The following is a 241,131-nucleotide window of genomic DNA, read 5'->3' as shown; positions in this document are numbered from 1 at the left end:
GTGGGATGCCGCCTCAGCATGGCTTGATGAGCTGTGCTAGGTCCATGCCCAGGATCTAAACCATCAAACCCCAGGCTGCCGAAGCAGAGTGCACAAACCCAACCACTTGGCCATGGGGGCTGACCTCTGGAAGCGTTTTTAAAATAGTTAATTTAAGCAGTAAGAATTTTCATTTACTAGTGTTTAATTTTAAATTACGATCACCATAATCGTTGCTTAGTATTTATACAGCTTCTATACCTTACCAACCCAGTCTGCCATTTCCCCCACAAAGGAGCCTGATCTTAACCATTAATGTGCACTACCTACACATTTTAAATAACTCGGTCTTTAGTGATTATTTCCACCTTTCACATGAGAACCATGAATTCATATTTTGCTTTGCAGACAATCAAAATCCATAAGAAAATGGCTATCCTAAATCCAGACCTTGATGCATGTTGACGCATATTTACACATTCACTTCTCAAATTAATGATAGGAAGATGTTGCCGTGTGTACAGTACCATCTGACTGTAATGATTTTTCTATTGTTTAAAAGGAAAGCCTTTTTGAAAACTTGGTCAATTTTCCGTAGATGATAAATTGTTAAATCCAAATGAATAAATATATCAATATTTAAAGATTTAACTTTCATTGATAATGTCTTGTTTAAAATCCTTTTAGGGGGCAGCCAGGTGGCATAGTGATTAAGTTCGTGTGCTCTCCTTCCGCAGCCCCAGGGTTTGTGGGTTCAGATCCCAGGTGCCGACCTACACTCTGCTCATCATGCCATGCTATGGCAGCATCCCACATAAAAAATAGATGAAGATTGGCACAGATCTTAGCACATAAAAAATAGATGAAGATTGGCACAGATCTTAGCTCAGGGATAATCTTCCTCAAGCAAAAAGAGGAAGATTGGCAACAGCTCGGGGCCACTCTTCCTCACCAAATAAATAAATAAGTAAAATAAAATAAAATTCTTTTAAACATTTAAATAAGATAATGACGTGTAAAGCTCCTGCTATGTAATATAGTGCCTTAGGAAGGATAACATTTACAACTATCTTTTAAAAAAGAAAATATAGAGTCTACCTAAATATACTAATGATTATTCACAATATGTTTAGCAACACTGTTGAATGATTATAGTTAAACATATTTATGTTTTAAATGTGATTAAATCTAAATCGGCAAAAACAAAACCCCAAATCACCACATCCACTCTTGGATTGTTTTTTTAAAAACTGAGTATTGTTACATTTAGATCACAGTTGATACCTCGGTTGGTTTATCAATTGGCCTAGGTCTGGGGAGGCTCTAAAAAGTTTTGGTTTTCTCAGTGCTGGATTGTTGATGGCACCAGGTTAGAGTAACAATGATGGTGTGTCAGATGGTTCAAGCCCAATGGAAAACTGTAATCCAGCTCTCCTACTGCCCCATTGTTAGGAAAAAGTAGAAAAATGGTGAATACAAGCAACAAATCAGGCCAAAATTGCAAACTCACCTCATTTAGAGGTTCAGGAAGAAGGGAAATCAATTACCTAAAGCCTAATCCTTGAAAAATGCCCTGTGGGTGCCAATTAACCCAGCGTCTGCAGAATACTTTGGAAAGCTCTGCACTGAATGTCAGAAAAAAAATGAAATGGATTTGTCTTACAACACAAATACTCGTTTGCTGAACTGCCAGAAAGATCTCATAATAAAAGGGAGTTTCACTGTTACGATAACCAGGAAAATGTATTCCTAGTAAAGTGACACAATGTGTATATTCAGATGATACTCTTGGTTGGTAATTGGCTAGTCCACTGTTAGTGAAAGCATGAGCTACTCCGTAAAATACCTTCTTAATATAAAATTTCAAAATTCAAGAGCTTTTTTTAAAGTGAAAGAATAGTTGTCTGATTAGAAATGCATACAAATGATAGGACACACGGAAGTTAACTGACTTGCAAACACCTGGTTTTGAGTGGCATGTGTGGGAATCAGGGTTTCTGCCCAGCACTCGGTCCTCTACTGCGACCACTGAGCTGCATCCCCTTGCTCCTGCCATATATTTATCCTTTCTCCAAGATTGACAAAGCCCAGTAAGGAGCAACAAATATGGTTATTAGCAGATGACTGCGCCTTGCGCAATGCCTTACACATAGCAGTTGCATAAATGAATGGTCTAATTGGGAGAAATAGAGGTACAAAAAAATGGATGCTTTTAAAAAATGTACATATTCATAAGTTGGAGGACAGAAACTATAGAAAATTGTGTATGCCTGACCAGCTCACAGCAGGACTTTTTTTAATGCATTGTACCATCCTTCCTTCCATCATTAAGAGTTAGGGTGAATAGAGCTGGTTTTACATAAACTGATGAGAATATAAAATGTTACAAGTGCTATTCTAACAGTTTTCCAAGGCACAAGGAGAACTCAGAAGAGGGACTGGTCAAGTGAACCTGGGAAAGTCCAAAGAGGCTCATTTAAGACGAGCCTAAATTTCTACGAAGTAATGTGGGGGATACGACTGCCACCTTTACATGGTGCTTGTAAATCTCAAATCAAATGAGAAACGAATTCTTCCTAAAGGAATTTATGGTCCAGTAGGACAAGACCAACAGGTTATATTCCCAACTCCCCTTTCTCCTGCAGCCAAAGTAAAATAATGTAACTCAAGGTTGATAGGATATAGACCTTTATTTCTCATAACCAGGTAAAGAAGAAATGCTAGTTGGCAGCTGACTTTAACATGGCAGAGCCTCTTCGCCTTCTCGCCTCTCTCAGGATCACAATGGTGGTATGGGAAGAGAGGAAGCATCCACTGGGGAACCCCAGGGAAATAAAAAATACTTGAGAGCCCACATTGGTGGCCAGAGAACCACAGGGGAGGCAGGATACAGGGCAAAGAGGAGAAGAGCAGCTGCAGTTGTGCTGAGAGTGGCTGCAAGTCCAGTCTAGAGGTGAGGGGGCCTGAGTACCTGGACATGTGTTCGAGGCAGATATTTCCCAATTTTAAAATACAAGCTATACCATGTGAAAATTTTTGGATTGCTGATCACTTGTTCATTTCAGTTTTGAAAAAGATAGAAATAAAGAGAATTGCAAAGACACCCTAAGGGAGAGAGAAAGTTACAGCAAACTGGGCAGAGGGGCCTTTATGCACCTACTGTGTTCATCAGAACAGCTGTACGGCAGAACATTCAAGGTTTTCAAGTCCCTATAATACTTGGAGCTGATAGTATTTTAACAGCTATTGGTCATTTAGAAAGCTTCTAAAAACTCTGTTTTAGCGTGAAATACTTGAGATGGTTCTAGTTAATTGTGGGAATTAGTTTTTTCATAAGCTAGATTTAAAAAGTGTTCTTGGGAGGCTGGTCTGGTGGCTTAGTGGTTAAGTTTGCATGCTTTGCTTCGGCACCCCGGGGTTTGCAGGTTTGGATCCTGGGAGTGGACCTACCCACTGCTCATCAAGCCATGCTGTGGAGGCGTCCTACATAAAAAATAGAGGAAGACTGGCTCAGGGACAATCTTCCTCACCAAAAACAAAACAAAAACAAAAGAAAAGTATTCTTGGACTAAGCATAATATCTAAATAGCCAATATATACAAGTCTTTGTGAACTGAATAAATAATTCTCAATAAACTGGACATATGCACTGTTCAGAAAAATCCACTTTAAAATCAAATTATAATTAAGGACAGTTGCCTATTATGATACCACAGGTTTTTTTAATGCTAGCATATTTTTTTCAACAGAGGTCAATTTACATTAACTTGAATATAGTTTCGTTACTCAATTATGAAACAAGATACAGACAAATCTTATAAGCACAGTTTTGACTGTACAACACAATGAAACTGTAATTCCAAGTTACAAAGACATTCACACAAAAATATTCCTTAGTACTGAATAATGGCTATATACTGATGATAGTAAGAATTAATAATACTTTCCACTTATGGTATTTATGAATAATATTCTCAATTAATTAGGTCAAAAATAATTAACATGATAGTCATAATTCCAAATAAATATATTATTGTGTTTGCTGTAGGTATGTATGTGCATATATATATATATTTTTTCTTTTTTTCAGATAGTATTGAACCCAAGTTGACTTTGAAAAGAAACAAATTAGGGATATTACCACGCACTTACGTTATCAGGGTGCCTTTATGTAATGTTTGATGTCAAATAAAGACTAGAGTTCTAGTCAATTGGAGTAGGCAGTCTTTGAGTTTGTTTAGCCATGGAAAATGGGTTACCTCTAAAAAACTGGTTTGTTCCTTTTGTACAATGTACACAGGAGCAGAGTGTGTCTCCATTTGCTTATTTCCCAGTAACTTTTAGACCCATGTGTCTAAAGTCGGGGAGGTCTCCAAAGAACACAGGGGGGAGCTCCTGGCTGTGGAACATCAGCGAAGCTTCCACCTGCTCCAGCCTCACCTCTAGCCACCTCTCTCAGCAGCCACACTGAAGCGTTCTACCACAGGCCTCCTGCCCACTCACCCGCTCCCACTTCCCTTCTTAACAACTTACCTCTCCTGGATAACTGCTAAGAGAATCACACTCTGTTCTTTCCCATCCCACTATGCTTCTCCCTCACTCTCCCTGGGGATGGGAAAGGGGAGAAGGAAAGGGAGATTTACTGCTGAGTGACAAGACAATGCAAGTGGGTGACAGCATGAAAAAACCAACCGCTAGGAATTATTAGACCAAAATGGATATCTGTTTTAACAAAAGACAGTCTAAAGGGTCTTCAGCCTTACAATCAAAAATGCTCTAAAAAATTCAAGAGTAAGACACAAAGTGATCTAAACAGGACTGGAAGCAATGAAAGAAGGCAATGAAGTTCTCTGCTAAGAACTTTACATTATTTTGCATCCAGAAGAATAAATCTAGCTGTGCGTGTTCCTAAGATTACAAATGAAGTAAAAGGGTCTGCGGGTTTTATTCACGTGGTTCATCTTTTCAGCAAGAACAGAACTGTAATTGAATGTAATCTGGTCTATTTTCACCAGTTTAGCAGACTGTCTTCTAGGAATCTGGTTTGATCAAAATTTTCTTCTCCAGCTGTAAAAAAAAAAAAAAAAAAAATTATACAAAATAAACACCCAGCCTGTGTTTTAAAAGGAGAAAAGATATTTGAAGAGAACCTCAGGAAATAAACATTTAGTCCCTTAAGTTATGTTAGCTTGTGCACTCTGCTACTGAAAATCCAAAAAGTTGGATTTTCATTGATTTGGTTTTAAAATTTTCCCCCTCAGCTTGGGATACATGGGAGTATTCACATTTCAAATCTGAATCTCCAAAATGAATGAAACGAAAATGTGGTATGTTTGGTAGAAATCTGAAAAGGCCACGTGTCTTGCTGTAAGTATGTCTCAAGTCTAAATATCCACCATTAGAACCATTGGCTTCTATCAAGGTACTGTCTCTATTTCCTATTGAAATGAAGCTTTCTTGGGAAAGATGAAGTAGGAACACTTTTGCAAATATTCCCTTATTAGCTGAGCTAGAGGTCTAGGGAGGAAATGAGACAAAAAGAAGAGACCCTTGTTAGCTGTACGGGATTGCAAAACTTCAGAGCATGGGAAATCACATCTGGGGAGGGATAACTGAGTCAGATGATAGCAGTTTCTGGGACTCTAAAAATAGGTAGAAAGGCTAAAACCCACAATGGGGTAGGGAGAGGGAGCTTCCAGAAGCAAAATGCTTCTCCTAATTTTCTCTGAGATCATCTCCAGATAAAACCACATTCCCTCAGTTAGTTCCAATATCATTTGAACGTCTGGGTTAACTTTTAACCTGAACTGCTAGCACATTTTGAAATATTGCAGATAATGGGTTGCTCTTTAAAGGGAGGGGGAAAAAAAAACAGCAAGAAGGCATCCCTCTATATACTTCACTAAAATAAAAATCCACCACATAAAATAAGAGCCTTCCCAATAATACGTAGAGACTTTAGAATAAAAATAGCAAAGATGACTAGTGATTAATACATCATACAGGAATCTATGACTTTTGACGAACAGAAATGACAAGCAGTAGGATATATTGGAGTATATGAGGAAGCCATTTGGTGTAAACCTAATTGGCTTGACTTTGTTTTTCCAAAAGGACCTGACATGGCCGTTGAGCACGCATTGAATATCTGCTTAAGTATTTGCTTTGTCCCACAGACAAGAACAAATGGCCTTAAGAAAAAGGTGCAACTTCCCCCACATTGGCATTTCCTTAATGATAAGCATCTTTCCCTAGGCTAGGAACTGATTGCTGTGCTCACCCCACAATAGATCTGCTCCCTGCTGTGTGCACCGAAACAGCATACCTACTACCTGCTGTGTCCATCAATCACTGTGCCGACAGAGGAGTCTCATGACTATTGTAAAAGTGACATTTCAATCATATGTGAAACATGCTCTTTGAGGGTATCTAACCACTCTGTACACCCCACTTCTTTGGTGCCCTTCCTTCCTTCAGAAAGGAAGGCCCTGGGCTGTATGGTCCTCACATTTTGGCTCACAATAAACTCACTCCAAATTTTCATTTATAGATTGGTTATGGATTATTTGCATTGATACTTTTCATCAACTTAGATTAATAAAATTTTGTTTCCTTACCTCATTATCAGAGACAAGCCACTTAGGAAACTTCAATAATTAAAAAAATTTATTTTTCAAACAAGACGTGAAACAGGGATGTATAATCATATCCTTCCCCTAAGGTTTCTAATGAAGATCCCTCTCCCCGACTTGAAAATTAGCTCTCCCTTTTTCCATTCTAGCTCGCTTTCCTTTCTGGCTCTGCACATCTTCCAGCAATCAAATCTAAACCTTCACCATCAACCTGTCTCCACCAGCACTTTCCTCCTACTGACCTCAAGGATCAGGAAGTGTGCCAAGAGTGGAGTTTAGGAAAGATCACCTTGAATGCAGCAGCATCGTCTACCTGTTATTCAACTATTTCTCACTTTTTCATTGCCAGAGTTCTGAGAGCCACGTCAGCTAGTACCTTCTTTCTCTTAGCTCTGCAGTTCACTTTCTTGTCCCAAATTGCCTCTGGACAAGGTGTCAGAAAGGGCATGGCAGCAGCAAATTGTGTCACTGGGCAAGGGCTGAGTGGAAGTCCTGTAAACGGCTGTTCAGTGACCCTTCCTAGCCACGATTATCTTCTTTTGCCCTTGATATCTGTATTCTTACTAAGCATTCTGCTACATTTGACATTTCTAATCACTCCTTCCTTGAAAGTTTCCCTCCTTGACTTCTGGACTCTGTTATGCTGGTTCTCCTCTTAACATTTCTGCCAGCTCCTTTTAATGTCCCTTCACTGATTTCACTGTCTTCTTGATCTCTGAGTATTCTCCAAGGTAATCCTTTATTTTCTGCACTTCTCCCACTACATCGGAGGCCTGGGAGTGATTTCCATTTTCATGGTTTCAACCTTTATTATTAACTGGCTCTGAATTTCCAGTTGTTCCCAAACCTGACTGATCATGGGAATAGTTTTGAGGAATTTCTTAAAGTCCAGTTTTCTGAGCTATTAGCATCAATTAATTAGCAACAGCAATGATTAATTAATAGATAAGCTTTAATATCTGACACTCAGTAGAGATTCCCATATTGTAGCTATTGTTATGACTCTTGTTGCTACCGTATATCCCATAACCAGACTCATCTTCCTTCACAATGTCATCTCTCTACTGAAAATCCAGAGCGCATCTTATTGATTCTCAGATAAATAATAAGTCATCTTTGGTTCTTCATGCCACTTCCAGTATGTACCTGTCATGTGATAGTAGGCAAGTTATTTAATTTTTCTGTGCCTCTATTTCCTCATCTGTAAATTGTGGATAATAAGGGTGCTTACCTCTTAGAGCTACTGTGAGAATTAAATGCATTAATCCACATCCAGTGCTTAGAACAGTGCCTGACACACTGCATTATAGCAAACCCTCAATAATTATCAGCTAGAGGTAGCAGTAATAGTGGTAGCCATTCTCATAGCTCTGTCATAACACGACTCCTACATTCCGCTATTCCACCGACTGCTCCCCCTATCTTTTCACCGCACAGGCCACTCTCACTCTTGCTTTTGCTTAATCTGCTTTCTTCTCTGCCTGCCACAGTGCTGGCATCCAACAGGCAGAAATGCATATTTGCTGAATTAAGTTTTATAATCCCCCCTACTCACCCAAGTCAGCCCTGGCTTTGCTCTGAATTCAAAAGACCCCTTTATCCCACTCTCTTCCATTGGCTTCTGATTGGTATTTTTTCACAACGAAGTCATAACCTGAAGCCAGCGCTCTTCCCCTCCCTCACACAGCCCGTCCAATACTAGGCGCAGAGCACACGTGCTTTCTCATTGGCCCTAGTGTCAGAGCACTAGGCCAGCAGCCCGTACTTTGACCACCCGATCACCACTATATTTTTTTATACATTTTAAAATTAAAATTGTTATAAATATGGCAACACTACAATTTTTGAAAGGAAAAATTCTAGGTCTATTTATTATGGTTTGATGACCTCTATTATAAATAGTAATAAAAATTATGTACAGACACGTGTTGCTTAACGATGGGGATATGTTCTGAGAAACGTGTCATAAGGCAATTTCGTTGTTGTGCGAACATCATAGAGTGTACTGAAGGGGAACAAAATTTGCCACCCCAAAAATGTGGCTTTTTAACATGAGGATTATTTTCAGCTGAGCATTTTTAAGACATGAAAGACTCAGAAAGTTTTTCCTATTACCTCTCCCTTAACTGACTAAAAGAATTCAGATTAAAAAAACCTATCTCAAGAAGCAGCTATCACCTTAACGTAACATGAACTAAGTGGGAGACATGGAGGAACCTAGAAAAGCCTGTTTGTTGGGCTCCCCTCTGTGTTCTTCTGTCTCTCTGTGGTCAAACACTTGTTTTTCAAACGTTTGCTCCTTTTCACCTACCTGTGAGTTGCTTTCCTTCCCTTTGAGGGCCCTGACTCTCCCAACCCGCGACATCTTTTGCCTTTATCTGAAGATGGTATTTAGGTTGCAGGCTTCAGCCATTTTGGTGAGTTACTCAGTTTTCCTGAGTTTCCCCCATGTATCCATGTTATTAAACTTTGGTCTATTTTTCTCCTGTTAATCTGTCTCATGTCAATTTAATTCTTAAACCAGCCAGAAGAACCTAGAAGGCTAGAGGAAAATTTCTTCCTCCTCCATGGTACTTACACAAACCTAGATGGTATGGCCTACTACACACCTAGGCTATCTGGTACTAATCTTACGGGACCAGTGTCATATATGTGGTCCATCACTGACTAAAATGTCATTATGTGTCACATGACTATACCTTGCTTCATTTGGCTCTCATGGCATTCCTGCCCATGAATATCATTATTCCGGTTTACCAATAATGATACTAAGGCTCATGGTCACCTAGCTGGTAAAGCAGCAAAGCCAGGATTTGAACCCAGTCCTGTTATATACTCCAAGACCCTTGCTAATCTGTTACTGAGACACAGTAATTCATCCACTAGTTTTAATGCTACGTGGACAGTGTCCCTATTTGGAGATTACACCTAATCTTGGTATAGAAGAAACTGTACAGTGTGTGAAAATTACACAGGCTTAGAATCAAAACTGACCCATGTCGATGAAGGTGACCCATATGAAACTGCTCTGTTTGTAAGTAAAAATAGTTGATTTTCAGCATTTTCATTGGGTTCAACCTTTAACAGTGAGTAATTGGATTTGCAATTATTTAAACCTCTTTTGGTCTCAGTTTTTTTAACTATAAAACAAAGCTGTTTATAGTTGGACTCTGAGCTTTTTATTCTAGAGTTCTAAGAGAAATAAAGGTTACAATAGGCTATAGATTGTGGAATTCATATGAAATGTCCCAGTCTCACCAAGGAAATGTTTTTAAGTTTCAGGGACTTACTTTAGTGAGAAATATACTGGTCTTTATGTAATAAACATCACTGTGAATTTCTGGGGGAGGGGGTGGTAACTGTTAATTATTTTTAAAAAGCAGAATAAATAAAAGTAACTTTGTTGTATTTAACATAGAATTTCAAAAGTAATCAAAGCTTCTCTGTCTGCAGTTGAAAGAGGTCACTATACTTGTACCTTCTTGTAGTTTCTGCAAGGAAGCCAGTAACAGAGCTGCCGCCTCTGGAAGAGTCAGTAGTTGGGAGTTTGGGCTTCGTCTTTCTGGAGAAACAAAAATATATACATAGTCTATTAGTATTTAAATATTCATATACACAAATTATATTCCAGTATGCTATAATACTAGGAAAACCTCTGTGAAACAGATTTTTTTTGGTGAGGAAGATTGGCCCTGAGCTAACATCTGCTGCCAATCTTCCTCTTTTTTTTCCTCCCCAAAGCCCCAGTACATAGTTGTGTAGCCTAGTTGTAAGTCATTCTGGTTCCTCCCTGTGGGATGCCGCCACAGTGTGGCTTGAGGAGCAGTGTGTGGGTCCACAACTGGGATCAGAACCTAGGGCCCCACAGCAGTGTGTGGGAACTTAACCACTATGCCACCGGCCGCAGGTGAATCAGTAAAGGCTGATTTTTATAATTTGAAACATTTTCACATTTCCCTTGGACAATACTTACAATTGGTTATGTTGTGTATTACAGGGCACAGAAGATAATTTAAACTATATACTACAGAGAATTTTGTGAAAGCAAGGAGGATTAAGATTAAGAGTGCTTGCAGGGCCAGCCTGGTGGCTAGTGGTTAAATTCACAAACTCATCAAGCCATGCTATGGCGGCATCCCACATAAACTAGAGGAAGGCTGGCACAGATGTTAACTCAGCAATAATCTTCCACAAGCAAAAAGAGGAAGATTGGCAACAGATGTTAGCTCAGGGCCAATCTTCCTCACACACACACACACACACACAGAAAGATTGAGAGCATTTGAAAATTGTCACCCTTCAGAGATAAATATGGGATGTCTGGGCAGAAAGGTTGAAATGTGATCCTGCACGGCGCCTGGACTACTTCCTCTCTTGTCACTTCCAACGATAAGATGAGATAAGCTACCATCTTCCCACGTGTAAAGGCAATTATTTGACTGAAGGAGTATCTGCGAAATATTCAAAATGACTTCAAATCTAAGTTGACAGAAGAAAAACTTTCCTGATTCAACACAAACCGTCGGAGCAGCTGTGGTGGGAAAACAAATCTTCTCATAAAGTAAATAAGCTAAACGACCCTGCAAGCTTGAAGGTAAACAAACATTTGTTAAGCAACTACTCTGTGCTCAACACAGTGTTTGGTGTTTTCCAAAATGAGTTGTATACTTTTTATTTTTAGCATTTCAACCTTTAATATGTATCAAAATTAATTATATTGTTATCTTTTAAATCCAATGGCATGGAAAGGTTTATCATGAAAAATAATAGTCCCTGGCCCCATTCTTAATGGCCCCCACTGAGTAACTATTTCTGACTTTGAACCTTTTGATTGCTTTTTGTAGTAATATAATGGAGACATAGGTTTGAAATTTCTATTTTAGTAATATTTGACAATATTTTAGTAACAACAACAATGGTGTTTAAGAGGTAACTGTGTAAAGGTCCTGTCGTAAAGGGGGAGGGACATTTCCGGGGGCAGCTGCACAGTTCTGGCCACCCCTCCTCACCCCTCAGAGCTGAACCCCGGCCTGGCCGGTCCCTGGAGCGCCCCCTGGGGACCGCGGCACACCCTGGCGGCCCGAGGCCGGTCTGAGCCGCTGGCGACCCGCGCCGGGCGGAGCGCGCTCTGCCCTCTCCGTGCTGCCCGAAGTCGCCGGCTGGCCCCCTGGGTCCCTCGGTCACTCACCGGGCGGCGGCCGGTCGGAGAGGTCCTTCCTCCGGCTCTGGTCTGCGAGGAAGCGGCGGCCCTCTGCAAAGGCGACACACGGGGCTCAGCGCCCGCCCGGCCCGGGCGATCGGGGTGACACCAGCCGCTCGGCACCGCGAGTCCCCAGGCCGGGAGCGGGGCGACGGCGGCGGCGGCGGCCGGTCGCTCGTGGTCGAGATCTGCGCCGGTGCCAAGTTTCATGCACTCCGACCCCGGGCCGAGCCAGGCGCCGGCGAAGGGACCAGGAGGAGAGGCCCGCGCCCCGCGACTGGGCTTGGGGGCAGGGCTCCTGCTCCCCAGCCGGGGCGTTGCCGCCCAGGCAGCCCTGGACTCTTCCTCTGTGCCCAGAGCCAGCAACCCTCCAGTTTGGGATGGGGGATTTCTAATAATCAGAGGGTCCTCCCTTTCCACCGCTTCCCTCCCCCGCACCCCGTCCCTTTTCCTTGATGAACTGAGACGAGGATGACCTCGATTATTTAAGGGAACAAACTCGATATTATTCTCTCCCCACAGTTCTTCGTCTGTCCCATGGATTCATGCACCCCTAAGGGTCTTCCCTTTATTGCTGTAGGAAGAGCAAAGTATTTGGAACGTACGTGCGCCCTTCAGGTAGAGCATAGCCTGAGGAGTCCAATTCCTTCTCTCAAAGAGTCTCTGCAACCCGGGGAGAAGAGAAAAGCAGTTAATAAGACAGTACAGCCTAGTCCTCTATTAGGAAAAAAAAAAAAAAAAAAGGGAGGGATGGAGGGAGGGAGGGGAGGAGGAGAGAGAGAGAGAGGGAGAGGGAGAGAGAGAATGAGAGAGAGAGAAAGAGAAAGCAAGGAGGAAGAAGGGAGGAAGAGAGGGAGGAAAGAGACAGGGAGAGAGAAAGGAAAAAAGGAAGGAAAGAAAAGAAGCAGTGGAGGAGGAGGAGGTGGGGAGGGGGGAGGGAGGAAATGAAAGAAGAAGGAAGGGAGGAAGGGAGGAAGGAAGGAAGATAGGGAGGAAGGAAGGAAGGAAGGAAGGAAGGGAGGGAGGGAGGGAGGGAGGAAGGAAGAGAGTGATAGCCCACCCAGGATCCCCAAGTGCACTTGGTTACCTGCGGTGCACCGCTGGAGTTTCCCATGGAAGAAAACACCAGGAAAAGAGCCAAGGTTGTTGCCACCAGACTTCTCAATCCCTGCAGGAAAAGATCAATCAAAGAGAATCATTTCTGTGCCTGTAGAATCTTCTGCTTCCTTCCTTGACGCCTGGACAATTACAAACTCCTTACTTTTTTGCTATTTTCTGTTTTAATACTCAGTATGTGGAGAAGGGAGTTCCCCAGTTTACCTTCTATTTAATCCACAAAGAGTTCTTTTTCAAAAAAATATTTAAAAATATATTATTTTCATTAACTCAAGTGAGGAATTAGGTGAATCAGGAAAAAAACTTTTTAATAAAATCAAATGATTTTCATATTTTAGAGGCATATTGTTTAAAATCCTTTAGCCTCTAAAACACTTATTAAACATAAAATAGGCAAAAAGCTGTAAAGTGTTTTATAAAGTAACTGAAAAGTCTCAAGTAAAACCTTTACTTACCTTCATGTTCTGCTCCTTTCCAGAACCTGCAATAACTGTAACTTTCCCTATGAGTTTTCTTGTCTTGTTCTGAAGGTGGGGCTTTTAAAATCTTAGCGTCAAGGACCCGTCCCGATCATCTTGGGTAGAGTTAGGGAGTCCACAGGGACTTCTTGTCAATCTTCAAGATTGAGAGGATCTGCTGACTCCTCCTGGGAAATTCAATTGCAGGAAGTAGAGGAATGATTGATGGGTGGACATCATTTGTTTAGATACTGACCCATCAGCTGGGAGATAGTCTGAATATATCAGCATCATTGCTTTTGCTTTTCCCACTAGCTTCCCCAAACATTTTATTATTATTATTGTTAAAAAATGATTAACCCCAGGCAGAATCAAAAGTAAATGAATAAAGCAAGAAAACTTATCTTGGGTAACTAGCTATCACTGATGACTAGAGATGAATCATTTGGGTAGAAATTCAAAGGTTAGGGAATTTCAGTGGAATTTGACATCAGTCATTTACTTTATTATCCATTCAGTTATTTAACAGATATTTATTGAATGCCCACTATGTATCACACATTCCTCCTTTTAGTTAAAGGGAAACAGCCATGCGTGAAAAAGACCCAATCTCTGCTTCGATCAAACTTGTCTTCTAGTCAGGGGGAAAACACTGCAAACTGGTAAGCATTCTAAACTGGCTAATAAAGTACAGAATGTTTTAAATACTTTATAAAGTAAATGTAAGCAAGATGATGTGATAAGGTGGGTGGCGGGCTGCTTTAGGGAGGGTGAAAACTCAAGTAAGTCTGGAAAGATAAGGTGGAGTCAGACATGGGATAAGCTGGGGTGGGAATTAGTATTCCAGGCATTCCAGGCAGAAGAAAGAAAAGCAAAATCTTGGGCATGGCCCAGAGCTTGGCTTGTTTGAGGAATATGAAGGAGACTCGTGGAGCTAAAGTTGTGTGGGTGACAGGGGAGAGCACTGTGAGTTGAGACCGGAGAGGAAGAAACGGGCCAGTACGTATGAGAACATGATTATATGAAAGAAATGATGATGGCTTAGACTAGGGTGCTACTTGCTGGTAACGGAGAGCTGTAAATGAATTTGGGATGCTGGTTGGAAGTAGAAAATAGAGGACACATGGTTAAATGGGATATGAGAGTGTGAGAAAAATAAATCAGGGATGATGCTCAGATTTTTGGCTTAAACATCAGGTGAATGATGAAGCCATTTACTCAAATTGGAGAGACTTCAAAGGAACCAATTAAGAGAGGGATATTAAGAGTTGTCTTTTGGACGTATTGAAATTAAAATGTATATTAGACATCCAAGTAGAAGTGCAAAGTAGGCAGTTGCAGATGCAAAGTTCTATAGAGCTCAGCAAAGAGGTCACCAGCCTACAGATTTTTTTTTTTTCTAAAGGCAAGAATGATCAGATTTAAGAATTTTAAGAATTCTAAAAATTTTAAGGCAGAAAAAAGGTTGAGATCAAAAGAGAATACTTAGGGAGTGAATGGAGTTAAAGAAGAGAGGCAAGAACAGAGCTATGAGAACAAACAGAGAGAGAAAGAGGAGAGGGAGAGCCTGCAAAGGAAGTCGAGGTGAAGTAGTTGGAAAGAAAGGAGAAATTCCAGGAGACAGTGAGGCCATGGAAGCCAGGAGAATATCCAATAATGTTGAAGGTCAAGCTAGATGAAAGCTAAGAAATGTGAACTGGAATTTGGAATACAATGGTTTCTCAAGACGGAAGCTTGATTGGAATGGGTCAAAAGTGAGTAGGATATGAGGAAATAAAGATAAGTGTGGACAACCTTTTTAAGAAATCTCACTAAAAGGGGGAAAGGAAAAATGAACTTTTTAAAAAGATCATAGTCGAGTCTGGTGGAAGTGTGTTATTCTTTTTGGCCTTCCAGTCATATCTGAACCCTTTTATTTTTGGGAAATTCCTAAAATTCCCTAAATTATGAATTATGGAATTATGACTCTCAGTGGGAAGCAGAGTTTTCCTTCCTTGGTACAAGCTGAAAATTCCAGATACTCACTTTCCCAGACTCCCTATCCGGTAGGGTGTGGGCACATGACTCAGGCTTCAACCATCAGATATACCCACTTGGATGGGGAATCTGGAACCAGGATGGAAAGAAGTGGGATCAGGAGAAACACTTCCTGGTGCAGCACTGGCTGTGGTAAGCTTGAGTTTGTTGGGGCAATACTGGCCACAGTGCTAGTGGCAGTTTCCAGCATCCAGTGCTAGAGGGGATGGTATTCCACTGGCAGTGTCCTTCTAATAAAGTCCTCTTTTGCTTAAATCAGTCAGGTCAGTTGGTGTCTCTTGATGACAATGAAGAAACCGTTTGCAGGACATGTATGCTGATGGCGATGATCAATGGAGAAGGAGAAACTGATGTTGTAGAAGAGAAGAGAAGTACAAAAGGGAATTCATAGAAGGCAAGAGGGATAGGATCCAAATGTGTCAATATTCACTTGATAGAGTTACATCCATAGGCAGATATTGAGCAAGAACCTGAGAACCCCCATACGCTAAGGTACCATGGATAAGCGAGATGGTCCCTTTCTTCTAAAAGTTATAGCAGGGGCTGGCCCCGTGGCCGAGTGGTTAAGTTCGCGCGTTCCACTGCAGGCGGCCCAGTGTTTCGTTGGTTCGAATCCTGGGCGTGGACATGGCACTGCTCGTCAGACCACGCTGAGGTGGCGTCCCACATGCCATAACTAGAAGGACCCACAACGAAGAATATGCAACTTTGTACCGGGGGGGTGGGGCTCTGGGGAGAAAAAGGAAAAAATAAATAAAATCTTTAAAAAAAATAAAAAAATAAAAGTTAGAGCAGTGCTCCTCAGGTATTAATGTGCATGTGGGTCACCCGGGAATCTTGTTAAAATGCGGATTCCAGTTCAGTACAGCTGGGGTGGGGCCTGAGATTCTGCATTTCTGGTAAGCTCCCAGGGGATGCTGATGGGTGCTACTCTACTGATCCTTGAACATGTTGAGTAGCAAAGCTTTAGAGGTTATAAGCAGTGATAAAAACTAAACCTTCGAGTCTGTGACTGGGAGAGTGCCTAGCAATAGAAATACAGGGAGTGTGGGGAGAGAACGGCTAAGTTTGGTTGGGCATTTAAGTTTGAGGTGCTGATGATGTCTACCTGCAAATACCCAATCTCTCAAAAAGACATTGAGATTTGGGCACTTGATGTTCACACTTGATAGTTACGTGCAGACAAGAAGGTTGAAGTTCGGCTAGTAAATGAGAATGGAATATAGAAAGTAGTTTGTGGGTAGAAACTTGAGAGTATTTCCTCCCTTTAAAGAGTAAGTAAAGCAAGAAGGAGCCAGAACCATTAATGTAGTGTTTCCCACTGCCTTAGAAGAGGAGAAAGAGAAAAATTAAGAACTAAAAAGTTTAACACCAGGGGCCGGCCCAATGGCCCAGTGGTTAAGTGCGCACATTCCGCTACAGTGGCCTGGGGTTCGCAGGTTCGGATCCCGGGTGCGGACATGGCACCGCTTGGCAAGCTGTGCTGTGGTAGGCATCCCACATATAAAGTAGAGGAAGATGGGCACGGATGTTAGCTCAGGACCAGTCTTCCTCAGCAAAAAGAGGAGGATTGGCAGCAGATGTTAGCTCAGGGCTAATCTTCCTCAAAAAAAAAAAAAAAGTTTAACACCAAAACTGGGTAAAATTTTAAATTCCTTTAAATGTTAGATTTTAGGATTTAATTTCAAGGGATTGTAGCAATTTCTGAAAGAGAGCAATAAAGGAAATAAAATTATGCAAGTGTTTATCTTTTAAATGAACTCATAAGTGTAGTCTAATTACTATGTTACCTAATAAACGAGTAAAATGCCTTTTTCTGCTCTCCATACCAAAAACACAGAAAGGTTTTAGGAGGAGGGACAGGAAAGTGAATTGCCAGTAAAATCATGTTTTGAATTTACAATTTTAAGGAAAAATAAATGAGTGTGGTTTGTTTGTAACAGTTTAGCTAATGAATTCACAAGCAGATGTTTTACGTCAAAGCTGCCATTTTCAGCATAATATGCACAAGTGAAGAGAATGGTTTTGACATATTATCAATATTGCAGTCTTATCAAAAGTAACATGCCAGAATGCGTTTGTTCTAAAAGGGCATTGACTTTCAATAAAATGTTTTTGTTGAATTACAAAATTTTAAAATATTTACAGATCTAAACCTAGAGATGGGCCAAGAAAAGTTACTGATAAAAAAGTTAATGGATAAAACCATTGAATTTTATTCTGCTGACATGATCAGGCAGTGGGCATTGAACAAATTGGACCCTAAACCATTTTTAAAGGCATACTCAATGAAGAACATTTTGCCTGTGTCACTGATGGTATCTAAACAGTTGAGTGGGTGGCGCTCTGGCCCCATTTAAACAATAACTGTCACTATTTAAACTGTATTTTTACAAAGTCAGTGATTATGGCATTCACATAGAAAATAGCTCCTATCTTGGGATAAGATTACATGGATAATATGGTTATTATGATACTAAAATATCCAAATTACTTCTTTGATGATAGAGGATTTTGGTGTAGGATGAATGAGGTCATGGGGTTCAATCTCCTACTTTGGCTTTATTCTGTGCCAGGGCCAGTCGGCCCCATAGCCAGTTGTCTCACAAATAGGTGGAAGAAGTAATTTCCCCAAAAGGCTACCAGTTTCAGGAGGGGCTTTAGAGGCACCAAGAAGGCCTGCTATCCAAAATAAAACTCCTCATTCATCGGCTGATATCTTTCCATCTTGCTTTTACATAAGGCTTTGAACCTCAAGAATCTTTTTATGACCGAATAAATACAAACTAATGCAAAGTTCTATGAGAGGACAAAGAAAAACCAGCTGTTTTGACCTAGTGGGTCAAGAAAGATACAACAGGGGTGACCTTTAGGTCTTGAGAGCTAGTAAAGGTAAGGTCGTGCAAGTGTGTCAGCCAATGAAGGATTTGGGACATGCTACTTCTGTGTCCAACCTCCTACAGGGATACAGGTGGCAGATGGAAAGAAAAGATGCGATGACCATCTTATATAAAAGAAAATTTCACATAAGGCTAATTTTTAAAAAATGAGGTGGGATACTGTGTAATGCTAAGTTAATTTTCAGAATTTAGAATTTCATAATAAAGATCTACTTGAGCACTGTTGAGGACTAGTGTCTCCCCAGAATTCCTGTGTTGAAGCCCTAACCCTTACTATGATGATATTTGAACCTGGGGCCTTTGGGAGGTAATTAGGTTTAGATGAGGCTATGAAGATGCGGCCTCCATGGAGGGATTAGTGTCCTTCTAAGAAGAGGAAGAAAAACTGGAGCTTGCTCGTGCTCTCTCTTGACCATGTGAGGACACAGTGAGAAGGAAGTTGTCTGCAAGCCAGAAAGAGGGTCCTCACCAGTAACTGATTCTGTCAGCACCTGGATTTTGGACTTGCCAGCATCCAGAACCATGAGAAATAAACGTTGTTTAAGTCACCCAGTCTATGGGATTTTGCTACAGCAGCCCGAGCTGACTAAGACAACCACCAATGAATAGAAAAGTACCCTTTTATTGAGAGGTAAGACAAATGTATTTACAATATTCAATTGTTAGATCATATAATCTGACTGTGAGACCTTTTAAAGCAGCAGTATTCCAGGAATTACAATTTATAAGGGGAAAAGAAAAACATTCCAGATATGTTTCTGTTACAGAAAATACATTTGAACAATGCCAGAAACACTTAAGGCTAAGCAGTATTAGACCTTTTCCTCCATCTTTATAGCAATAATCAAAGTACATTTTTGTCACAAAGACAGAAGGCTAACTTGGGAAAGGAAGAAACAATACAACGTACAGAGCTTTCTGTCAGAAGACTAGTGTGTTTAAAAATAGAGCCGCATCAATGGTTCTGAATAAGAAATATACAATGCTGCCAAGCAGTCCCAAACTCACATTTGAGATTGATAGTGGATTGATTGAAAACTGAAAACTGCTCGAGCCTCTCAATCTTACTAAGGACTGGGAGATTATCAAATCATTTACATGCTTCTGTCTAAGAATGCTTTCTGAAATAAGATTGTTGAAAAAGAGATCTCTGTTACAGTGCAAAGAACATTTTGATAGAAATTTATGTCTACAAAGAAGTTAAATACAGATGTTCCTTACATTAACAGATACTGTTCTTGCTCTAAAAAGGCAGAATTATCTAGCCACTATAAATAACACGGGTCAGTCAAAAATATGTATAACTGAGTCCTAGAGGGCAACTTGTACAAGTCAATCCTGAAATATGTATATATTTGACACTCTCCAAGTGAGGATATTACTTTTTTGAAGACTATTAGACACAACGCTAGGTCTTTTATTATTCAACAACTATTGAGGTAGGAGTCTCATTTTGTCAATATCATCTATTTTCACAGATTATGTCATATGTCAAATGCCAGTACCAAAGAGACAGTAATCCACAAGACTGAACCATCAGGCTATATACCAAGTCTTTCCTTCTTTAGACGAGCAAGGTTGGGAGTTCTCTGTGCATTAAGCAATTTAACTAAAAATAACAAGCTGCAACATATTTTGTAGACGTTTGTAAATAAAAATCGCTAATTTCAATTATCATTTTATGCATTAAAAAGCTTTGCAACTCTTAAAAAAAAAGTAAATAGTGCAATCATTAGTGGTAAAACAAATAGTACCATGGCTGTTGAAATGTGTTCCTACATCTACCACAAAACTGCCACCTTGGAAAACTACTAATGAAGCAACAACCACTGTTTCTTACTGCCTGTCAAGCAGCAAGAGCAGAAAAAAAACCATCATTTTTTTAGTGTCACATTTTTAAAAACTATAGCCAGTTTAATTACAGCAAAATAACTTCAGCATGTGAATTCAGATATCTTCTCCATGAATTCAAGATGAAGAATGATCCTATGAAGCATACATCATGCATATTGATTTTTATGTTAGGAAAAAGCTGAAAATAAGGGAAGAACTCAGCTTACATGAATAGCCCTTAAAAGATAGCTGTAAGTTTAACCTTTTGACATGTTACCTCTTAAAGTAAACATTAGCAATAGTTAGTTACTTTGATTTATGTAAAGCAAAATAATAGAACTGCTAAAATTAAAAAAAAAAGAAGGAAAAAGAAAGAAAAACTCTATCATGACGTGGAAAAACCCATTTGGTTTGCATCATTTCATATCTTAAACAAAAGACTACTTAATGAAACAAGCTGCGTAACAGACTTCTTCATGGTCTAGAATGCTTTTTGTTAACTGCGTACACGTAATGAATGATAGATACTTAGGTCAGACTCCCAAGAAGTATGAGTATTTCCAGAGTGTGTTGCTGACCAAAACAAGTGCTTAGTCAGCTCTAACTGAGGAACTAAAAGCTAGTAAAGAATGACCTTTGTATCTTCCAACAGAGACTATCTAGTTTAGATTTTCATCTGGCTTTAAAATATTCAGATTCAGAAGAATCATAAAAGTTTTATTTTAACCATGTTTACAAAAAAAAAGTGATTCATACATCAAAACTGGGTTTTCCTTGGTTTTAATACATTAAAAAGCCATAATCCAATTGAACTCATGCATCACTTTCAGAGACACAGTGCAAGTGGAAATATTTTTGCCATTGCAGTGGACATTTCTAAAAAGCAAATGCCTAAGGGTGCTCCTGCACCTTCAAAATAGAAAGAAAAGAAACAGGCACCACAGTTCTCTAAGGATGGCTGTGTTTCGCACATTGTGGAAAAATAAAAAGTGCCTTCAAGAGTTTCAATATGCATTGTAACATAGATTTCATCTCCTTCAATTTGCTTGCTGACATCTCAGATTACTTGATTAGAAGCCTGTTTTCACTGCTTCTTTGTTAACTGCTGTTGGTATTTTGTAGGCTATATGTTTTAAACTTCTGTAAAGAACATTGCAAGCTATTTCATGTGATTTAATTTTGTGCTGAATAGTCTTCGAAGGATTTTATAAATAATACAATATTTTAAATGAGTCTTCAGTTCAATTGTTGTTATACCATATTGTTGCTTTCTCCAACTTTATCTACAAACTGCAAAGAGAAGAAAAACAGATAATTAAAAGAAAGCCTACAGTATTATATAACATTATATTAACATTTTAAATGTTGACTTAAAAACCCAGCTTTATAAGAAGATTTGTGGAAATTTAAGGTATGACTGACAATGACTAATTCAGTATTACTCACCACTATCCTCTGACACGTAAACGTGTATAAAAATTTTTTTCTCTAAAAGTTGTTTTTTTTTTTTTTAAAGATTTTATTTTTTCCTTTTTCTCCCCAAAGCCCCCCGGTACATAGTTGTGTATTCTTCGTTGTGGGTTCTTCTAGTTGTGGCATGTGGGACGCTGCCTCAGCGTGGTCTGATGAGCAGTGCCATGTCCGCGCCCAGGATTCGAACTAACGAAACACTGGGCCGCCTGCAGCGGAGCGCGCAAACTTAACCACTCGGCCACGGGGCCAGCCCCCCTCTCTAAAAGTTGTTTTTGCATGACATGTTATACATATATGTGACTTTAAGGGTGCAACACAAGAAATGCAACACAATGAATAAAAAAATTGGATAAAATGAAGTTAACACTGTTAGCTTAACAAAAAAATAAAAAATAAAAAGCTGAAATGTCAGCCATTCATGCATTAATGAACCCAATAAGATATTTCAACTGACCATTACTGTGGATCTCTTCTGGGCCTATGTAGTCTTTGAACAAACAGATTTAACTCCATTAAGTTCAATAATTAACAACAGCTATTGACTAAAAATACTTTAAATGTGTATTCTGGACTTAATACTGAAAGCGGCAATGACATTAAAAATAGATGTAATGATGCAAGCGTAAATTTATAATTACTGAATATAAGTTTTAACACACACTAACGTAAGCGGTTATTTACTTTGGTTACTCCACCCCATATATAAAGCAAGTGGGCTTTCTTCGGCATTCCAGATGGTGATGCAAACAAATATTGAAACAAAGTAATTAGTGGAGACATTAAAAGTTACATAACCCAAGCTACCATAGAAATCTAGCCATCATCTAACTCTTCTTCCATTTCACTATTCACATTTTCACTTAAGCATTTACTATAATGAAGTAATAACATAGGAAACATAATTTATGGTATTGGGTGTCATTTATGCAAATACTGAAGAATCCTTAAATTAAGGACACGAATAATGATTACAACTCTATAACTAGAAGTTTCAATAATTTGAAAGCCATTCTAAGTATAAATAACGTTTGACTACTGTATGAGTTTGGAGATTAATGCCAATGAAATCAGGACATACCCCTATAAGCCTACGTTCTAACATTTTATATTATCACAAATAGATGCCTGGCATACTGTAACTAAAGTTGCTCTGAAAGTACTCAAGGAGTCACTAGAATTTTAAGGTAAATTTAGGTGGAGAGGAAGCACAACATTCTCTCTCCAAAGATAACTTCAAATACCTAGGCTGTCTGGGCTGTGATGTTCTGACTCTAAAATTGACTTGAGGATGGAAATGAGATTAGGCTTATAGTGGTACCCATTCTTCCAGTGGGTAAGCCATCCTTTAGCTCTTTGAGAATTCAATAAATGCTATGGACTGTCTCTCCAGAAAAATCTACAGAAATCTGTAAACAATTTTAGGAAGTTGATGGCCCACCCTGGAGAAACAGATCTGATAAGACAGTTCAAATTGTGCGTGGAGCTAGGAATAGAATTTTATCATCTGACTCGCAGTATAATAGTGCTTTATTTAATTGTCTTAATGCACCGCATCTGGTGATACAGTCTAAGAAAGAAAATATTTCTAAGAAATAATGATGTCCTTTTTATATTATTACTTCTAAAATTAGAGATCATATAAAAGTTAACTGAAAAGTGTCTTGAACTCTCAAAGAGAAAGGTTGCAGAGCATATCAATCTCAGCTATATTAAAAAATAGAGAACAACATTAAAAATGGATACAGTGAAACAAAATTTTAGGCCTTGTAACTTCAGCAATGATTATTTTCTCTGGTATGCTTGGTAACCATGGTGTATGTGATACAACCATCATAAAAAACTTATCAGTTAATCATGTATCAATTACTCAAACTTCTAGAAGCAAAGAGCATCAAGAGTTATTTATTTTGATGGTTTAAAAGTTCTATTTCCAAATATATGATTACTTACTGATCTAATTCCAGGTAAATTCAAGAGGGATCCAAGGACTGGCACTCTTCTAATAAAGCCAACGACCACAGGAAAGAAGCCCCTTGGAGAGGGAAAAAGAGTTGTTAGAACTTATACATTCTCTATTACCAAAATCAATCGCTAACCAGACACACAGAAAGGATCCTGTTAAAATTCCGAATGCTTTAGAGACTTCAAACTTCAGTTAACATTTCTTATCTCTCCCTGGGTTTGATCTTTTCCTTAATTACACACCTATAATATTTTGCATATACATCTGTAACAATATTACTACTATATTCTACTGGTACCTTTACAGTCTATTTCCCATATTAGAAACAAGAGATTCTCTAAAGTAGATTTGGCATTTAATTCATTTTTACATCTCCTATTGGTAATACTGTGCCTGGCAGACAGAAGACAAAGGATATATATTTCTTGAATAAATACTTAAGTCAACCTTACTTAAAGGTATTTTCTCACACTGCATACTATTGTTTATTCACTTGATAATCGTAATTTGTAAAATGCTAACTGATCAAAATCTCCCATACTGTATTTGGTATAAAATTTTCTAATATGTATATGCACTAACAAAATTGCCATCAAGTGGTAGTGACTATGCAGTATTAGATTCTATGTATTAAAATGCTGGATCTATCTATGTATATGCTTAGTTGATGAAAACAGCAAACATAAAGACAGTGCCTTAAAATGTCAATCAAATGAATTTTATTGCATTGAAAATACATGATAATTTATACCCTTAGATAGGCAATCATCTACATTCAATAAACATTTTTATAGTTGACTGAGTTATCTAAAACTGCAATAAAAGGATTCAATGTAAACAAAAATACATTTAAGACAATTATAATCTTCTTATTCATGCTGATGCAAATATCTGGGATTTTGTAATAATTATTTAACATACTGGTTTATTGAAAGAGAAAAAATAGAATTGCCTTACCTGAACAAGAGAAAGAATCCATAAATTTCGAATATCATGCCTATCAAAGGCCAACCAATAAGGACTACAAAAACACCTCCCAGGAAAAATCCTGTAGCTTTCATTTTATGTTTTTGGAAGAAGAATCTGAATGTTCTTTCTAAACCAATTACAAAAGCCAAGCCAGCCACAAATAAAACCTAGAAGAAAAAGAAAAGGCAACATAGAAAAAGTAGGTAAACACTCTGCATAAATTGGAAAAGTAAGCTCAAAGCTAAATATAATAAAAATAAGCACATCTGGCTTTTAATATTGGCAACTGGCCAGAGAAAACGACCATGCACACCAAGAGGCAGAATCAAGGAGTGGGCTAAGCATGTTAAGGTTGTAGGTGTATTCCACTCTTCTCAGTCCTCTGCTATGTTGATTAAATGGAGAGAAAGAGAAACAAAGATGAGAAGTTACCAATGGGCATCTGAATCTGCAGTGGTTTTCCCAGGTTAGCTAGATGGGGATGGCTTACTAAAGAAGATGAGTGGCACGGTAAGAGAGGGAAGCTGCCCATCAACATGTCACTCGAAAGGTACTCCTGGTTCTGAAAACTTCACCATGGGCTATAGGAGTTCCTATGGATGGAAGAAATACTGACATGGCCGAGCTGATAGTAGAAGAAACCATGCAAAACCAGGAAGAAGATTCTAGTTTATTAATTCCAGAATATCTGGTGGCAGCAGAAATAAAAATACAGCCATGTGTTCTCAGATACACATATATTTTGTATGTTTTCAGACAGCAGACAAGAAACGGTCATCTATTAAAAGCTTGCTTTTCCCCAGGATTTATTCCCAAATATTGCCTTTCTTCATTAACTTTCTCTAGGGAAGAATATTTCACACAAAAATTTACTAAGCCTAATGGTTAAGCCTTATATTCTGAGATACCAATGCCATTTATATTATTATTTATCAAAATAGCAATTTTGTTATCTTTTATATTTTCCAATTAAAAGCCCAATGGTAATATACACTTCAAAAGATATTTAATCATCATTCAGTGACTTTCTTGCCCTTGTAGAAGGATTATTATTTGTTTCTAGAACTCTTGTACAACCTCCATTCATGAACACATTCCAAACCAACAATATACATACCTTTCTTAGCAAGTCAATATTAATAGAGATATATTTTTAAAAGGTTTAAATGGTTTAAAAAAAATCTGTTTATTTTATGCTATTGAACCAAATGTGAAATTTCAGATGTTTAAAGCAAAAACATATTAGCAAATTTACCAAGACACGGGGGCTATCAAGTCACCTATTTTGAACTATTTATAGGCAGCCTTGATTTAATCTACTGTAAATCACGTAGCAAACACTTAACAGAGTGGTCATGGAATTAGAAAACCTCATTAAGTGTTTACCTTTTATTTAAACAGAAGGCTGACAGGTCTTATTCTGGATGGAAACAGAGAATCTAACAGGAATCTTTATATGCGTAACAGTAAATTATTTCCCCCAAATTTAATAGTAGGCAATAGTTTATTTGTAGTTAAACTTTCCTTATGAATTTAGTAAAAATATATATTGAAAAACTCACATTTCCAATAGCCAGTAGTGCTTTGTCAAAAAAGAGAATCATTCCAAAGAACAGGAAAAACACTCCAAATCCTGTTAATCCCATTCCAATTTCTGCAATATAAGTTACACGGTTAAGGGTAGAGAAAAATTAAAGTTACACTAAGATCCCTGTAAACTAAGAAAATTTTTCAGTTTTTCTTTTGGCTGACATAAGGAAATAGGTCCCCAACATTTCAGGTTAACTTTATAATGACATTTATTAAGATGGACAACAAATTAACATCAGCAAATTACCTCACAATTTAAACTATGAATGGAAATTTCTAATCCTTACATGAGACAGCATTTCTTACAAACATACCCATAAGAGAGGAAGATAAATCAGGATTCTAAGTTTGGTTATATATTTTTTCCCTCTCAAGAACCCCTCTGACACCAGACCTAAATATATGGGTTTACTTTTACTATTTATCTCCTTTCATAGTCTACGACTGTTACTTATACGCACAATATCTGTAGTTCCTTCTTTCCCCTTCTTAAAATTAATTCCTTATTTAACTCAGTGGAAATGCTACGGTAGGTCAGCACAATGTACTTCACTCTATTATACACTGCTTCTCACAGTGACAACAGGAAATACTTTGAGAATCAGGTCGCTGTCTTCTCAAGTTAATCTGCAGAAGGTTAGGCATCACTTTTAACTTCTTGATGGCTTATCATGGATTTATCTTCTAGAACTTTATCTAAACTATGAATCCAGATTTAGTCTAAGAGTCCTATAATCACCTCTCCAAAGTTTCAAAGAATACTGTCTTACTTAATATTAATATTCCGGGTTTTTACTCTTTGATTCAAAACAAAGAACTGTTGATCAAGTCCTAGATGCTGCAGCTGTTGTAGGTACCGAGTATACAGTGGTGGACAAAGTGTAGGCTTTGAAGTCTACGTTCACTCCGTATATAAAACTAATAATTTTATTGCCTTTACATTCTCTAGGACTTCTCTTTTCAGTCTGAAGAGTCTTAACTTTCTAAGGTTACAGTTGTGCTTTTCTGTTAATGCTGCAAAGCACAATCCACTAAATCACCTCCTTGATCACTTTCGCTTTGTTTTCAGGAAAGTCACCAATCCTTAGTTTACCTAGAAGCACTATCTGCATAAAACAATGAATCAGAGCAGAAACCATCGTACTTTTGGAAACACAATTTTAAATACACTATTAGTGATTTCTGATCTGTTACTTAACATTTTTGCCTCAGCTCCAGAAGGCTAAAATCTAGGTCACTGCTTCTTAAAAAAAATTTTAAGCCATATAAAATGTTCTGATGAGTTGGAAATTTATATCACATACTTTTTTCCACATCCTCCACCTCCTCAATTTACAGTTAACTACTCCTTCCATTCCAGCTACCTTTTTCTTCCAAAGTTAGTCTGAAAGAATTCAGCTGTCTATAAATATACTGCTAAGTATATTCCACAGATGCAAATTCCTGTGACAATTTGAGGCTGATACTTTCATGTTTAAATGCTTTAAGAAAATTTACCAAAATAACTGTTTAGATGTGAGACATAATTTCCTAGAGGATACTATGGACAAAAGAACAAGTAAAATTCCATTAAGTAACTATTCAGTAGCTAGGATTTAATCACTGGCCGCTGAGTTATTTGAACATGACTAATTTCTATCTTTTCACAAATTATCCTAATGATAACATAAAAATTTTGAGATATTTGCTCAACAGAAAGGAAATGATATGGAAATACACTTTATGTACTGAGAACTTACCATGAATTAGCCATTATGAGGTGGGCTACCTCGTATAACTTATCCTCCCAATACTACTCCAAGGTCGGTATTGTTACATCACTTTAGAGAGGGAGGAAACTGAGGTTTAGAGAACTGATTTAATTTGCTTAAGGTCCCACTTCTGGTTAGGCATTTGAACTCAGGTCTATTTGAAGCCAAAGATCGTGTGCCACACTGCTTCCCACAGGATTTTTTTTTCAGGTTCAATATGTTGGGTTAACGAAAGTCAAGGGCATGGGAGTATACCGAACTTCTAGAGGAGTGTCTTTAGGTGGTTCAAGTTTAATGTGATTAGTTTATTTAACATAAGTAAGTAGATGTCAGTAGAACTATTAAAAATGGACTGTGGTGAAAAAGGACAATGTCTGAATATGATTTTACGCTTAATGAAATGTTTACAAAAACTATGTTGTAATTACTTTAACAAAACTGTGAGGTTAAAAAGTAGCATGCGCCCCATGTCTCATATGGGCAACCAACTTCTCAGAGATTAGGAACTTACCCTGGATCTCAGAATCAGCAAATGTGTATGCGTCTGGGGGTGGGGAGGAAGGGTAGTGGCACTGTGGAGTCATACTAGACTTCAAATCCAGTCTTCAGACTCCACAGCTTACAGCTTTTTTTTTTTTAAGATTTTATTTTTTCCTTTTTCTCCCCAAAGCCCCCTGGTACATAGTTGTATATTCTTAGTTGTGGGTCCTTCTAGTTGTGGCATGTGGGACGCTGCCCCAGCATGGCTTGATGAGCAGTGCCACGTCCATGCCCAGGATTCGAACTGAGGAACCACTGGGCCGCCTGCAGCGGAGTGCATGAACCTAACCACTTGGCCACGGGGCCAGGCCCCACAGCTTACAACTTTAACTTGGGGACAAAAACATTCCTACTGCTTCATCCAGTGGAGTCCAGCAAGACACAGTTGCCTGTATCAGCTTTGCAAAAAGTGACACTGGCATGATGTTGCCACGTATTCTGTGATCTGAATGGGCCAAACGTCTCAAACTGACCTCACTGTGCCCTTTTCTCATCTCCGGAATTCCCTTCTTCCCTATGCCAGCGCATTCATAAACCCTCTGGGTATTAAAGCCCTACACAGAGCTGCCCTCTCACCACCAGAATCATACCCAGCAAAACAGATTTATCTTCCTTTTGTGCATTAGCAAACCTTCACTCCTCCTCCCCGTGTGTGTGCGTTTTTAAAGGAAAATGTGGTAAAAGCAATCTAATAAAATGAATTTGTCTGAAATAAAAAGCTCATTGTAGCATTTTCATAAGGAAAGATACGTTCAATCCAATGGCAATCACTGTTAGCATTTTGGTATCTTGTTTACAATATTTTAAAGCAGCACTGACTTTCTTACTATGCCCTTTAAAAAACAAAAAATTTCACAATAAAGAACTCCACTGAATATCAACTGAATATCATGGTAGAAGTTTGGGCAATGTGACATAATGAAGTAAAAATTTAGAGGCAGCACAGGAACTGCCTCACTCCATCCGCCTCAATAAATTTTCCAGGTTTTTTTTTTTGGGGGGGGGGGGCGTAGAATGCTATTATAGAAAACCTTAAAACAATTATGAATGGCTATTTATTCTGATCAGTACTTGGTCACCCTCTCCCAGAATCAGAATCCCAGAATAATTCTGGCAAATCACTTGAATGACGGCCAATTCCTGCAGTGAAACACACACATAAACAGCATTTGAAATCCAAAGAGCTTTTGGTTCCCCAATCACTTTTTGTTCCAATCCACTGTCCTACCTAAAACATTTGGCAAATGAGCAGCAAAGAGTATAATTTCATCTTCCTCATCAATTTAATGAAGTGAGGAGAACGCTTCCTATTCTGCCCCTATTCCTACCCAACCCCCTTGTTCTGGCTTTTGGAAGGATGTAAATCAGGCACCTGCCCCTAGAAGAAGTCTTCAATAGATGAGAGTCTCTGGGCATTGCGTAAGTAATTCATATTTTTATCTATGTAATAATCATAGACTCAGAGAGGAGGAGTAATAATACTTTAGATAGGAAAATGATGTAGAAACTAAATCCTGCTAATCTCTTTGGACAACCTAACTTTAATTTTGAGTATCAGTCAAGAGGAACAGAGCACTGTGCATCATTAAGAAAACAGCCTCCCAATATCCTACACGATCTCTCTCTCTCAAAAAATGTATAATTCTACAGGATAAATATCTACTATTGAAACTATTTTTGCTATGGAAGAATTTCATCATTCTAAGATCCAAATAAACTTCATGTCAAGTTGTCTCAGATGCTAGTAGGGTACAGTGAAAAGAACAAAGGTTTTAAGTCAGCTGACCTGGGGTCAAGACTTGTTTCTGTCACTTTCCTTATGACCACACACTGAATTTCTTTTGAATCGCCTTTAATTTATAAAAACGATATACCCCTCTCTGCCTTGTAGGGCTCTTAGAAGAATTAAGCATAACGATTTATATGAAAGCACATGGTAAACTAAAAGAACATGCTTTTATACAATTGCTTAAGAAAAAAAAAGGACTATACCTATATTTTCTCTGACCAGAAGAAGTGAGGCCAATAGATCAAAATGGGCACCCTTCCTGGGCCAGCGCAGGTGGCCCCAGGGTGCAGACCCAGTTGAACCTCAGGAAGGAAGGGAACCTGACTGGAGTGGTAGTGTGTGTGGAAGACCTTAGAAGCTCTGTGAAGTTCAAGTCACCCATGACTTGAACCCAAACCTTAAGTCTCCACTTTAAAAAAGGGTATTTTAAATGAAATTCTATTTTCATTTCAATACACTGTTCAATTCTTAAAATCTTGAAAATCCGAGTAAGTTAACCAGAAAAAGAAAACAAAGGCGTGGCAGATAAAGCAAAGTTGAGGCAAAAAGACTATCACCACCATCAAAAGAGAAGCAGCACAGGGTTGGGCAGAAATGTAAACAAAAAATTATTAAGATAGACACAAAAACAGGTAGAAAATTGGAAACGTTATATTGAAAGAAAAGGAAACAGCAATGTTAACCTGAAAGAGAAGATAGGCCTGGAGAACTCTGTGGGAGGCAGAAAGCTATGCTAAAATAATAATCCACAAAACACAGTACACCATATTAACGAAAAAAGTTGTTTAACTGAGCACAAAGTGGCTTTTTACTATTGTGGAAACGTTAACTGGCAGAAAAGTGAAGTTGTTTGAAGGTATTTTTGGAAGGCTGCTTCCAGGGGTGGCAAAAGGCGAAAATTCAAAATATTGAGGTGTAAGCATATTTTCAGAAAGAGCCTTCAAGAGGTGACATGTAAATTAGCGCCTCCCAAACAACCAGCCAGTAACTTGTACAGGACCCCAAGTATGTCACGTGCAGAAATGTCCCCTAGGACAGGGGCCCGGCATCAAACTTTCTCTTGTGGCCGTCAGCAGGACAAAGCACCAGCTCCCTGGGAGCCAGAGGCGCGACCCTGGTGCGAGACAGACGCTCCATGAAGGCTCCCCCCGCCCGGGCTCGGGCGTCTCCTGAGACCCCACTAACTCTCCGCCCAGGTCAGGTCCGCGACTGCAAGTCCAGCCCCCACGCCCTCAAGGCAGCCTTCCAGGTCCCCGCAGCCCTAGCTCAGCCTCGCAAGCCGCCGCCCCCAGCGCGGACCTTCATTCATTGCCCTGGCCGGAGAGGCGGAGGGGCGGGCGGGCGAGACCCAGGAGTGTGTGGGGCTCGAGGCGGAGGCCCCGGGGTAAGTGCTTACTCTGGGTGTCCGTTAAGGAGATCATGGTTGCAGGGGTGAAGACAGCGGCGACAGCACGTCGGGGGGCCCAGGGTGGGAAGCAACGTCGGGAGAAATGAAGCCGGGAAGCAGCCTAGATGAGAGCCGCCACGTCTTCCGGAAACACGCAGCCACCCCCACCCCAACATCAAGACCGCTTTCCATTGGTTAAACCCGCTCCCAAGATCAACCAATCACCACTAGTCTTGTTCGGTGACGCGCATGGTGGCCACACCCTTGACCAATTAGAGAAGGGTGTTACTTGCAATTGGTTGAACGGAGCGACCCGGAAGGGTGGATGCTCCCGGCTGGAGAGAAAGGAAAGCCTGGTGGCGGGAAGTTTTTATTGGAGAGCGGCTGAAGCAGGTGCGTAGCTGGGGAGATGGGGACAGTGGGGGCTTCTTTAGGGAGAGATTCTGGGGGTAACGTCTGTTAACCTCTGAAAGGGCTGATTTTTCTTTTTCCTGCCTGCGGGCGAGGCGGGTGTATCGCAGATCACTTCCTTGCACCAGTACATTGTCAGGGAGAAACGGGCGTTAAGCATCCCCGGCTCTAATGCATCTCGGGCCTTTAGGGGCACGTTCGACTGCCGACCGTTCTCTTTTTATTTCTAGCCTTTTCCATGCAGGAAGCTTGCTCGCTAAAGCTTGGTAACCACCGTTTATCGGGAAATATCCCTGGGGACGTGTAAATGTATGGGAGGGTATTAAATTGCTATTGCCTCTAAACGCAGGAGGCGGGAGAGGGGAGATGCGTGTCTGATTTAGTCCGTGGTACCTTAGTGGCATTTCCTGCAGCATCGATGACTGGCTGTGACCGCCCAAAATATTTCCTGTGAGTGCTGTCGACAGTTTAGAAGTAGCGGAAGTAAAATCAATGAATGAATCACCAAAGTAGGCGTATTGTGCACACACCAAAAAGTTCACAAAGTGGGAGCACTCAGACCAAAGCATGGAATGAGGCTCAGGGGTATATTGCTAGAAAGCACTTAATATAGTGAGAAGGTAGTGACTGTTTAGTCTTCACAGTGATTGGTTAAAATATTAGCATTTTCTTAAACGATAGAGAATTGATGAGTGGTTACCTCATATCAACCTTGGGAAACAGTGTAAGTTTTGCATATGATTTCCAGAGGCGTAAGCAAGAAATGTCCCAGGTCACGTTACTCTTACAAAATAAACTAAATTAAACTTTGTTTATATGACTAAAATGGTTTCGTCTGCTCAGTGAATTTTCAGGTCTGGTCTCTGTTTTTGATTTTAACAGTGCCTACCTTATACTTCTGACTGACAGACCTGCTATAGCTCGTTAATTTCTGAACATATTTTGTGTTGAAGTATCTTTTGCTGTTAGATCACATCATTTGGGAAAGGAATTTATGAGCAGTTTTTTAACAGTATAATCAAAGGAGTTGTTTAAAACTGGGGAAAAAATGGTTACAGGTTATCTTCTTTCATAAGAGTGGAGAAGGCCTCTGCTTTTGATTTCAGCAAACCTGAGCCTGCACTGTGTGTCAGGCACTTTGCTGGGCTATGTGAACACAAAGGTGAAGAGACTCAACCGCTGCCCTGCCCTGCTGGAAACCTTACAGTCTAGAGAAGGAGAATTAGATTTCCACAAAGTGATAAAGAGATATTTATGTAGCCAAAGAATTAGAAGTCCTTGGTTTACTCCCCTACTTAAATATCTTTTAGTGGTGTGGCTATTCCAAACTCCTTAGCAAGGCACAGAAGACCCTGCCTATTTTTCCAGCCTAGTGGTAGCTTCAGAATTCTACATTAGGATGGACGTAAGCTCAGCAGTCTGGGTAAGGGTAGGGTGATGCTGAAGCTACTTTTGGAGAACGTTCTAAGTTAGTTTTAGAAAATGTTGCTTGTCCGTATCAGAGTTGGGAGAGGTGTTCATGGGGATTACGGGCCATCTAAAGTTTCTACCCTCAAGTCTCATCTCCTGCCACTTGCTCATATGTATCTTAAGTTTTAGTCATTCATAGGTGTTTAGAATTCCTTACTATAAGCCATGTTTTTCCCCACTTCTGACCTTTTCCTGTTCTCTCCTTCTGAAATCTGACCCTTCCACACAGTACCAATTCCTCTTTAAAACTGAGCCTAAATGTAACTCTTTAAAGCAAGTATTCAGTAAAATGCTAAATGATTAATTTGAGTATTTATGTTGATGGATTTTGCTTAATCTGGGACATTTGAATCTATCCCACTTGTTATTTATAAGATAGGTTCTCTCATCCCAATTTTACAGATGGAGAAAGAGGCTGAGAGGAACAGGTTACTTAACTTCACTAAGATATCTCAGTAGTTTAGTGCGAAATCTGTTTAGCCTCAAAGCTTCAGTCTTTTTTGCTGCATTACTTTGTCTCTGGTGGATATTTGATGTTATTGATGTTGTACTTGTTATTATATGTTTACTGACTTTCGCCACTTCTCTGAAATCTAGTGGATGTTCCATAAAAATTTTCATGGAAAGAATCAATAGTCCTTACTGAAAGGTCACTGCAATATATAATTTACTTTTTAACACTTTTAATGCCTAGTAATGACAGATTATTATTGATTGAGCATTATCACTAGTACTGCCTTAAAGAAATTGTTACTATGTCTTTTTTTCCCCTATTTTTAGAAAGAAATTTGGATCTCCAATTCAATTTTAGAATGGCATCCGTTTCAGGTTAGTGGAAATGATTACATTGTGTAGTTCATTCTGTTCTGTTTGTAATTGCATGTTCTTTGAAAATAGTATTTGATTTTTTCTGTACCTTCCTCTCAATTTTGCTGTGAACCCTAAACTTCCCTAAAAAAGAGTTTTAATAAAAATAAGTAAATAAAAATAAATTTAAAAAATACTTGTTTTAAAAATTCTGATGATAGAAATGATGTTTTTTCAGATTTTTTTTTTATTGTGGTAAAATATACTTAAAATTTACCATTTTAACTATTTTTTTTTTCTGAGTAAGATTAGCCCTGAGCTAACACCTGCTGCCAATCCTCCTCTTTTTGCTGAGGAAGACTGGCCCTGAGCTAACATCCGTGCCAATCTTCCTCTACTTTATACGTGGGACGCCTGCCACAGCATGGCTTGCCAAGCGGTATGTAGGTCTGCACCCGGGATCCAAACTGGTGAACCCGGGGCTGCCGAAGCAGAATGTGTGTACTTAACCACTGTGCCACCAGGCCAGCCCCCATTTTAAGTATTTTTAAGCGTACAGTTCAGTGGTATTAAATGCATTCACATTGTTGTACAGCCATCACTAATATCTATCTCCAGAAGTTTCCTCATTCCAAACTGAAATCTGTACCCATTAAACAATAACTCTCCATTATTGCCTTCCCTGAAACCCCTGATAACACTAGTCTGCTTTCTGACTCTATAAATTTGACTCTCTGAATTCTAGGTATGTCATATAAAAGTGGAATCATAGAATATTTGTCCTTATGTGTCTGACTTATTCTACATAGCATAATGTCTTTGAGGTTCATCCATTTTGTAACATGTATATTTTTAAGGCTGAATAATATTCCACTGTATGTATATACCACCTTTTGTTTGTCTGTCAGTGGACATTTGAGTTGCTTCACCTTTTGGCTATTGTGAATAACACCCCTATGAACATTGATGTACAAATAACTATTTGAGTCCCTGCTTTCAGTTCTTTTGGGTATACACCTAGAAGTGAAATTGCTGGGTCACATGGTATTTCTATGGTTAATTTCTTTTTTTCAGGAAGATTAGCCCTGAGCTAACATCTGCCACCAATTCTCTAAGGAAGATTAGTCCTGAGCTAACATCTGTGCCCATCTTCCTCTATTTTATATGTGGGACACTTGCCACAGCATGGCTTGATAAGCAGTGCTCAGGTCTGCATCTGGGATCTGAACCGGTAAACCCTGGGCCACCGAAGTGGTGCATGCGTACTTAACCGCTACACCACTGGGCCGGCTCCACTATGTTTAATTTTTTGAGGAACTGCCATACTGTTGTCCATAGTGGCTGCACCATTTTACATTCCTACCAGCGATGCATAAGGGTTCCAAGGAATGATATGGTTTTTGATAGAATTCTAGGAACCAAAGAAATTATAAAGTAGAAAATATGAATCACTTCTAATCTCACTATGCAGATTAATACTGTAGCATTTAGATGTATTATTTTTCAACAAAATTTTTAACATTTTGGGGGCCAGGCCCCATGGCCTAGTTGTTAAGTTTGATATGCTCTACTTTGGCAGCCCAGATTGGGTTCCTAGATGTGGACCCACACCACTTGGTGGTGGCCATGCTTTGGCAGTGACCCACATACAAAATAGAAGAAGATTGGCACAGATGTTAGCTCAGGGCAAATCTTCCTCAGCAAAACAAAACAAAACAAAACAAAAAATACACACTTTAACATTTTGTACATATTGTTTTGTAATGTGATTTTTAAAAAACATAATGTAAATATAGAATATAAGTGTATTGTTAAATTCTATGTTGTAAATATTCTATTTTTAATATCTGCACTGTATTTTGTTTTGAAGTGACATTAAATGAATAATATTACTTGATCTTTTAGAATTGAACTTTTAGACTGTCTCCATTTTATTATTTATTTATTTGAACACTCCATTCAATTTATTGGAATGCTTTGTTTTTAATGCTGCATTACTAATATAATACAGAATGAAGAAAAAAGTTAAATCTCACTTCAAACAAATACCAGTCTAGTAGCATCCGTAAAATGGTACTTTTAGTCATGGCATGAAATACACATAAAACCTAAGACTATTTCTTGAGCATTTTCAAGTTGGAAAATCCATTATAAAAAGCTGGAAGATATTGCCAGGTTTACTCATTGAGTGCTTTTGATGCTGGGAAAATAAGAGACAGAATAACACCACAGTTATAACCTCTGGGACTCAAGAATCATTAAATGGTGGGACTGAAAATAGCTGTAGACTCCTTTGTCCAGAATTTGTAAAATTCCCTCTGTTTTCCAATAAAATAATTGAATCTCAACCATACATATTCTCTGAAGTAGTCTTTCTGTGTGTCAGCAGGAGCGCTCTCTCGGCTAGGTGTTTGCTAGAAATTAGCAGGAACAGCTTTTTTCCTCCGTTATCCTCTGGAAAAGATGTAAAACCAAACTGCCCAACTCTTTCTGTCCACTGCGCTGCCCTCTACTGGAGTACGTGAGCGATAAAGCCAGCAGGTCAATGTGACTTTGTTTTATAAGGTAGCACTGTAGATGTAAAATGTGAATGAGAAAAGGCATATCCCATGGCCCAGACAATTTGAACTTACCTGAATAAGCACAAAAAGAATCCTTTAGTAAGTTGGCTTTTACAGTGGGAAAAAATCAGCAGAGCGCTAATTCTACAAGGAAACGATTTCAGTGGTTTTGAGCGCTGGTAATAAAGCAGCTTTGTACATTATACAGTCAGGCTGCTTTTCAAGACCTTGGAGGCACATCTGGGCAAGAGTTGTAGTAATGGGTAGACTCTCATGTGAATCGTTTTGATGATTTGTATGTTAATACCAATCCCATTTTTGTGAGTCCATCTCCTCTGGATGTTTTTCTATGCATAAACATGGGTCGTAGTAGATACATGTTGAGTAGATCATATGCACGAGTTTCGTGCTACAAGTAGCAAAACTTTTCAGAGCTGTTACCTTTGTGAAGATTCATTTTAAGATAGCAAGATCTTTTCCTCTGTAGTTTATCCCCATGCCTGAGAGTTGCAGATGTAGGACCAGTTTAACAAAAAACACTCATAGAGGGTTCCAACTTCCCCATCTGGGGACGGGGCACAGGACTGATTCACATAGATACACAACTGTTCTGAGGCTACAGTTTAAGGAACTTTTTGGTGAAGTCAATGAGTCCGTGGATGGTTCGGGTTCACTCTACATCCCACTTTGTCGTCATGGTAGGGCTGTCTCCCACAGCCTTTAGCAGGATGTCACTTTTTTTCTTGGTGTCAGGTTCCTTTGTTCCGAGGGAGACTGCAGGGGAAGAAGGGGGCTCCAGAGTGGCTGTTCCTGGGGAGACCTCCATAGGTCCTTCGCCATCACAGCAGTTGAGGGAGGGAGCTGCAGCGTGGACGCTGGCTCCTCAGCCATCTTGCTTGGTCTGTTTCCATTTTTAAAACATAAAAAATGCTGTATTGAACATCTTTGAATCTACAGCCTTGTGTGCTTCTCTGTTTATTTCCTTAAGATAAGTTCTTATAAGTGGAGTTAAGTGTTTTTAAAGGGTAAAAGGAAAACGTCCATTCTGCCTTTTCCAGGCAGCTACTCTTGGTATTTTGATGTATTCCATCCATTATTTGTTTCTGTAAACTTGACCAGATTGTATTGTGCTTATCAGTGAGATCTCGCTATCTGTTTGGTTAAGAGGTGGGTGGCAGGGGTGGGGAACTTAAGCTATAGTGATTTTTCAGTCTTTTGTGAGGTATAGTGAATATGGCCTTTGCTGCATACTAGCTTCGGCAGTGGGAAACGAGGTTAGGTTCTTTTCAAACTTTAAAGAAATGGTTTTCTTAAATATGGAATCCTCTCCCCTCCCCCCAACTTTACAATTTATGTAAATATAAATATAAAAAAAATAGTTATGTAAGTTTTGGCTTTGTCTCACGACTCATTCTCACAGTCTAATTGTTAATAATAACTGGTAGCAATTTAAGTTCTATTAAATACTAACCCAAGTGTTCTTTACTTAGAGATGAAAATGGGGATTTAAGAGATTCAGTTCAATATGGTAATTTTTGGATTGTGTATGTTAGTTATTCTACTTAATAAGACTTCAAGCTTTATCAGTAGGATATGAGTTAAAAGTAACTGAATAATGAAATAGGTAAATTTTATTTAAGAAGAGATGCTTACTTTGAATAATTGCATTCACAATATTGTTGCCATTTCAGATAAACCCACCTCTTCTATTGTTCTACCCACTTCAACTATATTGGAAATGCCTCTTTGAAATTGCCTTCACACGGTTTGTTGCTTTGCATTTGATGGCTTCCATGGTGGCTAATCACTTTCCTTTCATTGTCAACTTCAGTTTGGGATGCTGGTAGAAAATGTGCTGTTTCTGAAGAGTGGTACCTCCCATGCCTCAGCTGTAAGCTTAGCAACGCTGGAGTGCCATCCGCACTCAATTCACTGTGCTCTTGAGCTATAGTAGCTGTGGCTTATAGTCCCTCTTCATTATGGATTGTTGAAATCCTTCACTTGACTCTTCAATCTCATCTCCTCTAGTAAAAGTCTTGTGTTGTACTTGCCAGCATTAGAAATGGTGTAATTTAGGGGCCGGCCCCGTGGCTGAGTGGTTAAGTTTGCATGCTCCACTTCGGCGGCCCAGGGTTTCCCTGGTTTGGATCCTGGGCACAGACATGGCACCGCTCATCTGGCCATATTGAGGCAGCATCCCACATAGCACATAGGACCTACAGCCAGAATATACAACTGTATACTGGGGGGCTTTGGGGAGAAGAAGAAGAAGGGGGAAAAAAAAAGATTGGCAGCAGATGTTAGCTCAGGTGCCAATGTTAGGGAAAAAAAGGAAATGGTATAATTTGAACAAAAACATTAAAAGACTCTGATTTATTACAACTAGCTATACTTTCTTACATTCTTAGTCAATCAGGAATTGGGTCAGTCAGCATGGGTTGACATTCACATCTCTGTCCGGTAGGATTTGATCAGAGAAGCAGAGCCACCGTGAGTGATGTAAGGCATTTGCTGTCGGGACTACACCTTATGTGATTATGGGGAGTGGCTGAGCTCTTTCTTGATGGGTGTTGCCTGTGTGTCTGGCACTGGGCCTAAAGTCAGCAGAGCCAGCAGTCGAGAAGAGAAGATGGATGTGCCGTGGGAAGTGCAAAAACAGGCAGCAACCTGTAAAGATGTTTCTTACCGGAACCTATATGGGGCTCTCATTGTCTCAAAGCCTCCAACTTGGATGATGCAGCAGACCCGTCAGAGAGCTGGTGTACTTCCACATGGAGGTGCGTACAGCCTGGCTGAGGCTTCCGAGAAGCTGAAGGAGGAGAACCAAGAGGACCTGGAGGAGCTGTGGGCCCTGCTGTTTCCCCAAGGATATCGAGCAGCCGCTGGAGTTGCTGACTTTACTCTGACCTTCTTAAATAAGGAAAATATACCTACTGCTTTGCTTCTACCTTCCAAATCTCTGCTTGCCCAACATGACACAACTGTCCCTTGTACAACCAAATATACACTGGCCTCTCCCCCAAAGAAGGCACATAGTCTTTTCATTCGTCTTTGGAAGATCCTCATTCCTCTTCATGCTGAATCACATCCCCCTTGATAGTTCTCTAACTTGAAATCTGCGATATAATATCAGCTACTGGAGACACATTTTATTTTAGATGTTAGGAGAATAGGAGAAGGGACCAAAATCAATCAGTGAATCAATCCATAACCCACCACCACCACCAAAAAAAAAAAAAACCCAAATGTGGTTTATGTATGAATATCTAAATCAGGAAGAAATGCTTATAGCTGTTGTAGTTCTCATTTCTCAGCTGGTCATGTGGTCGTAGTTATTTTATAACTACCTTCTTCAGCTTCCCATTCCGTATGCCTTTGCTCTCAGGAAGCACCTCACATGGCCCTGGGTCCTTGTGTGGTGGGGGCTTGCCTCGGTAGTTTGCTTGTATTTGGTTTTTGTAGTTCTCCATTAAGTTTAATCACAGGACATGGCAATACCCAAAGGCGTCCTAGAGGATCCCCTGCATTCCAAACCTACTCCTCCTTATCTCTATAGTGTCACAGCAATCCAATTTCCCTTTAATAGTCAGGATCAATCACCCCAGCCAATACTGTAACCCCCTCTATGCCTGTTAACTTACTGGCACGAGGAACCCAAAGTGGCCAAGAGGCAGTCAACTTCCAGTTAAATGGAACCATTGCTTTTTCCCCTGGTAGAAGCGTTTCTTCCTTGCAAAGTAAGACCTCTAGACCAACAGAGTCCAAAGTTTCAGGGATGGCAAGCAAACATTTCACTAGTGGATCACTAGAAGGTAATAATAAGAGGAGCCACTCCCATTTCCACCCCTGATTCCTGGGCCTATCAATCCTAGGTAGGGGAGAAACAAAACTATTCACTGTTTTGGTAGGTAAGGGCAGTTATACTGACTTCCGCTTGGTCATTTCTTCCATAATAGTCCTTACTAATGGGCAAAGGGACCAATGTGTGGATTTGGTCAGTTGCTGAATACATCTGTTCTAATTACACATTCTGGAACTGGGGAAATAGCCACCCAGTGGGTTAGAGGACCTCCTGGGCCCACTATATGATGGACCTGAGCAAAATGGCGTTGACCACCTGACTTGCATCAGTCCAGTCTATGATCTGACTGGTGAATCGCCATGGCATTTTGGTCCTCCAGGAATTATCAGTTTAGAGTTAATGTCTAGTAATGAGTTATTTTCCTGAGAAGTTGTTTTCCCTCCCCTAATACGCAGTTACCAGGATAAGTTTCTCTGGAGAAGGCTAATGGAAAGATTTACTACGTAAATGTTTAGCTGTGTAGTAGAATCCTTTCTCGAAGGTCCCCAACCTCCACTTTATTCAGCAGACTCTGGGTCTGTAAATTGGCTCATTTCTGGCAGCTGCTTGAAGGACTGTAACTCTGTCGTGGTGGTTCATATCAGTCTTCTGTTGACCAGAATGAGGGCTTTGTATTCTGCGTATACAAATCAAGTAATCTATTTCCATTTTAGGGGCATCATGATCAACCAGCCAATGCTGAGGATCTCTGTGGGTCAGACCATTCTGATTACTGCTTTTGCTCTTATTGCCTGTTATGGCAACCACATCTGCCTTTTCTTTGGTCATGAATTGAGTTAGTACCATTTAGCTCCAATACCTTGGAATCCGTCATTCTTAGTGATTCAGGTAGTCTAGTTCAAAGGCAGTACTTCCCACGATCATTCCTGGCTTACAGAGAACAGCCACTCCAGAACTCTTCAGGGATGCTTGGGGCTCCCCTCACTAATGTATTTCTCACAGCTTTGGTGAAGGGAGTGTCCTCTAGATCCTCCTTGTTGACCTGGGACAACAAGAGAGTGGGTGGTCAGTCCATCTGATAATCCACTCTGGCACTCCCATCTCCTTAAGCATCTGGATCCTGGCCTTTAAAGCATACCCAGGAAGTGCTAGTCCTTCAACTTCGTTGGACTCTATAACTGTGTCATTCCGTCCCAACTTTCTGATATTCATCTTTGGGGCCAGGTTTCTGACAACCAACTAAATAAATTATTAGATCCACTCCTGGCCACTATATTTAGCACACTCAATCCAGCATTTCTTATTGAGTCCATATCAATAACTTTAGCTTCTTTCAATATTATATTCTGTCCACCCTGATTTATTACCCTTAGGATCTCTTCCCACATATATTCCCTAGAATTATAGTGATATATATTGGCAAATGCAACTCTTTTGGTGTGTTTTGTGTCTTCTCACAGGTCAATTTTGTACCTCTTCCTCTTGAGTTTCCTAGCTCTTGAAGCTCTGGGGGCCAGGGGTGGGTGGGGCAGAACCTTAGGGGGATTAGCAATCCCTTGCAAGGCAACTACCTTAGGAAAGACCACTACAGGTATTTCAGGCAGAAGGAGGCTGAGAAAAGAGAGAAAGGGCAAAAGAGACTTGGTAGAATTTAGTGATTGAAGGTCTCCTGCTCCATTGGAATCGGCTCAGATATTCCCATCCCGACTGTGGAGTCTCACTCCTTCCTGATCAATGCACTAACTTTAACATAAGAGTCCCTGTGAGGTTGGGAATTCAGTTTGCATGGGAATTCAGTGATCTTGGCCCTGTAGCTACAGGAGATGAGGGTTTCCTTTTGGACAATCAAAGAAACTTCGAGGTCCCTTAATGCAGATCCTGTATTTCTCTCCTCAAGTTCTTCAGCATACTTAGAAGCAACCAATCAACCCCAGTATTCTCACAAAAATGTTCTGTGACAGCAAACACATGGTCACCCAGAGCCTGGCCTTCTCTTGATACTGATTATTGGTGTCTATAGATTATAATTTCAAAAACTCTACCTACTGCATGCCCTGGCATACCATTATTCCTTTTACCACTGCAAACAAGGGTCATTAATATTTTTAATTCTAATCAGATCAGAGACCCAATTCCAGCTGGCCCAGAAGCAATTCAGAAAACCTGCCTTTAAGTTTCTCTTCCTCTGGAACAACATTTGGTGTTGATTTAGGGTTTAATGAGAGAAGCTGAATCATTATAACTGATACAGGTGATTTATTATAGGGATTAGTCCTTACATGATCATGGGACAGGTTAAGCAGTCAACTGCTGGTCTTGAAGTCAAAAGTGCAGCAGTAGAGACAGGAAGATGGATGTTGAGTGTGCGAGGGTAAGGATGAGCTGAAATCCACAAGGACAAAGTGGAACCCATCTGTCTTTCATGGGAGCCGTGTTGGTGTGTCATTGCCCCCAGGGCTCTGACTTCCAGGATGCTGGTGCCCTGCAGAAGAGCTGGTGCCTTTGCCAAAGAAAGTTGCAGATGAACCTGGCCAAGGTTCTCTTCCTCAGAGAAGCTGACGAAGCTGTGGACCAAGCTGCTGCCCCAAGGAGATTCAGCAGGAGCTAGAGGAATTGGCTACTGTCCCATGCCAAAAGGTGAGCCAGCAGATCCATGAGAACGTGGGGGAGTCGCAACAGCACCTGACCCTACGCCGACCGTCCAAATGTCAATCTGGCTGCCATTTCATTTCCACCTCCCAAATCTCACGCAGAGCTCACTTGTGGCCAACCCTAACTGAGAATCATAGGGAAGGGAATTCTGGCAGTTGTTACAAAGCCACCATAATATCCAATTTAAATCATAACCATAAGATTTCATCTCATGGAAAGGCATTAAAGCTGGGCACTAATGCAGGCAGATGTTTTCCGAAGCACCATGGACATCTTTAAAATGTTTCTGGCTTCCGTTCATGTGGTGTCAAAAGAAATCTCATTTTGACCTTAATACTCGGATTGATTAGAATCATATGTTAAGGCTTCTTTTTTATTGAAGTATAATTGACATACAATATTATATTAGTTTCAGGTGTACAACATAGTGATTCAACATTTATGTACATTATAAATGATCACCACAGTAAGTCTACTTACCGTCTGTCACCCTACAAAGTTAATAGGATATTATTGATTATATTTTCCATGCTGTACATTACACCCCTATGACTTACTTATTTTGTAACTGGAATTGTATCTCTTGATCCCCTTCACCCATTTTGCCTACCTTCCAACCCCTCTGACTTCTGGTGACCACCTGTCTGTTCCCTGTATCTGTGAGTCTGGTTTTGTTTTTTTTGTTTATTTATTTTGTTTTAAAAATTCTATATATAAGTGAAATCATACGGTATTCGTCTTTCTCTGACTTATTTCACTTAGCATAATACCCTTGAGGTCATCCATGTTGTTGGGAATGGCAAGATTTCATTCTTTTTTAGAACTAAGTAATATTCCATATATGTATATATATAAATATATATCACATCTTTATCCATTCATCTGTTGATGTTAAAGCTTCTTTATAAGTTAGTTATGATAGAATTATAATGCCAATTCCAATAGCACACTTGATTTCTCTTTTTACTGTGATGTCATCTTGTTTATAATCACTGACTTTTTATCATGCAACCATATGAAACCAAATATGAATGTTTTTGTGAAATAATAGCTAAATACTTAGGGGACTACTTTTAAATAGCTTCCTTTTGCTTCAAAGTCTGGTCACTTTGCTTAAATGATTTAAGAGATTGTTGGATTGCTGCCCTACAACATAATAAAAATAATAATTATCATTTATTAAATGCTTAACTGTGTACCAGGTACCATGTTAAGAACCTTCAGCACAAGCAGAGGCACTTACAACTAGAATATACAGCTATGTCCTGGGGGGCTTTGGGAAGAAGAATCAAAAAAAAAAAAAAGTTTGGCAACAGGTGTTAACTCAGGTGCCAATCTAGAAACAAAAGAATTTTCAATGTGTTATCTCACTTAATTCTTTATAATAATACCATGAAAGCTATGTATTATCCCCATGTTACATTTGGGTAAAATGAGGCCTAGTTAAATACCTTAGCCTGAGGTCACTCAGCAGGTAGGAAGAGGACCTAAGATTTAACTCAGGTCTGTGTGACTCGAAAACACGTGCTCTTAACCTCTGTGCCATGCTACTGTAATTTTGTCTGTATGATTTAGATGGTGAGGAATATCCAAAGATCAATAAGGAAACCTAAAATTGTAATTAACTCTGTCTTGTCATTGTGTCTTTTTTCCTGCCTTGTAGCTCTAACTGAGGAATTGGATTCTGTAACCAGTGAACTACATGCAGTAGAGGTTCAACTTCAAGAACTTCTGGAAAGGCAACAAGAGCTTATTCAGAAAAAAAACATCCTAACAAACAGAATAAAGCAGAGTTTAGAGGATTGTGGTGCTGGGGAAAGCAACGAATGTGATTCTTCACCTGCTGCTTGGAATAGAGAAGGTTTACCCTCTTTTTCTTTGCTAGTTTTGTTTCTTCTCGTTTCTTTAAACTGGAGTTCACTCAGTGTGCATGGGTCATTGCGTTCCAGGGGGCTTACAGGTGAAACAGGCCGTTCCTTATGTGGTGTGGGAAACTTGTAGGCGGACCATTCTTTACCCACATTCTTTTATTATTTAGGCTTTATTATTTTTTGCAAATATGGTTCTAGCAACATTAATCAATGCTTGGAAGAATAAGATATTTATTTTAACTAAATTTTCTAAGTTTTAACTAGAAAACAAGCAATTAAGAAAAAAATTCAAACTCCTTGCCAAGGTCTAGTTCCTTTTCCCGCCCTAGTGAACACACCTTTCTTGATTCAAGATCCTGCCACGCATCATGTTTATCCTTAATTATAAAGGAATAGTGTAACTCTCGAAGGAATTGCCATGCTTTTGTGGGCCGGTTTTCCAGTGATTCACGTCTGAACAAGATATTTACACCAAAAATTCCAGATAATTGTTAACTGTGTTCATGATATTTGAGTTTTTTTGATACTATGAATTCTCTGATCAACATTCATATTGTTTTTCAAATATCTGATCAGGCATCTTCCTCTTCCCTGTAGGTTAACTCTGAGCTGGCACATGTTTTCATTTTCCAGTGTACTATTTCTTATGATATATCATTACATTTGTTTTTGCTTAGCTTAGTGAGTTAAACTAATCTCAAAATTACTTAAAAGTTAAATTTTGTATAGTATTAAAATTCTTATCTGTGTTTATCGGTTCTTTATTATAAAAGCAGCCATTCATGTTTGTGTCTCGTTTATAATCCTAAGTAATTCTAATAGGTTTAGCTTATTTTTCTCTTTCTAGATTTTCCATGGTCTGGTAAAGTTAAAGACGTTCTGCAAAATGTCTTTAAACTGCGGGTGTTCAGACTGCTTCAGCTTGAAACTATTAATGTAACAATGTCTGGAAAGGAGGTATTTCTTGTTATGCCTACAGGAGGTGGAAAGAGTTTATGCTACCAGTTACCAGCTTTATGTTCAGATGGTATGTATTAATAAAGTTTAATTTTAAGTTGAAGAAATGTCATTTCTCTGAATATATTTTTAAGTCTTTAAAAAACAATTTCTAACCGTACTTATCTAAATATCCAGTGCATTTTTGTTGTATTTATCTGTATTAACAGACATTTAAAGGGTTCACTTAAAGAGAGAACGTTCAAGACTCTGAGAATAGTTAATTCTTTTATTTGGTTCCTGAAACATAATTAAAAAGAATGTCGTAGGAGGAAAAGCACTAGAAAAGGAATCGGTAGAACTGGGTTCTAGTTGTAGGTCTTCACTGAGTGTCTGCTGTGGTGTTAGGCACTGGACGTAGAGTAGTGAGCAAAGTGGGCATGGTCCACTCGTTTGCACAGAGCTCATGACGTAGAGCAGCGCTTTGTCAAACTTTAATGTGCATAAGAATCACCTGGCGATCCGATTAACATGCAGATTCTGTTTTAGTGTGAGACCCAAGATCTAGCATTTCTAACAAGCTCCCAGGTGATACTGATGCTGTGGTTTGGGGGCTACTAAGGGTATAGAGCAGGGGTCAGCAAACTTTTCCTTAAAGAGCCAGTCAGTAAATATTATAGGCTTTGTGGTCCGTACGGTCTCTGTGGCAACTACTGAACTCTGCCACTGTAGCATGAAAGCAGCCATAGACAATAGGTAAACAAATGGATGTGGCCGTGAGCCAACAAAACCTTCTTTACAAAAACAAGCAGCTGCCCCTTAGTTTGTTGACCCCTGGTCTAGAGAATACCGGTAATTGCAAGCAATTGCAGTAAGTGTTTTGTGATAAAGGTTTAATAGGATAAAGGGTAAAGGAATTCGATCAGTGCACAGATCTCCTCTAGCGGCTGTCAGGGAAGGCTGTCCTGAGGGAGTGGCATTTGAGCTCAAAGCTAAAGGGTAAACAGGCAAAAAAAGATCAGAGGAGGAAGGAAGAGTGTTCGTGCAGGGGAGCAGTATTGGTGAGAGCCCAAAAGTAGGAGAGAACATGCATGATAAGGTGTATTCAATAACCTGGAAAAATTTTAGTGTGGGGGGCAGTGAGGGGCAAGACAGGTGCTAAGATTCTTGAAAGATATTTTTTGGACTTTTCCTTAGATTAGTGGGAAGTCATTGAAGGGTTTTATTCAGGTAGCAGGCTTGTCAGATTTGTGGTTTAGAAGGATAATTCCAGCAGGTAGAAGAATTCCAGAAATATTTAGGAGGTAGATTCTGTAGGACTTGGTATTCATTGGCTGGGGCGCAGGAGAAGGGATAGTCTAGAATCATGCCCAAATTTTAGGCTGGGACAGATGTTGAAGTTGGTCCCTGAAATAGGGTACATTGGAGAAAGAACTTATTTGGGAATAGAGAGAGAGGGAAGATGATGAATTCAATTTGGGGCATGTTGAATGTATGATGCCTGCAAGACATCCAGGTGGAGTTGTCCTGTGAGTAGGAGAATGTTTGGGTGTAAAGCTTGGGTCTGAGAGATCTGAGTTAGCTGAGTTGGAGGCTGTTAGTGTGGAGATGGCTATTGAAGCCGTGGGAGTGAATTATATCATCTGGAGCAGCATGGGAAGAGAAGAGGCCCTAGAACAGAAAGCAGAACATCAAGAGTTTAGGGATAAGCGGAGAAAGAGGACCTTGCAGAGAAGGCTGAGAAGGAGTAGCAAAGTGTACGAGGATAATTAGGAGAGTATGGTGTTCTTAGAAGCATAGAGAAGGGAGTATTTCAAGGCGGGAGTAGTTAATAGTGAACAATGTTGGCAAAAGGTCAAATAAGGACTCGAAAGTTCCATTGGATTTAGTGACAAGGGACTCATCTATGACCTTGGCTGGAGCAATTTCAGTGAAGTATTGGGTGGAAACCAAATAGCAATGGCTTAGAAAAGAGTAGTAGTTGAGGAAGTGGAATTGGTGAATGGCACACTCTTTGGAAAGAACTGCTATGAAGAGAAAAAGAGAGGGGCCCCTGAATTAGGTGTCTAGGTTTTTCTTTTTAAAGATCAGAGAGACTTGACCATGTTTAAATATAATGAGAAGGTGCCAGTCATGAGGGAGAATGTGAAAAGAAAGGAGAGAGACTAATGGAGAGGGCAAATCCCTGATGAGATCTTAATCTAAGTATATTTTTTGTACTCTCTATCCCAGTTATTTTAAGTAACAAACTACAGAAACAAAAATCGTATGATTTTAACAATGCAGAATGGCTTTTGTAGCTGTGAACAGTTTGATTTATAAGAAAAAGGGCATATATTACTAGAACTTCATTCATTCAATAAACTATTCACTGATTTCTACTCAGAATGAATTAATCTGGTATAGTAAGTGGAAGAATACTCATGTAACTACATTGTTAATTATGCAGGTTGCTATGTTTGTTTGGAAAGCTTTGGAATAACATTTTCCTGATGTAACTGGATAGTGTTTGACTTGATATATGTTATTTTACTGAGGTTACCAACACTGCTTGTTAAAAATGATAGTAAATTCAAAATGGTAATATCTGTCTTTATTTTTATATGACTGAATAAGGGAGGAGATTTTTGTTTAATCTTATATTTGCTTGTTTGGCTTCTGATCACTTATTCACATCTACCTCTTTTGTTAATGAGGGTAAGAAATAGGTAGTATATTGCTGAGGCTGTATTGAAAATTAGTCTGAATTGATGCTTGGTGCTCACAAGTTATGATAAAGAAGGTGAATAGTTGAAACTCATTCTGGAGGTGGTGTAAAACTTAAAGTGGATGTTTTCTCTTTTAGGTTTTACCCTTGTGATTTGCCCATTGATCTCTCTTATGGAAGACCAATTAATGGTTTTAGAACAATTAGGAATTTCAGCTACCATGTTAAATGCTTCTAGTTCTAAGGTATGTTTCTGTGACTTTTTTTGAATTTAAACTCTTCATTGAAGTAGGAGCCTTAGCTACAGTCGAGTTGCTTGTAAAATTATAACTGATAACTGTTTATATCAGGAGTCGCAAACTATCGCTCATGGTCCAGCTCTAGCCCACTGCCTATTTTTATATGGTCTGTGAGCTACGAGTGGTTTTTATATTTTTAAGTGGTTAAAAAAAATCAAAAGAGCAATGATATTTTGTGAAGTGTGAAAATTAAAAGGAATTCAGATTTCAGTGTTCCTCAATATAAGTTTTATTGGAACACAGCCATGCTTCTTCATTTACGTGTTGTTTATAACTGTTTTCACACTATCTCTGCAGAGTTGAGTAGTTGACTGGAAGGCTCACAAAACCTAATATTTATTATCTGGCACTTTCAGTAAGCATTTGCTGATCTATTTTATATTATCCGTTATAAAATAATAAGCAAGAATTTCTAATTGTGCAATATAAGTAAATACAAAAAGTGAATTACTAAGAAGATACCCTATCCCTGTGGAATTTCCTCTGGTTCGGAATGGACTCTCTTACCTTCATCTGTTGAATAAAGCATTTCCCAGCTATTCTTTTTTTAAAAGCGTATTATTGAAATTTTCAAAAGTATACGAAAGTGGGGAGAATAAAACTTCTATGTACCGATTAACCACCTTTAACAGTCATCAATATATAGCTAATCTTTTTTCACCTATACACCCTGAATTTTCCCTCCCCTCTCTCCCTTGGTTTCTTTATTTGAAACAAACCCCAGACATCATATCATTTCAATTGTAACTTCTTCAGTGTGTATCTGTAACTTAAAAAAAAAAAAACTAAAATGCTATCATCACACCTAAAAATCTTGATATCAGTTCCTTAAAATCACCAAATAAAAATATTCAGATTTCTCTGTCTCATCAAATCTTATTTTTTTTTAATCAAGGCCCAGATTAGATTCATGCGTTATGATGTTTTTGGTTGATATATCCATAGGTTCCCCTTATTTCTTTTTTGTTTCCCATGCAAATTATAAATTATTTGTTGAAGAAAGCAGGGTCGGTCTTGTAGTTTCCCACATTCTAGACTTTCCTGATTGCATCCTTGTGATGGTGTTTAGCTTGTTCCTTTTAATTAGAATTAAAAGCTTGATTGTATTTGGGCTGTTTATTTTTTTATTTTCTTTTGCAAGGGTATATTTCCCATGGCATCACTTGGGAGGTACCTAACACCTTATTTTTTTTGTGACCTTAGGCTTGATCAGAGGGGTCAGGTGGTCTCTGTCTGCTCTATAATTATCAAGTTCTCTGTCAGCTCTTAATTTGATGGTTTTAGCAGCCACTGATGATTATTGCCTAGCTTAGAGCTGTTAATTAATTAAGGGATTACAAAATGATGATTTCTATCACTCATTCTTCATATATTAACTAGACTTTTTCTATAAAGAACTTTTTCCTTATTAACTCTTTGCAGATTGGAAATTATTTCCCTTTCCTTACCAGTTTTTAGAAAGAGGTGGTTTTCTAGCATTCTCCAAAGGTGGTCAATAAGATTTTTTTTTTTAAGAATCATTCTAAACTTACGGATTTTTAACATATTTGATATATTTTAATTCATAGTTGTTATTTTTTATGCTGAAATAGTCCCATCTTTGAGCGGTGAGAGCCTCTTTAAGTTGGCTTCTGAATCTTTTTCCTTTACCCCATAGCGTTTGCCTCCCCATAGCTTTTGCCTCCTTGCTTCTTTAAAACTTTTTTGGCGAGAAAGACTGTCGCTGAGCTAACATCTGTTTTTGTTTTTTTGTTTGAGGAAGATTGTTGCTGAGCCAATATCTGTGCTAATCTTCCTCTATTTTATGTAGGATGCTGCCACAGTGTGGCCTGACGAGAGGTATTAGGTCTGAGCCGGGGATCCAAACCTGCAACCCTGGGCCGCCAATGCAAAGCTTGCAAACTTAACCTCTACGCCACCTGGCCGGCTTCACTCCTTGCTTTCTTTTATAATAAGATACTCCATGGTTGAGACTGGCCCGGTCTTCTGGTTGTGCTGTGTGGGACACCGCCTCAGCATGGCTTGATGAGCGGTACCGTGTCCACACCCAGGATCCGAACCGGCGAAACCTCGGGCTGCCGAAGCAGAGCACATGAACCTAACCACTCGGCCACGGGGCCGGCCTCTGGAGTGTCTTCACATTCATTTTTTGTTCTTTTTTGTGAAATGAGATTATTCTTTTATCAACAATTTGGATGTAAGTAAATAACTAAAATGCTATTTACACAGCTGCCATGAAGTTTAGTACTGGGACATGGTCTTGATTTTAATGAACTAAATATCTGCTGCTAAAACAGCCTGAGGCTGTTACTTCTGAGTCATGAACGTCTTCATTTACCACTTAGTAGTGCAGCCTGCTGGCTTCGTTCTACTCTCACTGTGTCTGGTTTTCCTTTGAATAGGAGCATGTGAAATGGGTTCATGCTGAAATGGTAAATAAAAATTCCAAGCTCAAGCTAATTTACGTGACTCCAGAGAAAATTTCAAAAAGCAGAATGTTTATGTCAAGACTAGAGAAAGCCTATGAAGCAGGGAGATTTACCCGAATTGCCGTGGATGAAGTTCACTGCTGTAGTCACTGGGGACATGATTTCAGACCTGGTATGTATGTTGTATCTAGAAAACTCCTTGATGCTAGGGACTATTTTCCTCTTCATCTCTACATGATGGAAATCCCTGCTTCCATTAAAATTATCTTTTCAGGTAGTTATTACTCATTTTTCTCTTGCTTTAATATAAGGGGAGCCAAGAGGCATAATCTTTAATCTCTAATTGCCTTTATCCTTTAAACGTATGTTTATTAGCAAATAATATACTCTTCCATCTTTAACCATGAAGATTTACTGACCTCCAGGTTCTCCTTCAGATCTGTTGAGGAATTTGGGTCTGCTTCAAAGCTCTCTTCTTTAGTCACCATTCTGAGTGTCGTTAGCATCCACTTTAGAATCTGCACCCAACAATTCCTCAGTGTTAAAGTTCTGTGGGATATTTTAGTAACCCTTTTCTTTACTCCTCCAGCCTAATCCTATGGTCATAGCCTGAAGCAGATTACTCAGATTTATTCTATTAAAAAAAAAATTAAATCCTGCTCCATGATTTCAACCTCTTTCCCACCTGCCTTCACACTCACGTGGACCTCCCCGGTTCCTGTGTAGGCCCTCCTTGTGTTTGTCCGTGGCTCCAGTACCCACATGATGGTCTCTCCGTTTCCCATCCAGACTCCCTGCTGTTGCCACTTCTGTTCTCTTTCTCCTGGATTGCCTGGCATTTCACCAGTCTGCTCGAGGCCCTGTGCCAGACTGAGATGCTGAATCATCCAGGCTTCTGCTTTCCCCATTTCTGCCGTTTGGCTGCTAAACATTGTCAGAAAAAAATTGCATAGCTGCATGAATTTGCATGTCAGTTCAGCTTTCATCATGCCTGGCTATCCTTTACTTGTCCCAATTTCATCTCCTTTATACATTTCTCCTGACAAGCTTTCCATACTATTAACTTTCTCTTTAGGCCCTAAGTCATACTTAGCAGATGCCTGCTACTTCCCAGAAAATAGGTGCCGTCAGGAATGGACATCTCTTGTCCCTTCCTTTTTAAAAATTTTTTTAAAGCAAAAAGGACCATTTCTTCATAAGGGTAACGATGACCACTCCCACTTCATCCTTTCCTGCCCTCTTAAGATCTTGCTCTGTCGAGGTCCTCACTCCTGCATCTTCCATCTCCTTAAAATCAAACACGTAACTGAGATGCCCTTCTGAGCCTTTCTGCGCCTTTATGGTCTTGCCCTATTTCTGTTCTTCCTTTCACCTCACCTTCTGATCTCACCATCTCCATTTCTCACCTTTCTTCCTTTGTGAATTCGTTGAATCATGCTCCTGCCTCCACCACTCTACTCAGAGGTTGCCAGTGACCCCATTTCCCACTGGCTTAGTGCAGTGGTCTCGTCTTCCTTCCTCTTCCCACCTAACTTCAACAGCATTACATTCTGCTCGCCTCTCACCTGCTGCTTTCTCCTCCCTTGGTTACTATGATGTAATGCTTTTGATTTTGTTCCTTTCCATTCTCACCTCCTTCACCACCTCCTTTGTTCTTCCTTTGCCACCTCCTTAAATATTAGTGTTCCCTATGGTTGTGATCTGTCTTCACCTTTTCTTACTCTTCCCCAAGCATAGTAAACGTGTGGCCTGAAGACAGAATTCTCTGCCTTCAGAATTATTTGGGGCACAGGTGTTTTTTAAAATTTGAATTAAATGCCTTAGGCAGCATATACACTGTGCTTTCTGCTAAGGACCCTGCTGTCTTAACCAGACTGCTCCACAGAGCTGTTACCTGGTAGCCACTGAAAATGTCAGATTTCTGACCTTTGACCTATATTTCCAACCCGAGTGGCTGATCACTTATGATAATTACCATTGCTTATGTATTACCATGACTTGTGTCACCTCTGCTGATCTGCTGCCAAGCTGTAATAAATTATTCCTGTGTCTAATTATCTTTCTCTTAAATTTTAGATTTATATTCCTAATTGTTTATTGGAAATGTATTTGTTTTTAATTTTTTAATTGAAATATAATTGACGTATAATATTGTATTAGTTTTAGGTGTACAACGTAATTATTTGAAAGAGATACATATATATAATGAAATGATTACCACAATAAGTTTAGTTAACATCCATCACCACACAGTTACACATTTTTTTTCTTGTGATAAGAACTTTTAAGATTTATTCCCCTTAGCAACTTTCAGATATACAATATAGTATTATAACTATAGTCACCATGCTGTACATTACATCCCCAGGACTTATTTATCTTATAACTGGAAGTTTGTACCTTTTGACACCTTTACCCATTTTGACTGCTCCCTGTGTCTTGCAACCACCAGCCTGTCCTCTGTATGTTTGAGTTTGGTTTTTGTTTGTTTTTTTACATTCCACCTATAACTGATACCATACAGTATTTGTTTTTCTCTGTCAGGCTTAATATCACTTAGCATAATGCCTTCGAGTTCCATCCAAGTTGTTGCAAATGGCAGAATTTGTTTTTTATGGCTGAATAATATTCCATTGTGTGTGTGTGTGTGTGTGTGTGTGTATCGTATTTTCTTTATTTATCTGTCGACAGACACTTAGGTTGTCTCCATGTGTTGGCTGTTATAAATAATGCTGGAGTGAAGTGGGGGTACAGATACCTATCGTGATTTCATTTCCTTCGGATAAATACCCAGAAGTGGAAATGCTAGATCATATGGTAGTTTTATTTTTAACTTTTTGAGGAACCTCCATACTGTTTCCCATAGTGGCTGCACCAATTTATATTCCCGACAACAGTTCACCAGGGTTCTCTTTTCTCCAACACTTGTTATTTTTTTTATTTTTGGTGATAGCTATTTTAACAAGTGTGAGGTGATACCTCATTGTGGTTTTGATTTGCGTTTCTCTGATGATTAGTGATGTTGAACACCTTTTTATGTACCTGTTAGCCATTTGAATGTCTTTGGAAAAATGTTTATACAGGTTCTCTGCTTATTTTTTAATCTGATTGTGTTTTTGCTATTGAGTTGTATAAATTCTTTCTATATTTTGGATATTGAACCCTTATCAGATATATGATTTGCAAATATTTTCTCCCTTTCTGTAGGTTGCCTTTTCATTGTTGATGGTTTCACGTGCTGTACAGAAACTTTTTGGTTCGATGTAGTCCCAGTTTATTTTTGCTTTTGTTGCCTTTGCTTTTGGTGTCAAATCCAAAAAATCATTGCCAAGACTGATGACAAGGAGCTTACCTCCTATGTTTTCTTAAGGAATTTTATGGTTTCAGGTCTTACATTAAACTTCTTAATCAATGTTGAGTTAATTTTTGTGTTTGCTGTAAGATAAGCGTCCAGTTTCACTCTTTTGCATGTGGCTGTCCAGTTTTCCCAGCACCATTTATTGAAGAGACTGTCCTTTCCCCATTGTTCTTGGCTCCTTTGTCGTACATTAATTGACCATATATGCATGAGTTTATTTCTGGGCTCTCTATTTTGTTCCATTAATCTATGTGTCCATTTTTTATGCAAATATCATACTGTTTTGATTACTGTAGCTTTGTAATGTAGTTTGAAATTAGGAAGCATGGTGCCTCCAGCTATGTTTTTCTTTCTCAGGATTACTTTGGCTATGGGGTCTTCTGTGGTTCCATACAAATTTTAGGATTGTTTTGTCTATTTCTGTGAAAAATGCCATTGGAATTTTGATAGGGATTGCATTGAATCTGTAGATTGCTCTGGGAAGCGTGGACATTTTAGTAATGTTAATTCTTCCAGTTCATGAGCATGGAATATCTTTCCATTTATTTGTGTCTTCTTCAATTCATTTTCATCAGTGTCTTATGGTTTTCAGTACATAGGTCTTTCACTTCCTTGGTTAAATTTATTTCTAGGTATTTTATTCTTTTTGATGCAATTGTAAATGGAATTGTTTTCTTTTTTTTTTTTAGGTAGTATTTTTTTTTATTGAGTTATTGATAGGTTACAATCTTGTGAAATTTCAATTGTACATTAATGTTTGTCAGTCATGTTGTAGGTGCACCACTTCACCCTTTGTGCCCACCCCCCACCCCACCTTTCCCCTGGTATCCACTAAACTGTTCTTGGTCCATAGTTTTAAATTCCTCATATGAGTGGAGTCATACACAGATTATCTTTCTCTCGCTGGCTTATTTCACTTAACATAATTCTCTCAAGGTCCATCCATGTTATTGCAAATGGAATGATTTTGTTCTGTTTTGCAGCTGAGTAGTATTCCATTGTATATATGTACCACATCTTCTTTATCCATTCGTCTGTTGATGGGCACTTAGGTTGCTTCCACGTCTTGGCTATTGTAAACAGTGCTGCAATAAACATTGGGGTGCACAGGACTTTTGGGATTGCTGACTTCAGGCTCTTTGGATAAATACCCAGTAGTGGGATGGCTGGATCGTATGGTAGTTCTATTTTTAGTTTTTTGAGGAATCTCCATACTGTTTTCCATAGCGGCTGCACCAGTTTGCATTCCCACCAGCAGTGTATGAGGGTTCCTTTTTCTCCGCAACCTCTCCAACATTCGTTGCTATTAGTTTTAGATATTTTTGTCATTCTAACGGGTGTAAGGTGATATCTTAGTGTAGTTTTGATTTGCATTTCCCTGATGATCAGCGATGATGAGCATCTTTTCATGTGCCTATTGGCCATCAGTATATCTTCTTTGGAGAAATGTCTGTTCTTGTCTCCAGCCCATTTTTTGATTGGGTTGTTTGATGTTTTGTGGTTGAGTTGCGAGAGTTCTTTATATATTAAGGATATTAAGCCTTTGTCAGATATATGACTTGCAAATATTTTTTCCCAGTTAGTGGGTTGTTTTTTTGTTTCAATCCAGTTTTCATTTGCCTTGAAGAAGCTCTTTAATCTGATGAAGTCCCATTTGTTTATTCTTTCTATTGTTTCCCTTCTCTGAGAAGGCATGGTGTCCGAAAAGATCCTTTTAATGCTGATGTCAAAGAGTGTACTGCCTACGTTTTCTTCCAGAAGCCTTATGGTTTCAGGTCTCACCTTTAGGTCTTTAATCCATTTTGAGTTTATTTTGGTGAATGGTGAAAAAGAATGGTCAATTTTCATTCTTTTACATGTGGCTTTCCAGCTTTCCCAGCACCATTTGTTGAAAAGACTTTCTTTTCTCCATTGTATGCCCTCAGCTCCTTTGTCAAAGATACGCTGTCCATAGATGTGTGGTTTTATTTCTGGGCTTTCAATTCTGTTCCATTGATCTGTGCACCTGTTTTTGTACCAGTACCATGCTGTTTTGATTACAGTAGCTTTGTAGTATGTTTTGAAGTCAGGGATTGTGATGCCTCCCGTTTTGTTCTTTTTCCTCAGGATTGCTTTAGAAATTCGGGGTCTTTTGTTGCCCCATATGAATTTTAGGATTCTTTGTTCTAATTCTGTAAAGAATGTCATTGGGATTCTGATTGGGATGGCGTTGAATCTGTAGATTTCTTTAGGTAGAATGGACATTTTAACTATGTTTATTCTTCCAATCCATGTACATGGAATGTCTTTCCATCTCCTTATGTCGTCATCCAATTCTCTCAGAAAGGCCTTGTAATTTTCATTATATAGGTCCTTCACTTCCTTAGTTAAATTTACCCCAAGGTATTTTATTCTTTTTGTTGCGATTGTGAATGGTATCGTATTCTTGAGTTCTTTTTCTGTTAGTTCGTTATTGGAGTTTAGAAATGCTACTGATTTATGCAAATTGATTTTGTACCCTGCAACTTTGCTGTAGTTGTTGATTACTTCTAAGAGTTTTCCAATGGATTCTTTGGGGTTTTCTATATATAAGATCACATCGTCTGCAAACAGCGAGAGTTTCACTTCTTCCCTCCCTATTTGGATTCCTTTTATTCCTTTTTCTTTCCTGATTGCTCTGGCCAGGACCTCCAGTACTATGTTAAATAAGAGTGGTGATAGAGGGCATCCTTGTCTCGTTCCTGTTTTCAGGGGGATGGGGTTCAGTTTTTGCCCATTGAGTATGATGTTGGCTATGGGTTTGTCATATATGGCCTTTATTATGTTGAGGTAGTTTCCTTCTATGCCCATTTTGTTCAGAGTTTTTATCATAAATGGCTGTTGGATCTTGTCAAATGCCTTCTCTGCATCTATTGAGATGATCATGTGGTTTTTATTCCTCAGTTTGTTGATGTGGTGTATCATGTTGATTGATTTGCGGATGTTGAACCATCCCTATGTCCCTGGTATGAATCCCACCTGATCCTGATGTACGATTCTTTTGATGAATTGCTGAATTCTGGTTGCCAAAATTTTGTTTAGAAGTTTTGCATCTATGTTCATCAGTGATATTGGCCTGTAGTTCTCTTTTTTCGTGGTGTCCTTGTCAGGTTTTGGTATCAGCGTGATGTTGGCCTCATAGAATGTGTTAGGAAGTGTTCCATCTTCCCTAATTTTTTGGAATAGCTTGAAAAGGATGGGTATTAAATCCTCTCTGAAAGTTTGGTAGAATTCCCCAGGAAAGCCATCTGGTCCTGGGGTTTTATTCTTTGGGATGTTTTTGATTGCTGTTTCAATCTCTTTCCTTGTGATTGGTCTGTTCAAATTGTCTGCCTCTTCTTGAGTGAGCTTTGGGAGATTGTAGGAGTCCAAGAATTTATCCATTTCCTCTAGGTTATCCATTCTGTTGGCATATAGTTTTTTGTAGTATTCTCTTATAATCTGTTGTATTTCTGCAGAGTCTGTTGTTATTTCTCCTCGCTCATTTCTGATTTTATTTATTTGAGCTTTCTCCCTTTTTTTCTTTGTAAGTCTGGCTAGTGGTTTGTCAATTTTATTTATCTTCTCGAAAAACCAGCTCTTTGTCTCATTGATCCTTTCTACTGCCTTTTTCATTTCAATAGTATTTATTTCTGCTCTGATTTTTATTATTTCTCTCCTTCTGCTGACTTTGGGTTTCATTTGTTCTTTTTTCTCTAGTTAAGTTAGGTGTGCTTTAAGGTTGCTTATTTGGGATTTTTCTTGTTTGTTAAGATGTGCCTGTATTGCGATGAATTTTCCTCTTAATACAGCTTTTGCTGTATCCCATATGAGTTGGTATGGCATGCTATCATTTTCATTTGTTTCCAGGTATTTTTTTATTTCTTCTTTAATTTCTTCAATAATCCATTGCTTGTTCAGTAGTGTGTTGTTTAGTCTCCACATCTTTGTGCCTTTCTCAACTTTTTTCTTGTAATTAATTTCTAGCCTTATAGCACTATGATCTGAGAAGATGCTTGTTATTATTTCAATTTTTTTAAATTTGTAGAGGCTTGCCTTGTTTCCCAACATATGGTCTATCCTAGAGAATGTTCCATGTGCACTTGAGAAGAATGTGTATTCAGCTCCTTCAGGGTGGAGTGATCTATATATGTCTATTAAGTCCAATTGTTTTAGTTTTTCATTCAGCTCCACTATTTCCTTGTTGATTTTCTGTCTGGATGATCTGTCCATTGATCTGAGTGGGGTGTTGAGGTCCCCTACTATTATTGTGTTGTTTTTAACATCTTCCTTTAGGTCTGTTAATAGTTGCTTTATGAATCTTGGTGCTCCTGTGTTGGGTGCATAGATATTTATTAGCGTTATTTCTTCTTGATGAAGTGTCCCTTTGATCATTATATATTGTCCCTCTGTGTCTCTCTTTACCTGTCTTATTTTGAAATCCACTTGGTCTGATATGAGAATTGCAACACCTGCCTTTTTTTCCTTGCTATTTGCTTGAAGTATTGTCCTCCACCCCTTCACCCTGAGTCTGTGTTTGTCCTTGGGGCTGAGGTGTGTTTCCTGGAGGCAACAAATTGTTGGATCGTGTTCTTTAATCCATTTTGCCACTCTGTGTCTTTTTATTGGAGAGTTCAATCCGTTCACATTGAGAGTGATTATTGATGCATGTGGACTTAATGCTGTCAATCTGTCGCTCATTATCTTGTTTTCCTGTGTTTCTTTTCCTGTGTGCTTTAGACTATCCATTTAATACTGCAATGTCTTATGCTGAGTTTCTTAGATTTTTCCTTATCTATGATTTGTGACTCTGTTCTGTACTTTATTTTAGTGTCTACCTTGAAGTTTGTATTTAGAATCTCGTGTATAATATAGTCTATTCTCTGGTGGTCTCTTACTTACTCGACCAGTACTGATTTAGACCCTTTGCTCTTCCCCTCCTAAATAATTATTTTCATTTTTTATTCCAACTCGTCTTATTAATTTGTAGTTAGAGTGCTAAGATCGTCCTTGTTTTGGTAGTTTCCTTATTTTTACCCTAATGCTATAGTTGAATATTTGCTATCCTGTTCTGGTTCTATCCATCGGTCTCCCTAGTCTGTGGCTTGTGTCCCCTTTCTCCCTTTTTTCTTTTTTCAAGTATGAGAGCCTTCTTGAGGATTTCTTGTAATGGAGGGCTTTTAGTTACAAATTACCTTAACTTTTGTTTGTCTGGAAAAGATTTAATTTCTCCCTCATATCTGAAGGAAATTCTTGCTGGATAGAGTATTCTTGGCTGAAGGTTTTTATCCTTTAAAGCTTTGAATATATCACTCCATTCTCTCCTAGCTTGTAGGGTTTCTGTAGAGAAATCCGCTGACAGTCTGATAGGGGCTCCTTTATAGGTTATTCTCTTTTTTTTTTTCTTACTTCCCTGAGTATTCTTTCCTTATCATTCCTATTTGCCAACTTTACTATTATGTGCCTTGCAGTGGGTCTTTTTACATTGACAAATCTAGGAGATCTAAAACCCTCCTCTACACACATTTCTCCGTTGATCCCTAGATTTGGGAAGTTCTCTTCAATAATTTCGTTAAGCACACTTTCTGCTCCATTTTCCTTTTCCATATTCTCGGGAATTCCTATGATCCTTATGTTCTTACTCCTCATTGAATCCATTATCTCTCGGAGATTTTCCTCATTTTTTTAAATTCTTAGTTCTCTTTCTTCCTCTGTCTGGCGCCATTCAGCCTGTCTGTCCTCGATTATGCTGATTTGCTCCTCTAGGTTGTCTACACGGGCATTCAGGGAATCCGTATTCTGTTTTATCTGGTCCATTGTGTTTTTCATCTCAAGTAATTCTGTTTGATTCTTCTTTATGATTTCAATCTCTTTTGTGAAGTAACTCCAGAACTCGGCTTGTTTCTCTATCTTTCTCTCTACCTCATTGAGTTTTTTGATTATAGCTGCTCTGAATTCATTATCACTTAGTTTACCTAATTCCAAGTCCTCAGGACTTAATTCTGTGTTTTTATTGTTTTCCTTCTGGTCTGGGGCTTTTATAAATTGCTGGATGGTAGAGGAGCGGTTTTTTCTCATGGTGGTAGAATTCAGTTGCAGTTACAGCCTGTCGCCACTAGATGGGGGTCGAGAGCGGCGTGTTAGCTCTCCGCCTTGGGGCAAGATGGCTGCGCCCACTGGCTTTGCCTTGGGGGAGGGGCTGTTACTCACAGGCACGCACCGGTCTGGGTTCAGATCAGTTCTGTTCTCTGGTCTCCCAAGGCCCTTGATTTATAGGGTCCCCGCAGACGGAAGCTTTCCCCTCATCAGCGGGTCTCCACTGAATCAGCGGCAGGAGTCCTGGATGATCCCCCGGTCGCGCGGCCCCTCCCCCGCTCCTTCCTGACCCACGCCGCAGCGATCGCAGACTCTAGGGGAGGGAGCGATGTTCTCTCCTACCGTTCCAGCGCCTCTGAGGGTGTAAGCAAGGTTTATGATCTCCGCCTTCTTGGTATTGTAGGTCTCTAACGAGCTGGCATTATGTTTATTCTCTGAAATTCAGTTCTTCCAATCTTTTGTTGTATTTTGGAGGGGAGAGAATCCCGGGTCAGCTCACCCCGCCATTTTGCTCCGCCCCTCTCCATCTTAGGGTTTTCTATGTCTAATATGTCATTGTCAATTAGTGACAGTTTTACTTCTTCCATTCTGATTTGGATGCCTTTTATTTTTCTTGCCTCATTGCTCTGACTAGGACTTCTAGTACTGTGTTGAATAAAAGTGGTGAGAGTGAGCATCCTTGTCTTTTTCCTGATCTTAGAGGAAAAGCTTTTAGTTTTTTACTATTGAGCATGATGTTAGCTGTGAGCTAATCATATATTGTCTTTATTATGTTGAGGTGTGTTCTCTCTTTGCCCACTCAGTTGAGAGTTTTTATCATGAATGAATACTGAGTTTTGTTAAATGCTTTTCTGCATCTATTGAGATGATCATATGATTTTTATCCTCCATTTGTTAATATGGTATATCACATTGATTGATTTGTAGATGTTGAACCATCTTGCATCCCTGGAATAAATCTCATTTGACCATGGTATATGATCCTTTTAATGTATTGTTAAATCCACTTTGCTAATATTGTGTTGAGAATTTTTACCTCTTAAGTTCATCAGGGATATTGCCCTTTAATTTTCTTTTTTTGTAGTGTCTTTGTGTCTGATTTTGGTGTCAGGGTAATGCTGGCCTCATGGAATGAGTTTGGAAGTGTCCTTTCCTCTTCTGTGTTTTGGAAGAGTTTGAGAAGGATTGGTATTAATTCTTCGTTAAATATTTGGTAGAAGTCACCATTGAAGCCATCTGGTTCTGGACTTTTGTTCTTTGGGAGATTTTTGATTACTGATTCAATCTCCTTACTAGTAATCTGTCCAGATTTTCTATTTCTTCACGATTCAGTCTTGGTAGATTGTGTGTTTCTAGAAATTTATCTGTTTCTTCTAGGTTGTCCAATTTATTGGTGTGTAATTGTTCATAGTAGTCTCATGATCTTTTGTATTTCTGTGGTATTGTTATGTCTCCTCTTTCATTTCTGATTTTATTTGAGTCCTCTTTTTTCCTTGGTGAGTTAGGCTGAAGGTCTGTCTATTTTGTTTGTCTTTTGGAAAAAATCAGCTCTTAGTTTGATTGATCTTTCCTATTGTCTTTTAGTCTCTGTTTCATGTATTTCTACTCTGATCTTTGTTGTTTTCTTCCTTCTACTAACTTTGGGCTTAGTTTGTTTTTCCTTTTCTAATTTCTTGAAGTGTAAAATTAGGCTGTTTACTTGAGATTTTTCTTGTTTCTTAATGTAGGTGTTTTTTGCAATGAACTTCCCTTGTATAACTGCTTTTGCTGCTTCCTGGGAGTTTTAGTATGTTGTATTTCCATTTTTATTTGTCTCAAACATTTAAAATTTCTCTTTCTTCGTGTGTATCTAAATTAGCATGATTACAACTAAATTCCCTCCCAAAGAGCTGCTCCTTTTCCTTCTCTTCTGCAGCGGGGAATCACTGTTTGCTGTGTCGCTCTACTAGATGTGTTCATCAAGAACTTTTGATTTGCTTCCTCTCTCCCTGCCTTTCCTTCTTCCTCCCGCTTCTTCCAAGCAATTTCCCCTCCAGGCTTCCCTATCTTAGAAAATCATTCAACCACCCATCCATTTGCTTAAGCCAAATTGTTAGCAGTTATTTGTCTCTTTCGAGGTCCAGTCAAGAGACAGAAACCATACTAGTTATTTGAACACAGAGAATTTAATGTAAAGAATTGTTAACTAGGGGCCGGCCCAGTGGTGCAGTGGTTAAGTTTGCATGTTCCACTTTGGTGGCCTGGGGTTCGCTGGTTTGGATGCCGGTGCGGACATGGCACCACTTGGCAAGCCATGCTGTGGTAGGCGTCCCACATATAAAGTAGAGGAAGATGGGTGTGGATGTTAGCTCAGGGCCAGTCTTCCTCAGCAAAAAGAGGAGGTTGGCAGCAGATGTTAGCTCAGGGCTAATCTTCCTTAAAAAAAAAATTGTTAACTAGGTAAAAATTGGTTATAAATGGCTAACTGAAAAAGAAGAAAACTCTAAGGTATCATGGAGGTAAAAACTAGAAGAAGCAATTAACCATCCTTAGGGCTGGGGAACAGGAAGAAAAGGTTGGAACTAATACTATTTAGAAACCTAGACAAAGGTCGTTGTGGAGCTGAAACTCAGACCTCTGAGGAGACTCGGCTCCCTAGTGCTGGTGTCTCTTAGTGGCAACAGAGGTGGGGTGGACCTGTGATGAATCTGGTTCTCAAAGATTGGGAAAACTGCCAACTGTGTTCAGCTGCTAAGGAGAGACAGTGCTGCTGCAGGGATGAAGAAGACTTGCTGGCTGACGTTCTGGAGAACACAGGCAAGCCCACGGGAAGCAAAAAGGAAGGAGCACGACCCTTCTTCCTCCCCCAGCCTTGTCCTCTGTCCTTCTAGGGCCAGCTGGCAAAGCAGAAATGCACTATGCAGATTCCCCACTCCAGCACCAAAAAGCAGAGTGTAGCAGGGTAGAGTTAGAGCTGAGAAGAAATAATTTAATAGCTGGCACATGATCCTTGATTCATCCCACCTCTGCAGAGCCAGTGCACCACTAAGTCCTATCGGCTCTGCCTCTAAATTGAATGTCAAGTTTGTCCACTTCTGTTTGTCTGTACTGGTAGCTCTTAAGTCCAAGTGGGCTTCTTTCCACTGATCTACTACAATAACTACCCCCCTAGTGTCTGATTCCAGCCTTACCCTTCTACAGTTCATTCTCCACACAGCAACCAAAGTGATCTTTTCTGAATATAAATCAAATTGTGTTACTTCCCTCCCTAAACTACCATCAGATTCTCTTTGTGCTTAGAATAAAATCCATCTTCTTAACTGGGATCCATAAGGTGATATGTGATCTGTCCTCACTTTGTCTCCACCTGATTTCCTCTTCTTCCTCCTTGACTTGTTATACTCCAGCTACACTGGGCTTATCACTATGAGCACTTACCACTCTCTGTAATAAGATACTTATTGGTTTGTGTGGTCTGGTTTCTTTGCTTGAATTGTAGTTCCATTTGCCTAGCATCTTTGTCTTCTTCACCACTTTATGTCCAGGGCCTAGAGGCATGCTTGGCATATAATAAAAATTACTCAACATATGTCTGTTGATAAATGGATGAATCTAGGACTCTTTCTCTTTCCTTTCCTCCTCCTGCTTCCTGCTCTCACCACCTATCCCAACAGTCACTAGGACCTATGGGGTTCTAGTTCATGTATTTCTGTTCAGTCTTTTCTTTCTGATTTATCCTTAGTGTCATGCCTTAATTCATATTCTCTATTGTTTTCTGATCAGTCGCTGCCATCTTTTAGCTGGTCTCCCTTTCTTCAGTCTGTTGCCTATTCGAGCCCATCCTTTGCACTGCCACCAGAAGCTGATTTCTGAAACGTAGGTCTATTTGTCCTTTGTCTACTTTAAAAATTACATGATGACTCCTCATTTCCTCTGGGATGAAGTCCTAGCTCCTTAGAATCCACTGACTGTGTTGTTCACAGTCTTCCTTAAGCCTGCCTTTCTGTGCTCTCCAGTGGAACAGTATCAGGTGGGGTTTGGCAGGGAAGCAGAGCAACTGTGAATGTTAGGGGATGAGGGGTTTGTTCTAGGAAGCAGACCTCGCATAATTCTGAGAGGAGCTGGGGAAGTGAAGGTCTGAAGGGGGAGATGGAGGATCAGAGGAAACTCAGACTGGTCCTGAAGCTCTGGTGCGGGAGGACCAGCCGGCGCTTGCAGGGGAGTCTGCAACTGGCATGGCCAGTGCCAAAGGGGCCACAAAGGGGAAGCTCATGAGAGGTCTCTGCGAAGCTATTTCCTGTGAGTAGCTCTCTCTTCTGCTACCAAGGATCTAGTGGGACCACTGATGATCAGTAAGGCCTATAGTTGGGAAGAAGGGCTGAAAGAGGAGTGGAAAAGAACTAGAACAGCTAGAACTGGCTGGGCACCTCTATCTGTCCATCATCCATCTGCCTGGGAAGACCTTCAGAGAGGAACGGCAGCTGGTTCACTTCTGCCTCCCTGACCTTGCACAAGTTCCTCTTTTGGGCCAGCTCTAACTAGGGACCACACAGGGCCTATAGTTCCCAGCTTACTGGAGTTGACAGTAGATCCATCCAGCACAGCACCCTGCAATTTAGCCCCGCTGAGCTGCTTGCTGTTTTCTGCACGTGCTAATTTCACGCCAGTGTATTTGCAGTGCATATGCTATTTCCTCTGCCGTATGTTTTCTTCTGCTTCCCTTCCTAGTGAACTTCTACTCATTCTTTTAAGACCCGGCTCAAATGTTGTCTCCTTGAAACCCTGACAATTTCCCAGGCAGTTACTTTCTTCTCTATATTTTCATGGTTGAGCATTTAGCAATTTCCACCACATTTCTTTTTCACTTTTCTCCAAGTAGTTTAATTACTTAAAGGTGTACTTAAGGACAACTTATCTAGTGATTTAGATGTGTATGACAAATATGAGCCTCCAGTGATTTCCCTGAAATCAGTTATATGAAAACCAGTGCCCTCACCAAGCTTCTTCTCGTCTGAATTTGCCACTCTTGGATGATACTGGTGTTAGAAGGGTTTTGGCTGGTGGCTTCTTTTGGCTCAGTTGTAATAGATTCCAACACTATGGCTACTCCCGCTGCCTCTTGAATCTCCTGTTCAGCAGGTGTGGCCCCGTGCGGAGCTTACTGCAAATATTTTCTTACTCCCTTTCTTCAATAGGGGGTTATTCCACCTGTGGCCAAGAAAAGTGTTTCTGAACCAGTTAAAAGTATAATAAAGTCTGCTTATTCAAAAAGCCCTAGGCAGCAACAGCAGATCAGAGATAGATAGCTATGGAAATAAAATTACAGTAATTTTTGACGATCTGCATCATGTTAAAAGGCGTGATTTGCTCTACTCCGTAAGGAATAGAAAGAAGGCCACTTTGTATTTTCTTTTTCAGATTATAAGGCACTCGGTGTCTTAAAGCGGCAGTTCCCTAACACATCACTAATTGGGCTGACTGCAACTGCCACGAGTCATGTTTTGAAGGACGCTCAGGAAATTCTGTGTGTTGAGAAGTGTCTCACTTTTACAGCTTCTTTTAATCGGCCAAATCTTTATTATGAGGTATGTAACTTTTATGTCAGTGTATGACTTCTGTGAAGGATTGTGGCAGAGAGGTTACCTTTTCATTATGTTTGTCTACATGAGTAACAGTTAACTATGTTTAAGAGTTTTTAAAATCAGGAGGTGATTATAAGCAGATTCGTTAATCAATGCTTTCCTGATACGTCTCTTGTGCTGCATAACCCTTTGCTACGTTAAGTAGGAGACGTGCCTTGTTAGGTTTACATACACTCTTTCTTGTGTAAAGATGGAGAGAGGATGGATTCATTCCAAGGACCCTAATGACATCTCTGTTGAAATTAATTACCAAGTAATACAAAATTAATACGCCATTAAAGATTTACAGATACTCCCTATTTAGATTATAATTAATATGTTCCCTTGAAAGTTAAATAACCTAACAGCTGTTTTTTTTCTTTCTAATCTGTTTAAGAATAGACTTAATATTTTTCTGAGTTTTCATTGAATAGTTATTTATGTCACAGTTTATATTTTTGTAAAAGTAGCATCAAAAAATTAAAAAGTCTCCATCTTTACAAGTTATTCACTGCTTCTGTGCCTCCTCATTTCTGGTAAATTCGATGATAACAGTCAAGAGTGGGAGGTGGCAGGGTCAGAGGAGGCGAGTGACAGGGTAAGAGAGAAACTCACCATGCCCATGAAAGAATGGTGCCTTGAAAGTTGTAAGTAATCCCACAACTAGAAGGACCTGCAACTAAGATATACAACTATGTACAGGGGGGGTTTGGGGAGATAAAGCAGAAAAAAAAAAAAAAAAGAAAGTTGTAAGTAAATGACTACGTAGATGGTACTCATTAATTTACATTTTAATGCGTTGGCTTTTTTTTAGGTTCGACAGAAGCCCTCCAACACTGAAGATTTTATTGAGGATGTTGTAAAGCTCATTCATGGGAGATACAAAGGGCAATCAGGTAATAGAAAAACAAATCCACTTTGAAGACCGAGAGAGAACTTTTGAAAAGTAACTGATATTACACTCATCTTAATGTGCCAATAAATGATTAGCACCAAAAAAATATTAGTGCATGGCAGAAGATACTTGAAAATGTTATGATAAAATTAATTTACTTGGTGATCTTAAAATTTGGGTGTGGCATTTGCTGATGGTGCAGATTATGAATCATAAACCTGTCTGATTTATTTTTGCTTATTTACACTTAATTGCTTTAGAGTGGACCTAATAACATAATGTTAATTACCAACAGCACATTATTTAGTAAGTATCCACCGATGTTCTAAAGGGATATAAATATAATCTCTGTAGTGAAGGACACAGTAAAGAAATAATACACATGGAATGAGTTAGGCATAGGTGGAGTTGAGTGGATATATACATGTGTTTTAGGACTAATGCATAGACAAGTGTTACTGAAGCCAAGAGTTTGTATAAAAGTAGTATTTTAAAACTGTTCTATAGATTTTCAGAAGATATTAATAGGTGCCCTGGTAAAAAGGAGTTCCAGAGTAAAGTAAGTTTGAGAAAGGCTGCAGCTCTTTGTCTTTCCTGGAGATTCACTGGGTTTATCAGCACGTGAGAAGTTCTGACCAGCCCTGCAAATAAACAGGTCAACTTGTTTAACTTTGTTCAATGCAGTGTTCCTGGAGCTCATTTGCACGTGAAACTTTTTTTTTTCACAGCATACTTCTTAACGTCTTATGGAGCTGTGGGACATCAGTTTGAGAAATACTATGTAGTGGGAGATAAAGAGGTAATGGGAAGCAAAACTGGTGGCTCAGGGCTCATTTCTGCTTTAGAGCAAGCTGGTGATCAAATCCTGAATTCTACAGAAAGTCAATATGTGTTCAGGGCCTTGGAACTTTTCATAAGTCTTTTTCCCCCATGCACTGTATTAATCAGTATCTTGAGTATGTTAAAAATTACCTTCGAGGTATGTGCTCTCTATATATCTAATAATTGGTCCTGTTTTACTACAGGAATCATATATTGCTTTTCTCAGAAAGACTCTGAGCAAGTTACGGTTAGTTTACAGAAATTGGGAATTCACGCAGGTGCATACCATGCCAATATGGAACCAGAAGATAAGACCAAGGTTCATAGAAGATGGTCGGCCAATGAAATTCAGGTAAAGTATATATCTTCAATATAAGCCTAATTCACCTTAAAAAATATTTTAACTTGACTTAATTAACGTGTAAAATGTTCAAACATTTTAGGTAGTAGTGGCGACAGTTGCTTTCGGTATGGGAATTGATAAGCCAGATGTGAGGTTTGTTATTCATCATTCAATGAGTAAATCTATGGAAAATTATTACCAAGAGAGTGGACGTGCAGGTATGTATAACTCATATCCAGAAGTAATTTTTTAAAAAGCTTTTCCAGAAAACACACTATAAATGATGTTTAATAATTCTGTATTTTTAATCTTCCTTATTGGCTAGTATTTTTAGAACTTTAAAGTCTTTTCTGCAGTTTCATATTTATTTGCCAATGGGGAAATTTTGCTTATGTTCTATTGGAGTGTTATGAATTATTTCTTATGTTTGCTAAGATAATTCGACGTACATCTTTGCCTCCTGAATTTTTAATTAGTAGTTTCAATTCTATAACTTAAATAACTGGATTACTTACGGACACATTTTTAAACTAATAAAGCTGATTCTTAAGTCTCTTTAGTCATTTTTAAAAAAAATTTGAGGGCAGCTGTTACAAATTAATTGTCACATCTCTGTCTGAAATTTCTAGATATGATATATTTAGACCATGAAGCATTGCTAACTAATTTTACATATATTATTTTTGCATGTTTTGAATTTTTAAAGTAATCGTGCAATCCCAAGATTTCTCGCACTACAGGTCGAGATGACATGAAAGCAGACTGCATTTTGTATTATGGCTTTGGAGATATATTCAGAATAAGTTCAATGGTGGTGATGGAAAATGTGGGACAACAGAAGCTTTATGAGATGGTGTCATACTGTCAAAACATGAGCAAGTAAGCCACATACCTTTTTATAACCTTTATCAGTTAAAGACAAGCACAGTGTGAAAGTATGTGATGTTACTTTGAGTACTTACTGAAGTGAGTAAATACGTTGACAGAACATCAAGTGCAAACCTGTGAAAGCAGATGTCTGAAGGCTGGGAACCAGTACATGAACCTGCAGCATCTGCCTTAATCCAACAGAACATAGCCTCTCTCCCTCTCTTTAATCTCTCAAATTATTTTTTATTGAAGATTTTGATACAAATCGGCAGTGAGTTCAAGCCTTTTCTCTCTGGCACTAGCGTACAGCTACATGCTTTAATAATTTTGGAAAGGTATATAGGAGGCATTTTGAAAGTTGAGCTCAGTCACATATCCCATCCTACCAGCTGATGGGTTGATGAAATAGTTGAGACCAGGGTCAAGTTTCTCCTTAAGATATAAATTTAAATCTATTTAGGGTGGCTTCAGTTAGACTGTATGGCTCCCTGATGGCTTCTTGGTCTTAGTCATCTTTGTACTTTTATTGCCCATCACAGAAAAACGACTCAGAAATTTTCAAATGATAAGCAGTAACCAGACAGTGACAGAAAATGGTATTTCCTTCCCATAGATGCTACAATAAAGAAGTGAAAAAATGAAATTTCCTTAGATGAAACTGCTTTGCTATCAGGAAGATTCTTAGTAGCTATAAAATACTAAATCTCAAAATGAATCTTGAACTTTTTAAAAGCAATGTTTTTCAAGTACATATGGAAAAAATCATATATGGTGGGCAGAATAATGGTCCCCCAAAGATGTCCACATCAAATTCCTAGAACCTGTGAGTATGTTACCTTACATCGCAAAAGGGAATTAAGGTTACAAATGGAATTAAGGTTGCTATTCAGCTGACCTTAAAATACGGAGATTATCCAGGAATATTTGGGTGGCCCCAGTATAATCGCAAGGGTCCTCAAACTTAGAAGTTGGTAGAAGAGGTCAGAGTGATGTGATTTGAAGACTCAATCCACTGTTGTTGGCTTTGAAGATGGAGGAAAGGGGGCCGTGAGCCAAGGCATACAGGCAGCCTCTAGAGATTGAGAGCAAGGAAACAGATTCTCCTCAAGAGCCTCCAGAAGAAATCTAGCCCTGCTGAGACCTTGATTGTAACCCAGTGAGACCCATGTCAGACTTCTAACCTATAGAAATGTAAGATAATAAATTTGTCTTGTTTTAAGCCACTGAGTTTGTGGCAATGTTAAGGCAACAATAGGAAACAAATACAATATATAACCGTATATTTTGAAATAGGGATTCTTTTTTTTTCAGTTATTTTATTGAAACCATGAAAGTTTGTAACATTGTGTGATTTCAGATGTACATTATTGTTTATCAATTTCTGTATAGACTGTATTTTGCTCACCACCAGTAGTCTTAATTTTTATCTGTCACCATATATATGTGCCCCTTTACCCCTTTCACTCACCCCCTCGGCCCCTTCCCCTCTGGTAACCACTAATTTGTTCTCTTTGTCCATGGGTTTGTTTATTTTCCACATATAAGTGAAATCATGCAGTATTTGTCTTTTTCTGTCTGGCTTATTTCGCTTAACATCATACCCTCAAAGTCCATCCATGTTACTGCAACTGAGATGATTTTGTCTTTTTGATGGCTGAATAGTATTCCATTGTATATATATACCACATCTTCTTTATCCATTCATCCATAGCCGGGCACTTGGGTTGCTTCCACATCTTGGCTATTGTGAATAATGCTGCAGTGCACATAGGGGTGCATAAATCTCTTTGAATTATTGATTTCAAGTTCTTTGGATAAATACCCAGTAGTGGGATACCTGGATTGTATGGTATTTCTATTTTTAAATTTTTGAGAAATCACCATACTGTTTTCCATAGTTTGCATTCCCACCAGCAGTGTATGAGGGTTCCCTTTTCTCCACATCCTCTCCAACATTTGTTATTTTTTGTCTTGGTAATTATAGCCATTCTCACAGGTGTAAGGTGATATCTCATTGTAGTTTTGATTTGCATTTCCCTAATAATTAGTGATATTGAACATCTTTTCATGTGCCTATTGTCCATCTGTATATCTTTGGAGAAATGTATATTCATATCCTCTGCCCATTTTTTGATTGGATTGTTTGGGTTTTTTTGTTGTTGAGTTGTATGAGTTCTTTATATATTTTGGAAATTAACCCCTTGTTGGACATATGATTTGCAAATATATTCTCCCAGTTGGTGAGTTGTCTTCTCGTTTTGTTTATGGTTCCCTTACATTGCAGAAGCTTTTTAGTCTGATGTAGTCCCATTTGTTTTTTTCTTTTGTTTCCCCTGCTTGAGTAGACATGGTATTCAAAAAGATGCTGCCAAGACCCATGTCAAAGAGTGTACTGCCTACATTTTCTTCTAGGAGTTTTATGGTTTCATGTCTTAACTTCAAGTGTTTAATCCATTTTGAGTTAATTTTTGTGTATAGTGCAAAATAATGATCTGCTTTCATTCTTTTGCATGTGGCTGTCCAGTTTTCCCAGCACCATTTATTGAAGAGACTTTCCTTTCTCCATTGTATGAAGTTCTTAGCTCCTTTGTTGAAGATTAGCTGTCCGTAAATGTGTGGTTTTATTTCTGGTCTTTCAATTCTGTTCCATTGATTTGTGTGTCTGTTTTTATGCCAGTACCATGTTATTCTGATTACTATAGCTTTGCAGTATATTTTAAAGTCGGAGATTGTGATGCCTCTGACTTTGTTCTTCTTTCTCAGGATTGCTTTGGCAATTTGGAGTCTTTTGTTGTTCCATATAAATTTTAGGATTCTTTGTCCTATTTCCATGGAGTGTCATTGGGATTCTGACTGCGATTGCATTGAATCTGTAGATTGCTTTAGGTAATATGGACATTTTAACTGTGTTTATTCTTTTAATCCATGAACATGGAATAGCTTTCTGTTTCTTTATATCTTATTCGATTTCTTTCAATGTCTTATAGTTTTCAGTGTATAGGTCTTTCACCTCTTTGGTTAGATTTATTCCTAGATATTTTATCCTTTTTGTTGCAATTGTAAATGGGTTTGTTTTTGTGAGTTCTTTTTCTGGTAGTTTATTATTGGTGTATAGAAATGTAATTGATCTTTGTAATTTGATTTTGTATGTTGCAACTTTGCTGTAATTGTTGACTATTTCTAATAGTTTTCTGATGGATTCTTTAGGGTTTTCTATATATAGAATCATGTCTTCTGCAAAGGCAACAGTTTCATTTCTTCCTTTCCAATTTGGATTCCTTTTATTTCTTTTTCTTACCTATGGCTCTGGCCAAAACCTCCAGTACTATGTTGAATAGGTGTGGCAAGAGTGGGCATCCTTGTCTTGTTCCTGGGCTCAGAGGGATGGCTTCTAGTTTTTCAACATTAAGTAGGATGTTGGCTGTAGCTTTGTCATATAAGGCCTGTATTGTGTTGAGATACTTTCCTTCTATACCCATTCTTTTGAGAGTTTTTATCATAACTGGATGTTGGATTTTGTCAAATACTTTCTCTGCATCTGTTGAGATGATCATATGGTTTTTATTCCTCATTTTGTTCCTGTGGTATATCACATTGATTGATTTGCAGAGATGAACCATTTCTGCCTCCCTGGGATAAATTCCACTTGACTATGGTGTGTGATCCTTTTAATATATTGCCATATTTGGTTTGCCAATATTTTGTTGAGGATTTTTGCATCTATGTTCATCAGTGATATTGGCCCCTAATTTTCCTTCTTTGTATTTTTCTTGTCTGGTTTTGGTATCAGGGTAATGTTGGTCTCATAGAATGAGTTAGGAAGTGCTCCATCTTCTTCAAGTTTGGGGGATAATTTGAGAAGTATAGGTATTAAATCTTCTTTGAACGTTTGGTAGAATTTTCCAGAGAAGCCATCTTGTTGTGGACTTTTGTTTTTTGGGAGGCTTTTGATTACTGTTTCGATCTCTTTATTTGTGATTGGTCTATTCAGATTCTCTACTTCTTCTTCATTCAGTTTTGGGAAGTTGTATGAGTCTAAAAATTTACCCATTTCTTCTAGATTATCTAAGTTGTAGGCATATACTTTTTCATTTTCCTTTCCATTTTCTTGGAGTATCATCTTCCATCCTTTCACTCTGAGCCTATATTTGTCTTTAGAGTTGAGATGTGGTTCCTGGAGGCAGCATGTTGGGTCTTCCATTTTAATCCATCCAGCCACTCTATGTCTTTTGATTGGAGAATTAAATCTGTTTAGAGTGTTTATTGATACATGAGGGTTTAATACTGCCATTTTATCTCTTGTTTTCTGGTTCTGTATTTTCTTTCATTGTTTCTCTTCCTTTGTATTTCAGATTGCCATTTCATTTTGGTGGTTTTCTGTGGAGGTTTTCTCTTTTCTTATGAATCTTGGCTCTGCTCTGATTTTTTGTTTATTGGTTACTCTGAGGTTTGTATAAAAGATCTCATAGATGAGATAGTCCATTTTCTGATAGCCTCTTATCTCCATTAGCCTAAGCAAGTTCCATCCCATTCTCTTCCCCTTCTGAGTTATTGTTGACACAAATTATTGTTTTGTGTTGTGAGTTTGTGACTAAGTTGAAGTGTTTGTAGTTACTTTTGATGCTTTCCTTCCCTTATCTTTTAATTGATAATTATGTGCTACCGTGTCCTGAAAGACAGCTGCAGTTTTCTGATTTTGTCTGTTTATCTCCTTGCTTAAAGCTTTGTAGACCTTTGCCTTTTTCTTTCAGGTATGAGGACATCCTTACTCATTTCTTGTAGGGGAGGTCTAGTGGTAATGAACTCCCTCAGTTTTTGTTTATCTGGGAAAGCTTTTATTTCTCCATCATATCTGAAGGATAGTTTTGCTGGATAGATTATCCTTGGCTGAAAGTTTTTGTCTTTCAGTGTTTTGAATATATCATTCCATTCTCTCCTAGCCTGTAAGGTTTCTGCTGAGAAATCTACTGAAAGCCTGATAGGGGTTCCTTTGTAGGTTATTTTCTTTTGCCTTGCTGTCCTTCATACTTTTTGTCATTGACTTTTGCCAATTTTACTTTATATTGCCTTGGAGAAGGTCTTTGAGAATTGACATAATTAGGGGTTCTATTGGCTTCATGTATTTGTAAGACTGGTTCTTTCCCCAGGGTTGGAAAGTTCTTGGCTATTATTTGAACAAGCTTTCTCCTCCTTCCCCCGCTCTTCTCCCTCTGGAACACCTATAATCCTTCTGTTGCTTTTCATAATTGAGTTGGATATTTCTTAAAGAATTCCTTCACTTTTTAAAAATCTTAGGTCTCTCTCCTTCTCCACCTGAAGCATTTCTATATTTCTATCCTCTAAATCACTAATTATTTCCTCCATAATGTCAGCTCTATTTTTTAAGGATTCCAGATTATTTTTTATTTCATTGTGTTCTTCATATCCCTAATTTCTGCTTGGGTTTTTTTTTCTTTATACTTTGGTGAAGTAGTCCTCATTAATTTTATTCTTGAGCTCATTGAAGTGTCTGAGTTTTCTTGTAACTCATTGAGTTTATTTATGACAGCTTTATAGATTGTAAATTTCTGTGACTTCATGGTTGTTTTCTGCAGATGTGTCATTTTCCTTCTCTAAATTGTTCTAGCTTCTTATGGCATTTGGTGAACTAATCTTTTGCCGGTGCATTTGTGGTCTTATCACATCACAGATTCCACCTGCTACTGTGGGTGGGATGCAGGAACTGTGTTGCTGATCCTGCCCCATCTGCTGGAAGTTGTGTGTGTATGGTGGGTGCTCCCACCAGCCAAGAAAGCATTTGCATGCGGGCTCAGGGCTGTCACTGCACTGAGGCACATTCCCACTTGTGGGACTGCAGGGGTACTGTAGATGCTGCTATCAGCTGGGAAAGCCTGTGTGTGTGCATTCATATCTGCCACCACCTCTTCTCATGGTTGTGCTGGCTGCTGTACTTGTTGGGCAGGGCTTCTTCATGGGATCTGAGCCTGGGCCACCAGTTGGGACCAAAGTAGCAGGGTGAGTTCTCCCCACCACCCAGGGAAGTGTTTTGCATGGGCCTGGGTTGCTGCCGCTCCTTCTCACAGTTGTACCAAGGCAAATTCGCACTTTTAGGGCTGCAGCAGTAATATGGGTGCTTGCGCCAGCCAGGAAAGCATTCAAGCTTGTGCACAGGGCTGCTGGGGAAGGGTAGTGGAGTGCTCACTCTCAGGGAGCCAGTCCATCCACCTTCACATATATAGCTGCATGGGTCTCTCAGGTGTCCTGTTGTGCTGTGTGGGTATCCTCTGTTGGTCAAAGAATGTCCACTTAGTGTTAGTTCACAGGGGGAGAGATAAAGGGAACAGCTCACTTCCCCATGTTGCTGATGTCACTCCTGAAATAGGGATTCCTTAAAACTTTTTTGGATCATTTAATGATTTTATCTCTAAATGTTTTTGCAGATGTCGCCGTGTATTGATAGCTCAACATTTTGATGAAGTATGGAACTCAGAAGCATGTAACAAAATGTGTGATAACTGCTGTAAAGAAATTTGTGAGTTGTTTTTAAACTCTTTATGGGCTAATATGTATAGCTAGGACTACATAAGGGCAGTCTTAGACTCCAAAATGGATTAAAAAAATTAAGATGTGAATAGAATTTTCCAGATTCAAAATAACCCGAAATTTCGAAACAAAGGCAAATAAAAGGAAAAGCCGTATGTGTATGCATATACTTTATATTGCTATGCTGAGGGTATGTGAAATTTTTAAGAAATGATGGAAAAGGTTTAAATTTATCTGAATGGAAATGCTATATTTATATATTTATGGCTAACCTGGTGATAATCCCTAATACTTTATGGCTACTGATTGGGAAGAGAAATTTAGTACAAAATATAGTGGATCATCTTTGATCACATAATGGCTGACTACTCATAAGACACCAATTTTGCAGTTTTAATACTGTATTTTAACTTTTTTTCATCTTGTGTGTATGTGTTGTATTTGAAGAGCTGGACTAACCAGTTCCTCACTGAGTTATGATGCCTTGGTGGGTGAAGGTCACTACAACTTGAACTTTGCAGCTAGAGAAACTTATTTATGAGTTCATTAAACTGTTCCAATTAACTAGAGTCTCATATATAAATCAGAGTGCTAGTATCAATTAATAATTGAGGATATCTGTCTAGGACATTCTTGTCTCTGAATCAGAGTACCTATGAAGCCCTACTAGTTTTCAGAGGATTGCTTAATAAGCACAAATCAGGTGAATATGAAGAATATACTGACCCTCCTATAAACGCCTCTTAGGATCTGCCATCGTCATGTCTGGCAGACACTCTTTGGATCCTACAGCAAACCCATAGGCCTTCTGATAACCAGGTTACATCACTGTAAATCCCATGTCTTACAGAGACTATAATTTAGTCTGGTGATAGAGACTTGAGGAATAGCCTAGTCTTCATTCAGAATGCATTTACAAATCAATGTTTTGGGTGGCTCGCATTAAGGACTTATTTTTAAACCAGTTTAACCACTTAGGATAGCCTGTCCTTGCTTTAATTTCTAAATCCCAATTGCCTATAACCATGTCTTTTTCATTATAGCATTTGAAAGAAAGGATGTAACAGCATACTGCCGAGACCTAATCAAGATTCTGAAGCAGGCAGAGAACCTTAATGAAAAGCTCACTCCACTGAAACTGATTGATTCTTGGATGGGAAAGGGGGCAGCTAAATTCAGGGTAGCAGGTGTTGTTCCTCCCACACTTCCTCGTGAAGACCTGGAGAAAATGATCGCGCACTTCCTTCTACAGCAGTATCTTAAGTATATACAAACCCATTTCTTGTCCTTTCATGTTGTCCTTATGATTTTTTTTAACAGCACACTACACTTTTTATTTTTTATTCATGGAATACATCCAAAGAGATTACTTGGAAGAAAAATCCTTATTTGGATATATAATAATAATGGTAACAGTTGTATAATACTTTATATATTATGAATAATTTTCACATATATCACCTCATTTAATCTTAGCAACATTGTGAGATGGGGAGAAGAATAGACATTCTCATTATCTGACGTTACAGGCATTAGATTTCAGTAGATCCATAATAGGAGCTATACTAAACTTAAGAAGAAATAAAATGGTAAAATGTCCAAAACCTGTACTTAAAAATGGTTTATTCAATCACAAGAATCATAAATTGGTAAAGTAAAAATGGGTAAAATATTTTCCTCCACAAAACATGATTTCTTTATGATTTCCATTTTTATAATTGCAACAGAAAAAATGGTTTTGCAGTTGTTCCCTGTGGACCTTTTAAATGCTGTACAAAATTTACCTAATAAACTGATGACTGTATGTCAAAAAACTAAAATCCTTTCCATAAATTGCTTTTTTACAGTATAAGTTTCATTATTTCTGTCAATGTGTTGCTTAAAATGATTGCACTTATGGTTTTTATAAATTTTGGTTTGTTTTCTGTAATTCCTAAAAATCTTTCTGATTGTTGGCCTTTCTCTTCTGCAGAGAAGACTACAGTTTCACAGCTTTTGCTACCATTTCATATTTGAAAACAGGACCTAAAGCTGATCTTCTGAACAATGAGGCACATGTTATTAGCATGCAAGTAAAGAAGCCCACACAGAGCTGTTTCAGGGTAACTGACTGGCTATTAATTTTCAATTTTTATATATTTAAAAAACACATTAAAGCCTCTGGGATACTTTTCTTTAACTAGTACGCTGTAAACCCAGCTGAACATGAGAGGTCAGTTTTCTTCTTAGAATCTGGGTATGGGAGAGAAAAAACATATCTTTGTTTTCTGTAGAGCCATTAAGTAGAAGAGTTGAGACTAGCCTTTTAACGTAAACTAGGGGTTTCCAACCTTTCGGAATGTGGAGACTCCATTTTAATGTCTAATTTTGTGATGCACCCTGCCCTCACGATACTGGTTGCGATCAATACTGGTTGGGAATGGGCCTCTGTGGCAGAGGTTGCTAACCGCTGTTATAAAGTAACTGCTGTCAGGCCTGCGGAGGCATGCCCTGTAGCACTGTCTAAGCACGCTTCAGGTGTTCGGGGTTCCTGACAGCACAGCCCCTTCTGGTCAAGATGGGGCTCATATTTGAGTAGAAATTTAAAGGGAAAAACCAGACCACTGGACACTTACAGAGCTAACTGATAGAGATGGACTATTGCGATTACTAATCTCATGAGAAAACAGAATAGCTGAATGTTTACCAGCGTGTTTGCTTTGTTCCTGTTTTGTAGACTGAACCACCTCAAACTTGTCATCCTGAAGGAGCTGATAGAAAGAGGGAAGGAAAAAATTCAGGTAACTTCCAGAAGAAGTCTGCAAACATGCTTCAGCAATCTGAGGCTAAGAACACAGGGGCTAAGAAAAGAAAAATTGATGATGCATGAGTGTATCTAAATTTTCCAAGAACAGAACAGTTTATGCATGTTTACACCATTATTTTTGTAGTTAATCAAAGTTTAATTTTTAAGACAATTTCATTAATGTTTTATACAAATGGAGCTCTATTTTAAGAACTTATCTCTAAAGAATTGAGGACTTGAGAATTTGAGATCTTTTGAAAATTTGAGAGCATGAATTGTATAAATTTACAGTATGAAACAAGGGAAAATAAATCTTTTTTTATGTAAACTCCTTAAAAGAGTAAGTTCACATAACTGTCTTAAGCTCTTTATGCCGTGATATACCTAGCTATATTTTTTCTTTTCACATAACTCTCTTTTGATGGTAGTGTTATTGTACTGAAAAGTCACAGGCTCATGACAGAAAGTGAATGATTTCAGGTTAAAATAATAGCTGTAGAATTCAAACAAAAAAGGAATAAGGTATCAATACAAATAATATTAGCAAGAAGATATTGCGGCATCTCTAAGTAAAATAAAATTACAAGCTTCTTGACATTTTCCAATCAAAGAATGGCTCTGGTCTACTAACCAAGACCAAGTTGTGGGCTGAGCAGATAACAGCCTAGCTAAATGTGCTCCAAAGCTAAAATCACAAATGAATGTGTGTACGTTTAAAACACAGAAATGAATAACTTGAGAATTCTTACATAATTGGTCAATTTTGTGTTAGGAAAAAAATCTGTAAATAAGTTACTTGAATTGATTTTATCTTTAGAATTTATTTTTTAATATTTTTCCACTGAAATCATTATCACTTCTGTACTTTTAACTTCAATGTGGTCATCATTAAATCAGTGCAATCATTTACTTTATTGATGTGTGACTTTTTTGTCTTATTTGGAACTTTATGTGGTTCTTGGAATGACCTTTTTAGTCAAAATAATCTTCTATGTCAATATCTGGATCCAGCAGATCTTCTCCGTATGCTGAAAGATTCATCTGGTTTAAAATCAAGTTTTCAAATGTTTCTTCTAAATCGGTTTCACCAATTAAGACAGCTCCCATCATTCGCCCATTTTGCATGACGACTTTGACGTATTCTTGTCCTTTGGTACATCTCAGCATTAATTCATGATCTGAACCTAAGCCCTGTGCATTGTATTTTCCCAGCAATACAACCTATATATAAAAGGCGATAAAGAAGTTATTCTAGTGAGTATAAAAAGGAAACACAATATATAGTTATTTTGTGTTATTTAGAATGGCCAGCAGAAAATCTGTTCACAAAATTTTACAGCTAAAAGTGTCACTGGAGAGAGTTCCAAAGAAAACATTTGAATGGCATACATTTATCCTACAGATGATAATACCACATAATCTATATGAACATTAAAAATATCTAAGGAGGGGCCGGCCTGGTGGCGTAGTGGTTAAGTTCACACGCTCCGCTTTGGTGGCCTGGGGTTCGGATCCCAGGCACAGACCTACACACCGGTCATCAAGTAATGCTGTGGCAGTGGCCCACATACAAAATACAGGAAGATGGCACAGATGTTAGCTCAGGTCTTCCTTAAGCAAAAAGAGGAAGATTGGCAATAGACGTCAGCTCACAATCTTCCTCAAAAAAAAAAAAAAAATATAAGGCATATACAAATATGTAGATGTAGGATGTAGACTACATTAGCCTGGAGTCATGATTTAAAGATTTAATAAGGAACTGAGTTAGATCTTTCATGGGCAAATTATTTACTCTCCTTGAACCTTGTGCACGTGTTTGTATGTGTGTGTTTCTACTTATCAGTAAATAAGGGAGAAAATACTTGCCTCAAAGTAGAGGATTAAGATAATACATGTGGGAAAGCACTTGCTTCATTCTTGAGTATGATAGCTGATAGTTGCCCTCACAAGGAAAGAATGAATCTCAAGTAAAATTTAGAAATGCAGTAACAGGGAGCAAATCTGGAAGAGATTTTTTACCCCCTTAACTATAAAATACTATAGTGGGAAGGTAGGTGATGATGATCAGATGATTAGGAACTAAGACCAGCAATACTAGGTATTGATTTACAAGAAATGAGAAAATACGTCATTTTTTGGTAAAATGATTAATCCATGTAATTTTTATTCAAGTGAGAAAATTAGATGCTCATAATTAGTTACAAGAATAACAAGCAGAAAAGGCACTCATTTGTTTATATATCTTACCTTATAGTTAAAAAATTTTGTTACATGAGCAAACAGTTCGAAGCTGAAATCCATGTCAATGGAGTCTCCTAAAGTAGCTGCAGCCATGCACTTGGCTGCATACCATCCCATCTGTCTAGCCTGCGTCCACAGCCTCATCTGAAATAAAAGACGTCATGCAGTATAAGTTTTCATTATCATTACTTGAAAAATGTTAGCACCGTAACCTTGTAAAATTCCTTAAAGGGGTTCATTGTGTGAAGTCCTTGAGATCCGTTAGTTCTAGCTGGGTTAGATGACTGGTATCATCTATGCCATAGAAGCAATCACAATCCACACTAACCAAAATGATTTTGGTATTTGATAATTCTATCTAAATTACTGCCTCTAAAATTAAAGAATGACACCAACTCTGTTTCAATAAAATTTCTACTTGAAAATTACTAAAATATTTCAGGCTACACCAGGTGAGAATAACATTTTAATTAACCAGTCCTCTCTTCAGGGTAAATTTATTATCAGCATTAATAGAGATACCAAATTACCACTGAAAAATGTGTTCCTCTTGCTAATCCTCATGTTTTGGTGCTTGATAGTTAAGTTCTACTGTGTAATTTAAACTCAATGGTCAGACAGACAGAACAGCTGGTGCCCAGGCCCAAGACAAAGCAGACGTCAGCAACTCATTCTGGGAAGTCATTTTAAGTTTTTCTCTACAACAGTATTAATTTCTCTTCTATTGTGTTTTTATTGTATTTCTACAAAGTTTTGAGATTGGCTGGTATAACAGAACACTGGCCTTGGAAGTCAGTAGATTTGCATATCTTCTACATATTTATTTAACTTTTCTGAGCCTCAATTTCTTCACTTGAAACAAACATACACCACCACCTCCATGGCTACTGGGATAATTAGACAGGTTAGCCTACAATAAGCAATTACTTTCCTTATATCCCACATGTGTAACTAATGCTGTCTTTTTGTGTGCAAAAATAATACCACAATCATGGATCTGAGCTTCAAGCATTTCTGGTAGAAGTGACAGACTTTATTATTCAATCTCCTCTCTGTAAACAAGGCAAGTTTGATGAAGTAAGAGGCGTCTGTGGTAAGGGAGCAAAGTAAACTAAGCATGCTAACAGCTAGAGAATGGCTAATAAACGTTACCTGAAATCTTACACTGCTGGACTAATGTATCAGCCTCAACGTCCCTTAAATTTTCATCTTGGACTATGTAAAACAAATTATTAGTGTACTTATTGCTTCTGCACATTAAAAGACAGAGTCTGTTAGATTCACTCAAAACAAGACACCTTATTTTTGGATATTTCTTTCCTATATCAGAGTATGATGCACATTAAGGATACAATTTATCCTACAGGGTTTAAACAGTTTAAAAAAATTCCCACAAACTCCAATTCCTAACTGAGAGTTTGTGACAGATATACCACAAAAAAATGACAGGATGGTTATAGAGAAAACTGAAAACAAGCTAGTTTGAAGCATTTTAGAAACAGGCTGAAAACACTCTCATATTGTTGATGTTATTTCTGCTGTACATAAAAACACAAAATAATGAAGCTGCCTCTTAAAATACACGTAGCTCTTCCACTGCTTCACGCTGCACAGTGAATCTGAATGAATAATATCCCTACCTGTGGAGCTGGTCTTTCTCCAAGGTAAGTGTTGACTGATTCTTTTATCGTAACATCCACCTATGTCTCTACTCCTCCCAAGACAACCTCACCCATGGCCACTGCCGACTGTCTTCCTCCAGTATCTCTGCTCCACCCGTTAGGAGGCGGGCAACACTGGGAGGGCAGGAAGGGAGTCTAGATCCAGCTGGAAGGAGCTGTTAGGCTGTTCCACTATAGGAACATTTTTTCAGTAACAATTCCCACAGGGACAGAATAGGGTCACAGGCTTTATGTATATGGTTTAGAATCTCAGTAGTCTGTTTTTCAATCTAAAGCTGTGCTGTCCAATATGGTGGCCACCAGCCACATATAACTATTTAATTAAAAGTAAATAAAATTAAAATTCAGTTCCACTGTCACATTAAACACATTTCAAGTGCTCCATAGACACATGTGGCTAGTGACTACCTGATTGGACACTGCACAAGTATAGAACATTTCCTTTATCACAAAAAGTTCCCTTGGACAGTGCTGATAAGCATCTGACAATGAAAAAGAAAATAACAGCCCATAATTCTTTTTAAATTAAGACATCCCAGTCTATTCCATCATTATAATAGTAACTTAACAAAAGGGAAAAATTCTAGTAGTGTTTTTCTCTTAATGCCACAAAAAACTCTATGATAGCTTCCTACTTAAAGTTGAAAAGTTGGGAAACCACTAAGTTAGGTTTCCTCGTAGCAACTTCTTTGTTTTCAGATGGAATCTCTGATAAAAACACCTGATCAGGTATGCTGGCTTACCTGCTGCCACACTGGGCTGGGTTCCCAGGAGGCAGTGCAGATGTCACCTGCAGCATAGATGTCAGGAAGGGACGTGTGCATATGATTATTCACTTTCAGGCCACCATCTTCTCCTAGATCAAACTAAACAATGTTCCTTGTAAGTGTATGTGGTAAACAAGTCAAATTTTTACACCTTGATATGCTGATCTTTAATGAAAAGTGAAAAATAGCTGCAAAGTTTAGACAACTAAGCTGAATTTCCAGGGAATTAAATTCTTACTAAGACCCATAAAATTCTTAGAATGTCAACATCAGAAATATCCAATAACCATATGACTATCCCACTCATAATTACAAGAATATTCCTCAGTTTTTGTAAGCTTCAAATGCTAAAAAGCAAAAACTACCAGATGGTTTCTCTAAAAGAATGACTTTTAAGAATTCATAGGAGGTGTCAGTCTCTTACCAACATTTAGACAAATAAACTGTGCATTATGTCCCATTAATGACACTTAATACTGGCATTTAACTGCTTCAGGACTTTAAGCAGTAAAAAAAAAAAAATACTACAAATCAAGACATGAATATAAACTAAATTGTTTTCAGCCACCTTAAGTTACAGTTATGTACTAAAACAATGAACAATTATTCACCCTTGAGAATTACAGACCTTCATAAATAATTAATTAAAAAATACTCATAGTGGGACAAAAAATTTCACCTTACATTGTTGCCACAGAGGAAAGGTTCTATATTTGGTGTAACTCCTGTAGCACTGACAATGAAATCACAGCCATATATCTTTTCATTGGTCAATTCCACATATACAGGCCATATCTCTTTAAAAAAAAAAAAAGACTTTATTCTCAAATGTAATCACCATCAACCGTCCATCCATAGCATTATATGACTATAATGACTAGAACAAAGAAAGAAAGAAAAAGCCAGGACATGACTTTAAAATAGCTCTCCTTAATAATTTTTATAAGGTACATTTGCCAAAACAGTTTTTAATGCAATTAACACCCTCTCCTTGTTTTGGGTATAATTACAAAACTATGGCATTCTAAATGCTTTTCCTTCAAATTTAGACAGAAATTCTAACAAAGTAAATTTAAATTGATAATCACTTCATAAATAATTTACTTAAAAATCTTTATAATAGATTATACTCCATGAGAGTTTAGTCCAACTACGTTACTTGCTTTTCAATGTTTTCTCTTACTATTCATATTCAAACTCTAACATTCAAAGAATTCAGAACAGTGGAATATGTCATACACTAGGTTTGGCTGAGTGTATTTCTTCAAAGCACAGGTAGTTCTCACAAGAGTGTGGAAAGGGCATTAGGAGATCTGTGTCTTAGTTCCAAATGTATAGCTTTTTCAATCTGTTTTATTTGGGGGAAGTCACTTCACCTCTGAGAGCATCCGTTTTCTTAGTTTTTATTTGTTTTGTTTTGATCTGCAAGATATTTTGAATAACTGACAGGGTTATGACAGTCAAAATACAGATGAGCCCTATGTAAAATGTAAAGCTCTACATAATTTATTAGAAAACTTACAGAGTAAGTAGTGAAAATGAAATGATTACATTATTAAATTTACATTATTAAGTTATGGTTTTATTTTTACTTTTCATGTTTAAATTTTATATGAAAACCTGAAGTTGCTTCTTGTTTTTTAATATAATAACATAGCAAGATTAAGTTGTCTTTTAAATAAGCGGTTGGATATTTTTTCTTATTTCATTGCTTACCTTTATCAGTTGAAACTGACTGATTATTATGGTCTCTTGGAAAAGTCAAGGACTTTTTCTTGGAAATTCTAAATTCTTCCTGAAGGTAGATTTTCTTTACTTCACACATAGTTTCAATGTGAATCTTATGAGAAAACTAAAATAAAGAAATACTGATCACCATAATACTTCCAGAAAGAATGACTTGGGTTACTGAGATGAAGAAAAAATTTATAAAACACTTGTAGAAAATATAGAAAAAAATAATTCTTATAAATAGAAATGAAAACACATTGGAGGCCCAAAAGAAGCCTCTTCATTCCCGTGCATGAAGGGAATGAGCAGAAATTCATTCAGGACTAAGAGACCAGTAGTTGCACTGGCAGGTAGCACCAAGGGCATCCTTTTTAGTATAAGCCTCACTGATATTTACACGTTTTTTTTTTTACATTACATCTGTTAGAGACTGTAAAAACCTCTTGAGGGCAGGTCTATGTCAACTTATTGTTACATCCCAGAACCTTAAGTAAAGTGCCAGTTAGGTAGGAGATACTCAATAAATGTTTATTGAGCTAAACTGTTGGAAGTCTCAGGTTAAAAATACTGTTAATCTTAGGATCTAAAGTCGCTGGAAGAAATGATTTTGCATCATGTCCATCACAAAAATTGAATGTATGGTGAAGCCAGCCCCCCTCCAACCTACCCAACGCTGAAAAGAAATCAGACACAGTAATAAGGACTGCATGTACGCTGCTTACAATATTTAAGTACCACAGCCTTTTAACAACTATTAACAAAGTAAAATATCTAGTAAATAAAATGAGTAAGAGCAAGTCATCTGCCTATCCAATTAGGATATTAAATGTATATTTTATTTAGAATCCATCTAAATAGCCTTTAAAATAAGATAATGCATCAGAAGTAACCTTTGAGAAAAGATTATTTTAAAACAGGACAAGGGTATTCACTGTAGTCTGTGTATGGAGATCTCTATCCTGGTGAGTTAAAAAGAAGGCTGAGAGTCAGTTTTAGGTGAATTTAACATTCACCTATCCTTGGTGGGCACCTGGGCCAAGTGGCTTTGAAGTCCTTTCCTAGCACTCTCAATTTTAAGTAAAGTGACCTAGCATTTCTTTGACTATGTATTTGTAACCGGTCTTTAACAAATGGTTTAAGAATTTACAATCGCATTTAGACATGTTTTATCAGTATATGAAAACACACCTCTTTTGTTCCTTTAAGATTCAAGCCTTCATGCCAGTCAGGTCCCAGGGCACTGCCTACATTAGCAGCATCACCTTTGGTTTGTGCTTCCTTTTTCTTTCCTGATGAGAGAAACTCAATTCAAAATTCAAATGATAGAGAAAGTGACAGGCCGAGAATTATGCTTTTGTTCTGAAGCTTGTAGGCAATTAATGATTCTCATACATACAGCATGACTAAACTATCTATATCAATCATTTTATTCATTATTTTAATATTTTGTGATGTAGAGCAATAAAATGGATAATCTTTCAATCGAGAGTATAAACACACTCACGGTGCTTTTTGGGTGTTATATACACTAATTAATATGAAGGGTAAGAAAATTAGCCATCAAATTTGAAAATTTTTAGCACCCCCAAAACTTGGAAAATTCTTAAATTTTATAAGCCAAAAGTTAAATTAAAAAAAAGCTCTAAAAAGCTGTGAGGCTTGCACTTGTTTTTTAACTCACTGCATCTTTTATAAAATTACCTTAGGTATTGTCCATTTGTAGCATCTGTTTGCAAAGATGCAGATGCACTGGTTTATTTTTGACTTTACATTTCCAATTTTAGTTATACCTATTTTTCATAAAAATACATATATATTCTAGAAAATCTAAAAAGTCTAATAAGGATACAGAAATAAATACTATCTATATTCCTATCTCCCAAATAGAATATTTTGCTGTTTTCTTAGAACCTTTTTCTATATGGTTAAAAACGAAACAGTTTCATCTGTGAATTCATGAGCTAGATGCTATATTTACCTTCAGTTGTATATCTGGTTCTTCTATGTGCAATTTTACCCTCTGGTTTTTCAGCGATGAGCTTTGAAGTCAAGAATTCAGCCGCTCCTGCATCGAAGAACGTATTCCCAATAGCTTTGTCTTTAATGACCCAAATGACTTCACAGCCTTCAATTTCATACCTAAGAGGAATAGTAAATTACTTAGAACAATTTCAAACATCTAAGTAGAAATCTTTCTATCGGCAAATAACAATTATCTCCTATGGCAAAAGTAAAAAATATTTTAGAGCAAACTAAGAAAGAATGATTATAAAAATGAATGTAACACTCTTTCAGGATAATAAGAGTTAAAGTAGAATAAATAATATAAGAAATTTAGGGGCCAGCATGGTGGCGCAGTGGTTAAGTGCCCACGTTCTGGTTCAGTGGCCCGGGGATCGCCGGTTCGTATCCCGGGTGCAGACATGGCACCACTTGGCAAGCCATGCTGTGGCAGGTGTCCCAAATATAAAGAAGAGGAAGATGGGCACGGATGCTAGCTCAGGGCCAGTCTTCCTCAGCAAAGAGAGGAGGATTGGTGGCAGATGTTAGCTCAGGGCTAATCTTCCTCAAAAAAAAAAAAAAAAAGAAAGAAATTTAACTAGTTTACTGAAAGAACAGATAAGTGGCAAATATATGTACTGAGTATCAGGTAAAATTTCATTACAGTGAGTATCACTTCCAAGTGTTCAATTTCTACAACATAGTTACTATATGAAATCCCCCAGGGTTCCCAGGAGTGAGCAGTGCTTTATCTGCTTACAGTGTAATCAGTAATGGATAGGTGGGTAGTATATAGCTACAACATCAAGAATAGTTGACTTCTTTGGTAACACATTTTATGTACTCAAAGCATGACATTATGGAATGGGAGAGAATTAGAGTTATAAACAAAAGTTTTAACTTTGTTACATAGGAATCAATACCCTGCAATTAATTCCCTTCATCTCAGAAATTTCCAAGCCATCTACCCAAAGAAAATCCAGTTCACAGAAAAATAAGGATCTTAGAGGAGGAAAGGAATGGCCATAGTCTACATAAGCCACCTTCCAATACTGTCCATGAGGCAGCTAGAGCTCCTGGGCATCTGCTGTTTCACTTCTAGGTTTGGACACTGAGAATGTGGTTTTCTTAATATTCATTTCATAAAGTCTCTGAAGTCCATTATAATTATCTGCTATTAAGACTTGTTTTGGTACAACTGATAAATTGGGACAATCCTGGACGAAGAGGATATATAGTGATCCTAATTATGCTAGGATTTTATTTGAAACTGCAATGGTAATAAGAGTACTGTGTGTTAATATTATTAATTTTTAACATGTACTTATGGTACAAAGTATTGCCATCTTTATTTCACAGACTGATATAATGTAACAGTTAAGTTCTTTGACTTTTCAAGACTATTCAATAAACAGACTATAGAAAAAAGGTTTAGTACATGACTCCAGGTTCATGCTCTGATGTTCAACTCCAGGAACAACTCTGATGTTCATGCTTTTCGGCGTATGGTAAAGGAGCCCCTTGTCTTATCCAGTGGGCCTTTATTTTTCCTGCTCTCCTATGCCAGCAAAGAATATTACAGTTACTAAATTTCAGATTATGTGGAGAACATTCTATTTTATGCTGCTCAGGTCATATAGTGTTGCTGGTGAGCAGAAAGCAGAATACACACACATTTGGTAATAAATTTTACACTTCAATTTACATCTGTGCACAAAGTTGGCATGAAATTCCTTAACTTCTATCAAATTGGAAACTTCTCTACCATTTTTCCTAAAGTACTATAGCAGTGTAACACACATCGGTATAGCTTCAAATGCCGGTGCTTTACTAGCAGGCCTTCGTTACTAGAAGCAACACCACAAGTAACTCCCGTACACGCTCTACTTCACAGGACCCTCCCTAATCCTCTTACCCTACGAGAACTTTCTGAGAACTATGTCCTCAGAAAGATGCATAAGCACCAAGGTGTCATCACACACAGGGGAGATACTGCTTTCGTTTTTAAAACCACTCTTAAAAACAGACAATAACTTTATAATACTTTAGTATTATAGTTTTGTGAAATTATGAAAAACTATTCTGTTTGAAAAGGAAAGGATAACCTACACTTGGAGAGAAGAAAACGGAGATGATAACTGAAATAAAAGTATACTGAAGAAATTAGTATTAGCCTCAGTGGAACACAGAGGCTATTAAAGAGCAGAAAGGGTTTGATTCTGTCATTTTTCATCAAAAAAAGGCAAAGGCCTAATCATTCAGTGAACCCAAACTGAGAGGATAACACTACATGGGACCTTTCTTAAACTATCAAAGAGTTTAATCTGAGTTTCATCCAAATATATAGGCTTCAATCTCCAACCTAAAGAAAGTGAGGAATAGGATTGAAAGTTTGAAACTTTGAACATTTTTGAATGTAAGAAAGCTCTTCAATGTAAATAATAAATAATTATATATCAAGTTATACTTTTGGTAATAACTGATGGAGAAAATTTGTCATGTGTACATAAGGATTTGAAGCCTCTCTTAGAATAAATCTGTGCCCCCTCTTGGCCCAGTTTGGTTTTGACTCCTAGTTTTTTCTCTGCATTTCTCCACACGATGCCACAAACTTCATAATTACAATAATGATTACCACTCCTAGTACTCAAGCAATTTAAGAACTCTTACAGGCTTTCACTGGGATTCACCGTCCTCTAAAAAAGGGGGAAAACCTAGTCTGAGAGATGGAATGGATGAAAGTGAGCAAAGACAGGGCACTGGCAGATTCCTTATTTTGAATCAAATTTGTTCTCTTTGTAGTCAGACTCAACTTTATGGCCTGAAAAATATCCAGACTATTCCATGTCGGCCATCCACTGGAAGATAAAATTACAAAGAAAGTGAATCAATGTTCTGTAGACCACAGCAGGATATTCCTCAATGTTTTTTGAATTTGAAATATCATCTTAAGGTAATAATATTTCATATTAATTGTGTTTACATTTTCCACACTTCCCAAAACCAAGAGCTAGGAGTACCACATATCCTGAAATACTTACAAACACTTTGGGTTTCATGGGCCAGACAGTAACATATACATGAGTGAAGCAGGATAGGTATAAATAATAAAAAGGGGTGGGGACTATGACTAGAGATTTCTAACGTGTACACATTAACAACGTTTTTCAATACAGTACATGCTTTATAAGCATACAATGCAGGGGTCAAATCTAGCCAGTCAACAGTTAGGACCCTTTGAGACCTAAAGCATTGCCTAAACTTTTGTTTCATAAAGAGATTTCTGCAACTATGAATTCCATGAAAGCTTAAAAAATAAAGTGGATTTTTCTCCTGGAAAATGTATTAAAAACAATTATATTTATCTTTGATTTTCAGGGTAACAAGATGTTTTCTAGTCTGCCAATAATCACACGGATTACAGTCAATTTTTAAATAATATTTTAAAATAATACTTACACTAATTCAAGTGCGATCCCACCATTGCCTATGATCATTATTCTTTTAGCCTTAGTAAGCTGTTTCTGAAATTCCTATATTAAAAAGAAATGACATAGTGTTTTGTAAGAGTGGGCAATACCTGAAGCAAGAGGCTTCACCAATAATAAATCTCACTTTCCTACTCGGCCAGGATGCACCTTCCAAATTAATATCACAAGTGTTCCCCTCTATGTTTCACCCCAAACTGCCTTTACAGCACTGCCTCCCCTGACCTCCCTTGCCTTTTATGTCATTACATTTAGAGTACTTCAGTTTCATCAAGAGGCACTGTCTTTAGTTTACCACATTCCCAACTACTTGACCAAATCAATTTACTAACATGACACTGATCTATATCCTAGATAGAGGATTCTTCCTTTTCTTCTAGTCACTCAGTCAACACTTCCCCTGCAGTCACTCAGCAGTTAAAACTTGCAGCAATGAGAAGCACAGCAGCCTAGTGGTTAGGAGCACAGACTGTGGAGTCCCCGGCTCTAGCAGTTACTAACTGAGTGACTTTGGGCAAGTTGCTTAACCTCTCTGCGCCTCAGCTTCTTCAACTGTAGATGGAAATAAGAAGTGACTACATCTCAAGGTTTCTGTAAGCATTAAGATGATGTAGATAAAGCTGTCAGGAGTAGCAGGCACATAATAATGTCTAATGTTTACTGAAAAAATGTTATGCTACTGCCATTATAAGACAGCTAACTCATGCCCCCTGCCCCGCCCCAAATCACAATGAGCTTAGAGAAAAGCCAGTGGTTATATGGTACTTTTCAATGTTAAGAACAGTCCACTGTTTCAGGATGACATCTGAATAGCTAAATTCTTCCTCCTAGTATGTCAAGTTACGATTTCTATTAAATTGACCCAAAACTTATTGTAATATTCAATAATCACTGAAATTGGCTTCTTTAAAATCTTAAGTTAATTTTAGTTTGTCCTTCATTGAGGGCAGTCGGTAATTTAAGAAAGACCTGTAAAGAGCACTGGACATGGAGATGAATGGCATGAGTTTAACCTGTACTTCTGATAAACTTAATCACTACTTTAGCACAGGTAAATCACTTCATCTCTCCATCTCAGTTTCCTACAGCAGAGTGGGAGTGATGACTGTCACTCAGGATTGTCATGAGGATTCAATGAGTTAATGTATGTAGAGGGCCTAGCTGGAACATAGTTATGAATTCATCTTTCATAATATGAACCTAAAATGTTTACAAGACTATAACCAAGTTCTTCTAGTGTTCTCTAAATTCGTAATTATTTAATTAAGAATAGGCTGAAAGAAAACATAAATTTTCAAGACTATAAAATATTATTAGATAAATGTAAAATTATCACCTCATGGGACAAACCCACCAGCTTGAGGTAAGACAAAGTATTGTGATTGGAAACCAAGAACAGCTTCTTGACAATAAGGGTCAATAAACCCTAAAATACATTACCAAAAGAAATTGTATATGGTTCTGGAGATAGAGTTTCACCTTACTGGGATGGTTTATCACTGTTCTTAAGCAAAACAACAAGCCAAGTGACTTTTTCAGTTCTAGGATTCTGTCATGATTCTGTACCGCAAAGATCTTCTGAATATTAATTTCCTTGCTGAGGAGTAAGTTCAGTAAGTTTTGGATATGCTTTACATGTTGGGAAAAGATCATTACATTATTTAGGTTTCAGGTCACATATTCCCAATCGGAGTAGAGTAATGAATGTGTGAGCAATGTAAGTTGTAACCTTCAGCATAGTCAGTGTATCTGGGATATCACATAATGGAAAGAACACAAAACATAAGCATGAATTAAAAAGCAAGATAAATTATTAACTAAAACCAAACTGAAATTGGCAGTAATAAAACATAACTATTTTCTGGTTTATGGGTCATGAAACAAAAAAACCTCTCTTCTGCTCCTACAGTTCAGGAATTAACATTATAAGTGGCACACTTGGATTCAAGTGTAGAAAAGTCTAAGAACTCTTCTTGTTTCTTTCCCATGATCCAAACTCAAAATGTTACCTGAGCACTGTCTGTGTCACGGATTCCTAATACATAAGGATTTCCTTCACATATCAACTTTGGTTTAGCTCCAGCACACAGACAGAGTTTCTTATATACATGCTGATTGCCATCTTCTGTTAAAATGCACTGTAAACACATAGAGCAATGAAAGGGAGAGGGGAAACATGGGTACCATTTCACCTTCAGCATTCAATAAAACAAAAGCAAAACATGTATTAAGGCTGCCTCTTGGTGGCACTCAATACTTTGTGACAGCATCACTAGAGCTAGTTACGCATGAGAATGCATTCTTAATTCTTAGAAATTTTTAAGTTGAGCCTTCTGATAACACAGCCTTGAACATTTCTGATCTCAGTGGAAGTTACTGTAAGAAGATCTAGTGATTTTAATTGTATCATACCTTAATATCTGTTAATGGGGACAGGGGAGTGGTGTGTGGTAGAAGAGGTTACAATATGACTTACAGAAGTGCTAAAAAACCGCAATTATAGTCTTAAGTACATACTTAACACTTTACCAGCAAAGTACATGCTCTTTGGGGATTCTATTTTCATATAAGTGAAAAATATGTTAACCTTAAATCCTAGCATGTACAGGCTTTAAAGTTATTGATATTAATTTTTAATAACATTGATGGGTCTAAAAATACATAATAGAGATCCATCATTTTTGTTCCTTAATACTGAATGAAAATCTACATGTAAGTAGTAGCATTTAGAATGCAGATATACCTAAGTGTATGCTACTCTGAGAGACGCCAGACTTTGCTGGAATGGTTTAGGAGGTCACGTTTGTGCCATGGGTTTGATTTATAAAACTGCGCAAATCATAACACAGCACTTACTACACACTGAGAGATTTGTTACTCAGGTAACTCTCCAGCTGAGTAACAAATATATAAAACCAGTAATCCAACACAGTGTAATCCATGTAAAAATTTTATATAAGTCTTCCTTCAGATAATCTGGTTAGAATTTTATCTGACAAGCAGAAGTTAGTTATAGGCACTGACCAAATTTAATAAATAATTCGCATTTAGCTACTGTAAAAAACAAACAGAAAAACTCTTCATTGGCTGCAGTTAAATTTTTGGGAGTAGACATGAAGGTAAAACACTATCTCTGATTCACTAAAGAATACAAAGGACAGATATGGGTGGCCCTCTGACTCATCTGAATGCCCAAATATAGAAGTCCCCTCATGATTCATTAGTATACTTTTGAACCTGCTTCAATTTGCAAATTGACTGACGTGGATGTTACATGGAATAAGTACTACCACTATAAGTATTAGGAACTGGTTTTTGGATTCAGATTTTTAATTTTTTTCTCATAAAGCTCAGTACTTTTTCTTACTTTTTTTTTTCCCGTCAAATTATTTGTGTTTCAAATGTGGTGTATATGTATTTTCTCCCTTAGGGAGAACCATATGTTAGAGCTGCTTTAGAGAAACAACTACAAACTCCACCTCCCTTCTTGCCTAAAGCTTATCTGAGAATATTGTTTCCTTTTTTTTGAGGACGATTAGCCCTGAGCTAACATGTGCTGCCAATCTTCCTCTTTTTGCTGAGGAAGACTGGCCCTGAGCTAACATCTGTGCCCATCTTCCTCTACTTTATATGTGGGATGACTGCCACAGCATGGCTTGCCAAGTGGTGCTAGGTCCACACCTGGGATCCAAACTAGCGAACCCCGGGTCGCCGAAGTGGAATGTGCCAACTTAACCGCTGTGCCACCGAGCTGGCCCCTGAGGAGACTGTTAATCATCTGCCAACATCCTTTCCTGAGACTGCCTTATTCCTGAGACTGCCTTAGTTTGGGCCTTATATCATTTTGGACTATTCCAACTGCCTTTTAATTTCGCTGTTGGCCACCAGCCACTTGCTCCACCTTAGTTCATCCTTGACATTGCTGTCAGATCTATCTCCCTAAACAAACATGTATTTTCTCATCCCTGTCTCCACTTAAAATCTCTTTACTATTTCTCCATTGACTATAAAATAAATTCAATTTCTTAGCAAGACATAAAAAGCTCTTCACACTCTTGCTTCCTTAATTCTCTGGTCTCGTCTGCCCATCTCCTTTACTGATCCACACCGAATCCTTTCAGAACCTCACTATTCCACACGCCCCTTTTCCTTTCTAGGTGTCTTTGAAAATGTAATCGTCTCTTCTTGGAATGCCCTTTTCCACCTGGAAAAGTCTTAATTCACCCATCTTTTAAAACGTAGCTCAAATATTTCTCAATCTGTGAAGTCTTCCTAAATACCCACATCAGAGCTTTGATAATATTTCAATGACTGCTTTCCACATGTCCACGTAATCACACATATGCATATCTACATGCCCTGTGAGCTCCCAGGAGCAGGTTCCTTATATCACTGCTATTGTATCCCAGCACTGACTGCAGTGCCCAGAACACAGAGGCCACTACAGAAATGTTAATGCTAACTTGAAATGTAAGACCTAAAATGCCAAACTGAACTCATTATATAATCCCAATAAACTCGCAAAAAGTGCAAAGTTTTCTAATAATAATGGAAACCAATGTCACTAAAATTTACATGCTAGGGACTTTGGTGGTGGTGGTACAGGTGGAGTCAAAGGCAGGCAGGGAAAACCTCGCCAAGACTTAACAGTGGAAAACGTCATTAAGAAAAAAACCTTCTTACGTGTTCTTCACTCTTCAGTTGCTTTACTCCAGATTCTATAACCTTAATGTTGGGAAAGCGATTTTCTAACATGGTATTTGGCTGTTCTTCAACATCAAATTCTTCCAATACTCTGGAAACCTGTATTAGATCAAAGAGGTAAAAATGTACATATTTTTTAAAAAATTTCAAGAATTTTAAGTAATAAAAGTACTTTAATTTCATTTTATATACTACTTATTTCATGGTCATAAAACAAGAAAATCTGCCAACTGCACTAAAGGCAGTGGAAAGAGGGCTAGACACTGCATTTTAAGACTTGAACTCAAATGCTAGTCCTACCGCTCTCGGGCGAGTCAGGGAGTCGCTGAGCCTCAGTCTGCCGGCCTGCAGAATGAGGGCGAACACTACTCCCTTCTATATAGTTTAATCAAACAGCTTACCTATTTCCTTATGCTTGTAGCTTTCTCTTTCCACTTACTAGCTAACCTTATCGTGATCTATTCTTTGGACTCTTCTTTCCTGTTCTCCAAAATCACTGTGGATCATTTCAGTTTTTGCTCAAACCCTTTACTTCCTTGCTCTCTCATCTTTAACTGCTAATTACCTGAAAACTCCCGACCACAGATCAAACTACCCACTTTCTCTAGTCCCATACCCGGTCTGCTATAGAAGAACCACACACCTTGCAGACTGCTAGTTGACCTCAGCTGCTCCTTAATAAACTGCATGGAAATTCTACCACATGGCGATAGCAGTTCTCAAACCTTTAGTCTCAAGACCCCTTTACACCCTTACAAATAATCGAGTACCGCAAGGAGCTTTTGTTTGTTTGAGTTATACCCAGCAATATTTGCCACATTAGAAATTAAAACTGAGAAAAATTTTAACTATTTCTTTTTTTTTTAAAGATTTTATTTTTTCCTTTTTCTCCCCAAAGCCCCCCCGTACACAGCTGTATATTCTTCGTTGTGGGTCCTTCTAGTTGTGGCATGTGGGACGCTGCCTCAGCGTGGTCTGATGAGCAGTGCCATGTCCGCGCCGAGGATTCGAACCAACGAAACACTGGGCCGCCTGCAGCGGAGCGCGCGAACTTAACCACTCGGCCACGGGGCCAGCCCCTTAACTATTTCTTAATTCACTTAAAAGTAACAATAATAAATCCAATAGACTTTAAACAGATATAACATACTTTTAATGAAAAGTAACTACTTTTTCCAAAACAAAACAAATTAAGAGAAAAGAATGGCACTGTTTTACATTTCTGCAAATCTCTTTAATGTCTGGCTTAATAGAAGATGGCTGCATATCTGCTTCTGCATTCCAAGTGCTTCTGCACTGAAGCTGTTGCAATACCTTGTTCTGGTTGAAGTACATGAAGACAGTTTGGCCTCACACAGATATGCAGCCCTTTCAGATAATCGTATAGTCTTCTTTGATGTTACACTAAAACTCAACAAGTCATGGTTTCTTAAAGATCTGATGCAATGTAAAATTTGAAACCAAATCACAGACTTTTTCATACTCTGTTACTGTGAAATCCATTGATCTATCCTGCACTTTGAATGGATCTTGTAACATTACATGTTGGGTCATCTGGATAATATTGGTTGAGTTATGGAGATCTTCCAAATAATGACACATTTCATATCAATGCAATATAAAAAGTCACATTCATTATTATCACCAACAATCTCATCAGACAAGTCTTTAAGTACTGTGAGGCCGGCAGTGAAGAATGAGTCTTCCAAAATTCTAATTTTTGCTTGAAAACTCTAATTTTGTCATCTTGGTAACAAATACTGTCAGTTGTTTTCCTTGAAGTGACAGGCCCACTTCATTCATTTTCTAAATATGAATAACCACAGTTTGTCAGTTGTTCTTTCACATAAAATTGATGCTCCAAGAAAACAAGTAGCTAGTCCATCTTGCAACTCAGCAATTGCACAGCTGCTTTTTCTTGAGAGAACACTACTCTCGTATGCAGAAGTGCTTTATGCATATACCCCATTTCATCATACAGATTATTAAAAAGATGTGTACTTAAGACTCAGGATTTAATCAAAGTAAAATATTTTACTGGCTTTTATGTTTTTAACTGAGTGTGTGGCAGTGAATACAATGACTACTAGTACAGTTTAGCCACCACTGCTTTTGGACCATCAGTGCAAATGTCAATATAGTGAGAAGAGCAAATAACATCTCAGCAACATCTTCCAATCCCTCAGGGACTTTTTCAAACTTTCACCATTCTAATGTTCCCCAAACTTATTCCACTCTCTTTATCCTCAGCAAGTCACCTTACTTCTAGGCTCAAAGAGACTACTAAGAACTCATACTACTACTTCCCACCATCCATAAATTCTCTATCGTCTATCTTCCTTGACCCACTTCCACCTTTTCAAGGCGAATCGATTAATGTGTGCTCCATATCCCATCATCTCACCTCCTCAGGACTCTTTCCTTATTATGTAGTCCTTGTTTTCCTTCATCTTCAGCCTTCCTCACTGGTTTCTGAAACTCAACAGGTAAATATGCTGAACTCTTCTCCACCTTAAAAGAACAAACTCAACAGAATGCTAGTTCTCATATCCTCTTTTGCTGCCACCCTATGTTTTCTCCTTTTGCAACCAAATTTCGAAAGAGAAAAGTTTATGTTTACTGTCATTTTAGAGTTACCTCCCATTAATTTCTCAAATTAGTATAAATTGTCTCGAACTTACCAATGATTTACTAGAAATAGCTACTTTTCTTTTTAGGTATGCTTTTTTTTTCTTTCTTTCTTTTTGGTGAGGAAGATTGGCCCTGAGCTAACATCTGTCACCAATCTTCCTCTTTCTTCCTTTTCCTTTCTCCCCGAAGCAGCACACAGTTGTGTATCCTAGTTGTAAGACATTCTAATTCTTCTCTGTGGGATGCCACCACAGCATGGCTTGATGAGCGGTGTGTAGGTACGTAGCAGTGTGTAGCGCCCAAGATCTGAATCAGCGAACCCCGGACCGCTGAAGCAGTGTGTGTGAACTTAACCACTCTGCAATGGGGCCAGCCCCTAGAAATAGCTACTTTTGAGTCATCATCTTACCTGACTATTCCATAGGATCCGACATGATTAAGCACTCCCCTTAATTGAAACTTTTGCCTTCCTTGGCTTCAGGGATACTGCTCTTTCACAGTTTTCCTCTGAGATCTAAGACTAATCAGAAGGATGGCCATTTTTAAGTTCTCCTTTTCTCTGCACCTTCCCTTAAATGTCAGTATTCCATAGGACCCCACCCTTCCTGGGAAACTGCAACCCATGCCTGTGGCTTCAGCTGACACTGAGACTATGATGAATACTAAATTGGCATCTCCAACTCAGTCTTCTCACCTGCTCAAAATTCTCCAGAAGTTTGGCATCATCTAAATTTAGATAAAATGCAATTCCACATCATGGCATACAAACCTATCATGATGTGGCCCCTGCCTACTGGCTCAGCCTCACACTTTCCACCCCAGCAGTGCTGAAGTGGTACCTATTAGAGCACATTACAATAGTCATACACTTTCACATACCTTGGCACACGCCTCCCTCCACTCGACCTCCTTCAAACAGGGCAAAGCCTACTTTAAGTCTCAGTTTCAATGCAACCTTCTATGTAGAGCCTTCCTTGATTCTCAAAGGCAGGCTTTGGCACTCATTCACAATGTGTTACATATATAAAAATAAATATGCATTATTGCAATATGGGCTCAACTTTTTTGCCTCTATCAGGATAATTATTATATTGTATGTTAACTATTTATTGTGTATCTGTTGCCCCAATAGAAAGTAATCATTCTGAGAAAGTGCTACTCATTACCCATGAGAGTTCCAGAGCCTAAGTGCCTGGACTTAAAACCTGACTATATGCACTCTGGAACTTCACTTAACCTCGCCGTGACTCACTGACGTCATCGGTAAAGTGGGAATAATATAACAACCTACTCCACAGGGCTAAGGATTGAATATATTAATATATTTAAAACATTTAGAAGAGTGTTTGGTGCACAGTAAGTACTCCATAAATAATGTGAATTATTATTAGTAATCTTTTTTCTCCTTTAAAAATTACACAAGTCATGCTCTTTTTAACCCTAATCAAACAATGCATAATACAGAATAAAATGTTAAAGTCTCTTTTTACCACTCTCCAAATCTCACACTTTCCTCCCACCCCAGAGATAACCATCAGTGACTTTTTGGTGTATGTTCTATACTTTCAATCTCTGTATTCTGGGTACCTAGCACATTGGTTCATATATTATATAGATGCTCAATAAATGATGAAAAGGATGCAATTTATGACTTCCAAACACTAAGAGCAACTGATATTTGCATAATGTTTGTTATTTCAATGCACTTTCACATATATTAGCACATCTTAAGCTCAGCCTTGTTAAGCAAGCAAGGTAGGTAGTATCCTAATATTACAGGTGAAGCACACAGGTACAGAGATCTACCAAGGCTACACAGCCAGTAAATAACAGTTAGGCCTAGAACCCAAGTTTTTTTTTTTCATTTGTACAAAACTTACAAAATTGGCAAAAATTGAACTCAATTCTTATAACTCTGGGATCATTACACCAAATTGAGTGTTCTGGAAAGACATTTCTAAGACCCAGCTCTACATCTTTCTCGTATGTATGTGCTCTTAGCCTGTAACTGAATATATATTTTTTTTCTTTTAGAGATTAACAGCCATAATCTGTTCTCTGGTTCTCCCAATCCCGTATCCCCTTCGGCTGTACCTAGGTACTAAGATACTTTACAAATCTCTAGGAGGTTATAAGGGAGCAACATAGGGCACTAAATTACTCTTGGTCTTAGGGGTTTACATAAACCTCAGGGGCTTTACACATGACAATGAAGTGGGTTAACTGCATATGGATCTTTTTCCTGGGAGACAATATATAAAGAACTTTTACAAAATATACTTTAAGATTGGAAAGCTGTGTCTCTGGGAGATGGGTAGGGGGAAGGTGGCTTTTCTTACTTGACATCAAGTCTGTTAATCTTTATAGAATAAATAATAAATCTTAGAGAAAATGCAAAAAAAATGTTATTTTCTATTATCAGGGAAAACTTGTATTAAATCAAAGACTACGGCAGTAGCCTTTGCTGAAGTGTGGGAGGAAAAGATTTATGTTTTTCACCTTTTTATTCAATTATTTTTCACATAGGCATTATAACATTCATAATTGTAGCCTTTAGTACCTGTATATGATTTATAAATATGTAAATAAACACATATTAGGATATGAGCTCAAAACGTTTTAACAGGTAGGGTACAGGATCAAAAATGTTTGGAGACCACTCTTCTGTGATACTATCACCAAAACGATCTTAGACTCCTATTACCATGTTACACCATGTGTAATATAAATTCAGGGAACTATAAAGTGTTCTAAAATTCTCATTATACATCTGAAACACTAATCATCTGCAAGTTTAAAGCTGGCTCAGGACTTTTCTTCTGCTTTGTAAATGCAGACATATTTATAATAAAGATATACATATATACTTGCACTTATATTTGCTTATTAGCATCTTTCCTCAAAAAATTTTATTTTAAATTTTCTGAAAAGTAATTCTGAGTGGCAGGAAAAAATGGGAAGCAAAAAAAGGCTAGAAATTCAATATCCTTCTGGGTGCTTTTAGTATTAAATCTGAATAATTCTAAACTTTCAGCTATGATTTTAAAATAAGTATCAAAAGACCATTTGTCACTTTAAACAATTAAAATACTACAATTACACTAACTGCTATGGAAGTTACTGCAATTTTTAAAAATTACTAAGAAAGTTAGCAAAGATTCTTACCTGCTTGAAATTTGTAACCGCTTTAATAACAGGAGAAGCTGTTACCAGGAGAATATCTTCTGATGGAAAGTGAATTGCCAACTTATAAAAAAACAAAAAAAGAAAAACTATGATAAATAACTTTAGGTATTAGTATATATGTTGTGTGGGGGTGAGATAGGGATAATGCAATCTTAATAATGTTATTAACCTAGAAAACTAAAAACTCACTGTTCCTCACCTAAAGGTCTCCATTATCCTGCGTCTTATTCATATTCATGGAGTAGTGGTGAGTAATATTCAACTCTGATATTGAATTAAAATGAATAATACATTTACACTAAACACTAACAAAGACCTCATGAACAAGAAAAGTGACATAAAGAGGCATTCCTTATTTACTTAAACTGTTTTTCATATGCCAATTTAAAGTTACCATTCAGACGATGAGAAGAAACTTTCTTCCTAACTAACGGTTAAACCAACTTCTATTCATTGTGAATAATATTTTCATTTGCCTTTGGTAGGATGAAATCACAGCAAATCCTCAATAACAAACATTTAGAATCTGAGCCTGATTTTTCCCAAGTGCTTTGGCACTCCTATCCCGCCTCTTTCAAATGCCCAACCAGTATATACTCTGGGAAGACAAAGCCATTTTAATATCAGTCTTAACAAAATTTAGAGTTTAACTTGCTATCGTTTCATCATTTTCCTCTAGCTACAACCTCTCTCTTCCTCACTTTAAACTTCTTCTTAACTAACACTCCATTCCTCAACGTCATCAATCTCTAGGCCTATCTCTACTATACCATTAAAACTGAGCATGTCCAATTCACCTTAAAATCCATGAGATTCGTTTTAGTATATTATCTAAACTTTCTATAATATTTGACAATATTATCACTCTTTCCATCTTTCTTTCCTTTGTATCTTCTGTAATTTATTTCCCCACTTTGTTTCCATTGCTAGACCAGACCCTCAAAACTTCTACTAAAATCACTTTTAAATTAGCTTTCCAGTCTTATATTAACAAGCTGCCCCTGCCCCAAACATATTATAACTAATCATTTTTCAAAAATTCTCATTTGGTCACATTATTCTCGTGCTCAAAATCATTATTTGTAAGTTCTTGTTAAATTCTTAGCATGACTTATAAGATCCTTTACGATCTGGTCTCTGCCAACCTTCCCGGCTTCTCTGGACATCTCCCCCAGGCACCACCTGCTTTAAGTTTTGCTGCTCCCATTCCTTTCCACCGTTGCCTCCCTTTGGAATGTCTGTCTTCTTCTGTCTACCTGGTGAACTTTTACTTATTCTTCTATACGGAGACAAAAGGATACCTCCTTTGAGAAATGACACCCGTTCCCTAATTCTCCCTACAACTCCACAGGTACCCCTAAGAAAGCAGACACTGATGAAGTGATTTATTTACATGTCTCTTCCACTAGACTGTGAGTCCCTAAAAAGGAGGTACTATACTCTGTTTATATTTGACTCATCAGCCCCTAGTACAGTGCCTGGATCACAGGTGTTTACTTGGTGAATAAATGGAAAATACACACCCAAAGATTAAAGTTAGGGGAAAAAAAAGTCTTGAATTTCTTGCACTATTTCTTATGACTTTACTGACTGCTTATGTTTACTTTATATCAACAAAATAGTCTTTCTTTTGGAATATATATATGGTCCGATGATTCTCTTCTATCTTGGAAGTCCAAAGTACAGGAAACTTACGTAAGGGTTTCTTTACCATTTAGTTACGAAGCACTAAGGACTTGGCACATACCCGGAAGATGAATTCAATCAGCTAATTAAGAAAGGGGGCTGAATTTTCTGACCAAGCGCTTACTCGTTATGAGCCCTCTTGGCTGCTCTGGCATCACTAGGACCAGGGCCTGGGTCAGTCGGCTTGCGGGTCCCCCCTGACTACTTGCTCGCCAGCCCTCCACCCTGCCTGAGGCGAAACCTGTGAGTAGCAAGGGCATCATCTGAGGGCCGCCACGCAGCCTCGAATATCTGGGATTAAGAAGGAGTGCGGGGCAAAAGGAAGCGGCAAAAGAGCCACCTGGAAAAAGGACAAGGGAGGGGGCAGGGGAGAGCCTGGAGGGCCACCGCCTCCGGGCTCGAGAAAGAGGCGGAGCCGCCTGCGCGCCCGCCCTACCTGCTCTGCACAGGTGACACCCGCGATGCCACCGCCGACCACCACAAACTTCCCCGCTGTCGAGGGAAGGCGCGCTTCCTCCATCCTCTCTGACAGCCCGCCGGAGCCGCGGGAGTTCGTCTGCCGGGAGCGGAAGCCGCGCGGGGGGCACTTCCGGTGCCTGAGCCTGAGAATCGCGCTACGGGTGCCCAGGAGCTCACACTTAGTCTCCTCGCGTATCGGCCGTGGGCTGGTTTCCTAAGAGCAGCGGAGCCTCGTGGATTCTGGCTTTGCGTTCCTATCAGTACACCTGAATGCAGTTTTCCCACGTAGATTTGATAAAGAGAAGACAAAAAACAAAGTAAAAAAAATGGGTCTCCAAAAGAGGCTTGGCAAACTGTCGAGAGACAGAGCAGTGTTGTCACGGGGCAGAGCGTTCTTAAAATAAATGAATTGCTCGAAAGTTGTCACTCTTCGTTTTCTGCAAGAAATTAGACGGAGGCTCAGCTCTTCAACTCTTTCTGGTAGACGGCGCCTGAGGGAACCTCATCCTTCCCTACCGGTCCCCTGGCAGTCCAAGATTGCCTGGTTTGAAATCACATTCTTCATGAACATCTTCATCAAGGCAAAGCAATACTTGAATTGTTCTCTGAGAAGTTATTTCCATTTACGATTTTGACCTCAGCCAAAATTTCCAGTAGTGTATACAGGTGCTCGCCATTTTGTCACAATAAGCGAACGTTTCTCCTAAGTTTCCAGTAAATAGCTTGTGTGACGGCTGAATTAAATATTCGCAGTCTTAGTTTTAACTGCTAATATCTTTTTTGTGGTATTCATTTGTTCTGAGAAATGGCCTTCTTTTCTTTTTTTACTATGTTCACATTACTACAGTATTTATTATTTACATTGTTTTATTATTTACTATTACCTTTGCTGTCTCATATAATACTTTCCCTGGGGGTTGTATTCTAACACTAAGAAGGTACTATTTCTCTAAATGGCTTACTCTAAAACTGGTAATTACCAATCCCCCTTTAATTCTTTAAACTCTGGAAATAACTATTCTGTATAAACAGGAAAACCTAGCACATCTAATTACAGATACTTACTGATATTCCTAATAATTGTTGTGCTCTGATTTAATAAGTTAAATGGTAGACAATTCAATAAGTGATTCTAATTCCTATTACTAGCTTAGACAACCAAAGCATCTCTAGGAGGAGGAAATAGTACTTTCACCCATTGAGATCTGGTCTTGTTTACTCCGCTAGGTTCTAATGTTCACATGGTCTCACTCAGACTGTACTCTGTCTAGATTGAACCACACTTGCACTTCCCAGGATGTGGCATGTTCCTTCTTTTCTGAGCATTTGTACGTGACTTTTTCTACAATGCTCTTCCTCAACTAATTTTCCCTAGCTAAATCCTCACTGACCTTTGGTTTCAACCAGACATCACCTCCTCTAAGAAGCTTTACCTAATGTCCTCAAGACTGAGTTAGGTGTCCTCTCTTAAGTGTTCCAAGAGCACCTTGTCATCCCCTGAACCTGGTTTTATATCACTTTATTTTACCTATTACCTGTCATTCCCCCCGCCACACCCCACACCATAAACTCCTGAATCTCAGGGATTATTGCTTTTCTCCCCTTGTATCTCCAATCTTCAATTGGCAGTGAGTGTTCAATGTAAATGTGCTGAATGAATTAGTAACTGGGTGGAGCATGAGACTGGCCTGAAGAGCCCAAAAGACTTTTGTTAGATTCATTGTCCAGGGTCAAGATCCTCCTGTATTTTATGACAGCGATTTCCCCTTTATTGAGGGCAAAGAGAAGAACATACTGGAACTCAAGCTCCCAGAGGAAATGGAGAGAGACCAGATATAGATGGAAGCGTGGGTGGGACCTGGAAAGGAAACAAAGCAATGGGAGGCTGGTTTCTCAAATAAGGAGTGGTGACCTCACATTCTCCTTTTTCCTTCTTCTTTTGAAGGCTGGCCTGTGTAGGAAGGGATAATGACAAGATCTAGCTGCCTCCCTCATTCACCTGAATATTCAACTTTTGAGGATTCCTAAAAGTTAAAGGGCCTTCGGGGAAGAGCACTGAGGAAGGGCTAGCAGTGCATCCCACCTTAGTTTTGATTGATTTAAGTAGAAATGCATGCTGGTTGTGGAATGGGTTAAAAGTAAGATATTGGTAACTTTGGACCAATGGATTCCTCAAGGAGGGCAGCAGTAGGTAGAGGTTAGGAGGATAGGCGACTGCAGAGAAAACTGGTCTAGAAATGAGAGAGGCTTAATACCAAAAGGTAGGAGAGAAGCAGAGGAGACATAGTGTCAACTCCCTTTTAACTCAGGTTAGGAAGGTTAGGAGTAGAGGGCACATCAACCTGGTGGCTGTTTCTGAGGAGTAAAAGAAAGATGAGTTTGTTGCTAAATATTATGGTGTATTCTTAGAGATAGAAAAGAATAGTGGGAGCTGAAGCCGACAAGGACAGCTTCATAGAGGAGGTAGAATTTATACTGAACCTCAAAGGCCCAGTAGCATTTGGATAGGTTGAGAGGAACAATCTGGCAACCCAAGGGGGAAACATCTCAAGAACAAAAGGTTTAGAGACAGAAATGATTTTCTTGCCTATGCCCTCAATCTCAGCACAGCACAGTGACTTAAGCGATGTGTACTCAATAAATATTTCTTGAGGTTTCAGAATTAGTATAGTAGGCCTGATCTATAAAGACTAAGCTCTCATAGTAGGGTTAGATCCACCACTGTGAGGAATTAATTTGCCTTATGAAATATTACTGTTTTTTTTTCTTAAACAGTTTGCTATAATATTTTAAGATCAGGTTGTTCTGAGTGGATAGGTGTTGTGATCAACCCACCGTATCAGGATGGAACCTCTACCCAAAACTTGGTTTGGTTGTCAAGATTTTATGATGATGGAATGGAAAGGTTTATTACTCATATAATGAGGTTTTTCTGAACTTTCTGGGTCTAGCAGAGCAGATTCTCAATCTGATCCAAAAATGGTTTGAGACATCAAGAAAAGGAGACAAACTCTGCTTTTACTATAATTAGCGGGTCAAGCTGGGGTGAGGGTTCTGGCACATGTGGGCCAGGCCTTGTTGTGGTTTGAATCTCCTGCCAGTGCCAAAGGTGAGCACACCCAAACTTTCTCAGCTTGCCCCTATATAGGGCAGAGGGGGAAAGAGTGAGGCTTGAAAGCTGTCAGCAGTCAAACATCAAAAATGGAATTGGGCTGTTTATTAAAATAGGTAGCCTTCCTCTGTGGTTTCTAACTCTATTTGGTTGCTTTATAAAATTTCCAAGGGCTTCTCAAGCCATACAATGGAGCTCCATAGTTCAATTTCAATCTGTATTACAAGAAAACACTCATTAAATTATAAGTAAGTTCCAAAGTCAAATATAAATTCTTTTTTATTATCTACTTCTTTTTTCTATTATAGAATATTTGGAATTCTCTTTAGCCTTATAAGCTTTTTGAATCATGATTAAAATTTTTAAAAGGTGCCCCTCATAATGTGAAATGTTTTATAACACAATGTGCGTATCCTTTTCTGTATACTCTATAAATAAAGAATATTAGGTTTGGACCATATAGCTTTCATACTTTTTTATTTTTGAGGAATATTAGCCCTGAGCTAACATCTGCTGCCAATCCTCCTGTTTTTGCTGAGGAAGATTGGCCCTGAGCTAACATCCGTGTCCATCTTCCTCTATTGTATATGTGGGACCCCTGCTGCAGCATGGCTTGATAAGCAATGCGTAGCTCTGCACCCAGGATCTGAACTGGTGAACCCTGGCTGCTGAGGAGAAGTGCGCAAACTTAACTGCTACGCCACTGGGCCGGCCCCACTTTCACGCTATTTTTGAATAAAACATTTCTGCTTATATTCCATGGCATTTGTTTGTTAATTGCTATGCTTTCCACATATAAAATCATTGTGATAGTACTTGAAGGAATTATTTAATTATCTTGATGCTTAATTATTTTCTGTTTTAGTGATAAGACATTTTAACATCAGCTACATTGAAGATAAAAGAAATTCAGATTTTCTTATTAATACATAAAATAATTTCCACAGCTGGTTTTTATCCTAAGGCAATAGAAAGGAACAACACTTTGTATTTATATTTTTTGTTTACTGAAATCACTTGTATTTCCCACAAAATAAATGAAAGTATAAAGAAGGTAAAGCATATTTCCTTCCAAATTACAAAAATGTTAAATTATGGTGTCAAATGGATATGGCTGTTTTATTTCAGTTGATATAAAATACTGTCATTAGAAATAGATTGTATATTTCATATAATTTATCCATTTTCAAAAGAAAGAAATTCTGTTGTTTCAAATAATACTGCAAATATTGCATTATTCATTCATTTTTTTTCAAGTTTACGTTAACCCAAAACAGATTTATATGAAAGTTTAAGTAAATTTCTCTTTTTTAGTCTTGAAAATATTTTCAGGTTTATGTGAGCCTTTAGAATTTTAGCTGTCAAAATGGTCGTCAACCAATTCATATATGGTAACAACAATGATTCACATTGAGCTTGCCCAAACACATCGAGCTAAAAGAGAAGAGAAATGCTCAATTCATCATTAGACTTGGGAGATATAAGTTTAACTAATTTCTGGTTTGGTTTGGGTCAAGTCTTTCATTGTACGGATCACATTTTAAAGCACTGCTGTTTAGAAAAACGTTTTATATAACACCCAAAACTGTTGTTATTATTGTGGCTGAGAAATTGCATTCACAGAGGAAAAACTTTTTCCTCAGGAAGATGAAACGTTTGTTTAAAGAGACACATCAATTGGCTATGTTATGATTCTTTTTTTTTTTTTTTTTTTGATGAGGAAGATTGGTCCTGAGCTAACATCAGTGCCAATTTTCTCTATATTGTAGGTGGGATGCTGCCACAGCATGGCTTGATGAGCAGCGTGTAGGTCTGTGCCCTAGATCCAAACTCATGAACCCCAGGCCACTGAAACAGAACATGTGAACTTAACCTCTACACTACTGGGCTAGCCCTTATGATTCATTTTTTGACATCTTTGAAGTAATCTAGAGTTTTATCAGGTATAGAATAGTCATAGCATCTGGTGTTTGTAGAGAATCAGACAGCCATTTATTCCCTCCTTTCTTTTGTCCCAGGCATCTGCCATAGGAACCTACATTATCGTTTTCTGTATTTATCAATGCTCCAGTTGAAAAGGACTGTTAATGTCAATTATCAAGTGACCAAGACTTATGGAATCATAACGTAACTACCTTCTTCCCATTCAAAGGTAATTTGGAAATGTGCCAAAACCTTTTACAAACCTAGTAATATTGTAAAACATGAATAACTTTTAACGCTATTCCTATTTTTCTTTTACATCTCTAGGTCCCTTTTCTCTCTTTCCTGTGATGATCCATTTTCTTCTGGCCCGAATGCACTCATTTCTCAAAGTTCCGTTCTCTATGAAGTTCTTTTCCCTTTCTATACTGCCTTTATCAGCACATCTGCTCCTAGTTGCCTGTCGAATATACATTCTTCCTTATTAACAGAATCCCTATTTTGTTTGAATTGACAATGTGCTAACTAAAAATATCTGTCTTTCCAGACTGTTTTGCAGCTGAGGTGGCCGTGTGACAGTTCTGGCCAATGAGTAAGTAGAAGTCAGCCAGGGATTCGGGGAAAGCCTTTTTTCTCTTGATACAGGTACTGCCAGTTCCCCCTTTTCTCTTCCTCTTTTTTCCTGTCTGGAATGTGGATGTGAGATTAGGAGTAGAGCAGCCATCTTGCGGTCATGAGATCACAAGAATGAAATAAAGATATATTTGCTAATGATGTGGAGGGGGGAGACAGAAAGATCCTTCTCTAAAGGCTGAAGTGAGCCCTTTTCAAGCCCTGGATGGCCTACGTCCAGGCCTCTTCTTGCCTGAGACAAATAAATCTCTGTATGTTTAAGCCACTGTTAGCTTTTTGTTGCTTATCATTGAACATCATCATTTTTTTTTTTTTTGAGGAAGAGTAGCCCTGAGCTAACTACTGCCAGTCCTCCTCCTTTTTGCTGAGGAAGCCTGGCCCTGAGCTGACATCGTGCCCATATTCCTCTACTTTATACGTGGGACACCTACCACAGCATGGCTTTTGCCAAGTGGTGCCATGTCCACACCTGGGATCCGAACTGGCGAACCCCAGGCCGCTGAGAAGCGGAACGTGTGAACTTAACTGCTGCACCACCGGGCCGGCCCCTGAACATAATCTTAACGTAGTCCCCTTTTATGTAATTACCTAGCGATGGATAGATTTGATTCACTCCTATTATATCATATCTTTAAGCCATGTTTATTCTTATTGCTCATCTCTGATTTCCCTTCAATATGCTATTTGAAAGTATACAAAACTGAAGGCAACATTCTGTATCATTTGCAAAGTCCAATAAATTGCTTTTGGTTCAAAGGAGTTCAATGATTTATACTGGCAATTCTCACTGTGATTTATCTGCAAAATATTTTGCTGTAGGCATGATGTGATTTGTAATTTGGGGACCTTACTGACGGTTTGATTTCCTTGTACCATTCCTGACCGCACTGGTGTCAATTCGTGTTAATCGCTCCTGCAGATCCAGTCCAAAATAACCTTTCTGTGAGTTTACGTCGTGAGAGGGCATGCCATATTTTATCAGACACAGATTTTGATTTGCTACCCTTTCTATTTTGAGGATGCTTAGCAGAGAGCAGGAAGAAGGCCACTGTGCAGACCAACTTATAATTAATACCCATGTGTATCTATATGTATATCTACATTTAGATCTGTATCTGCAGATCTATATTTATATCTAGATCTAATTGAGATATCAAATAGTTATATAAATAGAACTGTTTCCAAGTCAATGGCTTTGTCTTCCCCTTAGTCACCAGGGATTCTATTTAATGATTTAATATGGTAAATTTCCAAGTCTGAATTTATTTCTTCACTTTCATAGAAGTTTGTATTAATCACAATTAGCCAATATGCTCAGTAGGCATGTTTTACTTTTGTAATGAAAAATATAGTAAAATGAATTAAAAGATGTCCATTTAGGTTACGCAAATGCAAATCAGTATGACCATTCTAATGTAATTTGAAAGTCTTTAAATATTCATAATTTCATTCATTTATTCATTTAACAAATATTTACCAGGCACCTGCTATGTGCCAGGCATTGTTTCAAGCACTTATTAGTGCCTAGATATATATCAGTGGATAAAACAAACAAACATGTCTGCTCTACCAGGGAAAGACAGACAATAAAATAACCACACAAGTATAGAGGGTTGTATGTTAACAAGTGCTAAGGGTGTGGAAAACAATTAGAACAAGAAAAGTGGGCTCAATAATATGTGTGGAGGTGTGCTGTTTACAATTTTAATTAAGGTCAATAGGTAGGTCTCGTTGAAAAGATGGTATCTGAGCTAAGACATGAAGGAGGTGACAGAGCCATGTGGATGTCTGAGAGAAGAGTGTTAAAGGTGATGGAGCAGGGACAAGGTGATGGGCAATGAGTACAAAGCCCTAAAATGGGAACACGTCTGGCATGAACAAGGCGTTGCGAGGAGGCCAACCTGGCTGGACGACAGTATCTGAGGGAGGAAGAAGTAGGACATGAGGTGAGAGAGGATTAGGAAGGGGGTGGGCAGATTAAGTAGAGCTCTGTAGGCCATGTAAGAATTTTGGCATTAATTTAATGAAACGAGGAGTCCTTGTAGGCCTTTGAACATAAGAACGACATGCTTTGAATGCCAGGTCAGAAGCAGAGACAAAATGCCACAGGTGAGAGGAGATGATAGCTTGTATCAATAAGAAGTTTTTGGATTCCGGAACTATTTTAAAGGAAGAATCAACAGGATTTGGCGAGGTTAACCATACGATTTTTATCATCCATACTTTGTTAGTGCCATCAAGTCCATTCCAACTCTTAATGACACTGTCCACGGCAGAGTGGAACCCTGCTGGGTCTTTTTGTGCCATCCTCTCACCTTCCAGCACTGTATCAGACAATGCTCTGCTGCTATTCATCGGGGTTTCATGGCCAATTTTTTTTGGAAGTGGGTGGCTATGTCTTTCTTCCTCATCTGTCTTAGTCTGGAAGCTCTTCTGAAATCTGTCCATCATGGGTGACCCTGCTCGTGTTTGAAACACCAGTGGCATAGCTTTCAGCATCACAGCAACGCACCATTGACAGAGTATGACAATCAACAGATGTGTGGTATAGTTCTCTGACCAGGAAAAGAACCTGGGTGACGGTAGTGAGAGGGCAGAATCTTAACCTCTAGACCCAGGGCTGGCTATCTTCCATACTAGACATCTCTAAAACTGAAAAGGGATGCTGTTAAGTATTGTGCCAAGACAAGAGACATAAGCCAGAACTTTCCTGGACAAAACTGGACATAAGATCATTACAGTCATTAGCAATTCTGTAAAGAGCATTTTTTTTCCCCTTTGAAGAACAATTTCTTCTCTCCCTTTTTCTTAAACTAGTCGGGCTTTGTCCCCATAATCCACAGAAACTGATCCATTTTGCAGTTGTTTATCTTAGGTTGGAAAAATGTCCTCTGGGTAAAATCAGCATTGAATGCTGGGAGAGAAGGGCTGGAAGAGAAGGAGAAGCAAGTATTGCTCCAAAGATTTTGGCTTACATATCCAGAAGGATGATAGGATGACATACCATCCTCTGAGATGGGGAAACCCGCAGGTGAAACAGGATATGTTTTTCCTTTTATTTTTTTTGGAGTAGGGAGAAGGGGAAAGGGAAAGATCAGTTCTATTTTGTATATGTCTTTTGATGTGTCCACTAGAGATCCAGAGGTATTGAGTAGGCATATATCTGAGGTTTGGTAGTAATGTCTGGGCTGGATATATTTGTTTGGGAATGTTCAGCCCATAGGGAGTATTTAAAACCCATTAGACTAGATGGGATCACCAAGTAAACTAAGTATAGATGGAGTAGAGAAGAGGACCAAGGACTGAACCATGAGGTATTCCAGTGTTAGGAAATTATGCAGAAGAGGAGACTGAAATAAGTCACCAGTAAGATAGAAGGGCAACCAAGAGAATGTGGTGTCCTGGAAGCCCAATGAAGAGTTTCCAAGGGAAAAGAATGATAGACTTTGTCAAATGCCACTCATCAGCCAAATAAGAGAAGACTGAGAAATGTCCATTAGATTTAACTATGGAGAGGTCGTTGGTAGGTTGACCATATAAGTTATTATGCATAATTGACTTTTTCTAAAACTGAGAAAGGAATGGCTATTAATTATGATGCTAAGACAATAGGCATGAGTCAGAACTGACCTGAGCAAGGCTGGACATAAAGTCACCCTAGTCATTAGTGACCCCTTTGCAGAAATATTTCTTCGCTCCTTTTCTCTTAAATCCGCTACAGTCAGGCTTTTGCCTCCACATTCCACCGAAATTGATCAGTTTTCTAATTGTTATGCCAGACAAAAAATGTCTTTAGGACAAAAGCAGCAACGAATGGTTAAATGCTAAGTTTACATCATATCTTATCTTCTGCTAGATTTTGGTCAGTAAATTTTATATACATATGCTTATAAAAAATAGTATGTACATGTATATGTACTATACATATATAATACATATGTACATATATGTATACTATTTTTTATAAGCACACATATATATATTTATATTTTTTATCTACCTCAGCATGAAGGTTGATCTATCTAGATCAAGAGTCAGTAAACTTCTCTTGTAAAGGGCCAGATAGTCAATATTTTTGGCTTTGCAGACCACATGGTCTCTCTCGTAACTTCAACTCTGTCACTGAAGCATGAAAGCAGCCGTGGACAATAAACATACAAATTAGCATGACTCTGTTCCCTTACAACTTTTTTATGGACACTGAAATTTGAATTTCATGTAATTTTTTCATGCTTTTTTAAAATTAAGCTTTTCAACGGGGCCGGCCCGGTGGCGCAGCAGTGAAGTGCACACCTTCTGCTTCAGTGGCCCGGGGTTCACCAGTTTGGATCCTGGGTGCGGACATGGCACCGCTTGGCAAGCCATGCTGTGGTAGGTGTTCTACAAATAAAGTAGAGGAAGATGGGCGTGGATGTTAGCTCAGGGCCGGTCTTCCTCAGCAAAACGAGGAGGATTGGCAGCAGATGTCAGCTCAGGGCTAATCTTCCTCAAAAAAGAAAAAAAAAGATCAGCAAAATAGACATTATCAGGAACACAAAATAAAAATAAAAAATAAAAAAATAAAATTAAACTTTTCATACCGAGATAATTGAAGATTCACATGCAGTTGTAAGAAATAATACAGAAAGATCCACATACCTTTACCCAGTTTCCCCCAATGGTAACATCTTGAAAAACCATAGCACAATATCACAACCATACTGAACACTTTCATCACCACAGGGACCCCTCACATTTCCCTTTGACAGCCACACCCACTTCTCCACCACTCTCATCCCCTCCTTAAACCCCAGATAACCGCTAATCTGCTCTCCATTTCTATGATTCTTTTATTTAAAGAATGTTATATAAATGGAATAAGACAATAAATACAATAAACATAAAACAATAAGTACAACAATCCTTTTAGGATTAACTTTTTTCACTCAGCATAATTCTTTGGAGAGCTATCCAACTTGTTGCATGTGTCAATAGTTAAATTTTCTGTTTTAGCAGACTTCCTAGTATTTGCACATGACTGTTTCATATTCTGTGCCTTAGATTTCCAATATTTGCAGTTCTCAGTAGTCTGGTTCTGTTTGTTATTTCTTCTGACCCATACTCAAAAAGTTTTGCCTTTCCATTGTTTGTGGAGCTAATTATTTAATCGTAATCATGAAACTAAATTGAAGAAGCTTCTTCTCCAGATAGGACTTCCTTCTCCTTCTGCAGGCACCCAGGGACGCCACTGACTTGGAGCCTTCCTCTTGAGTTTTGGTCAGTGTAGGAGTCTCATGTTTAGCTTCTCTCTGTTGCTTCTGGACTAAGTGCAATATCACAATACTAGTATTGCCATTGTCTTCATCCTTAGAGCAATCCAGGTGCAGGTTGGGAGTAGGGCTGGGGACGAAAAGTTTTACCATCCTTGTAGACTGCCCCCACCTCTATGGAGAGCCATGGCATATTGAAAAGTATGTTATCTTTCCAGAAGCTGGGTGTTCTGTAGTGGGAAAGTCTCTCAGTGCTCTCATCTGACATAACGCTAGAAGCAAAGCTCAATGTTCTGTTTCTCTAAGTTTATTGATTATCTTTACATTTTAATATATATGTATATTACACTTTTCTAATAAGGTCTAAAATTTGTCAATGTTTTCAACATCCTTCCAAAAAAGTTCAGGAACTTAGTGTGATTTAACTTCTCTTTGATATCCACCAACTCTCATCCTGCACATAATTTTGGTTATTGAGTATATTAGTTCCATATAGTTTTTATTTGTGGTATTTTGTTTTAAATTTTTTAAAAAATTGTTTTTATAAGTATCAAATTATGAATGTACATGTCAATAATTTTATAAGAATTGCAACAAAAATAATAGTCTTTGTCACTTTTTTCCATTTCCAAATTTGCCTCATCTGAGGCAATTATTTTCAATATTTTTTGCTGTTTTTTTCTGTTATCACCTCTTTTTTTTTTCTGACTAATAACTGGCTGTCTGCTTTTTATCTACTTCCTCCTGTGGAAGATGTAACTCTCTTAAATAACCCATTCTACATATTTTCTCATATATCTACACATACAATACTCCTCTTGATAGCATCCCAGTATAGGCAAGTATAATTTTGATTAAATAAATATTCAATGTTTATAAAGTTATAACTATGTAAATATTATTCACAGCTTATATTGCACTATCATTACATTTCTTTTCTTGTACAAACTTTCTGTTTCTCCTGGAGTTAATAATTGCCTTGCTTTTTTATTTTCTTAGTTTTCTTTGTTCCTACCACTAATTTCTTCCTAAATTGTCCAAAAAATGAAAGTATGACAAGAATATAGGAAATATATTAGGTACCACTATGTGCTACTTACTGCCCTCATGGAGCTTATATTCTAGATTAGTAAGTTCAAACACTTAACATTCTAAATCATGAAGTTTCAACATTTAATATTCCAGCTCAATAACTTCAAACACACCAGTAATGTATGGGTTTTGATTTTTCCTTGGAAATTTCCCTTCTAGAATTATTCATCCTCCCGATTCAGTTAAATTGTTTCTCCCCATTCTTATTGCACAGGAGTGTCTCTTCGTTGCCATCGCAAAAAGTTCATTCTCTTTAGTTGGATCCCTTGTTTCCTAAATCCAATGGCTTATTATTTTTCTTGTTTTACTCCCTCATTTGTGATGAGAATGCCCAGTTCAAAATGAAAATTTGGGGCCCTTTGTTAAAATTGCAGAAGGAACAGCAGACCGTTAAACTGAGACTGGGACTCCACTGAGCGCCAGGCCCTGTGTGCTGTGCCTGCCTAGAGCACACACCCCTCTTCTCAGGTTCAGGTGATTACAGTCTAAAGAATATTTCCTCTTAATGCTATTTACACCTAGGAGCAAATAATAGAAACCTGACCTGAAGAATTATTTTTTAGAGGAAGGAATGATCTGTATTTTCTTTGTGTCTGGGATCCTATATCCATGGGTACATCATTTCCCACCTCTGATTTAATTGTGGCTGATAGAAAAGGAGGTCTGGTTTTTCTTCCTAGCGCTGCCTGACAAATTAGCCAATATCTCCCAGGTAAAATGAGCTTCAAGCCTCAAATTACAAGACATTTGAGAGCATAACTATTTGAAAGGGAAAACAACAGAGTAGGTTATAGATACAAACAGAAGGAGAGTATTAGAAGAGATACAGCAAAAATTAAAATTTTCGTGATAAATATAATAAAAAAGATAAAGAATGATTATTAACAATATGAAAAAAGAACAATAAAACATAAAAAGAACAAAGAAGGAATACTATGTATGAAAAATAATTGGCATAATGAATAGAGCAGAAAGGATAAAGCTTAAGGAATGCAGTAATGAAAAAGACTAGATTGAAGAAATGTTCTAGAAGAAAGAAAAAGACAAAAAAATTAGGAAAATATAAAAGAAGAGCCAATAGACAAAGAGGACAGAAGTAGAAGTGCTAATCACCCTGTGTAAGAGAAACCACCCAGGTTTTCCCTCCTGCGTCTTTCTTTCCTGTGTGTCTCCTTTATTCTTATACTACTACCACACTCACAATATTTCTGACACCAAATCTGTGGGTTTTTTCCCCACACCAAGCAATTCTCTGTGACGCCAGCTAGGTGTCCTACAATTCAACTTAATTCTGACACTATTTACTGAGAGATAGTATCAGATCCCGTAGGTTAAGAATGCAGTCCTATAAGACTGTCCTCTTTTCCCCCACTTCAGATGCCAATCGCAAGTCCAGGTTATCACCTGGGCTTTTGACTCACCAGCTATTAATTGGAGGTGCCCCAAACCCCATCCTTCATGCGATTAATTTCTTAGAGCAGCTCACAGAACTCAGGAAAACACTTACTTACATTTTATCAGTTTATTAAAGGATATAATAAAGAATACAGATGAACAGCCAGATGAAGAGATACATAGGGTGAGGTCTGGAAGGGTCCTGAGTGCAGGAGCTTCTGTCCTCATGGAGCTGGGGGGCATCACCCTCTCAGTGTGGATGTGTTCGCCAACCTGGAAGCTGTCCAGACCCTCTCCTATTGGGTTTTTATGGAGGCTTCCTCACCAGGGCACGATCAATTATTAAGTCCATTTCCAGCCCCTCTCCCAGCTTTGGAGGATGGGGCTGAAAATTCCAACCTTCTAATCATGGCTTGGTCACTCCGGTGACCAGCCCCACTCCAGGCACCATCCAGAGTCACCTCAATAGAGCAAAAGATGCTGCTAGTGTTCTCATCACTCAGGAATTTACAAAGGTTTCCAGAGCCCTGTGTCAGGGATGACGTCAAAGACAAGCATTAGAACAAGAGGTGCTCCTAGTGCTCTTATCACTTAGGCAATTACAAGGGTTTCAGGAGCTCTGTGCCAGCAACGGGGGCGGAGACTAATATATATTCTCTATTATCTCACAAACCCACTCATCAAGGGAAAGCAGATGACTTAACTGAGGTGCGTTCACACAATGGAGTTTTATGTAGCAATAAAAACAAATTAAGTACAATGATGTAGTATGTAACAAGATGGATGAGTCAGCAATAAGTGAAAACATTGAGTCCCTTGAATTATGTACAGGCTGAAACTCTCTTTGTAAAGTTTAAAATAATTAAATATGTACACCCATGCTTGTGTCCACACATACACACACTCACTCTCTTTAGGAATATTCATAAATGCAAAACTATATAAAAATGAAAGCAAAGGGATGATGAACAAAAGATTCACAACAAACACAAGATTCAGCTGGACGGTTACCTTGGACTGAATGAGACAGGAGGGAGGTTGGTGGGGGAGACCCAGGTGGTTAGATACAGTTTATTGACAAGGTTTTAGGTTTTATAAATAAAACCTGCATGGACAACAATGAGATCAAGTTGCGAACCAAGGAGAATGATTAATCTAATTCTGTGTTCCTGAGGTTCATAAACCGAATCTTTTTCCAAATGAAGGATTTCCTAAAAGCCTTACTTTCCGCATTTTAAAAATAGAGCACAGAAAAAAATTATGGAGGACCAGGTCTGGCTAGTCAGTGCTCACTGAGAGGAAAGAACTTGTGCAATGGGGTGAAGAGAACACACATAATGTGATTGACGTTCAGAGACATGTAAGCAGGATGTGCAGACTCTGGAGGAAGCTTCTGTACTGTACAACTCAGAGACAGAACCATGATCTCAAAGGTTATTTTCAAAGGCGAGGATGGGAGCGGGTCACCAGCTACACATGAATTCGTTCCAGTACTTCACGTCAGTATCTGTTTAACTGTTAGTCCCAATTTTTACCAAAACTTCTCCTGACACTACCACAAACTGGCACTACGGCTACCACAAGCGTTATTCTAAACCAGGGGTCAGCCAACTTTTTTCCTAAAAAAGGCTAAATAGTAAATATTTTAGGCTGTTCAGGCTGTAAGAACACTGTTGCAACTATTCAATGTTGCTGTTGTAGTTATGAAATCAGCCATAGATAAAAGTTAAGTGGTCGAGTGTGACTGTGTTCTGATAAAACTTTAATTACAAAAACAGGAGACAGGCCAGATTTGGCCCCAAAGCATTGTTTGCTAAACCCTGTTCAATACTCTCCATCCAGCGGTCAGCCTCTGTATCTTCTAGTAGGGGGATATCAATACAACGTGCTTGCCAGCATGGTGAGATGGTAGTTAGGCCAGAACGTAGGTTTGAATGAGCGATCCCCCAAGAGCTGCTGCGTCTCCCACTGTGAGAAGAAACAGAAACTTATGATCGAAGCTGTAGGAATCTTTACAATGGCATTATCATCAAATAACACTATCTGTGGAGTTGCAAATTTCAGATGAGGATTTAGGGAAAGCAAACAGTTAAAAGAGTTTAAAGAGGGCTTCTCAGTTTTCTTTGGGGAGTGGACTTATCAGTGCTTTCAGAACCCAACATGCCTTTTTGAGAGCGGTCTGCAAGCTCCGTCTGTCTACTACGCCTTGACAGCCTGTGAATTGGTAAGCGTGAAGCTATTTAAAAACAAATGTAAGCTTTAGTCTATCACCATTCAGAAATTGTTTTAGGATCACTTTGGGGATCTTTGGACATATTTTTTTCTATCTTGTTTTTTAGACTGAATAACAAGCTCACTTTTTGCAGTGACTGTGTTCTATCTTGTCCATAACCCCCGCTACACACACACACACACACACACACACTGAAAGGATAACCAGCTTTCTGGATTCATATGCCTGCCTAGAACTTTTACTCGGCAACTTATGAGACCTATTATCTTCGACATGATACTGACCATGCTGGATTTTCATCTGCCGAGAAGGGGCTGGGACACTTCTTTAGTGAATAATTTAAGGTCTCTGGTGGACTCACCAGCAAAGTGCAGAAGAGCATATGCATGGGTCTTTGGGCACGTTATATGTGGTGAGATAGTACTGAAAGTTAAGAAATCACATCAAATATTGGAAACAGAGCCAGAGTCAACAGTGACAGATCAAAAGACTGTGTTTCACTGCTGCTGAGAGAGGGATGATGACCTTGGGTAGATATTTATTCAAAGAAGAGGCATTGTTTCTGAATAAAAAAAGAAAGGATGGCCAATAGAGAGGAGCAAAAGAAGACCATGTTGTTTATGACCAAGGGGCAATTGTCAATGTTTTAAATATACTTTCCCTATGGTTATTAAGTCCGTTTGTTATACAACAGCAGTTACTTTTGCGTATGTTGGGCAGGCCCATCTAAGACATGGAGGAAATTATTTTGTGTAAAAACTTAACAGAATGGCTAACATACTGGAGAAAACAATCTAGTGCCTTCGCTATCTCTAAACAGTCTCAGCTTAGCTGAGAACCCTTGTCCTCGGAGTTGCCACAGAGTTTTCTAAACACTTCCCTATGGAAAGGCTCCTAGAAAACCATCAGAAAATCCCTCAGGCTGTCTCCCAAACCTTCTGAATGGGTGCATAGCCAGTGCCAACACTCTTATCCAAGCCGCTGGAGATCTCTTGCCTAGACTGTTCCAATAATGTTCTGGCTGCACTCTTGGTTTTCATGCCCAGCCCTTTCTCTACACAACAGCCAAATTGGCTTTTTAAAAAATATAAATTTGATCGAGTGCTTTCCCTGTTCCCATCCTGCAGCAGCTTCCCATTTTCGGTAGAATACAGTCCTAACTCCTTGCTGCGCATCAGCGCTGTCTGTGCTCTGGCCTCTGCTCAGCGCCCCAGCTTCCTCTTGTCCACTTCTCTCCTCAGTGAGTATAGCTCACTCTGCTTCAACTCCACCAGCCTTCTTGTGAATCTTCAGATACACCAGGCTTGTTTTCTTCCGCCCCAGAGTTTTTGGACTCTCCCACGAGCCTCGAGGCATCTATCTGTAGATCTTCACACAGTTGCTCCTTCTTACACCCTGATTTTCAGGTCAAGCATTATCTCTTCATGGACCTTCTCAGACAAACCCCCAAAACTTAGACCCTTGAACACTCTCAATCCCATCACTCTAATTCTCTTCACGGCACTTATGCCTTCCAAAAATTATCACGCTAAATTGTTTCATAAAACCTTTAGATGAACCTGCCAGAAGATGGAGAAGCAGGGACGGGAGGTGGGTGGGGGTAGGCGAGGGGTGGTGGTCCTGGCATGGGGGAGAGGTGTTTTTGGACACTGGTTATGTGATTATGTTTTCTTTTGAGAAAAGATAGGATATACAAACTATTATATTTTTTCAGGAGCATGGTTCTCTTAGTCTTTGAACACTCTAAGAGATAGTTTATATATATTGCAACAAAAGAAAGAAAAAGAACACGCAATTCTTTTGCTATTTTAATGCTTTTTTCACTTGTTTGCTAACTTAATGTCAACTACCGTGAGGCAGCGTAGCGCACTGTTTGAAGCTGAGCGGCTGGGGCGTAAATCCCTTCCCTCCTGTGTACTCACCGTAGGATCTCAGGATCTCGGGCCGTTAAAGCCTGCCTGTGCCCCAGTGTCCTGATGAATTCGTTGAGAGAGTTAAAAGAGTTAACATGTTACTGATCTCAGAACGGCTTGTAGCACGTAATGAATATTCAATAAGTAACTATCATTACTACCAGAGAATAGAAAACAACCCTGCCTCTTGGGGCTTCTTAGGAGAAATGAAAGGTTAGAATGTCCACTGGACGAGGTGACAGAAGGGATGAGAGCCTCTCCCATCCCCTCCCTCACTTTTGAGACAACTCCCAGATTTTGTCCACAGGGCTGCAGGACGAGCAGACAATTTTGTGTCTGTCCTTCTTCAAACAACTGAAATGGTTGAAAACAATGAAAGAAATCTCACTCACAGAGGCTGAGGAGCAGTACAAGTAATACCTCAGAATGACTAAATGTTATCTTGCGAGAAAAAAATGTTCTAATTATTTGGTTGTTAAGTAGTCACACATATAGACACGTACACACACAACCCCTTACAGCTTTCTAAATGTATTTATTAAATGGACGTAGTGAAGGGAAAGATTTCCTTGCCATCTTATTATGTTGACTTGTTTGTTTTCTTCTTTCCTTCAATCAGAACAAACAAAATCTGTGAAGTAGAGATGTCGACTGCTTTGCTTACTATTATATCCTTAGCACCTAGGATAGTATTTGGCATAGACTAGGCACTCAAGTATTTGTTGAATAAAAGGACAATAATCTCAGCAATTCTTTGAGGCAGGTGCTGTAATTATCCCATGGCATAAATTAAAACATGGAGGTTAGTGAACTCGCACAAGATCACAGCTCATCAGTGCGGTGGGTGGGTTCAGCTGGTCGTGTTTCTCCCTTCCATATATCAATCCAACCATCCTTTCCACTCCATCCCAAATTCCACCCTGATATGACCACCTCAGCACCTGACATGGCCCCTAATCTTTCACTCATCCAGTCCAGCTATCAGGTTACCGATAGAATAACTGGTACACTGGTTTTCTCAGATCAGTCTGCTGTTCAGAAATGTTGGGGGCATCCTCTAGAAATAAAACTTCCTGTCTACAGCAACTCGGTGCTTCCAGTTTATTCCTGTTTTGGTATCATCTTTTCTTAGGTTATCAGGATATGCAGCTACACAGAAAATTGAACTCAACTCAGTATATAACCATCTTAATTCACTAAAGAAATAAGTCAGTAAGTAACTCTTTAATTTGCAAAAGATTTGTTAACACAGAAAAGAAAAAACTGAGAAAACTGAAGCTCAGCAAGTTAAGTTACATCAACTCATTAACTGAGTGTTTCTGTAATCTTTTAACACGATATTATAGCTGGAGCCACAGCCACATAAAGGTTAATTGTTTACAAAAAAAAAAAAAACTGAGGAAAAACGAGACTCTGATTGCAAGTGACTAATCTTTTCTATAACCTGTTTTACATAACCTTCAGAGCCAAAGAAACTTTATCAAAGGATTAAAACTTATGCAAACAAAGATCCCTTTATTTACAGCTCTGAGTCTCTGGAGAGCAAGAAGCTCCAGCTCACGTGTGCAGAGCTTTTCTCATATCGGTTTCTCAGTATGTAATTTTTAAAAATCTGATGATCTTACAGTATAGAAGCAGCAGTGAATGGAGATGTCGGTGAAGGCTGAGGTAAAAGGAGTTCATTTACGCGGGTTGTTGTCGGTTGCAATTCAGTCACGTTTGCTTGGAAAAAATATAAGTCCATGTTAATACTCAGAAATATAACACTCTTTGGGTTTTCTGATTACTTTGTCTGTGATTTCCTGATGGTGACAACAATTCTATTTAATGCAGGATTGTGGAATAGTAATAATATTGCTTGATCACATACAAACATATGGGTATGTATTTTGATTTTTTTCAAATAGGTAGTTACAAGTGGCTTGGAGCATTTGAATGGAATCTAAGTGATTCCAGATAATGTTGTTTTCCTCCTGCTTTGTCCCTGGCTTAAAAGGCCCCTCTTTGTTTATGTAGTTCCTCCAACTCCATCCTTCAGGTTCTGCTCAGTCCCTGTGCTCTTCATATCTCCCTGTCCCTCCCCTGAGCATTAGTTGCCTCTACTATACAGACACACACACTTCACACACCCACACACAGTTCACTGGAGTTTTCTTTCAAAATTCAAAGATGAGAAAGTTGTTTTTTTTAAAAGCCAAGTAACATAAAAGTGTAAAAAGAATGGGTCAATTTGGTGCATATCATTTTACATTTCTTTCCATGCTTATGTAAAAAATATATATATAACGTATATAATTATATATATTTATATAGTATGCTCACCCCTACTTTTATTCACATGAATAGGATCGTCTTTATATGCTTATGTGACTTGACCTGTTGCTGTATTCATTTAACCGTGTACTCTGGACATTCCTCTACGTCAGCACGTATATCTAAGTCATTCTTGGCCTATATATCCTTAGGAAGGAATATGTCCATTTCTATAGAATAGATTTCCAAAAGAGAAATTACAGAAACAATGTGTACTGCAATTCACAACCCCACCATTTCTCTACTCCATTCCATTGGATGTTATAAATCTTTAAAAATTTTGTTAATTTAGGGCCTGACCTGGTGGTGCAGAGGTTAAGTTGGCACGTTCCGCTTCAGTGGCCCGGGGTTTGACGGTTCGCATCCTGGGTGCAGACACGGTACTGATTGGCAAGCCATGCTGTGGTAGGCGTCCCACAGATAAAGTAGAGGAAGATGGGCATGGATGTTAGCTCAGGGCCCGTCTTCGTCAGCAAAAAGAGGAGGATGGGCAGCAGATGTTAGCTCAGGGCTAATCTTCCTCAGAAAAAAATAAAGTTTGTTAATTTATTATATGAAAAAAATAAGGATATTGTGTTGTTTTGAATTGCATTTCCTTGGCTTACTAGTGAGATTTATCATCTTTTATAAAAAGCTTTTCATAAATTTTTTTGTCCATTTGCATTTCCTCTTTTATGAATTCTGGTTCATACCCACGTTTCTTTATTTTCTTATCAATTTGAAGAGTTTTTTTTTCCATTAGAGATATAAACCCCTGCCTCACATATATTTCAAATATTATCTCCATCTCTCTTTTTTTTCAGCTTATACATGGTATTTTTTGCCTTTGTCGAATTTGTGTTATTTTGAAGTCGACTCTGTAAATTTTTCCATTATCATTTATGGTTTTTTATCTTTTTGAGGAAATTTTTTTCTGACCCTGACATTTTCCTAGTTTTTTTCAAATGTGCTTATTTTTTCACATTAAAAATTTTAATTTATTGCTCTTTCTATTTTTGAACATAATATTAGGCAGGGCTACCCCTCTTTTCTTTCCAACTGGAGGTCTAATGATGATATCAATGTCATTTATTAAACAAGCTGTATTTTTCATGATGAATTATTACTGAAGAATGTATCATTTATTACACTTTCAGTTTTAATGGATTGAGTAATGGACTTTGTTTTGTACCAGTGAATTGTTTGCCTCTGTTTTGCTCAAAACTTGCTGTTTTACTCAGATTAGCATTACAGAAGGTTTCGTATCTCCTATGGTGGGTGCCTACCATCTGTTTCAATTTCAGGGCAGGTGGGGTATTCTTTCTCCTGACCTCAAGCTTGGAGAGCATGACTTTAAGAAGTTTGCTGAGAGGGTTTTATATTCTTTTCTCTGAAGTTTGGCGGACACAGTGAAGGGGTGTCCGACTCATGCTTAAGACGTTTAAAAGGCAAAAGGATGTGGGTGGATCTGCCTGTCAGGAGGTGGAAGGAAGAGAGGGCTACACTTAAAAAGGAGCAGCGTCCCAGTCAATGGTGGGTCAACTGGAGCTAGTTTAGGGCTTAGATCTGGATTGGTAGGATTATATGGAGCAGTGATGAGACCTCAGCAGAAAGAGGCTAAAAGTGTATGCTGCGCGTCTAAATATGAAGGAGAAACTGTGCGTGATTAGTCAGAGGAGCGTTTACCCTGCCGCGGACACTGCAGGTGAGATGAGAGATCATGAATGAAGGGTGGGAGCTCCAAAGAACCATGAACGTGGCCAGAGAGAGGGTCAGTTTTAAATATTTGTCCTGGCCAAAGAAGCCAAGGATGATATTTCCTGCGTGATTGTAAGTTTCAACTCAGGAGACAGAAGCAGCCTGTTCAACAGTCAGGGAAGAGAAGGGTGCGTGGAGGTGGAGAGAGGCTGGGGGAAGCTGGCATAGATAATAGAGAAACAACCTGGCCCCTTTTTCCCATAGGATTTGGATATGTTGTTGTGGGAGGAAAGAAGTTTTAATTTAAATGGTTCCAAGTGAACTAGATATATTAGTACAGAACTGAGCCTTTTTGTGGGACTAAACGTGACCAGAAGACTTTCAATTTTTTTTCTTTTCGAAGTCAACAGAAAGTAGCGTGACCTGAGATTCCATTTAGTGTCAGGAAAAGAACTGGCCCCAGAAAATGAATTTGATAGGCAGTGGAGGGAGAAGAATAAGGCTATTTTCTAACATTTTCTGACTGCATAAATCCTGTTTGTTCAAGGTGATTGCACTTGCGATCCGTTTCTGACGTAAATATTGCTTGAGAGCCCTCGGGTGGATTATTTCAACTGTAAGCTCTTTTTTCGATAACATATCCCTTTCAATAAACATTAGCCTTCTCCTCAAAAAGACCCAGGATTATAATTTTGCCCTCCTTCAACTATCCTTTCACTTTGGTGTACTGTTTGTCGCTAGTTTTTCCACTTAAATGTTTTCTACACATACATAATATTTTGCCATTTAACCTGGAGATATCTTTATGAATCATGGGAGTAGACTTAGCTTTAGAGGGATGTCATCAATTCCATAGGATGGGCACTGGTAAGGATAGTAAAAGCATGTGAGTCAAATTTGGGCCACTCAATAAAGGGAGATTTTTAAAGTAGAACTTATCATTTATAATAATGATGACAATAATTTCAGACATTTATGTAGCATTTTAAGGCTTCAAAATAGCCATTTATTTATTTTAAAACAGGAAATAAATAGCATTACATGTCCCATATTTGAAATGAGGACAGAAAGTAGAAAATGTCTTGGGAGTCACTCAATACAGCTACCTAGAAGCAGAATGAGGACAAGATGAAGCTCAAGCTTGATAACTTTTCAGATATTTTGTTTAAAAATAGAGGTAACAGTAGCTATCAATTATTGAAATTTACAATATGTGTAATGTATTGTGACAGGCCCCTTACATCACTTAGCTCATTTTTTGTTATATGCCATATGGATGTCTAATCTTTTATCTTTTATCTTTTATCTCCTAATCTTAGGATCCAGCAAGAGAAGATTTAAATAACTCCTATTTGAGTCAGTTCTAGGAAGCCTAACAAGATCTACCTAGACAGTCCCTTGGCAGTCCCCAAATCATCAGAGATATTTAGGTTATTTGGGTTTAAAGGTTAGAATTAATTCAGATGTGGCAGCAGCAGCTTGGGTGTTCCAAAATGTCATCCAAAAGTGTGACGTAAAATGTTGACAGTGCAGGAAAAGAATGGGAAAATGTTGACCGGGTTGTATGTTGGCTTGGTTCACCAACATTTTTGTCTTACAAATTAGAATTTTGTTTTTGACAAAAACAATCTATAATTTCATCTACCTTTATGAGAATATAATATGGTAATCCAGTGAAACAGTATAAATTTTATTTGCATTCTAAAATGTAAAAACAGCACAGGAAGTAGGACTATGAAAAGCCCACAGGAGCACCTCATTTTGCAGAAGTCCTGGTTTCTTTTCCTATCCATTTTCTTTCTTTTATCTCTTTTCTGTGTGGATGTGATGTTTTCTTTATTTCCTAATGTCATTTGTGGTTTATGCATTCCTATTTTTTGTGCTGTAAATCTTTGTGTTAAAACCCATTGTAAATGGGGCTATTTGGTAGGACTACATAATATCTAAATTCAGTATGAACTTTTTTTTTCGTTGGTGCTGTCGAGTCGATTCTGACTCCTGGCCACCCTGTATAGAACAGGGCAGAGCCCTGCCTGGTCTTTTTATGCCACCCTCTCACCCTCTGGCGCTATACCAGACAATGCTCCTCTGCTGTTCATAGGGTTTTCATGGCCAATTTTTTCGGAAATGAGTGGCCAGTCCTTCTTCCTAGTCTGTCTTAGTCTGGAAGCTCCCTTGAAGACTGCCCACGATGGATGACCCTGATGGTGTTTGAAATACCAGTGGCATAGCTTTCAGCGTCACAGCAACACACAGCTGCCACAGTATGACAACTGACAAATGGATGATGTGGTTCCATGATTGGAAATTGAACCCAAATAGTGGTGATGAGAGTGCTGAATCTTAACTACTAGACTCCCAGGGCCTGCCCAGTATGAGAGTAAAATGTCAGAAATAATACACTCGAGTAGTGAACATATCTTTGATTTTGCTGTACTATCTTTTGTCATATTTACATGGGAGAACAAATTGTTTATATACATAAAGAAGAGGGCAGAGCATTGACTGTATTCCAAGTTTCTGTTTTTCACTTGGGACATTGATCATTTGCTAACCTCTTAAACAAATACTGTGAGTAAGTCTCACCTGTATTTGGAAATTATGGTCACATTTGTGGGTATTTCTAAAGGCTCAATTAAGTTTTAGACGTATATTCCTAGAAAAGACTAGAAAGGAAAGTATGTGGGTGGCAATAGTACCCAAGCTTTTCTGAGGCAAAGTTCTGGATAAAAACATATAGTAAAATGTGACTGTAATGCTTATAACTATTTTTGAAGATGTGTATACATTATATCCTGATCCCGTCCTGTATGATAGTTGGAAAAATAATTTACTTCAGATTACTGGTCACAGTGACCAAACTCATTTTTGGTGGTGAAGCAATGCATTATCCATTTTAGATCATTTGGCTTCTCAACTTGAATATACCAAAAGGGCAACATGTACTAGAGTGTGAGATTTAAAAGGTCTTAAAAAGCCTCAGCACATTACGTCTTGAAGCAGCCGCATTTAAGCATTCATTAGATTGTTGTATTATGGTATTTTCAAAAATGAAGTACAAAAGGGTCTTTTCTACATTCAAATATACCCTGGAAGACTAATTCTACACTTGCAGCATTTTACCAGTTGCAGCTTTTAGAATCTTCTAAACATCTTGACCCGGGTTTACTTTTTTCTGATTTTTTACTCGCAAGTCTTAGCATCAAGGTGGGGCCAAATGTGAAAGTAGTGAAGCTGTGTAATTTTTTTAACACCTCATCTGTTGGTTCATGCCGTCTCCTAGAATTTAGTTAGTAATAGTCACAGCTAAAATTTGCTAAATCTAGTATAGCCAGGTATAATTTTATACTAAGTGCTTTTTATGCATTATCTCTATCTTCACATGTCTGCAAAGCAGATATTTTTTTCATATGTAAATGAGGGAATTGAGGCTAAAAGACGTTAAGAAATGTATGCAAAGTTTTGAAAAAGAGCCAGGGTCCGGACTTCAAAACCTTGTCCTTCCTACTATACCAGTGGCCTTACTGTAGTAGTATTCAATGTCCGTTGATTTTTTTGCTCTTCAGCATCTTAAAAGGCAATCCTTTAAATGCTCAATTTTGCTTTAATATTATGAAAGTTGGATACACTTAGACATATATCCTGATATAGACAGATACTAATTATAAACCTAAATTCAAATAAAGCTCCGGAAACTGAGTTTGAATTTCCTGGAACTCAAAGGGTTTGCTTCTATTTTGTAGCCTGTTTAATTTTCCGGGGGTGTTTTTGCAGGAGGGGTTCTGGAAAAAGGGGCTTCCTGAGCACTCTGAAGGATCCAATACTGTCTGAGGAAGCCTGCCGAAGCTTCAGAGAAACAGGTGGTTTCCGTTGTCTTGCTCTTTTCTCTGTTTTGTCCTGTCAGCCTTCTCTACCTCCTCGGCCAGGCTAACATTCAGGATCTTTATAACCAGAGTAGAATTGGTGCTTTAAATCCTGGTCATGCCTGGCTGTGTGTGGGAAAATGGTTGCAAATGTTTGGAGGCCCCAAAGCCCGACCAGAGAAATTCTAAGGTGACCAGGACTCTTACACTTTTCCTGCTGCTGCTTCTCCTTTTTCTTTTCCTTACAGCTCACGCTCCCCCTTGCCTCACCATGTTTCTTGTCTCCAGGCACCTATCCCATTCTTCAAGGGCTTTGTTCTTAGCTAACTGGTAACTAATTTTAGCTGGGGTATTAGTTGATAATGATAAGGATTTCCCCGTCAAGAGGGATTCATCTTTTAATCAGGGACTCAAACTAAAAAGCCCTTAAAATGCAAAAGAATGAATTTCAAATTATGAAAAGTTATGGGGGCTTACTCTGGTCAGGGGTGCTGCTCGAGACTTGTTGCTTATTCAGATAATTCATATTTCTGAAAGTGGAGGTGTGTATTCAATAAAAGGAAGTGAATTATCACAAACCAGAGTACGGTTCTCTCACAGTTATAGCTGTGGGTAGGACTACAGCCTCCTAGCCTTCACGGAAGCTCATCCTAATTATTTCAACATTTCAATTACACAGGCCCCATATTCACGTGTTTAGAAGATAATCAAAGCACTTTGCCTATGAAGATGACGAAGAGATTTTTTTATTTGTCTACAATTGTTTGATAAAATTAGTTTTCCTTTTTATTATGCTTGTCTATGATTTCAACTTTAAAAATAATTTATTAGTATGTAGTTTGCTTATAGAGGGTAACATTTCCAGCTACTTAAATTCTATCATTTTAGAATTTTGGAGTTTGCTTTCACTCTTCTAAACTCCTTATAACCCAGGTAAACTCTACCAGATGTGCTGTTTCTATATTTCCTGCTCTTTCCTTTTTAGGATTTGTGTACCACTTTTTGCTGATCACAACCATTGTTCTAAATAACAAAAAGACTGTTCCCACAGGGAAGAGGGTGGATTTCCAAACCTGCATCTTGTATGGTTCTGTCAAATTTTTGTAATACTAGATGCGGTTGTGCAAGAAAAGTGCTTTTGTGCTACTGGTTATTGGAGCAGGAATGTTTATCTAATGATACAAATCCCATTTAGGATTTGGGTAGATTATTGTCATTATTCTGTTTCCTTCTTTGTTTCTTTGGACCTTTTCCCATATTGTTGTGTGCCCACTTTTGTTATCTACCTTTATCTTTATTTCCCTCTCTCTGTCTCTCTTTTTAAATCCTCCTGGTTTGCTGTTACAACAGAAGGACACACTGTAAGACCATATCATTCTTTTGTTTGTGAACAGTTACTATGGTCATATACCTGCTGATTGATCATCAAAGATGTGCTGGGTACTTTGCATATTTTATTTGTAGTCTTTCATAAAACCCTACAATTTTTATCCCTGTTTTACAAAGGGAGTGTAAGATGCTACACTCCATCAGCTTCATCACACTGTATTATATCATAACTTTATATTAAAGTTCACTCATCCATTCATTTGCTCATCATTCACGGAACACATTTGTTCAACCAATATATATTGAACACCTGTCATGTGCAAGTAATAGGCTTAAATCTTGTGGGAATTACAGAGATGATTTATACTTCCTTGTCCTCACGTTGTTTGCAGGCTAGATGAGGAAAGAACAACTGTGCATGCATAACCAAAATACAAGGTAGAACTGTAAACGTCTTCAAGGAAATCCCAACCACTAACATAGTATCAAATACAAAATGAGCTCAAAAAACGTTTGTTGAGTGACTGAATGACTATTTGAATAAACTGATATCAGAAGAGAAATATGGTAAAAATCTATGCAAATTCAGAGGAGAGGTTCCCTGGAGAATGTGGCATTTCAGTAGAACCTGGATATAGACACCCAGAGGAGGATATTGCAAGGTGAGCAAATCGCATGACCGAGAGTATGGAGGTGGGTGAGTGTGAGGTGTGGAATGTGTAGAAGGTTACTGTACAAGGGGAGCAGAGCAATGCAGGTGAAAATGTAGTCTGAAGCCCCATGGAAGGACATTAATGGACTGGTTACTGGATGTGGGTCTGTTCACCCAGCAGAGTTTTCATTTAACAACAAAAGAAAATTTTCTTAGTTGTATACAGAACAAAGAAGTAAAAGTCTCAATAGAAAATCTCAGTTGGCTTGGGGGACATGGAATAAAGATAAGCCACCAGTAATCTTCTAGTATTGTACATATTTAATAAGTGAATTAGATTTTTCAAACTTTCTTTCAGTTGAAACCTTAAAAAACAAAATAAGACACGGCAAAACTATCTCATACTGAGTAGAGTAAATGTTGTTATTCTTAACATCAAACATATTTTTGTCCCATTATTCTTTTGCCTGACCTGTTTGTCCAGTTCCAAGACAAACTGATTTGGCAGGGCACAGGGGAAGTGGAAGAAAAATATTTTTGTTTGGACACGATGTAGGGAAATTGTCTGAGCTTTGGAGTCTGATAAACATGGGTTCCAATCTTGGAATGATCCTTATTATCTGTGTGATCTTGGACAAGTCAGCTCATTTTCTTCTAAAAATATAATTCTTTATTTTGAAATATGTGGCTGTTTAGAGAAAGCAAAGAAATCCCTGTCATTCATATCCATTTTAAAGAATGACATTTTTATATCAGTTTATCTTTTACTCCTTGGTTTCTATCAATAAATGGTATACCAATATCCACTTTACAGCGTGTTGTGAAGATTAACAATAATATATATGTAAAGTGCACATACATGGTACTTAGAAAATAGTGGCTTTTTTTCTTCTAATTCTGTCCCGATTTCTTGCTTTCCTCAAAGTGCCTGTGATTTAGTTTATCTAGCTGTGAAAGACAGATGAGAGATTTTATGAATCCCTTAGGTTGGGGGCAGCGGTTAAACATAGTGGCTAAGAGCACAGCTCTGGTACCCACCACCACAATCCCAAAACTAGAATGTAAATTCCATGAGGATGGGGGATTTTTTATGTCTGGTTTACTTTTTATTATTATTATTTTTTTGAGGAAGATTAGCCCTGAGCTAACATCTGCAGCCAATCCTCCTCTTTTTGTTGAGGAAGAGTGGCCCTGAGCTAACATCTGTGCCCATCTTCCTCTACTTTATATGTAAGATGCCTGCCACAGCATGGCTTGATAAGTGGTGTGTAGGTCCACGCCCAGGATCTGAACCAGTGAACCCCGGGCCACTGAAGTGGATCCAGCAAACTTAACCGCTATGCCCCTGAGCTGTCCCCCTGTCTGGTTTATTGAGGCCTCCCAAGCACTTTTAAGAATGTCTGGCATATAATAGGTGCTAAGCAAATGTATGGAGTGATGACTATTTGGGTTAATATTTGGGTTAGTGTCTTGACTCCACCATGGAACTTGATTTGTATTTGGCACAAATGAGGCAGATGAAGGTTAAGTGATTTTCCCAAGGTCAAACAGCTTCAGTTTCTTCATCTGTACAATCTGTATTAACAGGAATAGTGATATTTTTATTGAAATACAATTGATGTATAACATTATACTGGCTTCAGATGTACAACATAATAATTCTATATATGTATATATCGAGAAATGATCACCACAATAAGTCTAGTTGATATCCATCATCACACATGGTTACAAATATTTTTTTCTTGTGATGAAAACTTTTAAAATCTACCCTTTTAATAACTTTAAAATATACAATATGGTATTATTAACTATAGTCCCCATGCTGGACATTACATCTCCAGAACTTATTTTATAACTGGAAATAATAATTTTTTTAATAGGGTTTTACGAGGATTAAACCAGGTAATACATGTGACTGAGCTTAAAATAGCATCTGGCACATAGTGAACATGCCATAAATGTAGCTCTAAATGGGAGGGCAGTGGGGGCTTAGCAATTTATGGGTACCAATTAAATCATACCAAGTACAGGCTGAGATGGACAATCAGATAGGGACATTCAGATGTAGAGTAGAGTCTCTGTCATTAAAAAGCATATTAACTGCCTCCTCAGTACCTTCCTGAGCTCTACAACGGGCAGGTACCTCCCGCTTACAAAGTGTCATCCAATGCCATTCTACCGTGGCAAAGTGGACCTTGTGGGAAATGCTTTATAGAAGAAAGAGGTGGCTTCCTCTACAAAAGGAAAGGAAAGAACCAACATTTATTGTAGGGGAGATTTGCAGCCAAAATCCTAGCTATTTTCATCACTGACAAGATCTCATTTCATCTTCACAATCTCTGTTATTTATTGTTCTTTTCATGTCACATATGGGAAACGGAGGTTCAGAGTAACTCGATCATAGTCACCCAAGTCTATTTGACTCCAAGCTGCACAGCCTTCCTACCATACGGCCTCATTAGCTCTCTCCTAGCCCCTCCCATGGGTGTTGCTGTGGAACAAATGCAAATCTCTCGTCTTCAGCTGCATGGTGACCAGCAGCAAAACGGTGGTTCTCTCCTTTGGGAAAGAGAAGGGGAAATGTGTATTTCTTATCTTTTCCAGGAGATAAAAAAGACTTCAGATCAATAATGATATATCAAAATTCAAATCTCTGGTTCCTACTGTAGTTTATTTTTTCACCTCCTAAGCATTTTTACACTGTCCTCATGAAGAAATAGCAGGTCTGAAATCAGGGATGCTATTGACACCTTCTACACAACGAGGAAGAGGTGAAAAATCCGAGTGCAATTTTTAAGAAGATGCCATTACTTAGTTCTACCCAGCATAGGTGTATTTCACACTGTTGGTAAATACCCAAAGGGCCTTGGAAACACCGTGGACTTTTCCACTGGACCTTGTTACTCAGTGATTTCTTTAGCAGCAAAAATAGTTATTATAAAGGCTGTATTGAAAAGGCTTCCTTCCTAGAAATAATGAGAAGCCCCTTTGAGTAATTATCAGATAAGCAGTAGCATTTTGCAGATGTCCAAAAGCAGCTGTTGGTGTTTCCCCAAAACTGTCCTATGGACTTTCATCAGTAGACTTGCCCTTTTAGATTCTTTCTATTACTCAACAACAGAATAATACCTGGTCCTACCTACCACAAAAAGCTTGTGATCCACCTTGTAATCTTAAAACATGTGTTTGTAATTCTTATTATCACCTGGTCTTCTTACAGAATTCTAAGTAAAGGTGTTTAGATAGTGGAACATGGCATCCACTATGCAGAAAAGATCTCTGAATCCCAAGAGGAAAAATATTAGCTGCTATATGAATAACAATTACAGCATAATTTAATTTTTAAGAAATTATTGAGAGTGTTCTTATTCCAGACAGCATGAAGTGCGATGGTTTGTATCCTTAAGGATATTAATTTCAGACCAACGATATAGCTATTTTACTAATCACATGTTGCCTCACAGAAAAACACTTGGCTGTTCATATGTACAGTCTTAGCTCCTATTTGGTTTCTAAGCTGATAAATCTACTTAGCACAAATACTTAATCTATTTCTTTCCTGATTGACCGGAACTCTCCAGATTGATTATCAAGGCATGTTTGAGCATCATGGATGATTTTCTAATATGCTTTGTGTCTTTACTTCTCTTGTTGAAAGTGCCACAGAACTGTAACTCACTATGTTCTTTGATATCTCATTATGAACTATCAATCAAGCTTTCAAAGCAGAGACATTTCCATCAGTGTAAATGTTTTCCAAATGTAGGTTAAAGATCAGCATGTAGAGGAATGGCCAGTGTATACTACTACATTTTCACAAAAGTGATTAAAATTAAATAATTTTCAAAGTTCAAATAATTGGGAAAGATTTGAATTTTGTTTACAAAATTTGCTTACGAGTTAAATGCATATTCTAAATCAATTAAAAGGGAAGTATGCTAGCATGTTTTATCATTTTTCAAATGAAAAAGCATTTGTCTTCCAATAAATTGAGAAACATGACCATTTGCTCCTGTCCCACTCCACCAGAAAGCCCATTTTTATGGAATTTACTTAATCTCATTTATTATAAAAATTGAGGATTCTTGTTTTAATAATTACTTTATGGAATTTAAATATTTAATTGCACAATACCATGTTCAGTTTATTTGATGATGAAATTCATTTCCTAAAGGATTTAGTAACTCAAATCAAGGCAAGAAAACCATAATTAATATGTTCTGGTATAATGAAAATATATTCCATAGCAATTTATCAATTATTTTTAGTTACATGGCAAAACATCCCTGGGATAAAATGCTAAGTGCTAGCTTCTTCCATAATCTACATGATATGTTTAGATAGTACAATTGCTTAATCCATTGTCAACCAAAGGATGCTGGTGGTAAATGTCAAATCATTTTCAGGAGAGCTGTTAAGCTCTATACCAGCCCAATATCAAGGACAGAAGATGGAAACTGCTCAAGTAGCCTAACTCTCTCCAGAATATGTAGATACGCTTAAGTTCTTTGATTGTGAAGTAGGAAATTTCTGGAAAGAAGGATTAAGTCCTAGTCTCTGTTCTTAGGAACCTAGCAATGGTAAAGAGAAATGTTTCAGTCACACAAATAATACAGCAATAATGTAACCTTAGAATATAGTATTTTTAACACAAATGAAATAGTAATAATACAATACTCTAACATCATATTTCTTTTGACTCTAAATGATATCTTCAAAGTATGATGAGAGCTCAGTGAGTGGAAAAATTGTATTCAGTGGGACAGTGATGAAAGATTCTTGATGACTTTGTCATTGAAAGATTTCAAAAGCCTGCATGGGAACAGTTGTTCACTTTGGAGGGAATGAAGGGAAGAGACAGAGACGGAAAAATAAGAGAAAATGTGATGATATCAGTTAAATAGAAACAACTAAAACAATCAAAGAGTTTGGCAGAGTGTAAGTATATGAAGTGAAATGATGTGTGATAAAGCCAGAAAAGAGGATTGGGGCTAACCTATGCAAGGACTTGAATGTCAGGCTAAAGAAGTTGATGTATTTTTGTAGATCACAACAAACCAACAAGCCTTTGAGAAACTCTGCATAGAAGACTGATGTAGTAAGAAATGTGCATTTGGAAACATTCTGGTATTGGTGTGTAGAAGGGCAGAATATACTGGAGATTGGATAACTATTGGCAGGCTGTTGTAGAGGTCCTGGCTTGCAGTGAAGATGGCCAGAGTTATATCATTGGTAAAAGGAGAAGAAAAGAGAGACATATATTAGTAGCAAGGAGGCTTAGAGGACATATGTCCTGGCAACTGATTTGAATGTGTGAAGCAGGGAATTTGAGAAATTGGTGATAATTTCAAGATTTCAAGGCTAATTTATAGTGGAAGCATGGCTGTGCTTTATTAAATACAATGGAGTCAGCAGAAGTAGGTTTGTTAGGTAGGATGACAGTTTGACTTTGGTTATTGTATTATGGTAGGCTGCAGAAAAAAGGCACAAAAGTTTACTGCTTGGTCACACACCATGTCCAAGACAGATCAGTAGGAACGTTCTGCTTCACCAGGTCACTGAGGGACACAGCCTGATTGGACGCCTCCTCATCAGGAACTGCTGGAGCAGAGAAAGGAGAAAGACTGAAAAATTTCACATAGGCTCTTTACCTACTGTGCAGCCTGGAAGTGACACACATCATTTCTGCCAATGTTTCATTAGCCAGAATTAGCCACGTGGCCGCATCTGAATGCAAGGTGGCTGAGAACTATAATCTCCTGTGTGCTCAGGAAGAAGAGCGCTTATAATGTCTACTACCAGTACATTGGATGTAAGTGAGATGAATCTTTTCACAGCTTTGGGTAGTGTGTATGTGAAAGGGAGGATAATGGGTGGAAAAGAATACTTCCTCCAACTTTATATGAAAAGCCTTCCCTGTAGTCAGCCAAAGGAGCTTTAGACTCATGAGCTTTTCTCTCTTAACCAAAAGATATTCTTAAACCTAAGCACAGGTGGACCATTCCCCTCTGCGATGAGGGAACATGGTGGGTCCCTCTCCTGCCATCCCAAAAGTCACTTGTGGTGGAAAAGTCCAGTACTGGTCAGCCTATGGACCTGTAATGAGAAGAGAGTGGAACTGGAACTAATACTCAAGACCAGGCAGACAAGTGCGAGAATGTGGATTTGCATGTAATTTAAAGCCAGCTCTAACTGGGAAGTGGGGGACAATGATGAGACCTGTACACCAAGTGGGTGCCAGAGAATGGTAGTCTGCCAGTTTACCCCTACGGGCCAGCAAATTTCCTCAGCGATTACTGTACATCTCTCTAGAAACCAGCTTCTCTAATTCTCCTATGATGCCAAGGGAAAGCTGGGCAATTCGGACTTTGCCTTCTCTGAACCACATTCTTTTCTGGCCAACTTGCATGCCCTTCATCAAAGCTGATGTGGCTCAGCACCAAGTTCAGGCTGGAGAGCACTTGTTAACTGGCAGTGCCACAAAAGTCTCCCCTCTTCCTTGTCTGTATAAAGTCACTTCTTTCCTGGACAATGGTTAATTTGTTGAAACTCAAGTGAAGACTTTGGACAATTGGCAAGGGAGTGCTAGATATAGATATGAACTTTCTAAGATGTGTTCAAAGACACTTCTGACCTTTGGATTCATAGATACCTCTGGTTCTTCAGTGACTTTATTATCACAGGTTTTATCTAGAAGGTGACATCATAGAATCTCAAGTTCACTCACCAAAGGTCAAAACAATCCACATTTCTTCGTGATTCGAAACTAAAGTATGTTGCTTTTATACATTGTGTTGGCATTACAAAGACATTTCCTTATCCTTGTAATCTGTTAGATTACTTTAGGGCCTTGGAAGATGAGGTCATTATAGTTGTCTATCCAGTGAAATCCCGAGGTCTGAGATGCTTAGAAAAACCCGTGCTCAAGCCCATGTTTCTTCACCAAGTGGCATGACAGTGACCATGACTTGCTTAGATGCTAGGCAAAAACGCTTGTGAAACTTGACAATAACTGTGATGCCTTCTTCCCTTTCCACACTCACTTGTTGTACCCACTGCCCATGAAAGTCATCTTAGGTCACTTTATGTAGGAGAGGGTTGGGAAAGACCTAAATGAACGGTTTAATGGGTAAATCCACTGAGTATTGGCATTTAAAAATAAGTCATGGAGTTGAGGATTCCAAAAGGGTGACTCTCTAATTGGTGGCATTCTCAAAATCAAGCCTCTCAGGAAAGAGCAGGAGACTCTCCTCAGAATGTAAGATGGGATCAGGTTCCATGGTTCTTTCCCAGGAGTTCATTCCGAGGCCAACCATGTATGTCACTTAGCCCAATGAGGCATGTACTCATGAATGTGTTCTCACTCTTGTGAATGTTAATGTGCTGTAGATTCTTGGTGTTAAGAATTCCATGTTGAAGACCTGTTTGCCATATGTATTTTTTCATTCCTCTTATTTACGTGGGGGTTGGAAAGAGAAGGGATTATATTGGAACCCTTAGGGGTAGGCTCTTGAAATGGAGTGTATTCCATGTTATACTGGTTCCCTGTCATGTGCAAACTTTTCTATGGCTGAAAGTATTCCATTGTATGTATGTACCACATTTTCTTTATCCATTCATCTGTTGATGGACTCTTAGTTTGTTCCACGTGTTGGCTGTTGTGAATAATGCTCCAATGAACACTGGAGTGCAGATATGTCTTTGAGATAGTGATTTCATGTCCATTGGATATACCCCTAGAAGTGGGATTGCTGGATCATACGGTAGCTCTACTCTTACTTTTTGAGGAACTTCCATAGTGTTTTCCATTGTGGCTTTACCAATTTACATGAGAGAATACATCTTGAGCTAAAGAGATTTCCTGACTGGTTCTCCAGGCACTTTTGATTGTCTGTTCTCTTGAGAAGAATGATAGAGGTTGGAGGCTAACATGGGGAAAGGGGTTCTCTGATCAGGAAAGATGGAAGGATTAACTCCTTGCTTCAGGTGTTTGAAGCCTAGAGGTGGGGAGGGGGCTGGGAAGAGTGTCCCTCTGTAGAGCTGCTCTCAGAGCACGAGGACAAAGCAGACAGGAGGATATGGGCCCTCAGTGTCAAGGGTGTATTGGCCTTAATATATTCAAGAGTGTCTCCTGCCCACTTCCTCATCCCTGGCGCTACGTGGGATCAGCGTGGCTGGAGGGTAGAAGATAACAATGCAGATTGTTGAGTGTGACATGAGAAGATATGGCCCACTGGCCAAGATGAAATTTTGATGATGGGTTCTGTTCCTTATTTGTCCAACTTCCCTGAGAATTTTGGACTTTGCTGCTGGGGAATGCTTTGCTGTTTCTGCCTCATCCTGCACACTGCACACTGACTTATCCTGTGAAAAATGGTTCATGTAATGGTGGCCCTTCACCTTGCTACACTGTTGTCTAGAACATTAACCTGAGGGAGTCTTGGGAGAGGCTCCTGCTGTTGCTTCTGGTTAATAATCGCTCTTGGTTGAGTTGACCACTCAGTCTTTCATATTGTTAGTGAGCTGTGTTCTCATGGAGAGAATGATGAAAGTGAGCTGCTGTTGCTGGTGTGTTCTTTCAACAAACCTCCCAGACACTTCTTCCTTCCACCCTCACATGACTCAAATGCCTCCTTAAACGCCTACAGAAAGTGCACACTGGCAATGGCCAAGTGTGGGGTGTGGGAAATTTTGGGTCCCTGGGAAGAAATTGGCCATGGCCTATTGTCAGTCTTCTGCGCTCTGACATAAAGGTGATGAACAGAGTGTTGTTCACCATGCGGAGCAATGACATATTAGGAATCATTAGGGATCCTGAATTTCGGGATGGGAATTCGGCTGGAGTTTTATCCAAACATTTCCACGTTAGCTGTGTGCACTCTTCTGCTGAGTACACTCTGCACATTGGTAGGAAGACAAGAGTCACTGGGTCCTGTCAATGAATAGTAGTTGAAGCTGTGGACATTTAGATCCTCAGGGGCGTGTGCAGATGAGCCTGGATGTCCAGGAATGTCCCTGGTGAGCTTTCTAGGCTGGAGGATTTCACCCTCCTATTCTTCATTGCTGAAGAGGCCATGTACTCACTGGCTCTGACTGTCCCTTCCCCGATTCTGTTAGAAGGTGTTGCTGCTTGGTGGTCTGCCCCTCTGCCACTTTGGTCTTCTCACAGGGGTGGTGACATTGCCTCAAGGGGACTTTGTCTGCACTCACAGGGAAGAGGGTGCTGTGCACAACAGTGAGGGGTGTGTGCATCATGTGTGGCACTGCAGCTACGGACAGGTGAGAGGATGGGGGGAGTTGCAATTTGAGGAGGGGAAGGGCCTTCTGGTTTTCCTATTTTAGGTTTTTGATTTCTCAAGATTGGTGAAGTCTGGGGCTGGCACATAAGAACCCAGCAGAGATATGAGGACACTCTGAGAGTAGAAGGAAAAACTGAGAGTGGCGACAACAAGGGACATTAGTGTGAAAGTTGTGATGGGCATGGTGGGTGCAGGGCTGTGTCTCGTGTTCCCTTTCTGCATTCTCCCACACTACCTTAAGCTCAGCATGGTGGTGGGACAGAAGGTAACATTGGACACTGATGGATATGATATGAGAAAATATGGCTCTCTTGTCAAGTTAAGACATATATTCTGGGACAGGTGCTATTTTCCATTTTCCAAGTGAACTGAGTTTTTGTCTGCATGTGAAGTCAGAGGTCTGATCTCTGTGTTTTGTGATACACAGGACATGACACAACACTTGGTAAGAGAGGACTCAGATTCTGTGTTATGGATATTTAGTGTGCAGTCCTTTCAAAAAAGGTAGAAACAATGTGCAAATGTGGACACACCTGTATAGTTTGAAGGATCTCCTCTCGACCCCTCTGGATTCAAGTTTGCCCTCTCAGTCCATCATGCTGACTCCAGGAGCACAGTATCTGGATTCCTGAGGATGGCCAGCCAGGCCAGCTCACATCTTAGATTTGGGTTGGCCTTCTGAGCTTCCCTTGCCTCTTCTTATTCACAGGCAGACCTACCGTACTGCTTCTTACCCACTTCAGAGAAGAATGGCAGTGGGCTCTGTGCAGTGAATCCTGAAGAGAGTCAATGACTTTCTCAGTCACCCCCGCCAGTCAGACACAGTGGCCTTCCAGAGTGCCGAAAGGCCTGGGGTCGAGTCAGCTCTCGGATCAACTGGGAGTCTAAGGTTGGGCAGTTGAGGGACTAAGCTGCCGTGTGTGAAATATGGGTAAAGCCAGGAACCAAGCACCTCGACTTCTCCAGAGCCCAGAAGAGATGGGCTGTGTACAGAAAGATTTGCTAAGGGGGTAAATTCTATGTCGTGCTCTTATTACACATAATAAATATATTTAATATTATTAATCATTAATAAATAATTTGAATAAAATTAGTGGAAAAAATAGGTGAAGTAAAACTTTGGAGAGAACAGAAATGTTATGGCATAGAATGTGGTCATGGTTCTCAGACATATACTTACCTCTAAACTCATTAAGTTGTATGCATTCAATATGTACAGCTTTTTGGTCTGTCAATCATACCCTCATCCCTCAATAAAGTGGCTTAAAATAATAACAATAATAAAGACCCTCCCATGACTACAGATGAGTGCTCCCTCACAAATGATTTTAATTTTAGAGCTGAAGGGAAGAATGCTTCTACATGGATAAATAGGTTCTGCCCTTTACTGCATCTGTATTCTTGTTTTGCCTTGAATTTTCCATTTATATGTAGCATTGGCATTGGCCGTGTGTAAGGATAACCTTTAGTCCACAGGGGTTGAGTTTCACAGAACCACAGCAGTTCTCCAAAGACATGAACTTCACCTGCAGAACTTCCACTCAAGGAGTGGCCCTGTGACGTCAACTATTTGTCATGTGACCAGAAATTGACTTTCGGGTACTGTGACATTGGGATTAGCTTGGACGTCGGGTTGTGTTCCTTGTTTACAAAATGTGCTTTTGTGCTTACTCAAGAAATCTTTTGAAATATTTTATACACGGGATGTGTCAAAATGTGTCTGTCCTGTACATGTATTCTACAGGGTGGACGGCAGAGGTCTCAGGCTGATTGGTCTCTCCAGGAGGCACCTTTTCTCTGAGACCTTCCTTCACCCTCTGTTTTCGGTGTCACTGAGTTCCCAGCCGTTGCTACTTGGTTTGATACTTATACTTTTGTTACATTTAGAGAATGAGTGATAGCCTGCAAAGGCTCATTAATATCCTTTCACTGCAGAGCATATAATTGAAAAGATGTTGTTGAGTTTCCTGAGCTATCCTCATTTCTGTGTCCTGAAAATGTGTTTGCTGCTTAAGCTTCTTGCATTTTATAGAACACTTGTGTTCTTCCAATAAAATTTACTTGTTCCAGAAGGAAAAAAAAATCTAAGCATAATATTTCTAGTTAATAATATTCAGGCTTCAGGAAGTAAGAGGCTTATTGCATAATATCCTCTCACAAGGCTCAAGAGAATTTCTAGAAGTTTTAAATGTGGTATTAATAAAGAAATTCTTTATTCTAACTCTGTATTGCAATATGGAAGATAGAGGAATCATTTGCATTTCTAAATGTTCAATAATATATAATTTGTTGTGTGTAGATAAATATTTGGAAGCTTAACTCACTCTTACGTTACTCAAGAGTACCTATGATTTCATGCACCATAGGCACAATGAGAAAGATTGGGATAAATTTAATCATTGAAACCTACTGTTGATATCTCCAATTATATTGTTACACTCATCATTATTCTCACAAGGTAATTGCGAGAAACCAGGGAAAGTATCTGGTACACTCCATGGCAATTAGGCATTCCCAACTTTTATACATTTACATTCCTACTGGCCTACAAAGATCAACTAAGGAAACAATGCAGAATTTGTTCAAATGTTTCACTTTGATAATAAATTTATGAATAAACTTTAGAACAATATTTACAATTAATGTCTATCGTATCAATGTAATAATCTCTTTCCTTCTCGAAAGTCTCCCAGTTGGAATAACTTACATAGTAACTAACTACCTTCTACTCCTTAGCACCGGAGGTTTTTAGGTTTACTATACATAATTTTTCTTGTTTTATACCTGGTAATTGTGCGCTACTGCATACAATGTCCTTGAACATCATATGCGCTCATTAAAACTTCATTAACTCTTGAAAGATGGATTGGGAAGTTGTCATAGATGTGATATGCAATAAAGTGTTACTTAAAGTAGACTATTGTGGGAAATTTTTAAATAAGTAAATTTAAGGGATTGTTATTTAAATGTGCCTTACTCAATTTAAAATGTTGAGCTCAAATCCATTTTGAAGGAAGACCAACAGTTGAACATCACAAATAGGAATTTATATGCTCATTTATTTATTTCAATATGTAATTCATGATATAAAATCCTTATAAATAACATCTCCTGTCTCTATACACTCCAACAAACAAACAAACAAACAAACCCTACCTCTATAATCTGGTAATCTAAGGCACACTTCATAAAAGGAAAATTTAATGTAGAGATCAAGTCAATGAATCAGATTCTCACTAAGATTTAGATGCTTCTTTTTTCTATTTTTTTAAAATAAAAGCTGACTGCCTTCTAGAAATGGCATAAAGTAGCATGATAGGAGTTTGTATGAATTAATGCTACTTTCCAAGGTGCTTAATTCACAGTTAGGGAAAAGCAGATATCCTGTAAGAATCTGACTTAAAGCAAAACACTTCATTTCACATCCACTACTGCAACTTCCTTCAAAAAAGCACATCACACACACGTAACCTCTGCCAGAAATGTCCAATTAGCGTGACAGTGAAAATAAGTTGCCATACAGTACATGGTTTCCAGAAGCCTGTGGTATTTTAATTGAAGACGTGATTAATAGGAACACAAGTTGCTTTTGCAATACCCTCCATAAAGATATGACTATTTGCTGAAAGCCACTTAAACAGTATAAAGGGCATATACATTTAATAAAAGCTCACTGATGAGAACACACAATGAAACCCTCATGGACACAAATTGCTTTTACATTTCTAAATAACCTCAGTACCAGCAAGTACAACAAAGAATAGAATTTTTCAAAATATTTTGACTGAGTCAGGAGCAGGATTTAATTAATTTTTTTAACAGCATTCTTTTTCTCATTTCAGAAATCTGACGCAAAAAGGGATTACTTAACAAGGGTAGTTAAAATTGCTGATTTTCTAATGTTCAGAATCATGTTTACAGTTTATCAAGTTTCCAATGATCATTTTCTCCTTTGTTTCTCAAATTCAGGTCAGAGAGACACAGACAAAAGAAATGACTTTAAAAATGTTAAAAAATAAAAATCTATAGCAAGAACATTTCATTTTGAAAGTCATTGCCTTTTTATTATGGGATCTTGATTAATATTAAATGTAAAACAATTCTTAAGGCCACAGTTTATATGTGCGGGAAACAAACGTGAGATACACAGACTCATACGTTCACACTAGCAATGAAAAAGTCACTGTTAAATTATACAGGAAATCTCGAGTATTTATACGTAGAACGATAAGAACTGTAGAGGTACACTGACCTCTACAGGGGTAAGTAATTCAGTGGTTCTCTGTTTAAAATCTCGACTGTATTCCTCTTGCCATATGTGTTGGATCCCACACTGGTAGGTGAGAGAATGGCACCAAGATTGTTGCTAGAATGAACTAAAAAATTTGCCAGGCGCTGAGTCACACACGTGGCAGTGTCACATTTCCGTTTTTCCATCTGATGACTGGTAACATTGAACAAACAAGAAAGGTTAAAGACTTAGACTGAGAATTGGACATAGCTAGGTGACACCAAATAGCTCATATTGATGAAAACTAAAAGAAACATTTTCACATAAGTAACCCAATATTTCGGTTTGGAAACAGCTGGATGATTGAGATTTTTTTGACACTTTGAAGATGGAGTAGAATCAATTTTTGACTAGGAAATTGTGTAACAAACCTTCTTTTACAGTCAATGTCGGATTTCTCAGTATGCTCTTTTCTTTGGAAAGTCAGAATATGTCCCAGATAATGATAATAAAAAAGAGTCTTTGTCTTATATTCTTCTAAATCTTGTCAACAAATCTATTTCCTGATATATTAAAAGGATTTACAATGTAAAATTTATATGCAACCTGGAGTATGTGGAATTAAAAATATATATGTTCATTTCCCACACCTTTCCAACAAGAATTAAGCAGTGTAAGTTAATTTTTGTTAAGAATTAAGCAGTGTAAGTTAATTTCTGTTAACTTCCTTGAGATCATTGAATCAGGAGTGTTAAGAGAGAAATGTCAGGTATTACAAAGTCTCAAGGGGAAGACAATTTATCATCTGTTCAGGCACTCTTGACTATTGTAGTGTGAGTTCCATTATTCTTAGCATAAATACATGAACATTGCCATCTTCCTGCCACCTACTTCATTCTTATGCTGTTAACAATTTTAATGACAGGTCTCGGTTAAATGTTAAAACTATAGGATTTTTTGTGTCAATACTATGAATATTCACTATATTCTTTCAGCTGCCTGAAACAATTGCCTGATAATAGTAGAGGTAAGTCAGAAATGATAACTATGATTAAATAATTCACTTGAATTTTAACTTCTGTGTCTATTTGCAGAGTTAATTTTTATCAACTCTATACTTTTGTATCGCCTTTTGTTTCAATGTGCTTTCAAAATGGTATTGGAAATAGATACAGAATAATAGCACTGCTTCCTTTTTGCAGAAAAAAGAAGAGGGAAAGATAGGGAAATGTTTTAGTTTACAGCTCTATAGAAATCAAAATATTGGTGAAACTCAAGGTAAGTGTAAAGTGGAAAAGCGGAATAGGCACATCCAGAAGCCAGTGAATGTACATAATTTTGGGCAAAATGCAATGGATTTTATTTCAATATGTTTCCTTTGTGTGGGGAGTACTTCATTATCTGTATCTCTGGATAGAGATAGCCTGAGAGAAAATATTTTTAAATCTCATGTGAAACTTTAGGGTTTTTACTTTCGTATTTCCTCCCAAATACACAAAATTCTTCTTACAGCATCAAGTGAACTGGATATCTGTTGATTATAAGTATATGTTGACCAACCAATATTCAGGCAAAGGAAACCAACTTTGGGACCTAATTACGCGGGCTATATATCAATATTCATATTATCTGCTCAGTTATTTTTCCTTGCCTGTGTACTAAGCATGGCCAATGTGCCTTTCCAAAGAATGATTTCATGCTTTTCAGAAGTGAACCAGTAATTCATACATTGGACATTAAACTCTAAAAGATGATAAACTTTTCCTGAAAAACAGCAGGTATTGGAATTTGACCCAAACACTTCAAACTAATAAATTGAAAGCTATAAAGAAAATTATGGGTCAAATTGGGAAGGTTCCAAGGGATATCTGTCCCAAGATATGTGTGGCAAATGCCTGGAGCAGAGTGTGAAATATCCCATGTGCTAAACGTCTGAGTGGTACTTTGATAACTGGTCTCAAGGTCTGTAATAGGATTTAAAATTATTCTAACTAAAATGTTACCTTATCTGGGTTAGCTACAGGGCCATCATCCTACTTAAAGGAAATATTAAGAGCTTTTATGTGGTTGGTTTCATAACTGTGAAACCGCTTTCCCAAACAAGATTTTCATGTAAATAGAATAGTCAGGATGTACAAGATTCCACCCAAAACTATCAAGATAGAAAAAGATCGTTGAAATAATTAGTGAAAGACATAAAATGCTTTCAGGCATTTTTCCTCATTGACTATCCAGGCAGACAAGGTCAACCTGCCTATCATCCAGTAATAAACACTAGTGTAAAGCCACTGACCAGTTACACAGATGCACTAATTCTTGACTTTGAGTTTAAACAGTGATGACTAGAGGCCAAACTATAACTCTTAAATTGTCTCTCTTTAAAAATATCTGTTTCAAAGGTTTTAAAAATAGTTTAAAAATATGTCCCTACTCCCAGGTCTTGATATTCATCAGTGGAAGTGTATAAGTTGCTATAGGGAGCTCCTAGTGACTACAGATTAAAACCCGTGTGCTTAGATTTTGGCTATCCTCTGATTATCCACCAGGCAGATATTTACAACTGAGTATTAAAAAGTTGATGGGCAAGTGTGTGATCCTTTAGCTTAGTCTTGAGCATAAAATAACAAGTTTTGGGTATGGCTTGTAAAGTCAGTCTGTTACCTTTTAGTCCCATCTCATACACGTATTAAAGTTGAAAAAGGTCTCAAGTGAGATGATAGAATTTTATGAGAAACATGACATTGAATAATAAATCTACATTAGCTTTATATTTTAAAGGTGTTTAAAATTTGAGACATTTTCTACATAGGCTCTCTCAGCTTTGTCTGAGATTTATAGAATGTTACATGATTGAGCAACTCAGGATGATAAATTCTCCTCCCCTTTTAAAAAATGACCAAATATGCTGATTTCAGGAAATTCACTAAAGAGCAATTTGAAGAATGTTTTACAAGTATGTCTAATAAAAACTCAAAGTAAGATATTGTGGGAATAGTATGAAAATAATTTAATATTAAATACTGTTATGTACTATTCTATTTCTGAGTGAAGTTCACCTCACAGTAAACTCATATCCATAGACATATTGGATAAACGTGTTCAGCAAATGTCTCTATCAAACGTAAGAAAATATCAAGATACAGATAGAAATACTGGGTAATACTGCAAATTTTCCTGTCATCGTTCGATTGTTCTGCTAGTTTACTAGAAACTTCATGTCTGTTTTAAAGTTATTTTTATCCACAAAAAATCCAATTGAAAATTACAGTCAATTCTGAGAAGAACATCCTGTAAACTAGATAAGCTCTGAAATGAGAAGGAAAATTTGACGATTCCTCCTATTTATTATACGTCAGTGCTGCAGAAATCTTTGCATATTACCACAGACCTCCATCTTAACAAAAAACACCCTGAAGGAAAGTAGACAAGATGCTGATAATTCTATGAGGAAAGCTCTAATATGACTTAAAGCAAACTCTTTTCAGAAGTAAACTTAATTCTCCTTGGTCCTAAAGAGCATACAAGTTCAGTCCCACAAGACTATAGAGAGTCAAATTGATTTAGGCACGAACAAATTATCATTATATTATTTATGACACATGCATGAATTTGGACTTAAGAATCTTTTAAATAAATGGAGAATTACAGTTTTAAAGGCTTTGCACTTGAAAGTTGTAGTTACTGCTTACATTTTCATCTGACACAGTTTTTAGATTTCCTTAAAATTACTGTTTAAATGACATGGCACGTTTCAAAATAAGTCTTCCTAGGAAATCCTGATGCATATGTTTCCTATTGAAAATATTTTCAAGAGGTATTAATTTACATTTAGAGCAGCTCAGAAGAAATCTCATGAAGAATATTGTAATTTTCTTATAATTCTGTTTCATTAACAGTTAACAATATAGAAAGAATCCCTTAAGAGCAAATGGCTTTTTAACTAGATCTTCTAAATTTAACTTCTTAAAAATTTTAACTTGCCCCCCGATTATTTCGTTTTCTAGAAATAAAAGTTTTGGATATTGCCAGAGCCCTTTGAGAAAAAAACCAATGTAAATATACAATAAAATTCCACCTGATGTAAAATATATTCTGTAATTAACTTTCTTCAGTTTGTTTGAGAATCAGGTTAATATAGCAGAAGTTATTACCTTTTGGTTTTTCCTGCTTCATGTCCTGGCTTTGCTCCTCTAAGTTCCAATGGCATATTTCTTGACCAAACTGGAACTATCCATTCCTGTCTGTCAGAAGTTCCATCAGAGAAATTCATCAGCCACTGGCATTATGCTTTAAAGAACACAGAATTAAAGGAACTGTTGGACAGCTTAATGTACTGTTCTTAAGCAAGATTTAGTCAGAAAGCTAATGGCACAAGGGCTGTTAGTTACGTAGAAGTATTTAATTCTAATTTTCCCACACTTTGCAAAAGAAACAGGATTTTAAAGTTACTAACCTTTCAATGGGTGTAGCTTTCAGATGGTTTAACGTGACAGAGAGCACAGTGAGAACTACTGGCAGCTTCAGGATGCACATTGCTTCTCAAATTTTCCAAAAAGCACAATTCAGCACTGAAATCAAGAAATTTCTTATGGCACTGATTGATGGAATTTTAAACTAGAGCCTCCTTTTAAAAAGTCTTTTTTAAAGCATAGTCCCCAAGGATCATAATTTTATTGATATAGTCCCTTAATACTGCTCAAACAATTCTTAAATATTTTCAAAATTTCTACTTTCCAAATTTCCTTCTCTAAACAATATGGAAAATTGATATTATAGTCCATCATGGCTTTCACTTTGCTTTGAAATAAGCCATATATTTAATCCCAAGTCTGTTCTTCCCTAAATAAATAATGCTTTCCCATAAACAGGAATTTCTTTACCTTTTAATGTTTCAGTGTCAGCAATATCAGAAAACGTCTTTGAGAGCAAGAAAGCTTCACGGACAATCTTAAGCTTGCATCCGCTGGAGAGTTTACCCCCTCATTTGTTAACTAGTAATCCAGCTCTTATGTACCCTTTACACCTTCCCCAGCTCTGACATCATGCAGTTTAGAGAGACTCTGTCATTAATTTCTGTCCCTATTGATAGAAAATACCTCATAGACAGCAGAAGCCAATGGGTCGTTATTACACTAACACATCAGTAAACATTAACGTAGCAGACAGGCAGTGTCTTTATACAGTTAATGCCATGTCACACACAGCAGAAGTTTGAATTTGCCATCTTTGTAAAATACCAGAGTGGATTTTCAAGGATTAAGTAGTATGGGTTAGTAAGAAATTGATAAAAAGAAGTGATTAAGAGTAACAACGGCACAACTAGAAGGACCTGCAACTAGAGTATACAACTAGGTACTAGGAGGTTGTGGGGAGAAGAAGAAGGAAAATAAATAAATAAATAAAAGATTGGCAACAGATGTTAGCTCAGGTGCCAATCTTTTTTCAAAAAAAAAAAAAAAAGAGTAACAACAAATGTGTTTATATGTAATGAGTGAAGTCAGGGACCTTGAGGAGCCTAGCTAAATCCCAATGATCCCAATGGCTTCATTCCGTGGACATTCAGCAGTAGACTGAGATATGAGAGTAGGGCATATAAATAAGAAGGACGCAAAAAAGAAATCAAAAGCCATTTATAATGAAGTGGGGGATGGAGGATTAAAGGCATAAAAACAATAATTTTCAATTCACAAATTCATTTGTCAGCATTTAAATAGAGAAACATATCTCTATCTACACATTTATGTAGTCAAGCAACTTTTTGCTGACTTTTTCCATTATTACATAGAAACAGCACAATTATTCTGAAGGGACAGTTTAATTTTTATTTTGAATTTTCTCTAAATTGTTCTGTTTTTCTTGAATTTCTAGTGCTAAGTTATGACAACTTTATAGCATATATAGCAACTAAAACAAATTCCACTGGTAGTGAAGTTATTCATATCTGTGTAGTCTAAAAATGATGGAAGTTCTCCAAGTAAAACAAGTTAAGTTCGCTGATCTCATATGCTTCTTTAAAGCTTAGTAATACAGTTTGAGGCTGTTTAGTAGAGATTTCAGAAGGAAAAAAACTTTTTCCCAATTCTTCTTCTAATTATTCAATGATTCTGCGATTTTAATGTTTATGTGAAATTTACCGATATTTCAAAAAGAAAGAAAACATAAAATAAAACCAAATGATTTAGAAGAATAATCATTTTCTGTAAGAAGATAGTGTATTTAACAAAGTATATACAATGATTTAGAAATAATCCAGAGGCCCAGAGATGTTAAATAACTTGTTCAATGTCACACATCCAGTTTGTGTTGAATCCTGGACTAAAGTTCAGCTTTCTGATTCGTCGTGGTGATCACTTAGACCAAAATGCCTGCCTTTAACCTCCATATTTATTTGTTTTATTTTCCTTTTTTTCCTCTGAGATGTTAAAGGCGCCAAACATAACATCCAAATATTGATTGCCTCTCACCCCTTGGGAAATTGATGTTATAGGGAAAATGTTCTACCTAAGAAACATTTTTTAGGATATTTTTAAAGGACCACCACGTGCCAGGCACAGTTATTTAATTGATATGTGATACCCTACTTCATCTTCACACCTGTAAGGTGGATATCATTTGCCCCAATTGATAAATGATGAAACTGAGAGGCAGAGAATATAAGTTACTTGCTTAAGGTCACACAGTTACTTAGGAGCAGAGTGAAATTCAAATTCTCATCAGTCTATCTCACAATGTTCATTTCTTTGTTAGAAAGGATCTCCATTCCCATAGATTGAATGGCCAATTGCTTCCTGTACATCTTGTATGCTATTAGAGACTTTGGATGATTTTGTTATAGCCAGGCACGGCCCATGTTGGTCTTGTATAATGTTTAGAAAGGTCTATCCCGATCTATCCCAGGTCTATCAACATCTATCCCAATCTCAAGTAGCTTCAGGTCTTCCTTTTTTCCTATTTCAATTAAAGTGAAGGCGGCATAGAGGTGATTTAGATCACCTTTATGAGGCAAGTCCGTCACCAGATCATAAGCTCCTTCCTACAGGACAAGTATCACTATTGCGCGTCTTTGTACTACCTCTAGGCTGCCTAGTCAAAGTGTGAATGAGCTGCTGCAGCTTTGGCATCACCTGGGAGCTTGTCAGAAATGCAGAATCCCAGGTCCTATCCCAAATCTACTGAATCAGGATGTGCATTTAAAAAAAGATCTCCCCTTGGTGATTGTACGCACACTTTTGAGAAAAGCTGTCTTGTTGTACATTCCATTTATTCACTGATTCAATAAATATTGATTAGGGACCTACTCTGTGACAGGGAATGTTCTAGATACTAGAGATACAACAGTAAGTAAAGCAAAGCCCCTGCTTTCATGCAGCTTAAAGCCTGTGAAGGAAACAAAGACCAAGCAAGTGAAGAAGTAAATATGCAATCACAAATGGTGAATACTATGGAGAAAATGAATATGGGGGTGAGAGAAAGAAAAATGGAGGCATTTAAGTTGAATCCTAAAACATAAGAGATAACCAAGGAAAGAGTGATGGGGAAGTATGTAAGACCAGAGAAACAGCATGTGCAAATTCAAGCTAATGAAGGAGAAAGTGGCCTAATGATGCTGGGGACGTAGTGGGAACCTGAGTGTGGAGGGCACAGAGGCTGTGTGAAGGACCTTGGATTTATTCCGAGGGTAACCCGAAGCTATTGCAGGGGTCTAAGCAGGGGCAGGACATGTTCTGTTTTGCATTTTAAAACATCAGTCTGACTGCAGTATGTGGAATGGATCAGAGGGTGGCAAGAGTAAGAACAGGAAATCTGTTTGGAGACCAGGCAGTATTCCAGATAAGAGGTGATGAAGCCTTAGGCCAGGGCGATGACACAGGAGTTAACGTAAATGAGTTCAAATCATATTCAGGATCGTAACATGATTTGGAAATGGATTTGATACAGGGAACAAGTGAGAGAAAATTGAGGACAAAAATGAGTGCCAGATTAGGGTATCATCATAGTATGCATTAACGGGCTTCTCATCAAATTTTAAAAAGTAAAAGATTTTTTTAATATATATTTTTAAAAAAGCATTTCTATTTTTATCAGATTTGCATGTATTCATGATTTAAAATTTTTTTTAACTATTTGTTTTTATTTTTTTTCTGCTTTTTCTCCCCAAACCCCCCCCCCCCCACAGTACATAGTTGTATATTTTTTAGTTGTGGCTCCTTCTAGTTGTGGCACGTGGGATGCCGCCCCAGCATGGCCTGATGAGTGGTGCCATGTCTGCGCCCAGGATCTGAACCAGTGAAATCCTGGGCTGCCAAAGCAGAGCACATGAACTTAACCACTGGGCCATGGGGCCGGCCCCAGTATTCACAATTTAAAATGATATTACAAGACTAATAATAAAAACAGCAGTCCTCTATCTTCCTTCTCCCTACCTCTCAATTTTGTTCTCTGCAGGCAATCAGTTTTAACTATTTTAGCTGTTTTTCCATATTTCAAAAATAATTACTTCTCTGGACACTCTTGATTTATCAATTTTAAATGTTATGTGTTGATACCCTAGTCTGGAAGATGAAAATCGAGCATTTAGCAACATCCTCACTTTTTTTTCTCTACCACTCTCCCAAAACATTTTAATAAAACATTTGGATTATATCAATATTAGATGCATACTTTTTTGTATTCACATTTTAGACTTTTAGTTATGAAAACTTTCAAATGTGTATAAAATTTCAACTGTCAGCACATGGTCTTTCTCGTTTCCTCTATATTCCTATCTTCTTTCCTCCTACTCCACACTGGATTGTTTAAAACAAATCCTAGACATCATATAATTTTATCTGTAAATTTTTTAGTGTAATACCTATAAAAGACAAGGACACTTTGTACAACATAGCCACAATACCATCATCATAACTAAAAATAAAATTAACAGTAATTCCTTAATATCATTAAATCATTCAGCGTTCACATTTTCCAATTGTCTAGAAAAAATTTTTAATTGGTTTGCTGGAATCAGGATCTAAATATGATTACATTTGGTTGGTCTCTCTCCTATGTCTCTTTTAATATGTAACTTTTCCTTCTTCTTCTTACTATTGATCTATTAAAAAGAAATGTGGTCATTTATCGTGTAGAGTTCCCCACATCCTGGATTTTGCTGATGACATACATGTGGTATCATTTAATGCGTTCCTTTCTCACTTGTATTTCCTCTATACTGGTAGTTTGGTCTACAGCCTTGATCCAATTCAATTTCTATTATTTTGGTAAGAATGCGTCGTATGTGAGACTGCGTATTTCCTATTGCATTGCATTGGGGGCCACATAATATCTGGTTGAATCTCATTTATGATGTTATGATTGATAAGTGAGATCAGATGTTGTCAGCCAGACTGTCTATTCTGAGTTCTCCATCAGCCCTTCACTTACTAGTTTAGCAACCATTGGTAATAATGGCCTAGAATCACAGGTTGCACGATAGTAATAGTCTAATTCTATCATTCCTTCTACATTTGTTAGTGAAATTCTTCAATAAAGAAGAACACACCTCATTAACCATTTTGTTAACTTGAGGTACAATTTTAAAGGAAAGGCAAGATATATGCTTATTTTTTTTCCCTCATTTACCAGCTTTCAGAATACGGTAATGAACTGATTCCCTAGATCCTCAGAAATGACCAAAGAGTTCTTTTTTTTGGTCTCATTGTGAACCCATGTGTTTCAGCATATGTGTGTTCTGATCTCCTTTGTCTTTTTGGTGTTCAACTCCCATAATGGAAGCCTTGTACACTGTTGGTGGGAATGTAAATTGATACATCCACTATGGAATAGTATGGAAGTACCTCAAGAAATTAAATAGAACTACCATATGACCCAGCAATTCCACTTCTGGGCATATATCCAAGGGAAACAAAATCATTACCTTGAAGAGATATCTGTACTCTCCTGTCTATTGTAGCATTATTCACAATAGCCAAGGTATGGAAGCAACATAAGTGTCTGTTGATGGATGAATGGATCAAGAAAATGTGATATAGATATACAATGAAGTATTATTTGGCCTTAAAAAATAGGGAAATCCTGCCATTTGCAACAACATGGATGAAGCTGGAGGGCATTATGCTCAATGAAATAAGCCAGGAAGAGAAAGACAAATACTGCATGAAATCATTTATATGTGAAATCTAAAAAAAAAAATCAAATATATAGAAACAAAGTAGAATGGTGGTTGCCAGGGGCTGGAGTGTAGGGGAAATAGGGAGAGGTTGGTAATAGGGTATGAACTTTCGATGAATAAGGTCTGAGGATCTAAAGTAAAACATGATGACTATAGTTGATAACGTTGTATTATATAATTGAAATTTGCTCAGATAGAACTTATGTGATCTTCCGCTCCCCCCCAAAAAAGAGAAAGTTATTATGTGAGGTGATGGATGTATTAATTAACTTGATGGTAGAAATCTTTTCACGATGTATATGTAGATCAAATCATCATGTTGTACACTTTAAATGTCTAACAATTTTGTCAATTACTTCCATAAAGCTGAAAACAAAGCTCGTAAAGAATTATCCCAGGTTGTACCAACAAGCATCTCTTCGAGGTGGCTTCTGTGCCCTTTGACTTTACCTCAGCACTTCACTAGCTTCATTGCTTTCTGGTGAGTGTGCATATTTTTATGACTACATTAACTTTTTTCACTACAGAACCAAGTAGTATGCTATAATTATATTTCCTTTCTTCTAGTTAACATTTGCCTCATTATTTTAATTATTTAGTTTTAGATTTGCAAATCATCTCAAAGAATAGTAAAATCACTCTTCATATGGTAATATTTCAGTTTGATTTCCAATTTCCCTTCTCTCTGCCTAGTCCCACTGAGGTCTTTCTCCTACAGCCTCTGTCCTCCTACTCCTTTCTGGACTGGTTTCTTTCTGGGATTGCTGCAAGCTATTCCCTCCTTTCACTGTCATCCTGAGAAATACTCTCACCACTCTTCTGTTTTGAATGTCTTGTTTTAGCTTCCTTGATTTACACTCTTATTTCGATGGAACATATCTTGCAGTAGCTGTCTGAGAATGGGGACACGAAAGATTGAGATGTTTATTTTTGAAAATATCTTTATTTTAATCTCATACTTGGTTAAAAATGTATCTAGATATATAGTTGTAAACTAATAATTTTTTTTCATAATTATAAAGACATTACTTCATTGTATTCTAACCACTAGTGCAGCAGTAAAGAAAAACAATTTCTGATGCGTGGTGTATGACTTTTAAAAATCTCTCTTTGGAGCCCTTGGGATCTTTTCTTTATTCCTGATGTATGAGATTTCATGCTGATGTGTTTTGATGTGAGTTTTTTTCATTTGTTGAGCTGGAAACAATATGCCTTTTAATATATAAACTTGTGTCCTTTAGTTCAGGAAATGTTTGTGCATTACTTCTTGATAATTTTCTCCCCTCCATTTTCTCTGCTTTCCTTTCCAAAAGACCTTTGAGAATTAGATTAATCTTATATTCATTTTTATCCTCACTGGTTTTCCATGTCTTTACGGTTTTTTTTCTTGGAAATATCTTAAACTTAATCTATTAACTCTTCCATTAAAAAATTAACTTTGACAATCATGTATTTTTAACTTTCAAGATCTCTGCTTTCTGATTGTCCTTTTTGTAGCATCCTGGTTTTGCCTCATGGATGCAATATCTGTCCTTATCTGAGAGAATGCTATAAAGCTTTCTCTTTCTTTTTGAAATTCTCTCCCCTTTGTTGTCTCTATTCCTTCAGGTTCATTTTTGTTTGTTTTTGAATGTTTGTTTTGGCCTTTGTATTTCTTGTTGGAGCTTTCTTTAAGTATCTGATGATCCTTAGCAATCCATTTATTTATTTTTACATTGTGGTTGTGTTACAGTTTTATTAAGGTACTATTGAAATAAACTGCACATATTTAAAGTAGACAATCTGATTGTTTTTCACATATGTATACAGCCCTGAAACCATCAGCACAACCAAGGTAATAGAAATTTCCATCTTCCAAAAAGTTTTATTTTGCATTTTTGTAATTTCTCCCTTGCTACTCCCCATCTCCCACTCCCTTGCCCCCTCCTCAGGCAACCACCGAAGTGCTTTTCATTGCTATAGGTTTGTTTGCATATTCTGGAATTTTATATAACTGGAATCATATAGAATGAACTCTTTGGTGTTTTTTCATTCAGCATAATGATTTTGTGATTTACCTGCATTCTAGATCAATAATTCTTTCCTTTTTATTGCTGGGGAGTAGTTCGTTGTGTGAATATACCAAAATGTGTTTAGCCATTCACCTATTAATGGACTTTTGGGTAGTTTCCACTTTGAGGCTATTACAATTAAACCTGCTACAAATATTATATACAAGTCTTTGGGTTGACAAATGTTTTTCTTCCTTCTTGCTTAAATATGTGGGAGAGAGCTGGTAAGTCCAGTAATTTCTATCAGTGAGATGCTACAAAGCTGACTGGAGGCTCCCTGTGTGGACACGGCTTGCCAACTGGTGGGTTTCACTGTAAGGTTAGGGGGTAGGAACTAGGTCATTGACTTGAGAGACTCTCAATTTGTGGTCTTTTTTCTCTTGTGGCTTCAGTCTTTCCAAAGAAAAATTCTCTGATATTTTCCTCAAGGAGTGAACATTCATGGTTGACAGTAAGTCGAGTTTAGAATTTAGAATCAAGAAGGATTAGAATGTAACCAGTTTTTCCTGTTTTTAATTTGGTGTTTCAGTTCTTCCCTTTGTGGCAATTGGTTTCCACAGATCCAGGATCTATCTGGTTTCACTTGTCCAGATATTAAATTGCTGTTGGAGTAAGGGAAGATGGTTACCCAGATGCTTGGAGGGAAGTACAGGCAGGTTTCTCTTAAAGTTTATATAGGACTATACATGTATAAAAATCCTAAGCTCTAAGTCTTATCAGCCCTTGCTTCTGAATTATCTGGGGTCTAAAACTCCCTAGATTTTTACAGGCACTGTGGAGCAATTCGGCTTCCTTCTTGTTAATGTGCTCTTAGCGTTGTGGAGACTGAAAAGTAAGTCATTACCTCTCCTCAGTCTTTTTTTCTGTCTTCCAAATATGCATGGCTATCTTCAGCCTGTAATTGTTTTTTTTCTCATTCTCTTTGTCCCTCTCTGTTCACACACTTTTTATTTCTTTACTGCCATTTTAATATTGCCATGGTTAAGTGAAGTGTAATGTTATATGTTAATTCCTTCGGGAAGTATCCTGTCGCTTTGGTAGGTATTTGGGATTCTGTTCCAACAAGATTTGCTTTTTACTTTCTTTTAAAATTTTTCAGTATTGTTCATTTCCTATTCATAGACTTCATACTTTAGAGTTAATTTTTGATTATAAAATTTTAGAAAGAAATCAAAAGTTGGAAAATGTGAACTAGTGATAAAGAAAATACGAGATATAAAATTGTCCACATACAAAATATTTGCATATAAAATAGAACACATAGAAATAGTAATAGTTTTTGTGTTGGAGTACTAGGTTGTGGCTGACTTTTCTGTAAGCATTTTTTATGTTGCTACATAGTTTTAAAACTATCTTGTTAATGGATTGCCACACATAGCATGGTTCTAATATTTTCAGAGGGGAAAATTGTGTTTTTACATCTGTGCGACTTGGTATCAAATAATAATTTTTCTATTCTACTCCACCATGAAGAGTTAAGTAGGATTATTTTCTATGCAAAAAGCTACAAATTAGCAACCTGGGTGACTTCTCCAACACACAGTTTCACGTCTTTGTATCACAGAATCACTTTGCAGGAAAACCGTCTAGAACTGCCATGGTTTTCCCACCACAAATAGTCATTCTTCCCTATCATCCTTTAAAATGTAGCACCAGAATGTTTAAGTCCCTAAAGTGAAAAATGCCTTTCCAACACCCTCTTTACAACTACTCTTGACAGATTCAACACCTGTGAGTAATATTTTGAAGAGAAAGGAGCCCGACCCCCCACCCCGCCCACTGAAGTCCAGGGGAGTGTCAGCAATTCCATCCCTCTTAGAACTTCATTCTGCTTTTATGCTTTTGTGGGGAGTTCAGCATTTAATGGTTTGCATCTTCATATTTTAAGAGTTTCTCGAGAAACAATCCTAACAAAGAACATGTGTTCTTTCTATATTGTTTTAATATTTTGAAAAATGATGCATTTTTAAGGACTTCTAAGATCCCGTTACCTAAGATATGTGGATTAGGTGCTTTTGAAAGGCCTAAGTCCCCCCAGTCAAACAAAAAAAGCACACACAAAATGAATGATAATCTCTGACTTAGAAGAGACTGTAAGGAAAATTTAATTTACTCTCCTTTAATGCTTGAATTATTCTTTCAATACATTTGGAGCATCCACTGGGTACTAAACTCCTAAGTATACTCTAGTTGGGAATTTGGGCAACTAAACAGAAAATTACAACGATGTTTTGATCGTGTTGGAAAAAACTACCACAAACTGACTGATTTAAACAACAGAAATTCATTGACTCCCTGTTCTAGAGTCTGAAAGTCTGAGACAAGATGTCAGCAGGATTGGTTCATTCTGAGAGCTGTTCTATGCCCCTCCCCAGCTTTTGGTGGTTTTCTGGCAATCTTTGGTGTTCCTTGGCTTATAGAAGCATCTGTTCAGTTCTCCAAGAAAAAATCGTCGACCAAGAATCCTGAACCTAGCAAACTATCTAAAAGATAAGGATAAAAGAAAATGTTTCAGACTCCTATCACGGCCCTCATTTCCACATGGCGTTCTCGCTGTGTGCGTGTCCCTTTGTCCAAATTTCCCCTTTTTATTAAGACACCATATCGTATTAGGGTCCCAAACTCTCTCAGTACTACTTCATCTTAACTAATTAGATCTTCAATGATGCTGTTTGCAAACATGGTTACATTGTGAGGTACTGTTAGAAGTTCAACATAGGAATTTTGGGGGATACAATTCAACCCATAACAGTTAGTTTTTAGAAATTCTATGATTTTTGTTTGTTTTAAATTCCCTCCTATAGCTCAATAGGTTTGTTTTGAAACCTTTCTCAGGGGAGGAGTTTCTTTCATTGTTTTGTGGTTAAACAATATTTTCTTTATTATTTCCACTTTTGACTTTATTAAATTTTTCCTGACCTAATAGATGATCAATTTTAGTAAACGTTCTATAAGCACTTGAAAAAAAGCCATATTTTCTAATTCGGGTACAAAAATTCAATATATATATATGTCCATGTCATTAACTTTATTGGAAATGTTATTTAAGCCTTCAAATCTGCTTTTTTCCTTTTCTTCTTGCTATGTTTGGACTGAGAGGAGAATGAAAATCCTATTACTTGAGTGTTTCTACGTATTTATCTTTGCATCTCCTGCATTTTCTGCTTTATGAAATTGCCTCACTCACTGGGTGCATGGAAACATGTAACACTTATATCTTCACTGTGAATTGTTCCCTTTAGTACCTCTAAACTACCTTTCTATCTTCTCTAATGCTTTTTGCCCTGAATTCTACCTCATCAGATATTATGATCATAACTCCTGCTTTTTCTTTCTTTCACTTTTCTTTTTTGTATTGGCTGTGCATGTAATTGTCTATTCTTTTATTTTATTCTTTCTGAATAACTTTGTATTTCGTGTGTCTCTTACACACAGCATAAAGTTGGGATTTGTTTTGTAAGTTATCTGAAAAACTCTTCCTTTTAGTAGGTAAATTAAGCCCATGTATTTCTTGATATAATCGATATGTTTGGGCTTAGTTTTGTCATATTAATAGTAACATTCATTCTATAATGCTTAATATTATGATACTTTGCCCCAAGCATTTTATGTATATTATCTCATTTAATCCTTATACAAATCCTCATTTTTTAATAATGATGGAACCGAGGTACAGAGAGGATAGTAACACACCCAAGGTCACAGAGGGAGTAGTGGTAGAGCTGGGATCCAAATTTAGTCTGGTTCCTGAATGCTTTCTCTTATCTACTATGTTATGCAGCCTCTCAATTTTGTGCCTTCCATACTACTTCTGAGTAATTTCCCAAAATCTCTTTTCCAGTTCACTAATTATCTCTTTTACCTGTATCTGATATGCTGTTACCTATTCAATGAGTTTTTAATATCAAAGATTAAGTTGTTTTAGTTCTCAATACTTCTTGGTCAATTTAAAAATAATCCATGTTTTACATCTTTAATCATCTTGTACATGGTCAGTTAATATTGTGTATCTGATAATTTCAGCATATGAATTTCCTTGGAAATTTAATTGCTATTTTTGTTTCTGATAACTCTCGGTTGTGATGGCTTGATTTGTGTTCATAAGATCATATGTTCTTGAACTCAGTCTGTGGGAATCCTAACAGCCCATATTGGGGATATTCCCTTAGAGAGGACATGGCTGTGTCTGTCACTATCCAGAATTTACCAACATCTGAGATCACCCTCTATGGAGGGTCCAGGGTATTAGAGGAGACCCACATTAGCTCCCCAATCTTGAGACAGATACAAAGCTTAGGACTTCAAGATCTCAGGACTTCTATCAGTATTTGTTCTATTTGTTCCCAGGGCAACTCTCTTTCATGTACTGCTTCCTCATGGCTCACTGCTCAGATTTCAGTTCATTGCCTTCCCCCTCACACTTTGAGGTTTCCTTTCCTTCTTGTGAGCTTAGCCATGCCTTAATAAATATGTTCATCTTAATTTATCCAGGGTCTAGCTGTCTTTTAGTGGGAGTACAACTTCATTCTACAGCAGCAGAACTGTGTGTTCATATTCTAAAGACTTCTGAGCTATAGAGCCAAATTCCCCTCTAGAAAGGTTGTGCTAATCTGCACTCCTTTAGAAGTGTATTAGTCTATCTGTTTATCCTTAAATTTGCCAACATAGAATATTATTTAGAAATAAATACCCTTGAGTCATATGATAAAGGAAAGTAGCATCTTTCTGTTAACTTGAATTTTTTTTGATTACTAGTGAAGTTTAAAATTTTAAAGTGTGTTTTTAAGCAATTTATTTTTTAGTTATCTGGAAATATGGATTTGGATATCAGGATTGGTCTGACCTAGAGATGTGGATAATTTTAGACATGGGTTATATAATCCAAAAAGAGCATGGACAACAAGAATAAAGACAAACTATATCTTGGGAGACATCAAAATTTACGAGTCATATGCAGGAATAGGAGCCAGCCAAAAAGATGAAAGTGCTCAAACATAACTTACCGTGAGACAAAAGTAATGTCAGAAGTTGAGTTCAGGGAAAGTTCCAAGAAGGAAAGCTTGGTATGAATGTCACATGATACAGATAAATCACACAGGATGAAGACTAAAAAATTGAAATTGGAAGTCAGCAAGTAAAAGTTTACTGATGACTATAGCTGGGATGCTTTCAGTGCGTGCTAAGGACAGCAGTAGATATAATGGGATAGTCTAACAGTTCTGAAATGTTACTGATAGAGATCAATGGATTTTATATTGAGAATCAAGGATACTTTTAAGACTATGATGGGAAAAATGGGCATTTTTTTTCTTGAAAGTGTGCACTTGAACATACATTCTAAATTTTTAGCACAATATAGAGACATTCATGTTTCCTCTGACAACCTTCTTTTTTATGGATTCACCTACTGTAGCCTCATTGAAGAGGTTTGATCATACAGGGAAGGAGAAAGACAGACCAATAGCTTCAGGAGAGGTTAGGGTTAGGTTAAGATAATGGGAAAAATACCTGGCACTTACTAACATGTTCTATAAACCTTGATTTTCCAGCAGAAGAGGAGAGTTTGGTGAGACAGGAGAGAGAAAAGATTGTTGTTGGCATAATGTCCCCAAAGAACTGGGAGGCAATGCGATCCTGAGTGTAGTGGAGAGGTTAGTTTTCTAGGAAGGAGGTAAGTGGAGATTAGAAATGTATGTTTATTCAGAATCTGCTTTGTGTCAGGCATTGTGTTAGAAAATTTTTGTACAATATCTCACTCAATCTTCAAACAACCTTGTGAAGTAGGAAATGTTGACTTTTACAGATGAGCATTTGAATGTTTCAAGAGTATATAACTTTTCAAATTCATGTTAGAAAGTGACACGGAGAAGAGTCTAACCTCCATATGTCACACACCAAAGCTGCCACATGACTGGAACAGCTATGCAGAAGTTAAGGAATTAATTCTTTTAACTAAGGTTAGAGTTTGAGGGAAGGTAAATTTGGGACATCTGAGTCTCTATTTTCATTGTCAAATGGCAGAATATGATCAACGGAGCATGGCCTTCTCCTCTCTACTGACTTGTCAGTAATGTCCCTTCGTTACCTGAAGAGGCAGCACACAGATTTGCAGCCACACACTTGGCCCCATGCCCTGCCCTCCTCTAGGTCTGACAGCATGGAAAGCTGGGATTGGACCAATCCTCTGGGAAGAGCCAAATTGTCCACAGGAGATTTTCAAATATGAGCTAAGTGAAAAGAGAGAACAAAAAGAACATAATCAAGTCCATCAGAGCAATCGCATCTTATCTCCTACCAAAGCAAGCAAGCTTTGATTTTACTGTTGGTTTTTTCTCCTGAGCACCATCCAGAAAGTACTGAAAGAGCCCGTGAACTTTCCGTGTTGTAAAAGCCTTAGGACTAACCCTTTTTCCCTCAACACAATATTTCTCTCCATCTTGGTTCAGAAGATCTTTAGCTCTTTGAAATATTATTTATATTTTTTGTTTTGTTTTATATTTAGGAACCCTTTAGAATAATATTACTTCCTGTTGTTTATATATGAGTTTTATTGCAGTTTGATCTAATGATAAGTAACTTCCAACCTAAGTAGATACGTGATAAAATTAACTGGCTCCAAATAGTTATTTCTTATAGTTATGAGTACTGTGGTTGGATCTAATTAGATAGATGAATTTGAAGTGATAATGTGTATAGTCAAAAGGACTCTGATTAGGATCTGATTATTTAAACAGATCTTATAACGATTTAAGAGGAATACCCTGTGATTATGTTGTAGCCCTGCTCAGAGAAGTTACATGTAATTAAAGTTGAAATCTAGCTATTTTACATCCATCGTTAAAAAGTTTAATAGCTTAGGCCAAAAATTGCTTTAAAGATTAGTGGTTTTACTTTAAGTGCAAAGTGATTGGTTGACAAAATTGCCAAGCTCACTGAGATATTTTTGCCTGCATCCCCCCATACTCCTCCACCCCGACGGAAAAGGTTAACCAACCAAAGAACCAACCAAACATGTTAGAACAACAGGGAAAGAGTACTTTTATTTTAATACATTTTAGCATAAATGGATTGAAGATATTTATTGCATTATGCTTTTGGCTGTGGGTGGAAGAGTCAACACTTACGTATTCTGAACAAATATTTTGAGTTTCAGAGGCCCGTAGCAACAAAATTCTCTCTATAAATAACAGATGACAGGCAAAAAGGAGTGTTTATATGTGGCAGCCTTGAAGGACTCATTGATAATGACTTGTGTTTTTGGACACACCCACACTCACCCATAGTAGCATCCTTAATAGGAAGATCCTATTGTTCAATCCTAAATGTTCAATTTAGAGATTCTCTCAGTCGGATGACGTTATTGAAATCAGGCGAAGGTAGAGAAATAGAGTAATGATCCAGTTACTGGGAAAATAGAACAGGATTAATTGGATTTTACTAACTATGGAGTTGGAGTCAATAGACTAAAGCCCCTTAGGGCTTTTAATTGCTTGAATCTGCTAAAATTTTATCTACTTGCTACCATGCGCCCCTCCTGGTCTTTCTTCTCTTTGCATTTCCAAAGGTAAGTTCAGTTCGAAAGATGTAGGTCTCGACCGAGGCACTTGGTGAGGTGCGATTCTAACGTGTCAATTTGCGAAATGAAACAGCAGAGCTTCCTTTTTTAAGGTTATCTTTCAATGCAAAGGGAGGAAAGAGCAGGCGCTGGATGGTAGTAATTAGACAAATTCTAAGAGGCTTCAGCCATTAAAAGCCCCAAGGGACTTTAGTCTTCTAGCTCCATATGTGACAACGTGGATGAACCTGGGGGCCATCACGCTATGTGAAATAAGCCAGTCACAGAATGACAAATACCACCTGATTTCACTCATGCAAGGTACAAAAATAGTTAAACTTATAGAAACAGGATAGAATGGTGGTTGCCAGGGACTGGGAGGAGGGGGACATGAAGAGCTGCTGATCCACGGGTATAAAGTTCCAGTTATACAAGATGAGTAAGTCCCAGAGATCTGCTGCACAACATTGTGCTTATTATAGTTAACAATACTGTATTGTGTACGTAGAAATTTAAGAGGGTAGATCTCATGTTAAGTGTTCTTACCAAAAAAAAAAAAGAGAAGAAATAAAAGTAAAATGTGCAGTGCTAAAAGCAAGACAAAACAAAACAAAACACCCCAGCAGACCCTTCAAAGTAGTGAGAGTTAAGAGGCTGACGCAATGGGAGGCCTAACATTTTCCATAAGAATAGGGGTATCAGGAGGCATCTTGAATCCTCTCGATCTGTCCTTCAGAGTTTGTCCCAAGATTTTGTTTAGATCGCAAACTGTCAAGCCTTCTTTGAAACCCAGGAGAAAACCTTCTAAGGCCAGTTTCAAATCAGTGCAAACGAAGACCCCAAGGCCCAGGGGATGTTGATGGGTTTACATGGCGTGCGTCTGACCTCAGGTATTTGGGGGCATGGTAAAGCTTTGTGTTGGTGCACTTCGTAGATTCCCGTGATCACTCGTTCCTTCCCAAGCTTTTACAATTTTGCTAGTAATGTTTATAAGTATTGTAACATATTTTCAAAAAAATGCTAGATACCACATGTGTGATGCTCATGGAGATCATTTGAACTCTCCTGAGTGGGATTTTTCTTTAGCAGGTTTGACATTGGCCCAGGAATATGTTGCAGGTGGTCCACAGACCACGCTTTGAGGAATTGAACTAATCAAACAAGACAACTTGCTCTTTGTTCCCGATACACCTTGAACTTTGTGACCTCCAGGTTTGTACCTCTCATGTTACGGAACACATTTGCCATGTCATGCAGTTGTTGATGTGTCTTATCTGTTGGCATCTAAACTGCTTGAAAGTGAGGGCTACTACTTGCCAACTTCTCATTTACCCAATGCCTCTTAGCAGAGTGCCTCATACACATTTAGGCACCTTGTTCTTACAGTGTGATGGTTAAGAGCTATGGCTTCGGAGGCTGACAAATTTGGGTTGGAATCCAGCTTGTGTGACCTTGGGCAAATTAATCTCTCAAAATCTCTTTTATAACACTGGATAACAACAGTTATCTTGTACAATTATGCAATAATTAAATGACAACGCGTATAAAACATCTTACACAGTGTCTGGAACATCATAAGGTAGCAATTTTATGAGGAAAAATTTTCAATCACCCTGTATATGCTCATTAAAGAGACATAGAAAATATAGGTAAGCAAAAATATTGAAATAAAAACCAAGCTAATCTCATCCCCTAGAGAAAATAAAACATAACATTTTGATGAATATCCTCCCAACATTGAGTTTTAATCTACATATATGTCTGCATATAGATTTAAAGTGACATCATACAATTCAGACCATTTTTGTAACATGCCTTTTGTTGTTTAAGAACATGCTATGAATACTTTTCCATGCCAATAATAACCTTGTAATTTTAAACACCACATTTTATCCTATTTCATATGTATAAAATAAACAATCCCCTATTCTTGCACATTCTGCTTTTCTCTGTAGTGTTTTTCTTTTGTATTTTACTGAAACAAAGCTGTGGTGAATATTCCTTTGTACATTATTCTGTATATAATTAATTTTTGCTTAAGTCAATCTTTTTAGAAGTGAAGTTGTCAGGTCAAGGACTTTACATTTTTGAAGATTTGATACCTACTGCTAAATTGTCATTGTAATGTTGTATCATTTATGCTTTCATCATCAATGAATGAAAGATCTTTGCCAATGTTGAGTGTTATAATAGAGAAACCTGTAATGACTTGAAATAGTAACTCATTTGCGTTTTAAAATTCACTCTCAATTCAGCAAAGACTAATGGGCGTCTTTTCTGTTCCAGGCACTGAATTGGGTCATGGTGGGAAGGGGAAGGTGACTCAGAAGTGAGCAAGACAGATTGGGTTCCTGCTTTGATGGAGCTTAAAGTCTAGCAGGCTTAAGGTGTGAATGATATGATGTCACTTTAGATCTATATTAAACACATGGCAATTAAAGGTGTGATAACAAAGGACATATCTAAAGCAGTTTTAATTTAGGCCAGGGTGTTAGATCAGATCTGAAGTGACGCTTACAAATGAGCAGCAGTTAGCGGAGCTAGGAAGGGAAGGCGGTGTAGGACAGCATGGAAGTAAGAGCTTTCCAGACCGGCCAATGCTTGAGGAACTGAAAAAATATACCATGGCTGTGCATGGACTACAGCGGGATGATTGAAGACGATGTGTGAGAGTCAGCTGGGGGACAGATCACATAAGGCCTTGGAAGGCATGTTAAGATTGAGGACTTTATTTTAAAGATAGGATTTTTCCTGTTGTAAGAGATAATTCTAATCGTACTTTGGGAATGGATTACCAGAAAACAAGGCATCACATGGGGAGACAGGGTGGAAGGCAGCAGTGTGGAACAGGGTGGCTTGAGGAATGTGTTATTCAGAACTCTTTGGTTACAAGTAACCAAACCAGCTTTATGCACAAGGGAGAATTTGTTGACTCGTAAGCAAAAGATTAAAAGTAAAAGTTTTATCCGGGCCTTAGGGACAACGGAAACCCAAAACTTCTTCCGTGTGGCTAAAAACAAGGCCAGAGGTAGCTCTTATAATGTAAATCTTACTGTTTCAGCATCCAGAAAGGGGCAGACTCATATTTTTAATGAGTTAAAAAAAGCTAATAGAGGAGCTGGCCCAGTGGTATAGTGGTTAAGTTCGCACACTGGGCTTTGGTGGCCCAGGCTTCACTGGTTCAGATCCCTGGCGGGGACATACACAGTGCTCATCAAACCATGCGGTGGCAGTAGCCTATATACAAAATAGAGGAAGGTCGGCACAGATGTTAGCTCAGGGACAATCTTCCTCACACACGCACACAAATAAATAAAATTTATTAATTAAAAAATACTAAGTGGGCTCTTAATAACAGAAAGAAGTGGAAAGGGTGCCAGAAATTCAAAACAATGAATGTCCATTACAGAGTAGGGACAAGTGAATGGATTCAGCAGAAATGGAGTCAAATCAATAGGACTCAGCAATTCATTGCATATGGGAAATGAGAGGGAGAATGGAATCTAGGATGACTCCAAAATTGCTGGTTCAGATAGTTTTGTACAGATGTTTGAAATGTTTACAAAATATCCAAGTCGACACATTCAGAGGACAACCGGATAAAAGAGTCTGATGTTTGGGTCTTTATAGATGATGATGGGGACAATAGGAATAGGTAAGACTCTACAGGGATAGCATGGAGAAGGGAAGAGCAATAACAGAGCCTTGAAAATTGCCAGCATTTAGGGAGTGGGCAGAAGAAGAGCATCTGAAGAGACGAAGAAGGAGCAGATAAAGAGGAAGGAAATCCATGGAAGATAGTATGACTATTAATATAAATGGACAAATTGAATTGATATTAAACTCAAGTGATAAAAATGTCTTCTGGCTTTGGTCTCTTGTGGTTGATAAATGACTCAAAGTACAGTAAGGGTAGGAGTGAGGGATGATACAGAATGTGGTGTCACGAAGCCAAGGGAAGAGAATATTTTTTTTAAAAAAGGAATGGGGAGTGCTCCTCAGTGTCCAATATTGTTAAGAGGTGAAGAAAAAGAAGACTAAAAGGTAGACATCGAAGGAGGCCGGCTCAGTGGCTTAGCGGTTAAGTTCATGCCCTCCTCTTTGGTGGCCCAGGGTTTGCTGGTTTGGATCCTGGGCATGGACCTATGCACCACTTATCAAGCCATGCTGTGGCAGGCGTCCTACATATAAAACATAGGAAGATGGGCACAGTTGTTAGCTCAGGGCCAATCTTCCTCAGGAAAAGAGGAGGATTGGCAATGGATGTTAGCTCAGGGCTAATCTTCGTCACTGAAAGAAAAAAAAAGTAGACATTAAATCTAGCAACACTGAGTTCACTGGAGACCCTGATGAAGGATTTTAGTGCAGTAGTTTGACTGGAAGCCAAAGTGGTTGAGAAATGAAATGAACAAATAAAGATAGTGATTACAGAAGATTTGTTGAAAAACTTCTTAGAAGTTTACCTTTTGAAAAATACAGTAATTAACTTCTATTTATTCTTTTGTGAATATATTTCTATTTTTTGTCTGTGTTTCTATTGATGGCATATCTTTCTTATTGATAGGAAAGTGCTATTTATATAAGGCTATGCATAGATGGTTCAGGTGTTCACAGATTCTTATTTGCTATAAATAACCTTAAATTTTTTCTTTATTGTTCTTCTAAATTTTAACTTCTCAATGTAGGTATTTTGCATCTAGTTTTATGTTTAGAAAGCCCTTTTCCTTCATCATAGCATATAAATAGTCACAAAAATTTTCTTCTAGAACTTTTTTTGAATTTTGTTTGGGTTATGGAATAAAGTGGGAATTTACTTTTTTTCTTATGGTAATCAACTATCTCAAAGGAAAGTAATAATAATAAATAATTTAGTTGAAGTGATAATAAAAATAAAGGGACAAAAGACTCATGTGGCTTGATCATTCGTGGCTTGACACAAAACTCAATGAGCATTGGGCCTGAGGATGGGGGACAATACACGTAAATACCTGTTTATTCTGACAGTCTGAAGACACGCTACAGTAAAGTGAGACCAGTCATTCATTTAGTCATATTTGATTTGGTTGAGATCTCTTGTATCCACATTATTGTACTACCTAGTGGTGTGTATGCCGTACACATTTGAAGCTCAACACCAAGTAGGAATTGCGAGTGTAAAAATAAGGTAAAACCGTAGTCCTGGGCCACAGGGAAACAAATATTGTTGAGACATATGCACGTGAAGCAATAAATGTGCCTGATCAGCTAAGATACATGCTAATTGTGAAGTACAGACAATTGTTTGCAAGTGGAGTTAGAAAAGCTGATGAAATGGTCTGAGTCTACCCCTTCATTCCAATGCCCAGGGCACTCTTTGTGCCCTGTAAGTACCAAAAGAAATTGTGCTTGGCCAGGTAGATCAACTTAGGCTAATTTACGTACCATTGACAATGAAGTTTTAAGCAAGTTTTCTTTAAAGTTGTTTCACTTTCAACAATCAGTTTCTTTCCAATTCAAGTTTCTGAAAGAATGACAACTCCTCTGTATCTTGACACTCTTCATCTTTCAAAATGATAGTCTTGACAGATGTGCTATAAAAGTGGCTTTCTTCCTGTGGTTTGAAATAAGTCTGAACTTAGGATCATTCACGTTACTAAGAGCTTCCCACAAGGAAGGAAAGGAAACGCTGTAGTTTATGTAGGTGGATTTACATCGGCAATTACTGCAAAATACAATGAACCTACTATTAATGACACAATGGCGTGTGTATGGCTTGCTAGCTCATTTGGTTTCCAGATAAAGTGCGTTGGAAAACATGGGGGTTTCTTTCATAGTGCAGGAGAGCAGATAGCCTTGGTAATATCTTTGCAAATTCAGGATATACAGTATTTGATGATGTTGGAGGTTGGGTCTCACAACTGGCCAAATTCCAGTCAAAGGGAGGTTGCTTCGGAATCTATAACTAGGTATTTATCACAGCTGGGAAGGTGGCTATGCCTATGGCTTTTGCTGAAGCAAAGATAGAAGAGAGCCATTGTTCCACATATGTTTTCTTTTGGGGATCGTATCTTCTTAATATAAAATTACAGAATTACAGAGTTGGCAGTTATGGCTTGATTTGACTGTATATGCTACCTGTGCAAATTCTTTTCAACACGACAATCCATCCTCAGTCTACATCCTGTGCTCAGCAAAAATGTATCTGTATTTGACTGCTTTTCAATACCTACAACTCTCTCATCACAATTCTATGGAAGGAGGTGAATTCTTCAAAGATCAAGGCACTGAAAGCCATTTGTGGAATAGCCTATTTCTAAATTTCCTAGTTTACCAAAAATATTGTTTTAAGTATTAATCTGCATTAATCTATTAAATGGTTCCGTATATGGTTTCCTATAACCATAGTTTCTTAGCTATATTAAGGGAATATGAATATTTTCTTCTTGACTACTTTTAAGAACCTGCTGAAGAACACTGTGTGAATATATTCTTCATAAATGAATTCTTCCTAATTGTATTTTTCATGAATATATTTTTCACAAATAAGAATATATTCAATGAATTTATTCATCTTTATTATGCTTATAATATTCCCTTATTAGAATTTGTTCTTAATATATTTATATTCTAGAATATATTAAAACGAATTTATTAGAAAATAGTCGTAAAAAGGCCAAATAAGCCTAGGACTCAGCTTTGACAAGTTGAATGTTCCTTAAAATGTATTTAATGAGAATATATGTATATTTAAAAACAATATTCCTTATAAAACAGTTCAATAAATTTGGAAATTTGGTAAATTTGGCAAGTCTGTTGTTTGGTAAATTGACATCACAGGAGACCTCAGGTTTACTTCTATTAGTTCATTTACTTAAAAAAGCATCATTTGTGATTGTCTTTCAAGACTTGGAATGGAGACATATATTTTAGTTCTATACCTTTCATCCAGTCTTGCGTGGTTGGCTCTATAATGATACAGCAAAAGCTAATTTTTTAAAATTAATTATAACTCAACATGATGCTTATTAATCCATTCTCACAAATGATAATGATTCTGAACTTTTCAGGAACAGCTATTTACCTAAAATGAATGAGCAGAGTTGTTATTGTCCATGCCCAAAGGAAAAAAAATGCTGTGGTCCTGCCTGCAGATAAAACTATAACTTGTTTTTGGTTCTAAAAGTTTAGAATAGTCTAGACTATTCTCAGTCTCTAGGCTGCTACGTCTACATCATAAGCATTGATCTACAGACTTATAAGCCTTAGTTTTCCTATTGCAAGGAGAAAGTGGATTCCATCTGAATATGCCACCTTCAAACACAGTTGGCCTTGATTTTCTGAGATTTAGGTGAAGAAGGAACTGAATTTGGACCATGAAAAGTCAGTCTTATGAAATCCTGCCACTGTACTTAACAAAACCAAACACAGAACAAAAGCGGATTCAAACCAAAACAAAGCTTCAAATAATGGAAGATTGAAAATTAACTTGCTTCTTTGAATGTGTTGCCATGGCTTTTAGGTTTTTTGTGATAATGAGAAGTGCCACTTACCCGCTGTCTCCTATGGAATGATTACTTTGTGTTTATATGAATATGGATTAGGAAAATTGTTCTGCACATGTGAACTAGGGATTTTGAAGAAAGAAATTCTATTTTCACTACCGATTTTACTAAGAAAAAACAGAAGCAGTATCTCAGTGAGTTATTAAAGAAATAAGAGCTAGTGTTTACATACATCCGAATTCGGTGTATAGAAAGACTCACACTAAATCTAAAATCTCGAACCGCTGCTTTTCCTTTAAAAAAGAAAATCTTATTTGTATATAACTTGATGAGTCAAATGTATTATTAATTTTTCATAGGGTAGGACTTTAATTAATATGTTCATTTCCTCTTATCTTCCTCTTACACATATAATTTTCTGCTACATTCATTCAGATAAGTTAAAGGATAATATAAAGGGTCTTAAAAAGTCTTCCAAACCAAATATATTTGCCTCTTTGGCTTCTTGTGTGCTAAAATTCCTGACATGTGAGCCAGTGCTTTTAACTAAAAAGCTCTAACAAAGGACCCTATTAAAATATGTATTTCTGCCTGGGAGGAGCACATTAAATTCAAAATTAAAAGGCAGTAATATATTAGTACGAATTTGTTAACTAGATTAGCTTCGTTGAAACTAGAAAATAATGGAACCAGGGCGTGGAACACTGTAGAAAGTGAGTTAGGTGGAGCATGATAATTTAGCCCTCTGGGTGGCCAAGTATGGGCTACACTGAGAGTTTATGGCATGGTGGATAAGGAGAAGGGGTATTCTTTGGATTATGTCATCTCTCAGGCTTCTTATAATGCCAAATGTTATGGCTCTTATTCTAGAGGTTCTGAAAGGTAGCACATATAACTGTTTAACCTCTAATATCAATGCTACATGCAAATGGTCACTCAATAAATGAGATTTATATAATTTTTGAAGATACACAAATTCACTTATGAAGGTGCCAGATTTCACTGCTCAGCATTAATTTTTATCAGATTTAAAGGACATTATCCAGCAGATGAAAGGAAAGAAGTTTGACCCATATTCTTCTTTTGAGCTTTCTTCAGCCAATACTCAGACCTTATATGTAAGAAGTGGTATGTATGTAGACAGAGTAAGTGGCCACTTAATGGATGTGATCTGAAAGGTACTGCAAAATTTTGTGCGATTCTGTCCTATGTCCCTGCCACTGAAAATATCCGCTGTCAAATCTTCTCTCTTGCATGAGATAACGAAGCTGAAGCCTTCTTCCTGTGTTTTACAAACATGTGCGTTTTTTCTGGGAAGGAGGGAGAGGATAATTTATCCCCGAATCAGAATGATGTCTTAGGTTAGCTGGTGTGACATTGGAAATTAGCAAAACGAGGCCTTCGAGGGACATGTCTGAAGAGTTAGGAGAAAGGGAGAAGAGAAAAGGGGGCTGAAAATATATTTTCATAGAAGTTTGTCTTTGATTTAGCCTTATAGATTAAGGAGAGAAAAATAAATGACAAGGACAATTTCACTCAAGATGACAGTGTCTATCATGCAGGTGTGGATGCACCTGTGTGCTAATCAGTGTATGTAGGTGTTTTAGCCTAATTGGTGACGAGTGGGGCAACTTTATAGGCTATCAGCTATGTCTATTGACCAAGTATTTCACTATGCATAAGGCAATCTGATAGTGGCTGATAGAATATTAGGCAATCTACACATGTTTATGGAGGCTCTTTGACATATGACAATACATTTTAACAGGAACTCTTCAATATCTTATTATGAAGGAGTGTAGGAAATTTTAACCTTTTGAGAGTAATATTTTGGAATTAATTTACTTAAAATCCCATTGGACAGGTAGCCAATGGGAGGGCCTATGTTGGTAGGGCCATTGATATTGTAAACAAAAAGTTCGTCAGTAAGTTACATCTAATAGCTATTCTGCTAACCAAGAAACTTTTGCCATTGTATGATGAATTTGAAAACAGACGTATTTCCACAAGTTCAGAATTATGACCTGGTAAGTAATGAAAGTAAAATGTTATCTAGTTGCATAAGCCAGTGATTGATGAATCATAATTAGTGACCTTTTGCAAAAAACTTAAGAAAAATGGAGTCTTTGAGCTACAGTCAATGTCCATCACATTTCTTTCTTTAAGTTGTATTAATCAAAGCCCTTTGTGTAACAACTAATTTGCGAGCAACTCAGATGATTGGATAAACTCAAAAGGATCGCAATTTATATTTTAAGACATGTATCTATCCTAAATGATAATATCATTAAGGCTTAACTAATTTGACATAATACTTTGCCTACTCAGGATATTGATGTCAATTCTGTGCAGTCCCAGGTAAATGTAAAATTGGCAATTATTTATTAACTTAAGATGCAGAGATCTAGTTTGAATATTTCAGAAGTATTTTTTTATTTTAATTTTTATTCGGCTTTCTCTGTAGATAAACAGTAGTTTTTCTGTGTGTGTATATTTAAATTTCATTTTTTTTAAATTGAGGTAACATTGGTTTATAACAGTGTATGAATTTCAAGTATACATCATTATATTTCGATTTTCCTCCCTCCATTGTAACCACCATAGATTGTAGTAACCATAGATTGTAACCACCAATCTAATCTCTGTATCTATGTGTTTGTTTGTCATTGTTTTTATCTTCTATTTATGAATGAGATCATATGGTATTTGACTTTCTCCCTCTGACTTATTTCACTGAGCATAATACCGTCAAGTTCCATCCATGTTGTCGCAAATGGCAAGATTTTGTCTTTTCTTAATGCTGAGTAGTATTCCATTGTGTATATATACCACATCTTCTTTCTCCATTCATCCCTTGATGGACACAGGTTGTTTCCAAGTGTTGGCTATTGTGAATAATGGTGCAATGAACATAGGGGTGCATATATCTTCATGCGTTTGTATTTTCCTGTTTTTTGGATAAATATCCAGCAGTGGAATAGCTGGATCATATGGTATTTCTATTCTTAATTTTTTGAGGAATCTCCATACTGTTTTCCATAGCGGCTGCACCAGTTTAGATTCCCACCAGCAGTGTATGAGAGTTCCCTTTTCTCCACAACCTCTCTAACACTTGTTATTTCTTGTCTTCTTAATTATAGTCATTCTGATGGGTGTGCGGTGATATCTCATTGTAGTTTTGATTTGCATTTCCGTAATAATTAGTGATGGTGAATATCTTTTCATGTGCCTGTTGGCCATCTGTATATCTTCTTTTGAGAAATGTTTTTTCAGATCTTTTGCCCATTTTTAACTGGGTTGTTTGTTTCTTTATCATTGAGCTGTACGAGTTCTTTATATATTTTGGATATTAACCCCTTATCTGATGTATGGTTTACAAATATCTTTTCCTAATTGTTGTGTTGTCTTTTCGTTTTGTTGATGCTTTCCTTTGCTGTGCAGAAGCTTTTTAGTTTGATGTAGTCCTATTTATTTTCTCTTTTGTTTCCCTTGCCTTGTGAGACAGTATTCGAAAAGATGCTGCTCAGACCAATGTTGAAGAGCATAGTGCCAATATTTTCTTCTAGAAGTTTTATAGTTTCAGGTCTTACATTTATGTATTTAATCCATTTTGAGTTAATTTTTACGTATGATGTAAGATAATGGTCTACTTTCATTCTTTTGCATGTGGCTGTCCAGTTTTCCTAACACCATTTATTGAAGAGACTTTCCTTTCTCCATTGTATATTCTTGGCTCTTTTGTTGGAAATTAGCTGTCCATAGATGTGTGGGTTTATTTCTAGGCTCTCAGTTCTGTTCCATTGATGTATGTGTCTGTTTTTTTGTTGGTACCATGCTGTTTTAATTACTATAGCTTTGTAGTATATTTTGTAGTATATTTTGAAATCAGGGAGTATGATACCTCCAGCTTTGTTCTTTTTTCTCAGGATTCCTTTGGCTGTTCAGAGTCTTTTAATGTTCTATATAAATTTAAGAATTCTTTATTCTATTTCTGTGAAAAATATTGTTGGAACTTTGATAGAGATTGCATTGAATCTGTAGGTTGCTTTAGGAAGTATGAACATTTTAACTATTCCATTGCAAGAGAATGGAATATTTTTCTATTTCTTTGAATCTTCTTCAATTTCTTTCAACAATGTTTTATAGTTTTCAGTGTACAGGTCTTTTACCTTTTTGGCTAAATTTATTCCTAGGTATTTTATTCTTTTTGTTGTGATTATAAATGAGATTGTATTCTTAATTTTTCTTTCTGCTACTTCATTGTTAGTGTATAGAAACACAACTAATTTTGTATGTTGATTTTGTTTCCTGCAACTTTGCTGTGTTCATTTATTATTTCTTTTCTTTTCTTTTTTTTTTAAAGATTGGCACCTGAGCTAACAACTGTTGCCAATCTTTTTTTTTTCTGCTTTATCTCCCCAAACCCCCCCATACATAGTTGTATATCTTAGTTGCAGGTCCTTCTAGTTGTGGGATGTGGGATGCCGCCTCAACGTGGCCTGATGAGCTGTGCCATGTCTGCACCCAGGATCCGAACCCTGGGCTGCCGCAGCGGAGCGTGTGAACTTAACCACTCATCCACAGAGCCGGCCCCTCATTTATTATTTCTAACATTTTTTTGTGGATTCTTTAGGGTTTTCTATATATAAAATCATGTCATCTGCAAATAGTGACCGTTTTATTTCTTCCTTTCAAATTTGGATCCCTTTTATTTCTTTTTCTTGCCTGATTGCTTGGTTAGGACTTCCAATACCGTGTTAAATAAGAGTGGCAAAAGTGAGCATCCTTCTCTGATTCCTATCCTTAAAGGGGTAGCTTTCAAGTTTTCATCATTGAATATGATATTGGCTATGGGTTTGTTATATATGGACTTTATTATGTTGAAGTACTTTCTTTCTATACCCATTTTATCCAGAGGGTTTTTTTTTTTTTATCATAAATGGATGCTGTATCTTTTTGAATGCTTTCTCTGCATCTATTGAGATGATCATGTGATTTTTATTCTTCATTTTGTTAATGTGGTGTATCACACTGATCTACGATGTTAAACCATCCCTGCATCACTGGAATAAATCCCACTTGATCATGGCATATGATCTTTCTAATGTACTGTTGTATTTGATATGCTAGTATTTGTTGAGGATTTGTGCATCTATGTTCATCAGTGATATTGGCCTGTAATTTTCTTTTATTATGTTGTCTTTGTCTGGTTTTGGTATCAGGGTAATGTTGGCCTCACAGAGTGAGTTAGGAAGCTTCCCTTCCTCTTTGGTTTTTTGGAAGAGTTTGAGAAGGATAGGTAGTAAGTCTTCCTTGAATGTTTGGTAGAATTCATCAGAGAAGCTGTCTGGTCCTGGACTTTTGTTTCTGGTCCTGGATTTTTGTTTTTGATTACTGTTTTAATAGCCTTACTGGTTATTGATCAATTCAAATTCTCTTTCTTCTTGATTCAGTTCTGGAAGGTTGTATGATTCTAAGAATTTATCTATTTCTTCTAGATTATCCAATTTGTTGGTGTATAGACTTTTGTAGTATTGTCTTATAATCCTTTGTATTTCTGAAGTGTCCATTGTAATTTCTCCTCTTTTGTTTCTGATTTTATATATTTGAGCCTTCTGTCTTTTTTTCTTGGTGAGTTCAGCTAAAGGTTTGTCAATTTCATTTATCTTTTAAAAGAACCAATTCTTAGTTTCATTGACTTTTTTCTATTTTTTTTTTTAGTCTCTATTTTATTTATTTTCATTCTGATTTTTTTATTTCCTTCCTTCAATTGATTTTTGGCTTGTTTGTTCTTTTTCTGGTTCCTTTAGGTGCACTGTTAGATTGTTTATTTGAGATTTTTCATGTTCCTTTCGGTAGGCCTGCACTGCTCTAAACTTCCATCTTAGCATCGTTTTTGCTATATCCCATAAACTTTGGCATGTCATAGTTTCATTTTCATTTGTCTCCAGGTAGTTTTTTATTTCTTTGCAGAACCAATACTTGGTCAGTAGTATTTTGTTTAATCTCCACGTATTTATGGCTTTTCCATTTTTCTTCTTGCAGTCAATTTTTAGTTTCATACTGCTGTGGTCAGATAAGATGCTTGGTGTTATTTCAATCTTCTTAAATTTATTGAGACTTGTTTTGTGGCCTAATATGTGATCTATCCTGGAGAATGTTCCATATGCATTCAAAAAGAATGTGTATTCTAAGGTTTTTGGATGGAATGTTAACCTCTTATGATGGTTATCCATTACCCTCTTGCCATGGAAATAGATAATTTTAGTACTTTTGTCTTTTGACCTTCATATTAGCTTCATAGGTGATTTATCTGCTACCTGTACTGTTTATTTGCATTTACCAGTGATTTTTTTCCCTTGATAATTTTCTTATTCCTATTTGTGGCCTTTTCTTTTCCACTTAAATAAGTCCCTTTAACATTTCTTGTATGGCCAGTTTATTGGTGATATACTCCTTTAGTTTTTGCTTGTCTGGAAAACTCTTTGTCTCACTTTCCATTCTGAATGATAACCTTGCCAGGTAGAGTATTCTTGACTGTAGGTTTTTTCCTTTCAAGACTTTGAATATATTGTGCCGCTCTCTTCTAGCCTGTAAGATTTCTGCTGAGAAGTCAGCTTATAGCCTTATGGGGTTTCCTTTGTATGTAACCTGTTGCCTTTCTCTTGCAGCTTTTAGGATTCTCTCTGTATCTTTAATTCTTGACATTTTTAATATGACGTTTCTTGGTGTGAGCCTCTTTGGGTTCATCTTGTTTGGTGCTCTTTGTGCTTCTTGTAGCTGTGTGTCTGTTTCCTTCCTTAGGTTAGGAAAGTTTTCAGCTTATTTCTTCAAATAGATTTTCTGCCCCTTTGTCTCTCTTCTCCTTCTGGGACACCTACCATATGGATGTTAGCATACTTGATGTTGTCCCAAAGGTCCCTTAGACTGTCCTTGTTCTTTTAAAATCCTTTTTCTTCTGTCTGTTCAGCTTGGGTGATTTTCAGTGAGCATCCTTATGACTATTAGTTTGTACTTTTTATCAAGTAGATTGTTTATCTTTTTTTCATTTAGTTCTTTTTCTGAGGATTTGTCCTGTTCCCTTATTTGGGACATAGTCCATTATTGTCTCTTTTTGCCTATTTCTCTCTGTTTAAATCTATGTATTAGGTAGATCAGCTACATCTCCTGATCTTGGTGATGTGGGCTTATGTAAGCAATGTACTTCCTTCTCATCACTAGTTCCAAATATTCCAGGCATGTCACCTGTGTGGGCTACGTGTGCCTTTCTGTTGTGGTGGGGTTGCTCTTGCTGCAGGTGCAGAGGTAGGCTAGGCTATCCCCCCTGTCAGCTGGATGTAACGCTCAGCTGCATGCAGCTGCTATGGTCACTTTAGTCACTTTATTGGGCAGGAGGAGCCCTAGCACAATTGGCTGCAAGGTCTAATAGCACACACCTGCTGCTGTTTTGCTGCTAAGTGAGTTAGGCCCCCAGCATGGCTGGTTGTTAGGCTCCGAGGCTCACAATTGCTGTAGGACTTAGGCCTGCAAGTCTATTGTCAGCTCTCTCAGGAGTGCAGCTGGGTAGGGCTGGCTCCCAGTGTGGCAGCACATAATCGTTTCAGGTATTGGAAGGTGAGGCAGATCCACTATGCTGCTGTTTGAGAAGGCCAGTGGCACAAACCAGCTGCAGTCAACAAGCCCCGCTGCCCACAGGCTCACACACCTGGTCAATGCAGTCCTGCCCTGTGTGCACGCCCCTCCTCACTGAAGCTGCAGACATCCCACACACCCCACCTACATTGTCCTACAAGTTCCCTGTGGGCTTCCTCGTGGGTGGGGCCAGTCCCTAGGGCAGGCTGCCTGCCCCAGCTGAACTGGATTGAATTAGTGCTCTAGTGGGTGGGGCAAACCTCTCTGCTGGCCAGGGGAAGACCTCCAATGGTGTCTGCCAGTGTCGGTGTTAGCACAATTGTATTAGGTCACCATAATGGCTGCCACCAGCTTCTCAGTCCCTGGGGAGGTGGGCCCAGGCACCTCCTGCCTCTCTGAGATGTGCTCAGAGCTTATCAAATGAATCTCCTTTGCCAAAGGATGATGCACATTTCTTTCTGGTTATTTGTGTTGGTTTCCAGAATGGGTGAATTTGTGTATGGGCCCTTTAAGAGCATGCTTTTCTTTCTCTTATGTTCAATAGCCTTTCTGGAGATAGTCCACATTGGTTTTAATAGCCAGCAAAGTGGGGTATTAGGACATTCCCCATTGGTTTCAGTTTCCCCATCTGGAAAATAATGTAATCATCCAACTCATCCCTGTCTTTTTGCACACAAAGAAAACATCAGGTTAGAAACAGCAGGAGAGGAGAGGGTGAGAAAAAGACCAAAAGGAGAAGGAATCCTCAAGCATTTAGTCTCACTCATTACCAATTGCCCAACTTGAGGTTTTGACCCGGTCTCTTGTGCCCACTTGAAAATAAAGAGCTTCTTAAGGACCCCTGTTTATTTCATGCTAGACCTTTGCTCTTTTACTCTCTTCTCCTCTCACTCTGCCTAAACTCTACTTTTCAAGTTCAGCTTGAGTGCTGTCTAATTCACGAAACCTTCTCTGATTTCCCTAAGTCGGAAGTAATCTTTTTCTCCCTTAATAATAGTAATCAATATTTATTGGGTACTTCCTATGCTCCAGGCATAATGTTGAGATCTTTGCACATATTAACTAATTTGATTCTCACAGCAAACCGCTGAGGTGGGTACTCTTATTAAGTAAACTTTTTGATAAGGAAACTGAGGTTGGATAATATTCCCAAGGCCACATAGCTAGAAAGTTGTACCCCAGAATTGGAATCAAGGCAGTCTGGCTTCAGAACCTACAGTCTTATCCCTTAGTCCATGCAGTGGCATGACGTTAGCTCTGAATTACAGCTACTGCTGTAGATATTTATTAGGTCACAGTCCTCACAGATGGAAACTATGTCACCTAAATGTACCTATCCTCCAAGCATCTAGAAGACTGTTCGGTATATATTAGGTATATAATACATATTTATTGAGCAAATATACATAGAAGAAGGGTGGGAAGAAGTATGCAATCAAATAAAAGAGAAAGAGCTATTTCCCTCACCAAATAAAGATGACAACATTGAGATGACATGAGACAAATGGCAAATTGGATTAGCATGGTGGCAAAGGAGATGAGAAAAACTGAATTGATTCAAGGATTACTTAGGAGGAAGAAGAGACAGGATTAAACAAAGAAGACTGCTCATTAAAGCTTTTTAACAATGTCTCCTCTCCTTGGTGGTAGATCTCTAAGCTAAGGAATGTGCTTGATTTTTTTTTTTTTTTAAGATTTTATTTTTTCCTTTTTCTCCCCAAAGCCCCCCGGTACATAGTTGTGTATTCTTCGTTGTGGGTCCTTCTAGTTGTGGCATGTGGGACGCTGCCTCAGCGTGGTCTGACGAGCAGTGCCATGTCTGCGCCCAGGATTCGAACCAACGAAACACTGGGCCGCCTGCAGTGGAGCGCGCGAACTTAACCACTCGGCCACGGGGCCAGCCCCTGTGCTTGATATTTTTATCCACCTTATTTGCATTGGAATGAGTGTTGCAAAAACAAAATAAGATGAGGAGAAAGCTCTCTAGCACCAGATATAGGAGATGATTCATAGTTTATTCTTTACCTTTCATTATATTTTCTGATTTCTGGCTTTGTCGAAGGAAGAATCAGATCACCAAAGATTCAGATGCAGATAAAATAAAACATAGAAATTAGTTCGTGTCATAACTCGACTTGACATGTTTTCATCAGCCCCAAGGAAACATGATTTTTCTCCTGACCAGAAGAAACGTGTTGGACAATTTTTCTTAGACAAATTTCTGTTTATTACCATCTGACATATTCATATTGGTTGGACTTTGGTATACTCAAGAAAGAAAAGAGTTAGCTAATAGTGCTTTTTTACATGTTATTCAAGCAGGTTGTTTTTATATAATTTCCACAATCAATTTTCCTATGTTTTAATGTCATAATTAAGGCATTTTATGGCAGCTTATTTAATTTCTGCATCCCAAACTCCAAGAAAATGTGTCATTAACAGTGACCTGTATGGATATTTTGAACTTAGAATATTTGTTTAGCAATCCCTGATTTTAAAGTGATAATTACTTGATTAATTAATTAATAGAAAGAATATTATTGTTCATTCATTTATTCAAAGAACATTTATTATTTATTAATAGAACAATACTTTTCAAGGTGCTTTAGAGCTTTTCCTATAGCACACATAGAAAAATAGCTATTTATGTCTCATACCAGGGTAAAGAAAAGTGGTTGCTCTCACCTGGAGGTGACCGATCTAGGGGCTTTGGCTACTCCAGGCCCAGACTGGTTGTCTTTTGGTTGGGCTAATAGTATCTCACTACACCTTTAACTCTTTCACTAAATAAGTGGCACACAATTTGGGAAGCTCTGTTGTAGAGAAGAACAGTGAGTAAAATGTTATATCTTCCCTCAAAGTGATTATAATCTGGTTGGAGATACAGATGTCAACATATTTATAACGCAGAGACTGCACCTCCTGAAGCTCTGCTAATGGGAGGATTGTCTACCATCTCTGTCTTTCAGGCCACCCCTGAGTGGGGCTATAGTGCAGCAGCAATTCATTTTTAGCTTGCGTCCAGATATTGAGCTCACTCCTCTGTAAACCAACCTCATTCTTCTTCTGACTTCCCTGTCAGCTGACAGTAAGGAGCTTTCTTGGCGCTGTAGATATGATCTGAAAAAGAGATGCAGATGCAAGACTGGTGGATGATGTGGAGTCTGGTCTACCTGCTCATGCAGCTTACTTGTGCCCTCTGAAACTGCTTGTGCCTGATGCTGAATATATCACGTATATCTTATGACAGATTTCTCAGCACCTACCTCATCTCTGACTTGGTGAGTCTGACAGAACTCTGCTTATCACGGGTAGCTCTGGCCACATGGTCCCTTGTTGTGCCCTACACAGTCATTCCATCATTTCCAGGGAGTGATAGCTACACATAGCATGGCTTTGCTTTACAAACCTAGGCGGTCTCTATGTGATTCGCATACCGAGGCTGGCCATAACCGTCACACATTGTCTTTTCCCATCATAGCTATCTTGGTTAATGTTTACTATTTTTCCTCCCATATAAATATGAACAACTCTGATTCTTCTTTTGATGAAGATAGAAAAAGAATACATTTTACAGATCAAAGGTTACATAGCATACATGCATAACATGCACCTGAGACCATGTTATTCTTCCCTAGAAAAGATACCACATGTTGCACAGCAATTGCAAATTGTTACTGGTTCCTGGTGGTTACTGCTAGAATAATCTACTGTTGTCCTCCAGAATTTGTCTATTTATTGCAAGGGCCAGAGTGGTGTGTTAAATGGGTGATAGGAAAGGAATCCTGCATTTTTTTGCCTTTTATGGTAGCATTAATCTCTACTGTTCTCTATAGATCACTATGATAGTTCCTGACCCACAAACCAAGAAAAAAACATGGGGTTTCTACCATCTATCAAGAATGTCCATTTTAGTTATTAAGGACCATAAAAAAAGATAATGAGTATGTCTGTGGGCCAGTGGACCCACTGTAAGCTAGACTTCGACTAGGATTCCATTTATTATCTGTCCATATATGGCCCTACACTAATAACAGGAAGTTTGCAATGCTATTGTGGTCTCTAGGTATCAATGTCAACTCAGACTTTGTGTACACAAGTCCTTGAAAGGTTTGGGTATATCCCTTTCCTCTGTGTATGATTACCCTAGTAAATGGTCAGACAGCTCTTTGAGGAAGGACTGGGGGAAACCATATATACTTGTCAAGATGTCCTGTGCCCTTCCTCTTGGGGACCTGGACTCTCCTCCAGTCAATGGTTTCCAATCTAAAAAATGGCTCAGATTGGGAAACTGAACAAGATATTGCAACATTTTATACTGCTCTCAGCCTCCCGATAATCCATCCTTGATTTCTTTTGATTGTGTAGGTTGGTGACCCTTCTATCTTTGACCTAGGGTTGTCATGGTCTATTAACTGTACTCATACCTTTCTGCAGTTCAGATCCCACCCTGATGCTCATTGCAATAATTGTACCCACTTTACTTATGATATTTAAATGCTACCAGCTGGCCTCTATTTTTTTGTGATCTTATCATCCCCTCGGCTCTCAGAGAGCCCTGTTCTACAATAACATCTCTTAGTGTTATCCCTGGCCTACAGAGGGAAGCCATCCCTGAGTTTCTCAACAATGCCTGCCAATGAATTCATGTTGCTTTGGCAAATGGCATTTCCTCTGGACTCTCCAATGAAACACAGACTACTGGTGGGGTTTTTGGCATTATGCGATATATCTACTCTAGCATGCTCACTTCTTTGAGCTTTTTGATCCCTTCTCCTACCATCTCCCATGGAAGTTCTGGAATTTCTATTTTACTTAGTGTGAGCTATCACTTTTCTAAGCTTCCAAGAGACATTCTAGAAGCATGCTATCTTAACCCTTGCTGAATGTTAAACCTTCAATAAACTTTATATGTAAGGGGTGTGTCAGGAGAGGGGAGGGGAAAGCAGATATAAATTGTGTTAAAATCTTGGCCATGGGAATTTTAAAACAATGACAGAAGAACTCACAATCTTACTAAATGCTATTATAGAATGTCTCAGAAATTTTTAAGAACAATGCATTTGAAACCTTTTTTGCTTAGCCTGGGTAAATTTCATATCCTGTGCATCAACTATTCAAACCTTGGCATTGCCTTTCTGAGTACTCTTCCATTTCAGTTACTCTCACTTCCACTCTCATATCAACAACACACATATCTGGTTGCGCTGTGGCCTTGTCACCTCAAAGAATTACTCCTCGTATGTTGTCTTCCACCAGGAAATGCATCTGAATATTTTTTTCTCTAACGATAATGTTTTATTTGGCTCTCTCCCTAACCTTTTCAATTAATCAACTTTTCATCTGTATCAGATTACTCATAACATGACCCTCCCTGTGGTTTTAGTCTGTCACTTTCTTCATTCTTCCTTTCCTTCTGTATTCAAACTTGCCTTCATGGTCCATAATTTGAATTCTCTACTTACTGTCCTCTTAGATTCCTTTACTCCATTCACCCATTGCTAATTCCCAATTCTAGGAAAACATATACATCTATATATCTTCCTCCTTTTCTCTTTCTGTTGAATGTTTCTGGTATAAATCACATGATATTGATGATCTTCTTTACAAATTCATGTTATCTAAGCTGCGTCAATCTAGCAATTAATGCTACTCACCAATCCTTTACTCACTTCCATTTACCTTCTTATTTTGAGCTCCATTGTGACTATTTTTAACTTCTTTCCTTCTACTGGGGTCTTCCAGCATGTCCCTAACTAATTTGCTTTCTGCTGACAAACTTGAGTTTCTTAATGAGAATGTGGTAGTCATTGCACACATATTCTCTTAACTTCCTCTTACCTCAACATTTCTTCACATTTTGATTAACTTTGCTTTCTTTAATGGAGCCCACATATCCTTCCTCATACAAAGAATATTCAGGTGAACATGTAAAGACTTGTACAAATGTGTGTAGCCAACCTCACTAATAAGTGAGAAAGAGTTAAGCTGCAAAACCATCAATTGCTGTCTCTGGGGAGGGTGTTTGATAGTGGTAGGGAGAATTATAACAGAGTCTCTGTTTCTGCTAAATGGAGGGAGAGTGTTTGTCTTGGACCCAATCTAGAAGCTAACCTAGAAAAAGCAAATAGGAAAATATAAAAAATTACAAAACAAAACAAATACAAAAAAGAAAACAAAACAACAACAACAAGTACAATAAAGACTGTGCCAATGCTTCAGCTTAGTAGAGAACACAGAGGCAATTGACCGGAGGACAAAGAGTGCCCAGAACAAATAGCCTTGAGCAAGTCACAAGGCAACTGAAAATAGAGACGCTGCCATCCCTGGATAATAATTAAAAAGGTGACAAGCTCTTTTAGAAGTTTACTTTAAATCATTGAATTAAGAAAAGTCATGAATTTATTGACAAATTCATCCAAAGATAATAAGACAATGTATTTAAGTTTGGGAGTCAAAAATATTGTGGAAACATAAAATCCTCTTCATATAAGAACTCAAGATAAAAAGTTATCTGAAGTTGATAACAGAGAGGAAAAATTGTTTTTCAACAGAAAAAAAGGATTATTTCAATACAGATCAGTGTCAGTCATAGTGGAAGATCGTGTTGGATTGGAGTTGGAGGTGTGAGTACGAATCTGTTTTTAATATCTAGACATTTACCTGTATTTGTATTTTCTATTTATATTTGTTGATACACACATGTATTTCCTGGGTGTACATATTTATATATCTCTATCTCTATTTCTGTCTCTATCTTAGTTTCTAAATATAATTTTCCACTAAAGGAACCAGGGTTTCTTGGAGAAGGGGTTAATTTGAGAGCTGTGCCAGGAAAAGTGAAAAATGAGCATGTGACATCTTCAAGAGCCAGAAAGTAAGGAAGTGCCCAAGCAATGGTGGGGACATATCAAAAGGTAATAGGAACCAGTTTGAAAGGGTTTCTGCTGGGCATGGGGGCATATCAGAAAGATGTAGGAACCAGCTTGAAGGGGCTTCTATTGGAAAATTTAAACATGAATACAAGTAATGAAGGCAATAGATTATAAGCCATTGAATAAAATAAAAATCCATGTGTCCATACTGACATAAATGAATAAATAAATATATAGATAAATGGAAGCTCGCTCTTTATTTCTTTCTTTCTTTTTATTGAGGGAGATTAGCCCTGAGCTAACTGCTGCCAATCCTCCTCTTTTTGCTGAGGAAGACTGACCCTGAGCTAACATCCATGCCCCTCTTCCTCTGCTTTATATGTGGGACGCCTACCACAGCATGGCTTGCCAAGTAGTATCATGTCCTCACCCAGGATCCAAACCAGCGAACCTGGGCCACCGAAGTGGAACATGCGCACTTAACTGCTGCACCACTGGGCCGGCTTCTGGAAGCTCTTTCTTATAGTAGAAAGCCAACTAATAAATACAACACAAATAACGGGGTTAGAAAATCATCAATGGATGCTAAAACTAAAGAATTAAAATCTGATGAGAACCAGGATATTTATATAGTCTCACAGTATCTCCACAAAAATTATTTATTAATTACAAAGTGAAAATAACTATATTGAAAAAACTGGCAGATATACTTTAACCATGTAACACTACCAATATTGGAACAAATGGACATCACGTGTCTCAAGATATCACGCACTGAGGAGAACATAACATCATTTCAGTGGTATTCCTGCACAAAATGTGTAACCAAAACCTAACCATGAAGAAACACCAGGTAAACTCATATTGAGGGATATTTTACAAAACTACTTACACTCTTAAAAAATTTCCAGGTCAAGAAATGCAAGACAAAAAAAAAAAAAAAAAAAAAAAGCTGAGTAACGTGAAAAAAAATAAAGAGAAAACTAAATGCAATGTATGGTGCTGAACTGCGTCCTGAACCATTAAAAAAAATAAAAGATACAAAAGACATTATTAGGACAATTGACACAATTTGAAGATAGACCATGATTTAGATAATAATATTGAATCAGTGTTGAATTGTCAGACTTTGATGATTGTATTTTGATTATATAATTTGCTTTTAGGAAATAGACACAGAAATGTTTAGTAATTAAGGACCACAGTATATCAAACTTATTCAAGCAGTTCTGAGGGGAAAAGAGTACATATATACAAAGAAAATGAGAGAGAGAGAATGAGAAAGCAAATGATGCAAAATGTAACCAATTGGTGAATCTGAATAAAGACCATATGGAAATTCCATATAATTCTTGCAACTTTTCTCTATGCTTGAACTTATACTGCAATAGAAGTTACTAGAACAATACGGATGCCTAAAGGAGCAGATCAAATAAATGAATACTTTATGAAAGCTCTCCTTTAACAAGATTCATTTCTGGCTGGGAATGCTATATAAAATGAATAGGTAGAAAGATAGGTAAGCAAGAAGGAGACAACTGAGGTATGCCCTGGCCGAGAATCATGGACTTCAGTGAGTACTTTGGTTTTCAGTCAAAATGATGTGTGTAAGTGCTTTACAACGTGTTTCGTGTGCATATGGACTGTTTGCCATTTCCGTGTTTACCAAATGAGAACTTGACTGGACCAGTGTTTGCCAATCTCTTTTGACTTACAATTCTCTTTCACAGTAATGCATAATCTTTCGAAAATGTTTTAGATGATGTTACCTAAAATGTTTTATTTTAGATCAATGTGTTTGTAGACAGTTATAAACTTTATTTAATTATGATATTTGGTAATATTAAGCATGAAGGCAAATCTTTAGTCATGTATATCACGTTATTTAACATGTGATGTGCACTCCTTATTTTAAATTAGTGTTGTGAGAAAAAGCATGACATGTCAAGAAAGAAATTCAAAGGTGACATTTCATTGTATGTGGCTCTGGGGAGTCATCTATTAAAACGTAGTCTGGTGTTTACTGTACTTGTTAAGGTATTAAGAAAAAGAAGATAGCATAATGTTTGGAATTTTCACACAAAAATTTTTATAAGTTTTAAAAAATTACTAAACTTAGTTTTGTAATGTTTGAGTTTTCTTTGAAATTGAGGAAATAAGAGAATGGATTTTCTCTCATTACTTGCAGATATTTCTCTGAGTATGAAAAAGCCCATCTAGATACAATTCTTCATTCTATTATTCCTTTTCAAAAATTAGTTTTGGAATATGTAACCACAAAATGAAGTACTAGGTAAAAATTTTGAATAGATGCATAAAACTTACTGATCAGATGAAGGCAATCTTGAGGAAAATTTGTAACATTATTATTTTTGTAATGCTCCCCTTAGGTTATATTCTAACATCAGTGCTCTTCATGCTTCCTGTCTTTAACCAATGGTCCATTAGAGGTATAAATAAAACAGCGTATGACCATGAATAAAGATAATTTAAAATTGTCTGAGTGAAACTACCATGCTGAGTAACGGTACTCAGTTGAGTGGTAAACTGAAGGCCGTGCACTCACTCCTCTGATAAACCCTAGTCCCTGAGCATCTCACCTGATATTTATTCAGAGCTCTGAACTCTTCCCTTCATATAACTTAAACAATTGTTTTATTTCTTAATCCCACAGTGGACATTGGAATTGATACCGTTATGCAGCCAGTTGGGGAGCTCTAAGCAGTGACTCTGGAGGCCTTCCACCTCTAACATTCAGTGGCTCTGATCAGGAAGTTATGGATGCCTCAGGCCAATTTGTTAATTAAAACTTGAATAATCAAAGAGAAGGGAGAGGAAGAGGAGACTGTCAAAGATTCCTAATGAGAGTAAAATAATTAGCAAAACAAACAACAAAAAAACAGAAGTAGTTAAGAACACATTGTTAACATGGATTAGAAGCGTGCTACATTCTTATTATATTTTTAAAGAATCAATTCCAATGATGTTTTTGTTCTTTTTCCCCCTTTTTTTAATTGGAAAAAAATGTAATGATCCCTGTGGAAAACAGCATAGAAATTTCCAGAGGAAAAACAAAACAAAATCAACCATAATCCCATCCAGAGATAATCACTTCTAAGATTCTGATTTAGGTACTTCAGTATTTTAACTAGGTGAGCACAACAGTGAATAGACTCACACACACACACACACACACACACACACACATCCCACACTAGTGGAGAGGCAGCTTAAGGTGGCAGTGAATAGTCTGTAGGGCCACTCTGCCTGTGTCTGAATCCTGGCTCTACCACTTACAAGCTGTGTGGCCTTGCAAAGTTACTTGACCTCTCTGTGCTTTCATTCCCACATCATTATAAGTTGGGATAACCTTAATTATGCTGTGGGTTTTATGAGAATTAAATTGACATCTATAAAGCTCCTAGAACAGTTACTGGAATATAGAAAGTAGTATATAATATTTATATTTTTTACAATTATCTTCAATTGTATATGGTTTTACAAAAAAATGGCATCACATTGTATACATGATATTAGAGCTTGTGTTTTTCCGATCTGGTGATAGCCCTTTAGGTTTTTCTTCATACTTTTCTTGTATGTTGGGGTCTTTGAGAGTGTTGAATAAATAGATGTCAATAAATACCAGCTTCCCCCCACCCCATCCTAACTGTGAAAAATTGAAAAATAAGACAGAGAGGTATGACATCCAGAGCCCAAAATATCACCTTTAGCACTAAACAGGCTGATATGAGGGAATGTGACTTATTTCCTTTGGCGAGCAGACTTATAGTCAACCTCCAAATAGACAGACTTCCCCGTGTGGTCACTGGATCATGTCAGCCTTCGCCACATGGAGTGAGTGAGGGTATGGAGAGGGGAAAAACATGCTATGCTAATGGAATTCCATCTACATAGAAGGAAATAAGAATGAGAAATAATAATATTATTCTTTTCCCTGTTTCTCCTTCACCATGGAAAGGTTTTACTTTTGACTTTAATGTACTGTTTTTAATATGGTTGTTGAAGTATTCTAACAAGGACTTAGTGGTAATTAAAACTGTATCTCGGATCTCTTTAGACATTTTCTCCACGTGTAACTTGAATAAGAAAAATGGAGACATCTGGCTGTGTAAAGATTTGGTGACTATGGCTGTGTTCACATCATGCAAAAGTAGTTGGTTAATGAATTTGAGTCAGTTAAAATCCATCGAGTTGATGATGAAATCACATATCTTATTTGGCATCACGTAGAAATTGCAGTGTCTACGTATGTAATGTCTGGAGCTTGGCAATTATGCAACTAGTTAAATCTCCTGAATCTTCTATTACTGAGAATAAAAAGAGCCCTAACCATTGAAAGCGTATTATCCAATAATATAAATAGCTAACCTTTAGTGAATGTTGATTGTGTGCTGGCATCATATTACACACTTACCTTGTTTAATTCTACTGCAATGATTATCATTCATTTTTCTGGCCTCATATCCATTCCCTCCCATCCTCTGATCCTCACAGTATCCCAAGGGACTGACTTCTGAAAATTAAATTTCCCAGGATCCCTGGCATCTGATTTCCTGTTAGATTGTGTCAATGGGAAGTAGTGCTGTGAGTCTGGGGTTGAGGGAGGGGAAAAGGGCAGGCATTTCTCCCCTCCCCACTTTAAGCGGTGCCTCTGGCAGTGCCTGTGTGTCCTTAGGGCTCAAGCTTCTGCAGCTCAGCCCATTTCCCTTTCTGATACAGCCTTAGAAGTGAGAGTTATTTCCCACTGGTATAAACCTCTGAGTTGCCCACCATCCCCACTTTGGCTTTTGAACTCTTCTGATACCTTTGTAACTAGTTTCCCATATTAAATTCCTGTATTGAACTACCTGTCCTGGGCTCTCTTTTCCTGTCTGGACCTTGCCTGATACAAAGATAGAGACTGTCTTCATTGTATAGGTAGATTAACTGACTTGTACAAAATCACACAGCTAGTTTAAAAACACGCTTTCAAACCAATTGTGCCTCATTTCAAAGCCCAAGTACTTAAATTACTATGCTGTACCCAAATGATGCTCCGAATGAATATCCACACAAATAGTTTTCATTAATTGCCTCTTCCTGTTATTTAGCTCAAATTGTCTGCATTATGGCACTAACTAGCTATTGTTAACATTTAATTGTCTGTCTCTCCCAATAGCTTCTGAGACTTCTCGAGAGTAAGCACATATGTTATTCATCTTTGTATCCCCAGCACCAACTACTGTGCTTGGAATGTAGTAGAGTCTTAATAAATATTTGTGGAATGATTGAATAATAATTACTGCCATTGACAGAGTAACTGTTTTATTCCAGCAACCATGCTTGGGGTCTAACGTAAATTTTATAACTCAGTCTTCATAATGATCTTGCAAGGTAGGCATAAATATTCCAACATCATAGATTAAAAAAATGCTCAAAGAGTTCAAACAACTCACAATTAAACAACTAAACTAGGATTGGGTCCAGGCTAACTGGGCTTCAAGGTCTGACGTTTTGACTATATCTAACTGCCTCCCTACATCCATTAATGTGAATGAACAAATCCATAAATAAGTGGGTTGGGAAAAAATCCAAACATTTTATTGGATTTTCAGTTATTTGGAAGCTTTATAAACAGATAAAGTTTTATCTCTATGAGAAAAAGGAGCAGTTCAGTATTTAGTTGCCATAATTAACTAAAGGAACATATTTTTGTATCCAAAACTATGTCTGAGCAAGCAAAAGGAAGAGAAGAATTGGGATAATAATCTGAAGAAATGAAACAGTTTACGTTGCAAGTGTGGAAAACGTTGGCTACTCCCCTATCTAATCATTTTCTAGAACGACTCGGTATGGGACGTAACACCAATGATATTCACAACCAGTTCTCCTACAGACTTAAAAGTCAGGTTTCAGCTTTACTTTTCCATGTCTTGGTCTACATCCAGAGTTAATCAGTACGTTATCCAGAGTAACAGGTAGGTATTTTTATTGCTAGATTGCTGATGAAGGTTTTTGCTGCCATTTCTGTGCATTCCTTTCTTTGGTTTGCATGGTGAAATCATATGCATGGGTAATAGTCCATGGCCCAGTCAAGTTTCTTCCCCGGTTTTGCCTAGAGTGATGCATTCCTCGTACCTCTCTGAATGTTACAAGCAAATAATACCTATATTTGTAAGGCTGATTTGCAGAATCCCTGATCTTATTTTTTCCTTTCTGATGACAATGAACTAATAGAAGTAAAATAATTTGGGAGGCATCAGACAAAAAGTCGTTGTTAATTCTACATGTTCTTCATCAGTCCTTGCTTGGTTTGGTATTGGTTGAAATTATTTCAGCTGGATATGGCTCAAGTGGCTGTTCTCTTCTTGCAGAGCTAGGGGCCGTTTGAAGATTCTAGAAATAAACAGTTTTCATAAGATTTTTGCTGGCGTGACTCCCTCTTTTTTTCCCAGGGAAAAGATATCCTTCTAAGTCTTCTTCACGTATGTACTACTAGTTTTGTCATGATAAAGCAAAGCCTTTATTTCATTAATTCAGTAGTATAGTATATTGTAAAATTAAATGGATGCATTTTCCAAAATGATTTATAGTAATAAAAAATCTATGTCTGTGTACATAACACTGGGGAAAGAGCGCAAACCAGACTACTTGTTTTGTAATAAATTGTATTGTCTTGTGACTGAGATATGTCATTAAAGACTGGCAACCAAGGGGTGTCAAAAACCCCAGGGCGTGACTGTCCAATGGATATAGAGTTTCGGTTGTGCAAGATGAAAAACTTGTAGAGATCCGCTAACTGAAAATGTTTGCATAGTTAACAATTCTGTAATGTATTTTACCACAATTTAAAAAAAAAAAAACCAAAAACCAGAGTTATGACCAGCAAACGTGGAAGAAACACAGTTATATTTGTGTGACAAAGCATACTGCATACCTGCTCCCATTTGAACGCCGAGAAGAAAGAGTTAGGGAAATAAGGTGATTCTCCACTCAATAATACTTCAGCAAGTCCTTTTCATTAGCAGTGATGACCGACGGGGATTTGTCAGTGACGCCGTGGTCCCAGGAGCAGAAGTCACGGTGTAAACAACAACGTGCTAACAAAAGGCTACTGTTCACATGGCTGGCACTTGCCCGGTTCTAGGATCTGAATAAACAACGCATGAATTCCCTGATTTGGGGTCAAAGTGCTCAGCAGTGATTGTGATATTAACTATTGGATTTCATGAATTTTGTTAAATAAACAGAATAGGTTTTATTCACTCTTTTATTTATTTTCCTCCATCGAAAATTTTAAAGTGTGTCTGAAAAGCTAAAATGTTTTCACTGTGTAAGTTGGCCAACGAGAGGAAATTTAGTGTTAATTGAATCATATTTAATTCTTTCCAAGTGCTTAGCTTCAAACACTACCTCTTACAATTGTTTATAAAACTTCTCTCAAGACAGTGAACACATTTGCAAACAAATCTTTAAGGTATGTTGATAAAACCTGCTCAAGATGGTTATATAGTGTCACAATGCATAGAAGGAACTGCAGACTTTCCCTATGTGGTGATTTTCTGTGTCGCTAATTGGACTTTCTATGTCCCATGGCTACATAGGGAAAATAGGCATTTAGAATAGCCACTGAAAAGAGTGAAGATAACTTTGACCTGGAAGAGGACTAAGTTCTCTCCCTCTCATTGTTTGATTGGGTGGGTGTATTGGGCTCAGATATTGGTATGGAGGGATGGAGGAAAAAAGATAAGGCAGCGAGATTAAGTTCTAAATCATGAGAAAGACGGAATGAGGGCAGTTGAAAGTTTAATGATAAAAGCAGATGTGTTAAAGATGAGAACCAAAGAATAGCAGTTCCCATTTTTAAAAAAATTATCCTATTCTATTGGTTTTTCCAAAGCTAGCATCATGTGCTTGCGCTATAGTTAAGGTGACTTGGTATTTTATGTGGGGGAGTTCCGTATGAGTTCGTTTGTACCGCCATTCGAATTGTCGAGAGTGTCTCTAACAATTTTCATCCATGACCTATCAATTTCACCCCTTACATACCAAACAATTTGTATTTGATTGTACACTGTCTCACTATATTTCAATGAGTTTTATTTAAAAGTTTTACCTTTCCCTTGGGATCTGGGTCCAAATACCTTCCTCAGAGCCTTATTCTTCTCTAACTAGTTTATATCGTCTAGAGGACAGCTGGTCTGCCTTGCTCACTGCTGAAATCCTGTGCTTAGCACAATGACTGGCACACAACAGACTTAGGATAAGAAATTGTTGTATCCGTGAGAGAATGAGTAAAGAGAGCTAAGCTCATACATAATTGTTCAGTGGTTACTGCCTTAATCTGTGTAGGGTAGTGAGATTCAGCAGATTTATAGAGATACAGCAGTGAAGTTTTTAAAAATTAGTGCCATTCAGAATCACCTGTTAAATAAATTTTGTTCAGAGAATTTTAATAAATTAACACTGGGGACACTGTTAGATATCGTTCTGGCAACTTGAAGTAGATTTACTAGAATAAATATTGTCAGAGTAAAACACTTTGGTTTTGGTCCAAAATGTTACCGTCGTTTCAAGACGCAAAATAGACAAAATATTTGACAAGGGGTAAGTAGAACTTAACAGAGTTCAAATCACCTTTTTGTTTTACATGTAAAAATGTGTGCCTATGTATTATACATGCATGTAGATACACATTTATTTATTTTATTGCATATGTAGACATAGAGATCTCCACTTACACGTGTGATCATCTTCTAAACCTCACATCTTAACTTGCAATGGTAGGATTGTTTTCCAGATCATAGAATTATTTGTTATTTCTACTTAGTCTATTTCCATGATTAAAATTCCACGTCTCCCCAGGTTTCTGTGAATCAGCAGTGCCCCAGAAAGTGTTTCCCTTCCTGAGATTCTGGGGAAGTCTTGGAACGCGAAGAACTTGGAGAGGGAGCCTGGCCAAACAGAGATTTTCGAGCCTTGGTAGGCTTGCTGAAGCAGATTTTTAGCACAAACACAAATCAAAGTCTGTGTGTTCTTAAAAGCAGCATTTTCATGTAAGTTCAAGGAGCTCACTTTGGTTCTATTTGTTTTGGCTGAAGAAATGAAAAGCTTTGTTTTAACCACGTGACTATTATTTTGAAAAGGGCACCAAAACAAATTATTCTCATATCTTTAATCTCACTAAAGAGTAACTAAAGTTATTTGATGTAACTTTTTCAATGGAAAATTAACAACTAAATCGCCTCTGTCATTATTTTCTACATCTGAATCAAAAGCTTCCCAGGTATTTTTTTTTTAATACAATGGATTCTGATTATCTTCTTCAGATTCAGTATTTTCTTCAAAAGAATGACGGCTTATGATTTTGTCAACAATTTAATAGATTTTTGTTTTATTAAAAGGATAGAACTAAGAAATATCAAGATTTAAAACATAAATACCTTGGAACGCTCAGGAGAGCAACATGGGAGACACTGAGGAAAGAACTGAGACTCATAAAATAAGATGTCTTTCCAAGTTGAAGGTATGGAATTTTTGTGTGTGGATATATGTGTATGTACCATATTTTTTTTTAACTTAAATCTTGCAAAGTTGCTCCTATCTTTATGAAGTGATCTAATGTTAACGTCATACTAGCTGATATATTGATAATTTCTTGCTTTAATGAAGTTGGTTTGTAACTTACGGGTGTGCCTAGATAGGGTGATTGATTCAGACAATTTGGTCAGAAATGGTTTTGAGAGACTGCAGTGGAAGACAGGATCTTAAAAATTTTTGGGCACACGTTAAGTTACAACAGGATTTATTTTCCCTGGATCAAAGGCTCACCCTTCTGGGGCTTCTAGGTCAGAGGAGTATGGGGGTCTCTTCTGGAAAATGGTTCACTGGACAGAAGTGCTTTGTGAATCTGTAAGCAATGGTTGCTTCACAATGACCCAGTAAAACTAATGTTTACTTCAAGATTTGGCAACACACCAATCATTCTCTATAAGAAAAATGCCCATTTTGTTAGCTGTTTCTGGTATTCTTGACTATTTCAGAGCCAATGCTTGTTGCATAGCTTCAAAGCAATTTTGGCTTAAAACAAACATCAATTTACTTTAAACCAAAGGCTTTGGATATTTCTTGATTTTACAGCTGGTGCCTGCAAATGATTTCCAAACTAAGACATTGCCACCAATTTTCGCTGTATTGAAAGTTTGTTTTCTCTTAACACATATGTAGGGAAAATCTACCCTTGTACACTAAAGTGGAGAATTATGATATAAATCTAGAAAACTATCGTTCCTAAAATGCCATGTTAATGATAAAAAAAATTCCCCTTACGTTATCCCTCAATTCTTGTGTCCTCCTAAAACTGAGTGGTTAAACATAAGGATTGAGGCCCAGGCTTCCTGGGTTCATATCTGAGTTCAGCTGCTTATTTGCTGTGTGACCTTGGACAAGTTGCTTAATCATTTTGTGCTTCAGTTTTCTCACCTGAAAATGGTAATAACAATACTTCTGCGCCATGGGATTGTTTTTCTTTTTCACAAATGCTTGGAACAATGACTGGAACATGGTAAACGTTCAATAAATATTAGCTATTTTTATTAATAGCACTTGTGGATAAAAGTCAAGTCAGGTGTTTATTTAGAAACGATTGATCTTAAATTTAATTTTTGATTACTTTGGAGTTTGGCAAGATGAGATACAGATGTGAACATTATGGCAAAATATTGCGAGCACAAGTTTATCATGTAAAAGTGAGAGACAATTACTTAATAATTGGTTAGATTTTTTCCCTTCTCTGAACTTAGAAATATGCTTGTTAAGCAAAATTCTTTAGAAGGCATCAAAGGATTGCCCTCAATGAATTTGTTTCAAACTCTGGGGCATTATTGTTAAAAGGTTGTAGAACTAGCTTTATAAATATAGGGGTTATTTTGCACCAGCCATGGGTCAGAATAGCTACTGGTTGTTTTCACTCTGTGAATAGAATCAAACAGTTCAGGCAACCCATCTAGGTGTTTTAGGAAAAGAACATTGGGGTCATGATTTATCTAGTTTCCTTTCTTAAAATGTTAAATAAAATAAAGTATTCTCCCAAATGTCATTTGTACTTTACTTGGTAGATCTTGCTTTTAAATATGAAGCCTGAATTTTAAAACCATTTGGAAATTATCAGCTCTCAATAATGTGCTCTGCAAAGATTTATAGTGTGAAGAAAGAGTTTCTATAAATGGTATTTACGATAAAAGGATGAATAGCTGGAGATGTAGCTATACTATCTTGTCAGACATATAACAGTTTTGACTCATATGGAACTTGATATGTATATTTCCCAGGTCTTTTTCACATAAATTTCTATTCAGATGTTCCCAAACTAATTGGTACAGCTAACTCTTGGCTTAGGTGTATTTAATCTTATTACATTCCATCTTACATTCAGCTTACTTTCAGCTCTGACCACTTCTTCAAGATGTTTTTGAATACTTATTCTGTCATTAATTTAGTAAACTTGTCTTGGGTGTCTATTATTTGTCAGGCACTTACTAGACACCAAAGATACAAAGGTAAATAATATACGGCTCCTATCTTTGAATTGCTCACAGTTTAGTGAGGGGAGAGGTTATAGGCATCCAAACACATAAATAAAGTGCACTAAGGGCTGTAATAAAGGCAGGCATATAGCAGTGTAGGAAGATAAGATGTGAGTGGTCAAGGCTACCTAGGGAGCAGAGAGCAGAGGAAGCCTCCACAATACAAATGATGGGAGAGTTGAGTTTTAAAAATTGAGTATATATTTAGCAGATACACAAAAGAAAGAAAAGTATCACAAACAGAAGACCATCCTGTAAAAGGCACTGCGATGGGAAATGGCATGGTGAATTAGAGGAACTATGAGTAGAACGTTACGTCTAGAGACAAGCAGCAGGAGCTGATACTGAGATATAGACAAGGTTTTGTTGGCCATCTAAAAAACAGGAGGTTTTGTTTATGGGAAGCCACTAAAATACTTTAACAAGTAGAATCATATGCCGACTATGCATTTTATTAATTCATTGGACAAAAATTTACTAAGCTCCAAATTAGTGGTGGTGCAGGTGGAAGGGAGGTTGGAGGTGGCCAAGGCTAGCAGAGACTAAAAAATGATTGCAATTGTCTCAGCTAAACTGTGCATACATTTGAAAGATTTCACCGTGAGTGATAATTAAAGCCATGGGAATAAGTGAGATTTCCTAGGGAGAGCATGTATAGCAAAAAGAGGAAAGGGTACAAGACTGAAGGGGTTGGCCAAAGAAAAGATTGAATAGAAAGAGTCTAGCAGATAGGCACAGATATATATATGCATGGAGGGAGGGAATTTCAGAGATATTAGGTAAACGGAGGACTGAGAAGAATCTATTGAATGCGGAAATCAGGAAGTTGTTTATGACTTTTTATGGAGTAGCTTCAAGAGAGGTCAGAGTGTCATAGACTGAAGGGTGAATGGAAGGTTAAATAGTGTAGGCAATGAATCTAGACTATTCTTCCAAACAGCTTGATGGTAGCTGGACCTACCACCAGTGATGAGCGAAGATATTTGTTTTTAAAAGACAGAAATACTTTGAATATATTTATAAGTTAGTGAGGAGAGACGCAGTAAAGAGCACGAGGTTAAAAACAGAGGAGTGGGGGCACTAATTGATGAATCAGGATCTCACAAGTGGGAAGAATGGATTCAAGAGTGTGGGTGGAAGGATTTTATTGTACAGGAGAAGGGACAGCCATCCTTCTAAGAAATTCGAGGGAGGGATAGAGGTGAGCTTGAAGATGAAGTTGCTGAGAGCATTTGCTGGTCAAGAAGAGCACGTGGCTGGGCTGGAAACAGAGGAAAAGACAAGGTTTGAATCATCTTGAAGGGAATGTACAAGGTGCAATATGAACTGTGGGGTTGGTTCAAAGTTGGGAGTGTGGAACGTGGAGGGATGAGGATTTTAGTGGTTTGAGTGTGCTGGCTACAGAGTGGATCAAATGGTCTCCCAGGATAGAAGCGTCATCAGGAAAATCTAAGCTAAGTAGGGCCAAGGGAAAAGCCCTATGGCATAGGATTGGAGACCACCATTCAGGCTGATATAAATCTATTTATCTATAATTCGTTGATTTTGAAGCAGCAATTAATCTACTTAACTATAACATTACTCAGTATGTAATGTTCCTTTTTCAAATCTCTTACTAAAATCTGTCTTCTTCTTTCTGATTTAATAAAACTATAAAAGTTTTAACTTTTCACATTTTTAGTAAAACCATGCTAGCTTCTGCTGATCACGATAGTTCTATTTGTTAAGTTGTCCTTGATTTTCATCATGGATTGTATCAACCTGACTGCTCTCTGGAACTCTATCAATACATAGGAAATGTGATTCAATATGTGGAAATTTATTGTATTCATATTTGTTTATCATAGCAAGTACTTATTCTGTTTAGAAACATTTCATAATGGTTTGTAATTAAAATATTGCTTTAAATAAATTAAGTGGCTGTGAGTAGCAATCTAATGTTGTATAATTTGCCTATTACTTTGTATAAAAGAAACCTCGAGCAAATTTGCTACAGAAATAATGTCTTTGGGTAATGCTACATTCTTTTTTTCATTAACATATATGTATTCTTTTGCATTACAGATAGCATCGTAGTGCTGAAGTTCTGTTTAAATCATTTACTGTCTTATTTAGAATGACGATTAGTTTCTATGTACACACAAAATGTACCTATAAAATAATGAGGCTACAGTTACCTACACAATTCAGTATTAGTAATCAACTAGTCCCACTTTGAGTTTTCAAAGAGAGAGCATGGCATGAAAGGCCAGAACAGACCACATTAAGACCACATCACAAATTGAAGGGTTATTTAAGTTGGAAACAATCGGTCTTGCGATAGAAGATATTTTGTCAACAGATGGCAAATATATGATTCAAAAATAAATTTTTCATGTGTTTTCTTATACTCTTTTCTCCCTAGATGTTTCTGTTGGCAATAACATGTGCATATGTAGCCAAAACACTATCTGGATCTTATATGAATTCCATGCTCACACAAATAGAGAGACAATTCAACATCCCAACATCTGTGGTTGGATTTATTAATGGGAGCTTTGAGATTGGTAATGAACTATTTTTGCATTACTTCTTTTTATATTTTATTTTATCTGTGGAATTAGAATTTTATTTTTATTTACTGCTTTAGGTCATTTAATCTGACTGAATAATATGTTTTCTAAAGTGAGTTGAATAGCTTAACTAACTTTGGAATATGCTTACAAACAGTTCATTTAAATATTACCCCTGAACAACACTTAAATATTGCCACATATCCCACCACTGGACTTTTTATTCTTATAGGTTTTTGGTTATCTAGTATGCGTGGCAGAATATTTAGTGTTTATACTTAGTCTATCATTTGATAACCCTTAAGGGCTCTATCTTCATACTTAGAAGAAATCACGGAAAAATAAAGGAATCTGTTTTCCAAGGGAAAAAACAAATATTTTTCTTCTCCTGTTGTTTCTGGGAGGTTGAGAATTCTCCTTCCTCTGTGCGGAGGGAAGAAGAAACTGCTTTCACATCTCCCTGAATTTATTTCAGAAACCACTTCTAGGGAGGAATAAAGTCTCTTCTTAGGCTCTGGTTTTTGCGGGTGACCGGGAAGATGTGGGGACAGAGAGAAAGATTTCTCCTGTGAACAAAGCTACATAGAAATATGAATGCTGCTCCTTTATGGTTTTATAATGACTTCTACTTCCTTCGAGGTGAAAGTTGCCTTTGATATATTTAATTGGTATCTGAAAGAAAAGTCAGGATTGAGGAGAGGCAAAACTGAAGCAGGCGATGCTTGATCCAGTCTGCTAGTGTTCAATTCTCTCAGACCTTGCTTTGTACCGCATGTGTGCTAGATCCTGGTGATGGAGTTAGAAGTCGTTCCTTAGATAGTCCTTGTGTAAACTCAGCTCACAGGCTAATGAAGGGAATTGATGCAAAATAATAATTTTAATTGAATGCAGTAAGTTTGGTGACATAGGCATATGCATATGCTCTGTAGGAGCACAGAGGAGGGACTCAACCTCACACAGGGTAGATCGGCTCTTGAAAGATGAAAGTACTTCCAGATGAAGAAACAGGGTTGGATGAGTGTGAAGAGAATTCCAATAGAAGAAGCATAAGTGTGAGACAGCATAGTAGCTTGTGTGGAGAGCAACATTCAGCCCAATATTATTGGCTGGCCAAGCTGAAGGTGGAAATTATTAGGATATAAGCCTGGAGAAATGGGCAGGGGTGAGAAATGGGCCATGGAGAGCCTTACGTGCTTTCTATGGAATTTACCTTTTGTCCTTTAGGTAACAGACAGTCATTAAGGGATTAGCAGGAGTTATCAATATTTCTGTGCCAAGGACTTTTTTGCAATCTGATGCCATATGATTTCAGAATAATATTTTAATTGAATAAAATAAAAACTTTAAGAGTACAAAGGAAGCCAATTATGTTGAAATAAAATTATCAAAATATTAAAAGAACTTGTCATCTCTTAATATGTTTGTACTTTTTATCAATATCCTAAATAACAATATCTATATTAATTTTGAAGGACTGATTAGTGTCAATAATATTTGAGGTATCTGCAACAACTGTAATGTCATATTCAAATATCTGTCACTTCTATTGATGACAAAATCATATGTACTGCTAATACCGCTGTAGTTTGTGCCTGCTTTCACTGTCAAAGGAAATGCTAATATTTAGTTAAAAGTTAGGGAAAATAAAGTTGCAATTGTTTTTCTCATTCAAGTTCTTGGAACCCCTGATTTCTATCCATGGGCTCCTTTGGGGTTTGTAAACTGAAGATCAAACTATTAAAAGCAAAGTTCAGATTTGCTTTTTTGAAGGGCCATGCTGTGGCTGTGTTGGGGATAAATTTGAAGGTGGTCAATCAGTCTGGGGCAGAGAGGATACACGGAGGCTGATGCAAAAGCAAGGGAGGGCTATCTGAGCCTGAGCCAGGATCCGACTGGAATATGAGAATAGAGAGAGAAGACCTAAGGAAAGAGGACCCAATACATATTAGGACTAGAGAGAAGGTGACCTAAGACATATTTAGGAGTTAAATCCCAGAGACCTGAGCGAGAGTTTAGATGTGGTGGGTGAGGAAAGCAGGAATCCCCAGGTTTACATCTTGGGCAGTAGAGTGGATAACGGTGCTGAGACAGAGAATAGAGGAAGAGGAACAAGATTATGGTGGTGGCTCTGGGACAATGGTGAGTTCTGTGTAGGCAAATATTGTCTGTGGTAATACCAGTGAAACCTTTGGGTAGCGATGTCCACATTGCAGTCATATGAGTCTGAAGCATTGCGAAACTGTCAGGGATGGAGCTATTGATTAAGTAAGTAAAAAGGTGGTTCTTAAAACTTGAGAACAGATGAAGCTACTCAGGGAGAGGATATAGGGTTATAAGTACAATGGACAAAGAATGGATCCCTGAGGGACACCAATGTTTAAGGCACAGGTAGAGAAAAAGGAGCCCATAACAGTGTTAAGAGAAGGAATAGTCAGAGAAGTAAGAGGGGAAAGAGGACAGAATGGTCTTATAGATGCCAAGGGAAGAGAAATTTCCAAAAGAGAACATTTGCTAGCAGCATGAAAAGAATTAGAAATGTCCAGTCAGATAAGGATGGAAAACTATTCCCTGTGTTTTATAATATGGAGATAATTGATGATCTTTGCCATGGCACTTTTAGCTGAAGAGTAGATTTAGAAACTAGAAAGCAGTGAGAGAGCAGTGACTTCAGGCGAGAATGGGAGAAGAGTGGAATCTCTGAATACAGATCAATGTTCTGGGAAGTTTGGAGAGAAGCTAGAAAACATCTGTAACTGAAATGCAGTAGAGAGGGAGGAGCTTAAAATATTATGAGAGAGGTTTTAATTATTGGACTAAGTTTCTGGAAAGAATGGAAGTTCCCAGGTGGTCTGTTTGATCTTGGATGGTCAGATGGGCACCAAACACTGAAACTGAAGGAAGATGGTAAGGCCAAAGGGTGGGGAACTCAGATACCTTTGTGTTTGATTGCTCCGCATTTCTTGACAAGTAGAAAATATTAACTATGGAAAGTGAGTGTTGAAAGGTGGTGTGAGCAGAATGATGAAGATCTGAAATAGTTGTTGAGGGGAAAAAGAGAGGTAATTTACAGACGCTGATAAAAGTATCGCTTTGATTACTTTTCCTCAGTAATTTTACAAGCAGTGTTCTCAAGTGTTCTCAAAACACTTGACAAGAACTTAACTGTCTTTTTCCATCCCCTCTCATCATAATTATTTTACTGACAGAGCAAGGAATTTGAAAGATGAACTCACCCTAATGTAAGGAGGGAAATCTCCTTCCTGCTCCTTTCAAAAATAGATATGGATTTCAAACAGTGGCCTTATTGAGACACTACCTTCAACATGGATGGCTTTGATGATGGGCATTTTAGAAACCTAGGGAGGCCAATGTGGCTGCCATGGCTATAGAGATGGGACACTCTCCATATAAAATAATATAGGGGCTGACTTCTCTTCTGCTTACAAAGCAGACTACAGAGAAAACAGAGATGGAAAGAGAAGTCTTCAAAATATACATCACCACTTAGAAAGTTATTAACTCCTTGAGGAAGAGTTTTTAAAATTTTTATAATCCTCAAGCTCATCATAGTGACTTTCCCTATACATAGTAAGATTAGGGTAAATATTGATTATTGAATTAAAAATGTATGATTTGAGAACTTACATGTTTGGCTCTTCCAATCCTTTGCTCCATAGTCTTCAAGGGTCTGTCCATCAGAATGGGGCCTCCTCAATTATTGTCTAAATCCTAAAGCTTTATCCTAAGACATGGGAATACACTTTTTCCTGAGTTATTTACTCCTCAAACACAGATTTACTTCTAAGACCGTGGTGGAGAAACAGGGATCCACTACTTTTTGTTTCTAAAGAAAGAAGTAGAAGTGAAAATAGACCTATAGCTTGGCTACATTGACCAATATAAAGTTATATTTGAATCATGAGTTACAAAACATATATCTATCTGGAGTTGACTTTGCTTCCCTTTTCAAACATAGGAAAGCCTATCATACTCTGTGGAGCCGGCATGGGGGGAGAGGCCAGAGATGATGTACAGGCTGACACCTACTTTTACATTCCATTTTCTAAAGCCAGATAATCACAAATAGAGCCATTAACATTTCCTAGAACCATTCTTCAGTCCCTTTCACTGGCTTCTCTTTCTCCGCCCTCTTTAAAATGTTAGTGTTCCACCGACATCTGTTTATGTGTCTGTGGACATTGTGGAATAAAGCCCTCTTTCAGGGCAGGGATTGTGTCTTATTCATTTGTTATTTCATGCATCCCTAGCACCAATCCTAGTATTTGAGATATTTATTATACAATAAATGCTAAATAGTAAATGATTGGGTGAGGCTGTTAATTAAGACTTTGTTCATACTTATTGAACTGTTCACATTTCATCTCAATTTTTTCCTAGGAAATCTTTTGTTGATTGTATTTGTGAGTTATTTTGGAACCAAACTGCATAGACCTATAATGATTGGTGTTGGATGTGTGGTTATGAGCCTAGGGTGTTTCTTACAATCACTACCTCATTTCTTCATGGACCGGTAAGTATTCCAGTCTCTGAAGACCTGTCAGGTTCAACTTACAGCTTTAGGAAATAAAGAATGGAATTTCCTTTCTCAGAACAATGCTTCCTAAAAGCACAGAGCACTGTAATGGGAACTGCAAGGTGCAGATTCTGTCTCATCTGTCTGTTTTGTGCTCCTGGCTGCTTCCACTTACACAGCCACATTTTGTCAATTTATGAAATAGAGATTTGAGACAGCTCTTTCATGGAGTTGAGTCTGATGATAAGATTCTTAGGCTCTGGCAAATCTGGGATTACTCCTTTCTTGGGACTATTTAGATGCTTCTAATTACAGTTGAGTTTCTGTTTAATTGTAGGTCACCAAGAGACTCAATCTGAAGATTGATTTTTATTTTAATTTTTACCAAAATAATATGTGTACAAAGTTGTAAAACTAAAATTATATTGAAAGTCTTATGTTGAAAAAAGAATTGTCCCGTTACTTCAACATTGGCCATATTACTGCTTTCTAGATTCAACCACTCCCAAGTCTTTTAGCTCTTTCTTCTGCTGTTTGCTTCCGTATTTATAAGTAAATGTTTATCCTTTCAGTTTTTGCTACCTTAGTGTTGTGTAATATCTATTGACTTCCTACTATAAGCTCATGTTCACTATTTTCATGTGTATCACTATGGAAATATTTTTTACATTTCAACTAAAACATGCTGTTATCTTTCCTTTCTTATATCACTTTTTATTTTCCCTGGATTTAATAATTGCTTCATTTTTTATTTTGATTTGTTTTCTTTTCATTTCTCACTAGCCATAAGGAAACTCTCTACTGGTAGGGGAATGTCTTCTCAATATACTCATACATATCAGAGAGTTTCATTTTTGTCTTGAAGATACCTCTCCTGTAACCACCAATTTTTCATGTGCAATCTGAACCAGGAACTCTCTAGGCTTTCTGAGTGACTACTTCCTTGAAATTGGTCTTCAACATTATCTTGAGAATCTGCTTTGCCTTTTTCTTCCATTCAATTCCTTATTTCCTGGGTATCATATCTTCTGTTTTCCTTTTTCACTCTCACTCCTTTTTATGGAAAATGTAACCTGATAGGTTTCTGAGAAAGTGTGTAAGCGAATTAAAAATTTTAAGATCTTGAACATCTGAAAATATGCATATTCTATTCCCACACTTAGTTGATAGTTTGGCTGGTATAACATTCTAGGTTGGAAATATTTTCCCTAGGGATTTCGAAGACATCAGTCCAATGTTTTCTACCTTCTAAGGTTACTATTGAGAATCCTATGCATTCTAATCCCTGTGTCTAACTTCTTTTCTCTGGGAGCTATTGAGATTTTCTTTTAAGTTCCAGAGGCTAAATTCGTAATTGTCTACTATAGATCCTTTTCCTCCATTGTGTTCAATGTCTTCAATCTGGACATTTGTAAAAGTTACTTGTATTGTTTCTTGATAATATCAGTCCCTACCCCTCAATTTTCTGTTTTTAGAAAATTCAGTTCTTCTTCTAGTTCTTGAATATGGTTACATCCAAATTAAGCTTATATTTTTCTCATCATTTTTCCTGCCATTTTCTCTCTTGTCTTTTTGTTACTTTTGGGGAGTTTTCTTTAACTTTATCTTCCAAAGCTTTGAATGGATTTCTAACTTTTGCTACCATATTTTTAATTTTCAAGGACTCTTTTTTTCTTTGAATGTATCGTTTTAAAGAACATCTTCTTTCAAGAATGCAATGTCTTTTCCCACATACATTTTCCTCATCTGTCTTCATTGTCTTTCTCTCCTTCAAGTGTACAGTTTTTTATTTGTTTTGTCTTTTTCTTTACCATTATAGGCTTCCCTCATATATCTGGTGGTTCTTGTTATCTATTCATATTTAAGAGAGAAGAATAACAACTACAAGCTAACTGGAAGTTCTGTGTACATATGTAGGACTTGGTTAACGGATGACTTCACAGCACAGGGACTGGCTGTGTTTTAGATGGCTCAGAACTGCCCATAATCTGTCAGTTATCCTAGGCAGGGATTCTCCAGTCTGTTGCCTGAGAGGTGGAAGCTTGGCTACCAACCAGGTGGGAGAGGAATCTCACTTTTCAGTATGCAGATTTTTTTTAACTTAATACTCCTGGTTTTTAGTATGACCTCCATATCCTCAATGTACCTGGTCTGACTCTCTAGAGTCAAAAGACCATTTTCAGTTAAAATGGCAGATGATGTCTATCAGGGTCTAACTGATCCACATACATGCTTTAAACCAATCCTCTTGTTTTTGGGATCATGCCCACTCCCACGTTTAGACATATCTTGTATCTTCCCTGAGATTTCCCAAGGGGAGTGTGGCACACGTTTGGTTGCTCCCCTGTAGGCACTTACTTAGGGCCATTCTTCTCATATCAACTAATTCAGTGACCACTCAGTTATCTGCTTTCCCATTTTCAAAATCTTATTAAACTCTTTCTTCTTGTCAAATCTTCCATTCTCTTTATCCTTGTGGCATTATACCTTTTCATTTTCCATTTTAAAATCAATTTACTGCCATTTTGCTGATGTTTTGGGGATGAATGGACTTTGAATGAGTTATTGGGTTTTAATAGATAACAAATGAGCAAGATATAGTGTCTTCTCAGGGATTTCTGAAGGAATCAGAAGTTTCCAGACAAAGAGTTTTTACTGTCCTTTTATTTCCTATCCTGTCCAAGACAGCATCAAATAATATTCAGCTATTATTTACATTTCTTTCCACCCTCTGCCAAAGGTATTATTTCTTTGCCCAAAGCTGGCATGTCTCATTGGATCATGGGTATGGAGACAGAAGCCTTTATCCACAGTTCACAGTCAAACTCTACAGGCATGACTGGGCAATTGTTCTAATGGGAAGTTATTTTGACCCTTTTCGTTATGTTCCATAGCATAGAAATTAGGACTATTGTTGACATCCAAGCATAACACTCTTTAGCTTATTTGGAACTCAGAAGGGCAAATTTTCTTTGGCTTTCTCTTATCTAATAGAAACATAGAAGCCAATCCAGCATAATTTCTAACAAAGAGAGACTTAGCTGGACATATTTCCCTCCATTGTTGGTGCGTGGTAATTTGTTTTCTGAGAAAGGGCATGTGGATCTTGTGGCAATTTGCCTAAGGCAAATGGTCACAGTCTATTAACTCTTTTGTTCTAATGAGAAGAGAAAAAGTCATTACATTGTGCTCTCACAGTGTTTGAGATTCTCCTAAGGTCTCTCATTATGACGGACAAATGTTTTGTTTTTCTTAGGGATTAACAAGCACATGAAGTAATTATTGTTTGGCTTCCCAGAAAGCAATGGCATATTTCTTATGAGCAAACCTCAGAGAATCCAAAGTTGGAACCTGGTTTTGTGGTGGTGTTTTTTCCCCCAAAGCCTTTATCTTCTTAATTATACTTTGTAGAGTCTATTATTTATCTTAGTTTTTGTTCCTTATCCCACAGTAATTGTTTCCGGGAAATGATCACCTAAAAACCACAGAAGGTTGATGTTAGGTAATCTAAGAGGAAGATAATCCACATGCAGATAATTGAAAGCTAGCTGTCAACAGATTGTATGCTTACAGCGAGTGGCAAGTTCTTTTTGGTGATATTATGATGATCAGATAGCAAAGATGAAAAGAAAACTACTTTGCTGGATGTGGATGTTGTGTCTTAAGTGAAACAGGAGTAATCTGCACAATGCTCACATTGTCCTCTTTGGCTCCTTAACACGAACATGTTTTCCCTGTGTTCATACAGATATGAATATGAATCTACAGTTTCAGTTTCAGGCAATTTGTCCTCAAACAGTTTCTTGTGTATGGAAAATGGAACCCAGATTTTCAGACCAACAGAGGATCCATCAGGTTGTCTACTTCATTTTATTGCTTTCTGTTCAGTGAATTTGTAACTGAACACTTTCTGAGTTATTGGGTTTGGTTAAGAAAGTAAGGCAAATGAGCAAAATATATTTTCTTTTTTCAGGGATTTTGGAAATCACGAGGGAGACTAGGAATGTCTGATAACACAGAATATATTATATTTATATATAATATATATATTTGAATATACTTATTAAGACTGCCTTGTCTATTGTTTAAAATGGTTATTTAAAAATAAATCAAAGACATCCATTCAAGGACTACTGTAGAGTTAATTCTGTGGAGCAAACATTTTAGAACAATAGATTTACACTGATAATTTGGTCTATATAACATGTAAATAGGAAATAGACATAGAAACAAAGTTCAAAGGATTTAAGTTTTATCTCTAATCTTCTATAGAAGAGAAAGCAGGCAAGTACGCGATAGTTCTGATTTACTCTATTCTCTTTCTACTGAACTAGGAACTTATCCTTCTGCCCTACTTCTCCTTCTTTACCAGAGACATTACTTTACAGTCCAACACAGTAGTGGTGCTTCTTCGAGCTTCCTGTAGTCCCAGAAAAACAACATACCAGTCTCTACCCTTTCCCATGCTAAGGCATCTATACAATCTTCTGGTGATACTTAGTCTGGAGGTGACCCTGTTGACTCACCTCAGACTAGAACTCTCTATGATGGGGACATTTTTATGCTGGATTCATATCAGTGGAAGTTACAGTGGTTCTCAAGGCTAGGAATTTTTACTGCCAGCATGGAATCAGAAGGAACCAAAATAGTTTCAGGGAGTGTAAGAATAGCTGTCTCAGAAACTCTAAGCCAAGGGAACCCCCTGGGGAAACAATGAAAAACAGTGACATAACAGTGGCCTGTGTTCTTTCCTTGGGCTGGCTTTTGCCAAAGACTGACTCTGATCCTATTTCCTACTTTTTTTCTTTTTTAAAAAAGTGTGCTTTGTAGTAGATAAATCAAAACGTCCCAAGTCTGGTGTAGTTCCAGGAGAGTGTATTGATTCTTTGATCACCTGATATTTTTAGTTTTGCCATAGCATGGGCCTAGAGTTTGCCTACGATCTCCAGAGACAAATCCTTGTGCCCACTGTGGGAAAAATATACGAATCCCCAGAAATGGAAACTGATCCTTTTGGACTGGGAATGACTGAGAGATAGATTTCATAAAAAATTTCCAGACCCAGCTGTGCTCAGGACCCTCACATCTGTGGGTGGCACCTGGCCAGCTTGTAGGAGATGAGAATAAGTTGTCACTCACTTTCCTGAAAAAGTGACCCTGCAGAGCGTGCTCATGTTTTGACTGCTATTTTGGCTTAGAACAAAAATGGAAAAACAGTAGACATAAGTCTTCAGAGATTTACCTATCTTCCTCCCTTTCAATCCTCTTTGGACTAGTCTTTGTTATTCTACTAAGCAGCTGCTGCTCCAAGATTGGGATGGATTTCTTTATTAAAACTTATTCGGTGGTTACAGTATACAGTAGGCATTATAGAGAAAATGTGATTACTACCCAGTTCAATATTTTTAGTGTCCATAAGTAATTAGAGCTGCAGAGAATTCAAACTTCAGTGAGACTCTTATTTAAATCTTATAAATATAGTATACATTCTCGGTAGAGATATTTGTGGGTTTTTTCTTTCCCCAAATTTAGTATAGAAATGGGGTAGCACTCATAGCAGCTAACGGGGCTCAGTAGTTGCAGGAAACTAGCTCTCTGGAGGGAAAATAAAAAGCCCTGGATTTTAGTGTTTGCCAATTTCTGTTGTGTAACTATTTCCATCAAACTACCAATATGTTGTCACTAAACACTGAATTGGGAACAGAGGTGTATACTCATCTCTCCCAACCCAGTAGAAACTGGCTCCAGCATACCACTTATACTTGGCCATACATAAGCTCTCTGTCAGAAAATGCAAGAGGGATGGCCCAATGATTCCTTGCCAGCATAGTAATATAAATGGTTGACAAGGTGCCATGGTCACATAAGAACTGTAAAATGCTTACCAAAAACTTACAATTTAAGTATTGCTAATACTTCACTATCAAAACACTAATGCAATGCCTTTTTTTCTTTTAATGCAGAATGTGTGAAGGAAGTTAAATCATTAATGTGGGTGTATGTACTAGTAGGAAATATCATACGTGGAATTGGTGAAACTCCCATCATGCCTTTGGGTATTTCCTACATAGAAGATTTTGCCAAATCTGAAAACTCTCCTTTATATATTGGTGAGTTTGAAAATCTGCTTTAGCCTCTTTTCAGAAAAGTAAATTCTTTGAAGGTGGATATTAGTTATTTATTTTGACTCTCAGTGATTTCCAGAATGATAAGCAGAGTGCCTTGGCACTGTTGGCCATCAGTAAAAGTTTGTTGAATGGAGAAATTACATGCTAACTCCAAACAAACCCTTTGCCAAATCTGCTTTTTACTATTAAAAATACCCTAATCTAGTTTTCCTGGAGTTCTCTTTGCCTTCTCCATTTCCTTAGCACCACTCTATATCCAGTCTGTTAAGAGATTTACCAAAGGTTTCTCTAAAATTTCCCCTACATTCAAAACCTTTCTTACTATTTTCATTACTTCTATTTTTGTTCAGGTCTCTATTACTTCATCTGCAGGTTATTACAACTTCTTTTTTGGTCAGTTTATCTCTAGTATTTTCTTTTTATCAATTTCTTATAAACATATGTGCAGTATAATTTTTCTCAAACATTGTTTTAATTATGTCTTCTCTACCAAGTTCATGAAACATACTGGCTCTTTATTTATTAACTCTGATTTCTCCATTTATTATGCATAGCTTACAATCAGTTTATCTTTTTAGTTTCCTATATAGTTTCTCTTCACCACAATCTCTCTATACTAGTCAGGCTTTTTCATATTTTTCGCAAGTATTCATCTTCATATTTTTGATTATCTTCCTTGAAATTTCCTTTTGTAAAATCCATCAATGTCACTTCCCACGATATCCAACTTAAGATCCACCTTCTTATGTTGTCATCCAGTCTCCGAAATACTCTTAATTTATTATGCATAACTTACATTCCTTAGTTATTCCATCTGTGGGTTACAAAATCATAGCTTTGAGTATAGGAACACTTTGCTATTAAATAGACATATCTTTTAAAAACCAGAGTAGTTCAAAGAAGGTGAGAGGAGATAGGAACAAAATTACACATAATCAAGATAGATTAAAATATTTAGGATAATCATTACTCCCAGTAACTTTTGGCACTTTTTGATGACTCGCTGATTTTGCAAACATCTTTCACAGTGTTTTTCTATTCAGTCCTTTCAAATTCCTTAACATACTTCTTTTGAAGAATACAAATGCTCACCTGCAATAAATTAACAAACACCTTGTTATAATATATATTTCTTTATTCAACAAATACTAGGGTGTATAATATATATAAATTACTATGATAATCTCTCTATATATTAAGATAAATATGACATGGTTCATATAAGATTTAGTGTATAAACAACTACATAGTTATAAATCGGTGAAATTTGAAAAATATTGTATGTATAATTAAATTTGAAAAAATGAAATAAATAAATATGTGTGTGTATACTTACATAAGCATAAATCAATTAGCTATGCATCAAGGAAACAGTTCCACGTATGGCTCTGGAGTTTAGGGGAGAACATAAAAGCTAGATACAAAGTTTGAGAATCATTTATACAGAGACAATAAATGAAACCAAGAGGGCGAAATGAGGTTGCCATGGGAGACCATATATATAGTGAGAGGTCCTAGAAGAAAATACTAGGGAACACTTCAACTTCGTGAGTAGAGTAGGAGGAAGAAAAATCAAAGAAGGAGTAGTCATAGGGGAAAAAGTGAGACAATGAATGTATAGTTTTGTGAAAGTCTTAGGAGGAAAATGTTAAAAGTAAGTCGGACAGCAATGTCAAGTAACATGGACAGTTAGGAGGACGGAGACCAGAAAAGGACACTGGACAAGTAACCAAGAGATCACTGGTGCTACCTGAGAGTGTTTTGATTAGAATGTGAAAAGATTTGAGTAGAGTGTGTGGTAAGGAAGTAGAAGCAGAGAGTGGTGAAAGGAAAGAAAGCAGAGGGTGTTTGAGATATCGGAGAAATCAGTGGATGGGAGAGATTGAACAAACACAAGAGAGGGAGTGTGTGGTTGAGCAAGACCTCAGAGAAGATCTGCAGGGATTAGTGTCAAGAAGTCAGGTAGGTGGGTCAGCCTATAGAACTGTGAAGAAGGCAGAGACAATGGGTGAAGACATATTTTGAAGTCAAGAAGAAGAAAGTTGAAGAAGCTCATGTCTGGATTTTCAGTGAACATAGAGAGCTCAGCATAGATTCTGAATTGTAGACAAGTCATGAGATAACTGCTGATGAAGTTCCAGAAGAGTAGAAAGTCAAGTGAGGACAAGGGGGACTGATGGAAATGGAATATAAGAATGTGGAGGATAAGAAAAGAGATCATGATAAAAGTGAAGAGAAGTATCATTAATAGGGAGGACATAGCCAGAGGAAGTTTCAAACTGAATATTTGGGAGCAAAGTTTTTCTGAAGAATGTGCCATAAGAAGTTTATCATAACATGGATTGCTTTAAAGTTCTTCTAAAAATGTGACTATGGAAACCATCAAAAGAATCTTGCTCTATATTGTGACTTTGTCAATAGCATGATACTAGCTTATGCTGCTACAGCTAATCTTTACCTGAGACCTCAGCATGAAAGGGAACTTGGAGGCCTAGAGAAAGTGGCTTTAAATTATCAGGGTCCTTTTTAAATATTTACAGAAACAACCTTTCTACTTATATGTATACAAGCTTAATTGTCCCACAAATTGAATATCTAAAGCAAAAACAATCCAATTTTCAGACTCTATATAGAATTAGAACTCTATGCGGGTACAGAACTCTACTATAACTTTATATTTTCCTTTATTTTTAGGGTTTATAGAAACAGGAGCTATCATTGGTCCTCTGATTGGACTTTTGTTAGCATCATTTTGTGCAAACGTTTATGTTGACACTGGATCTGTGAACACAGGTAATTCAATAACGTCTATTTAGACAGTGTCTAGAGGACACAGAGCATCTTCAGGGATGTTATCGTAGTTAATCATTGACCTATTTGACCCCCAGTTAGATAGATTATCTCCACTTTCACTGAGCAAACGGAAGCGGAGGAGTTTAAATAGTTTCTCAAATATTTCAAATCAGTGAGCAGGAGAGCAAGCTAAAATGCTGATCTTCTGACTCAAAAGCCAGTGCTCTTTCTACTACACTACAACCATATTTCTTGTTTTTAAAAGATTTAAGCACATAGGTTTGAATTTCTTTTTTTTTTTTTAAAGATTGGCCCTGAGCTAACATCTGTTGCCTGTCTTTTTTTTTTGTTTTTTTCTTCTTCTCCCCAAAGCCCCCCACTACATAGTTGTATGTTCTAGTTGTAGATCCTTGTAATTCTGCTGTGTGAGATGCCATCTCAGCATGGCTTGATGAGTAGGGCTGGGTCTATGCCCAGGATCCGAACCCACAAACCCCAAGCTGCCAAGGTGGAGCATGCAAACTTAGCCACTGGGCCACGGGGCCGGCCCCTGAATTTCTTTTAATTGAGCAATCATTTGTGGATAATGAAATAGACCTTGTAGTTCTTTAATGAATACCTATTTATAAATTCCTTACACGATAAGACAGATAGTCAAACTAATTTATTGCTAGACAATATTGTAACACCACATATTGTCAGACAAGTTTTATGAATATCTGAATTATATAAAATTCTATACTTTGATAAAACCTGAGAACTACAATTTTAATAATTTTCTATAGTTCATACAGGAGATAATACCTTAAGCTAATAAAGAATGCGTGTGTTTCTTTACAGAGGACCTGACCATAACTCCCACTGATACGCGTTGGGTTGGTGCATGGTGGTTTGGCTTTCTGGTTTGTGCAGGAGTGAATCTGCTCACTGCCATCCCTTTTTTCTTTTTGCCCAAAACGCCTCCAAAAGAAGGACTAACAAATAATGCTGAGATCGTTAAAAACGACCAAGAAGAGAAACAAAAAGAAGTCAAGAAGGAAAAGGATGGAATCACTAAGGGCAAGTATAAACACTTTAAATACTATATAATGTACTTTTTCTTTTATGTAGATGTGTCTGTATTTTAGTCTAACACTATAACATCCTAGGCTGTGTTAAGACACTTTGTCACTGACAGTCAGCAGTTAAGAATGTCTCGCTAGTCTGATTCCTCCTATGCTTCCACTTGGAAATAAGTAGTATAATTTGGAAGCTGAATTAGGTCAGCATTTATATAAAATTTTATGTCAATCTGGGCACTCAATAAATTTAGTTATTTATTTTACTTGGTCCCATTTGCCTTAAAAAATCTATTTTACAGGCAACATAGGCCTAATTTTCAAAAAAGAAAGAAATTCAAACTAAGAACAAAAGGAGGAAAAGATATACATGAATCGAAATAAGTATATAGTTCTGAAATCAAGAACGTTAGCTTAGTTCTGAGCCTCCTGGAAGTTAAGGCAGAAAAAAAACCCAAACATGGTAGGGCATATAATTCTCTATATTTGATGGAGGGAAGAATAACAAATCTTAAAGAGAAACTGTTCCCCAAGTAACAAATTGTAAAAGAAAGAAAAAATTATCATATGATGTATGATACAGGTAATATTGACCACATAGTTGTTTTTCAGTAAATGCAGGAGCATATTTCATGTAACAGGGTTTTTTGTATAGATTCTCAAAGCATAATTTACAGGCATTTCTGTGGGAAACCAAGCTAAGATAGCCTAAGTAGTATTCAAGAACATGGATTCTCACATTTGGCCACATATTGCAATCATGTAGGAAATTTTTTAAATTATTGATGTTTAGAAATTCTGTAGATTTGCCTAGATGTCTGATTTAATTAGTATGAAGAGTGGCCTGGGACTTGGAATTCTTAAAGAACGTTTATTTAGAAGGTGGGTGGGGGCTCAGTTTCCTTAACTGTAAAATGTGGATAACAATAGTGCTTAGTATTATAGAGTTGTCGTGTAAGGGTAAAAGGAGTTCTGGCATATATTATTATTATTACTGCTATTACTATTAGCATTATTACTGTTGACCCTACTTCTCCTACCATCCGCCATAAATTATAGTACCAATTTGCACAAAATTATTATTAACCATTTTGAATTCGCTTAAATCGCAGATGAACTTAATTTAACACCTCTTGGATCATTCGGAGCCAATTCAGAATCTTGCAAATTCTCAGAGTCGTCATGGTTATATTAACAGCTCTTCTCAAAGGGCTGATATGGACTGATAGAGGATTTTAACATAGAATATTGTTAGTGTCTGCAAGATCAATATTCAAAACTAGAAAAGAGCTTAACTTAGTATAAGACATATAGAAAAGAAATTGGAACCACTGAGACTCATCTATTAGGACAGGGATGTCAATAAACATGGGTGACTTACAAAGCTCCAAAGAGCTCTGAACACAACTTTTTACCCTGCCATGTGCTTTATTCATAAATATGAATTCTTCAATGAGAATTCATTTCTTTGCATTAAACCATGCTGAAGATAGGAAAAGGAAAAGGAAACTGTAAGTGAGAATTTGACCCCAAATAAAGGCAGTGTGAATCTAGAACGTTTGCTAGAGATGGGCCACAGATTTGGCTCTGAGCTTTGTCAGTCCACACAAACAGGGAAAAGGCTTGGTTAAATCATTTACATGGTCCCTAGTATATACCAAATAAATCAGCATCTCAGGAACTGAGACCTGGGGATCGGTATTTTTAAAAGACCCTCAGGTGGTCTCAATGTGCATCCTCTTGTGAACCTTTGGCAGAAACACCAAAACTATTGTTCTAAAGAAACAGAAAAATACCTGGTACTTGAGAAAATCTATATCTCATGAATTCCCACATATATCTTCATTTTAAATGTTCAGGAATGATAATATCAATATTTGAGTGTGAACTTCTTTATCACGTTGATTTTCTTCCAGACTTTAGAGAACAGAACAAGTATCTTTCATGCTAGATGATCTCTAGAGAAGATAAGATATTAAGAGCAGGATGAAAAGGAAATGGTGTGAACACAGACAATATTTTGGTCACGTTATATATAGCTTTTCCTTAAGACACAATAGTAATTTACTGAAGGCAAAACTATTGTGTTCTGACCCCTACCTAGTCAACTGCATCACTAGAGAGCAGAAGCTGCTAAAACAATGATATAACTCTAGCTTTCAAGAGGTAAAAGAATTAACAAACAGATGTGCATTATAAAACAGAAAAGCATAATTTGGAGGGGAGGTTGATATTTCAGAAAAAGTTAATCATAAAATGCAAAGCTGAGATAATTTGATATTGTTTCGTTCTTTTTCTTTTTTCAGATTTTTTACCCTTCTTGAAAAGTCTTTTATGCAACCCAATTTACATGCTTTTCATACTAATAAGTGTGATCCAGTTCAATGCATTTGTTAATATGATCTCCTTCATGCCGAAATATCTGGAACAACAATATGGAAAATCATCTTCGGATGCAATCTTTTTAATTGGTATGTTTGTTCTTTGCCGATTAGCAGCTCACTTTTTCCCATGAAATGGTGAACAGTGTAACGATGGGTCCAGGAAACTCCTAAATTGAAATCTGTTAGAATATTTTTGTCTCTGGTTCATTTCCCCTTTCTGCTCTCCAGTGAAATCAAGAAAAGGTAAGGAAGGGAGGAAGCCAGGCAGTCCTGGCTTTCTTCTCCTTTTTGCTCTCTCTTTAGTCAGAACGTAAATTCAAAATACTTGTGGGAATTTTGGGGAATGCACAAATTAGATACAATTTTCATATAGGCAATCCATTAGTGTAAAAAGGGAGACAGGGTTACCTCGCTAGGAGTCCACATTTTACTACCGGATTTTACTTTTGGCTCCAATTCATGAATTCCATGTTCCTTCTAACTTAGTTCCCTGGTCCCCCTGGTGGTTTGAGGCGTCTCTGCAGCCCATACATTCTGATTTTCCTGTGACCACACTAACCCCTACCCTGATCTTTTTACTGTTTTGAAAAGTGAATTTCCAGGCTACCTGCATCCCCATCACGTAGAGTGTTAAAATTCAGGTACCTGGGGCTCACCTCAGACATACTAAATCAGACTCTTTCGTATGGGGCACTGGAATGGATTTTTAACAAGCTGTGCCAAGAATGTAATTCCATGAGCAGACCCTGGCATTGTGAGAATGCAGTCTAGGGCTGTCTTTTCCTTTTTCTTCTTTTCTCCTTTCTTGGGGGGTGCCTTGGGGGAGGGAGAGTGCTGGTCAGTAGCAGCAAGACATAAAATTAAATACCCTTGACAATCACAGGCTCAGCAAAATGACCCTCTAAATTACCTTGAGCTGGGTCAAATTTTTAACAACCAGAGTAGGAATAAAGACCTGCAAAATCATATAAATCACAAATCATACACATAATCTCACTCCAAAGAATGGGAAGCAAAAATTACTGGTCAACTTTGACTTGTCACTCCTACCTGGATCCTAAGAAAAGGGATATAAATGTGACCTTTGCCTATATGAAATTTACAATCTACTGTAATTACTTAAATGGACAATAATGATAACAGGCTTCCAAAATATACTTCGATGTTGTGGGGCATTTTAAAATCTCTCTGTGTGTAGTATGTAACTAAGTGGGGACAAAATTAAATCAACTTTCTTCATTGTGAGTTGGACCTCAATGGTTTCTTATGTAATACATATTAGATAAAAAAGATATCATATTTTTTCCTTCACTAAATCACTTTGTAAATACTATTTTACTTGCATTTACAGGTATTTATAACTTACCTCCAATATGCATTGGATATATAGTTGGTGGTTTAATTATGAAGAAGTTCAAGATTACTGTCAAACAAGCTGCCCACATAGGATGCTGGTTTTCTTTAATTGAGTATCTTCTCTATTACTTGTGTTTTCTCATGATCTGTGATAACTCTCCAGTTGCTGGCGTAACCACCTCTTATGAAGGGTATGTTGTTTTCTAACGGATGTTATACTCTTTCAACAGTTAATAACATATGTTCTCCAATGATTATCCATGACCAGATCATTTTCTAATTGGAATTAATGGCAGTAATCTGTAGTCTTTCTTCATCTTTCCTCCATCTGTCAATCATAACCCAATCCATGCAGGTTCTAGGCTTATTAAAGAGGTTGGGAACATCTCAGAAGGTTAGTGAGTTTATGAAGGTGTGTGTGTGAGTGTTTGGCTTTGTGATATCCTAGTAGATATTAAAGTGGATATCAAAGGAACTACCTATAGTTTTAGGTTGTATTAGGATATGTTATCCATATATTTTATCCTCTCATAAATGAGTCAAATTAAGAGTTGACTATACAGTCTCAATCATCTTTATATGTTTCCACAATGGGCTTAAATTTAGCCTAACTGAATCCTAATACATGGCATATTAATTCGTATGTAAATTCATATATTTCATTTGTATAATCATGTCTTATCATTTAATAGTTTTAGATTTGTATTTTGAGGTTATCTGGGTTTGTAGGCAGGCTTTACATAGTGATGTGAATTTTTAAAATTCATTCGGAGGACATATTTAGATAAGGGAGTAATCCGTTAAAATGAAATGAAGGGCATCCTAACACGTTTCCTTTAACATTTTCAAGCAATATAAGATTTGAATAATTTTAAATATAAAATCATAAAGTAATTTTGTATATTAACTGATTTGTCTTGCAAGTTCCATTTAAAATAGGTATTATTATTTCCATTTTACAGATGAAGAAATTAAGATTCAGAGGGATTAAATGACAAAGGGAGTTCATGGCAAACTTCTTCAATTTCATTAATATAGGAACACAGAATTTAAAACTGGAAAAATCTTAAAGATTATTTCCATTTCCAATTATTCCAATTCCTAGAGCAAGTGTGTAAAAAGGCAATTTATAATCTAGTCATGGAGTTAGGACTTTAATTCAGTCTCTAGACCCCCATGCTAGTGCTCTTTCAATCACCTTACACAGAGCACAAGAAAATCCTCTGTTGCTAGACACTTTTTAAAAACCTTTTCTTCCCAGCTTTATTGAGATATAATTGACATAAGACATTGTGTAAGTTTAAGGTGTACAGCCTAATGATTCGATACACTTTATATTTTGAAATGATACATGTCTATGACCTCACATATTTACAATTTTTTGTGTGTGGTAACTTTTAAGATCTACACTCTTAGCAACTTAAAATATACAGTCTTGTTAACTATAGTCACTATGATGCACGTTAGAGCCCCAGAACTTATTCGTCTTGTAACTTGAAGTTTGTACCCTTTGACCACCTTCACCCATTCCTCCCCACCCCCACCTCCCCAGCAACCGCCAATCTATTGTCTGTTTCTGAGTTCTGGTTTTTAGATTCCACAAACAAGTGAGATTATATAGTATTTGTCTTTCCCTTTCTGACTTATTTCATTCAGTGTAATGCCCTCAAGTTTCATCCATGTTGTCACAAATAGTAGGATTTCCTTTTTTCTATGGCTGAGTAATATTGCATTGTACGTATATATATATATATATATATATATATATATATATGTCTCCATGTCTTGACTGTTGTGAATAATGCTGCAATAAAGTCGGAGGTGCAAATATCTCTTTCAGTAAGTGATGTCATTTCCTCCAAATCTATACCCACAAGTGTGATTGCTGGATCATATGGTAGTTCTATTTTTAGTTTTTGAGGAGCCTCCATACTGTTTTCCATAGTGGCTGCACCAATTTACATTCCCAGCAACAGTGTACAAGAGTTGCTACAAACTCACCAGCACTAGCCTTTTTTATAAGAACCACCCCCCACACACTTTTTCTTGTTCTTAGCTCTTTACTACGTTGCCTCATTTAATCTTTACAGAAATAGTGCTAGAATTATTTCCATTTTTTTTTTTAAGGAAGATTGGCCATGAGGTAACATCCATTGCCAATCTTCCTCTTTTTGCTTGAGGAAGAGTGTTTCCAAGCTAACGTCTGTGCCAATCTTCCTCTATTTTATGTGGGATGCCACCACAGTGTGGCTTGACAAGCAGTGCTAGGTCTGCACCCGGGATCCGAACCCATGAACCCCAGGCCACTGAAGTGGAGAGCGCAAACTTAACAACTATGCCACTGGGCCGGCCCCATCTCCATTTTATAGAAGAGGAAACTAAGGTTCAGGGAGTAACAGTGCATGAGCAAGAGATGTCAAATTTTAATTTGGCAACTAGACTCCAGGGTCAGAGCTGTTAACCATTTTAAAACTGCTTGTCATTTCCACTGGACAAAGGTTTTGCCTTTGTTCACGATCATTAATGATTTTTCCCCCCTCTCTTTTTTTTTCCAGTTTTATTGAGGCATAATCAACTAATGAAATTGTAAGATTTTAAAGTCTGTGTTATGATGACTTGATATATGTATACATTGTGAAAGGATTTCTCCCATCTAGTTAATTAACACATCCATCACCTCTCATATTTACCTGTTTGGTTTTTTTTGGTGGAAACATTTAGGTTCTACTCTCTTAGCGAGTTTCAATAATACTATAAACTGTTATCAACTATAGTCACCATTTTATACGTTACACCCTCAGGCCTTACTCTTCTTATAACTGAAGATTTGTACTCTTTTACCAACCTCTCCTTATTTCCGCCACTTCCGGGTCCTGGCAATCACTTTTTTACCCTGTTTCCACAAACTTGACTTTTTATTTAGATTTCACATATAAGTTACACCATGCAGTATTTGTACTTGTCTGGCGTCTTATTTCATTTAGCATAATGCCCTCATTTAGCATATTGTCACAAATGGCAGGATTTCCTTCTCTCTCGAGGCTGAATTGTATTCCATATTGCAGAATATATATCATATCTTCTTTATCCATTCATCCATTCATGGACACTTATGTTGTTTCTATGTCTTGGCTATTGTGAACAATGCTGCAATGAAGATGGGGGTGCAGATAGCTCTTCGATAGCTTGTTTTCATTTACTTTGGATATATACTCAGAAGTGGGATTGCTGGATCATGTGATAGTTCTATGTTCAATTTCTTGAGGAGCCTCCATACTGTTTTCCTTAGTGGCTGCACCAATTCACATTCCCCTCCACAGTGCACAAGGGTGACCTTTTCTCCTCATTCTCGCCAGCATTTATCTCTTGCTTTTTGATAATAGACATCCTAACAGGTGTAAGATGAGATCTCATTGTGGTTTTGATTTACATTTCCCTGATGATTAGTGATGTTGAACGTCTTTTCATTTACCTGTTGGCCATTTGTATGTCTTCCTTGGAAAAACGTTTATTCAGTTCCTCAGCCCATTTTTAAATCAGATTATTTGTTGTTTTTGCTCTTGAGTTGTGTGAGTTCTTTATATATTTTAGATATTAACCAACCCCTTATCAGATATATAGTTTAGAAATATCTTCTCCCATTCAGTAGGTTGCCTTTTCATTGTGTTGACTGTTTCCCTGGCTGTAGAGAAACTTTTAAGTTTGATATAGTCCCACTTGTTTGTCTTTGTTTTGGTTACTTGTACTTTTATTGTCAAATCCTAAAAATCATCACCAACACCAACATCATGGATCTCACTTGCTATGTTTTCTTCTAGGAGTTTTACGGTTTCAGGTCTTAAATCTAAATCTTAATCCATTTGAGTTGATTTTTGTGTATGGTGTAAGATAGGGATCCAATTTTGTTCTTTGCATGTGACTGTCCAGTTTTCCCATCATTATTTATGAAGAGACTATCCTAACCCCACTGCATATTCTTGGCTTTTTTGTTGTAAATTAATGGACCATATATGCATGGGTTTATTTCTGGGCTTTCTATTTTGTTCTGTCGATCTATGTGACCGTTTCTGTGCCAATACCATGCTGTTTTGATTACAATAGCTTGTAATACAGTTTGAAATCAGGAAGTGTGATGTCTACAGCTTTATTCTTCTTTCTCAAGGTTGCTTTGACTACCTGACTATTCAGGATCTTTTGTGGCTGCAAGATGGGCTCTATGGCTGCCCAGATTCTCTGGCCAGGCCTCCTGGATGGACGGGACTGGAGGCTAAGCACCTCAGTTGGGCAGGGCTGCAAATTTACTTCTCTGCTCTGCTGAGGCAGTAGAACAGGCTCCACGGCCAGTATGTGTTGATTGGGGACCCAAATCTGGCAGAATTGCCAACCCAGCTACTTGACCAGACAAGGCCACTTGACCTCTTGGCTCTGTAGAGCGTCAGAGCCACTAGCTGGATCTCTACTTGGGCCCTGCTGCAAGAATGCAGTCTGCCAAGATCCGAGTGCTAGTTTCTCTAGCCCCACCTCCCTTCTCCTTCTCTATCTGATACCCAGTGGAGGAGCCCTGCAGATTCTCCCTGTGATCACCATGTGGCTAGATCGAATGGGCCTCCTGGGAAGCATCCCACAATGCTGGGGGAGCTGGATGCCCACCTTGGGCTTTCTTTTTCCACTGGAGAAATCATAGGCCCAGGGGGTGCCTCTTGGTGGGTGCTATGCTGACCTGGGAGAGGGGTAATTTGGTCAGAGTGTAACTGCTCCTCTTACACTTCTAATGTGGTCCTTCTTGAACTCCACGGTCCAGGGGAGTGCTTCAGCCTCACCCCTAGGTTCCAGGATTCTGACAGTGGTGACTTGTCTATGGATAGCTGGTAATTGGTCTTCTTGTGAGGGGACTGAAGTCAGAAACAACGTATGTCACCATTTTGATCACCACTGGACACTTTTTATACTAGAAGAATGTATTTGTTTACTCAGTTAGTTATGTTTCTGGAGCTAAATGTATTGTCTACGATATAAATTGAGCTTACAGATTTTGATCTCCAAGTGAACCTTTGAGATTGTTTTTATAAAATATGATCTCTCTTGTTACTTTCCACCATATGGATCAACCACAGGGATTAGGTCATCTTTATTTTTGAGTTCTAATAATACCTGGAAAAATGCCTCCCATGTGGCAGGCCCTTGATTAATGTTTGTTTATTGGCTATTTGTTTATCTGAAATAAATCATTGAAAAAGTGGTTATGTGACCACCAAAGCAGGTATCTTTTATGCCAAGCTATAGTACCCAGGCCACACGTGGATGGTTGGAAGATTTCTGTTTTTATTTTGGGGAGCAGAGGAAATATAGTTGCAAGTTGAGGTGAAAAGAAGAAAAAGAAAATGCTCTATTAGTCTTTCATTGTCCATGGCATTATTTTAAACCATTTCAGAACACATCAAGATTTATACGTGGAAAATATCCTTACTGGCTGCAACATGAATTGCAACTGTCCAACTAAAATATGGGACCCTGTGTGTGGAGAAAATGGTTTGTCGTATATGTCGGCTTGTCTTGCTGGCTGTGAGACATCTGTCGGAACAGGAATAGACATGGTAACACATCCTCTTCTTTTTTACGGAAATTATGTGTTATGCACCTTATTGGCACTTTCTAACTATGAACTGGGCCTACATTTGATAAAAGTAAAATTAAAGATTTTCCTCAAAATCAAATTATCTTTTTTGTGGAAAAAATAAGTTACTTTCTATATGCTCACTTGATTTACCTTTTATTTCCTAGATCTTATTTCTTAAACCTTCACAGTGTCTGAGCACTGATCTTTAATTTCATAACAGTTGACATTATTACTTTGATAATTTGTTTTACAAATACTCTGGACTGAAATATTTTTATCACTGAGATAGAGTTCGCAGTTTGGGTCTCAATTATTCAGCTAATTGCATTGCTGGGGTTTGTTTCCTTTTTTTCCTGTGTATTGGTATGTACATGCTTTCGTGCTTTTCACTTTCTGACAACTTTTTAAGAAGATGGAATTATGCATGTTTTCTTGCCTAAAAAAGTCACAACACATAACGTCGATTGGTGATCAAAATAAAATATAAATTTTGATTCTTCTTAAAACCTGGAACAAATAAGAATTCAAAAAGGGTTAGCTTTGCTCTATTTTTGAAATAAACTATATTTTTTTAAACAAAGCTTTATTTGTAAATATCTAAATATTTCAACTGAGCATTCTGAAACAAATTTTGTTTGTCATACTTAGTGTTGTGGCAAATCAGCGTATGTTTTAAGAAAGCATAACTGTAGGCTGGCTGAGCTATTGCAAATTTATGCCATACAGTTAAAAAGAAATGCCATTTTTCTGAAGCCACTCTTCTGTGTTTTATTTTGTGCTATAATCCTGGGAGACAGCCTAAAGGAGGTGAGAACAAAGTGAATAAACAGTCTCCATCTTAATCTAATTGGCTATGTAGAAAATATTTGAGATCTGTGTTAAAATTTGCCTTTCTTAAATAGGGTAATATATATATTTTTTGACAGGTGTTCCAAAATTGTAGCTGCATTGGGACATCAGGAAATTCATCTGCAGTTCTTGGGCTGTGTGACAAAGGACATGACTGTTCCCTGATGCTCCAATACTTTTTAATCCTATCCATGACCAGTAGTTTCATTTATTCTTTATCCGCCATACCTGGATATATGGTTCTCCTGAGGTATGAGAATTATTTTCTGTAGATTTGTCTGTTAGATTCTCTATTAGATTCTTTTCTGGTCATTTATTAAGGGAGCTTTTTCTAAGAAAGCCACTTGGAGTCCATAGTATCTAAGAATTCATGCTCTAATATATTATTTAAGAGTTTCACTTTAGGCATTGTTGAGTTTTACAAAATTTTAAAGTTAGCAATATCAATGTTCATCTGTTGGCATTTCCCTCTGTATCTGTCCTTCCTTATTTCTTAGAGTTAAATTAGTGAACCACTCATTGTTTAACACAAGAAGAGACACGTTTATATTTTGGGGTAAACCATATGAAATAGTCATTCTGATAGGTAGAGTGACTGCCCAGCAGTCATTTCCTATGGTCCGACCTAGCCAACAGCAGAGTGTAAACCTGTCAGAAGCCCCAGTTGCACCAATTATTCTCTACAGGGCATCAGGCAGGTCATTTGGTCTTTCTGAGTTCCGTTTTTCTTTAATAACACATGGCCATAATATGGGGCCGGCTGGGTGGCTTAGTGGATAAGTTTGCATGCTCTGCTTCGGCAGCCCGGGGTTCCCAGTTTCAGATGCCGGGCACGGACCCAACACTGCTCAAAAAACCGTGCTCTGGAGGCATCTCACATAAAAGAGAGAAGATTGGCACAGATGTTAGCTCAGGGCCAGTATTCCTCACACACACACACACACACACAAAATGTGGAAATTATGAAATACATTTAAAAAATGGGCATAAGAATAAAGGCTCGACTCTCTTACACAAATTTGTGAGACATAAATGATGAAGGGCTTTCTAAAGCTAGGAAACTTCAGAACTAGAATTCAAAGTTAGGTATATCACACATGTGTCTTTCAATTACAGCATTCTTCATGCCCGGTAAAAAATCTTATATGTCTAATAAACACAGTTTGCATTTTTTTTCTTTTCTTTGACTTTTATTGGAACTCAGAAGCAGAGTTAAGTTAATCATAATTCTTGGTTCATGGTACAATACCATCATATGTTGGGGTAAGGTTTCTCTCTTGTTTTACTTCATTTTTACTTTTTTTCATTCCATTTCCCACTTCCTATCACCATAGGCACTCACATTAATGTGATATATATATGTTCTCATACATGTGTTTTCCTTTGTAAAATATTAAGAGTTTTCTGTGTATGTGTTTTTATATTCACACAGATGATGTCCTGCTATAAGTCTTGTTTTGGTTCATGAGGCACATGCATACATAAATCCACCAAGTACTGCTAGTATTTTTGAGTTATACATCACTGCATGGGAATTCCTACCTCCTTATAGTCTCACTAACACTTGGAATTATCTAACTTTCTGACTTTGACTATTCCAATGGGTGTAAAATGTTAGCTCAATTATTTTTTTTCCCTGAGGAAGATTAGCCCTGAGCTAACATCTGTGCCAATCTTCCTCCATTTTATTTATACATGGGTTGCCACCACAGAATGGCTGATGAGAGGTGTAGGTCCATGCCTGGGATCCAAACCTGTGAACCTGGGCCACTGAAGTGGAGCATGCCAAACTTAACCACTACGCCACAGGGCCGGCCCCTCAATGATGTTGTCATATGTGATTTCCTGGTTCAGTGAGTCTAAGCATCTCTGAAAACATTTTTTCTAGCTCTCTGGGCTTCTGCTTCACAATGGTTATTCATTTTCTTTGCCCATTTTCCATTATATTTCCTATGTTTTTCTTGGTGACTTTGATAACTACTGTCTAAATTATAGACATTAATGTAATATTGTTAACATGATGCAATTATCTTCTCCCAGGCTCTCAGTTTTCTTTTAATTTTTCCACAGTATCTTGTATGAAATTAAATCCTAAATTTTGTTGCACTGAAACATAATGTTCTCGCCTTAGGGTTCATGTCTTGAGGGGTGACATTTAAAAAGTGTTTCCGCATTTCTGACTTATAAAATTATTCCCCTAAATTTTATCCTACTAGCTTCACAGCTTTACCTTTTACATATAGGTCTTTAAACCATTGCAAGTCTATCTTTACATGTGGTGCAAGAGAGATGGACGTTCAGTGTTATTTTTCTTCATATAATAGTTTTCCCAACATCGTAGCATAAATAAGAGGTCCTTTCTTTGATTTGTGCTGCCACCTTTATCACATCTCAGGCTTTTAATATAACATGCGTTTAATTATGTTGAAATATAATATTTTCAATCTTATTCTGTTCCACAGTTTTATTTGTCTGTTCTTATACCGGTGCCATAATGATTTTATTACTTGACATTGCATGTGTTAATATGTCACATGGTAACTCTTCCTCACCCACCCAGCACTGTCACCTCTACTCCTCCTTTATTCTTTTCTTCCAAAATTGATTTAGCTCTTGATGCGTGAATCTTTACACTCACATATGAATTTTGGTTGAGTTTATGTAGATTCTATAGATTAATTGGAGAAAATCTGACATCAAATATTTGTAAACATTAGATATCTTTCCATTTATTTAAATCTTTTATAAATACTATACACACACACACACATATATGCATACATACAAAGTGGCACCATTTACAATTACAAATATATAAGTATCCAGATACATCCATCCATCCATAGATATGTATATTTATGATTGTAAGTGGTACTATTCTCTCTTGTATTTTCTAGTTGGTTATTGTTGGTTAGAGGAATGCTGTTATCTTTTTAAAGTTTACTTTTTAATCCAGCAACTTTTCTTATTTGTTTTAACAATTTGCTGATTTTATTAGGTTTTCTCTGTAGAAATACATGCAAATATGGAGAGTTTTATCTCTTCACTTCCAAATCTTAGGCTTTTAAAATTTTTTATAACACCAACTTGGACCTCCAAAACTGTATTAAACTGGAGCGGTCATAGTGAGTTTTTTTTCTTTTTTAATCTTAGTGGAAACCATGTAACATTTTTTCATTAAGTATGATGCTTGCTGTAGTTGTTTAATATATAGTTTTCATCTAGTTTCTGAGTTTTTAATAATAAAATAGATATTAAACATTATTAAATATATTTTTATGCATCTATGAAAACATAAATACATAATTTTTCTACTCAGTACTTTAGTGTAGTGAAATAAAGTGATAGATTTTTTATGTTGAACCGTTTGCATATCTGAGAAAAACCTTACTTAATCACAATACATTTTTGGATATGATTTGATTTGTTTAAATAATACTTTATTGAAAATTGTTATTTCTATATTGATATGTAAAATAGACCTATTATTTTCTATTCTTTTCTGTTTTGGAATCATTCTAGGACCACAAAATGAATTGGTAAATTTTCTATTTTTTAATTTCTAGAATTACTTGCATTAAATATCTGTTGAAACTTTTATAAATTCACCTGTAAAACTCTTCGTACTTTGTACTCATTTGGACAGTGATATTTTATTTCCACTTATTTAGTATTAGTGTCTATGCACATTTTCTATTTCTGTCTTCACCTGTTTTGTGCTTGCTGGTTTACAAGTATTTATAATATTCCTTTGTCATTCTGATATTCTTTGATGTATCTGAAAGATTTTCCATTTTTTTCTGTGTTTTGTTTATTTACACCTTCTTTATTTTTTCTTGATCATTGTTGCCAAAGGCTTGTCTGCTTTCTTTTTCTTTTTCAAAAACTCAGTTTTTGGTTTCATTTGTCTTTATTTAATGTATTTCTGCTCTTTTTAAAATTTTTTTTGCTTTTGGACTTGCTCTGTTGTTCTTTATCCAACTATTTGAGCTTAAAACTTAGATCATTTGTTCATTTTGATTAATGTATATCAAACCATACATTTACTTCCAAGTATTGCTTTAGCTATCCCTCAACTAGTATTTTCTGTGAAGTTTATTTCTAACTATTATGCAATTTCTTTTAACATTTGCCTACCAAAGCAAAATTTATTTAGTAGTGTGTTATATAATTTTCATATCTATGAGATCTTTCTATAAATATCCTTTTATTATTATTATTTCATTTTTTTTGAGGAAGGTTAGCCCTGAGCTAACATCTGCCAGCAATCCTCCTCTTTCTGCTGAGGAAGACTGGCCTTGAGCCAACATCTGTGCCAATCTTCTATTTAATGTGGGACGCCCACCACAGCATGGCTCAACAAGTGGCACACAGGTCCACACCCGGGACTCGAACTGGTGAACCCCAGGCCACCAAAGCAGAGCGCGTGAACTTAACCACTGTGCCATCAGGATGGTCCCTATTGTTATTTCATTTTTATGTTCAGAGAACATAATCTAAAAGATATGGGGTTTTGGGAGAAATATAGAGGCTTTCTTATGCGCCTAGTGCATGGTCAATTTTTGAGTGTTCTGTGTGTTTCTGAAAAGAATGTTTAACTTCTGCGTTTTGGATATGTAGTTCCCATATCTCTTGGACTGAAGTAAATCAGTATCTAAATTTTATATAAATTTATACTGATCTTTTTGTCTGCTAAATCCTTCAGTTTTTCAGAGATGGGTGTTAAAATCTCTAGAAATTACTGATGTATTGCTCCATGTAATGTTGTCAGTTTTTTAATTTATGTATTTGGAGGCTATATTGTAGAATGAAAATGTGCCTTGGATCATTATACTTCTATTTTTAGCTGCACTTAGTTTTCTTCTTTATCTCTTAGTCATTTCTTTCAGAGAATTCTATTTTCTTTCTCACTACAATTGTAATTCTAGCTTTCTTTTCATTCATTGTTATATCTTTTTCCTTCCCTTTATTTTCAATCTTCAGTCTTTCATTTCACTTCATAGGTAATTTGGTAGGTCTGATTTTATAATCTGAGATTGATGCATTTAACCCATTTATATTTATTGTAATTATCATGACAAGCCTCTTTTTGCCATTTAATTTCATATGTTTTATTTATTTAACTTTATTTTTGCTTCCTTTTTATATTTTTATTTTTCATTGTATATATTGGATTTTCTTATGCTATTTTGAAAATTTTCTTTTTCAAGTGGTTAACCTGATTATTGAAATTCTTATGTACATTTATGTTTTGCTAACCAATTTCAAAACTTTCCAGTAATAATATCCATTCCCTAATAAGACAAGTATTAATTATGCTCTCAGCTCTCTGCACGTCTTTACTCTCTTCCTCCATCTCTTGCCAAGATCATATTGTAGAGTTTAAGACCAGGTTTTTATGGATATTCTTATGCTTTTCTCTATTTTTGTGAAATCTCCATGGATCTCCTACCATGATGGTAGAGGGACACAACATCTCTGTTACTTTGCTACTTTTAAAGAACTATTTGAATTTCCCTCTATTTGAACTATTTGAATTTTAAAGAACTATATGAATTTTCCCATAATTTGCATTCTAATTTTTCTTTCCAATTCCTGGATTCTAGAAATTGATGTTATTATCAATGCCAATTAGTGATTGAGTTTGGGTAACAGTTTAAACTGTTTACAATTTCTTAGCTATTAGGATTTCATGCCTCTGTGAGATCATAAAGTGACATATTAGAGATAGAAAAGAAAGAAAAATTCCTCAGTAAAATTTCAATGCTCTATTTTCTGTATTAAATGGAAACTAGGGGACCAAGAGAGTTATGCTAGGTCTCCTGGCTTTGCTTACTTCCTTCTGAGTAAAATCGTTAACGCTGTCTATGTGCCAGATAGATAAGGTCCAGATCGACTGTGTCTCAGTCTATGAAGTTGTAGAGGTATTTGAATCCACTAAATACTTGTGCCAAGAAGGTGATATTTTTGCTAAAAATGTATTGTATCCTTTTGTGAAGTAAGCTGCTTTTGTTTTCTCAGCTTTGAGTTAATCGGGGAAGGAGGGGGAATACAGAGGAACTCTCAAAGTGAATTCTTTGAGGAGGTAGCCATGCTGATACTGAAGTGACTGAGACACAAAAAGGGCCATTGGGGAAGTGTGGTCTTCATTTATACTTATAGGAATGTTGGACAACAGTGAAAAAGTGGGGGAATTTTTGCAGAGGATGGAGGAATCTGTCTGACTCTTGAAATAATACCAAGTCACTTAAAATATGTTTACTTTGAGGTATTTTTGTCACTTTCCTTTGAAAAATTTTATCTTTGGTCTCTTTCCTCCTTACATTTTCTTAGTAAATTCTTAGCTTTTCTGTATTTTGTTAATATAAATAATTTAAATACAGCTAGAGTTTCATTGTTCTAGTTTTAAGCTAAATGTTTGACTATTATAACCAAGAATTACTATTTCAATAAGGGGATACTAGGGTAGAAGTTTATTGATGTGAAGTATTTTCTCCTTTGATAACTTTCCGATAGAAATGAATGAGAAAAAAGTGATGTATAAAATACCAACGACCAGAAGTAGGGCTCCTATGAAGGCTACAAATGGGATAATTAGGCTGTGAATAACCAAGACTTGAGGATGCAAGAAAATTTTCTAATGCTCAGTGTGTTACTAGCACATAAACAGTCCTTTTAAGAAACTATGGTAGTTTCAAAATCTGTATTTTTACTTTATTTATGAATTTGTTTTTTAGGTGTATCAAGCCTGAAGAGAAGTCTCTTGGTGTAGGATTACATACATTTTGCACAAGAGTATTTGGTAAAAAGTTATTTTTCCCAACATCGTATCAGACTATTATCAAATTCTAAGTAAATGAAACCACTCTTTCAGAGTGACAGTCTAGCAAATATTCCTTCTGCTTGTAAACGGCACTTTGTAATTAGTTTGAGAATGAAGTACAAGAAGAGATGGAGAACTTCCCTCTTTTACTTGAAAAAGACCCATCTCACCTTAATTCCACTTTTCGTCTATTATAAGATTTGAAAAGGAAATGAACGGGAAATGCTTTGTTAAAATAAAATGTACATGTGATTGGCCCAAAACATTGCCAAAAAAATATAATCATTAGTTCAATGTTTTTTCCTAGCAATAATTTTTGGGTTGCATTTATCCATCAGATTAGTTATCCTCTATAATCTAGAAACTTTACAGTAAAACTAACTTCTGGTTTCTAAAAATAAAATTTAAAGCATTAGATTTATATTTTGTGAAACTTTATTCATTCTACTAACAGAGAAAATTGAAATGTTTCCAAACAAAACCATGTTCTTAATTCTTACCTTGTTGATGGATTTTTTCCTTTCCTTTTTGTTGTAGCTGGGATTCCTGCACCTATATATTTTGGAGCTTTAGTGGACTCCACATGTTTACATTGGGGAACTTTGAAATGTGGTGAGTCAGGGGCATGCAGGATATATGATTCCACCAACTTCAGGTAAAGATAATAATGTTTTAAAAAATTGCTTTCTAAGCGTAGTCTGTGCAAAAAAATGGCACCATTTCTGTCTAACAATTTCTTTATCAAGTGACTAGATTACTTTTGGCTTTGTTTCCAAAAGAGATACTAATACTGTATCTCCATTCACTATTTATATACTAGAATTTTATTTCCTCAATATTTTCAAACTACTTAATAAATATAAGCATGAAGACTTCCTTAACCTAGCTTTGCAAAATGTTGTTAAATTGATTGCCATCAGTACATTGAAAGTAATAGCTATACATAAGCTACCTATCTAAATTGCATTACTCTCTAAAGTATCTCCCTTTTTTCCTGCATCATCTCAGCATCTTACTAGACTGAATTCTTACTTCCTTTCACCATCCACCTCCGATCTTCAAAATTATATTTGTTCTCCCACATTAAATGTCACTGACACAATATTCTTCATGTCTCTTAAAGGCTTACTTTTTCTTAATATAGATCTGACTTTGAACAAAACTCATTTGGTAATCATAACCTGTTTTTGAACAAAACTTGTCCATTTTTCTCTTTCTATCTTCATGTTCTTTTTCATTAGGAGACCTGAATTTTGTTTAAATTTGTATTAACTTGTCATGGGGCAATAAGAAAAAACTCTTTCATTTACTAAAGAACAATTTAATATTGCAGGGGCTGGCCCGGTGGCATAGTGGTTATGTTTGCATGCTCCACTTTGTTGGCCTAGGGTTCATGGGTTTGGATCCTGGGCGTGGACCTACACACCACTCATCAAGCCATGCTGTGGTGGTGTCCTTCATAAAAACTAGAGGAAGATTGGCACAGATGTTAGCTCAAGGACAATCTCCCTCAAGCAAAAACGGATCGGCAATGGATGTTAGCTTGGGCCAATCTTCTTCACCAAAAAAACAAAAACAAAAACAAACCCAATTTAGCATTGTTTAAAACATTCTAAAGTCTTATCTTGATTATTAAAAAGATATATATCCAGAACTTTGAAGAGAGCAGACAACATAAGAGTCATGTTTTCATCAGCTCCTCTTTCCCCTAAAGTTTCACAGGGGCAATGTGAAGGTAGGACCAGGAACATATGTATGTGCAGTGGATTTGCATCACAGTAGAACAATCCTGAGGACCACTAGTGTAGGTTGGCCTCATCCTGCTGCTTGAATTCCTGCTGATAATAGCCTTAATTAAATACTAGTCCAGGCAAAATAATTATATTTGGTACCATCCTCTGTCAGTAAGATTAATTAGAGTGGTTGATGAAGTGTACTCATGAGAAAATTCACTGGAAGCTAATATAGTGTAGAAACAAGAGGTTGATATTGTTGGTAGACAATTCTCCATGGGTTCCTTGAACTTCTACATATCTTGTTAGCAGAACCTTCTTTTCTGGACTATCTTTTCAAAGGACTGTTTGAATAGTAAATGACCTTGGAAGATCTAGATGATGTTTCCCTCTGGTGCAGAGTTTGCTGTCCAGGATGATATCCCTCTGGGGTAAAGGTTGGCAAACTTGCTTGCAATCCATTTAAAAGACTGAGATTTTCTAAACTCAAGATTTCTTAGCTGTGACCTAAACACACTGTGTGCACAACAGCTACCTGGGTCTTCCTCTGTGTCACCCCTTTGGGACTTGAGGGTTAAGGAAAACCAACCTGAACATGAAGCTTGTGCTGATTGCTGTACTGTGAGTAAAAAAACTCATTTATCTCTGACCCAGGAGTCTTGTATCTTCTATCAGCATCCATTCAACTATGACAGACTAACCTGTTAGCTTAAAATCCAGGTAAAATCTAGGACCCTTTTACCATTCTTGAGAATGAAAATACTGATTAACTTTAAATTTTGCCAAAAATGTAAGGATGGTTACTTACATTTATTCCAATCTAATAGAAAGGGAGAAAAGAATTATGGAAAATTCAGTGGAAGTAAGAAATAGGAAAATAACAGCACACAAAATAAGTTGAAAAAATAAGCCTAAATATATCAAGTTTCACAATAAATGTAAACCAATTAAACTTACCTCTTAAAAGACAGTGACTTTCATATTGGAGCTTTCAAAATTTCAGCTATGTGTTGTTTACAAGAGACAGACTAAAAAATATAATGCAAAGAAAGGTCGAAGATAAAGGTCAGAAAAGATATACCGGGCAGGTATTAAATCAAGCTTCTGTGGTTATATTAATGATTGTAAGACAAGCTAGAATTTAAAGAGAAAAGGATTAAGAGTTAAAGAAGGATATTACTTATTAATAAAAGAAACACTTTACCAAGAATATATAACAATCATGAACCCATATAAATTTATCAACATAACCTAAAATATATATAACAAAAATTCACAAAATTATGAGAAGTCTACAGAGTGGAAAATTTCAGCACACTTCCCTAACAAATATAAAATACAGACAAAAGAATTAGTGAGGATACAGAAAATTTGAACCACCAAACTGTAAAAGAGTTATCTAATAGATGTATAGCAATTTTTTTTTAACACAACCAACAGAATATATATTCTTCTCCAGCCTATAATAAACATTTATAACAATTGGCCAGGCCGTATGCCACAAAGAAAGCTTTAAAAAATGCAAAGTGTTAATACCATATAACCTATTTCATGTCCACAATGCAATGGAATTAGGAATCTATGATAAAATATTGCCCCAGCCACACATGTTTGGAATTACCCATGGATCAAAGAATAAATTATAGTAAAAATAATTAAGTAACTAGAACCTGGTGTTAATGAAAGCACTGAGTAGGAAAACTTATGAGACGAAGCCAAACCAGTACTCAAAGGAATATTTAGAACTTTAAATGTATACATGTTTTTTTAAAAGACTGAAAATTTACAAACTGAGAATTTAGAAAAAGAACAACATAGTGACTTCAAATAAAGTAGAACAATCTGATGAATGATTCAATAAGTTACATATTGATTTATTTTCTATCTCAAACAAGAACAATAGATATGATCCATTTTTAAAATTCCAAAGGGCCATTTCTAGTTTCAAAGACAATATGAACATCATCCTGGACATCCAGTTTTCCTGAACTAGGAATTGAACAAAACCAATGGAGAAACAAAGCTGAATTCAAAGGCTGAATGCAAAGGCTTTAAGCCTAGAAACGGGCAGTGGTTTCTGGGATATCAGCTTCCAAAGGGAAAATACAGTACTCATAGGTTCAGATTCAATGCTTTAGTCTTAATGTGGAGTAGAACACCCTTAGACTGGGTTGAGTAGTGTCTCTCAAAATTTCATGTCCACCTATAACCTCAGAATAGTTCTTTATTTTGGAGTAGGATCTTTGCAAATGGAATTAGTTAAATTAAGCTAAAATGAGGTCATACTGGATTAGAATGGGCCCCAAATCCAATCATTGGTGTCCTTATAAGAAGAGGCAAGGAGACCTAGAAGACACAGACATGCAGGGAGAAAGCCACGTGGTGATAGAAAGAGAGATCGCAGTGACGCATCTGCAAACCAAGGAATGCTAAGGATTGCTGAAAATTACCAGCAGCTAGGAAGAATTGAGGAGGGATTCTTTCCTGGAGCCTTCAGAGGAAGAGTGGCCCTGCCAACACCTTGATGTCAGATTTCTAGGCTCCAGGACTGTGAGAGAATGTATTTCTTTTGTGTTAAGCCTTCAAATTTGTGGTGGATTGTAGGAAACTAATACAAATCTCATTGTAAAGAGATTTAAAAAATGTTTTGCACATCATTGCTGTGTTAGTAAGGAGGGAATAAGACACAGACATATCCAAGAACTAGACCAAGTGATCTGCCCCCTCTGTGACTATTCCCAGTGTCACTATGAAAAATCACCCTTATAAGATAAGAACTAGATCTGGCCAAAGGGCCTGGGGGAACAGGGAAAAGTGAGGCAAAATTATTAGATTTAGAGGAACAAATATACAGAGCAAGAGAAGAAAACCAAAACAACTAACAACAAAAACAAGACACTCTGCAAACTAAAACTTAACAGCACATGAACAAATCCAATGGTAAAAAAAGATAAGCACATAAATTACCAATTGAGCTATGACTTCATTTCAAATTAAACTTAATTTAATGTAAGAGTCTAACAAGACTTTACAATAAGTATGCTTAATTAGCTCAATAGAATTAAAAATAGTAAATGAATGACATGATATCTATTAAAAATGAACAAGAAATTATGAAAAAAATTCAGAAATAAGAATATCAAAAAGAACTCTTGGAAATATTAGAGATTAAATGTATAGCATTGAGATAATAAAAGGATCCTAAATATGTAATAAATTTCAAGTCAACATAGTTCAAAAGAGAGTTGGTGAACTGGAAGAGAGTACAGAACAATTTATCTAGAATGTAAATCAATGATCTGAACTGATTAAACAGAAATGAACTGGGTCAGCCCTGGTGGCCTAGTGGTTAAGTTCTGCATGCTCAGCCTCAGCAGCCTGGTTTCAGACCTACACCACTTTTCTGTCAGTGTCCGTGCTGTGGCAGTGGCTCACATACAAAAAGAGGAAGACAGGCAGTGGATGTTAGCTCAGGGTTAATTTTCCACAGCAAAAAAAAAGAAAGAAAGAAAGAAAGAAAGAAAAGAAATGAACTACCTAAGTAATACTAAAGACCAAGTAACAAAACATATAACTCAGAAAATTTCTAGAAAAGAAAATGGAGGAAATGGCAGAGATAAATTAAAGAATTAATGCCTCAGAATTTCCTCAAACTTGAGACAGACATGAATTTTCAGATCAAAAGTGTGCTTCAAATGCCTCCTAGAATAAATATGAATACATATATCAGAATAAAATGAAAAACCTTCAAGGTAAAGAAAAAAAACGTTCAAGTTACCCACAGAAATAAACGGGTGGCTTACCCAGGAATGACAATTAGGTCAATAGTAGATAGGTCATCGGCAACACTGGATCCTAATATCTGTATAATCCTTGTTGCTTTGGGTTTGGGTTGAAACAAAAACACAGACCATAGAGCAAGAAATGGAAAATGTGACTACATATAAAACAAATAGGGAGCATGAGGAGCTCTCATTCATTGCTGGTAATGAATAAAGACTATTGAAGAGCACTTTTGGACAATATCTGCTAAGTTGCATACTCCAATACCCTTAGACATGTTTTAGAGGAACTCTTGCTCACATGTAAAAGGAGGTTTGTTGCAATATTGTTAATATTAGAAAAAATTTGAACAGCACAAGTGTCCAAAAAGAAACTGTATTAGTAAGTTGTGGTGTGTTCACACATTGGAATGTGGTGCAATATTTAAAAATAAGTGAAATAGAACTACATGTATAAACACAGTCTTAAAATGGTGGGCTAATACAGAAATTTTCAGAATAAAACATAGTATTATACCAATTATTTAAAATGTAAAAACATATAGTTGTATATATTATTAAGGTATTCATACACACTTTCTAAAATTTCAAAAATAAACTACAAATAGAAGTCATAAAATTCAACATAGTGTTAGATCTGGGATGGGTTGGAAGGTAATAGGATCATAATGGTGCACATAGGACTTAGATGTATTAGTATCTTCTTCTAAATTGGTCTGAAACAAAAATGCCAAATTTTAATCATTTAAAAAACTTAGATGGGGAGTACAAACATGTTTGTTAAAATTTTTTTTCCTGTATTCTTGAAATGTTTCATGATAAGAGACAATTTTAGAAGTAGGAAGATGAAACTAAAAAGCAGAAATTAATAAATACACTATAAATTATAAGGGTAATCAAAAAAATGAAAAGCTGTGTTTTTGAGAAGATTAAAATATAATAATAACAATATAGTCAAGCACTTCATAGCAATGTTTCAGTCAATGATTGACCACTTAGAGGATGATGGTCCCATAATATTAGTACCAAAAAGCCTGGGTGTCTAGTGGGCCACACCATCTAGGTTTGTTTAAGTACACTCTGTGATGTTTGCACAATAAGGAAATTGCCTAAAGACGCAGTTCTCAGGATGCATCCCCGTCGTTAAGTGATGCATGACTGTAATCTGGAAAAGCCAGTCAAGAAAGGAGGCACTTATAAACACTATTAAGAATGAAAAAGGGAACACAGTACAGATACTTAGGGATTCTAGATATAACAATTTGGAAACATTAAACAGTTTTCTGGACAAATATATATTACCAAATTTTAATACATAGAAAACATGAATTTTTTAAACTATTTAAAAATATGTATCAGTCAAAAATTCTCATCTTCCAAAGGCACGAAGTCTGGATGATTTTAAAGTGAGTTTTACAAACCTTCAATGAACTGATGATTCCTGTATTATACAAATTATTCCAAGAAATGGAACAAGAGGGAAAATGTCCCAATTCATTTTACAAAGCTAGTACAATCTTGATATTCGCATTAGACAAGTTCAATACAAGGGAAAAAGTATAGGCTGATTTCACTTATAAATGTACAGGCAAAAATTCTAAATAAAAAATTAACAAATTGAATTCAATAATGTATAAAAACTTAAGATTTATTTTAGGCATGCAAATTTGGTGCAATGTCAGAACAATCTATTAATGTAATACACCCTGTTAACACAATAAAGGGGGAAAAATCTTGGATATTTTGCTAACTATATGCAGGAAAATGATTTGGTGATATTTTATGCAGGTATAACTAAAGCTTTGAACAAACTCAGAAGAGAAGAGAAGAGGACTTGTTTAACTTGATTAATGTCATCTAAAAACCCACAAGAATAAATATCATAGTTAAAGATGGTTATTTGGAAGCCTTTGTATTAAATACTGGAATAAAACTGCTATCACTGTCAGCATTAAACTTAAGTTCCAGGTTCTCTTCAATGTAAAAATAACATAAAAATAGTCACAAAAGATTAGAAAAGAAGGAAACAAATTTGGGTTTTCTGAATGAAAAAATTCCAAAAAAAATTGTAACGAATTTTAGAATTAATAAGTGAGTTCAGCAAAGTTGCTTATATAAGATCAACAGGTGAAACAATTAGCTGTTGTTCTTATGGGAATAAAATATTAATAATTAAAGATATGCAAAACTAATTTGTACCCACCACGCTGTCTATGTAAGATTTAATATATTTTAACATTTTTTTTGCTAGGTATATTTACCTTGGATTGCCAGCAGCGCTAAGAGGCTCAAGCTATATTCCAGCCTTTTTGATCTTGGCTATTTTGAGGAAGCGTCGCCTACCTGGGGAAGAAGCCTCTTCAGGAACTGTGCTTGTAGAGGCGAAGGTTACGGGGAAGGAAAATGAGTGCAAAGATAGGCACCAAAATTCCAAAGTTTCAAATAATGATGAATGGAAAACTAAACTGTAAGGCTCTATTTTCTCATGCTTCTCAGAGTTGGAGAACACACTACAACTTGTCTTTAAAATCAATAGAGGTACTACAGGTAACTTTTTTCTTGTCTTTAAGAACCTCAAACAGTTTTTCTACTCAAGATAAAAAAAAGTTTCACTGATGGTATTTCTGAGGCATCAATGATCTCAATGTCCCTTGAGATCTGCCTCAGAGGGACATTATGACAACTCTCAAACCAGGATATTAAAGACAGCTTTATTTTTATGGGAAAACAGCCATTTCTCTTTTAACTCATGCTAAATAAGGGTATATTTCCCACATCTCCTTTTCCAAATGATTCCAAAACTTTTCTATTATGAAAATCTATTTAATTCCATTGAATTTCTCCTTTGATATTGGGGTTATTTAGAGACAAAATTCTCATCCTGCTTATGTGAACATTTAAGTATTTTATTCAAATTTATCACTTCCAGGTGAAAGAAGCCTACGTGTTCTATTCTATTTAGGAATTGTTATTTAACTCTTCCTATTCATTCCAGACATGACTGTTTCAAAATAGATTGCTCATTGATATGCCATCACTTGCTCTCAGTTCTTTCCCTGCTTTATTACTCATGTCATATATTTGCTCATTTTGTTCAGAGTACTGACAAACTTAATTAGGTTATTAAAAATCATGTAGAAAAGATCGTTGGAATTTTTTTTCAGCAATTCAAACCTGGCGACTAAGCTCTCTCTTAAAAACAAGTGTCCGGCCCGGTGGCATGGTGGTTAGGTTTGCGCACTCTACTTTGGCAGCCCGAGGCTCCTGGGCATGGACCTACACACTGCTCATCAAGCCACATTGTGATGGCATTCCACATATAAAATAGAGGAAGACTGGCACAAATGTTAGCTCAGGGCCAATCATCCTCACCAAAAATAAATAAATAAATAAATAAGTAAAAACAAGTGTCTGAGTCAAAGGATGAAAGGATAATATTAAAAAAAATTGGTCCTTAGAGGCTGTTTTTAATATTTATGCCTTCCGTGGTGTCCCAAGTTAGAAGACAAGCACTAATTTTCCATAAATCATCTCAAAGGGTGAAGCTTTTAAAAAGTAGCTTCCATTATGAAACTGAAGTTAATAAAATTCAGGATGCACATTTAAAACTAAATCTACTCATTTGTTATTTTGTAGCTTATGTATGCAATAAAAGAATGAAAGGGTTTTAGAGGTATAAGAGGCCTTACAGATAATCTGGAATTTGTGGTTTAAGAGAGTAGGATGAACAGCCATGTTTATCTACTCCTTATTCTCTCTCTTTATTCTCTCCACTGGAATGACAGTCAATACCTAAAAAAAATTACATAAA

At 37.4% G+C, this 241,131-nt stretch overlaps 6 protein-coding genes and 3 long non-coding RNA genes across 67 annotated transcripts; 3 read left to right on the top strand and 6 right to left on the bottom strand.

Annotated features, from left to right (window-relative positions):
• Window positions 1-3,681: 3,681 nt before the first annotated feature.
• SPX (spexin hormone) lies at window positions 3,682-13,574 on the bottom strand. Its single transcript, XM_023643222.2, has 6 exons — window positions 13,383-13,574; window positions 12,899-12,979; window positions 12,417-12,474; window positions 11,800-11,862; window positions 10,090-10,173; window positions 3,682-5,046 (listed from the first exon to the last, which is right to left on the bottom strand). Exons 1-6 carry the CDS (start codon window positions 13,386-13,388, stop codon window positions 4,988-4,990), a joined length of 351 nt encoding a protein of 116 aa, XP_023498990.1. The 5' UTR covers window positions 13,389-13,574; the 3' UTR covers window positions 3,682-4,987.
• Window positions 12,311-15,816, top strand: LOC111773941 (uncharacterized). Its single transcript, XR_002808679.2, has 3 exons — window positions 12,311-12,429; window positions 13,960-14,047; window positions 15,682-15,816. It is a non-coding gene; the product is annotated as an uncharacterized lncRNA (long non-coding RNA).
• A 3,108-nt stretch (window positions 15,817-18,924) lies between these two features.
• Window positions 18,925-31,807, bottom strand: GOLT1B (golgi transport 1B). 2 transcript variants are annotated; one of them, XM_023643220.2, is made up of 5 exons: window positions 31,627-31,807; window positions 26,123-26,214; window positions 24,549-24,727; window positions 23,579-23,660; window positions 18,925-21,445 (listed from the first exon to the last, which is right to left on the bottom strand). In XM_023643220.2, exons 1-5 carry the CDS (start codon window positions 31,649-31,651, stop codon window positions 21,407-21,409), a joined length of 417 nt encoding a protein of 138 aa, XP_023498988.1. In that variant the 5' UTR covers window positions 31,652-31,807; the 3' UTR covers window positions 18,925-21,406. The 2 variants fall into 2 exon arrangements, with proteins under 2 accessions (XP_023498988.1, XP_070127124.1); XM_070271023.1 differs by lacking the exon at window positions 18,925-21,445 and adding an exon at window positions 22,088-22,115 and having other exon boundaries at window positions 31,627-31,766.
• Window positions 31,743-79,785, top strand: RECQL (RecQ like helicase). 2 transcript variants are annotated; one of them, XM_001502159.5, is made up of 15 exons: window positions 31,743-32,010; window positions 34,279-34,326; window positions 44,984-45,181; window positions 46,039-46,218; window positions 48,973-49,079; window positions 51,536-51,734; window positions 66,411-66,577; window positions 67,428-67,509; window positions 68,534-68,682; window positions 68,774-68,891; window positions 69,414-69,552; window positions 75,984-76,075; window positions 77,130-77,349; window positions 78,059-78,188; window positions 78,803-79,785. In XM_001502159.5, the coding sequence occupies exons 1-15, from the start codon at window positions 31,743-31,745 to the stop codon at window positions 78,953-78,955; spliced, it is 2,250 nt and encodes a 749-aa protein (XP_001502209.3). In that variant the 3' UTR covers window positions 78,956-79,785. The 2 variants fall into 2 exon arrangements, with proteins under 2 accessions (XP_001502209.3, XP_023498983.1); XM_023643215.2 differs by lacking the exons at window positions 31,743-32,010; window positions 34,279-34,326 and adding an exon at window positions 41,681-43,305.
• PYROXD1 (pyridine nucleotide-disulphide oxidoreductase domain 1) lies at window positions 77,693-103,977 on the bottom strand. Of its 6 annotated transcripts, none has more exons than XM_070271020.1 (14): window positions 103,425-103,592; window positions 101,282-101,362; window positions 98,526-98,636; window positions 97,890-97,957; window positions 95,465-95,584; window positions 92,791-92,919; window positions 90,753-90,826; window positions 87,271-87,431; window positions 86,481-86,581; window positions 85,278-85,413; window positions 84,246-84,358; window positions 83,538-83,660; window positions 81,119-81,256; window positions 77,693-80,092 (listed from the first exon to the last, which is right to left on the bottom strand). In XM_070271020.1, exons 5-14 carry the CDS (start codon window positions 95,534-95,536, stop codon window positions 79,844-79,846), a joined length of 1,296 nt encoding a protein of 431 aa, XP_070127121.1. In that variant the 5' UTR covers window positions 95,537-95,584; window positions 97,890-97,957; window positions 98,526-98,636; window positions 101,282-101,362; window positions 103,425-103,592; the 3' UTR covers window positions 77,693-79,843. The 6 variants fall into 6 exon arrangements, with proteins under 6 accessions (XP_070127121.1, XP_070127123.1, XP_070127122.1 ...); XM_070271022.1 differs by having other exon boundaries at window positions 97,890-97,996; window positions 103,425-103,542; XM_070271021.1 differs by lacking the exon at window positions 97,890-97,957 and having other exon boundaries at window positions 103,425-103,575.
• A 6,403-nt stretch (window positions 103,978-110,380) lies between these two features.
• LOC138924776 (uncharacterized) lies at window positions 110,381-121,209 on the bottom strand. The gene is made up of 3 exons (XR_011439993.1): window positions 121,007-121,209; window positions 117,863-118,819; window positions 110,381-113,597 (listed from the first exon to the last, which is right to left on the bottom strand). It is a non-coding gene; the product is annotated as an uncharacterized lncRNA (long non-coding RNA).
• A 1,261-nt stretch (window positions 121,210-122,470) lies between these two features.
• Window positions 122,471-240,464, top strand: SLCO1A2 (solute carrier organic anion transporter family member 1A2). Of its 51 annotated transcripts, none has more exons than XM_070269089.1 (20): window positions 124,824-124,994; window positions 128,762-128,847; window positions 154,899-155,013; window positions 162,133-162,254; window positions 165,225-165,350; window positions 194,992-195,182; window positions 195,531-195,652; window positions 200,116-200,257; window positions 204,662-204,794; window positions 208,546-208,652; window positions 210,761-210,907; window positions 213,620-213,718; window positions 214,559-214,777; window positions 217,083-217,247; window positions 218,512-218,707; window positions 223,948-224,110; window positions 225,060-225,232; window positions 231,720-231,784; window positions 232,343-232,460; window positions 239,572-240,464. In XM_070269089.1, exons 7-20 carry the CDS (start codon window positions 195,593-195,595, stop codon window positions 239,789-239,791), a joined length of 2,007 nt encoding a protein of 668 aa, XP_070125190.1. In that variant the 5' UTR covers window positions 124,824-124,994; window positions 128,762-128,847; window positions 154,899-155,013; window positions 162,133-162,254; window positions 165,225-165,350; window positions 194,992-195,182; window positions 195,531-195,592; the 3' UTR covers window positions 239,792-240,464.
• Window positions 143,179-149,372, bottom strand: IAPP (islet amyloid polypeptide). Of its 2 annotated transcripts, XM_070271016.1 has the most exons (4): window positions 149,245-149,372; window positions 148,818-148,932; window positions 148,516-148,605; window positions 143,179-144,577 (listed from the first exon to the last, which is right to left on the bottom strand). In XM_070271016.1, the coding sequence occupies exons 2-4, from the start codon at window positions 148,895-148,897 to the stop codon at window positions 144,388-144,390; spliced, it is 360 nt and encodes a 119-aa protein (XP_070127117.1). In that variant the 5' UTR covers window positions 148,898-148,932; window positions 149,245-149,372; the 3' UTR covers window positions 143,179-144,387. The 2 variants fall into 2 exon arrangements, with proteins under 2 accessions (XP_070127117.1, XP_070127118.1); XM_070271017.1 differs by lacking the exon at window positions 149,245-149,372 and having other exon boundaries at window positions 148,516-148,651; window positions 148,818-148,928.
• LOC138924777 (uncharacterized) lies at window positions 191,706-193,273 on the bottom strand. The gene is made up of 2 exons (XR_011439994.1): window positions 193,064-193,273; window positions 191,706-192,522 (listed from the first exon to the last, which is right to left on the bottom strand). It is a non-coding gene; the product is annotated as an uncharacterized lncRNA (long non-coding RNA).
• Window positions 240,465-241,131: the final 667 nt, after the last annotated feature.

Source organism: Equus caballus, chromosome 6, assembly GCF_041296265.1.
Source record: "Equus caballus isolate H_3958 breed thoroughbred chromosome 6, TB-T2T, whole genome shotgun sequence".
In the NCBI taxonomy this organism is placed as follows: Eukaryota; Metazoa; Chordata; class Mammalia; order Perissodactyla; family Equidae; genus Equus; species Equus caballus.
Note: the sequence above shows the minus strand (reverse complement) of the source record. Positions and strands in the feature narration are given on the sequence as shown.

Excerpts from the sequence above, each read along its gene's own strand:
- GOLT1B (XM_023643220.2), bottom strand. The coding sequence starts at position 31,651 with ATGATCTCCTTAACGGACACCCAGA. Across the intron at positions 23,661-24,548 it reads GGATTCTTTCTCTTGTTCAG|GGGCTTCTTTCCTGTGGTCG; the intron begins GTAAGGCAATTC and ends TCCCTCTCCAAG. Across the intron at positions 21,446-23,578 it reads ATTTACCTGGAATTAGATCA|TTTGTAGATAAAGTTGGAGA; the intron begins GTAAGTAATCAT and ends TTCTCTTTGCAG.
- SLCO1A2 (XM_014740471.3), top strand. The coding sequence starts at position 195,593 with ATGGGAGACACTGAGGAAAGAACTGAGACTCATAAAATAAGATGTCTT. Across the intron at positions 204,795-208,545 it reads CCTCATTTCTTCATGGACCG|ATATGAATATGAATCTACAG; the intron begins GTAAGTATTCCA and ends GTGTTCATACAG. Across the intron at positions 224,111-225,059 it reads TCGGAACAGGAATAGACATG|GTGTTCCAAAATTGTAGCTG; the intron begins GTAACACATCCT and ends ATTTTTTGACAG.
- IAPP (XM_070271016.1), bottom strand. The coding sequence starts at position 148,897 with ATGTGCATCCTGAAGCTGCCAGTAGTTCTCACTGTGCTCTCTGTCACG. Across the intron at positions 148,606-148,817 it reads AAAGCTACACCCATTGAAAG|ACAGGAATGGATAGTTCCAG; the intron begins GTTAGTAACTTT and ends AACTTCTGACAG. Across the intron at positions 144,578-148,515 it reads GAAGCAGGAAAAACCAAAAG|TCATCAGATGGAAAAACGGA; the intron begins GTAATAACTTCT and ends CAATGTTACCAG.
- SPX (XM_023643222.2), bottom strand. Across the intron at positions 12,475-12,898 it reads ACTCCAGCGGTGCACCGCAG|AGACTCTTTGAGAGAAGGAA; the intron begins GTAACCAAGTGC and ends CCCGGGTTGCAG. Across the intron at positions 5,047-10,089 it reads CTTGCAGAAACTACAAGAAG|CTGGAGAAGAAAATTTTGAT; the intron begins GTACAAGTATAG and ends TTTTTTTTACAG.
- PYROXD1 (XM_001502130.6), bottom strand. The coding sequence starts at position 103,508 with ATGGAGGAAGCGCGCCTTCCCTCGACAGCGGGGAAGTTTGTGGTGGTC. Across the intron at positions 92,920-95,464 it reads AACTGAAGAGTGAAGAACAC|TGCATTTTAACAGAAGATGG; the intron begins GTAAGAAGGTTT and ends ATGTGTTTACAG. Across the intron at positions 81,257-83,537 it reads CCAGCCCAGTGTGGCAGCAG|ATGAGGCTGTGGACGCAGGC; the intron begins GTAAGCCAGCAT and ends CTTTTATTTCAG.
- RECQL (XM_001502159.5), top strand. The coding sequence starts at position 31,743 with ATGAGAGCCGCCACGTCTTCCGGAAACACGCAGCCACCCCCACCCCAA. Across the intron at positions 45,182-46,038 it reads TGCTGCTTGGAATAGAGAAG|ATTTTCCATGGTCTGGTAAA; the intron begins GTTTACCCTCTT and ends TTCTCTTTCTAG. Across the intron at positions 68,892-69,413 it reads CCAAGAGAGTGGACGTGCAG|GTCGAGATGACATGAAAGCA; the intron begins GTATGTATAACT and ends CTCGCACTACAG.